This window comes from Pinus tabuliformis, chromosome 1_2 (genome assembly GCF_031772625.1).
Source record: "Pinus tabuliformis cultivar Carrire ecotype Pingquan chromosome 1_2, CPIR1, whole genome shotgun sequence".
Classification (NCBI taxonomy): Eukaryota; Viridiplantae; Streptophyta; class Pinopsida; order Pinales; family Pinaceae; genus Pinus; species Pinus tabuliformis.
The window spans coordinates 71,129,451-71,417,808 of record NC_142298.1 but is presented as its reverse complement, the minus strand read 5'-3'; the positions used below and the strand labels follow the sequence as shown (position 1 = coordinate 71,417,808).

Sequence of the window (288,358 nt, the reverse complement as noted above, 5' to 3'; positions counted from 1 at the left end):
TCAGTTATGGATGTTCCATCATCACCAACTAACTTTAATTGAGACAAGTGATAAATAGGCTCATCGAGGATCAAAATTTTACTAGGGGATATGTTAGAAAAACACCCCAGGAGTATGATTTGACTATGAGATAATAGGTTCAAAACAAAGTCAACGGGCACAACTTGTCATTTGGCCTCCTTCTAGCACCATTTTTATGATGGTGTTGGAAATTCATCAACCAAGGGGGTCTCCCTGATGTGAAGTCCCAATTAGACCTCACATTGTTTGAAGTAGGAGCCCCATCTGAAGTATTAGTTTGGTTTCCATGTATTGTTGTAGATTTACCTTCGCTAAAAAGTTCATCATAAGAGAGTAATACATAGGTATCTTCAGATCAGCAAGTGAGTATGCCTTGTGAAATGTTCAGCTACGGAAAGTATCAAGGTCCTTCTACTCAAAGGGGAGAGAAAAATTGGGTCGTTTAAATACAAGTAATAATATTACTCTAGAAAAGGCACATAAACACATGCATAAGAATAAATCACTTATCAAACAGTGAAATAGTTCACAAGGAAGCAATGATTGTTAAAGCAAATACAACACACCTTTAACAAGATAAGTACCAAAGCCACCAAAATAGTTCAATTTCCTTAGTACATATGAGAAACAACATACATCGCAAACATTCAAAGAACAATCTTATAATATTCATGACATATGCATGAAAGTGTGTTGGCTCAACGATATTCTGAATTAAGTAAAAGTTCCAAGATACATCAAGATAGTGAACACCACTAGCCCTAATAGTGGAGCATTAGAGCAGTCACTTGCTCCTCCAAAACAACTATCTTCCTCTCCAATTCCTAGTAGGATGAGACAAGGTGAAAAATTCCTTTACATGTACAATGAGGGTGTATATGTAACAGATGGAGTGACCAATCACCTCCCATATGACTCTTGGACTACCCTCATGACTATTTTACTTCTCTATGACCTTTCGACTCCCACATGAATTTTGGATGACTCTTGGACTTCCACTTTACATTACATTTTCCAATATAGAATTTACATAATCCACAAATGATGTGGCATGATGACTCATGACATGACATGACACTAATGACATGGAAATGTCAAGCCACTCTTTGTTGTTTCTTTGTCTTCAATAATAGATGTTCAATGCTTCATCTTCATGAGAGATATGATTTTTCCTTCATATCCACCCTCCAAATGGTTGTGAATTAGATGGAGCCTTCATGTAGTCTTGATATTTGGTCTTTTGTTGTAATTTGGTGTTCCTTTGTCTTCTCACCTAATGATCATCTTATTCCTTTAGCTTCATATGTGTCTTCTAGCATGGTCCCCTTATCATTTTCCTCCATCATCATCATGTCATGATAAGCTAGAGAACCTGCAATTGAAAACCATTCATGATAAGCTGACATCAGTGTGAAAAGCCCTAGCCTAACATATTTCATGAACTCACCTGTTAGGGCTGGAACTGGCGATTGTTTGTGTAATTGACTAAGGTATTGCGTAGTTCCAGAGGCCAAGTTATGGGACTGAGGCTTGATACTACACAATGCACAGTTTAGGATGGCCAAGTTTAAGGGATTGCGCAGTTGAGTGGCTTAAGAGCTCAAGGCTGGGGCTTGAGGCATGAATATTCCCACTACGCAATTCTGAAAGGACAGAGGCCAAGGAATTACATAGTTGAGGGACTCAAGGACTTAGTATGGAGGCTTGATCCTTGATACTGTGCAATTCGCAATTCTTGAGGCTTGGGCAAAGGGACTGCGCAGTTGAGGGACTCAAGGATGTAGGTTGGAGGCTTAAGCCTTGAGTTTTCCCACTATGTATTTTTGGGAGGCAGGGAGGCTACATAACTTCACAATTTTGTAGTTCAGGAGCTCAGGGCTAAGGCCTGAGTCTTGACATTGTGCAATGCGCAGTGCTTACTAGGAAGAAGATAGAAATTATGTAGTTTTGGAGATTAAAGGTTGCATTTGAGCACTGAGATTATGTAGTGTGCAGTCCTGGAAGGAAGAGACTGTGAATTGAACAGTACCAAGGGAAAAGGATGTTATTAGAGGGATGAGATTGCATAGTACACAGTTTAGGTCAAACAGAATGAGGATGAGTGGCTTGATCGGGGAGCTCTCCCAATTGGGCTAATGTTGGATCAATGAGAAGAAGATGAGAAAAAGAGAGACTTTGAGCATAGTAGCACACTTAGATTACTTAATGACAAGAAAAGTAACACTCAAAATGTATTAACAACATGCCTTCCTCAATGCAACAACTTTGTGATGGTTACTACCAAGTGCGACACAAAGGATATACTTTACGACGAAAGTGGTGACACTCGTGCGATAGTGGTTGAAACTTTGGAAATGAGTGTGAAACATGTCTACATGATAAGAAAAACTTGTTATCACAAAGATTGCCCCTTGAAACAAGCCAAAACTCTAGTTTACACAATAAGAAACACTTCCCATGCCCAAATATGACACGTGATATGGAAAGAAAAGAGCGAACAACACTTGCAATATGCCAACGACGGTGAAAGTGACACATGCTAGAGTGAGGATAACATGAAAATGGCACTAATTAGAGTGAAAGCAAGCAAAATAAACAGTTGAAAACATGAAAAAGACACTCGTGAGAGCGAAGGTGCACAAAAGAGATTTTGGAAAACTCACCAAAATAGAAGTACAAACACAGTCGAAAGTGAGAGACTGTCAATGAACATGTGAACTTACTATCGACATGGGTTGAGCATAGAACAGACAATGTCTTGATGGACTGCATTAGGTCTATTCAATCTTGCTTGAAATAATACGTTCATGAATTCATTATGGGTTGAGCATGTGTAAGAAGGTGACTTCTACACTTGAAATCCAATAAGGGAACTTGAAATCTTAACAAAGCATCACCGACCAAGAATTAACTCTGGAACGGCTGATCGGAAGATCCGCAATAGGCTCCAAAATTCGAGTGTAGGAAAACTTTTGGAGGGTATTTGTCGCAATGACAATAGAAAGGTAGCAAGAGAATTGTATAAACAAAATGGCAGCACTCTATACAAATATGCCCCCCATAGACATGTGAAGTTTGTTTTATCCTAATACTCTAGTGCTATGCATATTTGGCTGTACCCACTGAAACCATCGAGAAAGGAAAAATATTTATTTCCAACTAACTTGTCCAATACTTGATAAATTAATGGGAGGGGGAAGTATTCCTCAAAGGTAGCCTTATTAATTTCCATATAATCTACACAAATTAGCCACTACTCATTTTTCTTAAGACAATCATAAGGGGAAAGACCCACTGGCTATCTAAAATTGGGTAGATGAAGTTGGCATCTTAAATTTTTTGTAATTCTTATTTAACAACTTCTTTAAGAGTTAGGTTCATTTGTCTCTTAGGTTGCCTAACAAGTTGGGCACCCGCCTAAATGTATATATGGTGCATAAAATATTTATGAGTCCTTTCATATCATGGTAGCTCTAGGCAAGGGCATTGGAGTGTTTCTACAAAATTCTAATAACCTATTCTTGTTCAAATGTATTCAACTAAGAATTTATATACAAGGATTTACCTACGATGAATTGAACAAGAGTGGTGTTAGTTCCTAATAATTCTATGGTTGATGCAAGGATCTGTAGTGATGATGAGGTGTCGGGGTTACAATTTTCTAGAAATGTGTGGTTGAAAATGTGATCAATTGGATATGGGTTTTGTAAAGGGTCTAGCTTAATGAGAAAATCATGAGCCTCACTATATTCAAGGTATTCTTTAAACTTCATTATTTGATCAATGGAAGAAATATACTGGACATTGTCTCCATCATTGTTAGCATTGTTGAGCCATAGGGTATTTTGAAATTCCTAAGAGGATTTGGCAGGTGGGTACAATTTCACTTTCTTTGTTGCTTATCTGCAAGAAATAAGTATATCACTAGATAAACAACCAATTTAGTCATCAGCAGTAGCTAGCCATGGTTTTCCCAATATCAAGGGGTGTCCTCTTGAATGGTTTTTGGGCTACAAGACAATAGAGTCTACAATATATTCCCAATAATTTAATAAGATGGTTACATCATCTAATACACCTTCATGATTTATTATTGACCGAACATCCAATTCCAAAATTGTAGGTTTAGGACGAATATTAGGTCGTTGCAACTATTCCATGGTTATATTTTCATCACATTGATTTCTACCCCTAGGTTTGTCAAAAATTTTGGAACAAGGATATTATTAATTTGTATTGAAACAAGATGATTGCTAGGATCCATATATTTCTCCATAAATATTTGTCTTGACATTAAATCAACTATTTTCCCATTGAACTAAATGGTTTTTGGTTTTATCCCCTTCCTCCCTCATTTATTTAGGAAAATATCCCTAATAGTTTTAGCACAAATCGAGATGTATTTGATGTCTTGTAAAAAGGGAAACTTGATGAAAATGTTTCTCAATTATGAAACTAGGTCAAACTCAGATCACACACTATGCATTTCCAAATTTAGCCTTTCCGGATAGGGAGGTAAAAAGAATGATGATGTAGTTTTGAGAAGTTTGTCTTATCATAACATCATTATTTGTTTTATCAGTATTTTCCTCCCTCGATTCTTCCTCAATGATGATGGAAGGGGTTTTTTTTTTTTTAGAACATTTCCTAATCTTAGCTATATGTCTTTCAATCTAGCTAGTGCAATCAAGTATGTGGGAAAGGGAGGTAACTTAGTGTTAAACACTTGTTGAGTTACCTTATTATTAGGGTTATAAATGGGATGGGCAGGTAATTGTGTATGCCATGGAGGTTGGGTAAGTTAATTGTAGTTGTCGAAGTTGTGATTGTTGTGGTGGTGCAACTAGTTGATTTTGTTGAGTTTGAGGGTATGTTGGGTATGACTATTGAAATGGTGGAGGATATGGTTGTTGTGGTGGTATGGGATAAAATTAGGCAAACATACCCCTATAATGGGGTCATTGCTACCCTAGAAGATTTAGGTGTAGGATCCTAAGGTGTACCTAAGGTTCCTGGTCGCCAAGGCTTCTTGGTGCAAGTGCATAAAATTTCCCTATTTCTTGATTTTCTCCTTGATAGATTTCCTTGAGACCAAGAAGATATGGAAAAATTTCTATTGTACAGTCATTTGCACAAATACCACATACATTAACTACATTTAAAGGACATGTTGACGGTTTTGGACCTGAAAACATGTCAAGGGATCTCCCCAGTAAGAAGTCCCAATTAGACCTCATATCGTTTGGTGTAGGAGTCCCAACAGTGGGTCATACGGTAATGCCTTGACCGTGCTTTCGCATAGAGGCAAGTAAGATAACTTTGTAGGTAGAAAGGGTGTAACATATGCAGTGAGCCAAGGAAGGTGCATGAGAGGTTCTAACACATGGGGGTCGAGATGAGTGCGCCCCTTGGAAACCTGTGATAGCACGGAGTTAAAAAGGGAACACATGAGCAAGGATGTATCACAAAATGGAAGGAAAGTTAGCAAAAAATCCAAAGTGATGGTTAAACCAACAACACATTTCAGAAAGATTCATACATACATACACAGAAATAGCTATACATGCATGCGTAAGCAAAAAACTACCTATATCATTTAGAGTAAACAGATAGCTGAAATACAATATAACATATGCATGAAACGTGTTGGCTCTTGTTATATTAAGAAGTGTAAGTTCTAATCATATAATACATCCATCTCAAACCACTAGTTCTGACAGCAAAATGTTACAGCCACAACCACCTACTCCTCTAAAGAGATGTACTAGCTCTGCACAGTGGAGAAGCCAAGGCTCGTTATAATATTGTCCAAGCTCTCTCTAAGATAGTCCTACTGGAAGCCTGGCTGACCAAAAGACTATACAATGAGTTATGAGGTGCTACTTATAGAAAAGGGTGGGGTGACCCTTGACATTCCCCTTTGAGACCGTTCAACTACCCTCATGACTCTTCAACTACTCTATGACTGTTACATTCAATTATTGACACTTGAACTTCCACTTGACAAGACGTTACATTACAATGCACATGTGCCCATGTCAGACAAAATGGCTTGAGAAAGCCATGCAAGACATCACTGAAACTCAGACTGTTGTGGTGAGACCAACTCTTTGACATGCTTGTGATGGTCGAAGGTGATGAGCTAATTCCAAGCTTGCTTGTTTGTGATGGTGTCCGTGCGCTCAATGGTGACATCTTGCTGAAGCGAACTCTTGCCTTCGTTGCATCTGGGTGCACTAATATGGCTCCTCTATCCAACTCATTTGATAGCATGCACATGGTCATTATGGTGTGACCAGACCGAAAACATGTTGATGCATACTATCTACACTACTCTCCAAGCATGTGCTGTTAGCTGTGTGCATCAACTTGTCGAGGTACATGTTCAGCTCCAATCAGACCCGTTTCTTGTCTTCGCCTCAGTGAGTGTGCCAAATGGGTGGAATCACATGCGTGTGCATAATGACATGCATGTTGCTACATTCCCTTGCATGTGATCAACAACACTTCTCACCTTGTATTCTTTGTGCCAGCTGCTGGAATGGATCTATAAATTATACGGGCATAGTTTCATCTGTGAATGCATGTTGCGCCCCCTATTGTTCATGTTCCTGTTGCAACTCATTCTCTCATTTATGCAGCTTCTGTTCTTCCTTGAGTTGTTGCTTCAACACATGAGACTTCTTCTTTGTTCCATTCTCTGCCTTCGCATAATCTTCATGTCGCGTCGTCACCTCATAGCCTAAGTCTCCAAAGTTGCTTTCATCACAAGTGGATCATCTTGAGCTTGCAACTTTTTTCTGCCTCTGTGTTGTCAAAAAAATTCCTCCTGCGTTTGTTGCATCAGGTATGCTGCCTTCAGCTACTATTGATGGCGTTGATTGTTGTGATACTTCTATCATCATATCTCGATGTCCTTGTCTACGAACAACTTGATGTCTTCATGGGTATGCAAGTTCATAGACACTTGATCGAATGCATTCCCAAGTGCACTCTGAATGGTGTCTTCTACTCTGCTCTCCTGGAAGCCATTGTACCTGTGTTGCTGAGAGACAGATGAAAACTTGCGATACCTAGAGACATGGAAAAACTCATGGCAAGCATTTTGTCAGTAAAAAACCAAAACAAACTTGAGAATTGACTTGCAACATACATGTGTGACTGATCATGAAGGTTGCGCAATTTTCACTGGGAGGTCGGGAGACTGACTGCCAAAACTACGCAAGGCATAGTCTGGGTTGTCAAGAGACTGACTGATTACTGGAATGTTTCAATCCTCAACAGTCTAGCCTGGCCTGTTGAGGACTAAAACTACGCAGTGCACAATTTCAATCAACAATGACATGCAACCAGCAAACTGCATTGTGCAGTTTCTAGGGCCAACGGGACACTGCCTCCAAGAATTGCACAATGCAAGCCTAGAGGTTAGTGCCTGGCTAGAATTGCACAATTTTTGGAGGGAAGGAAGAACCTTCACTTTCAGAAATGCACAGTGCTAGCCGGGCAAGGCACGGTCTGGGCCAAGGCAGCCAAGTCCGGCCGACGAGCGACTAAAAATATGAGGAGTGTGAATGCATGAGGAGATAAGTGAAAACAAGAGTGAATGATCATTCATGCAAAGAACAAGTGCAGGATTCAGGAAACAGGAAAGCATGCAAGTGTGTGAAGAGAGTCGCTGTAGCGGTGACCATCCATGCAAAAACAGTTCCATGCGTGCAATAGTAGTGAGATGCAAAAGAAAACTGAAACAGTGCTAGTACAATCTAGTATGCATGTAAATGACAGCAAGCACTCATTGAAATCGAGCAGACAACACTCACACAAAGTGAAACACAAAAAGTGACAGAAACACAGCGCGAGTCATGAACAATGAGCTTACCCCAAGAAAACTGAGCTGAATGTGCCGATGACTCCTAGATTCAATGCGGGATGCCAAATCTGTAACATCAATGTGAGGAATGAGCTCTACAACATCCAATTGATGAGTTTTGATAAGATCGAGGTTGTGATGTGCATGCACAAATCTAGGAAAAGCGACACTTGGCGGGAGGTTTTTGAGATGATCCTTGGATGTAACCTCTAGCTATTAAAAATAGATCCCTTAATCAAGGGATGCCTTTACATGTTGCCATGGGAGGAACATCCCATGCATGCAAATCAGTTTTGCTCGGTCGTTGTGGGAACCGGTCAACTCAACTACACATGTAAGAGCCAGCTCAACTGTTGGGAGAAAATGCGCATTTCTGGGAGGGAGCTAGGTTGGCTTCCCAGGAGATTTGTGCAATTTCTGGGTGGAGAAGCTGACTACTGCCCAGGATTGTGCAATTCCTAAGTTGAGCAGCCCTACTAGGAAGAATTGTGCAATTTTCTTAGTGAAGCTTGACTGGCATATTTGTGTAATTCTGGACCCTAGCAAGCTGCCACACAGAATTGTGCAATTTCTGGAGGGAAGGCTGGTTACCTTCCATAATTGTGCAATTTCTTGAGCTGCTCAGCCTGCAATTGGATAAAGTCCAGAAGAACAACCTGTGAGGGGAATGCAACAAGCTCTGATGGACTCACTATCATTCTGCAAGAAAATCACTTAAGCTTGTGTACTTGACGAAGCAAGACATGCTGCTATGAAAGGTTGGTAGGGAGGCTCCAAAATGAAGCCAAGGAAAAGTTTTGGAGGGTGGTTGTAGCCACCACAACACTTGGCGACACACTTGTAGAACTCCAGTTCTCTAAATGGACCTTCTTCGTGAAAAAAAAGTCTAACACCTCTGGAAGTATTGTTCAATTCTTAGATTGTCTTGGTTTATGTTGTGGCCAGCAACAACCCCCCTTCTTATTTAGTATAATTCCTAATACTAAATAAGTGGGGACCCTTAGCAAAAAATTTAAAAATCAAAGTAGTGTTTAAATTTCCTTTTTCGAATAAAATTACCATCATAAGCTTAGGAAGTCCCCCTTGAAAATTCATAAAAATCTAAGTTTTATGATAAGGTAAGACGCAAATCTTTCCTTAGGAATATCGCATCGCAAAAAGATAACGAGATACCTCCTTATGAGCTGAATTTTAAACATTGCGAGATTGCGATGTGCGATAATGAAATATCGCATCGCATACAACACAATTTACAATGAAACACTTTAATTTTCCGATATGCGATGACGCCGATCGCAAATCGCATTTCGCAGAAAACAAGTTAACAAAGTTTATCATATATAACGTTTCTGCGATCTGCGATATTGCGATATTGCGATCTCGCGATACAACAACAATGCGATAATGCGATATCACGAGTGACCAACTTTGCGATGTTATCATTTCACGATGTTGCGATTTGCGATATTGCGAAGCAAATCACAAAATCGCTCCATCGTAGATCTTTTGGGCACATTATTCAAGAAAAGTATTTTCCATAAGCTGACACCTGGTTATGCACTTTAATGCTAATAAATGAAATAGTTTCCAGTCATTAATGGAATATGGGTTCGTGCTTATCGAAAGAATCATCTCACGTAAGGTGGTATACTTGATGTGTCTGCGGCATTTAAAACTTTCCCATCACCCTTCCTTGTCATTCATTTTCACTTCACTTGTGAATTGCAAGAACGGAGAACAGAGGCCAATACAAAGCAATATGCAGGATAAAATGGGAAAGAAAAGCAAAGCCCCGAGCTCTGAAGAAAAGGAAATGGCGCCCTTGTATACAGACACGGCCTGTAACAGAGACGCGGGAATTGCTACGTGGGAAGGCATGTATAATCTTCTCGAAGAGGAGAATCCCATAGTAATGTAAGTTACGGCTACTTCGGGCTCAAATGGTTCTTCAGAGGCATCCCTTACAGAGCTAGCTTTCTCATTCTTACACCGGATAGCAGCAAGGCCTAAAATTCTCCTATACACGGACATGGTGAAGTGGATACTGGAAAGCACAGATATCAGAAACAGACAGTTTAAAACTCAGGGTCAGGGACTTATTGGCTCATTCGCTACACAGGATTTAAGGCTCATGTATCATTTATTGGAGCCACAGGCAACTTATAACAAGCATTTATGGAGAAATTTTCAAAAGAAAATCAAGACTTGGCAGTTACCACCAAAGACTGGTCTAGGAGGGACGAACCGTTGAAGAAAGATAAACACGGTATGTACAATACTAGTTCTCTCACCTCCCCATATTGCTTTGCTGCTGCCATGCTCTGTAGATTGTTTGGAATGCCAGATATCAACAAATTTTCATCTGAATGGCTACCGTTATTGGATGCTGCCACAAATGCCACTATTGTAGATTGGGCCAAAATATTATCTGAAAATCTAGTAACGGCCATTGTAAGTTACCGATCTAAAAGAACTGTCTCTCAGAGAATCTATCCTCCTTTTTACCTATCGACGTATGTAATGGATGTGATATATTATGTTTCTAAGTTTCCTGTAATGGGTTGGAAGTGGACAACTCAAGACCCCTTACCCATCCATGTCTATCATAAAGAATTGTGGGACTCTAAGTTCACTCCATACTTCTACCAGATTTGTCATGGAATTATGCTGCCATTGTACAAAATGTTGTATGATAAAGATGCTCTGAGATGCTCTCCTGAAGCAGAGGTAGACATCCTCCCTGTTGCGAGATGGTTTGGGGAAGAATTGTTTACTTATGTCAGGGTATTTGGAAGTTCTGCTTCCCCTCATGTCCTACCTTTGTATATCCCTGATAAACTCTTGGCTCGAGAGATTGCCTATCAAACCTATGGAGAAGGCGGTTTAACTAAAGATTTGAAAGACAAAAAGAAGGCTATATGGCCACAGTTTCCTGTAGCCTGTGGGGCCTTTTCACTTTTTGATGTAGGCCATGCATTCACAGAAGTAAATAATATAACGTGTCTACAGTTATTCAAATTTTCAAGAAGACCATTTGACCCTAATGACGTTGCTAAGAATTTCACTACTGCAGTCAAGATAAAGGTGTTCTCTGGAGAAAAGGATTTATTCGATGATATATTCCAACAGAAAAGCACACTTGAAGAAATTCTGCATGCAGCCCAAATGCAATTCTCTCCAGAAGAATTTCAATGTTTCAAAATATACAGGGAAAGAAGGTTAGCCAGTATTCCTTTAGAGAAACTACACTTAAAACCAACAAGGGAACTGACTCCAAGTGTTAGTCTTATTGGAAGTTCAGGCACAAATGAATCTAGATCCAAGTCTAGAAAAGAAATGTCTGAACATTCTAAAAGATCTGGAAGTGAACAGGATAAGAGCGAAGGGTCAGTAAAGGATACTGCCCAGTCAACGGAACTTCTACAGCAACAGGTTTTTGCATCCCCACAAAGAGATCCTCCCCCTCTTGTCATTCAAACACCACCAGTCAAAACTGAACTAGATAAAGAATGGGAAACCATCAATGACTTGATCAATCTTGAAGGACAAACCATAAAAACACCTGTGAGAAATGCACAGGTAACAAAAGAAGTAGTCACAAGAACAGTCAGCAATGTCTAAGATATGGAGCATATCCCCATTTCCCCATCCTCTGAGCTTATGCTCAAAATAGAAGAAATTCCTCCTTTTGATATATTTTATAGCCCACAGCACAAAGCAGTAGTAAGAAGACAGAGGAAGAAAAGGAAATTGGAAAACGTGCTCCCTCAAGATGCAGAACAATTAGATGTCCTATGGCAAGATGCCACTAGCAATCCTACTGAGAATCTCACCAAATTATCTCAGATCGCATGAGCATATGCCTCTGCGACTATTGATAAAGCATCTGAGGTACAACAATTTCTAAAAGAAAAGGAAGACTAGATACAAGTTTTGCAACAACAGTTGCAACAAGCTAACGCTAACAATGAAGCACAGAAACAGCTTGAAAGGTTGCAACAGGACTTCCAACAAATGTAGATAGGATATCAGAAAAGTTTGGATGAGAAAGGAAAGCAATTACAGGATTTACAGGAGATACACAAGGACAAACCTAAACTTACAGAATTTATCACAGAGTCCATTCCCTTGAATGAACAATTACTACAGCAGCAAGAAGCATTGCGCCAAAAGATATCACAGTGGAGCAATTATTGTGAAATAAGTGATAAAACCACTAATCAAGTGGTAGATTTACGAAGTGACTATGATTTAATTGATAAACGGGTGACTGAATATTTGGCTTGGTAAGAAACAGATGAGGGAAAAATAGCAGGTGCACCAAGAATTAATGAAAACCACAAAGAAATGCTCTTTAACAAATGGGATGAGAAAATCAGAGAAGCAGAGCAAGCAGCAGAAGGAGCAGCCACGGCAGCAAGCAATATTATTGATTGTGTAAATGAAAATTTGCACAGGGCAAATTTGATCGCAGAGACCACTCTAGGCTATTTACCTAACGCACAACTAGAGACAGATTGGAAGCAGAAGGTAAAAGAAAAGGCACAAGCAATCCAAGGGTTAACCAAGTTGAACTGGGATTATTACTGGGCATACTTGGTAAAGCCACATAGCCAATGGATGACTCTTAAGTGTATCATCAATTCGGCCGAAAAGATGGTGCCAGCTCTTGTCGATTATGTTTTCTCAGCTCAGCTAAAATCGGAAGTCGACCAGCTAACTCTTCTCAAACAGATGCTACATGCATGCGATTTCAAGGACCAAATACAGAAGTAGTTTAATTTTAGATTCAATTTTAGTTTTAATTTTGTTTTATTTTCCTGAAAAGAGGACGGTCATTTAAAACGCATCCTATATTTTTGTAATAATTTATTTTTAGATTTAGTTAGTAGTATTTAAACCCTTCTCATGCATTTAGAGAAGGGTCCTGAAATTTATCAAAAACTTATCCCCAGAACATGCACTTCTGTACCCTCTGAGGAGGTTTTGATGAATGAATGGAACAGGATTTATTGAAGTTTGCATTTGATATCTACTACTGATGTTGCACTTTTGTACTCTTAGTGGATATTTGATCAAGAAGAGATAAATCGTTATCGCTTGAAGCTCATGAGTAGGACTAGTTATAAATGGTATTTCTATCTCTTAACTATTTCTGCCTTTTGTTAAAGTGATTTTCATCTTCAGTTATTTATATATTGATGTATGAATGCCTGAGTTATCATTTGGCACTTTTGTACGGTGATAGCTATTTATTTATGCTTAGTGTATGAATAGCTTATTATGTGATATGTTTTTCACAATTGTTTCATCTAACTTTTTATACGAAGTGGTTCATCTTTATTGAATTCTTTTCTCATAACAGCTGAATGATTTTTATTACCAATTGTTGTTTGAAATCATTTTAGATCGCATAAAGGAAAGATTACACCCTGGGTTAGTGTAGATTTACATATTTCTATTTATTAGAATATAATTTCCTTATTATTAGATTAGAATTAGAGTAGAAGTATTCCATTTAGAAACTGTTAGAAGCAGAAATATCAATCTTTCTCACACACACACGTAAATTGGGAAACTAGTCCCATATCCCTAGTCGGACCCGCTATACCAAACGGAAAAGGAGCTGCCAACCAAGGTCCGGACCGGGCGGGTATCCTCCTTGTTGTAGACCCGATTTTCGGGGATTCAACATATTTGGCGTTAGAAGGAGGGCCCCAAACTGTGAATGGCAAGCAAATCCAAATCTAAATACCATTCTGAGAGTAAATCGCCCTCACCATCTCCCCCGACTTCTCCATTGCATTCAAAATCTTTAAATCCAGAGTCAGAAGTCATTGGATCAACAGCCGCTGCTATAAACCCTGATATTTCAGAACAATCTACTATTGAACCTCCTGAAGTTGAATCTTTGATTCACAAACTCCAACGATTTTCAATATCTCCTCAAAAATCTGATAAATCTCAAGGCAGCGTGACTTCGCAATACAACCCTGCTCATCCTGTCACCAGATTAAAGAGCGAAAAGTTTGGTGTTCAAACAACCGAATTACCTCTACCTACTAGGAAGAGAGCAAGGAAGTCTCCTAAAGGATCTGATAGTGAGACTTTTTCATCATCGTCATCCATCTCAACCTCTTCACCGCGAAGTCAACCATCCACTCCTCCACTTCTGATCATCGTCCATCAACCTATTGCAACTTCCTCAACTCCTTCTCAACCATCTGGAGTTATAATATCCTCATCCTCTCAACCACAGGGATCATCTTTTGCACTTTCCTCTGTTAGTAGTTCAGCAATGGCCCAAACCCCATGGAATAACCCAGGGGCAGTCTTAATGCCTGCACCCTTGAGTCAGTGACTGGCCCATCCTGAAAAATGGCTACCTAAGTTTAATCCTGAGGCAGGAATGCTAGCGGAAGAACATATAAATAACTTTATGCTATCCATAAATCTCAATGGAGTTGTTAATGAGGATGCTGTTGTTTGACTTTTCCCTTATACTTTGCAAGGAACAGCCAGATCATGGTATTTCTCGTTACATTTTGGATCTATTACTAGTTGGGACATCTTCCAAGAACAATTCCTGACCAATTTTGGTGATGATAGGTCTACAACGACACTGATCAATGACTTGTCTAACCTTAGGGCCGAGTCAAGAGAACCTATCAAAGATTTCAATTTACGTTTCAATAAAATCTTAAACAAAATTCCTACTGCTTCTTAGCCTAGTGAAGAAATGCGAAGTGAATGGTACATTACTGCTTTACCATCAAACTTAGCAATTTTTGTTGATAGGGCTAACAAAACAACCTTAGTTGAAAACATGAAAGAAGCGATAGCAGTAGAGAAACGTATTACGGCCCTAGAAAAGAAAAACGCTATAGAGGAATGAAAGTCTAAGAAGGTGTCTTTCAAAGAAGATCCCAAGAAAAAACAACTGAAAGATCCATTTGATTTAGAAGGATTACAAAAAGTTTTGAAGACCATGTCTAACGAAATGGTCGACATTATGAAACAAGTAGCAGAAACGTCTTCTAAAAAGCCATATAGGCCTTTTAAAAGAAATCCTTCAACTGACTCCAAACCCCCTAACGCTATTTCAAATGCTGAATCAGAAGAAGAAAAGAGGAAAACGCTACCGAACAACATACCGGTGAAGAAGAAGTTGTAGAGTAATAAGGTATGTGGGATTTCATCCTCCTAGACGAAGAGGATCGAGAGGCATCCCAATTAGTACTCGCAGCAGAAATCAGCTTGATCCTCCTCAACCTACACCTAAGCCAAAGAGCGCAAGCTCAATGTCTAAGGATAAAGTCGCAGCCAAGAAAACATCACCTAAAGCGACTCAAACCAGCCCAGTCCAAACAGACACATCTACTCCATATAAAACGCTAATCGTTTCGGATGAAATGGAGTATAATATCGTAGAAGATATGAAAAAGACTAGGGCCAATATTACTCTTTTTGAATTGAGCAAGTTAAAACACCATCAGAAAGTACTTTTAAAAGAATTACATGCTGTGCCAGTTGCACCTTTACCAACTGTTGTAATCTCTCAAGCTTCCCATGATATGGGAAGACCTCTAACTAGTACGATGAATAAAGTTGATCAAACGATGTTGCATTAATTGGAGGAAGATCGAGATCGCATACTCCCCCATTTCTCCTTCCTTATGAAATTTTCAATAAAAATGTGCATAATTGCTTAGTTGATTCTGGAGCTTCATCAAATATTTTACCAAGATCAAGTTGTGCAAAATTGAATTTTCAACCATAGAAATTTTTTGTACGCATAGTCCAATTAGATCGATCGCAAGTTGAAGTGATTGGCGAGTTAAATCAGGTTACCATAAGGTTGTCATCCAACCCAAAGGTATGTCAAGTTATAGACATTTTAGTTGCTGATATTCCAGAATTTTATGGCTTAATTCTTAGTAGAGATTTCTTAGAAAAACTTCATGGATACTTTGCAACTATCTGGTCACACATGTGGCTCCCTTATAATGGTAAACCAAACTAGATAAAAGTTAAACGGAAAAAACATCAGAAATACATAGTAACAAAACTTGAGGGAGAAAATGAACCAGTAGTGTTATCACTGACAAAATTTCAATGCTAAATGTCTGCAAATAAGCACATGAACCCTTTTAGCAGTTTCGCAGCGCAAGATGTTTAGGTGGTTTCGTAACGCATAATTCATAATTTGCACTGGCTGCGCTACGAAATTGGGAATTTGTCCGAAACCATTGCTCACCCATATCACTTTTGTCTCCTATGAGTTCTGTGGGAATATGATATATGCATAGAAAAGCCTGTTTCGGTAAATTGATGGTGAAGTTTGTAATTCATCTGAGTTATGGCTACAGGCTTGCTTGCCTTCTAGTGAGAGTTTAAAGCTTGTTAACCAGGATAAAAGTCCTCAATCAGTTCCACTGTCAATGACAGCTGAGGTTAATAGAAAGGTGGCTTTTGAATAAGGTGCCAATCATAAGAAGGAAAGCATATCAAGATTTAGAAGATGCTGGTCGTGGTGTAGTGCTTTAGAAGATACATCATTGGAAAGAGAGGATTTTCAGACTTCTGCAAGTGATTACTTGAGAGCTCTTTCTATATTAGAAGATGGCTTTTAAGAAACAGAGTTTATTAATATTAATCAAACTAATTAATATTAATATTAATAAAATCCAGCAAGGTTGAAGTAATTGCAGAACGCTTTGCACCAAGCAATCATTGGTTCATTCAGATTATGAATAAAGTCTTTGAACACGATGGAGATCCGGTAAATATTAAAGTGGCACATAATTTAATGCGACAGATTGCTGAAGGTTCTGGTGAAGATAATGAGGATGCTGATAGCCAATTGAGATCTTCTGCTGTGGGTTCATATTTGCAGATACTTGGAGAGCCGAAACCTCCATCTATTCTTTTGCAAGTAATATGCTGGGTTTTGGGAAAGTATGGAACAGCTGATGGGAAATACTCTGCGCAATATATTATAGGAAAATTATGTGATGTGGCCGAGGCTCATTTGGGGAATAATGTGGTCATGGGGTATGTTACAACTGCCATCATGAAGATCCGTGCTTTTGAAATCACAGCTGGAAAGAAAGTGACAAAACAAGTGGAAGCAGAGTTAGTATTAAAAGAAATTGGGTGCCATCTGTTGCAAATTTTGGAGGCGGTGAATTTTGTTCTTTTTTATTTACGAGGCTTACTAGGTCATCTCTTCTTAACAATCCAAAACAGTCATACTTGCATCAAGTGCTTAAATCTGCATTTGGAAGTGGAATAATGCTAAGCATAATATATATTGAAGTTTGCCGAAGACTTGGAGTTACTATTGTAGGAGCTCTAGAACAAGACGCCGCTCAAGTCAACCAAAGCCGCTCAGATAGTCGATAAGAATTCCTCAAATCCAGAGATCCGACTCTAAGGCTATTTCCATATTTGAAGCAGGAAAATCCTGACACTAATCCTCTTCAGGTTTCAGCAAGATCAGATCCACGTCTGCTAATCTCTAATGAACTCGTACCCTTTCAGGAAGTGCATTCAAGAGATGCATCCTCATTGGAGTATGTTCCATGCAATGAAGTCTACAATCCCAGTGGAAATTATTTTGAAGAACTAGATTATGCCTCTGTTTCAGATCCCATTGTTGTACAAGAAAGTCCATTTAATGATTTATCAATGCCGAGAGACGTTTCAAGACGAGTTTTACCTTCTATAGGGGCATTCACTGTCCAGTGTGCAAGGTGCTTCAAGTGGAGGTTAATTCCAACCAAGGAGCAATACGAAGCGATATGACAATACATTCTGGAAGATCCTTGGGTGTGTGAAAATGCTTATCCTTGGCGTCCAGATGCATCATGTGATGATCCAGCTGATATTTCTCAAGATAAGAGCAGACTTTGGGCAATTGACAAGCCAAATATTTCTCAGCTTCCCCCTGGATGGGAAAGATTGCTTGTCATTAGAGGTGAAGGTGCATCCAAGTTTGCTGATGTGTACTATGTTACTCCATCAGGGAAGAAGTTACGTTCAAATGGCAGAGGTTGAAAGGTTTCTGATAGAAAATCCAGAATATTTAGAGGCAGGAATAAATCTTTCACAGTTCTCCTATCAAATTCCTAAGCCACTTCATGAAGGCTATGTGAGAAAGCGCTCAGCTAGTGCTACATCTGGGGCTGATGTGGGTCCAACGAAGAAAATGAAAAGCATTAGCCTTATAATTACATGTGCGTAAGTACTCTGGCCTCTTTCGGCTAGAAAATTTGATTCATGTATTTGTTGCCCTTGAAAGCATTTGATGCTTTTGTAATCTGTGAACATGGACGCCACTGGAGATTGGCATATGCATACAAAAGAAATATGGAAACTGAAAATTCAGTGGTTATTGAGGACAGCGAGGAATACTGCAGTGACTTTATGCTCCAGTTGGGATTTATGAAGCTGTTTATTGGTTTGATGCTAATCAAGTTTGCTGTGATATGTAATGACAGAAGCGAGCTTAATCTAAAATGATGTAGGAACACCGTGCAAACTGGATGCTTGACTATTCTGACAAGTATGTGGAACACGTTGAAGATCCAAGAAAATCATTACGAAAGTGGTTCACCAATTGATTAGTGATGCATTCTTTGCTGAAACGGGATTATAAGTGATAAGACTAATGCAATGTAAGCCCTTGGGCTAAAGTTTGCTGCAAGAAAGCATCTCCACAACATGATATGGCAGGTATTACAGTGAGGATGGTCACTGGTAACAATATTAACACAGCTAAAGCAATTGCAACGGAATGTGGCATTTTAACAGATGATGGTGTTGAAGCAGAAGATCATAAACCTTCTGAGGCAGTTATCTCTTGTTCAGGGATAAAAACCCAAGACAATGAACTTTGTTTTAGCCTCTTATGTCAGGCAGTTATTGAAACTCCAAGGATTCTTAATCTTTCAGGTAGTGAACACTCTAGTGGACCTTATGGGGAGGGTTTTGTTTTCATTGCCAATGATTGGCATACATTTCTTCTTCCTTGTTACTTGAAGACAGTCAGATTTTGAGTTGAAGCTGTGTTTTTGAAATTACACAGCAGTTTCGTAGCGCGCTACGAAACTGCTGTAGCTGCATATTACAGTTCAGTTGGTCAATGATGATTAACAAAGCGGCAAATCTTCTTTTGAAATGTTGTGTCATCACAAGGTACAAGAAACGGTGGACAGCACATACAGGACGCTCTATTTTGGTTAATTAAAGGATAAAAGCATACTCCTTTGGATTCGAATATGTTGAGGCAAACCAAGGACCGACAAACAGGAGCAGTTTCCTATATTTCAGGGTGTTGGAAAACATGTTACATTAAAGGCCAGCAAGCAACTACAGACACCTATCACAGCCAAACTAAAAAGAAGCCACTTGTCAGAGAATGAGCCTGTTCTCTCCTTTTTCTCGTAGGAGCACCATCTCGGTTGTAATAAATGCTATTTCCAGCATGATGTAGAATTAGAGTTTTAATTGTTTTAGGAGTCCAGCGCTGTCAATTAATAGTCAGCTGTAATTATTAGTTAGTTAAAAGTTAGTAGGTGTCATCATAGGCAGTCATCGAGCTCCCCTCATGCTGGAGGAGGAAGCTCCAAGTAGTTAGAGTCATGTTTCTATATATGGCTGAATGATCTATGTAACAGAGGTTGGATGTTATTGAAAAAACAGAGTTTTATATTGGCTTATGTAAAAGACTTGTTGCAGTAATATAATAGACTACTTTTTCTTCTCAAGATTCATACTTTGTTCAAATGCTCAAGATGTATCTGGCTTTGTCTTATCCTTTGTGTTTTACAACTCTATAAATATACAATCACTCTGAATTCACCTAGTTGCTCAGATTTCCTGTGTATATTTATGAGTTGAGGTTCATTTGCAAAATGTTTTGAGTGTTTAAACATTACATGCCTTGACTTCCATGAATGAGTAGTTGAATGGTTTACTGAAATGGTGTTTGACTCCATGAGCCCAATGGAAGAAATCTTATGTTGTCTGTCCAACCAGCATGTTATTAAGTTTTCATTTCAAGAGTTAGCCCTCTTAGTGTTAATCACAATCAGTAGTTTGTTTTGAGAGAGCCCTCTCAGGTTAGGGAGGCTAATCCTTAGCCAAAAGTCTGGTCTGAAACAGTTACACAGAGTCTACCTGATCAGCAGCCCTTCAGTGCTTGATTTTGTGATAACAAGTAGCATACAATTCTAACATTATAGGCAACTATTCAGTAGATTCTTTCTTAGGAAATTTTAATTCTCACACTTCACCTTACTTAGAACATTATGTTTTATCGCAAGTAGAATTTTTTTCTCAAACAGATAGTTCTAAATGCATTAATTTTATAGATAGTCCTGCAAATAAATCTTTGTTTTGGAAATTATTTTTTGATGGTTCTGAGTCTAAAGTAGGAGCAGAGTAGGATGCGTGTTAGTAAGCCCAAAGGGAGATAAAACCATGCTAACTTGCAGACTCGAATTTGAATGCACCAAAAATACCGCAAAATACGAGGCTCTAGTCCAAGGGTTGTATAAGGCAATCATATTAGACGTCAAATACTTGCAAGTTTTCGGAGATTCTGAAATTGTAATCAGACAAGTACGTAATACTATACACTGTTTATCAGGTCATTTAAAGCATTACCAATCTTTAGTTCAAGATCTGACTGAACATTTTATAGCATTTAATATTTCATCAATTCCGAGACTCCAGAATGCTAGCGCAGACCTCTTAGCCAACATAGCTTCCAAGCTCATTCCTTCAGAAGATTTTAGCCCTGACCGATTTTCAATTGAGTTAATTTTTAGACCATCTATTCCTGATAACATTACCAATTGGAGGATTTTCAACGACGATCCTGATATCGTGAGTTTCCTCACATTTGAAGGATCCTACACCAATCAAATAATTGACGAAGACCAACATGACGAACAATTGCAACAGGATAGTACTAACAATGCTATACCTAAATCAGTAGTCAAATTAGAAGACCTTTATGATTTGAAAAATCGATTCAAAAGATCTACCAATTCAAAACACCAAAGTTCAACTTTGAATTATGAATTATTAAATCTAGGAACTGATGCCAAACCACAGAATATCAACCTAGGCCTTGGCCTAGCCCCTGAATAAAAATTAGCATATATCCGTCTCATGAAACAATACAAAAGTGTCTTTGCTTGGAATTACGATGAACTCAAAACATACGACACCTCCATCATCCAACATACTATCCCAATGATTGATAATGAAAAACCTGTCCAACAGAAGTTGAGAAAGATCCATCCAAATTTAGAAAATCAGATCAAAACTGAACTCAACAAGTTATTGAAAGCCAAAATAATCTTTCCCATTAGACATTCTAAATGGGTCTCCAATATGGTACCTGTTAGAAAGAAAAACGAAGATATTAGAATCTGCATTGACTTTCAAAACCTTAACAAGGCCTGCCAGAAGGATAATTTTCCTTTACCCCCCATGGAACAAATACTGCAGGCAGTTGCGGGCTTAGAATTAATGTCATTCTTGGATGGATTCTTAGGATACAACCAAGTGCTGGTACATCCCGACGATCAATTAAAAACCACATTTAGAACTAAATGGGGCACATACGCATATCAAAAGATGCCATTTGGTTTGATTAACGCGGGTGCCACATTTCAGAGAGCCATGGACATTGCATTCAAAGGGTTAGTTAATAAATCAGTGGTAATCTATTTGGATGACATTACTGTTTATTCCAAGAAACGAAACAATCATCTTAGGGATTTAAAACAAATCTTCCAACACTGTTGAAGGTATGGGATTTCACTTAACCTGAAAAAATCCTTTTTCGCATTAAGTGAAGGAAAACTTCTAGGATTCATAGTGTCAAAATCTGGAATGCACATTGATCCTGACAGAATTAAGGAAATTTCCGCAGTACCCCTACCTCACATCAAGAAAGCCATGCAATCTTTTCTGGGCCAAATTAACTTTGTAAAGAGATTTGTTCCAGACTTTTCAAGAATTGTATCTCCTTTACAAGCCATGATTAAAAATAATGCAAACTTTAAATGGGGCCAAGATGAACATGAGGCATTCAATCTGATCAAACAAGCAATTATCAATGCTCCATCTTTAGCAACTCCAAATTTTTCCGATCCTTTTATTTTGTATACATTTGCCTCAGATAGATCATATGCTGTGATACTCACTCACGCAAATCAAGAAAAGGCGGAAGCCGCAATTGATTTTTTCAGTTCCAATTTACAAGGTGCTAAGCTGAATTATTCAGATGTGGAGAAACAAGCTTATGATGTTTTTAAAGCAATTAAATATTTCAGACCTTTTTTACTCAAAACACATACCAAGATCATAGTACCATTTCTAGTGGTAAGAAATCTTCTAGTACAGAAGGATGTGGGTGAGAAAAGGGCAAATTGGGTTACTGCCTTGCAGGAATACGACATAGAAATCAAACCAGCAAAAATTGTAAAAGGTCAAGGCTTTTGCAAAATGTTGGCAGGAGCATTGCTAATACCCGAAAATCCATCTGAAGAGGTACAAGTATACGAGGTAAGCCTAAACAATGTTGAGTCATTATATGCTGATATTATTTATTATCTAAAGAATGGATATGCTCCTCCAAACCTCGATCATACCAAGAAAAGAGCTCTGAGGTTAAAAGCCAAACAATATCAACTCGTGAATGACGTTCTTTTTAGAATAAATTATGATTCTGTTCTCTTTAGATGTCTTGAAAAATCTGAAGCTGAAAAAGTCTTGCAAGAACTCCACGACGGGCCAGCAGGCAGACACTACGCTGGAGACACCACTGCTCATAAGATCTTACGCGCAGGCTATTACTGGCCCACATTATTCAAAGATGCACATAATTACGTAAGGAAATGCCAAGTCTGTTCAACCGCTACTGGGAGACAAAAGAAACCATCCTTGCCATTGTAACCAGTTATCATTGAACAACCATTCGATCAGTGCGGATTGGACATAATAGGTGAGATCGTTCCTCACTCTTCTAAATAGCATAGATACATCCTTACAGCAACATATTACTTTACCAAATGGGTAGAAGCAGTTCCACTCAAGACAGCTAACGCTGAAAATATCATTGAATTCATAGATCAATTCATAATCACCAGGTTTGGATTACCTTTTGCTTTAATGTTTGATAATGCATCATACTTTTTTGGTAATGCAATGACTGAATTTGTACTCAAAAGAGGTTTCAAGCTTAAATATTCTGCCAATTACTACCCACAGGGAAATAGGTTAGCTGAGTCTACAAATAAAAACCTAATCAAGATTATCAAGCGAACCATTGACCAAAATCATAAAAATTGGCATAAGTCTTTAATATATGCTTTATGGGCAGATCGAATAACGCAGAAAGCCTCTATCGGCACTTCTCCCTTTAATTTAGTTTATGGGAAAGAAGTATTTCTTCCAACACATTTAGCAATTCCCTCTTTAGCCTTAGTTCAGTATATCGGTGAAGCACCAACTTCTTCTCTACAACTTAGGCAGCTGGAAGTAATTAAATTAGAAGAACAACGAGAACGGGCTAAGATTACTCATGCTCATAATCAAACATTGGTAAAGGCCTCTTTTGATTCCAATATGATATCCAGAAAAGATTTTCAGATGGGAGATCTAGTTTTAAAATGGGACAAGGCTCATGAGGAAAAGGGAAAACATACAAAATTTCAAAGAATGTGGCTTGGTCCTTTTCAGATCATAGAAGTCATAGGTCATCTACCTTCATGTTACAAGATTTAACAGGAAAAAGAGATTCTCTACCTGTTAATGGTCAAATTCTTAAGAAATATTTTCCATAGAAGAACATTCTTCTATTTTAGTAGAGTAGTTGTTTTTCTTTCCATAATAAAACCAGTTGGGAATGGTTACATTTGAGATTCACGAAAAAGATACAAATTCTCTTTCAAATTTTGATCTTTCGCTTGTTGTTGGGCCTCAGTTTTGATCTTATTTTGCTTTGAGAAACTTACCTAACCATCCATTTATCCTTCATTTTCACTCCATCCATTCTCTTTTAATGAATATTTGATGTCTAATCAGGTATTTAGCTTTAATTTGTCAATTTCTAAAGTTTTTATAAAAGTTTGATTTTAAGTGCAATTTTGGCAATTTCAGAAATTCCCGTAATCACTTCATGGTTGATATGGATGCAGGCCACTTCAACACGAATGGGATACATGAATGAAAAGCTTGGGAACTAGGACCAAGCCACCTATGCTTGGTTCCAACAGAACGAGCTTTATTATGTCTATTTGGAGCTAGTCAATCATGACTAGTCATCCAGAAATCCCATCTAAATAGGGCAGTTTTGAGATTCCATGATATTAGTCATATTTCTTGGGATGAGAGGAGTGGATTCAACTTGGATAGGTGGCTTAGAGTAGATAATATTTTTAGAGTAAATTTAGATCAGTTGGTTTCATGAAACTCCTTATTTAAGAGCCACACTTTGATGGCTCAACACATTGACTTATGATACTTTTATGCTGTAATATTTTTGGTTTGAAGACTTAATTTGAAGACTTGTGTTACTCTCATTTTTGCTGCTCAATAAATGGATGTGTGACTGATATAAAGCTTCTGGTATCATCTTCAAAAGTGTGCAAGGCAAGGGTGGAGGGCCCCCACTCCAAGCTAAGTACACTTCCAAGTTAAACTAGTTTTATTTCATTGCAAATCTGGTTGATGGTAGCTTTAGTTTTTCAAAGTCTTATTTCAGATTGCCTTATGGTTATTCATAGTGATTGATTTCATTTGTTAATGGTTTATTCATCATCTAATTGAGTTGGAAAACAAGTGTTCAAGTTGGGCATTCCCTCTATGAAATGGTGAAGCAGAACTAGTCTCTTTTATTTACATGCAAATAGTTTGTTTCCATTTAGATTTATATCTTGAGATGAATGAGTTATGATGGAAAACTTTAAGTGTCTCTTAATTTAAGAGCCTCTTTCATGTATAATTCATGCATCTTGAGTTTTTAAGTTACAATCTCTAATTCATTAAGTAATAACTGAGGTGGAAGTGGACTTCTTGAGTTCAAGAACCCTTTCAATGTGTTCTCTTTTGAGCTGATTGAGTTAGAGCTATCAGATATATTCTCTTTAGCTTTTAATCATTTATCTTTCAAGATTTGGTTATATTAGATCTTCACAAATAGTGAATTTGCCTCAAAGAATAAACAACCCGGATTGATAGTAAATAATTGTGTTAGTTTAGGAACATAAATTAGCTCAACATTTTGGCGCCGTTGTCGGGGAGGCAATTATCGGCATAGTCAATAGAGAGATAAAATCCAAAATACACAAAAACATTAGTTACATTTCATTTCTTTAATTATGTTACTTTATGCCTAGAGTTAGAGATCCTCAAGGTAGATTTATCAAAAACCCCCCACAAGTAGAGATAGGATCATCACATACACCTGTTACTAGTAATCCAATCATTGAAGAGCTGATTGAAAAACAAAGAAGTGGCCAAAGATTAACCTTGATTGAAAGGCAAACTTTGTCAGCTTGGGAAGCAAAGCAAAAATTCTCCACTTCCGGAAAACCAAAAGAGAAAGGAAAACAAATTGTTTTTCCATCCATCGATCCTCCTATCTTCCCACAACTTGAACCTCCACCTGAAATTGAAACAACTCAACCAATGGCAGAAGAAGAGGGACATGGATCCATTCATCTTACTCCTGAAGAACAAAGAGCTGAAAATGAAAGACAAGAAAGAGAATGGAGAAGGAAGAGAGAGGAAGAAAGGAAACACGAAAATGATAGGAAGTTAGAAAATGACAGGAAAAGACAAGAAGATGGACTTGACCAAGAATCAACTTTTGGTTTCCCAATAATAGATACAAGTGCAATACTAAGAGAAGAAGTAAAGATGAAAAACATTCCACCTTCTGTGTTGCCAAACTTCTATGGAATGTCTACAGAAGATCCGGATTCATTCATGTTTGAATTCGATATCTTATGTAGAACATATGGTTATACTGATGATGTTCATAAGCTCCGTCTTTTTCCTGCAACATTAAAGGCAGCAGCTTTAAAATGGTTTATGGGTTTAGGAGAACAAACAATAGCCTCCTGGGATGATATGCGAACTGTCTTCCTTAAGAAATATCAGCCTTATTGTAGATCTAGAGATTCAAAGGAAGATGTGTTTAGGATGACACAGCAAGAAGATGAAAATCTAGAAGAATATTTAGAACGGTTTGCATATAATCTTCAGAAGTCTAAACAACATTCCCTAAATCAAGAAACTGTTCGCACAATCTTCCTCAAAGGTATAAGAGATGAATACCTTGACATTTTAAATGTAATGGGCAAAGGAGATATTTCAAATCTTCCATTTGATGAAATTGTCGAGTTATGTCAAAAATATTCTAGAGGAAGATCAAAAACCGGAAGAAGGGAAGTAAGTTCTAAAGCGGCAAAGTCAGCTGCAGGAGGGATAACAAGGGCTGAAATAGGAAGTCTATTGGAAAATTTCAAAACAGATCTTTTGAGTACATTAGGGACACAAGTAGATGTGCTAAAGGCAAACAAAAAGAAAGAAGAACAAGAACAAGCCTTAGCAATATTTTGTTCAAAATGTAAAAAGAAACATCCTTTGAGAGACTGTCCTTTAGATAGCATTCAAGTGTGTGGTCTTTGTACAGGCAATCACTCCACAGAAAATTGTGTAACATTGAAAGACTTGCAAACTAATTCAATGGAAGAAATGCAAGGAGCAGAAGGTTTCTATTACGTTGCACCAAGAAGACCATGGCCACCTAGAATGCCTCAACCAAATCAGCAACAAATCCCTCAGCAAAATTATGCTTATCCATCTTATAATCCTTGGACCCCTCCTATGCCATGGCAAGCTTGGCCTCCACAACAATATCCACAACAACCTGCACAAGGTTGGAGAGGATATGGTTATGGAAACCAACAACCACAACAGTCTCAACAATATCAACAACATTACCAGCAACAGTACCAACAGCCATTTTCATACCCACCATATCCTTCATCCATGCCATTTCCGCAACAAAATTCTGCATATCCATTCCAACAGCAGAATCCACCACCATTGTTAACACAACCACAGCAATTACAGTTACCTTCAAATCAACCCAGACCAACACAATTACCATCCCAACCGGTGGCTAATCCGAATAACAAAGTGGACAAATCTACATATACAGTAGAGGAAACATCATATTATCCTGCATATTCAATTCTTCCTCTTGATGATGTCCATTTAAGGTCTGGAAAAGTACTTAAGAAGGATTCTCCTCCAATTATAGAAGAACCAGCTGAACAAGGAGAATCATCTGAAACAGCACAAACTAAGGTACAAAATCAGAAAGGAGCAAATATTACACAAACAACACCTTATCCTGAAAGGTTGGTAGAACAACAAACTCAAAATCAAATAACCCTTCCTGAATTTGATATCTTAGATGAGTTAAAAAATGCATATGTTAAGATTCCTTTATTAAAAGCCATTAAAGAAATACCGATATATGCAAAGACAATAAAGGAATTGTGCATTAGGAAAGAAAGAAAGAAAAAGGATCCTGCAACAATCCAAGTCATTGGTAAATTAGCAAGTCTCATGTCTACTCAAACTGTAATAGAAAAATATATTGATCCCGGTATCCCAATGGTTACCATATCAATAAATAATTTCTCTGTACCTAACACATTAATAGACTTGGGAGCAGCTATAAACGTAATGACAATGGAAACCATGAAAACTTTGCAATTAAACAACATTAGATCAACCTCAACAGTCTTGGAATTAGCAGATAGATCTAAGGTTGTTCCTGAAGGAATGTTAGAAGATATCATAGTTTCCTTGGATTCATGGGAATATCCTGTTGACTTCTTGATCTTGCAACCAAAGACAAACTTGGGAGGACATCCTCTGATATTAGGCAGACCATGGTTAGCCACTGCTGATGCCTTCATAGGATACAGATCTGGAAGTATGATAATATCACATGGAGATGAAAGGAAACATATCACTCTCTATTCACCTGCACAAACCACTTCTTTAGAATCAATACTTGAAACCCAGGAAAAGCAACAAACAAAACCAGTTTTAAGTATTAATCAATTCTTTGATTTTAGAGAAGAGGAGGAGAATGAAGATCTGATGGACCTTTTTATCTCAGAACCAAGCATTTCAGAGCAGCTTAGGAAAGTTCAATATGAAGCTGCAAATGAACTTCTGAATCAATGTTTTCAGGAAACATGTATTATTCGAACTTTGTAGAATTCTTTGGGAGACATCTTTCCTGTAAACACAATTAGCAACCCAATAATCAAAACAATTGAGGTACATCCTGGAAAACATTTAAATATTGGAAACCAGCTGCAATCAAAACAAGAACAAGAGGTAATTGCATTACTACATAAATACTCAAAAGCATTTGCCTGGGATTATACTGATATGCAAGGAATCCATCCTACCACATGTATCCACCACATCTATACAGATGATAAACTTAAACCTGTTAGACAACCTCAAAGAAGAATGAATCCTATGATGAAAGAAATAGTGAAAGAGGAATTGCAAAAACTGTTAAATGTTGGATTCATCTATCCTATTTCAGATAGTCAATGGGTTTCACCACTAGTTGTAGTACCAAAGAAAAATGGAAAATGGAGGGTATGTATAGATTATCGAGAATTAAACAAAGCTACCTTAAAAGATCATTTTCCTTTACCATTCATTGACCAGGTGCTAGATTCTTTGGCTGGAAAGAAATACTTCTCTTTCTTGGATGGATTTAGTGGGTACAACCAGATTAGAATAGCAACAGAAGACCAAGACAAAACTACATTTACTTGCCCATGGGGAACCTATGCATATAATGTTTTGCCATTTGGTTTATGCAATGCACCTGCAACTTTTCAAAGAGTAGTGCTTGCGATATTTGCTGATCTAGTCCATGAATGTGTAGAAGTTTATATGGATGACTTCACAGTGTATGGAAACACATATGATGATTGTCTGAACAATCTTGAGAAAGTCTTGAAGAGATGTATCGAAACAAATCTGTCATTAAGTAACGAAAAATGCTATATGATGTTAACAGAGGGTATAGTTCTAGGACACCATATTTCCGGTTCCGGAATTAAGGTGGATCCAGCCAAAATTCAAGTCCTAGTTAACCTGATGCCACCTACAACTCAAAAGGAGGTCAGAAGTTTCTTGGGCTATGCGGGCTATTACAGACGATTCATAGAAAACTTTAGCAAAATAGCTCAACCCCTGTTTAAATTATTAGCAAAAGATGTTGAATTCCAATGGACGAATAGCTGTCAGAATGCTTTTCAAATTTTAAAAGATAAGCTGTCAGTAGCACCCATACTTCGAGGACCAAATTGGTCTTTGCCATTTCATATTTCCACTGACGCATCAGATACAGCAATAGGTGCCTCTTTGGGACAGAAAGAAAATTTGTTCAACTATGCAATATACTTTATCAGTAAGAATTTGACACCTGCAGAAACAAACTATACAGTCACCGAAAAGGAAATGTTAGCCGTTATACATGCAGTAAACAAATTCAGGCATTACATAACAGGATATCAAGTTTTTATTCACACAGATCATTCAGCAATAAAATACTTGATGAACAAACCCATCACTAATGGACGAATTACAAGATGGCTCCTGTTATTGCAAGAATTTAACATTACAATCCAAGACCGGCCAGGCAAAGAAAACCAGGTGGCTGACTTTCTGTCCCGCATCCAATCACCAGAAGACCCAAATCCTGTGATAGACAACTTCCCTGATGAACATCTGTTTGCCATAACAGTTAAAACACCTTGGTTTGCAGATATTGCTAATTATTTGTCATCAGGAAAATTTCCAACTCAATTCACTAGCAAGCAAAGAAAGAAAATTGTTAGAGAAAGTTCTAGGTATAGCTGGGTGAATGGTGATTTGTTTTATACTGGTTCAGATCTAATGATTAGAAAGTGTGTGCGTGAAGATGAAATACTAGATATTCTCAGGGCATGTCATGACGAACCATGTGGTGGTCATTTTGCAGACAAACGAACAGCATATAAAGTGCTGCAACTGGGCTATTACTGGCCATCTGTCTTCAAGGATTCTAAGGCATATGTCAAGCAATGTGACAGTTGCCAAAGAATAGGGAGACCCATCATGTCAGATGAAATGCCGCTCAAACCGCAGGTCCTCATTGAACCATTTGAGCAGTGGGCACTTGATTTTGTTGGACCCATTAATCCACCATCAAATGGAAAAAGGTACATCCTAGTGTGCACGGACTATGTAACCAAATGGGTGGAAGCCAAAGCAGTGAGCAGAGCGACAGAGGACACAGTGGTTACCTTCCTCTTTGAAGAAATTTTTGTAAGATATGGAGTACCAAGACAAATAGTGACAGATCAAGGAACGCAGTTTACCTCAAAGTTAGTGCGGGATCTGACAGAGAAATATAAGATAAAACATAGGAAGTCTACTCCATATCACCCTCAAGCAAATGGTCAGGTAGAATCCACAAACAAGGTCTTAGAAAATATCATGACTAAGACGGTGCAGCTGAATAGGAAAGATTGGTCTGAGAAGTTAAAAGATGCATTATGGGCTTACAGAATCACATGGAAAAACACAACTGGTTTTAGTCCATACCAGTTGGTCTATGGGAAAGAAGCCTTATTGCCTATTGAATTTCAGATACAAACCTACAGACTAGCAGCAGAATTGGGCATGGACCTGACTGAAGCACAACAACAGAGGATCATGGAACTTAACCAATTGGATGAACATCGTCAACAAGCAATTGAACAGACAGCATTAGTACAACAACAGAGAATGAAATGGCATGATAGATACATTAAAACAAAGACATTTCAGAAGGGAGACTAGGCCTTATTATTTGACTCCAAGTTCAAGGATTTCAAAGCAAAGTTTACAACACACTGGCTAGGGCCATATGAAATTGAGGAAATCTTTGACAATGGAGCAGTAAAGATAAAGACCATTGACCAGGACCCCACCTCATTTGTTGTAAATGGTCATAGGCTAAAAGTTTATCATCAACCTATTAGTAAAGAGACATTCATGAAACAACTGGTAGAAGAAACAGGACTGGAAATTATGGCTCTGCCATCTTCCAGTTCAACAAAAGAATAAAAAAAAAAAAAATTGAAAAAATATATATATAAAAAAAAACATACAAAAAAAAAAGAAGGAAAAAGATATATGAAAAAGAAAAAAAACATAAAAAAATAATTTGTTTGCTGGTGAAAACCAGGTAACTGGCACCAAGCAAACACGAATTCATAGGGGAAAACCAGGGAAACCTGGACTCTATGAATTCTATATTCTTGTTTTACTATTCTCACATAATTTCAATGCAGGACCTTTCCACAATTGACTTGAGGACAAGTCAAACTTTCAGCAAGGGAGAGTCTTGTAGCAAGCTTTTAGCTGCCACAGCTAAGGGATTGTGTTGTCCACTTTGGACCTGAAGCAAATTTGTTGCAGCAGAACCTGAAGGGACCTGAGAGAAACATCATTACAGAAGGGACCTGAAGCAAACATGAGTTGCAGCAGATCAAATCATTCCAGAAGCATTGCAGAGGGACCTGAGATGAAATAGTATTGCAGAGGGACCTGAAGCAAACTTGTTGCAGCAGAACCAGATCAAAGCCGACACAATATACCAGAAGCAGTGCAGAGGGACCTGAAAGGAAAACATTATTAAAAGGGACCTGAACAATTCAAGAAATGGAGCATAGTGAACAAGGAGCAGTAATAAAAGTCTACTTTTCATCTATCCACAGCATTCAACATTCCACCTGTACAAACAGCATTCAACATTCCACCAGTACAAATAGCATTCAAGGGAGTATATTCATAGCCATTTTGTGCTTGAAATTCAAAATTTTTTTAGAAACTTTTAGTTTTGATCTAATTGAAGTTAGTATCTGCAAATATTCATTAATATTCATTCCCAATATATACCCCAACATCCCTATACATATTCCATTTCATTCACATACATTCCCTATACATCTATTTAATAACCCTAGGTATTTTCCTTAAACGCAAAAAGATCAAGCTAGGACAACTCTTTTCACCTGCACATAAACTCAGAGCATTAGAATGATTATAATTTTAAACATGACCCCAATGGTCATTTTAAAATTATAAAGCTATGTTATAAAAGGTATGCGCTAAAGTTATAAATTATAAAGGCATTGAACATATATATCATAAGTTATATGAGCGCTAAAGTTATTTTTCAAATGCGCAAAAGCTAATGGTATAAGGTATATATGTTGCAAAGAGAATATAGTATGCGCATATATCAAATGTATTAAGGTATAAAGTATTGCGCATATCAAATGGAGGTATAAGGAATATACATAAACCAAATGCGCATATCCAATAGCATATAACATAGTAATGAAGGGCCGTGGGTTATGATAATGAAGTTCATGGGTTACAAGGAATGATATAAGGAGAAGCATGTTATTCAAATAAACATTATGGCATATAAACGCAGACCTAAGATATTTAAAGTGCAGGGATTAAAAGTTTGGGGTGCATATCAAATGGAGGATAAGGTATGTATTTGGCACATTTATGCACAAGCCATATGATAATAATCAAACAGCAGTGCTGCGGCCAAGTAATGAAATGAAATATGTAACTGTCGTTGCAATGAAGGCGCACGATGGTGGCCATAATCAACGAGGGTCGTAGCAATGAACAAAACAAATACCACGCAGGCCAACACGCAGGTACGGATTTTGACACGGTGTTATGGCAGCGTATGGTTATTGGATGATGGAGCAGTGGAAGATATGCGTATGAAACAACAATACGGCCATCCTCATGACTCAGTCGGGCGACTGAGTCAATGAGGACGGCCATGTAACCACGCATACCATTACCAATGAATGAAACGCAGGGTACAGTGAAGAAACGGTCATAAACCAACCTCCCCTGCGCAGTTCAAACAACAAATCCTCATTGCCATAGCTCAGAAAATTGTGTTTGGGCCGCAGCATAGTAAAAGGGAGAAAGGAGTGTATTGAGGTGGTTTTAAAGACAAAATCTGAGTTGAATGAGTGGAGAACGCCGAGTGTTGGAAGCAAACAAGGTAAGACTGGAGTTTATTTCGCTCGGCGACTGTAGATATGTATGAGTCCTCGCCATTAACTCACAGATTTTGTTGTTTTGCCACCAGTTCGACTGACCGAAGACAGAGGGATTTGAAGTGCTTGTTTGCATCCCACGCGGCCAGTGACAGTCAGGTAACACTAAAACCGGGATAACTCCAAGTTTGCAGCACGTATGGATAGACTAAACAGATTTTTATGCGTAAATTATGGTGTAGAAACAGCGGTCAACAATCCAACATTTAAAGTTTACATATTGCATGCATAACACGATAGAGGATTTTGAGTTAAATATGGAATCTAATGCATCAAACGCGGAGAGTTAGTTTGAATGCCGAAGTGCCAAGGGATGTTTATATATGAGTGCTGATTGTTAAACCACTGTTGCATTTAACCTTCATTTTTGCTGCGCGCTAGTCTCTGTCATATGCATGTGAATATGTGGTTTGACCAGAACAGAGGACGCATTAAATCACAGAGTGTTTGTCATATGTGTTGTTGAACGCATTAAGTCAGATTGTTGAGCATTGTTGCATGTGTTATGGGCTGCCAAACCGAGAAATGCATTAGTATATGCCGAGAGAGGTGGATTGTCAAATGTAAAACAGAGGAATGTTGTAGATTGCGTATATTCAAAACAAGTGACATGCATTTATGCCTTCACTGCGCACCTATGTATTGAGATTTTAATATATTTGTGCCATTTACAGAGGATTGAAATGCGTAGGAATGCCTGCATACATGCTATGCTGACTGCGGAATTTAATTGAATGCCAAAATTTGCATTGTTTTGTGCCTTGAGGCCGAGAGTTTTATAGTCTGCGTTTTAAAAAAATTTTGTTTGACATTTGTTATAAGTAGTGAATATGATGAGGCCGAGCGCATGTGATTAGTCCTCTAGGCTTATAACTCCGTGTGCATTACACAGTCATATTTTTGTGAAAAAAATGATGAAAAGGATTAGGCCGAGAATGTTTTGGAATATTTCTTGAGAGGCCGAGAGTAATTTGCCACATTATACAGTCAATTTTCTTGAGAATTTGTTGCAAGGTCGAGAGCAATTTGTTACATTACACAGTCATTTTTTTTGTGAATAGGCAGAGAATGTTTTTGAGGATCTGGTGAGAGGCCGAGAGCAAAATTTTTCAAGTTTTTTTTGTTTAAATACACAGTAAAGCATGTTATTTTGAGCTAAGAAAACATGGTTATTGCTGCATGTGTATTTAATTTTCAAAAACAAACAGAGAACAGTGTATTGATAGAAGATATTCAGGTGTTGTTTGCCTTAAACAGGGAATTGAAACAGAGCTTGTGCAGAGGAAAGACAGCAGAGGTTAAAGAAGACAAAGTCAAACAGATTAAAGTTGAGTCAGAGGGGGAAGGTAAGCCTCGTTGCTTCTACAATTTCATTTAAAAACAATAGTCATAATTTTTGTTAAAATGAAGTTAGTAACAGCAGAGGATTATATTGATTGGTTCACAGAAATCATGACAAGCCGGGTAGAACCAAGATTTCAAATAGAAAGCTGGGGAAAAGAAACTGTAGAAAAACTGTATCAGTCAGGGGTGATAGGATTTCTACAGAAGTTTAATGGCCATTCTGAGCAGATAACTAAAGATTTCATCAATAATTTCAACCAAGACCAAACTCAAGTAGGAGAAATCATTGTCCCAATAACTCAAGAGTACTTGTCCAAAGCCTTAGAGTTGCCGATGATAGGGGAGAAGTATCACAAAGGTTTACATTTCAAGGAGAAAGCGTGGACTTTCTTCCTTGAAAAGAACCGAAAGGGGACATTTGATAGAACTAAAGGGATACCCAGGGAGTGGTTTAATGAACCATGGGGGGAACTGGTCTTGGTTATTCAAAAATTCTTGACTTGTGATCGTGGATACAACATTGCTCATTTATATCATGTTAGATTACTACAGCATATCAAAGGGGATGATAGGATTAACTTACCATATTTCCTATACAAAATTCTTGTGAAAATGATTGAAACAGTGAAACAGGAGCATAGGCCAAGGGCAGCATAGATATATCATCAGGGGTTAATCAAAATCTTAGTGGAACACCAGGTGAAATCAAAGGGGCTAGAATGGAAAGAAATCATGCATAAAAATCATTTTACTGAACAGCTTATTGATATACAGGACAAAGTAGAGCAGGAAAACAGAAGCATGATGAATTCTCCCCTATATCCAAGAACAAGAGCTAGAAATATGGCCATGCATGAAACTGAAACATCTGTTATGTCTGTTCCTAGAAATAGGAATTCTATTGATTTTGAAAAGGAAGTAGAAGCATATTCTCCTAGAAAACCAAAAGAACAGGATATAGCACAAGAACCCCTTGAAAGGGATTCCATATATGATAATGATGCAGGAGAATCATTAATGAAAACCACCCAGGATTTTGAAAAGGAAATTAATGTGGCCAAAATCCAAGACTTAACTGATCAGATAGAAATAAGCAAAATTGTGGAAAAGCAATTAAAATCAGAGAATAAGGCACAGAAAAAGGACAATGCAAAGCTAATGAAAACAAATGAAAAGTTACAAGAAGAAATAAGCAGGTTGAAAAGGAGAAATGAATTGCTTTCCAAACAGGCATTCAAGTGGTTAAAGGACAAAAATATGTGGCAAGCTAAATATGAAAAACAAAAGGTTAAAGCAGCAATGTTGAAGGTAAAGCAGGAATCAGAATTTGATTGTTTGAACAGGGAAACAGCAATAGGTACAACATCCACTTCAGAGGGCAGAAGGTCCAAGAGAAGCAAGCAAGCATGGGGACATGCTTGATCATAAGCATGGGAGAGATGTTGGGCCTCAGTTTTGATCTTATTTTGCTTTGAGAAACTTACCTAACCATCCATTTATCCTTCATTTTCACTCCATCCATTCTCTTTTAATGAATATTTGATGTCTAATCAGGTATTTAGCTTTAATTTGTCAATTTCTAAAGTTTTTATAAAAGTTTGATTTTAAGTGCAATTTTGGCAATTTCAGAAATTCCCATAATCACTTCATGGTTGATATGGATGCAGGCCACTTCAACACGAATGGGATACATGAATGAAAAGCTTGGGAACTAGGACCAAGCCACCTATGCTTGGTTCCAACAGAACGAGCTTTATTATGTCTATTTGGAGCTAGTCAATCATGACTAGTCATCCAGAAATCCCATCTAAATAGGGCAGTTTTGAGATTCCATGATATTAGTCATATTTCTTGGGATGAGAGGAGTGGATTCGACTTGGATAGGTGGCTTAGAGTAGATAAGATTGTTAGAGTAAATGTAGATCAGTTGGTTTCATAAAACTCCTTATTTAAGAGCCACACTTTGATGGCTCAACACATTGACTTATGATACTTTTATGTTGTAATATTTTTGGTTTGAAGACTTAATTTGAAGACTTGTGTTACTCTCATTTTTGCTGCTCAATACATGGATGTGTGACTGATATAAAGCTTCTGATATCATCTTCAAAAGTGTGCAAGGCAAGGGTGGAGGGCCCCCACTCCAAGCTAAGTACACTTCCAAGTTAAACTAGTTTTATTTCATTGCAAATCTGGTTGATGGTAGCTTTAGTTTTTCAAAGTCTTATTTCAGATTGCCTTATGGTTATTCATAGTGATTGATTTCATTTGTTAATGGTTTATTCATCATCTAATTGAGTTGGAAAACAAGTGTTCAAGTTGGGCATTCCCTCTATGAAATGGTGAAGCAGAACTAGTCTCTTTTATTTACATGCAAATAGTTTGTTTCCATTTAGATTTATATCTTGAGATGAATGAGTTATGATGGAAAAATTTAAGTGTCTCTTAAGTTAAGAGCCTCTTTCATGTATAATTCATGCATCTTGAGTTTTTAAGTTACAATCTCTAATTCATTAAGTAATAACTGAGGTGGAAGTGGACTTCTTGAGTTCAAGAACCCTTTCAATGTGTTCTCTTTTGAGCTGATTGAGTTAGAGCTATCAGATATATTCTCTTTAGCTTTTAATCATTTATCTTTCAAGATTTAGTTATATTAGATCTTCACAAATAGTGAATTTGCCTCAAAGAATAAACAACCCGGATTGATAGTAAATAATTGTGTTAGTTTAGGAACATAAATTAGCTCAACACTTGTATAAATAGAAAATCTTTTGGAAAATTGATCTTTATTATTGAAAGATACAGTTAAAGACTCTAGCCTAGATATGATACTAGTTTCAACTTCATAAAATTTGATGAAAACAACCTTTAGTGAGAAATTGTTTTATATCAGTGCAATGAAAGGTATCAATAACAAAATAAAGATTCTTTGTAGAACAACTATTTCCAAAAACTCTATTATTGTCGTCCAGAGCTATCTTAAGGAAACAATGACTTCCTCCCTACTAAGGAAATCACAACTTTCAGAGGAACAATCCAAGGATACACTTTATCTTAAAAGAGTAAGAGGTCTCATCACGAGCCGACTTATCATGATCATAGATGTTATAACTTGCTGACTTTGCCAATACTGCATACCACAACAGGGCAATGACTCGAGATTGTTAAAATCAAAAGACAAGGGGTCTCATCACGAGCCAGCTTGTTCAGCAAAGTTATAAATCAGTGAATGACTATGTCATGAATTGGCTACCAAACCAAGACATTGCTCTTTAAGAATAAAAAAGAAAATGAAAGCAGAAAGTGTGGATGTGGATTCTTCTTTGGGAATTGTAGGTTTCTTTAAGTAGGATACAGGATCATTGCTGGGTAACAGGTAACCCTGTCGAGGCTATAAACGCCTGCTAGCAGCGAAGGCTCTACCTACGACAAATGAGAATATTTAAAACTGGATTACAGAGAAGACTTTGTTTTATCTTTACAAGCCAAGTAATGACTGATTTAAATACAAGGACTAGCTTGAGGCAGCAAATAATCAAAGTTGAAAATAGTTGAAACAAAAGTTCATTGACAAGTTAAAGTATAATGTACTTTATCTTTCTATATTAAAGTTTAACTTTCTGGAAAATTTTCTGTTTTGGAAGTTTTGAAAATTCAAAAAGCAGCAGAGATAACTGGTTCTTCCAAGTGAATCGCCAATTGTTGTGGCCAGCAACAACCCCCCTTCTTATTTAGTGTAATTCCTAATACTAAATAAGTGGAGACCCTTAGCAAAAAATTTTAAAATCAAAGTAGTGTTTAAATTTCCTTTTTTCGAAAAAAATTACCATCATAAGCTTAGGAAGCCCCCCTTAAAAATTCATAAAAATCTAAGTTTTATGATAAGGTAAGACACAAATCTTTCCTTAGGAATATCGCATCACAAAAAGATAACGGGATACCTCCTTATGAGCTGAATTTTAAACATTGCGAGATTGCGATGTGCAATAATGAAATATCGCATCACATACAGCACAATTTACAACGAAACACTTTAATTTGCCAATATGCAATGACGCTGGTCGCAAATCGCATTTTGTAGAAAACAAGTTAACAAAGTTTATCATATATAACGTTTCCGCGATCTGTGATATTGCGATATTGCGATCTCACGATACAGCGACAATGCGATAATGTGATATCACGAGCGACTAACTTTGCGATGTTATCATTTCGCGATGTTGCGATCTGCGATATTGCGAAGCAAATCGCAAAATCGCTCCATCGCAAATCTTTCGGGCACGTTATTCAAGAAAAGTATTTTCCATAAGCTGACACCTGGTTATACACTTTAATGCTAATAAATGAATTATTTTCCAGTTATTAATGGAATATGGGTTCATGCTTATCAAAAGAATCATCTCACGTAAGGTGGTATACTTGATGTGTCTGCGGCATTTAAAACTGTCCCGTCACCCTTCCTTGTCATTCATTTTCACTTCACTTGTGAATTGCAGGAACGGAGAACAGAGGCCAATACAAAGCAATACACGGGATAAAATGGGAAAGAAAAGCAAAGCCCCAAGCTCTGAAGAAAAGGAAATGGTGCCCTTGTATATAGACATGGCCTGTAATAGAGACGCGGGAATTGCTACGTGGGAAGGCATGTATAATCTGCTCGAAGAGGAGAATCCCAGAGTAATGGAAGTTATGGCTACTGCAGGCTCAAATGGTTCTTAAGAGGCATCCCTTACAGAGCTAGCTTGCTCATTCTCACATCGGATAGTAGCAAGGCCCAAAATTCTCCTATACACGGACATGGTGAAGTGGATACTGGACAGCGCAGATATCAGAAACAGACAGTTTAAAACTCAGGGTCAGGGACTTATTGGCTCATTCGCTACACAGGATTTAAGGCTCATGTATCATTTATCGGAGCCATAGGCAACTTATAACAAGCACTTTATGGAGAAATTTGCAAAAGAAAATCAGGACCTGGCAGAAACCACCAAAGACTAGTCTAGGAGGGACGAACCGCTAAAGAAAGATAAACACGGTATGTACAGTACTGGTTCTCTCACCTCCCCATATTGCTTTGCTGCTGCCATGCTCTGTAGATTATTTGGAATGCCAGATATCAACAAATTTTCATCTGAATGGCTACCGTTATTGGATGCCACCACAAATGCCACTATTGTAGATTGGGCCAAAATCTTATCTGAAAATCTAGTCCCAACCATTGTAAATTACAGATCTAAAAGAACTGTCTCTCAGAGAATCTATCCTCCTTTTTACCTATCGGCGTACGTAATGGATGCGATATGTTATGTTTCTAAGTTTCCTTTAATGGGTTGGAAGTGGACAACTCAAGACCCCTTACCCATCCATGTCTATCATAAAGAATTGTGGGACTCTAAGTTCACTCCATACTTCTACCATATTTGTCATGGCATTATGTTGCCATTGTACAGAATGTTGTATGATAAAGATGCTCCGAGATGCTCTCCTGAAGCAGAGGTAGACATCCTCCCTGTTGCGAGATGGTTCGGGGAAGAATTATTTACTTATGTCAGGGTATTTGGCAGTTCTGCTTCCCCTCATGTCCTACCTTTCTATATCCCTCATAAACTCTTGGCTCGAGAGATTGCCTATCAAACCTGTGGAGAAGGCGGTCTAACTAAAGATTTGAAAGACAAAAAGAAGGCTATATGGCCACAGTTTCCTGCAGCCTGTGGGGCCTTTTCTCTTTTTGATGTAGGCCATGCATTCACAGAAGTAAATAATATAACGTGTCTACAGTTATTCAAATTTTCAGGAAGACCATTTGACCCTAATGACATTGCTAAGAATTTCACTACTGCATTCAAGATAAAGGTGTTCTCTGGAGAAAAGGATTTATTCGATGATATATTCCAACAGAAAAGCACACTTGAAGAAATTCTGCATGCAGCCCAAATGCAATTCTCTCCAGAAGAATTTCAACGTTTCAAAATATATAGGGAAAGAAGGTTAGCCAGTATTCCTTTAGAGAAACTATGCTTAAAACCCGCAAGGGAACTGACTCCAAGTGTTAGTATTAGAGGAAGTTCAGGCACAAACAAATATAGATCCACGTCTGGAAAAGAAATGTCTTAACATTCTAAAAGATCTAGAAGTGAACATGATAAGAGCGAAGGGTCGGTAAAGGATACTACCCAGTCAACGGAACTTCTACAACAACAGGTTTTTGCATCCCTGCAAAGAGATCCTCCCCCTCTCGTCATTCAAACACTGCCAGTCACAACTGAACTAGATAAAGAATGGGAAACCATCAATGACTTGATCAATCTTGAAGGAAAAACCATAAAAACACCTGTGAGAAATGCACAGGTAACAAAAGAAGTAGTCACAAGAACAGTCAACAATGTCTCAAATATGGAGCATATCCCCATTGCCCCATCCTCTGATCGTATGCTCAAAATAGAAGAAATTACTCCTCTTGATATATTTTATAGCCCACAGCACAAAGCAGTAGTAAGAAGACAGAGGAAGAAAAGGAAATTGGAAAACGTGCTCCCTCAAGATGCAAAACAATTAGATGTCCTGTGGCAAGATCCCACTAGCAATACTACTGAGAATCTCACCAAACTATCTCATAACGCAAGAGCATATGCCTCTGTGACTATTGATAAAGCATATGAGGTACAACAATTGCTAAAAGAAAAGGAAGACCGGATACAAGTTTTGCAACAACAGTTGCAACAAGCTAACGTTAACAATGAAGCACACAAACAGCTTGAAAGGTTGCAGCAAGACTTCCAACAAATGCAGATAGGATATCAGAAAAGTTTGGATGGGAAAGGAAAGCAGTTACAAGATTTATAGGAGATGCAAAAGGACAATCCTAAACTTACAGAATTTATCAAAGAGTCCATTTCCTTGAATGAAAAATTACTACAGCGGCAGGAAGCGTTGGGCCAAAAGATATTGCAGTGGAGCTATTATTGTGAAATAAGTGATAAAACCACTAATCAAATGGTAGATTTATGAAGTGACTATGATTTAATTGATAAACGGGTGACTGAATATTTGGCTTGGTAAGAAACAGATGAGGGAAAAAGAGCAGGTGCACCAAGAATTAATGAAAACCACAAAGAAATGCTCTTTAACAAATGGGACGAGCAAATCAGAGAAGCAGAGCAAGCAGCAGAAGGAGCAGCCACGACAGCAAGCAGTATTATTACTTGTGTAAATGAAAATTTTCACAGGGAAAATTTAATCACAGAGGCCACTCCAGGCTATTTACCTAACGCACAACAACTAGAGACAGATTGGAATCAGAAGGCAAAAGAAAAGGCACAAGCAATCCAAGGGTTAACCAAGTTGAACTGGGATTATTACTGGGCATACTTGGTAAAGCCACATAGCCAATGGATGACTCTTGAGTGTATCATCAATTTGGCCAAAAAGATGGCACCAGCTCTTGTCGATTCTGTTTTCTCAGCTCAGCTAAAATTGGAAGTCGGCCAGCTGACTCTTCTCAAACAGATGCTGCATGCATGCGATTTCAAGGACCAAATACAGAAGTAGTTTAATTTTAGATTCAATTTTAGTTTTAATTTTGTTTTATTTTCCTGAAAAGAGGACGGTCATTTAAAGCGCATCCTATATTTTTGTAATAATTTATTTTTAGATTTAGTTAGTAGTATTTAAACCCTTCTCATGCATTTAGATAAGGGTCTTGAAATTTATCAAAAACTTATCCCCAGAACATGCACTTCTGTACCCTCTAAGGAGGCTTTGATGAATGAATGGAACAGGATTTATTGAAGTTTGCATTTGATATCTGCTACTGATGTTGCACTTTTGTACTCTTAGTGGATATTTGATCAAGAAGTGATAAATCGTTATCACTTGAAGCTCATGAGTAGGACTAGTTATAAATGGTATTTCTATCTATTAACTATTTATGCCTTGTGTTAAAGTGATTTTCATGTTCAGTTATTTATATATTGATTTATGAATGCCTGAGTTATCATTTGGCACTTTTGTATGGTGATAGCTATTTATTTATGCTTAGTGTATGAATAGCTTATTATGCGATATGTTTTTCACAACTGTTTCATCTAACTTTTTATACGAAGTGGTTCATCTTTATTGAATTCTTTTCTCATAACAGCTGAATGATCTTTATTACCAGTTGTTGTTTGAAATCATTTTAGATCGCATAAAGGAAAGATTACACCTCGGGTTAGTGTAGATTTACATATTTCTGTTTATTAGAATATAATTTCCTTATTATTAGATTAGAATTAGAGTAGAAGTATTCCATTTAGAAACTGTTAGAAGCAGAAATATCATTCTTTCTTACACACACACGTAAATTTGGAAACTGGTCCCATATCCCTAGTCGGACCCGCTATACCAAACGGAAAAGGAACTACCAACCAAGGTCCGGACCGGGCAGGTATCCCCCTCGTTGTAGACCCAATTTTCGTGGCTTCAACAGTTTGACACTAACCTAATTGTAAGATGTAGCATCTACCAAGTGCTTGGTCGAATGACACACATTCCAAGCCAGGGAAACATAGTTGTTTTGATTGGGGTTGAGGGGTATATTGGTGCACAAGCAGTATAATCATCAGAGCCTTAGTTTCATCTCTAGTGTTGCTCCGCTGCCAGCAGGCCTGGACAGTACCCTGGTGGAGTCACATAGGACCACAAGCATGGCTCTACTGCCAGTGAGCCTAGTCAGTACTCTAGCAAAGTTACTTGCATCACCTCTCTGCACAGGAATCCTTTCTCTTCTTTCGCCTTATTCATTTTTCATTTTCTGAAATTTTCACTTTTCATTTTTTTTCATTTTTTCATTTTCACAACTGTGCATGGCACTTATTTATTTGAGAGGCAAAAGATGGATCCCAACTTATTGAGAGCAGAAGAGGTTGTTCTTGCAGAGAAGTAGTTTATTGTACATCTGACATGCTCGTTAAGGTTTTCCCCCTCACCTTACTCTACTTGACTAAGATGACAAGGGTTAACCCAAAAACAACCGACTAGAGTAGGTGACACTAGTTAGCGAGCAAGCGTTGTGTTTTCACCAAGGTTCACTTCGAATAGTACATATTTTTCATCGACGTATCATGGACTAAAAGTAACAAGTTCTTCATACAAAGGCAGGATGACAGATAACCAAGTAGTGACAGTTGTACAAGGCCTCTTGTACTTTATCCAACTTGTTTCAAAAGTCATACATGGTTTCATGCGAAACTAACCTACGAACAAAATAAGAAAAGCAGAAGCAAAAGCAAAATCAAAAGAAAAGTGAGTAATAAAACAAGCAAGCAAACAAACAAACAAACAAAAACAAGTAATAAGACAAGCATGCAAGAAAACCAATTGAAAGAAAACACTACTCCCACTCATAAGCTAAAAGTGCATGGGCCAGATCATGTGAAGTGATATTTCCAATGCAGCTACCAGCGCATTGGTTGACCCATGTTGGTGAAGGCTTGGTCCGTGAGAAACCCGATTGTGTGGACTAGCAAGCAAGAAAGATATAACAATGAAGACAAACACACTTCAAGTTTAAAAGTACCCATAGGACATAAGTTAGTGCAAGTACATGACAAGCAATATGTGGACTTATCATGGTGTTGTGCAACAATATGTGTAACTATGAATTATATGCACATTCTTGACTGTGACATGCAAGCATACAAAACAAGCGAAGACAACTTGCGTCGTTCATGTGTGCTTGCAATGTAAGATTCCTCCAATGCATGAGCGATGGGATCATGCAATTCGAGTGAAGGAAACATGATATGTGTGTGAGATTGATCTTTAATGCATACATATGAGTGATGAGGAGCCTCGGGTGATTGAACAATTTCCTAACCGGAAGTGAAACCGACCTCAGGATAGCAAGGGCCTGACGTAACCATCAGCTCGGGCTGAAGTGCCTCAACAGTCTGGGGTGTTTCAACTTCATCTTTAGATAGATCATCATAAACCAGTGGCTTTGAACAGTCAACTATGATAGAATCATGATCGTGATCGAATATGGGAGTAAATGGATCACAACAGCCATGATAAAAAAATAAAAATAAAAATAAAAAAAAAATCAATGATTTCATTGGCATCCTCATGATCTGATGAATCAAATAGAGGGGTAGATGAGAAGCAGACAAATCCATCCTCTGTGTTTCTGAAAAAGGCAGATGAAAGACCAAGTGGATTTTCAATGAATAACTTATCCTCTTCATTATTGGATGATGGACTAACATCCAGTGTATCATGTGAGTGATAAAAAATGGGTGCATCCGTGGATGAAGATACAAATGCGAAATCATGGATGATAGGTTTACCAAAAAATGTCAAGAGAGAACGGAGGAGGCTCGGACGGAAGGGAGTCATCCTTTGCCAAGTGTTGATGCTCAAGCTCCTAGTGATACTCTTCATGAATGATAGCACATGTTTGTTGTATGATACCAACTCCGTTAGTGGCTTGTTCCTCATTCACAACAAGTGTAGAGTTCATAATGGAAGAGCACAAGACAGTATCATCCAGAGGATTAGCCGAGTACGAAGACAGAGTTTGTGGAACAAAATGCATATGACAACTTGATGGACTCACAACCAAATCTGCACAAAAATTAAGTGAAGTGATGTTTGGAGAATGTGACAGCTAAACATATGTGCAAGCATGATCTCCTGCATCACTCTGCAGTGGTGGAGTTGTTTGATGAGGGGACAGTGCACAGTCACTTGTGAGAGTGACCGTATCTATTTGTGATTGTGTAACTCCATCACTGAAGAATATTGAGTGAGTATTGATTTCAAACTTCTTCTTGGGACGAGCAGATTTCTTAACACAATACTCTAATCGGTCCCAAAGATAGAAAATTTTCATCTGGCTCTTCGGAGCTTGAAACTGCAAATCACGTAAGTGCTGCCAAAAATCCGTACGCAATTCATGCAAAGCCTTCCGTTTTTGTAATATTTTTTGGTCAAGATGGTCTGGATCAAAATGATAGAAAGTGTCTTCAATGAGATCACAGAAGTGCTCAAATGAGTGCACACTGTCAGCCGACAGGCTACACAACCATCGATGAGGAGATTCATGAACTGTGTATGCAAGCAGGAAATTGGCTTGTTCGTCAGAACATCCATCTTCCTCATGAAGCATTTAAATAAAGTCATGCAAGAACTCAGGCCAGGCCACTTTGCCTTCACCATCATACGTGTATGTGGACAAGTGATCGAAAAACTCCCTTGTGATGGTAATAGATTCGGAATTCGAAAAACATCACGGAGGGAGAAGAGTGCAAGAATCCATGACAGATATGAAAAGGTTCAAAACAGGATGAGAGGACACATCTTGTCATCTAGCCCTCCTTCTAGCACAAGAAATATTAATGGTGTTGGACCCGCCAACATGTCAGGGGATCTCCTCGGTAAGAAGTCTGAATTAGACCTCAGATCGTTTGGTGTAGGAATCCCAACAGTGGGTTGTACAGTAATTCCTTGACCACTATTTTGCACAGAGGCAAGTAAGATAACTCTTTTGGTAGCAAGGGTGTGACATATGCAGTGAGCCAAGGAAGGTGCATGAGAGGTTCTAACACATGAGGGTTGAGATGAGTGTGCCCCTTGGAAACTTGTGATAGCACAGAGTTAAGAAGGGAACACACGAGAAAGGATGCATCACAACATGGAAGGCAAGTTAGCTAGCAATCCAAAGTGATGGTTAAACCAACAACAAATTTTAGAAAGATTCATACATACATACACAGAAATAGCTATACATGCATGTGTAAGCAAACAAATATATATATATATATATATATATATATATATATATATATATATATATATATATTATTTAGAGTAAAGAGATAGTTGAAATAGAATACAACATATGCATGAAACATACTGGCTCTTGTTATATTAAGAAGTGTAAGTTCTAGTCATACAATACATCCATGTCCAACCAGTAGTTCTGACAGTGGAACGTTACAGCCACAACCTCCTGCTCCTCCAAAGAGATGTACTAGCTCTGTGCAGTGGAGAAGCCAAGGCTTGTTAAAATACTATCCAAGTTCTCTCTAAGATAGTCCTATCGGAAGCTTAGCTGACCAAAATCCTATGCAATGAGTTATGAGGTGCTACTTATAGCAAAGGGTGGGGTGACCCTTGACATTCCCCTTTGAGACCGTTCATCTACCCTCATGACTCTTCAACTACTCTATGATTGTTACATTCAACTATCGACACTTGAACTTCCACTTGAAAAGACGTTACATTGCAATGCACATGTGCCCATGTGAGACAAAATGGCTTGAGCAAGCCATGTAAGACATCATTGACACACGGACCATTGTGGTGAGACACATTCTTTGACATGCTTGTGATGGTCGAAGGTGATGAGCTGATGCCAAGCTTGGTTGTCCATGATGGTGTCTGTGTGCTCAATGGTGACATCTTGCTGAAGCAAACTCTTGCCTTCGTTGCATCTGGGTGCACTGATATGGCTCCTTTGTCAAAATCATCTGATAGCATGCACATGGTCATCCTGGTGTGATCGGGCTGGCAACATGTTGATGCATAGTGTCTATGCTGCTCTCCAAGCATGTGTTGGTGGTCATGCACATCAACTTGTCGAGGTACATGTTCACCTCTAGTGGGACTTTCTTCTTGTCTTTACCTCGGTGAGTGTGCCAAATGGGTGGGACTGCATGTGTGCACACAATGACATGCATGTTGCTACATTCCCTTGCATGTTATCAACAACACTGCTCACCTTGTCTACTACGTGCCAGCTGCTGGGATGGATCTATAACTTGTACAGGCGTAGTTTCATCCATGAGTGCATGTTGTGCCCCCTGTTGTGCATGTTCCTGTTGCAACTCATTCTATTGTCTATGTAGCTCTTGTTCTTCCTTGAGTTGTTGGTTCAGCACATGATACTCCTTCTTTGTTCCATTCTCCGCCTTCACACAATCTTCATGTCGCGTCATCACCTCATAGCTTGAGTCTCCAAAGTTTCTTTCATAACAAGTGGATCATCTTGAGCTTGCAACTTTTTTTTGCCTCTGTGTTGTCAACAACCTTCCTCTTGCATTCGTTGCATCCAGTTTGTTGCCTTTAGCTACTGTTGATGGTGTTTCTTGTTGTGATACTTTTTTTGTCATATCTTGGTGTCCTTGTCTACGAACAACTTCATGTCTTCATGGGTAGCCAAGTTCTTAGACACTTGATCGAATACATTCCCAAGTGTGCTCTAAACAGTGTCTTCTACTCTGCTCTCCTTGAAGCCATTGTACCTGTGCTGCTAAGAGACAGATGAACACCTACAATACCTAGAGACATGGAACCACTCATGGAAAGCAATATATCAGTAGAAAACCAAAATGAACTTGAGAACTGACTTGCAACATACCTGTGTGACTGATCATGAAGGTTGTGCAATTTCAGCTGGGAGGTCGAGAGACTGACTGCCAAAATTGCGCAAGGCACAGTCTGGGCTGTCAGGAGGCTGACTAACTGTTGGAACTGCATAATGCACAGTCTAACCTGGCTTGCTAAGGACTAAAACTGTGCAATGCGCAATTTCATTTAGCAATGACACGCAACCAGCAAATTGCATTACGTAGTTTCTGGGGCCAACAGGACACTGCCTCCAAGAATTACGCAATGCATGCCTGGAGGTCAGTGCCTAGCTAGATTTACGCAATTTTTGGAGGGAAGGAAGAGCCTTCGCTTCCAGAAATGCACATTGCTAGCCAGGCAAGGCACAGTCTGGGCCAAGGCAGCCCAGTCCGACCGACAGGCGACTGAAAATGTGAAGAGTGTGAATGCATGTGCTGATGACTCCTAGATGCAATGCAGGATGCCAGAACTACAAGGTTGTGAGGAATGAGTTTTGCAGCATCCAGTTGAGGAGTTTTGATAATATCGAGGTTGTGACACGCATTCCACAAATCTAGGAAAAGCGACACTTGGCGGGAGGTTTCTGATATGATCCTTGCATGTAACCTCTAGTTGCTAATAATAGACCCCTGAACCAAGGGATTCCTTTGCATGTTGCCTTGGGAGGAACAACCCATGCATGTAAATCAATTTTTCTCGGTCCCGAGGGAATCGGTCAACTCAACTGCACATGCAAGAGCCTACTCAACTACTAGGAGAAAATGCGCATTTCTAGGAGGGAACTGGGCTAGCTGCTAGGATATTTGTACAATTTCTAGGCGAAGTAGCTGACTGTTGCCCAACATTGTGCAATTCCTAGGCTGATCAGCCCTGCTAAGAAGAATTGCCCAATTTCCTCAGTGAAGCTTGACTAGAAGATTTGCGCAACTCTGGAGCCCAGTAGGCTGCCAGACAGAATTGTGCAAGTTCTCGAGGGAGATGCTCAGCCTGTAGCTAGACCAAGTCCAGAAGAATAGCCTGTGAGGGGATGCAACAAGCTCTGATGGACAGGCTATCATTCTACACGAATCACTGAATCTTGTGTACTTGACGAAGCAAGACATTCTGTTGTGAAAGGTTGGTAGGGAGGCTCCAAAACGAAGCTAAGGAAAAATTTTGGAGGGTAGTTGTAGCCGCTACAATAGGATATTCTTTCAAAGGGTGAGACTTTTGTCTACACTTAGGACAAAATATAGAAAGTGGTGTTGTTTATTCCTCTTGATTTTTCTTATATTGCAAAGTATATAGCCCTAAATTAATATTTTCAAGAATATCAATTTCAAAACTTTCTAATAAGTTTCTTAATTCATGTTTAATTACACTGCTTATTGTAGACTTGGCATTCTTAGAAAAAACAAATTTCATTCCTCTACCATATTTGGGTTGGGTATGATAATATTTTCTGCATACGTCACAATTTTTTTCAAAAGGAAACTATGAAACATCCCCAAATACCATTAAATTCAATACATTAATGGACTCATCTAGAACATCCCTCAAAAAATTGTTTTGATGGTGTCCTGATCAAGCTTATGTTTTTTAGACCGTTGGAGATAATATAGAAACCTTTTGAGGTAATCCTCCAGGCCTTCTTCCTTTTTTTATGTGATCTTAACGATTATGTCCCTTAAGTCCCTAGCTTTACAATATTCCTAGTACTTATGAAGGAAGGTCTTATGCATCCCATCCCATGTTCTAATGGTTTTTACCTCTAGCCCCATGAACTAGCACAACGATTTATCCTTTAGGGTGGCAGGAAACAACTTAAGTGTTTGGGCATTAGTAGAGTATGGCACAACTTCCAAACAATATGTCAAACTCAAACAAAAGTGCATCAGGGTCTTCATTGATGTTAGCATAGAAATGTGGAAAAACTAGTGAATGGACATTTTTCATTTGGACCATTGTGTTGGGATCCATATGGGGAACCCAAAGGTTACCTCTTTCTCTTCGTTGGTTGGTGTCGATCCTTCTATGAGAATTTATCATACCTCTGCCATATTATTGCCTCCAAATAGAATAACTTGGTTTACACGTGGTAATTTGGGCCCTTGAATAGGGTTTCTTTTGCTTCTAATTCTATCTCAATCTGTGACTCTCCAACTAGAATAGCTTACCATTGTAGGATCATTTCGAGGAACTATGGGATATTCTCCCTTATTGGTTGTTCATTCCTAAGTTTTAGAACTACCTTCTTGTTCTATTTCTTCAACCAATGTAGCTATCGCTATGGAATTGGTAAAGGGAGTTGTAGAGTTTGTTCCCTTATTTTCTTGAGGTTTGGAGTTGCCTTTTGTAGCTTTGTCTTTTTTATCCTTCTTGAAATATTTACCTTCTATTGATTTAGTGTTAGGAAGGGGGTTATTTTCAAGAATATCTAACATACCCCTACCTTTGAATCTACCCCTAGTGTATCAACCTATTTTCATGCAAATCCTAGAAGAAAGAAAAACTAAAATAAAGCAATAAAATAAAATTTTTAAAATTGGTATGACTCATTCTGATATCGAACTGAGTAACCACGTATAATCTTGGTAAGTCTATTGTATAGTTCCATGAATTTCGTTAACATTTTTCCCTTCTTAACTTTGTGCATAGTTGAATGTTGAGTTGAATATAATTTTGTATCTTCCTTGGTAACCATCAAACCAATTGAATAGGAGAGAGATCTTCTTGACTATATCAAGAGGAGAACCCATATTTTGATTTTTGTCCTAAGGATACACAATCATGCTAACCATGGAATCGGGTTACAGGAACCCATGTGAGTTACGAGACTTGTCTTCACAAATTGTCATTAATGGAAATATTATAGATAACTTCCTCTAATGCATTAAAACAATGAATAACTGACAAACAACAACAATTTACCACACGGTCCTTGTTTCCATCATTTTCCCTTGAATAATGCAAAAAGGATGGTTATACTTGGGAAAAAAATAGGGTTTGTAAGGGTGAAAAGGGGTTGACTGATAGAAAGGATAACATCAATTTGGTGTAGAAATTTCTACAAATCAAGCTCTGATACCATGTAGAAAATCTATGTAGGTTAACCCGATAATGCAATATAAATCAAAGCATAATACTATAACATACTTCTACTATCAATTTGCGAAAGCTTAAAGATCGAGCTGAACAATATAACCAGAAGAAGAAGAATCAATGGCACAATACACATGAAAATACTTTTGGGGAAAGCCTTAGCTAAAAAAACACACACTATTGTATTATCATACAAGGTGGAAATACATAGGAATTATACAAAGCCTTAGCTCCCACAGCTAGCCAGCTCTTAGTACAATCCTCACAGATGCTCATATCCAATCTTGGCTTCTCTCCAGCCTTCCTCTCTACCCTCCAAGCTCCTATTTCCTTGCGTTGTTCCTTGTGGATGATCTTCCTATTACCAAGTGGAAAACCTCCTTCAAAACTGCGCAATCCTCAAGGATAAATTCTTGACTACATGCATGAGTTTTCTCCATGAGAAAACACATGCAACTGATAGTACACTGTCCTTGAACATTAATCTCAATTTTGTATTTCTCATAATAGACATGCATGAGTTTCTGATGACGGAATCTTCAATTAACTGGAGTAGCACTAGTTGAGTGCATTAATGCATCAACTGACTGTTAACTCACTATTAGTTCCTCAAACAGTTTGGAACTAATTTAACTGGAATTAACTCAGTAAATTGAGTTAACTAATTACAACTCAAATATAACTCAATCTTATCTCCTTAATTTAAGGGATAACTCTTGCATGACTTCAAAAAGACTTCTAACTTGAATTTCTTCAACTAATTAATTTAAAATAAATTAATTAATTATTTCCAAGTAGTTGTTAAGACTAAATTCGATTTTAATTCATAATTTAATAAAAGGACAAATTAAATTGGAATATTCTTGTTGCCATATTTCAACACTACCACTCAACAAGAAAGGGATTATCTGCCACCCCGATCTTGTCTCTATGGAACTCGAATTTACACTTTGACAATGCCTTTGTCAAATTGTCAGCATCTTGCTCCTCCGTCGAAATATACTGTAGCAACATGATCCTCTCGACTTGTGAAAAGCCACAGGCAACAAATATTGCCTTATGCTTCTCCACACTACCTTCAGTAGCTTGCTTTACCTTGTAAATCCAACGGTAACTCACAACTGACTTGTTCTCTGGTCTCAAAACCACGTCCCAAACATTGTTGCGAACTATGGAGTCATACTCCTCCACCATAGCATCAACCCAAATCGGTTGCTGCACTGCTTCCTCAAAGGAAGATGGCTCGGTCTCAACACATTTGTTGAAAATAGAAACAAGAAATGCTAAAAATAGAAGTGCTATAAATAGCAGTTTGGGTACCAATGTTGAATTGAGCAACAGGGAATGAAAAATGGAAGTGCTAAAAATAACATTGCTATTTTTAGAAGTATGGGATGGATTCCAATTTTAGTCAGTCCCTGGACTAAAATAGGAAGTAAATTCGAATTTGAACTTAACAGCTGTTTGAAAATAAATTAAGTAATTCACCATGAGTTAATTAGTTGTGAAAAATCAAACATGAAGTCTAAGTGAGGACATGCAACAGTTTCTCCATTAATTGAGGAATTTATCCATCAGTTAAAGAGATAAGGATGAGTTCTAATTTGAGTTGTAATTAGTTGGCTAAGTTAACTGAGTCAAGTCCAGTTAGATTGATTTAAATAGTTTGTTTAAATTAATGTGAGTTCAGTTAGTTAATGCATGCTTGCATATAACTTCTGCACTTCAGATAACTGAATATTCTCCCATGAATAACTCATGCATGTCAGTTCAGACAAAGACCCAGTTGAGATCAGAGGAGGGACAGTGTACTATTAGTTGGATGGATTTTTCCTATAAAGGAAGTTCATCCATGGAGAAGGATTTATCTCCTTCAGGATTGCACAGTTGGATCAGAGGTTAGTGAGTGTGTGAAGAGGCTAATTCACACAAGTGGCTGCACTGGACCCCAAGGAAAATTGCGCAAAGAAATAGCAGGCTTGGAGGGCAGAGGAGAAGGTTTTAGAGAGACCTTTGACTTTCTATGAGCAGCAAAGGGATTGTAGAGAGAGAAGGATAGCTTGTGAGCTTATTCTTTTTGTAATCCAGACTATATTTACACTTGTATGAAAATACAGAGTTGGGGTTTTAGGCTGAGGCTTTCCCCTGGTTATTTCTTCTGTGTTATGTGTGATTGATTTCTTCTTATTAGTTATATGCATTCAATTGATCTTGCTCAATTCGATTAAGCTTCCGCATAATTGGTTGTAGAAGTATATCAAGTATTTTGCTTTAGTATATTTCATTATTAGGTGATCTACAGGTGGGAATTTCTACAACATTCCCCAGCAAGGGCCATGTATCTAGTGTACCTCTCAAGTGACCTCCTTTGTCTACGCTGAGAAGAAGGTGCTCCCACATTCTCCCTCGCATCCTACAACAATCTGTCAGCTTCTCTTGTGCGCTTCCATCCATCTCTGGAAGACTCTACTTGAGTGGATGTCTCCACTCCTGGAACCTCTGCATGCGGCTGCTCCACATCAATCTGAGGCTCCTCCTCCTTAGGAACCAATAGTTCCTCCACAGCTTGTAGTTGGAGCTCCCTTTCAAGGGAAACTCACATAGCCTTCTACTCATTAAACTTGAGATCTTTGCAAACCATTTTCCTCCGACTGGTAGGCAAGTACACTCGATAGTTGTGATGTGTAGCAATGTACCCCACAAATATCCCCAACTCTGCTATCGGCTCAATCTTCTTCCATGTATCCTTTGTCACATGGAAATATACCGATGAGCCAAAGATCCTGAAGTGACCCACATCTGATCTCTTACCGGAGAAAGCTTCCACTGGTGTCTTCATCCCAAGTATGCGATGCGGGCTTCTATTTTGCAAATAGACTGTTGTGTTGCATGCCTTAGCCGACAAGTGAAGTGGTAGGCCTTGGTCATGCAGCATTGCCCGTGCTGCCCCTACAATAGTTCTGTTCTTCCTCTCGGCCACCCCATTCTGCTATGGGTTATGAGGTGTCGTCAACTCTCATTTAATTCCTTCCGCTGCATAGAAGTCCTTACACTCTTGAGAGACATTCTCCACCATTGTCGCTTCTCAAGGCCTTGATCTTCTTCCCTGACTCTTTCTCGACCAAAGCTTTGAACTCACAAAACTTTGTGAAAGTTTGGTCCTTCTTCTGCATTAAATAAATCCAGAATTTACAAGAATAGTCATCAATGAAAATCACATAATACCTTTGCTTCGTTGTGGATGCCATTGAGAATGCTCCACACAAATCAGTATGAACTCGCTCTAAGATTGCCTCTGCTCGATTTTCTCGATCATGAAAGGAAGACTTGGTGTACTTTCCCAAGGTACAAAATTTACATGTGTCAAATTTCTCAATTTTACCTTTGGGAAGTCCTGTAGATATATGTTGCATTATCTTCAAAGCCCCGTGATGCAAATGGCCCAACTGCTTGTGCCACAACTTGCCAATATCTTGGCTTCGCACCAATTCTGCTTTCGTACTCAATGTTGCATAATTATCTACCTCTAGTTTATAAAGATTCTTCACCTGAATCCCTATCCTCTTAGTCTCACCCATGTCTATGTGTCTTAGGAACACCTTTCCTTTACTGAAGACAACATCGTAGCCTTTGTCCTCCAACATTGTGACCGATACCAAGTTCTTCTTCAGTCCAGGCACATACATCACATCTGTCAAGGTGAGAGGAGCTCCATGCTCCCTCTGAAAAGCAACTATGCCCACTCTTGAAACACTATACCTTCCATCGTCACCCATCTCTATGCACATCTTGAGGTCTTTCTCCTCCAAGGCACTGAATAAATTTTTATCACCGGTCATGTGGAATGAGGCTCCACTGTCAAGATACCAGACACAACCCATCATCGATGACACCATGCATGTGATGAGGGTAAAGTCCATTTCGAACTGAGAGGCTAATGCCTCACCTTCCGATCCTTCCGAGGATCCCTTCTTGGACTTCTTCGATGGGAAATTAGTCACATAATTTCCCATCTTGTGACAATTAAAGCATCTTACTTTAGACATGTCACCCTTCTTCCCTCCATGAGAAGAATTCGATTTGAAATTGGAAGCCTTCCCCTTCCCTTTCCTTGCCTTAATTGCTAAGGCTAGATTTTCTTCATCATCATTCTTGGATGAAGAACCATCTCATGTGCTCCTCCTGATCTCCTCCTGCATAAGATCCGACCATAGTTGTTCCTAATCCAACAGTTTCTCCCTTCCATTCATAGAGTCCTAGCAGTTATTCCAATTCTTTGGAAGGCCAAGGAGAGCGAGGCTCACCATATCATCATTGGGAATAGTTATTCCCACACTGCCAAGCTCATCTCTATAGGTGGTGAGCTTGTTCAAATATGTGGACATAGTATCACCCTTCTCCATCTTGATTCTTCGAAGCTTATCCTTGAGCACCAATTTCCTCTAGTCGCTACTATTCTGGAAGAGGTCCTTCAATGTCTTCCACATTAAAAATGGAGTATCCTTCCCATGGAGACTCGAGACAATATGGTCTCAAACTCCCTCAAGGATGATCCATCTCACCTTTGCCACACACTTCTTCCATTCAGCCAACTCTTGTGCATTAGTTGAAGCTGGCTTTGGGATTTCTTTATCAATGAATTCCTTCAAGCCATTGTCTTCTAATACAGCCTCCATTCTATCTTTCCATGTTATGTAATTCGAGCTACCTTCCAAGGCATACTCGAGTGTCAAGCCATAGAACGCCATTGGCCAACCTTGAAGTATGATATGAATTCGATTTGCACCTGCAACCCCGAACTTCAAACTTTGAATTCTCTTCTCAGTATGTTGTTCACCGCTCCAATACCATGTAGAAAATTTCTACAAATCCAGCTCCGATACCATGTAGAGAATCTCTACAAATCAAGCTCTGATACCATGTAGAAAATCTGCGTAGGTTAACTCGATAATGCAATATAAATCAAAGTAGAATACTATAACCTACTTCTACTATCAATTTGTGAAAGCTTAAAGATCGAGCTGAACAATATAACTAGAAGAAGAAGAATCAATGGCACAATACACATGAAAATACTTTTGGGGAAAGCCTCAGCTAAAAAACCCCACACTATTGTATTATCATACAAGGTGGAAATACATAGGAATTATACAAATCCATAGCTCTCACAGCTAGCCAGCTCTTAATACAATCCTCAAAAATGCTCACAGGAAATCTTGGCTTCTCTCCAGCCTTCCTCTCTGCCCTCCAAGCTCCTATTTCCTTGCGTTGTTCCTTGTGGATGATCTACCTATTACCAAGTGGAAAACCTCCTTCAAAACTGCGCAATCCTCAAGGATAAATTCTTGACTACATGCATGAGTTTTCTCCATGAGAAAACACATGCAACTGATAGTACACTGTCCTTGAACATTAATATCAATTGAGTATTTCTCATAATAGACATGCATGAGTTTTCTCCATGAGAAAACACATGCAACTGATAGTACACTGTCCTTGAACATTAATATCAATTGAGTATTTCTCATAATAGACATGCATGAGTTTCTGATGAGGGAATCTTCAGTTAACTGGAGTAGCACTAGTTGAGTGCATTAATGCATCAACTGACTGCTAACTCACTATTAGTTCCTCAAACAATTTGGAACTAATTTAACTAGAATTAACTCAGTAAATTGAGTTAACTAATTACAACTCAAATATAACTCAATCTTATCTCCTTAATTTAAGGGATAACTCTTGCATGACTTCAGAAAGACTTCTAACTTGAATTTTTCCAACTAATTAATTTAAAATAAATTAATTAATTATTTCCAAGTAGTTGTTAAGACTAAATTCGATTTTAATTCAAGGAAAAATTAAATTGAAATATTCTTGTTTCCATATTTCAACATTTGGAGCCCCAACAACCACCACATATATCCTGCAAAGTACATCATTTTGCTATGAGTCATATATGGGGACCATTTTTATGTTTATAATATGAAGGATGGGTATTAGGGTCCATATCCTTGTCTTAAGGCTAAGAACCAAGGCATTAGGATAAAAGTTGTGCAACATGTGAAAATATGAATTGAGAATCCAAATCAAGTGGGGTAAAGGAAATGGTCCAATAGGGGAAGTTAATATTATATGTAAATTATGGGTGCTTATGGGTTAGTAGTATTTATGGGTAACTAGAGGTCTAAGGGTGATAATTAAGGGTCATCTAGGGATTGGTGAGTAATTATAAATAATGAGGGATTAATAAGGGATCAATTATGGGGTAATTAGAATTTAATTAAGGGTATATAAAGGTCAATTTTGGGGTAATTAATAGCAACTAAGGGCTAATTATCGATCAGTAGGGGTAGTTGGGGGCTAATTAGTCATAAGTAGAGGTTATTTATGTGTAAAGCGTTCAAGTAAGGGTAAGTAAAGGCTATTTAGGGATCATCAATGTTTTTTATTATAAATTAAAGAGATTAATCAAAATATAGCAAAAGCATAGTCTTGGTTTTGCCTTGGTCTACCCTAGGGAAACGAGATTAGTAGAAAAACCCTAAATTATTAGATAACCAAACATGATAATTCCAAAATTGAGAAAAAGATATTGAATTATTGATCCATAGACCTTCACTATCAAGCCTATAAGAGGAAATGTGCATATAAACAAAAATCATAGAGGTAGAACCAAAGAAATGACACCAAGCCATACTTATGGAAAGAAGTCAAAAGGGATCACTTTGATGGGTGCTTTGTTGTTGCCTAGAGAGTTTATCGGGTGAGGAGTGAGGTTTAGCTTGTCTTCAATTCTTTTAAGGCACCAACCCAAGGATTTCATAGCCACCTGAAGCTCATCCAACACAAGGATAATTTCATTATTATGATCCTTGCACCTTAAAAATGGTAAGAAACTAATAATCACAGTCCTATTTGATGGGAAAATCTCCTTTTGCAATGAATACAATGTACAAGAAAATATTTGATGATACTATGAGGTTTAGCTTGTATCCAATTCTTTTAAGGCACCAACCCAAGGATTTCATAGACACCTGAAGCTCATTTAGCACAAGGAGAATTTCATTATTATGATCCTTGCACCTTAAAAATGGTAAGAAACTAATAATCGCAGTCCTATTTGACAGGAAAATCTCCTTTTACAATGAATACAATGTACAAGAAAATATTTGATGATACTAAGACTATATATATATAGATATATTATAGGAGACAAAGGATAAAATTATAATAAAATGGGACCATGAAAGGTTAATGCATACATAACAATATAATAGTATAAATGTAATCACTCCATATCTAGGGACTAATATGGGGTTTTTGGGTTAATATGGACCTTATATAGGGCTTAACATGCCCCTTCACTTCAAAAAAGTGTTGTCCTCAAAACTTGACTACCTACTAGTGATTCTCTAGGAATAATTTATCTTCCCATGTCATCTCTTCCACTCATATGTTCTTCTATTTGATTATGTACTCGACAATTGTTGGGTTACTTGGTTGTTTAATCCTTGTTTCAAGTAATTTTTCTAGTTCTAGTATGACTTTCCCTTCTTCATTTATCTTTGGTACACATCCTAACTGCAAATGTATAGCATGGTCATGATTTTGATTAGGTGGAAGACCTTTAAAAATTAATTCAAATACCTTGGGATAATTTTTGATAACTTTATGGGGATCCCTTGAAGAAGATGATATTAATGTTTGAACATTTAGTGTACATAATTGTACCATTACACCCTAGTGCCCATTTTTTAGTAATTTTTTCATTCCATTAGAGCTTATCACTTTAGAGGGTTTCACTTAGATACCTCTAAACTCAATTTTGTTTCCTTCTAAGGTAAATCATATGAAGATATCTTGAAAATTGAAGGTCATTATTCCCAATCATTGTAACCATTGGACCCCTAATACAACATCAACACCACATTTTCGTATTGAAATCATGGGACTATCCAACAAATACCCCCCCATATTGAGCTTAATACTATGACACTTCCCTGGAAAATTTATGGTGCCCCCATCTACAATCATTAATTAAAACTCTAGTGTTCGATATATGAAAGAATCCAGAAGTTTTGTTAATTTGTAGTTGATGAAGTTATGGGTACTTCCCAAATCAATCAACACTATTACATTTTTATTTTTGATGTATCCTTCTATCTTGAGGGTTTGTGGAGTATTGATGCTAGCCAATGTATGACAGGATATTGTTGGAATAGTATCTTCTAGATCTTGTGATGGTTCCAATTCTTGATCTTCTTCTTCTTCAGAGACTATCTAGAATAAATTATTCTCACGACATTTATGCATGTTACTATACTTTCCATCACAGTTCAAACATAATCTCTTTGCTCATATTTCATTCATTTTTTGAGGAGCTAACATTTTCAGTTTAGGAAAGGGAGCATGAACTTCATTATAGTTATTAGTGACCAATTTTCTAGTGGCCATATTTTTACTTTCAAGTTTCCTTTCCAAACTAAAAGAATGCACTAGATATTTAGGTTCAAAGAGATGTGCCCCATGTTAGATGTTTTCCTTTAAAGTTCCCATAAATAGGTCTAACAAATTATCGTCTGAAATATTCTTTACTATGAGACTCAACTTTTGGAATTTTTGAATGTGCTCTATAACTAGATTCTTTTGTCAAAGATTTTCCAATTGACTAAAGAATGTATTTCTCTTAATATCCCCATAATGTGTTATCAATTCTTCTATAAAATTGGACAAAGATACAAAAAAATTAATTTTTCTTTTCACAAATCCATTAATACCATAAATGGTCTTGTTCTAAGAACAAGGATGAAATATTTACCTTTTATAAGGATGCCACTTGGTGTAGATTAAATTATTCCTCCATCTAAAATATCTATTTTATAGTATCTTTACCATCAAACATCCTCATATCGATCTTTAGAATGTAGTAGTTCCTTGGTGTTGGCTTGAAGCCCTTATGAAATACATATTGGATTGAAAATTCATGATTATGGTTTTGCGATTAAATATTTGTGCTCTCCAATTGTGATAGTGTAGCAATCATATCATATTTCTTCTCAACGCCATGCTTTGTCTTATGTTCATGATTTCCTTTGATCACCGCATCCCTTTTAGAGATATCTTTCCATAGAATGTTTTGTAATTCTTTTATTTCTTACCTGATGGATTGTTCCATTTTTTTCATTCATCTTCATTTCTATTCATTCACTCTTTTCATTCATCTTCTTTTCCATTTCATTTTTAAGTTTTTCTTAAGAACCTAAGAGATCCACCCTTTCAACATAATACCATCCACTTCAATAACTTTCTTATCTAATTGAGAAAACCTAAATTATAAGTCTTCACTCTTTTCATGAGTCAAGGATGAGACTTCAATAGATTTAATTTATTTAGTATCTTTCCTTAGAGGCATGTTTTAAAATCATAATAGTGCTCCTTTTATCACAACTTTCAGTCACCAAAAATAATGGGATATTCTAATCAACAGTTAGGTCATTTATAAATGTCTTTTGCATTAGGGAACTAGCTAAAATAGCTTAGTGGAACCACAATGATGGATGGTAAATAAGTAATGAAATAACTGACCCGACCTAAGAAGTACGATGAGCTCCCAAGTGGTGTACAATTTAGGTACCTTAATTTGGAGAATATATAAATTATTGAAGTTTTTCTTGATATGTCTTTGAGATTTGATTCCTTCTAGATCAAAAACTTTGGTTGTAATACTTTGATATGTCTTTTCTACAATTCCATAGGTGTGAATAGAATTTGATGTGTCAAGTGAAAGTTATGGTGACTTTCACAAAACTTTCTGATTTTTGGCCTCTTCCCACAATCAAAACTTGTATAGCATGCCATGTGTCCAATTCTTCAAATATAATTCTGAAATTTGTACTGGAGATACTTCTATATGTCTTATGAAATTGTTGAAGATTTCATAATTTGAAAAGTCCTCGAAAGTAAGATATAGAAAAAATATCAAGCTAATTTAAAATCATGGATTTTTTTATATATTCATTGACTAGTTGTGTCTACCTTATGTATGACAAGTGTCAATGACCTAGGAAATAACTTCCCCTATGATTTTGGTATCATATGAAAAAATGTGTTCCCCAACAATGTCTCTTTTCACCTCCACAAGCTCAGCTTAAATATTAGGCAATGTTTGGGAGTTGTATGGGTTGGTTGAGGTTTCATCCTACTAACTAGCATCTATCCCTCTATCGCAACATGGTGGAAGCATAGAAATAAGAGCATGACTACAAGGAAGAATGGGAGGCAACAAGGGAAATAATGTGTTTGAGGGAGGGGTTGAATAAGACAACAAAAAATGAATGAAAAAAGCTAATGGAATAGGAGGGACACCTCAAGCCTAGGACTAGAACCCATATATCAATCACAAATGATAGAGGGGAGTAGATGAAAAGGCTCCAATGAAGAGGGGAAACTCTGCAATTATGAGGGATGTCAGCCCAATCCCTAAATTGATGAGGAAAGAAACAATTAGAAGGAATGGAAACCCAAACAATGGATCTTAGAGGTCGAGTTGTTGAGGTCGACCTTTCAAATAGTGAAAACATTACAAAGTAGAGAAAAATCATATCAAAAGGGGGAAAATAAATCATGAAAGTGAGTGGGTTTAAAACCTTATCATGACAATTGTGGAGCAAGACTAGAGGTGGAAAACCATAATAATGATCTTCGTTGGTCATATCAACACCACTTAATGGTATTTGAATGATGTGGGGGGTACTTATTGGCATGTTCCCTTGCATTAGCATTGAGAGGGACAACTTACATGTTTCCCCCGGTGCATCACATCCACTCCCACCCCATTATTGAAGGGGTAGTTAGTGTTAACTATGGATTAATGAAGAGTATATTATAGGGTAATTAATTATCAATTAGGAGTACTTATGGGTCATTTAGGATAAATTATGGATGGTAAAGGATTAATTAGTCTTATTATTGCTCATTTATGGGTAGTTGGTCATCAATTAGGGGTAATTAGGGGTCACTTAAGGCTAATTATGGGTTAAATGGATGTAACTAGTGGGTAATTAGGCAATTAGGTTTGTCTCGAGTGGTTAGGAGGAATGATTGTTATCCTCCCCACAAAGTTTCAATTCCCAAAAGTGAAATGTTAGGATCTTAATGAGCATTATATTATTGTAATGGATTTGAGCCTCATTTTTTATTGGCCTTATGCCTTGAATATTCTAAGGTATACATTTGGTACCATCCTCAAAATAACGGGAAGTACTCATGAATTTTCCCTAGGGAAGTAAGTTGGAGGGGAAAAAGAACTAATGTGTAATAGTGGTAACTAAGAGTGAATAAAAGGTCAATTATGGGGTAAATAAGAGTTCAATTTTCATTATTTTTGGGGGATTTTTTTTCAAAAAATCACCGCACGAAATGGATTTATGGGAAATGATTCAAAATCCATCCCTTAAAGTCATGAGAATAGAAGTTTTGGAGTATTTTTCATAATGGTTTTTTGAAAACCACACCCTAAAAGTGATAATAATTGAAGTTTTGAAGGTGATTTGTATAAAATCACCTCCAAAACTTCAATTCTTATCACTTTAAATTCTTAGAGGTGATATTAAAAACACCTCCAAAACTTTACTTTTCATGACTTGTAGGGATAATTTTCAAAAACCTCCCCAAAATGCCTTTAAAAAAAATTAGATATGAGTTTGGAAAATCGCTACAAGCCTAATTCATTGTTAAAAAAGTACATTCCTTGTAAAATCCCAAATTATCTCTTTAGAAAAAACTATAATTAAATTTGTTTAAAATTATGCATGAATATTTTGATTTTATATTATACTAATCACTATGAGTTAGATATGCCATGATGTTGTAAACAACGTAAATATTGTTAATTTTTCAATTAACAAAATGATAATGACTAAGACTAATAGACATGAGCACCTATAAGGGTTATGATACCACAAGAGGGTAAAGGTAAGGGGATCTAACGGATTTCTCTATTATTCATTTATTTATCCTACCTTATCATATTTACATTATTAAAGCTATGAGTGCTAGAGAAAAACAATTTCTAAAGTTAATAAATCACTCATATACTTTGGAAAGGTGTCTCCCTTACAATCTTGGAACAACAACAAGTAGAGGGGGGACTTGTTGTTAGGAAAAAAAGGTATGGGAGATTAGAAGGAAAGAAGAAGAAAAAAGGCATGGGAAATTCGAATGGAAGAGAAAACGAGATAGGAAAAAGGGGAGAAAGGGGAATTTTTAGAGAAGATAAGAGAAATAAACAAAGTCACAAAAGTATATGGATCATACCATTCATGAAAAATGGGGTAGATACTTGTTGAAATAGCTAGAAAACCAGGAAATTTTGTAAGAATTTTTGTGACAATGGATAAAGATTTGTATGTCTTCTCTAAAAAACAAAATATGAATATACTTTTGAGGTACTCAAAAGCAAAGAAGGAAGTTCTTGTGTGGTGTGAGGCAGGTAATGTGTGTTATTTTTTGTAGCATAAGATGGTGTTATAGTCTCGACAATTGTCAAAGAGGCTAATAAACTCTAGGACTCCATAACCCAAAAAAGGTTTCAAGAAAATCCACATATAAATGCCTTAATTAATTTAATGAATCAATAATTAAATTTTTCCTAAGTCTAACTTAGGGAAAATGATTAATTAACAACAATTAATTGATGAAGGTGATATTTCTCTAGAAAATCACATGGATCAACTAGGAAATGATCTCAGCAATTGATTAAGTTTTAATATTGCCTTCGGAGTCCTAACTAGAGATTATAAGAAGAATTTAATGGGTAGATGAAGGAACACACCTAAGATCGATTTCCTTGGCCAATTTGATTTTCCAAAGAGCAGCAATATTGTGTTGAAAGAGTTTGAGCCAGAGAGGGGATGCAAAGATAGAGAGGGGCAAAGACACTAAATCTAGAGGAAGCATTTTAGTTACATACAGTAGCTTGCAGAGAGGAAGAGATAGCGACTGAGAGTTTGACACAAGGGCTGCGCAATAGCCTCTAGAGGGAAATTCGATCTTGTTGGAGAGAAGTTTGTTTTCAGTTCTAGAGGTCAAGAAGTTTTCCCAGAGTGTCAGAGAGACGATTTCTCAGTCAGTGGCAGATAGGATGGCTTGAGTAGCAGCTATTCCAGACAATGTGTTTGGAAGGCTATGTAGAGGTGACGCAGGGTCTGTGCAGGCCAGTTTGGATGGCTCACTTGGAGCTAGAATTCAAAGCCCAGATTGCTTGTGGGGTGAGGAAAATTCCTCATAATAATTTTCCCTGTATTTTTTTCTATAGGATTTCCATTTTTTGGCATCTAGTTGGACTAAAAATTCCTCAATTATGCTTGATAATAAAAATCCTCAGTTGTTGCACCAGTTTTCCCACATTGGGTTTTTGTAGGGACACTTGTCCAAAAATAACGGTGTTATATTTTTTTTGTGCCAGGATTTTCTCAGTTTTTAGTTTATCTTCCGTGATATTTATTTTGGTGAAAATTGCATATGTGAATGATTCATTGTTTGTCATAGAAAATAAACTGCTAATCAATTTATAGTTAGAATAATAATTTTTAGTTGCTGCAATGGTTGAAAATTTCACATGGTATCAGAGCTAATTTGGTCAAACAGGAAGATCATAAGAAGGGATAAATCATGCAGATTTAAAGGATTCTGGTAGCTCGATTTCTAGATTCACGTAGAATCTAGACCGACAGTTTGAATTACTAGGAAGAGGGTTTGATTTTTCTCGTACAGGTGGCAGAAAAATTCGCAGGGCCCAATGGAAGTTCCAGCATGAAGTGGTGAAGTTGGGAAGCAATTCTGATGAAGAAAATCAATCTTTTCACTGATTAGATTTCTTGTTTCAGCATAGAGGGGTTTTGCAGCAATTTTCTAGAGAAGAATCAGTTTTGGGTGGAAGAGAAAGTGCACACACAAAGGGAATTTCTCCCAGAGGGTTTCTAGCTTTAGAAATCCAATATTTCCAGTTGAAAAATGCAGTAGCAACAAGAATATTTTATCACTCCATGAAGGAGTGCGAGTAGAAATGCTAGTAACCGAACAAGAAGGAGGAGATTCCTATTTATTTTCCCATTTTTTTTTAGTTTCACAAATTTTGCAACTTTGTAGAGATGGTCATACGAGATTGTGAGAGGGGGTCATGCAAGTTAGCCATAATGCATATTTTGGTAGCCGGTCAATTTCCAGTTGCCGGAGACAGGTGTTGGAGGAAGTATGAGTTATCTGGTGTAAGTTGTGAAGTGAAGAAGTGTCCCAGACAAGGACCGAGCTCAAAAGGAGATAGTGAGGCACTATATCCAGGAGGAGGAGGAGCCTAATACTCTAGTGTGTTAGAATGGGTAGGGTTCAATGCAAAAGTAGCAAGGAGATCATTTATATTAGTTCTAGTTGTTGCAATAGGATCATCACCTTTGCTACAGTGGCCCAAGGTATATAGTAGTAGATTCAATGTCAGCAAGCATTGTTAATCATGTAGATGATAGCTACATATATAATTGTACTCTATAATTAAGAGATAGTTGCATAGCTCGTTGCAGTGACATAAGAAATAATAAAATACAATTGTAGTATGTAGGTGCAATTCCAACCAGAAGATTCCCAGTGTGGAGCTATGCAGTGCAGTTTCCAGTGCAGAAGGACAGTGTGAGTTTCCAGGAGGGAGCAGAGAGATTTCTCGTAGGGAGATCGAGACTTAGAGGGAGTCTAGAGTTAGAGGGAGCAACTCTATGGAAGCATAGTACTTCATCATCTAAGGTGATTAGTACAAATTTGTAGTGATTGTGGTAGCGCAAAGGCTTCAATAGTGTATGATCAGAGTTGTGTAGTAATAGCACGAGGTGATAGGAGTTATACCTCCAGATGGAGTAGAATAGTTCTTCAGAGTTGTAGATCTAGGTAGGGTCCCTTGAGGAATGCATCAGATGGTGTTTCCTCATGGATAATTACCTTGATACAGGGGCCCATAATATTCAGTAGCAAGATGATCAATGTTAGATGATGCAGTTAGTTCCAGGGTGACAGTTGTGGACTATTGGTAGTCATATTTTGAGAAGCGCAAAGCAGTGTTGACAGCAGAGCAGTAGGCTCAATGCAAAGTTAGAAGTAATGCAAATTCCCCAGTGGACAGTGTAGAGGCTAGTAGCAGTCAGATGCTTAGGAGAGAATTGCAGCACAAAGACATAGATGATTCATTATTTCATATGTTTATCAGTTACGGTAGTTGTAGTAGCAACAACAATGGTTGAGAGGGAGTTGCAGTATAGATGTAAAGTTGAAACAATATAGTAGTGTTAGTAACAGCATAGATGTAGCATCAGAGTTGCACAATGGTTGGCGGGCAGTGACAAGAAGTCATAGTGGCAGGACATCAACAACGTGGATGGAGGATGATGCAGAGACAGGGTGTTGTAGTAGTATGACACTATAACACCTTCCTCGCTAACAGGGGGTGTTAGTTTTTGTAGCATCAAATGGTGTTCTAGTCTTGATAATTGTCAAAGAGGCTAAGAAAAACTAGGACTCCAAAACCCAGAAAAGATTTCAGGAAAATCCACTTAAAAATGCCTTATTTAAGTTAATCAGTCAGTAATTAATTTTTTCCTAATTTTAACTTAGGGAAGCTGATTGATTAACAACAATTAATTAAGGAAGGTGACATTTCTCTAGAAACTCACACAGATCAAATAGGAAATGATCTTAGTCATTGATTAAATTTTAATCTTAGTCGTTGGAGTCAACCCAACTAGAGATTATAAGAATAATTTGATGGGTAGATGGAGGAACACACTTGGGATCGATTTCCTTGGGCAGTTCAATTCAGAGAACAATAGTATTCTATCATAATAGTTTGAGCTAGAGAGGGGACTCATAGATAGAGAGGGGTAGAGATAGTGATTCCGAAGGAATTCTTCTAGTTTCGAAGAGTAGCTTTCAAAGACGAAAAGATAGCCATTGACAGGTTGATGCAAGGGTTCCACAGTAGCCTCTAGCCTTGACAATTCGATCTTGTTGGAGAGAAGCTCGTTTTTCAGTTTCATAGGTCAGGAAGTTTTTCCAAAGTGCTGGAGATACAGTTTCTCAATCAATAATAGACAAGACGACTTGAGTAGAATTTGTTCCAGGTAGTGTGTTTAGAAAGTTGTGCAGAGGTGACATAGGGTTTGCGCAGGTCTATTTGCATGGCTCACTTGGAGATGGAAGTTAGAGCCTAGATTGCTTGTGTGGTGAGGAAAATTCCTCATAATATTTTTGTCAATATTATTCTCTCTAGTATTTCCTGGTTTCGTCATCCAGTTGTACTAAGAATTTCTCAATGCTGCTTAATAATAAAAACCCTCAACTATTACACTGGTTTTCCCACATTGGGTTTTTCTGGGGACGTTTGTCCAAAAATAGCAGTGTTATATTTTGTGTGTGAGTGTGCTAGTATTTTCTCAGTTTCTAGTTTATCTTCCACAATATTTATCTTGGTGAAAATTGCAGTTGTGAATAATTTATTGTTTGTCGTAACAAATAAACTACTAATTAATTTATACTTATAAGAATAATTTCCAGTTCCTATAATATTTGAAATTTTCACAATGTGGGTGCCTACAATTTTTTTTTCCTTTACAAAACTTGGAAATGGAAGTAATATTGGTTAATTTTTTGGTAGATTGAACTTACAACCATTGTTCCTACCTCACCCTAGTGGTATCATATTCTCGATAAGGTGGATTTCTACAGTAAAACTACCAAAAGTTGGTTGCCAAAGTCACTTAGTCTGTTGGTTTTTGCTAATCATCCTTGTGATATTCAGATAAGCTCTATTTTTTCTTTTTATTTTGTTATATTATTCGAGTTATAACGTTTGATTATTTATCGGTAAATAAATAGAGAAATTGTTGGTCATGATCAGATTTATTAAAACTATTAAATTTGTTTCATATTGAAAAAGGTATGTTGATTATATCACTCTATGTTTTCTTCTTTTTATAGTATGGTAAGTTTTATATAAACTTGGTATTTTCATTCTTGCTTGTTTCTTACATTTTTTTTCTTCCTTCCCCATGATATGTTAAAAAACTTTGTGCATGAAAAACACTTGTTTAAATTTTTGAGGAAATCCATTGAATTATTTAGTTCTAGGTTCTAAAGGTTTGTTTCACCTTAATGAGAAATAAAGAGCACATCCATACATAATTATTGAAGAAAAATATATGTTTTATTGCATAAACAAGACTTGGCATTAGGATGTAAGCCCTATGAATCTTGTCAAGTGGTATAAGTCTTTTATAGTTGCAATTTAACTTTAACGTCTAGAAACAATTTTGAAAAATTTGGGGATTGGAGTTTTTTACCCTATCCCCTAGTCACATGGACCGATGGGGGCTATTATTGCACACTTAATGGAAAGGGGCTACAAAGTTGAATTTAGATATCTATAATATCTAAAATCTAAAAAATAAATATTTCCATGACTTACCATGTATTTCGCCAATTGACAATAGAATCTAAATATCTAAAAGATGTGAAATCCATAAAATAAATAATTCCATGAGTCAGTGTATATTTCCCTACCATATGACAAAATCTAAATATATATAGATCCAAAATCCAAAAAATAATTAATTTTTCATTAATTATTGAGATTCTTCTCTTCTATTGATAGAATTTGGACATCCAGAAGTTGTATAATGGAAATTCCAAAAGTCTATAAACTTATAAATTGTTTAAACTATGTTTTGCATAAAAACATGGGTTTGGATGCTAATAGGATAGGACACATAATGGAGCCCACATAAATCAGAGTATGATGTGTTGAAAATGCAACAAGAAAATCCTGATTTAATTTTTTCCTTGAATTAAATTAGGAATAAAATTGTAATTCCACATCACAAGACAATGTGTATGAGTTAACTAAGTTAATTTGACTTAGTTGGCTCAATAAATTCAAGTTGAGGGTATAACTTGAGTATTGTAGAGTGTCTCCTACATTATAGGAGCCTTGGTTGAGTTTATTTTGAGTTATAATAAATTAATTCAGTTTAATTGAGTTAAATTTAGTTAAACTAGTTCCAATTGATGGAGGAACTAGTAGGAGATCAGACAGTGGGGTGTTGTTTCATGTGTTCAACCAGTTAAATGATGATTCACTCATAAATAACTCATGCATGTCAGATTTGGAGTTACCTAGTTGAGATTGGAGTTCAAGGGAAATGTACTATCAGTTGTATAATCATCTGAATTGTACAGGTGGTACATGCACTCAGAGGAATGCCTATGAGGATTGCGCAATTCATATTGAGGAATTTCCCTAGTTAATAGGGAGCTAATTCCCAAGGAAAGAATGCAAGGAAATAGGGACTTGGGAAAGCCAAAATTTAGTTAAGAATTTGCTTAAGGTTGTCTAGGAAGTTCTGAGACAGATAGAGATAGTGCAGAGGTTGCTCGAGCTTGAGAAAAGCATTGTAATCTTCTTATATTTTCCTACTAATGCAATATACAGATAGCAGGGGTTTTAGCTGTGGATTTCCCCAGGAAATCATTGTGTAATGTGTTGATTGAATTCTTGATCTTGTATGCTTCGTGACTTCGCGATCGTTTAATTGTTTCCGCTTATGTGTAGAGTAGATTCAAGTCTATTGTTTTAGTAAATTAAAATTAGCAGTTAGAATCTACAAGGAATTTCTACATGGTATCAGAGCGTAAATCTCTATAGAAGAGGAGAATACGAGTTTGTATTTTGTAGGTGAAATTGAATTTGCAGTATCATTCTTCAGAACTAGAAGGATGTTATTCTACGAATTGAGACTCGAATATGCCCTTGAGGGTAGTTCAAAGTATATTTCTTGGAAAGACAGGATGGAGGCAGTGTTGGAAGACAACAGGTTGAAGGAATTCATAGACAAAGATATTCCTAAGCCTCCTGTTAGTGTCAATATTTCCAGCCTTCCTCCAGTGATCAAATATGGTCTTACAAAGTGATTTTAGAGTGTCAAAGTCAAATTTTGTCATTTCAAAGAGTTTTCAAGCAAAATTTGGTCACTAAGCATTAGGTCTAGGGTTTGCTTTCACTCCTTCTAAAGTTGTCCAAATGTCAGTCTATGTCACTATTCATCTGAGTCTATCGTCATTCATAGGTTTTTCATTATCATCTCAGTGTCTAATGAGTCATTGTACACCTTGTTCATGCTTCAGTTGCGCCTAGGTAAGGTCATTTCCCTCTCCTAGGGTTTTGAAGGCGATTTCTCGTGGACGGTCAAATCATTGGCAAAACTTGTATCCAGATGTTCATACACCTTCCCCTATCCTTCATGTACCTTATCAAATGCTTCCCATCACTGAGATCCCCCAAATTCCTCATTTTTGCACAAACCCTAGTTTCTAGCTACAACCTGGCAATTTTCTAGGTTTGGCCTGTGTTTTGCCCTTTTGGACCCCTTCCCCTCACTCAATCTCTGATATTCCACTTTCCCCTGCTTCCTAACATCCCTCCCCACTCCCAAAAATTTCCCCAAGAATTTAGAAGCCCCCTATCCCCTTCATTTCGCTCCATTTCGACAAAATTCCTTGTTTCACACATCGAGACAAGTCGCACTCAAATGAGGTTCTAGAGAAATAAAAGATGAATTTTGGAAAAATGAGAGAGGTTTTTGTCCATAACATGCCAAAGAAGAAAAACATCCTTCACTTTTTGCACAGGTGTCATGGTTTTAGAGAAATGTCAAAATTGCAATCGCTAGATCCAAGGAGGTTGGCCAAGGCACTAAAACGACGAAAAAGGCCCGATCCACTCCAAATTTTGGCCAAAGCCTCTTTGACTGAGCATGGTACTTTATTGGGGACTCCCAGCACAAATTCCAAGAAATTTTGAGCATTTTGGGTGATTTTTGGTTTTTAAGGAAAAAAAAACAGGTTTTTCCGCTTGACGGGTCTCACCCCCCGCGCGACCCTTTCACTTGGCAACTCTATTTTCAAAAAAATCAGCATTTATGGATTTGGCATGAATCGTTACACATTCTCACCCATTTCCAAGAGATTTTATGAAGTTTTGGGCCTCCTGAAAGTCAAAAAACAAGCAAAAAAATGACTTTCTGCCACATTTTTGACACACAGAAAGCAGTATTGGGAGATTGCAATTTTGGAGGGGCAAATGACAACCAAATTCAGAAATTCCAGTTGGGTTGGAAAGTAGACTCATAGACCTTTCCAAAAAGCATACTCTTGCCTCATTTGGACACCTGAAAGTGCCCCAAAAGTGCTCTCAAAGGCGCGCGACCCGTCAGGATTTGGCGCGCGACCCGTCAGGCAAATTGCTCAGGATTTCAGCCTACAGCTCAGCAAAACGCAGTTTTGACTGTGTTTGACTTTTTGGAGTTGATTTTTATCCTTCTTGTTGTAAATGATGTAAATTATGACACTTTTACACTTATGTATTTCTTCTGGAAGATTCATTCATGAGATAGGTGAAAATTAAATGAATGAATTGGTTTCCTAGTTTATAGAGGCAAGTTGTTTTGACTGCCTAGTTTTCAGTGCTTAGTTTAGAATTGGTTGAAACAGCTCCTAGGATAGTGAGCTCGACCCCTAGAGGCAGGGAAAGATGTTAGATGATCTATATTATGTACTCTCTTGCTCATTTTCATGGTTGGACTCTTGAGGGAGAAGCTCTTATTGTATTACTCACTGTATCTCTGCAATTTTTGGCAAAGGAAGACCAGGGTTTTGCAGTCCTTTTTGGGATTCTTGTGGTCACATGTATTGATGGTGTGTTTCTCTTTGTACTTGTAAGTGTGTTATGTGAATCATTTCCTTACTTTTCCTTCTGCACATTAGGCAAATGAAGTGTTAAAGTAGAACTCATGACTGTCATGCTCTGCTTTTAAGTTTGCTTAATTTCAATGTTTTCTACTGTTTAAGGAGAATTCAAAGTTATTGTTTGCTCTCCTTAACTCCTCATCTGTCATTCTTAATCATCCACCTCAATCAAAGGCATCAATACTGTTTCCTACCTCGCCCCAAAGAACCCCCTGCGAAAACTGTGTCCAATCCCCGCACCTAAAATTGCCATTTCCCCAATTTTCCACCAAAAACCCTAAAATCCCAAATCAACCCTTTTGATCAGTTTACTAGCCTAAAATCAGTATTACCCTATTGGTTATCTCGCCCATTGAAGATCTTTATCGAGATAGACCGGAGAGAGCCCTCTCCTGCCCCGTAGGGCTAGCTACGAGGCTAAGTGGTTTGATGTTGCCTTGAGGTTTACCTTTCTCAGCCTGAGGTGAAATTTCAAGCGCTAACATACTGGCGACCATACTGGGGAGAACAAACTTGTTTGTGGATTGATGTGTTTGTTTCATAAGTCTTAGACGGAGCCTGAAGTTATGCCAGGTAGCCTTCGAAACGCTTTTGCTTTGCATTAGCAGAAGTAGATAAACGCTGCTTCAGTCAATCTCCGTGAGCTTGTGAATACAGCACTTCATTTGCATTTTACCCCAGTACATGTATCAATTTCAGATCTGATTGTTGATAGTGGACAACAATCAAACACTGACAAGGCTGAAATCTTTCACTGGCGACTCCTTCACTAAAGACTACAGAGATCAATGCTTCATGGTGACTTCACTGCAGAGAGATCAGTACCTTTGAGATTTTCAAGATGGATCGGATTGCAAGAAGATACGCTCCCCTGAGCCGAGATCACATCCCTAGTTTTCCAAATAAAATTTCGAAGGTAGATTGGTCAAGGAATTTGCCTACATTTAATGATGATGGTAAGAAGGATGTTGCTTTACATCTAATTAGATTTCATATGCATATTCGCAAATTGAAGGTTGATTTTCCTGAAGATTGCTTGATGAAGATATTCTTGGCCACTCTGGAAGGTGAAGCTCAATCATGGTATGAAAGTTTGCCGCCTGCTTGTATTTACTGTTTAAAGGATTTCCATGCCTTGTTCATTGAAAGATATCAAGCATCTTATCCATCATTAAATTTAGTTCAAGACTGTTGCAAGCATGCTTATACTTTTATTGAAAGCCTTGAGACATATTATGAAGATGATAATTTTATGGACGTTGAGATCATGGAGGCTCTGTATGAGAATCCACTTCAGCAACATGAAGAGAACCTAGTGGATACCCATCAAGATGATCAGGAAATTTTGCAGCAGAATCAAGATCAGCAGCTTGAAGATGGCCATATGGCTGAAAATGATGAAAGAGAGGGTTTTATTTCAGATCTGCCCACAGAAGAAGACAGTGTGCAGGGTAGTCAAGTCAACTATTTCAGATCATGATGATCAAGAATACCTTGTGCTGAATCCTGAAAAGGAGAATTTTGTTGTTGAGATCATAGACAGCAATGTGGATTCAAATGTTCTCAGTCGTGCTGCCAGTCTGTCATTAGAACCGAGTCTTCATGAGGAGGTCATTCAGTCAGCTCATGAACAGCAAGGTGAGATCTTTGCTCAAGCAAGTGAAAAAGTTTCTTTGAGTGAATTTGTGGCAAACGATCTAAATGATAATACTGTGCTTGATAATATTGAAGAATGTAATAAGGAACTTGATAATTTGGTTGTCATATCATATGAGGATGACCTACCATATATTCAAACTACAAAAGATCAGACCATTCAAGATTCCATTTCAGATTATTCATATGTTTCATGTGTTGAAATGTTTTTACAAGAGGAGATTTGCTCATCTACCTGTTCAGATTTTTTTGAAGCCCAAGAGCATACTTTTACCGAAGCACATGATGAAGGTAGATCAAAATTTGAAGCAAAAGACACCTTGTTCTTTCAGCAGGAGGTGGCAGTGACAAATCTTCATGCTTTTTACGATCCTCTAGCAAGTTTGTTGCAGCCAGCAGTGAAAGTGATTATTGTTGTGTTCAGTGATGAAGGAGATCATGGTCAACTATGTTTTTGGATGCCCAGTGACAGGTTTGTATTGTTGACCAGAAGATCTAAACAGGAGAATCAATCAAGAGGGCATCTGCTTGATTGGTTGCATTGGCATTTTGATATAGTTTGATGTATATTGTCTTGTAAGAAACACAGGTGGTTGTCATCATGATTTCAAATCTTGATGGACTGCTGCCCTTCAATAAGCTTTGTAAGTTCTTGTTTTAGTTAAGTCAGTCATGAGTCATTTGTGAGTCAGTTTTCAGTAATGTGGGTTTCATAATTGTGTCGGCTTGAGTCAGGTTTCAGTCAATAAATGAGTCAAAGTCTTGTATTGTTTGTCAAATAATGACTCCATTGCCCAATGATTGAAAGGCATTGGTCTGCTCTCCCAGAGGTCTAAGGTTCTTGGCACCTCCAAGGAGCTACCATCCCCATTGGAGCCAATGTTAGTGTCAGTCTTTCCAGCCTTCCTCCAGTGATCAAATATGCTCTTACAAAGTGATTTTAGAGTGTCAAAGTCAAATTTTGTCATTTCAAAGAGTTTTCAAGCAAAATTTGGTCACTAAGCATTAGGTCTAGGGTTTGCTTTCACTCCTTCTAAAGTTGTCCAAATGTCAGTCTATGTCACTATTCAGCTGATTCTATCATCATTCATAGGGTTTTCATTATCATCTCAGTGTCTAATGAGTCATTGTACACCTTGTTCATGCTTCAGTTGCGCCTAGGTAAGGTCATTTCCCTCTCCTAGGGTTTTGAAGGCGATTTCTCGTGGACGGTCAAATCATTGGCAAAACTTGTATCCAGATGTTCATACACCTTCCCCTATCCTTCATGTACCTTATCAAATGCTTCCCATCACTGAGATCCCCCAAATTCCTCATTTTTGCACAAACCCTAGTTTCTAGCTACAACTTGGCAATTTTCTAGGTTTGGCCTGTGTTTTGCCCTTTTGGACCCCTTCCCCTCACTCAATCTCTGAGATTCCACTTTTCCCTGCTTCCTAACATCCCTCCCCACTCCCAAAAATTTCCCCAAGAATTTAGAAGCCCCCTATCCCCTTCATTTCGCTCCATTTCGACAAAATTCCTTGTTTCACACATCGAGACAAGTCGCACTCAAATGAGGTTCTAGAGAAATAAAAGATGAATTTTGGACAACTGAGAGAGGTTTTTGTCCATAACATTCCAAAGAAGAAAAACCTCCTTCACTTTTTGCACAGGTGTCATGGTTTTAGAGAAATGTCAAAATTTCAATCGCTAGATCCAAGGAGGTTGGCCAAGGCACTAAAACGACGGAAAAGGCCCGATCCACTCCAAATTTTGGCCAAAGCCTCTTTGACTGAGCATGGTACTTTATTGGGGACTCCCAGCACAAATTCCAAGAAATTTTGAGCATTTTGGGTGATTTTTGGTTTTTAAGGCAAAAAACAGGTTTTTCCGCTTGACGGGTCTCACCCCCCGCGCGACCCTTTCACTTGGCAACTCTATTTTCAAAAAACTCAGCATTTCTGGATTTGGCATGAAAATTTACACATGCTCACCCATTGCCAAGAGATTTTATGAAGTTTTGGGCCTCCTGAAAGTCAAAAAACAAGCAAAAAATGACTTTCTGCCACATTTTTGACACACAGAAAGAAGTCTTGGGACATTGAAATTTTGGAGGGGAAAATGACAACCAAATTCAGAAATTCTAGTTGGGTTGGAAAGTAGACTCACATACCTTTCCAAAAAGCATACTCTTGCCTCATTTGGACACCTGAAAGTGCCCCAAAAGTGCTCTCAAAGGCACGCAACCCGTCAGGCAAATTGCTCTTGTTGTAAATGATGTAAATTTATGACACTTTTACACTTATGTATCTCTTCTGGAAGATTCATTCATGAGATAGGTGAAAATTAAATGAATGAATTGGTTTCCTAGTTTATAGAGGCAAGTTGTTTTGACTGCCTAGTTTTCAGTGCTTAGTTTAGAATTGGTTGAAACAGCTCCTAGGATAGTGAGCTCGACCCCTAGAGGCAGGGAAAGATGTTAGATGATCTATATTATGTACTCTCTTGCTCATTTTCATGGTTTGACTCTTGAGGGAGAAGCTCTTATTGTATTACTCATTGTATCTCTGCAATTTTTGGCAAAGGAAGACCAGGGTTTTGCAGTCCTTTTTGGGATTCTTTGTGGTCACATGTATTGATGGTGTGTTTCTCTTTGTACTTGTAAGTGTGTTATGTGAATCATTTCCTTACTTTTCCTTCTGCACATTATGCAAATGAAGTGTTAAAGTAGAACTCATGACTGTCATGCTTTGCTTTTAAGTTTGCTTAATTTCAATGTTTTCTATTGTTTAAGGAGAATTAAAAGTTATTGTTTGCTCTCCTTAACTCCTCAATTGTCATTCTTAATCATCCACCTCAATCAAAGGCATCAATACTGTTTACTACCTCGCCCCAAAGAACCCCCTGCGAAAACTGTGTCCAATCCCCGCACCTAAAATTGCCATTTCCCCAATTTTCCACCAAAAACCCTAAAATCCCAAATCAACCCTTTTGATCAGTTTACTAGCCTAAAATCAGTATTACCCTATTGGTTATCTCACCCATTGAAGATCTTTATCGAGATAGACCGGAGAGAGCCCTCTCCTGCCCCGTAGGGCTAGCTACGAGGCTAAGTGGTTTGATGTTTCCTTGAGGTTTACCTTTCTCAGCCTGAGGTGAAATTTCAAGCGCTAACACCTCCAACAACAGCTTCTCAAGATCTGGCAAAGTGGAGGAAATGTATTGCAAAGGCAAGAAGGATCATACTAAAAGGAGTTCGAGATCAAATTGTCTCGAACCTCCATGGGAAGGATACACCATATGCAATGTGGTAAGCCTTGATTGACTTGTTTCAGAACAACAGTGACCACAGGAAGCTGGCACTAAAGGAAAATCTTTGAAATATCAATATGGAGAAGGGTGACACAATACCAAAATACTTGAGCAAGTTCACCCAATGTCAGGGTGAGCTTAGGAGTGCCGGTATTACAGTTATTGAAGATGATCTGGTCAACCTAGCACTTATAGGCCTTCCCAAGAGATGGCATAGCTACCAGGATTCGATAAATGGGAAGGAGCATCTACCAAAGTGGGAGTGTTTATGGTTCGACTTGGTGCAAGAAGAGATCAGGTGAAGCACTAGAGATGGAACCTCTTCAAAGCATGATGATGCCTTAGCTAGAAAGGAAAAGAAAGGGAAAATAAATAAATTCCAATCCAAATGAGATTCTAGTTAGGGTGGCAAGAATAAGGACTTGTCGAAGATTACATGTTTTCACTGTCATGAGTTGGGACACTATGCCATGAAGTTTCCACACAAGAAGGTCGGCAAGAATCCCTCAAGAGGAGCGGTAGGTGAAGCTCTTTCTTCACAATTCGAGTTGTATTTCACCCTCATTTCTTCCATGGTGACATTAGTGATGGGTAGTGTGTGGTATCTGGATAGTGGAGCCTCATTCTATATGACCGAAAACAAAGATTTTTTCAATGACTTGGAGGAGAAGTACCTCCAGATGCACATCAAAATGGGAGATGATGGAAGGTATAGCGCGACAGACATCAGTACTGTTACTTTTCAAAGGGAGTCTACTTCTCCTCTCACATTAAAAGATGTCATGTATGTTTCGAGTTAGAAGAAGAATTTAGTTTCAGTTTTTATGTTGGAGGACCATGGCTACAATGTGATATTTAGATAAGGAAAGGCTTTCCTTCATCACATAGCCTCAAGACAAGTGAAGTGGATTGGGATTCGGGTGAAGAACCTCTAAAAATTGGATGTAGAAGATTGTAGCTTTGAGCACAAAAGCAGAGAAGGTGTAGAGTTGAGACATCGGTGAATTGTGGCATAGAAGATTGGACCACTTGCACCATGGAGCTTTGAAAATCATGCAGCATATTTCTACGGGACTTCCCAAGGGTGCACTAGAGCAGAGAGATACATGCAAATGGTGTACAATAGGGAAGTACACCAAAGCCACCTTTCATGACAAGGACAGACAAGCGCAAGTAATCCTTGAAAGAGTTCAATTAGATGTGTGTGGACTGTTCTTGACAGCCTACACGTCCAAGCAGAGATATTATATAATATTTTTAGATGATTTATCATGTAAGTGTTGGATTTTCTTCATGCAGAAGAAATATCATAAGTTCTCTAAATTTTCTAAATTTAAAGAACTTGTTGAGAAAGAAACTGGCAGGAAAGTGAAGGCTCTTAGGAGTGACAACGATGGAGAATATGTGTCGAATGAATTCAAGAAATTATGTGCATCAGAAGGCATTTGACGGGAGTTAATAGTACCCCATAACCCACATCAAAATAGGGTGGTTGAAAGGAATAACAAAAGTATTGTGGGAGATGCACGAGCGATGTTACATGATCAGGGTCTATCCTTGCACTTATGGGTTGAAGCATGAAACACAGTTGTGTATGTGTAGAACATGAGTCCTCATCGTATTCTCGGGATGAGTACACCAAAAGAAAATTTTTTAGGGATGAAACTAGATATGGCACACTTCAGAATCTTTGGTTCATTAGTTTACTTTCATTTTACCAAGGATGCAAGGAAAAACCTAGAGCCAATAGCTGAGTTGGGCATATTTGTGGGGTACACTGGTACACCTCACAATGATCGGGTGTACCTTCCATCTCATAGGATGACAGTTGTTCATAGATATGTGAATTTCAATGAAGAGAATGCCATGAGATGTTCCCTTGAGAGGGAGCTGAAGTTACATGAATATGAGGAGCTTTTAACTCCAAAGGAAGAACCATGTGATGATGTGGAGTAGCCACATGCAAAGGAGCAGAGAGTGGAAGCACCCACTCAGGAAGAGACTTCCAAAGATGGAAGGAATTGTACTAGAGAAACCGATAGATTGATGCATGATGCTAGAGAGTATGTGGGATCACCCCCATCACAGTGCAGGCAGAGAAGGTCACCATATCGGTACACTGGCTACATGGCTCTGATGAGCGAGAGTGTAGAGATTGATCCATCCTCATTCGACAAAGCAGTGTAGAAACCAGTATGGGTTGATGCCATGGTAGAAACAGTGTTTGGGAAGTGTTCCAAGACTAGCATGCAAGTCAGTGGTGAGTTCCATATCACTTTACAAGATCAAGAAAGCATCAGATGGGAGCATTGAGAAACAAAAGACCATATTTTTGGCTAGAGACTTCTCTCAGGTGGAGGGAATTGATTACGAGGAGACCTTTGCTCCAACAGCAAGGTACTCTTCAATCAGATCTATTCTAGCACTTTCAGTGTAGATGGGATAGAAGATACATCAGATGGATGTGAAGACAACATTCCTCAACAAATTCATTGAGGAAGAGTTGTACATTCAGCACCCGGAAGGATTTTAGACCTTCAATAGAGAGTTGCATGTGTTCAGACTCAAGCAAGCATTGTATGGATTGAAACAAGCACCCCGTGCTCGGTACTCTAAGATTGACAACTATTTCACCAGGTTGGGCTTCACCAAATGTGAAGCAGATGAAAACCTTTACCATATTGTGGTTGAAGGTAAATTATTGATTATAATATTATATGCCGATCATTTAATTCTAACAGGTGATGAGAAGCTGGTAAAATGTTGCAAATAGTATCTTACAAGAGAATTCGAGATGAAGGAACTAAGGCTCATGCATTATTTCCTTGATATGGAAGTATGGAAAGGAGATGAGTAATTGTTTGTCTCTCGGGTCAAGTATGCCAATGAGATACTAAAGAAGTTCCACATGGAGAGCAACAAACCCATGGAGCTTTATCTAGCAGGAAATTTGAGGAAGTAATATGCTACTTCAGGTGAAGTAGTGGAGGTTACTATTTACAGGAAACTTGTGGGTTCACTTATGTATTTGGTGAACACATGACCAGACATATGTTTTGGAGTTAACCAGCTTAGTCAAGCAATGGTAAGCCAACAAAACTCTATTAGAAGGTAGCTAAACATGTGTTGAGATACCTCAGAGGCACCACTCAGTTTGGTCTTTGGTACAAATGGAAAAAGGGAGTGAAGTTGCAAGGCTTCACAGATGCGGATTAGGCAAGGAGTCCATCAAATAGGAAGAGCACATTAGGGGGAATCTTCAGTATTGGGTCAGCAACATGTTCTTGGTACAAGAGGAAGCAGAGATCAGTTACACTCAGTTCAGTAGAAGCAGAGTACATGGCTGCAAGTCAAGCATCTTGTGAGGCTATATGGATGATGAAGATCATTGTTGAGATATTTGGTCAGCAGATGGATCCTACAGTGATTTACTATGACAATCATATTTGTATCAAACTCTCTGAGAATCCATTTTTTCATGATCAATCCAAGCATATCGACATTCAGTATCACAATCTACGAGATTGTGTGCAAAGGAGAATCATGTTGTTGGAGTACATTCCTACAGAGGAACAATATGTATACATCTTGACTAAGGTGATTTCAAGAGGCAAAATCGAATTCCATAGAGGTAGGATTGGGGTATCTGATAATCTCTTTCTTGTTGAGAGGGAGTGTTGAAAATGCAACAAGAAAATCTTGATTTAATTTGTCCTTGAATTAAATTAGAAATAAAATTTCAATTCCACTTCACAAGACAACTTGTACGAGTTAACTAAGTTAATTTGACTCAGTTAATTCGAGTTGGGAGTCTAACTTGAGTCATGTAGAGTGTCTCCTACATTGTAGGAGCCCTGATTGAGTTTATTTTGAGTTGTAATTAATTAATTCAGTTTAACTGAGTTAAAGTTGGTTAAACTAGTTATAACTGTTGGAGGAACTAGTAGGAGGTCAAACAATGTGGTGTTGTTTCATGTGTTCAACCAGTTAATTGATGATTCACTCATAAATAACTCATGCATGTCAGATTTGAGAACTACCCAATTGAGGTTGGAGTTCAATAGAAATGTACTATCACTTGTATAATTATCTGAATTGTACATGTGGTGCATGCAGTCAGAGGAATGCCTATGAGGATTGCGCAATTCATATTGAGGAATTTCCCCGATTAATAGGGGGATAATTCCCAAGGAAACAACACAAGGAAATAGGGACTTGGGAAAGCCAAAATTTGGTTAAGTATTGCCTAGGCTTGTCTAGGAAGCTGTGAGGCAGATAAAGAGTGTGCAAAGGTTGCTCGGGCTTGAGCAAAGCATTGTAATATTCTCATATTTTTTTACTCATGCAATATACAGATAGCAGGGGTTTTTAGCAGTGGCTCTCCCTAGGAAATCATTGTGTAATGTGTTGATTTAATTATTTCTCTTGTGTGCTTCATGATTTTACGATAATTTAATTATTTCTGCTGATGAGTAGAGTAGATTCAATTCTATTGTTTTAGTAGATTACAATTAGCATTTTGAATCTACAAGGAATTTCTACATGATGTCGAAGACAACATCACTAATGATGTGGTATTTTGAACCATGTTTGATGAAGGTGACTTGGTATGCAGGTGTGACCTACCAGCATGGTGTGCTTACATGGCATTGTAGTAAGAAATACCTATTATAGTGAATTTTGTGGCACCTATGTGGTAGGGATGATGTGGAGGTGATGAAGGGGGGTCCAGGATCAAAAAATTCAACTTTTTGAAAAAAGGAACCATTTTGAGAAAAACCAAATTTGGATATTGATAGAATCTGGAACATAATATTTCAATTGTCTTTTTCCCTCAGATTATTTACATCTTCTAACAAATATCTGAAAATCTAGCTTTTTGAAACAATGGAATTTTAAGATTTTTCCATATCTAAATGTGACTGACAAAATCCAAATTGAAATCTATTTGTTACCATTTCCATAGGGGTGTTCCCATCTTCTGATGAAATTTGGATCTCAAATCCATTAATCTATAAATCCTTTCTTTTGGAAAATTAGGCTCTTAACATTATCCCAAATCTGTATGTAACTTATGGTTGACATGCTTGCCTTGTCGAGGTGGCACAATGTGGTGGAAACACATGGGAATAGAACTACCATATGTCAAATGACATGGCATAGTGTGGTGATGACATGTGGACACAGGGATGCCACGCATCAACCATGTGTCAATTGTAGGATTATTGATGTGGTATATGATAGTGAAACTTCTAAAGCCCACAACTTTGTATCCACAGCTCAAATTTGTGTGAAATTTATATTGTTGGAAAGCTCTCAACAACCAAAATATGATAGTGATCTCAAAAAAAAAGTTTTATATGATTGAAAAATAAAAAGGATTTTTGTTAGTCCCATCTCCTATAGATTAAAAATGTGGGACTTAAACAGAGCAATCAGACCATAGTAAAGAAATTACATATCAAGTTTGTATAATGGCATTCCTTATCTTATATTTGGTTAAATTTTAATTTTTAATTTTGTAATAATTTGGGTGTGTTACGAATGGTATCAAAGCTATGGTTTAAAGATTAGGCCTAGAGGACTAGAAGTACACCAAAAAGATGATTTTGAAGCAAGACAGGACCTTGTTGGTTATGTTTGGTCAAAATAGTAATGCTTGGATTTAACCTTGGATAGAGGGATATATTGCCTAGAATGTAACAATTGTGTGTGATTCCTTAGAAAGGAAAGTCATGTTTTGGAATTTGTGTATTGAGAAAGGAAATGTAAAAGGGTTTGATTCTTGTGATTTACGCTAATAATAAAATCACCAAGGAAGAATAAAAAGATGGAAAAATGTAGTGAATGCACTTGAATACATGATACACATATGAATATGGGTATATGCGAGAATGAGGGTGTTATTGAAAGTAATGTTGGAATACATTGCTATAAGATATGTTGCAATGATTTGAAGCAATGATTTAAACAATGATTAAATGATTTGTTGAGATATAATTATGCATGAGTGGATCCTCTTAGCACTCAAATCTGCCTCAGGCTGAGGAAGGCAAAACTCGAGGCCACATCAAACCACGCTCAGCCTCGTAGCTAGCCCTACGAGGACAGTAGAGGGCTCTCTCCGATCAATCTCAGAAAAAGGTAATCAAAGGGGCTGAGATGACCAATAAGGAATACTGATCTTAGGCTAGATATTAAGTGCAGAGGTTTAAGGGTGATTTTTTGGGGTTTTTGTCGAATCAAAGGGAAAAGCAATTTTGGGTGCGGGGATGAGACACAGTTTCTGCAGAGGTCTGATTGGAGCAAGGTAGGCAATTGTTTTGATGCTTTTAAAGTGATGAGGTGAATAGATCAGACAGGTGAAGAGCTAAGGAGAGCAAGCAAACGCAGGGGTTCTCCTTAAACTGAAGAAAACATAGAAAATTAAACAAATTTAAAGGCAGAGCATAGCAGATTTATGGATTCTACCTTAACACTTCATTTGTTCAATTGTAGAAGATGAGAGAGGGAAAATGAAACACATAAAAAACTTAAAAGTACTGAAAGAAACACACCATCAAGACATAAAGCCACAAGAATTCCAAATAGTGTTGCAAATCCCTAGTCTTCCCTTTGCCAAAATGCTAAAGTAAAATGTACAATAAAGTCTCAAAGCCTCTTCCCAAAGAGTCCAACCATGAAAATGACTAAGAAAATACATAATATAGGCAAGCTAACACATTCCCTTGCCTCTAGGGGTCGAGCTCATCATTCTAGGAGCTATTTCAACCAATTCTAAACAAAGCACTATAATCTAGGCAGTCAAAACAACTTGCCTCTATAAGCTAGGAAACCAATTCATTCATTAAATGTTTGCTATTTTATGAATGAATGATCTAGAATAGGTAAATAAGTGTCAAGTCAACATAAAATTACATCAATTACATCAAGGAGGGTGAAAAATCCCATCACAAGTCAAAACTGGTCAAAGCTGGGCAAATTCCTGAGCTGGAAGGTGCAAAATGTGCAAAAAATCCTGATGCGTAGCGCGCCTGAGCCCTACGCGTAGCGCGCCTTTCCACCTACTTTTGAGGCACTTCCCGGCATCCAAATTGAGCTCAGGTTGGCTTGCTGGAAATCCCTAGATGTCTACTTTCCAACCCAAGTGGAATTTTCCAATTTGATGTCCATTTGCCCCTCCAAAAGTGCATTCTCCCAAGGCTGCTACCTGTGTGTCCAAAAGGGGGCAGTGAGGTCATTTTTTGCAATTTTTTTGACCTTTTGGGGACCCAAACCTTGATGAAATGCCTTGGCAGTGGATGAGCAGATGTATTTCATCATGATAAATCCAAAAATGCAAACCTTTCGTGATTTGGACCTCCCAATCTTCAGGGTAGCACGCGGCGCGCTACGCCTTGAGCCCAAAAACCTGTTTTTTACATAAAAATTTCAAAATTGACAAAATTTTCCCCAAATTTCTTGAAATTTGGGCTGGGTGTCCCCAATCAAGTACTATGCTCAATCAAAGAGGCTTCGGCCAAAATCGGAAGACGATCAAGCTCCTTTTGTCATTTTTGCTTCTTGACCCTTTTCCTCAATTTTGCCTTAAGACTCCTAATTCGCGCCTTGCAAACCAGGTTCCGGACCTTGTAATGCATAACCATATGTTTCAATAATGCATGATCTCTATCGGCCCTTTTCAGCCGTTCCTCCCCTACATATGGTATCCCAGTGGCCTGAGCAATAGTCTCGGGTGACAAGGTGAAATTCACTCCGGCAAGGTTTACATGACCATCCTGTAAATGTAGAACAAACAAGTGAGCTAATTCACGATGATGATGAATTTGTGAAATCCGCTCACAGTATTCAAAACATGATTGATACCGAAAACAGTCCATTGCAAGTGGACAAGCTTGCAATTGAGCCAAAGAAGTAGGCTCCTCCCTGACATGCCAACCACCTTTGCCACCTTTGTGATACCTCCTTGGCACACTTACCTCTGGTGTAGAATCACTATCATAATCCTGCTCATAATCTGACTTGGTCTCTGATATGTTCTTTAAAAACAAGGTGGCTCGAATATATATATGCTGATATACAACTGTGTGCAAAATTGACTGTAGGCTTTTTCTTTTTCTCAAAATGTTGTGACCAAGGGGACACAAATATATAAGGGAAATGTTAGGAAAGGGGAAACATTAGGGAAATAGGGGCAATGAGAATAAAACAAGGAATTTAGGGAAGGGAAAGGGCATAGAAATTCTGATATTTTAGGGTTTGGGGTGAAGTAGGGAATATTATGGCTGTAATAGAAAGGAGGGGTTAGAATTTTGTAGGGAGATAGTGTAGGGTTTTATGAAGAATTTTTGAGGAAAATGTTGGTGAATATGGGAGGGGTAGGAAACACAAAAGTGGGAAAACCTTGGCAGCATGTAATTTTGAAACCCTAGCAAACTAGGCCTTTGAATCCACACAGCAACTTTATCGTTTTTACATTTAATTTTCATGGCACATCTATCATAATTTTTTCTCATTAATCTTGCAAAACCAAGAACCAGCCATGGAAATGAAGCCTACCTGTGGTTTGCTTGAATTAGGAGAGGAGTTGAATACTTGCTGGCGAATTTCTGGGCAGAATTCCCAACGCGTAGCGAGCCTCACCCAACGTGTAGCGTGCCCCTGGTGCGTAGTGCACGAGTAAATTTACACTAATAAAAGTATGTTGATGCGTAGTGCGCCCTCGGTGCATAGCGCGCCCACCCTGATGCGTAGCACTCACTCAGCTACATAGTGCATTTTGCAGTAGGCTTTTGGAGGCCTTCCTGATGTCCAAATTGGGTGCAGGATAGCTCGTTGGAAAGGTATTTGAGTCTAATTTCTAAAACAACTAGAATTTTTCAATTTTAAGTTCATTTGACTTGTCAAAAATCAAATCTCCCAATACTGTTCAAAATGTGCCAAATGAGGCTGCCTCAAGGCAGAGTGCTGTTGCAGTCAACTTTTGAATGCCTTCCTCAACTCCAAATTGAGCTCATGATAGCTCATTGGAAAGATATTTGTGTCTAGTTATCATTTGACTCATCAAAAAAAGTCATTTGGCCAACCACGCTAGGAGAAAACTTGATTTTCCCAAGGTCACTCCAGAGGTGCATTCGATTCTCCTGAGGCAACGATATTTTTGACATTTCTCTAAAACCATGACACCTGTGTAAAAAGTGAAGGAGGTTTTTCTTCCTTGGCCTATTGTGGAAAAAAAATTCTCTCATTTTTTCCAAATTCATCTTTGATTGCTCTAAAACATCTTTTGAGTGAAACTTATCCCGATGTGTGAAACAAGGAATTTTGTGGAAATGAAGCGAAATGAAGGGGATAAGGGGCTTCTAAATTCTTGGGGAAATTTTTGGAAGTAGGGAGGGATTTTAGGAAGCAGGGGAAAGTGGAATCTCAGAGATCGAGCGAGGGGAAGGGGTCCAAAAGGGCAAAACACAGGCCTAGCCTAGAAAATTGCCAAGTTGTGGCAAGAAACTAGGGTTTGTGCAAAAATGAGGAATTTACGGGATCTCAGTGATGGGAAGTGTTTTATAAGGTACATGAAAGATAGGGGAAGGTGTATGAACATCTGGATACAAGTTTTTCTAATGATTTGACCATCCAAGAGAAATTAGCTTTCAAAACCCTAGGAGAGGGAAATGACCTTGCCTGGGCGCAACTGAAGCATGAACAAGGTGTAAAATGACTCATTAGACACTGACATGATAATGACAACCTTATGAATGATGATAGACTCAGCAGAATGATGACATGGACCGACATTTGGACAACTTTAGAAGAAGTGAAAGCAAACCCTAGACCTAATGTCTAGTGACCAAATTTTGCTTGAAAACTCTTTGAAATGACAAAATTTGACCTGGACACTCTGAGACCACTTTGTAAGAGCATATTTGATCACTGGAGGAAGGCTGGAAAGACTGACACTAACATTGGCTCCAATGGGGATGGTAGCTCCTTGGAGGTGCCAAGAATGGCAGATCTTTGGGAGAGCAGACAGTGCCTTCATCCATTGGGCAATGGAGTCAAAAACTCAAGCTGAAATGCATGACTGAAAAATGATGACTTGACAACACAAATTGACTCTCACTCAACTAAAAACTGACGTGATACTTCAACACAACCGACAAACTGAAATGATGCTCAAGTTTGAGCTTATTCATCAAAACCTACTCTAACAGTTTCATTCATCACCTGATCAAGTGAAATGAAACAACCAGTGCAACCAAGTAAGTATTCCATCTGCTGTTCGAATTTTCCGCAAGTGCTCACTTATGAACAACAAGAGAGAACTACTGAAAGGCAACTCCCATGACAACTTAGAAACAGATCCGTTGAATGATATGGATTCGCTATCCACCTCCAAAAACACTGCATAAGGATCTTGAAATTCAAGCACACTGGAACTTAGCTCATCTAATGGATTACTTCTCGTTTCCTCATACCATGAATGCAAACTTTGATCTGAGCCTTGTGACGAGACCTCTACTGAAAATGAGAAAGAAACCGGCTGCTGGATCAAATTCATATCAACACATGTTTCAAGCTCACATGTAGTCAATGGAGAAAGACTTTGACTGCAAACCTCATCCAAAACATCAGCTATTGGATCATGAAAAACTTGAAAAGACTGCTGTAATGTATCCATTGAAAATGTATGACATCCTTCTAACTATTCATCTTTTCCTTGAGAGATTTTTCCAAGAGTCTGCCTTATAAATTGAAATGCTTCAAAACAAAAGGGTATAGAATCTTCCTGCATCATCAAATCATGTATTTCGTCCTCCACAGCTTCATCTGTAATCTGCCCTTCAATTTCATTTGGTGGCTGCAAATCTGATGCTACAGGCTACTCAAGAATTTTGTTATCTGTCTCATCCTCAACATTAACACTAAGAGATTGCTGATTTGTTATAGGTTGTTCATTTGAAGATTTACTATGCAATCTACCCTTCAAAAACTGAAATGATTCAAAATAGAATGGTACGGAGTCACCTTGAATCATTAAATCATGTGCGTCCACTTCCAAGTCTTCAGCTGCAACTTGACAATCAATGGCTTTCGGGGGTTGCAAATCTGAATATGAGAAGTCTTGAACAAAATTTTCATTGCTCTCAAGATGATTCAAATCAAGACTTGTTGACATTTGATTTCTGATTGCATGGTAGTTATCTCTGATGAACTGAAATGAATCAAAACAAAAAGGCAAAGATCCTCCACTTACTTCAAACTTTGCTGCACTTTCCTCGTCAATGTCATAGCTGATATGCATCGGTTGATCATTGTACTCGAGCTATTTTAAGTGAACTTCTTCCTCCTCCCACAAACTAGCTGCTGATTTGTCTGCAAGATTAGCTTCTGTTTGGAGAACATAATCATCATCATACTGATCAAACTGAGGCAAATCATCGGTATAAAACATATCATCAAGCATGCAGGTCATATCAACAGTTCTTTCTTCGCCAAGATGATCTATAAGACAATCATTATCAGATCTATGACAACTGGGATAAGAAAGAAGATGTTTTGGATCAGCAACTTTTTCCTTTTCAATCAGCGAGCCTTGAACATCATAATCATTCCTTGTGTTGATCTTGTCCATCATCTTTTCCACGGCACTTACCAAAATGTCAAGTTTCACCTCTAGAGATGTTGATTCTTCCGGATCTATGTTTTTCATCTCTTCTTCTTTCAACCTTGCCCTTTGGATCAGCAGATGTGCCTCTATATTTACTACACTGTTTTGCATCTCATGAAGCGTTGCAATATCCCTTTCTCTCAGCTGAAACTCCATCTCCGGATCAAAGGCACCCAGATAGTGCAAGAGAGCAGATCTAGGAGTAGGCCTTATCTCAACTGGAATTGAATAATAAACTTGATTAAATCTGGCCGAAAATTGTTGTACCGTCTCCCCTGGTAGTCTTTTCAGCTGGTTATACTCTTCTACAATCAAGAAAAGGTTATGTCCGATCATCCACCTGTCGAGAAAAACTTTGATAAACTGCTGGAAATCTGAGATGCCCGCATCAGGCAAGGCTTTGAACCAACTCTTCACTTTAGCTTGCAAAGAAAGAGCAAAAAGCCTAATACTCACATCCTCTTCATCAACTTCAAAAAGGTCAAGAAAAGACTCAAAATTTTGCACATGTTGCTCAGCATTGACATTCTTACATTCACCGTCAAACCTCGGCAAGTATAGATCATAGTTTTTGGGGAAAGGATGGAGAACAGAAGGTAAAATAAGAGGTTTATACCGATCTGGAATTTTACAAGGTGTAGGGGTATGTACAACAGGTATAGAATCAGTCTTGGTCTCTTGAGGTTCATCGATTTGAAGATGGTCATCACAAAATTTAGAAGAAAGGTCTTGATCAAGCTCAAAGGTATGCAAATCTTTGGTATTCACAATCTTCAAAGGGAAAGAATCAACTACAGGCCGAGGATATTTTCTCAAGCGTTGTATACTTTGCAAAGCCTTCTTGACATTCTTGGGAAAAGAGAAGAAATAATTTATGACAAAGAACAAAATGTCTTGGATGAAATTCCAACTTGGATACCTATTCTGCCCATGTTGTCCTTTCATGTTTTTGCTGATCAGGATCATCCTCCAGTGGAGTCTTTGGATCTGATTTTGAAAATGATTTAGAGTCGCCAGGTGAATGATTTCAGCCTTGCCAGTGTCTGATCATTGTCCACCATCAACAATCAGATCTGAACTTGATGCATGTACTAGGGCAATTAACAAGTTAGATGTCACGTTTACAAGCTAGACCGGAGATTGACTGAAGCAGCATTTATCTACTTCCGCTAATGCAAAGCAAAAGCGTTTCGAAGGCTACCTGGCATAACTTCAGGCTCCGTCTGTAGCTTATAAAACAAATGACATCAACAAGCAAACCATTTTTTCTTCCCCAGTATGGTTGCCACTATGTTAGCGCTCAAATCTGCCTCAGGCTGAGGAAGGAAAAACTCGAGGCCACATCAAACCACGCTCAGCCTCGTAGCTAGCCCTACGAGGACAGGAGAGGGCTCTCTCCGGTCAATCTCGGAAAAAGGTAATCAAAGGGGCTGAGATGACCAATAAGGAATACTGATCTTAGGCTAGATATTAAGTGCAGAGGTTTAAGGGTGATTTTTTGGGGTTTTTGTCGAATCAAAGGGAAAAGCAATTTTGGGTGCGGGGATGAGACACAGTTTCTACAGAGGTCTGATTAGAGCAAGGTAGGCAATTGTTTTGATGCTTTTAAAGTGATGAGGTGAATAGATCAGACAGGTGAGGAGCTAAGGAGAGCAAGCAAACGCAGGGGTTCTCCTTAAACTGAAGAAAACATAGAAAATTAAACAAATTTAAAGGCAGAGAATAGCAGATTTATGGATTCTACATTAACACTTCATTTGTTCAATTGCAGAAGATGAGAGAGGGAAAATGATACACATAACAAACTTACAAGTACTGAAAGAAACACACCATCAAGACATAAAGCCACAAGAATTCCAAATAGTGCTGCAAATCCCTGGTCTTCCCTTTGCCAAAATGCTGAAGTAAAATGTACAATAAAGTCTCAAGCCTCTTCCCAAAGAGTCCAACCATGAAAATGACTAAGAAAATACATAATATAGGCAAGCTAACACATTCCCTTGCCTCTAGGGGTCGATCTCATCATCCTAGGAGCTATTTCAACCAATTCTAAACAAAGCACTATAATCTAGGCAGTCAAAACAACTTGCCTCTATAAGCTAGGAAACCAATTCATTCATTAAATGTTTGCTATTTTATGAATGAATGATCTAGAATAGGTAAATAAGTGTCAAGTCAACATAAAATTACATCAATTACATCAAGGAGGGTGAAAAATCCCATCACAAGTCAAAACTGGTCAAAGCTGGGCAAATTCCTGAGCTGGAAGGTGCAAAATGTGCAAAAAATCCTGATGCGTAGCGCGCTTGAGCCCTACGCTTAGCGCGCCTTTCCACTTACTTTTGAGGCACTTCCCAGCATCCAAATTGAGCTCAGGTTGGCTTGTTGGAAAGCCCTGGATGTCTACTTTCCAACCCAAATGGAATTTTCCAATTTGATGTCCATTTGCCCCTCCAAAAGTGCATTCTCCCAAGGTGGCTACCTGTGTGTCCAAAAGGGGGCAGTGAGGTCATTTTTTGCATGTTTTTTGACCTTTTGGGGACCCAAACCTTGATGAAATGCCTTGGAAGTGGTTGAGCAGATGTATTTCATCATGAAAAATCCAAAAATGCAAACCTTTCATGATTTGGACCTCCCAATCTTCAGGGTAGCGCGCAGCGCGCTACGCGTTGAGCCCAAAACCCTGTTTTTTACATAAAAATTTCAAAATTGACAAAATTTTCCCCAAATTTCTTGAAGTTTGGGCTGGGGGTCCCCAATCAAGTACTATGCTCAATCAAAGAGGCTTCATCCAAAATCTGAAGACGATCAAGCTCCTTTTGTCATTTTTGCTTCTTGACCCTTTTCCTCAATTTTGCCTTAAGACTCCTAATTCGCACCTTGCAAACCAGGTTCCGGACCTTGTAATGCATAACCATGTGTTTCAATAATGCATGATCTCTATCGGCCCTTTTCAGCTGTTCCTCCCCTACATTTGGTATCCCAGTGGCCTGAGCAATAGTCTCGGGTGACAAGGTGAAATTCACTCCGGCAAGGTTTACATGACCATCCTGTAAATGTAGAACAAACAAGCGAGTTAATTCACGATGATGATGAATTTGTGAAATCCGCTCACAGTATTCAAAACATGATTGATACCAAAAACAGTCCATTGCAAGTGGACAAGCTTGCAATTGAGCCAAAGAAGTAGGCTCCTCCCTGACATGCCGACCACCTTTGCCACCTTTGTGATACCTCCTTGGCACACTTACCTCTGGTGTAGAATCACTATCATAATCCTGCTCATAATCTGACTCGGTCTCTGATATGTTCTTTAAAAACAAGGTGGCTCGAATATATATATATGCTGATATACAACTGTGTGCAAAATTGACTGTAGGCTTTTTCTTTTTCTCAAAATGTTGTGACCAAGGGGACACAAATATATAAGGGAAATGTTAGGAAAGGGGAAACATTAGGGAAATAGGGGCAATGAGAATAAAACAAGGAATTTAGGGAAGGGAAAGGGCATAGAAATTCTGATATTTTAGGGTTTGGGGTGAAGTAGGGAATATTATGGTTGTAATAGAAAGGAGGGGTTAGAATTTTGTAGGGGGATAGTGTAGGGTTTTATGAAGAATTTTTGAGGAAAATGTTGGTGAATATGGGAGGGCTAGGAAACACAAAAGTGGGAAAACCTTGGCAGCATGTAATTTTGAAACCCTAGCAAACTAGGCCTTTGAATCCACACAGCAACTTTAGGGTTTTTACATTTAATTTTCATGGCACATCTATCATAATTTTTTCTCATTAATCTTGCAAAACCAAGAACCAACCATGGAAATGAAGCCTACCTGTGGTTTGCTTGAATTAGGAGAGGAGTTGAATACTTGCTGGAAAATTTCTGGGCAGAATTCCCAATGCGTAGCGCACCTCACCCAACACGTAGCGCACCCCTGGTGCGTATCGCACGAGTAAATTTACACTGAGAAAAGTATGTTGATGCGTAGCGCGCCCTGGGTGCGTAGCGCGCCCACCCTGATGCGTAGCGCGCACTCAGCTACATAGTGCATTTTGCAGTAGGATTTTGGAGGCCTTCCTGGTGTCCAAATTGGGTGCAGGATAGCTCGTTGGAAATTTATTTGAGTCTACTTTCCAACACAACTGGAATTTTTTAATTTGGAGTTCATTTGCCTTGTCAAAAATCAAATCTCCCAAGACTGGTCAAAATGTGCCAAATGAGGCTGCCTCAAGGCAGAGTGTTGTTGTAGTCAACTTTTGAATGCCTTCCTCAACTCCAAATTGGGCTCATGATAGCTCATTGGAAATATATTTGTGTCTAGTTATCATTTGACTCATCAAAAAAAGTCATTTGGCCAACCAAGCTAGGAGAAAACTTGATTTTCCCAAGGTCACTTCAGAGGTGCATTCGATTCTCCTGAGACAACGATATTTTTGACATTTCTCTAAAACCATGACACCTGTGTAAAAAGTGAAGGAGGTTTTTCTTCCTTGTCCTATGTTGGACAAAAACCTCTCTCATTTTTTCCAAATTCATCTTTGATTGCTCTGAAACATCTTTTGAGTGAAACTTATCCCGATGTGTGAAACAAGGATTTTTGTGGAAATGAAGCGAAATGAAGGGGATAAGGGGCTTCTAAATTCTTGGGGAAATTTTTGGAAGTAGGGAGGGATGTTAGGAAGTAGGGGAAAGTGGAATCTCAGATATCGAACGAGGGGAAGGGGTCCAAAAGGGCAAAACACAGGCCTAGCCTAGAAAATTGCCAAGTTGTGGCAAGAAACTAGGGTTTGTGCAAAAATGAGGAATTTGGGGGATCTCAGTGATGGGAAGTGTTTGATAAGGTACATGAAAGATAGGGGAAGGTGTATGAACATCTGCATGCAAGTTTTTCTAATGATTTGACCATCCAAGAGAAATTAGCTTTCAAAACCCTAGGAGAGGGAAATGACCTTGCCTGGGTGCAACTGAAGCATGAATAAGGTGTAAAATGACTCATTAGACACTGACATGATAATGAAAACCCTATGAATGATGATAGACTCAGCAGAACGATGACATGGACCGACATTTGGACAACTTTAGAAGAAGTGAAAGCAAACCCTAGACCTAATGTCTAGTGACCAAATTTTGCTTGAAAACTCTTTGAAATGACAAAATTTGACCTGGACACTCTGAGACCACTTTGTAAGAGCATATTTGATCACTGGAGGAAGGCTGGAAAGACTGACACTAACAGATCCCATTTTGGATGTTTTATTTGAACGAGCAAGAGTTATGACTTGCAGGAATCTTGGGAAATATGGATTTTTCCTAGCAGCGTTGTTTTGAAGGTTGTATCCACCTTATAATGGTTAAGGAATGCATATCAATGAGAGGGTAGTGTGGCATTGGCCATACTTGAATTTTCTTGAAATAAATAACTTAAATGGTTGAGGAATGGTTCCTTGAAGAGAAAGGATAAGGGTTGTTGTAGAGCAGGGAATATTTCAAGTGAGTTAATGAAGAAGGGATATGCTTATTTGTGACGATTGAATTGCATGTGATGTATGCATTAATTAGTTAAGCTAATTAGAAAATCAAAAGGTTTACTTGACTTGTTTTAGGGTAGATTTAACACTGGTTGGTTCCCTCAATGGGAAGTTATATGGCACATGGTGCTCTTATAAAAAATGGTGCAGGAGAAAACTATCTTGGTAAAAGAGTGCCATATTGTTTAAGAGTATGGTTGTGGATTGTTGAGTGGATGAGAAGGAAGGTAAAGTATTATAGATCATCTTAGAATTGAAATTTGAGTGAAAATGATGATGGGTAAAATTATTCACATGTATATATATGTATGTGCACATGAATGTATGCAGGGAACACCTAAAGGTACCCTTGAGTTTCTTGTATGATGCAGAGCATGAATACATGGAATTGGTATGTATGTTGACCATGCTAAAGGCTTATGCCTAATGGAGATGAGGATTTCCTTGCATAATCTAGTGAAAGTACTCACTTGGAAAGTTTTTCTTCTTATGCAAGAGAAAGCCCTCTTGGTAAGAGTACCTATGTGAAGTTCCATTTGGTCAATGACAAGGCCTTGAAGATGCTTAAAAATTCAAAAGGAACACCCATTGCAGAGTTGTGAGAGAAAATTTAGATATTGAAGGACACTTTGATGTTTTCCTTGATATGAGAAATAACCTAAAGTATTCATGTGAAATAATTTCTTTCGCATAATTCCCTAAGTGTTGGTCAGGCTAAGGGTTGAATTCCCTAATATTGTGTGAGAGTAAGAGAAAATATCTTAGGAGAGGAGTTAAATTTTGTGAGCCTATAATAAGGCTCCAAGGACTAATGTCCAACCATTTAAACAAAATAAAATGGACATGTTGCTATCATCCTTCGGAAAAAAAATAAAATAAATAAATAATAAATAATAAATCAAATAAAATAAAAATAAAAATAAAATAAAAAATAAAAAAATGGATGACTTAATATATTTGGTATGACACAAAGGGGGTCTATGTTGGGTTTAATGTATATGGTATGACCCAAGGGGGGGAATATATGGGGTTAAATGTACATGTAATATGTAAATTTATATGTAATAGGGTCATCCTAATAATGAAGGGACCATAACAATTTTAAAACTATTTGAATATGTTATGAAGTGCAAGTTTGTACATAGTTATATGTGAAGAATGGTCAAAGGGAATTAAATGATTTTATCATGTTGGATTAAGAAAAATGAAATAAAGTGATAGTACATAGAAGATGGTTCCTTGGATGGAATATGGAAATACATATCTAGAGAATAGGTTTATAAGAAAAGATAATAGCAATAGATGCTCAAATAAAGACCAAATTATGTCTTGAATGGTCATCAAATTAAAAGATAACAATATTCATATAATTTATGTTGAGACAACTAGTATGCACAGGGGTGCAAGGGGAAAGGTTTTTTGGGTTGTTAAAAGAAATAATTGGGCTATTGAACTTATTGTAAATCATAATAGATTCTAATAAAAATTATTACATATGATTGGTATGCTAATGTTCAAATTGAACATGTAAAATTCCCTTGTTGAGTTGAATTGCAGGGTAGATTTGAATAAAGAATCAGTTAAAGAGGGATTTGACTAGATCGATGTGGATGGTTAGACAATGATGCCACAATTGAGATAAAACTTGAGTAGGGAGTCTTCCCTTTAATGGTATTTTGATATTGGTTGATATGCTTTGAAAAATATGGGAAAAACTTGCTGGGTATGTGTTATGTCCTTTTCACGACTAGCTCCAAGTGTTGTTATGTTGTCGTAGGCCTGGAGAGGGCGTCGCAGGAGGGGTGGTGTCCCCCCTGCTAGGGGGTTTTTAGCCTAGGGCGATATCCCCCCTGCATGGGGTTCAAGACAACGTCTCAAAAATAAAAAATTTGGCAGACCCAAGGATGATTAGGCAAACCTAAGGATGGTGGGTGGACCCACCCATGGTTTTACGTGTGATGGCTTTTCCCATGATATTTTATAGATATGTTCAAGGGAAGTATGGTTATGCTCTAATCCAGGGTTAATGGATTTTTGTTTATATGAATGCTTCGACATGTATATAATGTATTGTAACATTGAAAGGAATATAATGAAAAATCAATCTGGTTTTCCTAGTTTTGGGTTCCAGGAGAAAATTTTATGTGTATATTTTTTGTTCTCGCCATTGTATATTTTCTTCTTTTAAGAATTTGTTTGCAAGTTTATTCTATACAAGGTTAAAACCTTCAAAACTAATTTATGAAATGATTAAGCTTGATAATGCTTGATTAATTGCTAATACAATATAAAATGCATTATACAATGAATTGGGCTACAAAGTTGGAATGTTGTAGCACACATTTTAATTAATCAATTAATATTTGATGTTTAGATGATGTTTTGCATTAAAAAAATGTAAATTGTTCTCATGAATTTGATATTAAAGGCTACTTATTTGAAATGGAATTTGAGGCAAAAGTGCCTTTAGCCATTAAATATATTGAGGACAATGATAAGAGGATGCTTGTCAAGAATCATTTTAGTATACACAATGATGGCCTATATGTAAGTATGGAGTTGAGCCATGCAACAACAAAGAGTAAGCTTAAGGAAATGGGTAAGAATTCCTTGAAGCTAAATCTATATTTTGATTAAATGTTTTTCACTTGTGATGCATGAATTGCATGAAATCTCAATTGAGATATGATCAAGGCAGGGAGCTCCCAACAGACAAGATTTGGTAGAAATATTAATAATATGTGCATTTGTGAGTTTTTCTAATGGACAACAGTTAAATAGGTTATTGATAAACTCATAGGTAAAAATTGTACGTTTGATAATGCATTGGAAATTGCATGGTTATGTGTGATGTATGAAGTGAATGCAAAGACAACAATGAATACACGAGGTTATGATTAATGGCCCAAGAGTTTCTAAATTTGAAGAAAATAATTTCATCACATACTGATGAGTGTATAAAATGGTACCATATGCATGAATGCTTGAAGGTTCTAGGTTAATGTGAGTGACCATGGAAATTGCTAATGCTATGAGTATTGGTCTATCACATGAACATGAAATTGTTTTTAGTGTTGTTTGTTAATGAGAATGTGCATGGGATTGCTAACAAGTAAATACTTGTATGTTATTAATACTCATTAAATTATAATAGAGGCATGAAGCTCTTAGTATGGAGAAATTGTTGAAAATTTTAACAATGCACAAGCTTGATGCATTGAATGGATGCATGCTTGCATGGGACAAGAAATTGCATGAATGAATGTCATGAAAAGAAATTATTATTAATGTTTTGAGAAATTGTTGAGTGCTAAAGTGAGTGGTGTGAACCCCTCACCCCACATTAATGTGGGAAAATTAATTGCTAAGAAAATTCTAAGATAGGCATCTTGGTGAAGAAAGTCAGTATGATGCTCTTAGCCTCGCATGCTAATTTTAATTACTAAAATAAATGTGTGAATGTATTGTGAAGTGTTTTGAAATGGACAAAAATAAAATACATGATGTAATAATTATGATATGTATTTATACAATGAAATTAATGCTTCCTTTAAATTTGAAATGGTATGCAACTGAACATGATTGGAATGTTGAGTATATGACAATTTGGAGGTCTTTTTAGTGACATTAGTGAATATTATATTGAAAGGATTGCATTCATGATGACTAATATTTTTTGGTTGAGTGAAAATCCAAATTGCAAGTAAAATGGACATGGGTATGGCATTGAATGTAAGCACATAAGAATGTCGGGTATTATCAGCTACAAAAGAGCCATAACATCTCATATTTGTGAAATTTTGGTTTTGTATGTAACAAGTTGAAATCAAATATTTATTATTTGAATTATAATTATTAATCTCATGGGAATTGTATGCATGTGATATGTAATAGCTTGGGTTAAAGCTTCATGTAATAAAGGTAATAAAGGAAAAATAAGGCCAAGGTCATGGGACACGTATTCCAAGTTGAATGTTGTGAAAAAACACTTTAGTGGGCATCACTTGTAGTTTAATACTAGCTACAGAAATTGGCAAAGGAAAAGAGGCCATAATTGGCATTTCATTATGGAGATAAAGGAAAATAGGAGAAAAGGGAGGTGAATAAACACATATTTTCATGCAAGGGAAATTAGAAGGAAAGCGAAGGAAAATGGAAAAACTGAGACATCATTGATAAAAAGGCATCAAAGGATCAGTTCATAGCTTTTGTCAGTTGAAATTTTTCTAGTTCATTTTTGGTTCTCTCCTTTCATTTCTCTCTCTCATTCACTCTTGCACAGTTAGAGAATTCTTGGATAACTTTATCATTCACTTGGAATTGGAGAAAGTCAAACAAACAGGTGAAGGAAATCAACTGAAAGCAAGGAGAAGGTTGGATCCAAAGCTTTAGCACGAGGATTTGCATGTAACATGTTGAATGTGTGATTTCCTAACTGAGGTTTGGATGCATGATAGATGCATTTGTTTATTTGACTCATTTGATGTCATTGGCATGGGTTTTTCTCGGTTTGATAGTGATTTCATCCTTTCCTTGCCATTTCCTAGATGGTCATGGTGTGATGGGATTCATTATTGGTTGAGATTTTCATTTTCTAAAGGTTTTGGTACTAGGTGAGGTGGTCTCAAGAAAATTCCCAAGGGTTGGGGGTGGAGATGTTTTCTCTGGGGAAAACCTCGACATGTAGGTGGATACTGGAAAATTCCTCAAGGTATATTGAAGAAATTATGAGGCATCCAAGCTTGGTATGGTTTTGTGATCTCGGGATTGGTTTAGGTGAGATCACGGTAGATTGAGGGTGGAGTTGGTTTAACCTCTGGAGTCCCTAGTTGATTATATCTTGGTTTATCCCATGAGATCCCACATTCATGTTTGGATTATGGAATGGGGGTGATTGGTTGAAATAAATATTTGGTTCAACTCAATCTATGATTGGGCGATATGTGGAAGTCCTTGAATTGGTTGGTTTTTGCATATGTTAATAAGAGTTATTTTCCTATTGTAATCTATGAGCACTTGTACTTATTATTATGTTGATTTGATGGTTGTTTTTCCATGGTTAATATTCTGGTTATATGATGGTTATAATCATGGTTCTATGATGTGATATAGTTATGGTTCTTGTTCATGATTTGATAAGTACTTGAATGGTTGATGAATGCATGGGATAACTAGAGTGGTTGCAGCTACTTGAGAGGGAATTAAAACTTATTAGTGATTCTTAGATGAAGTTAAAATATTTAAGACCAGATATGCATTCACGGCGTGTAACTCATATGTTTACCATGTGTTTGACAAAATATATAATGTGTACTAGGCAGTCTATGTCAAGTTCTTACTTCAAGTTTGAATGTTTGGCATTGTTTCCATGTTAATTAATATTCTAGAAAGTTACAATAAGTTATGGGAAGTGGTCTGGAGGCTAGCCTAGAAAAATATATCAGATATCAGAACCGTTGGATCTAAACTGGAGGATTTAGGTCTTAGTCGCATGGAAGTGGGCTTGTGTGTGCAATTGGGGATTAGGCTTGGGGAAAAGCAGTTCCAGCTCAAGATCTAGTCATAAAAGGTTATGGAGTTACTTTTGGGTGATCTAGTGCTCCTGAGGGGTGTCAGTATTTTGATGGTTTATCAGCCCCACTTCCACAACTATAACTTGGAGGTTACGTCATGTCATAGTAGCACTTTTCTTACTTTTACCCTCAAGAGCTAGTAAAAGCAAGTAAATGTGGGAGGGGGTTTTTACAGATTGGTATCAGAGTGAGCTTGCAGCATTCAACCTCGAGGTAAAAGTAGATTTTCATATAGGTGTGTATGTTGGGCATGTAGGTATGATGTTTAATGGTTGTTATATACATTGCAGTTATATGCATTCCTGTTATTTTATTTTTATTGTGGTTACATGTGTGATAGATACTATTTGATTAGTGTGGTCATATGCATGTGCATCGATTGGTCATGTGTGATAGTAACTCGTTTTTATATGCATTGTGGTCATACGCATTGTGGTCATATGCATGATGATTATGGTCATTGTGGATAAGATCTTAATATTATATGTCATGCTAATCTGGATTAGCCAGTGCAAACGGTTATAGTTATGATATTCATGTATGATTCATACTAATATGGACTGAACTATGAAGATGTGATAGCCTCCCCTAAGATACATTGGTGTATGGGTTTGGTTATGTCATCTATTTGGTTTATCTAACATGGTATATTTGTAGGAAATAGAAGATCATGGATGAAGAGCAGAGTAGTGGACTATGATTCACATGACTCCCTTTACATCCCTAATGTGAAATATATGGGATGGGAAAGGTCAGTGGAGAAGCAATGGAAAGAGTATTTTGTTGATTTGGTTGATACACTAAGGATTCTAAGGGAAAATATCAGAAGTTGCAAGGTAGACAATGACAAGTTGATTGAGACACAAAAAAAGGCTTGCCAAAGCTCAGGAAAAGCAAGAAGAAGTTAATGCAATCATCCTTTAGAGGTTTTCAAATTTGCAGACACAAGGATAAGTTATGGACATGAACAAGAGACTAATCGGGCTTATCACAACAGGTCTATTTGAAGACATAGGTTGGATAGAGATGTTATTTTCAGATGTGGCAAATATTTGGATACACCTGACATGAGGGGTAGAGCATATGGATTACATTCTAGCTCTGGTTCTGAGAGAAATAATCACCATTACTGCCAACATCCTTATAGGAGGAGTGAGAAATAGTATTTTCTAGAAGAGTTCAAGAAAGCCAAGATACCTTTAGTCTCAAGGGAAAAGTAGACATCTGGTGGGAAGGTGTTAAGTGTGTCAGATGCATCAAAGATGAGGAGTTGATTTGGGATGAGTTTGATGTTAGAAGATGTAGAACCATTATAGTATTTAACCTTTGATGGAGATCATCATAGGAAGGATTTACCTTTGTATCAAAGTGTGCAATGGATGCGTGGTAGGCCTCATATATACAATGTGAAGGAGGTGTGAACAGTTGGGGTTGTAGGTAAGATCATTCCTCGGATCTATGAAGTAGTTGATAACAAGCGGGAATATTATCAGGCATCCATCATTAAGGTGGAAGTGGAACCAAGGGGGAGTTCCAGGAAAAGCCTCAATGCATTTTTTAGTAGAAGGAGCTCATGCTTCAGGATCGAACAATAGTGCAAGTAAAGTGCATAGAAGCACTTTGCAGCCGATGAAGCTACATGGAAGATGGTTGATTAGATGTATACATAAAAACTGATTTTTAGTTATAGGGAGATGAAATATGCAGGTGCTTAGCTGTAGGGCAGTGTGCTTGGTACAACAAGGTAAAGTAACCGGTATATGTTATATTTATTTATACACTGGAAGTTGTGTTTTTATGGCAGTATGATGTAGGGGATTGCATGGAAAAAGATATTTCCATGAAATCTTGAAGAAGGCTCAGGTTGAGCTTTCCTCTAGAAGCACTAGGAACCAAGGGGATTGAGTCATGTATCTGTTGAAATTTTTGTGATTTTGTTCTTATATGATTTGTCTGTGCTTGATTTGTGGTTTTTTATTGTGTCTGGCGCATGGCCATGCCACTTTGTTTATGGTGTTGTATTGTTATTAGTTTTCCATAGTTTTCTTCTTGTTTGCTTCTTGTTCTTCCCTTTTACGTTTTGATGGTATTGGGAATTGGTTAAGGGAAAGAGGAAGTTAATGTAGCTCAAGGAGAGTTGAGTGAAAGCCAATAAGTAATATAAGACCTGGATGAAGCCCGGTGCATGAATGAAGGGGAACTTAAGGAAATAATATGACAGTCAGTTGGGTTGGTTTGGTCCATTGGGGTAAATGGACAGTGACAAGATAGTCATAAGAAAGGTAACATGAAAGGTAAAGCAAATGGATTTGAGGCATCAGATGCCTTGACTATGTTGGGAACTATTGTTCTCAATGTTGTGCATATTTTGTACGGATAAAGGAAGTTCTCTTAACCTTGACCTTATGAACACTGGTAATTGTGATCATGAGTATGCTAATTTATATATATATGTGTGTGCGTGTATATGTATATGTATGTATGTATGTATTGATGAGCACCATTATTGTAGCAAGAATGTAGCAACTCCTAGGGCTACCGACTTTACTTCATCAACCTAGGGTTCATGCAAACTTAGAGGTGACAGTGTTGTATACACAAATAGATGTAATTGGTCTACTCTTTGTCACTGTTGAGCTGGGGAGATAGAACCACTAGGGTTTCTCATACCAGCCTTTTATCGAATAGAAGAAGTCTGATTACCAACTTGGAGAAGTGAAATTTACCCTAATTGGAAGAAAATAAATGATGTCTATTGCATGAAGGAAAGACTGATAGAAATGCTTGCAAAATAACATGAAATCCTCTATCTACTTGCTAACATACTTTGTTTGCAAAAGAACCCTACTCTAACACCTGTAAGGTTTTAACTATTCTAAGCATGAAATCTGATCTAGAAAGTACTATCTGCTGTAGTCATGAATAAATATAAAATAAATTTTATCTTTTTATCTTGTTGCTTGAAACATGAAAATGCTAATCTTTCTTGGTTCTTTGGTAGGGGAGACGGGTGTGAAGGAAAAGTGTTGGGTTGTGTTATATTCTTTCCATGACAATCCCATGTAGTTAACGGGGGAGTTAGAGGGGGGAGGAGTCCCCCTTCGTTGCGTCGATTGCACAGCGGGGGGGACATAGGGGGGGCGGCATCCCCCCCTATCCAAGGGATTTGAGGGGAACCCTATATTAGGTTGGGCAGACCTACCTATGGTTTTGTGCATGGTTTTTGGCGCGATGGTTTTCGATACATGGTATTGGATGCTTCGACATGTATAAATATGTATTGTAACATTGAAAGGAACATAATGAAAAATCAAGCTGGTAGTCCCAGTTTTGTGATCCAGGGGAAAATCTCTGTGTATATGTGTTTTATGTGTTATGCTCTCGCATTGTTTATTTTCTGTGTTTTAGAATTCGTATGAAGGTAATTTCTGTACGGGGTTAAAACCTACAAAAAGGAGTACAATGGTTCAGATGGCGTGGAGGGAAAGTAGGGCAAGTAGGGACCTAATCCTGGCTTTTAGTGATGATTTTTCTCAATTCGGGCTCAAAACAGGCTACTACAAGTTTTCCTATGGGATGTCTACAAGAAGTACTAGTTCACCTACAGGATCCCTTGTTTTATTACAGGAACAGGCCGAAAGCTTAGGGAGTGGTCTAGAAGGTGGGATGGAGCTTGGAAAAGGTGAATAAGGAGGGAATAAGGCATGGGAATGGTAGGTACTTAATTAGCACTCAAGCCAAAGCTTTGAGATGGTTTGATTTTCTCAACGAAGATGGAAAGTTTCCCTCATAAGACAAGAATTCGAATTGAGACCTTAGTGACTTTTGGCAATCATGGGTGGATATGGCTTGACTGAGGCTGATGAGATGAGGTCTCCCTATAATTTAAAAACTCATGCAACAACAAACATCATTCTTGGCATTCATACAGAAATTCATCAAAGACAAGAAGGGTTTATTCAAATAGAGGAAAAAAGCAGAGTTGTCACCATTTACTTGTTAAATTCATGCATGGAAGTGCTTGAAACCAATATGAAAGCGAGATGAGATCAGTGTAGAACCTAAGAGATCATAAAATATCAATTGCAAGTTATCTATGAAACTGAAAGGTAATGACCTAATTAGCAAGAAAACCCTAAATTACACAAAAGGCAATAATTTTGTCTTTTTGGGTTGTATGAGAAGTGTTCCTCAAACCATGATCCCTGTAAGGGAGAAATTAAGTGAAAACCACTTGTTTTTGGCATTTTTGGAATATCCTCTTATCACTACAATGCCACTATTAGAACTATCCACAAATGGAAGCAAACTAATTAAATCTACCAATACTTTCAAATTAACAACACCAAAATCAGTTTAACTCTAACTATGAAGATAACCTAACCATACATATACAACAAGAGGAACCTTTATTGATAGGGTTGGGACCTAACCGAAGAGCTTCATCCCTCTGAGTCAACTCAGTGTTGGATAAAGCGAATGTTGCTCATTTTCATTAAAGAAATCATAAATACATAAGATTTCTTGGTTACAATGTTTCAACTCGAAAACTGCTTAGCTATCTTGAACAAAAAATCTAAATCCTAATGAGGCCCTAGGCCTCTTGATTTATACCACTGAAGTTACCAATAAATTCCTTAAATTTATGGAGTCTTGGCTCCAATCTCGAGATCAACTAGTCTTCAACTATCACTCATTGTCTGCCAATGAACTTTATGACTCGGCTGCTTGCAACTCCAAGCTGATCAGATTTGATTGAGGAATCTTCAAGTGAGTGAGGAGTTGAGAGAGATCATGTCTCCTATAATCCCTCTTTCTTGTCTCCATTTGAGTTCTTGCACTTTAATTAGCCAAAGTTTGCTCCAAAACATGCAATCAATGCGCATTAGACCACTAGACATGACATCTCATCTTTACTCTCCTCATTAGGCAAAACATAATTAAAACATGTAAATAATGATGAGAAAAGTTTATTTTAGTAAGTTGGAGGTGCATTAAGGTCCATATAATTTACCCATTGATGAGTCTCATCATTACCCCCTACTGAAAATGTTGCTCATCCTCTGAGAAAATCAATCTATGTCCATGTCTTTCATTGCTTTGGTGGCCTCCCTGACATCCCAGGCTTCTATTGTAGTCTCCTCTTCTTGTGGATAAAACCTTGCATTCCTCTCTATTTCTTCCCACTGCTTTCTTTCTTCTTCTTCCTTTCTCCCCTCTAACATACCTAAAATAAATGGTGGGCTAAGTTTCAATCCAATCCAGTTGACTTTGAGTCTCTATAATGTTTGCTTATACATTGGGACTCTCTCTAGTGCATCCCTCATTCTATCAGGAGAATGATATTCTTTGATCTTTAGGTTGTAGGGAAAGGTGTTCCATCTCCTTTGGTAGGCTTGTTGGCTCTCATCTCCTAGCAATATTAGCATGTCTTCAAAATGAGTGATTTCTTGTTCTTGTACAGTCAGGTATCATGGTGAAATCTTGGGATCATTTGCAATGAGGTTGCGAGTGTTGATGATAGCTATTAGGTTAGACTATTCTGCTCTGATGAAAAGGGGTTTTGCTTCTTCTCTTGCCAATACCCTTTTCATTTCTATAGCTCTGGCTTCCTCATGACTTATCCAGGATGACAAGACCATTAGTTGTAAGTCCCCTAGATTTGGATTTGGGTCCCACACATTTAAACTTGTTAGAGCTAAATTGTGTAGGTAGAAATCAGATATCTTTACTCTATCCTCTAGGGTGCTTTGATAACAGAGGTCAATCAATTTCCTGTAGTCTTGGAAAGGAATAATTCCTCTTTGTGCTAGGGTTTTTATCTAAAACTACAGCCATTTTTCTTTGAGGTATAAGGCATATGACTTTGTTGGCATCCTGCATTGAATTTCCTCCATGGATAAACTTGCCATAATTGCCAATTGGCCTTCCTTTTCCTGTAGTTGCTTTCTTAACCATGTGTTTGTTCCATTAAAGATCTTGTTGAAATACCATTTCTTTTTATATCTGTGATTTATTCCTATCCATGGGTAGTACGTTTAATCTCTTTTTTTTATCTCTCCATGAATGGTATGCTTGTAACAATAGGGACAAAATTTATTTGATTCCAATCGAATAGGTGTATTGCGTCGATTTTTCCGAGTCGTATATCTAGAAATCCCCGGGAATCTTTTATAAACACTATCTTGGGTACAACTAGTGCACTCCAAAGTAATTGTTACTCTTATATCTCCGCTCTTGGCCATAAACTTACTCTGAATATTGGTTTTGCTTTTCGACCTCAAAAATAAAAAGGGAAAAAGGGATAGAAGTTGATAGCCGGAGATCCTACGGTGAAACATTTGAAAGTAAAAAAATGATTGATCAGGAGTGAGTTTTCAGTTTTACTTACAAAATTGAATGTGGAAAGAATCTTTAGATCGATATTTCTACTTGAATTCTACCCCTTCCAGTCCTAAACTTAGATCCTTTTTGGGGCTGAATGCACTAATTTCTCCAAGAGGTAGGAGAAGTCAATCTAGCACAATCTTTTTTCCCTTGGCTTTAAGAAAAAAATTAAGAAAAGGAAAGAGAAAGAAAAAGAGCATCTGGAAAAAAACGATTGATTTCTATCAATAGGGCGGCTAAAAAACTGACGCATAAAATAGCTAACACAGGCGCTGTGGAAAGATAGGTCTTTAGATCTTGCATTGTAAATTCTCCTTATTGATCATAATGTGTAAGTGATTCAACCGTATCAATAGTATAGTTATGAATCCTAGAGAAAACTCGGAACTGATGAATATATATATAATGTGATCCGGGCTGTGGTCCTATTTATAGAAAAGGAAAAAGATGTTTCATCACCATAATTAATAGTGATATTCTAGATAATAGACCTTACATGTATAAAGTCTTTTCACTCACGAGACCGAAGAGAAATGAAGGTGGAAAAATGTGGGAAACATATTTCTAATTCTATAAAATAAAATTAAAATAACATTGTCTAATGATTAGAAGGGATGTAGCGCAGCTTGGTAGCGTGTTTGTTTTGGGTACAAAATGTCGCAGGTTCAAATCCTGTCATCCCTACCTTTCCCTTCTTTTCTATGGAAAGAAAGGAATGAAAGATCATTTGATATCGATTCGACGGGAACATCAAATAATTGAATCGTATCAGATGCGAAAGTGTAGCCTCTAATTGAGATTTCATCATTGATTCCCTATCTCTTATGCTATGTAATTCTCTTCCCATTTCTTGCAACTTCTCTTCCATGTGGCCCACATCCTCCACCCCCTTTGATTTAGCAATTTGCATCCACCTATGTGTCCTTGATCTCTCTTTTTCAAGTTCAAAAAATAGAGGAATGGAAATTTTTTGTGGTGTCACCCTACCTCCTTCAATGAATATATAGTAGGAGTTGAGGTTTGGCTGTGGGCTAGGCTCCTTCAGCTCCTGGGCCTCTTCCCAGTAGCCTTTCCTTATCTTTGTTTAGTGTTTCCTGTAGTTGTGATAAGATTTCCTGTAGGATCATTTCTTCTTCCTGTAGGTATGACTATGTTTCCTTTAGGAGACCTTTTCCTTTTGTTGACGCTAACCTGGTGACAGTTCTCCTAACATAGGTGATTGGTGACTTGGGAGAAGCTTGTTTTGATGTTCCTTCTCCTTCCTTCTTCCCTAGAGGGACTACTTTCTCTTGTTGTTTTGGTGAGTCCTCTATGACAATTGGAGTTTTGGTAGGGGTTTGAGGTCTCCCTTCTTTAATCTGGGTGCTCTTCCTTGTCCTGAAGTAAAGTGGAGTTTGCCTCTATCTCTTTCCCTTTGATTTGATAGGTGTACTTAGGGAAGTTAGAGCAGTTGTTGCCTCCTTCTCTGTAGGCTCTGGAGACACCCTTGGTGATTCTTCTTCTTCCCTGTCTATTTTTCAGAATTTTATTCATCCTTTTGTACTTCATCCTCTTTTTCATCTTCTTTTTCATCCTCTTTTTCATCTTCTTCTTCATCCTCTTTTTCTTCTTCTTTCTCATCCTTTGTTTCTTCTTCCTTTTCATCCTCTATTTCTTCTTCTCCCTCACTAGCAGTAGGGCTTCTGTCATACTCAATGGCTTGAATTGCTCCTTCTTCCTGCATGTCTGCAAATGTTGACCATGCAATAGGGATTCTTAAATTGTGTAGAGCATCTTCCAGGATGAGTTTGATCAACCCATGATGTGCTAGTTGCTGATGTTTTCCTTCTTGTACCTTGATGCTCATGTCTATTATTGATTGTAACAGAAAATAAGGTACACTAAGTCTGTTATGAGGAGGTGTCTCTTCTCCAAATCTTAGCTCATGGGGGAGTCTAAAGTCGTATCCATACATTGCAATATATATACCTTCATAGGAAATGCACTTGATGATGTGGTAACTTACCTCATTCCAAGGATATGGAATGTTTTCCCTTCTAACCCCATTTTTTTCTTTAATTGGTTCTTATCTTTCTAAGGAAAAACTTTTCTTTACAAGAGTGTTGTTAGTCTTGTCCTCTTTTCTCTGTTGCAACCCTATGGGGAGTGTAGTTATCCTGATAATACTCTCAGGGGAAATTTCTACTGACAAACCCTTCACTACGGCAATGGCACTGGCTCTAGTGAGAGGTATAAGTGACATTGCAAAATTCTCTAGCCACATCATCATCATATCCCCTCAGTAGCTCAAAAAACCCCATCCATTGATGTCTTGTAAAGATTTCTACCACAAGAGGATGCTGGTGTATTCTGGTTGTGTTGGTGGGCTCTCTTTTGTTGAAACCTCCTATCATATTTTCTGGAAATTATTGTTTGAGTGAGCTTTGGGTAGCTATAGATTAAGAACTCTAGTAGGTGATGAGGTTTCAAAATTTATCCTTCACTAACCTTCACAGAATTCTCTCTACCTTTATGCGTATAGAAAATACTCAAAATAAAGGAGGATTTCTTCTTTTATTAGATGAAAAACACAGAAGGTATGGCACCTACCTCCCTTTTCTACATTCTCATGATGAGAACTCTTGAATTGATTTCCCTTGGTGTCCACTTGCAACTCTGTGTGGTAATTCTCCCTATATCCTGTAGCTTTCCTATAGGTGCTCTTGTTTGTTGCAGGTGCTGAGTGTTTCCTGTAGGTTGCCACTGTAGGGATGCCAAGAGTAAATTTTTTCTTTCAATGACTCCTCGAAGTTTCCTCTGCCTTCATATTTTCGAAATAACTAATACTTCTCATGGGAGTCAGTGGTTATTTCTATTTGCGGATGATTTTTTCAGGTGATGTGTTGGCTAGCTGAGTACGAATACTTGCTTTTGGACCATTGGTCCCACTACAAGTTCATCATATCACCTTTCCTCGTAATCATCTCCCACTTTTATTCTCCGTAGCTTAACCACTTTTTTTATTCATTCCCCTCTTTTTTTGATGTGACCTTGCCACGTGTGGAGTTGACTAACCCTTTCTCTTCTCGTTATCTGATCGAGGGTGGCCAAGTTAACTAGCCACCTTTGCTTATAAAATCAACTTCCTGCCTCATTCCTACAGTTTAATCATATTCGTACCTATGAGGGAGTATTGGTGAGATGACATACCTGTTGGTCCTTTGCTTTGTTGATGCATGTTGGAGAGTGTTGTTAATTCATTGTTCTTTGACCTGGCTGCATATTCTTTAACTGTGTTTTTTCTTCTTCTTCTTTTGTTGATGAGTTTCTCCCTTGATGATGTACATGTGCTAGATTTTGTTGTTGCTGAGCTCTGGAGGAGCTTCCTCATCACTGTGATCCTTGTGCTGAAGGTGGATTGGAGTTGTTGTGGTATTTTTTGTGGAATAGGCTACTACAAGAATTCCTAGAGGATGTCTATAGGATGTCCTATAGCTTCCTTTTTCTTGAAATTTTGCATCTCTTTTCTGCTTCTGAAGTTAAATGGGTATTGGAATGAGTGGAGGATGTGGTTATGGAGTGGAAGATGAGGTATGATGATGTGGCATGTATCTTTTTTTTTAACTTGATTTCTTTGATGGATACAGTGGTGACATGTTCATGGAGGGTGTTGGTTGAGGTATGGTGAGGTCAATGGCTCTTTTCATAACTCAAAACAGGTTTGTGTCACCATTTTTCCACTGGACTGCCCTTCTTATACTTTTTCAAGGCCTCTTGTAATACCTGTAGGAAACTCCTGTAGTATTACAGGAAATCCTGTAGAAAACACGGAATTTCTCAGAATTGGAATTTGGAGCTGAGTATGGATGGAAGAACATGGGGATTATGGAGGAGATGAGATGGATGAAGGAAAAAATGGTTTGTGGTAGGGCCTTCTATCCTTTGTAACATGTACACATCATCTTCTTACAAACCTACAAAAATAGAATTGTTATTTTTGTATGTTTTTCTCTTTTTTCATTTTTTTTCTTCTTTAAAAAAAAAAAAAAAAAGGATAACTAGGCTGCCTCGAAGGAGGTTTTCACCCTTGTTTCCTGCCATGGGTGCCTCACAAGAGGTTTTCACCTAGAGATCTCTTTTTTTTCTTTGTTTTTTTTTAATACTCTTGGGCTACCTCAAGAGGTTTTCAACCCAAAAGTTGGACTCAGGTGCCTCATGGAGGTTTTCACCTACGTCCCTTTATTTCTTTTCTTTTTTCTAAGAAATTGGTGAGGTGGAAGCTGAGACTTCTCCAATCACCATCACTGCCTTGTTGATGCTACTAATGAATTCCTGCTTTGATAAGGGCTTCTTGTAGACCTTTAACCTGTACCCATTGACAAGCAAAGGGATACCTTCTGCATCGATGGTTCTTATCTGAACAGTGCCATTGTCATGGAAATTTTCTATCACATATGGTCCCAACCATCTGGTCATTAACTTGCCTTTGAAATATTTGTACCGAGATTCATACAGCAAGGCCCAATCTCCTTCTTGAAACAGTTTTTCCTTGATATTTCTATCATGCCAGATTTTCCTTTGTACTTGAGTCACTTCTGTGTGCAAGAGGGCCTACATCCTAAATTCATCTAACCCATTCAGCTGGAGAAACATTTCTTGTTGTGCCCTTGTGATATCTAGATCTAGTTGTGCTACCATCCTTAAGGTGTTGTATTCAAATTCAATGGACAACAGGGCTTTCTTCCCATAGGCCAGCTCATAAGGAGTGAAGCCAGTGGTGGTTTTCCAAGTAGTATTGTAGGTCCAGGTGGCCTCCATGAATCTGTCTGCCCAATCCTTTCTGTTGCTGCTAATCACCTTGGTCAGAATGCCTTCCAATGCTCAGTTGGTTACTTCCACTTGCCCATTAGCCTGTGGGTGGTAAGAAGTGAATTTTCTCTGTTTGATCTTATGCTGGCTTAACATATTTTCAATCATGTGAGATGTAAATTGATTGCCTTGATCAGTGACAAACTCTCTAGGGTATCCAAACTTATAAAGTACATTCTCCCTCAAGAATTCAGCCACCTTTTCTTTTGTTGCTACCTTGATAACTTTGGCTTCATCCCATTTTGTTAAGTAGTCGGTGCACACAATGATATACTTCTTCTGTCTAGATGGAAGGTCAATGGGCTCGATGAAATCCATGCCCCACTTGTCAAATGGCTCTAAAGTCACTTGAGGTTGTAGGGGAATTTCATCCCTGGGGGTAGGCTTCCCCATCCTTTGGCACTGTTCGCACTGGCTAGTATACCTTTTTACATCTTGGTGGAGAGTGGGCCAATAATTGCCAACTTGTAGTACCTTGAATGTTGTTCTTTTGGATGTAGAGTGATCTCCACAAGGCCCATCATGGTAGGCCATAAGGATGTCAAAGAATTCCTCCTCCCTGACTGTTATGAAACCAGCTCAAGAAAAGATAGAAAAGATAGATCAACGCCTTAGAATTCAACCTCTTCGAGGGGGCAACCTCCTTTACATTACATAAATGAACAATTCTTGGATGATTCAAATGAAAAAACCTCCTTTCTATATATAGGAGTCTAAGGAGTCACAATATAATCCAGCCGACCTAACAATAATAATATAAAGCCACAAAAATAACAATAGAGGGATTCTATGGGGCATAGAAATAACAATAAGGGGGTAATAGGGGCACAACAATATAAATAAGGGGTATAACTACAATAGTAATGGGGTAATCACTAGTATTATAGGGACCCAACATGCCCCTCTCCTTCAAAAAAGTGTTGTCCTCAATGCTTGAGTAATTCTGGATACTTCTGCATAAAATTCTCATCCTCCCATGTGGAATCTTCAGCGGATAAGTTCTTCCACTTGATAAGATACTCTGAAATTGATCGATTTCGTAGCTGTCGATTTCTTGTTTCTGTGACTGCTTCCGGTTCCAATATAATTTTTCCTTCCTCGTCAAGTTCTGGCAATATTGTTTGAATTGGGAGCTTGTTTCCTATAACCTTCTTTAAACATGAAACATGGAAAACTGGGTGCAATCGAGAAGCTGCAGGAAGCTCCAATTTGTATGCCATAGTACCAATCTTTTGCAACACCTTGTACGGACCATAATACTTTGGTGATAATTTATTATCCTTCTTAGCTTGCTTTAGGGACATTTGCTTATATGGTTGTAGCCGTAGGAATACCCAATCACCTACATCAAAACTTCTTTCACTGCGATGTTGATCTGCCTGTTGTTTCATTCTATTTTGTGCCAACACGAGGTTATCCTTTAAGAGTTGGAGGACTTGTTGTTGATGTTCGATGTGATGTTCCACTGCCTGAACCTTAGAATTTTCTCTTAAATATGATGTGATGGATGGTGGTTGATACCCATAAAGTGCCATAAATGGGGTCATTTTTGTTGCTGTATGGAAGGAAGTGTTATACCACCATTCAGCCAGAGGCAACCATTTGACCCATTGTGTCTGTTTATCAGATACAAAGCAACGAAGATATCCTTCCAAACATTTGTTTACTATCTCAGTTTGCCCATCAGATTGAGGATGATAAGATGAGCTATGAGCTAACTGAGTACCAAGACAAGAAAATAATTCTGTCCAAAAATTTCCAGTGAAAATGGGATCTCTGTCACTTACAATAATCTTTGGGTTTCCATGTAGCTTTTGAACTGTTTCCATAAATGCAGTAGAAACTGTACTGGCTTTAAATGGATGTGATAATGCACAAAAGTGTGCATACTTGGTAAGTCTGTCAACTACCACCATGATGACACTCTTTCCCTCAGACTTGGGTAAACCTGTGATAAAATCCATTGAAACCTCCTCCCAATGTTGGCTTGGAATGGATAAAGGTTGTAATAGACCCGGTGTCTTAATTGTTTCAACTTTATTTTGTTGGCAAACCAAACATTCCGCCACAAACTTTTGAATATCTGATTTAAGGCCATCCCAAAAAAATTCCTTCTTAACCCTGTGGTAAGTTTTTAAAAATCCTGAGTGCCCTCCTAAGGGAGAAGTGTGCAATTCCATAAGAATCTTTTGTTTTAGCTGGGAATTCTTACAGAGGTATAAGCGATCTTTGTACCATAACGAATCATTTTTCCAGCTAAATGTATCAGAAGTACTGGAATCTTGTTGTAGCTTTCGAATAAGTGCCCACACTTCTTCGTCATTCTTCCATTCCTCCCTTGCTTCGTTTATCCAATCTGGTTGGATAATAGAAATGGCACACAACAATGCTTCCACATCCTCATCCTTTCTTGAGAGTGCATCTGCCACCACATTTTGCTTCCCTTTTTTGTAGATGATTTCAAAGTCATAACCCAACATCTTTGTGACCCACTTTTGTTGCTCTTCAGAGGATAATCTTTGTTCTAAAAAGTATTTAAGGCTATCATGATCCGTTTTTACCTTGAAGTGTCTTCCCATTAGGTAGGGTCGCCATTTCTTAAGTGCATGGAGTATTGCCAACATTTCCTTCTCATAAATAGCTTTGCTTAAAAACTTTCCCTTGATTGGACGACTTTCAAAAGCAATGGGTCTTTCATCTTGCATTAGAACAGCACCAATTCCATTTCCTGAAGCATCACATTCCACAATAAAGGTTTTTGTGAAGTCCGGTGTAGCTAAGACCGGTGCTTGGCACATTGCCTCTTTAAGATGTTCAAAGGCCTTTGTTGCTTCCGGAGTCCATGAAAATGAATCTTTCTTCAATAATGTTGTTAGAGGTGCTGCTATTCTCCCATAATTCTTAACAAACTTGCGATAATACCCTGTCAACCCAAGAAATCCTCGCAGATGCTTTATGGATGTGGGGATTTTCCATTCCTTAATGGCTTTAATTTTGCTAGGGTCTACCTTAACTCCTTCATGAGATACAATATGACCCAAATATTCCACCTCCTGGACTCCAAAGAAACATTTGGATCTTTTTGCATATAATTGTTTCTCCTCCAATAGTTGTAGCACCCTGTCAACATGTTCAACATGATCCTTCCAAGACTTGTTGTAGATTAGTATATCATCAAAAAATACTAACACAAATTTTCTAAGGAATGGTTTGAAAATTGAATTCATCAAACCTTGAAATGTTGAAGGTGCATTGGTAAGGCCAAAAGGCATGACCAAAAATTCATAATGACCCTCATGAGTTCTAAATTCCGTTTTCGGAATGTCTTCAATCTTCATTCTGATTTGATGATATCCCGAACGAAGATCCAACTTGGTGAAGTAAATTGATCCATGCAATTCATCCAGTAATTCATCAATGACAGGAATGGGGAACTTATCTTTAATAGTGAGCTTGTTGAGCTCCCTATAATCCGGACACATGCGCCATGATCCATCCTTCTTGTGCACCAATACTACTGGAGCTGAGAAAGAACTTTGACTCGGTTGAATTATACCAGCCTCTAGCATTTCTGCAACCATACGTTCAATTTCACTTTTTTGGACATAGGGATATCTGTACGGCCTGATGTTTGGAGGAACACTTCCTGGAATCAGATGAATAGCATGATCATGATCACGCATAGGTGGGAGACCTTTGGGAGTCTCAAATACCTTGGAATGATTGTCCAGGACTTTTTGGAGATCTGGAGAAATAGATGATTCCAATGTGGAAACATCTAGCGAACATAATTGTGCAATTACACCTCTTTGCTCCTTTTTTAGAAGCTTTGTCATGCCATTAGAGCTGATTATCTTTCCTGGTTTCCCTGCAATACCCCTTAATTCAACTTCCTTTCCTTCCACAGAAAATTTCATGAAAAGTTCTTGAAAATTAAAAGCTATTGTACCCAAGGATTGTAGCCATTGGACTCCTAGTACAACATCGGCACCTCCCATTGGAATGGAAAGCATTGGGAGTCAATACATATTCTCCCATGGCTAGCTTGATATTATGGCACTTTCCAGAGCAATTTATTGTTCCTCCATTTGCAATCATCACTTGACACTCTGGTGCTGGATATAGGAAGCAATTCAATTCTTTTGCTACCCTACAATGAATAAAATTGTGGGTGCTTCCTGAATCAATCAACACTATTACCTTTTTCTTCTTGATTTGTCCTTCTATCTTGATGGTTTGAGGAGTGGTAATTCCTGCCAATGCATTACAAGATATGGTCGGATTTATTTGTTCTTCATCTAGGCTTTGTTCCTGGAATATATCCTCTTCTTTTGACCTTTCTTGCTCCTTTTCTTCTTCCTCTTCACAATCTATGTAGAATAATTTCTTCTCAGCACACTTATGACCTTTTGTGTATTTGCTATCACAATTGTAACAAAGCCCTTTTGCTCTTTTTTCTTCCAATTTTGTGGTGTCAACCTTGTAGGTTGTGGAAGACTAGGGGCAACAACACTTCCGTCTTTATAGTTGTGAGTGGTATGCTTCCTAGTTGCCATAATTTTGCTTTCCATTTTTCTTGCTAACCTGAATGCCTTCTCTAATGAATCAGGTTCCCAAAGGAACATCATGTTGGATATTATCCTTTAAAGACCCTATGAACACATCAATCCTATGCTCCTCTGGAATATCTTTTACCCTTATGTTCAATTTTTGGAACTCCTCAATGTGCTCCATTATTGAACCCTTTTGTTTGAGACTTATCAATTGGCTAAAAAAAGTGTTGCTTTTTGTATCCTCATAATGTGCTATCAATTCTTCCGTAAAAATTGCCCAAGTGATAAATTGTTTACGAGAACAAAGCCATTGATACCATACAAACTGATTTGGTTCCAAATATACAGTTGCCATACGTACCTTTTGTGCGTTTTGCACATTATTGAGATCGAAGAATTGCTCCATCTGTAATATCCATGTGGCGGGATCCTTGCCATCAAACTTCCTCATATCGATTTTTGGAATATGGTGATTCTTCGATCCAACATTAGCGTCTATGGAATCATGATTAACATTTCTTTTGTTCTCATCATGAGTTTCCTTTACTACCTTTTCACCATTAGTAAGTATTTCTTGTAGAAAATTTGTCAAATCTGTCTTCAAATCTGCCATGCCTGTCTTCAAATTTGTGTTCAAATATATCTTCAAATTGTCCATCTTAGCTTCCACGCCATTTATCTTAGCATCTGTTAACTTTTGTGAGCGTGACATTTGTTGCACTTGTTCTTGTAATTTTGATATATCATGTAGCATTTCTTCCTCTTCTTCATGAGTCATGCTAGAGCTTTCAGGTTCCTTACTAGGTGTTTGCATTTTCTTTCCTTGGGGCATCAGTTACCGATAATAATGCTCTACTATGCCCTTTGAATTCCTTCAAAATAAATTTTCAAACCAAGCTTAAGCAAAAATTTAAAAAAATCTACACACCTTTTTTCACTTTGTAGGAGCTCGATATTGCCTCTGATGTATCTCTATACTTTCCAATCATCTAGTTCTGAATTTGTGACCTGTAGTAGCTCTTTGTGTCCTCTTTCCAATGCCACCATTCTGATCCAAATTGGATTCTCCAAGAAAGAGTTATGCACAATCTCCCAAGATGACCTGATTATAGACCTTTCCAGAAGAGCGAAGTTGTATGAAGTGCCACATGTACAATTTTCAATATTTGGTTCTAAAAATGATATACAAGAAACTACAGTCCGTCCTCTTTCTGTACCTTCTTACGAAATTTCAATCTGATTCCCAGAGAGAAAGTTATGACAATTTTCCCCAGGTCACCTATTTTGAATGTAATTCAGGAGTCTGCAAAAAGACCAACTTCCTCAGATCATATCTCTGAAAATATCGCGCGAAAAGCTCTGAAATTTAGACCCAAGGTTCAGCGCGATTTCTTCTCAAATGGGTTTTTTTTGTGACTTCTGAAATGTCACAGAAAAAAATTATAGCGAAAATGCCACGATGACCTGTTTGGAGCAGCGAAACCCTAGAATCCAAAGCTCTGATACCAAATGTTATGAAACCAGCTCAAGAAAAGATAGAAAAGATAGATCAACGCCTTAGAATTCAGCCTCTTCGAGGGGGAAACCTCCTTTACATTACATAAATGAACAATTCTTGGATGATTCAAATGACAAAACCTCCTTTCTATATATAGGAGTCTAAGGAGTCACAATATAATCCAGCCGACCTAACAATAATAATATAAAGCCACAAAAATAACAATAGAGGGATTCTATGGGGCACATAAATAACAATAAGGGGGTAATAGGGGCACAACAATATAAATAAGGGGTATAACTATAATATTAATTGGGTAATCACTAGTATTATAGGGACCCAACATTGACACATCTTCTTAGAATTTGATCTGGACCTAGCTTGAAGAGATTGCCCCCAATCCAAGTGAATGGGGTGCTTTTTCTTATGATTTTTCTCTTTTCCTTCGAGGACAAATTTGGAGGGAACTGTGCAGATACCAAGTAGTTTTTTATGTCAGCAAACCATGGAGAGAGAACTGAAATGGTGAATAAATGTTCATCTGGTAGTTGATCATCAACCATTCCTTCCTCCCCTATAGGCAAAGTCAACCTGGATAAAAAAATCTACAACTAAATTCTCTTTGCCAAGCTTATCAATAATAGTTGGATCAATTTTTTGCAATAAAAGTAACCATCTAATAATCTGGGCATTTACATCAGGTTTGTTCATCAAGTATTTAATTGCAACATGGTCGGTATGTACAAATGTCTAGTAACCAGTAATGTAATGTCTAAATTTATTCAATGAATGTACAACAACTAGGAGCTCTTTTACAGTTACAGTGTAGTTTAACTCAGATTTCGAGATATTCTTACTGATTAAGTAAATGGCATAAGGTAGTTTGTCATCTATCTAGCCTAGAGCTGCTCCTATAGCTTTGTGAGAGGCATCGACATGAATGTGAAAAGGAAGAGCCCAATTTAGGCCTCGAAGAATAGGTGCAGTAGTCAACTTGTCCTTTAGGGTTTCCAAGGCCTCTTGGAAGCATTCTGACTATAAAAATTCGAAGTCCTTGGCCTATAACCCAAATAAGGGAGAAGTTAACTTGTTGAAATCTTTTATAAATCTCCTATAGTATCCGGCTAACCCTAAGAAACTTCTGACATCCCTCTGCTTCTGTGGAGTCGGGAGCCTTTTGATGATGGCTATCATATTTGGGTATACTTGCAGTCCTTCCTGGGATATTCAGTGACCTAGAATAGTCCCTACAATCATCAAGAACTCACATTTTTCAGAACTAAGTGATAAGTTCATTTCAATGCATTTGTTTAAAACCTTTCCCAGGTTAGAGAGAGCCTCCTAGAAATCACACCCATAGGGTGTGAAATCATCCATATAAATTTATATTGCATCATGGACTAGCTCTGCAAAGATACTCAGGACTGCTCTCTAGAAAGTGGCAGAGGCATTGCATAGACCAAAAGGAAGGACCCTATAAGCAAAAGTACCCCAAGGACAAGTGAAGGTGGTTTTATCCTGGTCCTCTGGGTTGATCTGGATTTGATTGTACCAGTTGAATCCATCTAGGAAAGAGAAGAACTTATTACTTTCCATACCATCCAATACTTGGTCAATGAAAGGTAGAGGAAAATGGTCATTCTTTGTGGCTTTGTTTAGCTATCGGTAATCCACACAAATACTTCACTTTCCATTTTTCTTTGGAACCAACACCAGAGGAGACACCCACTTGCTATCCGAGATAGGATAAATGAATCCTGCATCCAATAACTTATGCAGTTCTTCTTTGACTATATCCTTGAGTGTTGGATTCATTCTCCTTTGAGGTTGGCAGAATGGCTTGCAACCTTCCTTGATGTAAATGTGGTGAGTACACATCGAGGGGTGCACTCCTTTAATTTATTTGTAATTCCAATAAAAGGCATCCAAATGCTCTCTTAGCATGTTACATAACTCTTCTTCTTGGTGTACAGAGAGAGAGGGGTTGATTTTCAATGCTCTTTCAGTGCTGAATTATATTGTCTTGAAATGAGTAGCGTTTGAGTCAGCTAAGCATAGATCAATCTGATGGTTGTCCTTGGTTTCCTTCACTACTTCCTCCAGAGACATGGTGTTGGGATTTTTATTTTTGCAGGATGTGTTCAATCAAATCATCTTCATCAAGTTTCCCTCCTCTTATGGAAGTTTTTAGGGTATATATTTGGGAGGAGTAGACTTCATCTTCTTCCTCCTCTTCTAGTCATAAAGGTAAGACATGTTCTAGGGATGGTTGAGCAGGAGGGTACAGGACCAACTGTTTAGATAGATTCCCATTTTTTATAGTCATATTTCCAGCCCTGCAACTTATGTATGCATTGACAGTGCCTAACCAAGGCCTCGCAAGGATGAGGATAACCATTGAATTTGGTATTAGGCTGGAGAACTAAGAAGTCTGCAGGGTATTCCCAGGAATCAATGGAGACCATCACATCCTCAACAATCCCCTCAGGTGCTACTGTGGATCGGTCTGCAAGATGCAAGACTGTCGTGGTCTTCCTTAATGATCCCTGGAGATTCAACTTAAGCATAATGTCCTTAGTCATTACATTGATGGCAAACCCAAGATCAATCAAGGTATGGGGGACAATGGTGCCATCAATGTGTACATCTACTACAGGGCTCTCAGGATCTAAATACTTTGGGAAAATTACATGGCCCAACATTAAGTCAGACAATTATCCAATGACATTAATGGTAGGGGTGTCTCTCTTTCACCTCCTTGGATGTTTGAAACACTTCTCTTTGATCATATTTTTGTAAATGGGGACATCTTTGATAACTTGGAGAAGCGGTATTTTATCACACAAATTTTTTAAATCGCCTAGAAGTTCAGTCTCTTCTGGGGTGTGCTGGACTAGATGGGTTAACCTTTCAAGAAAGGGGGGTGGATTCATTCTAGGCACACTTTCCTCTCTTTTCTCCTCACTCCCTAGGTGGAGATGGAGGTTGGTTATCTGGGAGCACTCTCCCAAACCTAAGGTTAATTTCATGAATTTCCACAACATAGGCAGGGTAGGATGCTTCTCCACTGTAAACCTATTGTGCATGTCTGTTGTTCTAGTTTGGGTTTGGTTGGGCAGGCATTTGAGGTTGTTTAGGTGGAGTAGGGTGTAGGAGTTGTGGTTGAGATGGAGGTGAAGGAAATAAAGTTGGAGCTTGGTTGTATGGTGGCCTCCACCCCTGGGGTGGTGCATTCCACTAAGGCTGTGGAGGAGTATATGGCTGAAATGGTTGGTTGGATGATTGGGAATGGTATTGAGGTGCAAAAGACTAGGGAGAAGGTGTAGACCAGGAAGGATGACCTAGGGGGCCACCAAGGTGGAATGGATGTGTTTTGATTAGGGTTGTAATATAAATAGGATGACCCTTTCATGCCCTATTAGTATGGTCAAGGTCCATGAGGCCTCCTTTGATTAATGTAGCAGAGTTGTTCAGTCACCCCTTCGGTTCCCTGATACACAACTTTTAATCCAGGTAGAGAAGGGCACTTGCCTATGGAGTGGTTTTCCTCACAGCCCGAGTAGATTTCTATAAGGTTCATTGGACATTCATTATTAGGATTCCTCCTTGTGCATCTAGGGAAGAAGATGGCTAATGCTCTCTCTGATTCCTCCTGCTTCCATTTGATTTGCATAGTTTCTATTTGAAGATCAAGGGTTTGTAGCGTTTCACTCTTAAAGTCATCCAACATGTTACCAATTTCACTTTTTATGGATGTATTAGAAGAGGATGAACTGGCCACTACTTGGCTAGCCCTACCCTTCTTTCTAGTTGCCCTAGAATGATTCTTGAAAACTGTCTTGATATCATCATAGGGTAACTAGTAGATGTCCCCTCCTGACAGCAGGTTTAGGGTTTCTAGAAGGTCTTCCCTGATCCCCCTGAGAAGGACTAACTTAAGTGACTCGGGATCAAGTGTGCACCTGACCCTTTTATAGCTGAGTTGAAATCTTTCCTCATAATCCTCTAAGGACTCATCATGTCCCAAGGTCATTCTAAAAATCTCCTCTTTGGTATCTTTGACCTGCATTAGTCCCTATACTTGTTGTTGAAAACTTGTTGCATCTGAGCCCAAGTGGTGATATTATCCCTGGGTAAACCCATGAACCAGCGTAGGGCTACAGACTTGAGAGTGGATGGGAATAATTTCAACTTCTAATCATCAAAGGTGTAATCATAAGTTATGCATATGATAGCAAATTCAAACAAAAAGGTATATGGATCTTCTGAGGTTAGGCCATGGAAGTGAGGAAGAGAAGAGGGGCTTATGTTTTTCATCTTGGCATCCCCATTAGTTTCTCTAATGGGAAAAGCACCCTCAATTCTTTCCCTGTCTCCCCTTTCATTTCTATTTTCATCCATTGTGTCAGTTGGAATGGTTTCTTCTTCTTCCCCTATAGGCTCTTCAAAAATATCTAGTTGTTTGCCTAAGGGGTCCTCTAGCTCACAGCCACCGAAGAAGAGGGAAGGTTGGTTGTTTGAAGTGGTGGGGGTATTTGGTAGAAATTTTCCTAAGTTATCCCTATTCCTATGAGGCATGAAAGGAGTGTTTTTTTCTTTTTGAGTTTTAAACTACTTGCAGAATTGAAAGAAAACAAAACTGAATTGCAACTATTTATTGAATGGAACTAATTGCAGAATTAAAGATATAAGAAAAGGAAGAAAGACAGAAAAAATGGCATCTTCTCAAACACCTCCCCATCAATGGCGCAAAAAAGTGATGAGCGCTAATATTGTAGCAAGGATGTTGCAACTCCTGGGGCTACCGAATTGACTTCATCAACCTGGAGTTCGTACAAACTTGGAGGTGACAGTGTTGTATACATAAATAGATGTAATTGGTATACTCTTTGTCACTGCTGATTTGGGGCGATAGACCACAAGGGTTTCTCATAATAGCCTTCTATTAACTAGAAGAAGTCTGATTACCAACTTGGAGAAGGGAAAATTACCCTAATTGGAAGAAAATAAATGTGGTCTATTGCATGAAGGAAAGACTAAAAGAAATGCTTGCAAAATAACATGAAACCCTCTATCTACTTGCTAACATACTTTGTTTGCAAAAGAACCCTACTCTAAAACATGTGAGGTTTTCACTATTCTAAGCATGAAATATGATCTAGAAAGTACTATCTGTTGTGTGCATGAATAAATATAAAATAACTTTTTTCTTTTTATCTGTTTGCTTGAAACATGAAAATGCTAATATTGCTTAGTTCTTTGGCAGGGGAGACAGGTGTGAAGGAAAAGGAGTACAATGGTTCAGATGGCTTGGAGGGAAAGTAGGGAAAGTAGGGACCTAATCCTGGCTTTTAGTGATGATTTTTCTTAATTCGAGCTCAAAATAGGCTACTACATGTTTTCCTATAGGATGTCTACAGGAAGTACTAGTTCACCTACAAGATCCCCTGTTTTACTACAAGAATAGGTCGAAAGCTTAGGGAGTGGTCTAGAAGGTGGGATGGAGCTTGGAAAAGGTGAATAAGGAGGGAATAAGGCATGGGAGTGGTAGGCACTTACTTAGAACTCAAGCCAAAGCTTTGAGATGGTTGGATTTGCTCAACGGAGATGGCAAGTTTCCCTCATAAGACAAGAATTCGAATTGAGACCTTAGTGACTTTTGGCAATCATGGGTGGATATGGCTTGGCTGAGGCTGATGAGATGAGGTCTCCCTGTAATTTAGAAACTCCTGCAACAACAAACATCATTCTTGGCATTCATACATAAATTCATCAAAGACAAGAAGGGTTTATTCAAATAGAGGAAAAAAACAGAGTTGTCACCATTTACTTGCTAAATTCATGCATGGAAGTGCTTGAAACCAATATGAAAGCAAGATGAGATCAATGCAGAACCTAAGAGATCATAAAATACCAATTTCAACTTATCTATGAAACTGAAAGATAATGACCTAATTAACAAGAAAACCCTAGATTACACAAAAAGAAATAATTTTGTCTTTTTGGACTGTATGAGAAGTGTTCCTCAAACCATGATCCCTGCAAGGGAGAAATGAGGTGAAAACCACTTGTTGTCGGCATTTTTGGAATATCCTCTTATCACTATTGTTGTACCTTAAGAAACCAATTTCCTGGCTTTAAGGAAATTGTGCTTAAGACATTAACAAATATTATTTACTGTCACTGATTTGTCACTTAGATATATGTTGTGTCTTTAAATGAAGGGCCTGGAAACTTGGTCTTTAACCCTTAGTACATGTATGACCAGAACATATCAGAATTCCATTTGTTGCTAAATATAAATGATGAATGAAGAAAGTTTGAAGGAAAAGTTAAAGATAGTATGTTGATCTTTCATAGAAACTACTATCCATCACTTAGAAGAATTATGGAAATGAGAACTGAATCATAGACAATATGCTGCTTAACACAAAAACTACTATCTGTGACTCTCGGAGAAGTTAAAGATAATATGTTGGTCTTTTACAAAAACTATTATCTATAACTTAGAAAAGAAGGTGGGAACTTCAAGTATAGGAGCACTCTTTTAAGGGATTTTAAATTTATCTACATAAGCAAATAAAGACCTGCAGCTTCATTATTATACTTGAAAGAAGAAAACATAACATGACACATAACATAGAAGGTTACAAAATTATACCCAACAACTCATGGAAACTTCTGATTCTTTCATTAATCAACGATGATATCAAGAATATAGTGGCCTAGTCCCCCGGTTCTCCAAAATTCCAACAACCAACCCTTTCTCTGTAAATTTTCCTCTTTTTATACATTGTGAAATAGTTGTTGATCTCTGAAACTATCAAACTACTAAAATTATTTCTCTAACTATCTGAAGTAATAATTATTACAAAATATTACCCAGAGGGTAAAGACATCTCAAAGAACAAAAAATAACAAAAAATAACTAAACATAGAAGACGACAATGACTGCTGGCTTTTGGCTCTGTTAATCGGCTCTTGAGTTCCTCTGTGGATGCTTTAATAATGCTTAATACATTTAAACCATAATTAACTACATTAAACTTTGACTTGTGTGTAGATTGGGGCTTACATATATATCGGATGAGCTTATATTGGCCAAACGCAAAGAAAACATGCCCAACTGCTTTTTCTTCAGATTTGGCGTTAACGTTGATTTTTCCTTTTACACGGAAAAATTAACGCGAAGCACGCAAAAGCGGAACTGAAAAAGAATTAACCCAGTTTAATAACTCCATCAGATCCATCCGTTCATCATTGCATTAACTTCCCATCGCAAATCGCAATTGGCCCATTTTATTGTTATATCAACCCAATCCTTAATAAACTGCGGCATGAAAAATGCGACGAAAGTTATAAAACGTAATATATATCATATCGAGTCTGAAACCCATCGCAAATCGCAATCGGCGATATGGTAGACCCGCCAGAAATATAAAACATGGCATTTATCATATCAGGTCCGGAATCCCAATCACAAATCGCAATTGGCGGTATGAGCCAACACATATACATAAGGCGCTTCACGGACCCGCCGAACTTTATAAAACACAATAAATATGTTTTCGAGTCCGGCCCGCAATTGGCATAGCTATATACACATATATAAAGTGTTATGCGATGATCGCAGACCCGCCAGGGCTTTTAAATATAATATATAAATTTCAGGTCCGGTTTATAACTTGTTCCGCGCTTATTTATGTTATAATCCTTTATAATGGAAATATATATTAAATGTGTAACCATACCTTTTTCCACCTTTTCAAAGCCTTTGCACAGTTTTCAAGATATGCCTTTATTACAATCGGTGATCGGTGATTCCCGTGGTAACTTTATACAAATGCCTGTTGTGTTTTGCAATTGCGATTTAATCACATCGCTAACACACACACACACACACACACACACACACACACACACACACACACACATATATATATATATATATATATATCGATTATGGCTTCATATAATTATTTATATTGCAATTTAACTTTATTGCATGGGCCAATTCTTTTTGTGTTTTGATTCTGATATGTCATTTATTACATTTCCCTCTTGCCTTATATTTTTTTAAGATATTTTCAAGTGATTCTTGAATGAAAAATGAATATTGTAAACAATAAAAATGCATGTTACAACATCCGGCTCCACCTGGGGATAGTGCTTTTGCCACAGAAACACTAAGAACTGTAGATTAGTGCCTTATCCATTGGGCATGGAGTTATAAATTGCTTCACCAAACTTTGTGAAATTTTTGTAGTATCTGTAGTGATAAAATTCTTGTGCTTTGATAGAAAAGTATTGAGAATCATAGATTAGTAGCCTTAGTTGGGCATGGAGTCCAAAACTGCGAAAACCCTGAAATTTGACAAACTGGAACCTGACAATCTTGAAGTTTGAAACCTCTGCAAACTAGTTTCCAACTGGGAAAGTCACCCTTATTCATCAACTAATGATTAAACTGAAATAACTGCAACTGGAAACCAAATGATCGACACCTGAGCTTATTTATGTACAAGTTCCTACATATGAACATGATTGATCTCCATCAGGAAAAGTCAATCTTCCAATGGTACCAGGTTAGCATTTGAATGCTTAATCTAGAACCATTCTACCAGTGAATCTTGAAAATGCAATTCATCCTGAACAAAAAATAAATTATGCATAAAAGCAGCTCACAACGAAAATTAAGAGTATATCCACAAAATGATATATGTAGACTATTGATAAATTCCTCCATGTAATTTTCCACGGGATCTTCAAAAGTATAAGAAAAAATTTGTTCTTGATTAGCCCCAAAAAAGAAATTCTCTATGTATGAAGGTTCCTGCTCGATTAAACCTTCTGTTGAGATAATATGTTCAACAGAACAATCATCAATGTCTTTAAGAAAATGATCTATGTCACTTTCATGTCTCCACTTTTCATCTCTTGATTGAAGATAATTTGTAATTCTAACCTCAGGAAGAAAAAGAAATTTTTTCACATTACTATACTACATATGATCAACTTCAAATAGATTGTTTACCTCTGATCCATGGGCATCCTTATGTTCTTCAATACAATGGTATACAACCTCTTTATCAACTTCCTTTTTACATAAGATAGCCTCTTTTGCTATGATAGATAGCTCAATATTTTGTTGTCCAACATATTCCACTTGCTGGTTTCTTCCTATAGGTTCAACACCCAAATGATGCACTTGAAGAACTTTGTCCTGTTCCCCATTTAAAACTTTTTCGTTATAGATAGATGGATCATCAAAATTAACAAAATAAGAACTCTAAGGAATTATTTGAAACTCAATCATTTCTTCCTCTGCTTGACTTCTGAGCAAAAATTCTTGATGCGTGCTTGAACTTTCCTCCATCTGAATACTCTCCTGATTTGCTTGGAATAGGGTCAACCAATTCTCTGCTTGGGATATCATTGGAGAGAAATGTTTTATAAACTTCTCCATATCATTTTGAGAAAATGATGCTCGATCTGCTTGGAACATAGTCAACCAATTCTTTGCTTGGGAGATTATTGAAGAAGAATGCTTTATAAACTTCTCTGCATCATTTTGAGAAAATGATAGTTCCTCGCTTTTAGAGACTTTCTCATAATTAATCTGGCTATAATCTCTTTGAATGCTTGATATATTATCAACAATATCATAATTTCCTCAACAGGATTATCTTGAGCTTTTAAAGTTTCTTTAAAATCATAATATTCACAACAATTTTCAAAAAGAAACGTGTGTGGATAATAAATTCTACAAGAAGAATTGAATACTGAATGGAAATCTTTCGAAGATGAAATGCTTGAACAAGGAAGAGACCTGAACCAATCCATAGCTTCTAGTTCCAAAGAAAACATAAACAACTTCATCTTAACATCTTCATGAATGATGCCCTGCTGCTCCATGCATTCACGAAACTCTTGGAGATGCTGAGATGGATCTTCATATTCCTTTCTACTGAATTTTGGAAGATACTCATCCCTGACATAAAATGCAGGCACATCATGAGGATAGCCGGTGAACCTAGTAAAATCAAAAGGAGCAAATTTATGGACTAAGAATGCAAAGAGAGCCATTAAAACCTAGAAAAGAAAACTTCAAAGTACAGTGGAGCCTCCAATCAATTTTGTAAGTGAAAATCACAGGTGTGAATGTACAACCAACTGCTGAAACTTGTCACTCTCAAGGATCAACTTCAAACTTAATGAACCCAAGAAAAGTGTTTTTATTCTATTGCTTTGCAAGTTGTGGTCTTTGTTACAATGGAGTCGCATTTTATTGCTTTTATTCAAAATAGCCAAGTATTTCCTCGTCACTGAACAACCAGAGGAAAACATGAAAAACCCAGGGAAAAGTCTTCTTGTCTTCTCTCCCCGGAAATGGTGCCAATTAATGTTGTACCTTAAGAAACCAATTTTCTAGTTGTAGGGAAATTGTGCTTAAGACATTAATAAATATTATTTACTGTCACTTATTTGTCACTTAGATATATGTTGTGTCTTTAAATGAAGGACCATGAAACTTGGTCTTTAACCCTTAGTACATGTATGGCCAAAACATCTCATAATGCCATTTGTTGATAGATATAAATGATGAATGAAGAAAGCTTGAAGGAAAAGTTAAAGATAGTATGCTAATCTTTCACAAAAACTACTATCCATCACTTAGAAGAATTATGGAAATGAGAACTGAATCATAGACAATATGTTGCTTAACACAGAAACTACTATCTGTGACTCTCAGAGAAGTTAAAAATAATATGTTGGTGTTTCACAAAAACTATTATCTATAACTTAGAAAAGAAGGTGGGAACTTCAAGTATAGGAGCGCTCTTTTAAGGGATTTTAACTTTATCTACATAAGCAAATAAAGCATGCAGCTTCATTACTATACTTGAAAGAGGAAAACATAACGTGACATATAACAGAGAAGGTTACAAAATTATACCCAAAAACTCATGGAAACTTCTGATTCTTTCATTAATCAACGATGATATTAGGAATATAGTGGCCTAGTCTCCAGGTTCTCCAAAATTCCAACAACCAAACCTTTCTCTGTAAATTTTCCTCTTTTTATACATTGTGAAACAGTTGCTGATATCTGAAACTGCCAAACTACTAAAATTGTTTCTCTAACTATCTGAAGTAAGAATTATTACAAAATATTACCCACAGGGTAAATACATCTCAAATAACATAAAATAAAGGAAAATAATTGAACATAGAAGATGACAATGACTACTTGCTTTCGGCTCTATTAATCGGCTCTTGAGTTCCTATGTGGATGCTTTAATAACGCTTAATCCATTTAAACCGTAATTAACTGCATTAAACTTTGACTTGTGTGTATACTAGGGCTTACGTATAATTAGATGCATTTATATTAGCCAAATGCAAAGAAAACATGCCCAACTGCTTTTTCTTTAGATTCGGCTTTAACGTTGATTTTTCCTTTTACACAGAAAAATTAATGCGAAGCACGCAAAAGCATAATTGAAAAAGAATTAACCCAGTTTAATAACTCCATCGGATCCATCCGTTCATCATTGCATTAACTTCCCATCGCAAATCGCAATCGGCCCATTTTATTGTTATATCAACCCAATCCCTAATAAATTGCAGCATGACGGATGTGACAGAAGTTATAAAATGTAATATATATCATATCGGGTCTGAAACCCATCGCAAATCACAATCAGCGATATGGTGGACTTGCCGGAAATATATAACATGGCATTTATCATATCAGGTCCGAAATCCCAATCGCAAATCGCAATTAGTGCTATGAGCCAACACATATACATAAGGCGCTTTACGGACCCACCGAACTTTATAAAACACAATAAATATGTTTTTGGGTCTGGCCCGCAATCGCAAATCGCAATCGGCATAGCCATATACACATATATAAAGTGTTATGCGATGATCGCGGACCCGTTGGGGATTTTAAATATAATATATATATATATATATATATATATATTTCAGGTCTGGTTTATAACTTGTTCCGTGCTTATTTTTGTTATAATCCTTTATAATGGAAATACATATAAAATGCGTAACCATACCTTTTTCCGCCTTTTCAAAGCCTTTGCACAGTTTTCAAGATACGCCTTTATCGCAATCGGTGATCGGTGATTCCCGTGGTAACTTTATACAAATGCCCGTTGTGATTTGAAATTGTGATTTAATCGCATCACTAACACACACACACACGCACACACAATTATATATCGATTATGGCTTCATATAATTATTTATATTGCGTTTTAACTTTATTGCATGGGCCAATTCTTTTTATGTTTTGATTATGATATGTCATTTATTACATTTCCCTCTTGCCTTATCTTTTTTTAAGATATTTTCAAGTGATTCTTGAATGAAAAATGAATATTGTAAATAATAAAAATGCATGTTACAACATCTACAATGATATTGTTAGAACTATCCACAAATGGAAGAAAACTAAGTAAATCTACCAATACTTGCAAATTAACAACACCAAAATCAGTTTAACTCTAACTATGAAGATAACCTAAGCATCCATATACAACAAGAGGAACCTCTGCTGCTAGGGTTGGGCCCTAACTCAAGAGCTTCATCCCTATGAGTCAACTCAGTGCTGGATCAAGGGAATGTTGCTCATTTTCATTAAAGAAATCAAAAAAACATAAGAGTGCTTGGTTACAATGTTTCAACTCGAAAATTGCTTAGTTATCTTGAACAAAAAATCTAAATCCTAATGAGGCCCTAGGCCTCTTAATTTCTACAACTAAAGATACTAACAACTTCCTCAAATTTAGGGAGTCTTGGCTCCAACCTCGAGATCAACTGGTCTTCAACTGTCACTCGCTTGGCTACCAATGAACTTTATGACTCGACTTCTTGCAACTCCGAGCTGATGAGATTTGATTGAGGAATCTTTGAGTGAGTGAGGAGTTAAGGAGGGAGATCATGTCTCCTAGAATCCCTCATGATTGTCTCTATTCGAGTTCCTGCACTTTAATTAGCCAAAATTCGCTCCAAAACCTACAATCAATGCACATTAGACCACTAGACATGACATATCGTCTTTACTCTCCTCGTTAAGCAAAACATAATTAAAACATGTAAAGGATGATGAGAAAAGTTGATTTTAGTAAGCTGGAGGTGCATTAAGGTCCATATAATTTACCCATTGATGAGCCTCGTCATATATGTATGTATGCATCAGAGGAAATTTCATTGTAAAAGTGTCTGCCAAATTTTCATGTAATTTCCATGTCATAATATGTAAACCAATCAAAATCATTTAAATTCAAAAAGAGGTACATGTAAATATTTTGGAGGGAAAATAAGAAAAACTATTTTTTTAATTATATTCTTGGCTTAGCTCCTTATATATTTTCTCAAATTTCAAGTGTAGACACTCATTGGGTGCAGAATTAAATTCCAAATCCAACGAGTACCAATTATGCATACTTTTGAAAAAGACCCACATTAATAAAAAAGTGAAGATACATTAAAAAAGTTCGTTGAACATGTTATTTTAATATATTTTCAATTTTAATTAATGTGGGTCTTCTCTAAATTATTCATAATGGGTACTAGTTGGATTGGAGTAAACCTACAAGGAGATAAGCCAAAAATAAAATTAAAAAAATAGTTTTCTTCTTTTCCCTCCAAAATTCATAACTCTTATATTATTATTTTAACTATTATTTTATTATTTTTCCTTAGGAGGCCACTTTTAGTCTAAAATTTCCTCTAATGTATGTATGTATGTATGTCATTGTCTCAGGTCATCAAGGGTCATTCTTGTGGAAGAATGATGGTTTTATGTAGGTGAATGGCATCAAAAGGTTCCTAGTTTATGAGGAATCAAGTGGGAAGAGTAGCCCTGATAGATCTATGAGGTTAGTATCATATGGGTATGATTTTATATTATGTGCTAATAATTATGCCTATGTTTATGCTATGGCAAGTAATGTTTAAGGATACATCATTGGAATGAAAGCAGTGTGATTTGCAGCAAGATAGGACAAGCGTGGATAGTGGGGGTTGTGGATCCATGCAGTAAGTTGTGGGAAAGACACTAGAGGTAAGGTTTCCTGGTAGAGACAGTGTGGTCTCTAGATGTGCAGTATTATTGTTGTGTGTGTCTTGTACATGTTGTGTTGTGAACATGTGAAACTATGTCATGAGTATTGTGTAGTCGTTGTATCATGACATGTGTATTCATTGTATTGTATTACATGTAGGTGTTGTGTCGTACACCAGGTGTAGGCGTGTGTGTTTTTTTGTACACTAGGTGTAGGTATATTTGTTGTGTTGTACACTGGGTGTATGTGTATGTGTGGTGTTGTACACTAGGTGTAGGTGTATGTGTGGTGTTGTACACCAGGTATGTGTATGTGTTGTGAATGGGATTGGCTCTTGGGTTCCCTATGGTTGTGGGTTGGAACAAATGCTTTGGAGCCCTAGAATAGCTTGGGCTGAGTTACTAGTTCCTAGAGCCTGCAGGTTGGGACAAATGTTATGGACCCTTGTGGGTTGAGTTACTTACTAGTCCTTGGATCCACGAGTTGCAACAAATGCTTTAGAGCCCTTGAAGGTTGTGGGTTGAGTTACTAGTTCCCGGAGCCCTGGAAAGCTTAGGCTATGACTAATCTTGAGTTGTTGATATTGACGGTAGAGGCAGTTTAGTCTTGGGATGCTTTTATTATTGATGGAGGAGGTGGTATAGTCTTTGGATTCCATTTTCTCTTTGAAGCGAAGAGAAGGCACTGGGTGTTTTCCAGGTTTAGCAACCGATCCAATGTGTGTATGTGATTGAAGAGAAGAGAAGGAATTGGGTTCTTGTCAGGTTTGGAAACTGATCCAGTGTGTATACATGATCAAAGAGAAGAGAAGGCATTGGGTGCGTGTCAGGTTTGGAAATTGATTCAGTGTGTATACGGAAAGAAAAGATAACAAAGACAGAAGAAAAGAACCATTTGAAAGATAAGTATTAGTATTTTATTTCAGTTTTTAATTGTTCACATAGTTTATGATTCTGATTTATGAGGGTTGAGTTTTGAGCTAATCGGATGTGATATGTTTATACATGATGATTTAATCAAAGAGCTAGTTTGGATTGTTGTGATAGGAAGTAAACAGAATTGTAGGTGTACCTTATTAACGAGCCATCAATGAGGTATGATTTAAATTTATTTCAATTCCTTTTTAGTCTAAAGGAAATTATGTGCTTGGTATAGGAAAGCAGGGAAATGCCCAGTTTGGGTGGTTGAAACCGACTACAAGAATTAGTAGCAGCGACAAAAATGAATTGGAATGGGAAACAATGTGATGTTAAAGCATTCAGGAGCAGGTCCATTGTGGGACACTGGTACCAAATAGATTCTGTTAATTTCCATTAGCATGTTATGACCAATATGATGGTTTTGAGGTAGTGATATCCCTTGTTGTTTGGACCTTTCGATGCAAGGAAATCTTGCCAAGGGATGGATCGCCCAAGGGACTCTGTAGCAGAGAAGAGGACATCAGGGAACTTGGAAGGTGAGTGACTACATGGAATGGGGTGACAACATTTCTCGAGGGATTTTGTAGTAGAGAAGTGAAGGTCAAGGAATACATTTTTTTGTCATTAGCATTATCGGATGGAATCAGAAGCACATTGGGAGTGTACCCTAGAAAAATGAGACAGTAATTGTTCACTGATAGCACTGGTAGCGCAAGGATCATAGTGTTGGACATTATATGCAAGTTTAATTTTGGCAATGGATTCTGGACGTCCAAGGAAGGAGGTGAATCCTAGTGCTACCTTTGAGGGTGGAGGTGTGAGTATCTGGACTCCCTTCTTGCTGATGTAGGAATTGTATCCTTTTATTTGTTGGTTAAAGAAAATGTACATATGTATGTATGTGTATATTATTGTGAATATTGTATCGAGTTAGATTTATAAAGCTTCATAAACAGTATGTTTGTTTGTTGATTGAAGAAAATGTGCATAAGTATGTGTTGTTTATGTAAATATTGCATCGATTTGGGTTTATAAAGCTCCATAGATAGTACGTTTTTCATGTATTCAATAGTTGGTATGTTGTAAATGATACATTGAGTTAGATTATAAAGCTCCATGGGCGCATGTGTTTTACTGGCTATAAGCATCATAGAACATTGAGGACAGTGTTCCCCCAAGAGGGATGGGTTTGTAACAACCTCGGGTTAAAGTTTCATATAAAAAAGATAATAAAGGAAAAATAAGACCAAGGTCATGGGAAATGTATTCCAAGCTAAATGTTGGGAAAAACACTTTAGTGGGCATAACTTGTGGTTTAATAATGGCTATGGAAATTGGAAAAGGCATTGAGGCAATAATTGGCATTCAATTATGGAAATAAAGGAAAATAGGAGAAAAGGAAGGTGAAGAGACATAGATTTGCATGCAAGGGAAATTAGAAGGAAAATGAAGGAAAATGGAAAAAAGGACACATCAATGATAAAAAGGCATCAAAGGATCAGTTCACATCTTTTTTCAATTGAGCTTTTCTCAGTTCAGTTTGGTTATCTCCTTTCATTTCTCTCTCTCATTAACTCTTCCACACTTAGAGCATTCTTGGAGCACTTTAGCATTCACTTGGATTTGTATAAAGTCAATCAAGCAGGAAAATGAAGAAAAGGAAAGCAAGGAGAAGGTTGGATCAGCAAATTTAGCGAGAGGATTTGCAGGTAACAGGTTGCATGTGTGATTTCCTAGTTGAGATTTGAATGCATGGTACATGCATTTGTTTATTTGGTTCATTTTATGTCATTGACATGGGTTTTTCCTGGTTTGACAGTGGTTTCAACCTTGCCTTTCCATTTCCTAGATAGTCATGGTGTGATGGGATTCATTCTTGGTTGAGCTTTGGATTTCTAGAAGGTTTTTGAACTGGGTGAGGTGGTCTCAGGAAAATTCCCAAGGGTTGGGGGTGGAGATGGTTTTCTCTGGGAATACCTTGACGGGTGGGTGGAGACAAGAAAATTCCTCAAGATATGGTGAAGAAATTATGATGCATCCAAGTTTGGTATGGTTTTGTGATCCCAGGACCGGTTTAGGTGAGGTCACGGTAGCTTGAGGGTGGAAGTGGTTTAACCTCTAGAGTCTCTGGTTGATTATATATTTATTTATGCCATGAGATCCCACATTCATGCTTGGAATATGGCATGTGGGTGATTGGATGAAATAAATATTTGGCTTAGCTTATTCTATGGTTGGGTGGTACGTGGAAATCCCTAACTTGGTTGGCTTTCGCATATGCTAATAAGAGTTATTTTCCTATTCTAATCTATGATCATTTGTACTTGTTATTATATTGATTTGATGGTTGTTTTGTCATGGTTAATATTCTATCCATATGTTGGTTATAAGCATGGTTCAATGATGTGCTCTAGTTATGGATCTTGTTCGTGATTTGGTAAGTACTTGAGTGGTTGTTGAATGCATAGGCTAAATAGTGTGGTTACAACTACTTGAGAGGGAATTATACCTTATTGGTGAATCTTAGTTGAAGTTCAGAGATTTAAGATCAAATATGCATTCATGACCTATGACTCATATGTTTACCGTGTGTTTGACAAAATGAATAATGTGTAATAGGTAGCCTAGGTCAAGTTCTTGCTTCAATTTTGAATGTTTGGCATTGTCGTCATGTTGATTATGATTCTAGACATTTACATGAAGTTTTGTGCAGTGGTTTGGAGCCTAACATGGAAAAGTGGCTCAAGTCTCAAAACCATTGGCTCTAAACTGTTGGATGTAGGTCATAACCGCATGGAAGCAAGCTTGTGCATGTGGTTGGGGCCTCATAACTGCACGCTTTCCTTGTTGTGCATGCATTTTGAGGTTAGTCTTGGGGAAAAGCAGTTCGAGCTCAAGTTTTGGTCATCGAAGGTTGTGGACTGACTTCTCGGTGATCTAGTGCTCCTGAGATGTGTTAGTAAGTTGTCAGTTTGTCAGACCCACTTCCATAACTAGAACTTGGAGATCATGCCATATCATAGTAGCACTCCGCTCACATTTACCTTTGGGAGCTAGTAAAAGTGAGTAAATTTGGGAGGGGGGTTTACATGATACAAGCAAGATGATGTATATATCTAGGGAAAATAAATGATGGTTTTGAATCTAAAAGCCTAGGAATATGGCCACTATGGTGACACTAGAACCCTATGACATGTCTTGATCATCATTGAGATGTTATATGCCATGTTACCACAATATAAACAGACATTTTGGCTATAAGAATCTATAAGTATCTATGCCCTTCCTATGTAAGGAAACCTTAGAAAATGATGGATTTCCCATGGGTCTATGTAGTAGCGAAGGTGATACTTAAGCCTAGAGGGTGAGTGACTACAAGGGAGAGGAGACTTGATGAATTCATTGTGGTCGATTCATGTTTTTTGCTAGCTAGGATCATGAGTGCATTTGACAGTGTCTAAGAAAATGGTGAGCTAAACTTGTTGCATGTGGAAGTATTGTGAAACAAAGGAAAAGCATGCAAGAATAGTTAAAGAATGAATACATAAACATTTTTGTACTAAAATAACATTGAGGACGGTGATATTCTAAGAGGTGGGGTGGAGAGGGAATGTAACATCCAATTTATCTACTTGGAAAAATGTGTAACTAAAGTTGTATAAAACTATGTATCGATATTTTCTTTTCTACTATAATAATCAACAAAAGTTAGATATACCATGGTGTTTTAAACATTGTAAAGAGTGTTACTTTCGTGGTTAATAAAATAATGGATACCAAGACCAATAAATATGAACACCTATAGGGAATACGATATCACAAGTGGGGAAATGTAAGGAGGTCTAAGGTATCTCTTTATTATTCCTTTATCTATCCTTATCAAATTTACCTTAATAAAGATATAAATAGTGAAGAAACCAATTCCTAAAGTTAAACCATCACTCCTATACTTTAGCAAGGTGTCTCCTCAACATTGTTAGAAAAATAAGAAGCAGTGGGGGACTTCTTGCTAGGGGTAAAAGGCATGGGAAATTCGAAGGAAAGAAGGAAAAGGCATGGGAAATTCCAATGAAAGAGAAAATGGTCTAGGAAAAGGGGAGAAAAGGGAAGTTTTATAGAAGAGAAGAGAAGAAAACAAAGTGTTAGGAGTATATATATCTGACTAGTTATGAAAATATGGGTAGATAAATGTTGGAAAGCTAGGAAACTAGGAAAATATACAAGAAATTTTGTGGCAATAACTAGTCCTTTCTATGTCTTCACTAAAAAGAATAAAATGAAGATACTTCTAAGGGATTGAGAAATAGAGAAGGAAGTTCTTGTGTGTTGTGAGAGGTAGGTAATGCTTTTTCATATAGTTGTTATGTCCTTTGAAAAACCTATCACTATAAGTCATATTGGTTAAATATCTGCTAGATGGAAATCAAACCATTGTTCCTACCTTGCCCTAGTGGTGTCATAGCTTGGCTAGCGGGTGGAATTCCACAATAGAAATACCTAAAGTTCGGTGGAAATTTCTTATTCTACTAGTTTTAGCTAATCATCCTTGTCATATTTAGATAAATCTTATTTCTATTTTTATTAATTCATTTTATTATTCTAGTTATCAAATTCGAGTATGTTATGGGTAAATAAATAGAGAAATTGCTAGTTATAATTGCTATATACTGATGGAAGGAACACTAACTATATCACTCTATATTTTCTCCTTTTTTTATGTGATAAGCCCTATATAAATTGGTTATTTTCATTCTTAATAGTTTCCAACAATATATATCTTCCTTCTCTATGATATGTTCAGAAACTTTGTACAAAAATTACCTATTCAAGAGTCTAAATTATAGATGACTTTCACTAGATTGTTTATTTTTTGGTCCTAGAAGTTTCTTTGTTCTGAATGAGTGTTGGGCAATGGATCCCCACATAGTGGATTTTTGGGGCTTGTAGCTCGAATTTTGGTCAAAGGTAATGTAAGACCCTGCGAAATGCATGCGCGGAGTGCGAGAGTCTAGGGTGGTCTGCCCTAAAATACTGTAATTTAATATAGAGTGGGTCGGCCTACCCATGGTCCATGGACCATGGAAATGTATAAATAGAGTGAGGCTTTAAGGGTAGAAGTCAGTTTTTGGTGAAGTCTTGATTTGAAGTAATATCGGCTGTTGAATGTGATATTCGCTCTAAGTCTGTAAGTCTGAGTCATGGTCATACTGTGTAGAGGCCTGGTAAAGTCCGCAGCTATGTGCGTGGACCCCTGCAGCTGAGTGCGCAAGGTGGAATTGGATTGTACTGGAATAGAAGGTTAATAAAAGATAAGTTGATATTGGAATAGTGTGCATCTGATCTATGTGTTTATGTTCTGGTTATATCCTTGCATCTCTTTACAGTTTATGTTTATGCGCACTGGTTATAAATATTAAATGAGTAAATAAGAATACTGGGCCCACAAAATTAAGTCAGATCTATAATAATAACACCGTAAGGGTAAAGGATCTAGGCAGAACCTCTTCGCACTCTGTACAAAGCTACGTGAAGGTCAGACAGGTGCGCAGAGCAGCGCAAGCACGTAGGATTGGTTCACGACCTTTCCAGACCTTATCAAGACATCCCTAAGGTGTGGAAACCTGGTTCCAGCACCCTCCCATACTACCTCGGGTGAGACCTTAGTCCGCGCTCCGTGAACTGTTGCCGAAAGGGCCAGTAGTTTCGGGATTTGTTTGGCTAAAACACTTCTAAACCTGGGTCAGGGCCCAGCAAGCCAACAAATGGTTCCATTGTCAGGACAGGATCTGCCTGAGGTATGTCTGATGTCGAAACACTGGAATTCTACGAAGAAGGAAATTCAAGATTGGTTGGATCAGAAGCCTCACGAGTTCATAACACAGGAAAACAAAACCCCGCAGATATCTAAGAAGAGGTGGCTGGATCGCTACATATATATGGAAATCCACGAGATCTTCTTCATGTCCTTCTCTTCAGAGATATATGATTGGATCGCGAGGTTAGCCAATAGCTAGAGAAGGTATAAGCTCGATAAACCGATAGTGTGGACTCTGGAGTTAGTGCGCAGGCTAGAGGCATCAGAAGATAAGATCGTGCGGGCCGTAGACCATTGGCTCGACTGGATAATAGGAGGGTTTATCACTGAATTTGCGATAGACACGATCGTAAGCTACAGCGAAGTAGAAAGACGTTTTCTCGAGGGACCGCGACGTAAGTACATCAAATCTTTGAATACCTGGATTAAGATGTTGTTATGTGAAAACCGGGTGATGCGAATACATTAATGATTGGAACAACGCGGAGCGGAAAGGTATACAAAGGTATCGAAGGGGTAAGAAATAGTCCTTTAATTTCACCTTCGCGAGCAAGCGAGGAAGAGTGCACTCGGGTTTATCCGAGGAGTGCAGTCAGTTTGATAAGACAGCGCATTCTGTAGTTATCACCTCCACTTACACCATCACCCACTTCACCTACTTCACCTTCGTCTTCACCCACCCCACCTCCACCACCCCCATAGTTCAGCATGGCAAGCGCAATTAAGCTACCCGTATTTAGAGGAGTAGGAAATGAGGACCCAAATCAATTCAAGTTCATGGTAAGAGCAGTGTGGGAAGCACAAGGGGTTACGAACGATAACATTAAGAAGGCTACATTGATGAGCACATTGCAGGATCTCGCGTTAACGTGGTATATCAAGCACTCAAATGATCACCCAAATGTAGGAATAGCAGAGATCCAAATTGCGTTGAACAAAGAATTCAGCCGGCTGAAATCAGAGACACAGTCAATCATCGGATTTAAGGAGATCGCGATGCTTCCAGGCGAGACCCCCTGGGATCTGGATCAGAGACTGAAGAGCATGATCTTCAAGGCTAATATGATGCTAACGGATGTGCAACACCGTGTGTGGTTTGTGGCGTCTTGACACCACACCTGAAGACGGTGCTATCACAGCAGAAGCTTTCAACCCAAGCAGAAGCATTGGAAATGGTGATGAGGTTGCATGAAACACCGATACAAGATCCGAGATTGGGAGTCCAACAGATCCACGTGCAACTACAGAACCTATGCTTGGAAATGCAAAGCTTGAAGTAGGATAGGGCACCCCGGCCAAAGGCGTGAAGAAGTGTGGTGCATAAAATGTAAAGGCCAAGGCCATGACAAAGACCATTGTCCCGTATTCGCGAACCACTTGACAGGAGGGGGACCAATGATGTTGAGACCAGAGGCACAGGCAAGGCCAAGTACGGCACCCTCACTCTAGTGCGTGATCTGTCAGGTGGGAGGAAAGCACACAACAGACAACTGTAATTTGTTGCAGAAATATACACAGACCCCCCAACAACTGTTTTGCAACTTCTATAAATCGATGGACCACGACGAGCATACTTGTCGGAGCTACAAGTTAATGATGGATCGAACCCTAGCCTATCAGATGTAGACAGAAACGCGAAGCCTCGACCCAGCAGCAGGGATGACGCACGGGGGATTTCAAGGCTGAGTCGAGGACGAGAAGGAATGGGGCCAGGAAGGGGTAGAGGACAATTAATCTGTTACAATTATGGAGGACTAGGGCACTATGCTCGCGATTGCACCAACCTGATGAGACTATCTTGTTCGTATTGTTTTCAGTTTGATCACGAAGCAGTAGATTTTCCTACATTGATCACAAAGATGCACGAGAAAGGGGTACTTCAGCCTACTCCGATACATTTATACAAATGATGAGGTCTGAACCGCGTGAAGAAAACACAAACGTGAATATGGTGCTTAGAAATGGTGCAACCACAGGGGAAAATAAGGGGAAGCAGCCCGAGGAAGATACATGGGTTCGCAAGGCTCCTACAAAGGAACCTGAGTTTGACTTGGAATGCACAAAGGAGACGTTTATGGAAGCTAAGGAGAGCTTCGCACAGGCCTCTACTTTAGGTAGTAAGGATCAACCAAAGCCAAGAATGGATCCTTATATGCTTACTACCTTTTTAGAGACATGCATGAAATTGCTACGCGATAATAAGGCGGTTAAAGGACTACAAGAACTGATAACTAGGTGCACAGGGTCAGGAGAACTGCGCATAGTCCGGAAACTAGGAAAGCATACATTGCGGACCGGGAGGGAGATGAGATTGACAGCGCAGATTGGCAAATATGAAATGGATCAGGTAATTCTAGACCTGGGTTCGAATGTGAATGTGTTACCAAAGCAGACATGGGAACACATGGGTAGGCCCGCATTGGAGTGGTCCCCTATTCAATTACAGACGGAGAACCAACAAAATATCTTGCCCATGGGGAGATTGCAAGGGGTAACGGTGGACATCGAAGGCGCGAGCACACAGACAGACTTTGAAGTAATAGAAATTGTTGATGACAGCAACCCTTACCCCGCATTGCTAGGAATAGATTGGGCCACTGATATGAATGGAGTCATCAACCTGAAGAAGCGGAAGATGATATTTGACAAAAAGTCCCTTCGTGTAGTAGTTCCGCTAGATCTGGCCGAAGGTGCGTGCTACACCGAACCGTGCGCGACGATGAGCTGGATTGCATTTACCAGATAACGATGCAAGACCAAGATTAGGTGAACTTGACTGAAGATGGGAGAATCTCATGGGAGCGCGACAGTTCTTATACTTCGGATTCAGATGAAGAGATAGAACGTTGGCAGAATCGGTTGCACGAAGTGACGACGTTGAATTGTAACATGATGAGTTGATCACTACGGTGCGTCACGAACGAAGCAAGGGAACTTCCAACATATGATGGGATAACAAGAGTGGATGAATTCTTAGACAAATTTGAAAGTGCAGTACCGGAACAGCAGCAGTATGATGCACTGGAATGGGCGTTGCGCACGACACCCACACAATGGTGGAGTACACATCAGAAGACTATGGGGAACTAGTGCAACTGTAGAAGACAGATACGCTTACGGTTTGGAATTTCCCAGCGTCGAACACAAGCCGAGAAACCAAGACAAATAATTTTGTGCACCCACTTGTGTCGATGGGTGCAGATACATGCTATGCAAACACTTCCCAGACTAAGGATTGGAAATCAGAACCTGACATGGTAGCAAATGCGACACACTCCAAAAACAGTCTGCGATGGAGCATTCAAAAGGCTATGCGGAGTCATGAACAGAGTTCACCTGACGAAACAAACCAATTGGGACCTGTGCGTACCAGTGGTTCAATGGACTTATAGGACCATAAGCAAAAACTAAAGCACAAAAATGACCCCAACATTGACAAGAAGAGATGCAACTAGGAGGACAGAGAAGAATCCCCAGACCACAGCTCCTGCAGTTGGGATAGGACGCGAGGACCTAGGTAAAGGAATTAGGCAGTTACAGGAAACCATTCAGCGAGGGAGCTTGAAACTTCATGAACTCGACGAAGAGTGAGCACGGCTGAGAAAGAAAGCGTGACATTGGATGAAGAAATCAGCGAATGGGAAACCGAAGTCATGCAAGCAGGCCGCAAAAAACTAAGCATGCTGAGATCAAGCCTAGCCAACCCTACTACTACATTAGAAAGAGTTGTGACCCTGCTATCATGGCTGCAGCCGCACCTTACTAAACAGGGGAGTGTATGTTACACTAAAAAATGTCACCATGACCACTTACAGTTAGTATGACTCAAATCAACAGTCATGCTACCCTCTTAGGCAAGTCTTATGCCTCTGCTATCCATCTCAAACTCAAAGAAGAGAGAAAGTCTTGTCAAAAATATGTTTATCTCTGGGGTCGCAGGTTCTCTCTAGCCTTACCTGCGGGGACGCTGACCATGTTCACAAAAGGTGCGTCCTTGGACGCTCTGTATGTTAAGGGACAGGTGCGTCCTTCTGTAAAAGGCAAAATGCGTGAGTTTCATCTTAAAAAAGTTACTTGTGGTTACTTCTAGAACTTTCTAGAGGTCGGTTTGATGAATTGGATGCGCCTCCAGTTGGTTCATGTATCTCTATTAAGGGGGAACTTATCCCATCAATAAGGGAGCTATCCCACCCAAAGAGGGGGATTATCCCATTGATGGTGGACCTGAATAACCTCTTTACAGCACTATAAATAAAGACATTGAGCCAGAGGGAGGAGAGGTTGGAGCTATACATTTTCTTTGGGTAAATGCTGCAGGAATTAGGACTCCCATTTAGAACCTTGTGAGGAGAGATTGTCTTTGCTTGATTCTACTTGGAAGTGGGTGAGCTTTGTCAAAGTAGAGGAAAACCCTTGATGGACCCTGGGAGGAACTTGCACAACACCAAGGCCAGGTTGTAAGAGTTTCTTTGTTTCGTTATTAATACAAACTGGTTTATTTTTCTCAATAGCTTGTGTTAATGAGTTATTTCATGTGTTCCTTGGTCTGCATGTTGAATATATGTTTTATTATATGAAATGCAAGTGCTTGGTAATTGTTTGATTGTTTGTGGTTGCAGGAATTGACTTGAAGGAGGAGCTCATCCGGATCGGCAAGGACGGACTACAACAACCGCGTTTTGGAATAAGGTAAGCCTAAACACTTGTAGTTTTCATGTTTTAAAAGGTATATTTAGAGAAAGATCACTCCATTTTGTCTTGTTTGTCGCTAGAGAGTTTAGACTCCTAGGGAGGTCAGTTGTGTCCGCACAAACGACTTTTTCCGCCACGACAAATTGGCGACTCCGCTGGGGAATCCATTAATGAGAGAGTCTTTTCCTTTGTGTGAACTTTGCTCTGTGAAAATCACTTTTATTTTCTGGTTTTTGACTGTGAGAATTAGTATTTGGGTGGCTTAGCTTTAGATTTAGTTAGATTTGGTTTTTCTCAACTTTTCCAGAAGGACGCACCCTCTGAGTACTGCACAGTGCGTCTTTGGACGCGCTGTTGCCGTTTGCACAGAGCGGGCCCGCACCTGTTATAACGGGTTGCCTGCGTCTTCCTGTAAAATTTAGGAAAATTCCATTTTTTGCTTTAATTGCTTTTAGATTTTGATTTTTCTTAGTGTTTTCTACCCAGATCCTTTAGTACCCTGTCAAGAATTTTCACCTGAACTTGTTTTGTGAGCTTTGAGTGTTTTAGTGGATTTCAACGAAGTTTAGGCCTAGGGTTTGATTTTTCAATAGGTCCTGTAGTGACTTTGACGGTAGAAAGTTGTCCAGCCTTAGATCTCTCTGGTTAGTCAGCCTTCTTAGAAGTCGGGCCTGTCGTAAAGTCTCCTTGTGTGTGCAGCTTGCCATTTAAGTTGTTTTGGGTCAAATTTCGAATTACTTGTTTATAAAGTGTTGATTTCCATTTTACAAAAGAACAAAAAGATTAGAGTTTTGTTTTGACTAGTTTTTGGTTCTGCAATAAGCTAGTCCTTGATTTGATTGTGATCAAGTAAAACACCTTAGAATAATCATTGTTGGTTTTGGCCTCGTTAAGATTGCTTAGAGTAAATTTACCTTTTAGTTTGCTTATGAGTGCATTTTCATAGATTTTAACAGTTGTTAAGATTGATTTTTGGTTATACTAGATTTATTTGCTTTATTAAAAGAAAAATACAAAAACATCTTCTTTAAAAGTCTTGTTTCAAGTAGCTTTTTGTTTTTGAAAGAGAAAAAGAGTTTTTTCGTGCATGTAAAGAGCGGTCATGTTTTTTATGCTTGGAAAAGACAAACGAATTGTTTCTTTGATTGTCTTCAATTAAGAAGTTGCTTTTATAAAGATTGCATTCTCTCAACTTTTTAGTTAAGCAATTCATCGAAAAAGTAAAGTAGTGGGTAAATCATCCTAGGTGCATTTTGTAGTGGTTTCGAGTCGAGTCAACACACCACTGGTTTCACTTCCATCACCTTTTGACTTAAGAAACAACCTTAAAAGTAACGCTTAAATTAAAATCAATCTAGTAATTTTTATTTTTCTAGGGCTCTGAAACACCAACATAGCTTAGGCTAGGGTCTTGGAGTAGGTGAGTACTTAACTCTCCAAGACTACAAAACCAAACAGATAGTTTATCTTGAGTAGATTAAATCCAATTGTTTCAGTTATACTCTGGGAAAGCTCCTCTTAAAGGAGAAGCACGAGCTCGTGTCCGAACCAGTGAGGGGATCATTCCTCCCTCGTTGGGAACGACGCCAGACAGTACGTATTACAAACGGTAAACCTCGGATTAACCATTGTCGAGGAGCCAGGGGTCACTTATCGGTAAACCTTGGATTGTTGTCAAGGAGCCGGTAAGGGGATTGGAGCTTGCTACTCTGCCCTTGCGTGCTGTCGGAGTTTAGACTGTTCCCCCAGGTGTAATTGTTGTGATTGGTAACTTTAGTGACCATAATCTTTAGGGTTCTACCGAGGTGACGGTGGAGGGAAGGTCCCACTGTACCTGGAGCAGACGTCGGTTATACTCACTTGGATTTTCCGGGGGGTTCACTTCACTTCGAGACGGTTAAAGTGGAGGAACTTGTGCCGGTCTATTCATTAAGCAGGTTGCCGGGGTAACTGTTCCACCCGCCATTTCTGTACTGAATCCTGCGAGGTTGGGCCTAATCACCAACTAGCGCTTTTGGTCCGGAAGACTACTGTTTGTGTGTGGTTTGACGCTCTAGATTATTTAGGCGTGTGCTTCAAATTTGTTTGCTTCTTTAGAAGACTTTAGGTGGTTTGATTTGAAATTTTTACTTTGTTTTCGTGTGTTGTAGTTAAAAATCTTTAATTGTGGCGGAATTACCGAGACAGTCCCGTAGACTTCGGGGCCAGTCTCCTGAAGTTGTTTCTGTGGCCGAATTGTTGAGAAGATCCCGTAGACTTAGGGGATCCCCTCCTCGAGACGACCCGGGTAACTTAGAAGGGTTAAAGGTCCTTGTAACTCCTCCTAGTGACAGTAGAGTAGGTTCACCTGAAGAAGGAGAATCTTCCTTGGTAGTCCATCCAGATTACCAAAGTTTAGAAACAGGTTACAATCCCGAAACTGTTACAGTTTCCGAGCTTGCTGGTAGTTTTTCATCTGCCAGTGAAACAGGCGAAGAACCTGAAATTTCCGAACCTGTTACTCCAACTTCTAGTGTCCCTGATTCACCGAGAATAGAAAGAATTATCACCGAAAATCTACCTTCTGGTTTGATTGCTATAGAAGAACTTGCTCCAGAAGAAGATATAGGTGTCTCTCACCTTGAAGGTCAACTTACTATTGATCTAAGGGAGCGTGAATCCATCTTTTACAGTCCTCCTAGAAGTACTTCTTGGTACCTTGCGTTAACCAATTTTTTAGACAACTCAGTCGGTTTTTCCACACCTCGTACTCCTTTTCCACCTGGAGGTATTCATACTCCTGTAAATATGTCTGGTCAGTCGTCCGTGTTTACACAAAGTCCTGAATCTTTTTTACACGGCGGTCCTTCTGTTCCCACTGGGTATCAGTCACTTTCTGGTACCTTTGCGGGGGCATCTCCTCAACCCATTGATCATGGGTTATTTGCTGGAAACAGTGGTAATATACCATTGGGTGTAGGAGACATTTACATGATGTCAGGTTCAGTTCCCGTTTCCCAACCTCAAGGTGGCCAATTACCGCCTGGGGGGCAACCGCAGTTAACGCCTGGGGGGCAACCTCAAGGTACACAAATTGTGTCTGGGGGGCAACCTCAAAGTCAGTATGTACCTATGGTGCAATACTTACCTCAAGGTCAACCTCAGCCTCAATATGTACCCCAAGGTCAACCTCAGTATCAATATCAACCTCAAGGATGGCAACCTCAAGGATGGCAACCTCAAGGGTATCAACCCCAAAGTTATCAACCTCAAGGGTACCAACCTCAAGGTCAAGGTCAACCCCAGTATCAGTATTTACCTCAAGGTTATCAACCTCAAGGTCAATACTCAAGTCAAGGTTATCAACCGCCTCAAGGTCAGTCATATGTTCCAAGTATGGGAACTGCACCTTACAATTATCAATCCTACCCTCAATCTGGTTATGGATCTCAGTACCCTCAACCTGTTACGGGTCAGTACCCTGGAATGTTAGTGTGGGATCCCTCACAGGGTCAACAGGTGTTGCAGCCAAGTGTACAAATGCTTCCTCAAGCTGGACAACCCGTAGTTTCTGGTCCAACCCAGCAACCGCAACCTGTCCAGCCCAATGTTCAAGCTTCTGTAGCTTCGGTAGTTACTCAGCCGGCAATTGCACCTAGTACTCCATCTCAAACGGCTGCTGCAACTACCGCTACATCTACCATACTTACTTCTGGAGTATCGACGGCTCCAGTTTCTACTGTCCCTGTTACCGCACCTCAGACATCTTTACCGTTGTCTGGATCTACGATTCAAACCACGGTCCAGATGCCTGTAGGTCAGCCTGGTATAAGTACGGTTGTGACTACTCAACCTCAATTTGTTCAACCTCCGTACCAGGGACAGTACCAACCTGGGCAAGCTGTCCAACAACCGGTTTACCAGTATCAACCGTATCCTGGGTACACTTATCAACAACCTCAACAACCCCAGTACGGTCCGGTTAATCCTGGTTTTCCAGGAGGATATAATATCCCAAATGCGACTCCTGTTCCTAGTTATCCTGGATATCCTCCTCCTGGGGCTGGTATTGTGACCCAGAGTTTTAGAGATCCTAACCGGCAGTTACCGTTTATTGCAACTTTAGATTTACCCGACTTGACGCGCCTAACGAACGATCCAATTCAATATCTTCAGTTCTGGCCGCCAATGCCAAATAAGTTGCCCAGTGATATACCCAAGTTCGAAGGTAAGTCTGGAGAGGATCCGTCCAATCATGTGATGACTTACCACCTCTGGTGTGCTTCGAATTCTATCTCAGATGATTCCATCCGCTTACGTCTTTTCCAGCGTACACTCATTGGTCTCGCGGCCAAGTACATTGAGTTACCACGGGCCTCTTTTTACAACTTTAGCCAGTTAGCTACCTCGTTCTTAACTCACTTTCAGTTGCCGGTCAGATACGATAACGGCACGGAGTTATTAACTTCACTAAAACAATCGACGTCCACGTATATTTCTGATCACATTCATGAGTGGAGACGTCGAAGGAGATTAGTGAAAGTTTTTATCCCGGACCAAATCTTAGCTGAATGGTTTGTCAAATCATTATTACCGAAGATTACTGAAGATGTCGCTAAGGCCGGAGTAGTTACTGAGGAGCAAGTCATTGCTCAGGCACAATACCTTGACTTAGTTTACACTCAGTCGGGTACGTTACACGAGAAGATTCCGGATCTTCCAAAGTCAAATCAAATCGCTGCTGCTCCTTCGGGATCTCATGCCGCTGATGGTATGATTGGTATCGTGACTACGAAGAGTAAGAAGAAGTCTTCCAAGGCCTCCAATACTCCAATAATCACTTTGCCAGATTCTCCGACAGGAGAGTCTTCTCCTCCTGAACTTACCGCCGACATTCACGCTGTAGAGTCATCTACGGCCAAATCAAAAAACGGTGGAAAGAAGAAAGGAAAGAAGAAGGCTAAAGCAGACAAGGCTCCAAAGGAGAAAACTGAAAAGTCGGAAACCAATGACGAAAAACGCAAACCTCGATATCCTTGTCTTATTTGTGAAGAGGATCATTTTACGAGAGATTGCCCTCATCGGGCCGAGGTTGTAAAAATAGTCAAAGGTTCTCCCACTCCTGCTGTGTTAAAAAATCCATTTCCAGAGCAGGAGAATAAGATGATAGGTTCTTCTTCGAATGCCAGTGAAGAACCCATTTTGATGATGTCTCATGTGAGGATTGCGACTCGATCGCAAGATTATGGTAGTAAGGCTCCTGTTGATGGCAAGGAAGCAGAATCTTCTCACTCTAACCCATCAACCTCAGCTCCTGGTTCCGATCCACTACAGATCGAAAAACCTAACCCAGACTTAGTGATTAAGCCGCCCGCCAAGGGTGTACTTCGAAGGTCTGCTTTCAATCCACATGCGAGAGCAGCCCAGAATTACAACATTGTTGAGGACTTAGCTGTTTCACCTTCAGCAATGTCGGCACTCGAAGTGCTGCAATCATGCCCAGCACAACGGAAATTGCTTTTGTCGGCTATCGGAGCTGTCGATGTTCAGGACCCGAACCTAATGATCTTTGATCTAGAAAATAGTACACCACGTCTCCCCCATCAAATGGCTTTCCAAATTCCAGTGATAGTCAAAAACAGGCCTATTCATCGGACTGTGATTGATGAGGGAGCTTCTACGTGTATTATGTCGATTCAATGTTGGAGATCGCTTGGTTCTCCTTCGTTGAACCAATCCCCCACCATCCTTAAGGCCTTTGATGGCCGTGGGTTCCGTCCGTTTGGTATTCTACAAGAATTGCCTATAGGGGTTGAAGGTAAAACCGTTAGTCTGGATGTGGAAGTGGTTGATGCCCCTCTAGACTACAACCTTCTTTTGGGTCGAAGTTGGTCATATGCTATGACAGCGGTCGTTTCATCGGTCTTCAGAGTAATTAAGTTTCCACATAACGGTAAGATCGTGACTATTGATCAGCTGACATACTTTTCATCCGACCCAGCCTCTTCAGAGAGTATCCAGCATGTTGGTAAAACGACAATCCCTTATAGGGACGTTGGTGTAGGTTTAGTTAAGGATTCCGGTTTACTGGGAACTTTTCCTCTCCCTCCACTCAACGCAGATCCTTCGTTTGCAACCATTCATATGATTACATCAGAAAACATTATTTATGATGATCCTTGGTTCGTCCCATCTGACTCTGAGATAGACTCACTCGGTGATGTTATGCCTTTGAGTCCATATGAAATTGCTTATGAAGCTCTCATGTCTTTTACTGACTTTCATTCAACCGAAGTCGACCAAATGAATGTGGTCAGTGAAGAGTCACTTTTCACCTCACCCTTAGAACGGATAACGTTTCCCGAAGTCGTGTCATCTGACGAACAACTTCGCGAAATCCTAAGTGTAGACGATCTACCATGGGAAGATCTCCATCACAGATCTTCGTTTTTACCTAAGGATGATGCATTTGAAAATGATTTTTCATCTATCTTTACCGCTGAATATGTCAAAGACGCTCAGGATCCAACGAAACATTCTGATTCAGAGCTGAATTTAGGGAATATTTCTCGTACTATTCCCATTGATATTTCAGTGAAGCCCGGAATCGAGGAAAACATTCATATAGGTGCCGCATGTACTGAAGAAGAAATCCAAACTTACAAGGCCCTATTCCAAGAATTCCGCGACGTGTTTGCCTGGTCTTACGAGGAAATGCCGGGAATTGATCCTGCCATTGTTATTCATGAAATAAAGACCTACCCGGATGCTAAACCCGTCCGGCAACGGTTGCGTCAAATTCACCCTCGAAAAGCGGCTGCGATTAAAGCAGAAGTCGAAAAGCTGTTGAAAGCAGGTTTCATTTATCCGATCCCGTTAACGGATTGGGTATCGAATATTGTTCCGGTCAACAAGAAACAAGGAACAATAAGAATCTGTATCGACTATAGGGATATAAATCGAGCTTGTCCAAAAGACAACTATCCTACGCCTTATATCGATCAAATTATTGATGATTGTGCCGGAAGTGAAATGTTTTCCTTCATGGATGGTTTTTCGGGCTATAATCAAATCAATATTCTACCTGCCGACCAACCAAAAACGGCATTCATTTGTCCATGGGGGACATTTGCTTATTGCAAGTTACCTTTTGGGCTTAAGAATGCCGGGGCCACTTTTCAACGGGCGATGTCTTATGCATTTCATGATATCAAGCACATTGTGCAACCCTATCTCGATGATTTGCCTGCTCATTCTTTACATCGAGCTGATCACCTTGTCCACCTACGAGCAATCTTTATGAGGTGTAGGCATTATCGAATTCGGTTGAATCCCCACAAGTGTGTTTTCTGTATAGAAACAGGTCGATTGCTGGGATTTGTTGTTTCAAAAGCCGGCATTCGCGTCGATCCCTCGAAAGTCGAGGCTATCATCAAATTGCCTCCTCCTTCGAGTTTGCGCCAACTCCAAAGTTTGCAAGGGAAAGCGAACTTTTTACGCCGATTCATCCCAAACTACGCCGAGGTCACTAAAGGTTTTACACGGTTGTTGAAACAGAACGCACAATTCTTTTGGGACGAGATTGCCCAACAATCTTTTGATGCACTTAAACACGCGTTGACCCATGCACCGTTATTGCATCCTCCCAACTACAACCAAGACTACTTCTTATACCTCGCAGCTTCGCATTCCACCATTGGAATGGTGTTAGTTCAAGAAGATGAATTCGGAGCGGAGCATGTGATATATTATCTTAGTAGGACCTTGAATCCAACTGAGCTAAAATATTCGCATGTGGAGAAATTGGCCCTGGCAGCCGTTCAAGCTGTCCAGCGTTTCCGTCACTACATTCTTCTCCGCAAAACTACAGTTATTTCGGATTGCAACCCTATGATTTATATTTTGACAAAACAACTGCTAGGGGGCAAGTACTCTAAATGGATTGTTATCCTGCAAGAGTTCGACTTGGAGTTCGAGAAGTCCAAGTCTAAGAAATCCTTAGTTTTTGCGGAATTGATGTGTGATTTCCCGAGTGCTGACACAGAGACTGTGGCAGAGGAGTCCATTGCGGACGAATCTTTGTTTCTTATCAGTACTGTAGATCCGTGGTACGGGGATATAATCATTTATCTCCAAACCCAAACCTTTCGGCCTGAAGCTTCCAAAGCGGAACGTCGAAAAATTCGGTTTCAATCCCAGCCATACAAAATTATTGGAGATACACTTTATCGCCGGGGGGCAGACTTAGTTTTTCGACGTTGTTTAACTCACGAAGAGGCTGAGAGGGTTTTGAATGATTGTCACTCTGGAGCATGTGGCGGTCATATGTCTGGGTATGCCACAGCTCAGAAGGTGTTGCGCGCTGGTTATTTCTGGCCGTCTATGTTTAAAGATTGTATCATTGCAGTCAGGAAGTGCCACAACTGTCAAGTGTTTGATCGCAAGATGCGCGCTCCACCTGCTCCTCTCCACCCTATAATTGCCGTTGGTCCATTCGCCAAATGGGGTATCGACTTTATTACTTGTAACCCTCACTCGGCCGGGGGGCATGCGTATATCATCCTTGCGGTTGATTATTTTACTAAGTGGGCCGAGGCGATGCCTACATTCGACGCAAGCGGCAAAACAGCTGCAGTTTTCGTATTCAATCATATCATAACTAGGTTTGGTGTCCCACAAGCAATCATTACTGACCATGGGAGCCATTTTCGAAATGTCATGATGACTGAGCTTACAAGCCAGCTTGGTTTGCGCCACGATAGCTCTACTCCTTATTATCCGCAAGCCAACGGTTTGGTTGAGTCTATCAACAAAGTTCTAGTTACCATGATCCGACGAACCATTGGTGTTCATCGGTCGAATTGGCACAACATGTTATTTTCAGCGCTATGGGCATACCGAACCTCAGTGAAAAATTCAACAGGGTTCACTCCTTTCCAGCTAGTTTATGGCTTAGAAGCTGTGTTACCCATTGAATGCGAAATCCCATCACTTCAAATGGCTGTCGAATTACTTCCAGCTACTTCCGAAGAGGAGACACGTTTATTGTACTTGGCTAAATTAGATGAGACTCGACGTGACGCTACATTGGCAATCGAGACTCACGCGAAACGAATGAAAGCTCAGTATGATAGAAATGTAACCCCTCGAAGTTTTTCGGAAGGAGACCTAGTACTATTATATGATCAAGCTAACGATAAGCTAGGTGCTGGAAAATTCGTTCCCATGTGGCATGGGCCCTACATTGTAAAGCGAAAGCTAGCAAAAGGGGCTTATGAGCTAGTTGACTTTGATGGGGACTCTTTGGGTAAACCCAGAAATGGACTTTACCTAAAGAGGTATTATGCTTAAATGATGGGAATGGAGAAATTTTTAGATAGGTTAGATTTTCTTTCTAGCTAGCAAGTGTGTTAGTTTAGTCAGTGTGCTTAGCTTAGAGAGTGTGGTTTTTTTCGTCGTTATTCTGGCTTATCTTGGTTTTACTCTTGATATTGCAGATGTCGACGCCTCTCCAAACATATATTGGATTTGCTGATGGTGCTTGTCGTAGTACACGGAACATCTCTTCCGCAGCTTGGGTTATCTATTCGCCCTCTGACGAGTTAGTTTCTATGCATGGGGTAAGCCTCGGTCAAACAACGAACAACATTGCAGAATACAGTGCAGTGATTGAATTATTATCCGAATCTATTTCATTTGGAATTCGACGTTTGACAGTGAGGTTAGATTCTGAACTTGTTGTATTACAGCTTAATAGAGTTTATGCCATTAGGAATCCTGTGTTATTAAGGTTGTTTTTGAGAGTGCGTCTCTTGGAACGTGAATTTGATTACATTGAATATCAACATATTCCAAGGTCTTTGAATACATTAGCAGATGCAATTGCTTCTCGAATGTTGGACAGACATTTACGATAATCATGCAAGTAAATTTAAAAACATTTCATCACATATGTTAAACAAGATAAGCCGGTAATAGTGATATATATAGATAGAAGTGTGTCAAAAAATATATACATCGTCTTCGATCATAGGTTGAAAACACCTTATGATCGGCAAAATGATAGTACAAAAAGTCAAAATGTCACATGTGACTACAAAAGTGACTAGTCAATCACTGGTGGTGCTCTCTGTATGACACCACTGCGCGGGCTACCTTACGCAAAAATCTCCTAAACGGTCCAGGGACCGCGACTACAAAACGCTGAAGCCTGATAGGAATGTCGTCCATAGTAGTCTCAGGTATGTCTGCCGTGAGACGCTCTAGATCATGCTCCAACTCAGCTAGTACGTCTGCAGCCGCGTCCTGTGGGGCCGGTACCGGTGCAGCTGGATGTAGTCTATCAAAAGGCCGGAGGTTGGCTGGACGCTGTGGACCAACATCTGCATTTTGAAAAATTTTACTGTTAGTTTTGAGACGATATATATGAAAAATTAAAAAAATACATAATTAGAAAACTTGTGAAAATAAAAGTACCTCTGTCGTCCCATTGTTCTCCCTGTGGAAGAACCATGTCCGGATCACCTCTGAAATCCATTCCGGCATACGGAAAGTCCTGTATCGAAAAAACCTGGTCCTCTAACCAGTGAAAGTAACTATCTGAGAATCGAACCACTGCCGCGCCCTCGTCAGGATGCCGGGCCATCACCGCAACCCATCGTATCAGCTTTGGCTCCCGAGGACCCAAGATATCAACAGTGAGTTGCTGAGGGATCAGCATTGGAACTCTCTCCAAGGCAAAGCTCACGACTATAGGCCCATATCCAAAAGTCTTTAGTCGTCCGTTCTTTGCCTTGGTCAGTTGGCTCTTCATATGAGCCGACACAGCTTCACACCAGTTGAAAATGGTGCCTTGGTAACAGTCAATTGCCATCCGCATTTGGGATCCGGAAGCAATGTGTAAAGCGGCCGCGCCGCAAATTCTGGTAACCGTGAACGCTATGACTTTGAGTTCCGGTAGAGTGATGTGTTTTATCTCTATGCCTTTTGAATGGTGAGCCCCACGTGTGCACCAATCCTCGCGGAGACTATCAAGGGATTGGCCACCCGGCCTAGTCCCCGCAAGACTGAGTTGCTCACCTCTGTTCGGCAAGCCAGTGAGAAAGTATACATCCGAGGGCTCTATCTCGAGCTGGTGCCCTCCTATGTAAAAGCATTGTTCTTGAACGTTCCATCGCTCAACCAGCCATTCCAAGAATCTTACCTGGCCCCTCATGCCCGGTATGGTCCAATATTTGTATAATCCGCATGCTCTTAGGGCATCCAGAGAAGGTTGGTGATTTATTGCAGCTTCATCTTCCTCTACATGCTCTCTTTCTCTCCAGTCTAACATGATTAATGCCCTGCATATCAAAAATAGCAATTAGAAATTGATTTGGGAATTTTTGGTGGTTTTTTGAGAGAGTTGGGGTTTTGAAATGCGCACTTCTCGGAAGACGCACCCCGGCTTTGTAGCACAGGGCGCCCGGACGCAGCTGGCCTGAAGGCGGACTGCGTCTTCCGACCGTTTTCCCGTATGAGAAAAAGTCGGGGGACGCAGGTCACCCGAAGGGCACCTGCGTCCGCCGAGAGGCGCATTCCAAAACCAAAACCCCCCAAAAAATGAAACTAAGACCTAAAAATTAATTCTAAACGGATAGAAATGCAGAGTAGGATGTGTAAAATACCTGGATGAGACGGCGTTCGATTCCGACGGTCAGATTTTCCGCAGCAACCACGGGAAGTTTCTTGTCAAAAGCTCCTTTTTCAACCTCCAAAGTCAAACGGTAAAAATGACATGGTAAAAGGTCTTTTTATAGGTTTTTTGGATGAATTAGTTCATTTTTTACCATGAAAAGATGTTTTTCGATGTATTTTTGCCTATTTTAAACAGGTATGAGTAATGTGTCGCTTTTGTGCAGGACAAAGGGATTTCAAGGGAAATTGTAATTTTTTCACAAATAAAATATCAGAGTCATCTTTTAAGCCCTTTTCTGACTCCTAAAAAATGAAAAGATCGCCGAGCGTTTCTTTTACACTCGTTAAAACGGAATTAAAAGACGGTCCCCTTTTAGCTCTTTTCTGACCGTAAAATCAGGAAAAGATTGCCGGGTTTTTGTCGTTTCGAACTCGATAAGGAAATAAAACGACGTGTCCTTGATCGCTTTTTACTTTTCAGGTCGACGACACTATTATGAAAGTACTCCTTGGTCGCAAGATCAAGCGGTTCCCCCAGGTATTATTTTATACTTTTTCGGGCTTGAGGGACACAAATATACGAAAAAGTTCAACGTGGAGTCTCCTTTTGTTTTTTCAGACTCTCTAAAATTGAAAAACGCCGAGTTTCTCCTATACTGGGCTCGTTAAACTTTTACAGTAAAGGACCTGTTCAATTACAAACAGGAACGAACCACTCCTTCCTAGGGTTCGAATTTAAACTAGGTTGGACTCGTCCGAAGGATGAGCTTATAATCAAGCATATGTTATCCTCCTCAAGCTTGTTAAAAATAAAGAGGTACTTGCCAGAAATGGTGGGGGAAAAGAGAGAAGAATGAACCTGTTTGTCACCTTTTGTCTCAAAAGAAACTTTATTACCACTCTTGAACACGACACTTTTCATTCACCTGGGTTGGGAAATCTTTTACCTCACAGTTGACCAAACCACTTTGAAAGTCTTTAACCGGGTTCCGGGGATTAACTTTGAGTTATTCGTCACCAAGCCATCTGTCGTGTCGTTATGTGTTCAAGAGGTCTGCAAGCAAAAACTTTCATCTGCAAAATACTTGTCATCCATTTGACCATCCCTGAGTCAGTCCTTACAGCAACATTTCTTCAACTTGAACAATGATTTCGTGTTGTGGGCTTGCCTGCAACGGGTCGCTTTCTATCGACATCGACACATTATCTAGAAAGATGACTTAGGAATCGACAGCACCTTGAAGTCTGCATGCATCAATGGCAGGTTTCTCGCCTTTGACGTCAGTTTACATCATTGACTTTCGATCAAAGGATTCCGTGAAGTGTTCGACATCAAAACATCTATTCACATTTCATGGGTTGTGCTTGGTACTTTGAGAACCATTGACATTACTGGTGGTTTCTCTCACGCTTGTTAACAGTTTACATCATCGACTGGTAATCAAGTGGTTTCTAACATGTTCGACATCGAATCATTTAATCACATGGCTAGAATCGTACCAATTCGGGAAGTAGAAGTGAAGACCCTGGATCTAGTTTCTACCATCCAAGCTGCGAGGAGTTTTGTATTCATTATCTATGTAGACTAATCATAAACAGATGGCTGCGTCCATACTGTGTCTACAAAAGTCTATAAAAATGATGTACTACAAGATCATTCCTGTATCAGAATAGTTAGTCCATTAGTTAAAGTTTTGAATCTGAGTATGGGAATGCCTACCTCAGTGATGATATAATCTTATCCATGTATTTTGTGTTGAAAATTGCAGGTTCCAACCGGGTCATCCACAAGACAATCCTTGAAATGATAAAGCGCTTCACCCTTCCTAGAATTACAAAACCCTAAATCTATTCCAGGCTTCGCACTTTAGGGGGCAATCTGTTACACTAAAAAATGTCACCATGACCACTTACAGTTAGTATGGCTCAAATCAACAGTCATGCTACCCTCTTAGGCAAGTCTTATGCCTCTGCTATCCATCTCAAACTCAAAGAAGAGAGAAAGTCTTGTCAAAAATATGTTTATCTCTGGGGTCGCAGGTTCTCTCTAGCCTTACCTGCGGGGACGCTGACCATGTTCACAAAAGGTGCGTCCTTGGACGATCTGTATGTTAAGGGACAGGTGCGTCCTTCTGTAAAAGGCAAAATGCACGAGTTTCATCTTAAAAAAGTTACTTGTGGTTACTTCTAGAACTTTCTAGAGGTCGGTTTGATGAATTGGATGCGCCTCCAGTTGGTTCATGTATCTCTATTAAGGGGGAACTTATCCCATCAATAAGGGAGCTATCCCACCCAAAGAGGGGGATTATCCCATTGATGGTGGACCTGAATAACCTCTTTACAGCACTATAAATAAAGACATTGAGCCAGAGGGAGGAGAGGTTGGAGCTATACATTTTCTTTGGGTAAATGCTGCAGGAATTAGGACTCCCATTTAGAACCTTGTGAGGAGAGATTGTCTTTGCTTGATTCTACTTGGAAGTGGGTGAACTTTGTCAAAGTAGAGGAAAACCCTTGATGGACCCTGGGAGGAACTTGCACAACACCAAGGCCAGGTTGTAAGAATTTCTTTTTTTCGTTATTAATACAAACTGGTTTATTTTTCTCAATAGCTTGTGTTAATGAGTTATTTCATGTGTTCCTTGGTCTGCATGTTGAATATATGTTTTATTATATGAAATGCAAGTGCTTGGTAATTGTTTGATTGTTTGTGGTTGCAGGAATTGACTTGAAGGAGGAGCTCATCCGGATCGGCAAGGACGGACTACAACAACCGCGTTTTGGAATAAGGTAAGCCTAAACACTTGTAGTTTTCATGTTTTAAAAGGTATATTTAGAGAAAGATCACTCCATTTTGTCTTGTTTGTCGCTAGAGAGTTTAGACTCCTAGGGAGGTCAGTTGTGTCCGCACAAACGACTTTTTCCGCCACGACAGTGTACCATACAAAGAAGAACGCGACGCACTACTGGATGCAAGGGTATTTGAAGGGTGCCCGCAGCCTAGGCTAGTAGGGAAATTGAAGCCTCACACTAGGGGTGCGACCACCTGACTATCTGTAGGAAGCACAGTCTCAGCGCTCCAAGCAGTTGAAAGAAGGCACGGGACTATAAACGAGTCTGCAAGAGAGCTGCACAAGAAGGAGGTTCCGCGTAGGGCCAGTATGTCACAGGGGCTGCGGTCGCGCAAAAGGGGTTGTGTTGTTGTGCGGGTAGGCTGGGAGGTGACCGTTGATGTCACTGTTCATGACAAGAGGTCTAATTTAAGGCAGAAAGGAGCGGGCAGCGGGCCATTAAGACAGGAATTAAGAGCTAGATTCGAGATGATCTGTCGCCAAGAAGGTATTAATGACTCAGAAGTGGAGGGAATGGGCGAATTCAAATTCAAATGTTACTATAAAATCCCTTGGGGTAGCCTCGAGGCAACACTTGGTTGTTTGAGATTTGAGCCAGTACAAAGCATTGAGCACCAAGCTACCTTGCCACTTGTGAATGAACCCAGTGTAGAAACAATGTCAGCTGCGAGGACCAGAGTGTGATTCGCAGAAGTAACCCCAGAACCCCGTGTGACCCAGGAGGAGCCTGGAGAGGTAGCAGTTGCACCAGAGGTTCCCAAGTCCCCACGCACACCATGACCACAGAAAAACAAGCAGCCCATGGGGCCAGTCTGGGTGTCACCACGAAACCCATGATTTATTCAATTGTTAATGACCGAGAAGGGTAAAGTTATTGTCGTTGAAACAAAGGAGGAGGAGGAAGATTTGCAAGCCCTAATCGCCCAAATTGAAGCATAGGATGATGAGGCGGAGAATGTTTCCCACATACCTTCAATGATAAAGCTACCCCCCTACATCCCCCCATGGAAAGGGAAAGCCGTCATACTGAAGGACCTCGAGGCCACAAAGAGTGCGCTCCAGACCCTGCTTCTTTCGGACGAAATAAGGTTTGACGGTCCGCCGCTGGGATGGGTACCTAATATAAAGTTTGAAGACTGGGACCTCGTGGACAGCGAGAAGTTCCCACAGCTAGCCATGGAGCAATTATTGTAGCAGAAATGGTTATGCGGTGTGGAGAAGGCTGGGTTACTACATCTACGGTGGATACCCCACTACCACCGCACATCCGTCACGATCTTTGTCATTCGGCAGCTATTGTGTCTAGTACATTATGGGTATCTCTGGCTAGAGGAGATGATTCCCGTCACAACCAACTTAATTCACCGAATTTCTCGGTTGCCCATCACAGGACACAATCCCGCAGCCATAGTAGGAAAGAGCGGTGACTTGGCCCTCGCAGAAGCGATGAAGGCCAAATATAAGTTGGAGAAGAGGAAGTGAGGGTATGTAATAATAAGCATCAAGGACAAAAGGGTGTGCGTCACCACCCAGCTATTGTCCGGAAAGATCATGAGGAAATGCCACGCAAATGAGGTGCCAGAGTCTATGATTGTGTTGGCAGAGCAGTGTGCAAAGGGGGTCCAGTTTAAGTGGGTGCAGTTTCTCTGCGATGAATTTTTGATAAATTGTCGGGAGGCCTGGGAGCAGGGTAAGGCCTTTCACTACGCGTGGTTTCTCTTATCCATCCTGTTGGTTGTAGGGGATTTGCCGAAGGACAACCAGTTTCCCACCATTGAGAAGAACCTACCTGAAGCCGCAAGGTACACTGTGCTCTGGGCGACGAAAGACACGACAAGGGTTCACGAGATCAAGGTGTTTTGGAATTTCATGAAGGCAAGCATCCAAACTTGGATCAACCACAGGCTGCGTTTGTCCCCGATGGTATACAACAGTTTGCAAAGTGTTACACAATTCAAGGCGGATATGCATAATCTATATATCTGAGCATGAAAGGATCCAGCCCGAACCTGGGTGAAGCTTCCATTCATTGCAATGGACGATGCAATCTTCAAGGTAATGGCGGCATGGTCTCTGAAGTAGCACGCTCTAGACTTGGCAGAACTGGAAAAGGTCACAACACAACATTGAAAGGGGGAGACCAAGCTGCGCATCACGAAGCTGGCAGAGAGAAAACGCCAGGAACAGGAATCGACCATGCAGCGGAAGGCGAATGAGGCAGCAGCGACAGCTCAAATGGAAGAAACCACAACTGTGCCCACCAAAGAGACTGAGGAAGGTCAGGATATGTCCACAGAGCAGGACATACAGGGGGAGGATGAGGTAAAGGAACGTACAACAATATCGACCCAACTCAAGAGGTCGCGCATCCAAGAGAAGCCAACCGCCCGAAAGAAGATAAAGACAACGAAGACCTCTGAGGGAGCCCTTCTTGACAGTGGTGAACTAGTTCACGATGTCACTAAGGATGCTTTGGAAGAGTTGATGACAGAGCAGACCACTGTGTTGGGGGTACTTAGAGCACAGTTGCAGGGATTATAGGTGCGACCCCCAGGAGTGATGACACCGCACCTTGCAGAAGGTGCAGCCGAAGCTGAGCAGATGTTGCGCGCCCGCACAACAAACACTCTGGTGTTACCAGAAGGCACTATCTTAGCAGAAGCCGAAGGTGACATGAGGGGCTGGGGGTTGAATTTGGCCGCCCTTCCCAGAGAAACCCTATACCAGCTACAGGATGGGGTAATTGTTGAGCTTCACACTAGGGAAGGCCGCGCTCTCCAAGTCTTGACCAAGCAGAAGGAAAATTTAGACTAGCTCAGCCTGCAGCGTGACAACCTAGTCACCCAAAACCAAGGATTAGAACAGGCAGTGGAGGAGGCCTGTAGCAGCATTTCGGAGTTGGTCATGCCGGTGGCACTCCACACCGTGGAAAAAATTCATCAACTGGAAGCAGGAGTCTGCAGGACTTAGGAGGAGGCCGTGAAGGTTCAGTTGGAGCTAAACTTGCATATTGCGGAGCTGCGACTAAAGGCATAGCCCTCTACATGCCTGGAAGTCTGAGAGCAGTGCCACCATGCCATTCAATCAGGCTTGAAAGAAATATAGCACGTTGTACAGGACTACACAGGATTGTTGGACCAGTCCCTCTTCACGCTCACTTCACTGCAAGAGGACCCAACGCTACAACAGTTCGAGACAGAAGCACAGGAATTGCAGCAGGCCTATGACAATGTCTGAGGGACTATGCAAATAGTCGCCCTTACTCAGCGATTGGCCAAGATGAGGGAGGCCCAGGCTCTAAAGGAACAGGTGGACACCGCACGCCAGAAAGAAGCAAGGCTTAAAGCACACATCCAGACCTGGCTTGAGGAAGCATTCACGGTCACCGCCATGACCGAAGGGAAGCTGGCCTAGATGCAGGACACATATGTGCAAAGGAAAAAGGGTGCCTCTGACATCGATGCATTAGAAAGTCTCGCACAATTGATACAGCAGACAGCGGCGGAATGTGTGGCAAACGTCTGCGAAGCGCAGAAGTTGTTGGATGGCCTCCGAGCAAAGATCACCGCACCAGTCGAGTGACTCGAGACGAGTCACGTTGATTGTGTTGGGGGCCTATTGGGCAGTGGATCCCCCCATAGCGCATTTTCGGGGCTTGTAACCCGAATTTTGGTCAAAAGTAATGTAAGACCCCGTGAAATGCGGGCGCAGAGCACAAGAGTCTAGGGTGGTCCGCCATAAAATATTGTAATTTAATATAGAGTGGGTTAGCCTACCCATGGTTCATGGACCATGGGAATGTATAAATAGAGCGAGGCTCTAAGGGTAGAAGTCAGTTTTTGGTGAAGTCTTGATCTGAAGTAATATGGGATGTTGAATGTGATATTCGCTCTGAGTCTGTAAGTCTGAGTTGTGGTCGTAGTAGTAGAAGAGGCTCTGCAGCTATGTGCGTAGAGGCCTGGTAGAGTCCATGGCTATGTGAGCAGACCCCTTCAGCTGAGTGCACAGGGTGGAATTGGATTGCACTAGAACAGAAGGTTAATAAAAGATAAGTTGATTTTGGAATATTGTGCATCCGATTTGTGTGTTTATGTTCCAATTATATCCTTGCATCTCTTTACAGTTTATGTTTGTGTGTACTGGTTATAAATATTAAATGAGTAAATAAGAATACTAGGCCCACAAAATTAAGTCAGATCTATAATAATAACACCGTAAGGGTAAAGGATCTAGGTGGCACCTCTTCGCGCTCTGTACAAAGCCACGCGAAGGTCAGACAGCTGTGTGGAGCAGTGCAAGCGCGCAGGATTGGTTCACAACCTTTACAGACCTCATTAAGACATCCCTAGGGTGCGGAAACCTGGTTCCAACACCCTCCCATACTACCTCAGGTGAGACCTCAATCTGCACTCCGCAGATTGTTGCCGAAAGGGCTGGTAGTTTCGGGATTTGTTTGGCTAAAACACTTTTAAACCTGGGTCAGGCCCCAACAAGCTAACAATGAGAAACTTAGATCACATTCATACATAATTATTGAAGAAAAAATTATGTTTGACTGTGTGAACAAGACTTGATTGTATCCCTATAAGTCCTATGAATCTTCTCACATCATATAAGTCATTTACAGTTGCAATTTCACTTTATGGCCTACAAACAATTTTGAAAAATTTTGGGATTGGAGTTTTTTATCCCTAGCCCTTAATCAAAAGGACCAATGGGGGTCATGACCAAAAGCTTAGTGGAAAGGGACTAAAGAGAATAATCTAGCTATTTGGAAGATCTAGAATTGGGTAAATAAACCTTTCTGTGAGATACTACATATTTCTCTAGCAGGTGACAAAATTAGAATATCCTAAAGATACAAAATATGGAAAATAAACATTTTCATGAGTTATTGTGTGTTTCCATAATAGATGATGAAATTTGGATATCTAAAAGATCCAAAATCTGAAAACTAATTATTTTTCATTAGTTACCAAGATTCTTCTTGTCTGTTGTCGAAATTTGGACATCCAAAAGTTATTTATTAACAATTTCGAAATTCCAGAAATATGGAAATTATTTAAACTACGTTTTATGAAAAAACCCATATCTGAATGCAAGCAGGATTGTACACACAGTGCATCCCATGTAACTTAGAGGATGACATGGTAGATGACGATGCTAATGAGGTAGTAGTTTGGACAAGGCTTAATTGACATTGATTAGTATGTTGATATACAATGCCAACATGGTGTTCTTATGTGGCATTATAGAACATAAGAGCTATTGTGGTGGATCATTTGGTGCCTATGTGGTGGCGATGACATGGTGGTGATGAAGTGGGGTTCGTGACTTGAAAATCCATCCTTTTGAAAAAAGGGCCTTCTAAAGAAAACCTAGATCCAAATGTTGACATTATCTAGACTAAAATCTATTAAATACCATTTTCCATTTGTTGTACATGTCTTCTAATAAATATCAATAAATATGGATTTTGGAAGAATGGGTTTTTAAGATTTTTCTAGATCCGAATGTGACTCACAAAATCTAGATCAAAATCTATAGACCATAGGGGTGATATCAACTTCTAATAAAATTCGAATATGGAATTCATTAATCTGGAAATCTAGATTTTTGGAAAAATGGGCTTTTAGAATTTTCCCATATTTAGATGGGACATAATGGGCTTTTAGAATTTTCCCATATTTAGATGGGACATAGTGGGCTTTTAGAATTTTCCCATATTTAGATATGACATAATGGGATTTTAGAATTTTCTCAGATTTATATGTGACACAATGAACTTTTAGAATTTTCCCAAATTCATATAGCTAATATGTATGCCTTATTGAGGTGACACAATGTAGTGGTGACATGTGGGCATAAAACAACCATATGTCAGACACATGTTAGATGAAATTCATATTGGATTTAATAATAATAAGATGGGAGGTGAATTAGTATAATATAATTTTACACTTATTTAAATCATTCAATCACAAAAAATACCCCAGCCACATCAAAGCATTGAACACAAGATATACGTGGAAACCCATTCGGGAAACCAAAAAACTTATTTTCTTTATATGATTAAAGTAGGCACCAACATAATGTTTCAATATTTGTAGGAACCAACCTATAAGAAACACCAATCCCCTCAACTTTGCAAGCACCAACCCCCTTAGAATTGCAAGTACCAACTTGTTGGAAACACCAATTCCCTCGAATTCGCAAGTATCAACTTGCTAGAGACACTAATCCCTTGTGGATCTATTTTTCTAATTTCTTCTATCCTCTAGATCTTTATTTCATCACATTTTTAGACTGGTTCCAAAGTCACCTTCTTTAATTCTTAGAAAGACAAAAAAAAATAATTTGGATCTCCTTCCTATATTTTCTTTCTCAATAACAACCTTTTCTTTATGATTCACTAGCAATCTTATCTCACGATGCATAGCATAACAATCTATTCTACGCGTTCCTTATGGGCTCAAATCTCACACTTTTCAGCTTCACACACTTTGTTTACACTTGTTGACTCAAATTTATCACCACACTATCTTTGTGATTTCTTTTCATTTCTTATAAGACTAGATCTCTACAAATATATTGTCCCTTCACACAACTTGCACATTCACTTCACCTTTATGCTCTACACATGCTCATATTATTCTTACATATGTGATTTTGTCACTCACGCTTGCTGATGGCATATAATCTCTCTCATATGCTCTAATCACCGCATTGTCCTTTAACTTCCTATTTCTATTTCTAACTTTCCCAACACACTTTTCTTTGTTTGGTTTTATCTTCGCACCTTTTCCTATCTAGACAAATTATTTTCTTTTAACGCTATGAAGTCATTTCTTATACCCAAATCCATGGTGGAACTTTAACTCCTACAGTCGTGACCTATCGCAATGGCCACTTCAACATCTATTGTTGCAAAACCAATATACGAAGAACTTCTTACCAACACTACTTTGTTGTGGAACCTAGAAAAAATGGAACTCTACTAGCCAAACATAGTACCCAGGCCAAAATCCCAAGATCAGTAATCAAAACATTCTTTAACATCAATATTTGTAGTTTTTTGTAGCTAGCATCTAAATCCCCCATTACTTTAGGACTTAACCCCTTGGTACAATCCATTTCAACTTCCAATGTTATGATTACTTGAGGCCCAATATGGGACCCACAAGTGTTATGATTGTGATTGTTACATGGTTGTCTTTTATGAAAAATAGAAGCACCAAGGTTTTTTAACACATGAAAACTTTATCAAGCATGGTCCTGACATCGATCTCGAGGCATTTGAGTCTGATATGTCATGCTACCATGAACTAATCACTAAGTTCCACTTGTTATTTTTCCACATGCTTTTCCATGTCACCTTCCAAATGTTCACTTAGACTATCGAAAATGCCAAATCAGCTTTCCATGTGTAACACATTGATGCTACCACGTCAACAGCTCTTTCCACCTTGCATTCCACATTGTCACTTCCATATAACTTGTTTTGGACCCACTTTGTGTTGAGTGAAACATATGCTTACTTCTACACAGACATTTCCTTCACACAAGCTTCTCTTCCACATAAGGTTCGCTTTTGCACAAGCTTTTCTTCTGCACAATCTTTTCTTCTACAAAAATTTTTCTTCTGCATGGGCTTTTCTTCCGCATAAGCTTTACTTCGGCACAAGTTTTGCTTCCATGCAAGCTTTGCTTCTGCACAAGATTTTCTTCAAATTACGTCCTTCTCCCTTCTTGACCTTGTAATCAATGACAACACTATCAACAATATTCCCCTTTGTCATTGATGGCAACCCCTATCATTGGAGCACCAACAACCCATGGCATCCCTATGCACTTTGAGTATCGGTGGTCAATATATCAATGATTCAAACTCTGAACCAAGTAAGCTCTGCACTGACTTCTCTCACAACCAATTTCAAGGTTCAACATCAATGGAAAAATACCATACTAGAAGTTGGTCTCTCTTATGGCTTTGAACTAATTTTTTTCTCTCCCTGTGCTAAACTGAAACTACTCTAAACTAATTTCATGACTAATGTTCAAATGCTTTGCACCAAGTGTTCTTTTAATGTATCATGATTTATGTTACACCAAAACCCACAGATACCATATTTAAATGCATTTTAGTGGTGTAATAGTGTCTAAATTTTGCTTCAATGGTTGGTCTCTCCCCCAACACCTCACTCACAACTCCAGTGGCCAAGTAAGTTAACGGATCTAAAGGAAAAACAGATTAACTCCCCCCCTGAAATCAATGGAAAAGTGTTGTGTCTACAACTTTGAATATCAATTAATACTATTTTCATGGCTCAAAATTCCAACCATGCATGTTACAGTTTAACTAGTCGTGTAAGAATTCTCATCTCATCTCCCCCTAAAATGACGCTTCTCTTTACTAGAACCTCTCCCTGTGATTTTTTTTCATGAAGGGATGGTATAATGACCAAGAAAACTCCTTTTAAGTATGTGAAAGTTCTCGAAACTTTCCATTTCAACATCTTTCTCATGTAGCACATTTTCTTAACATATGATGACAAGCTTCCATACTCCATATTTACAAGACTAATGAGATGGGAGAGATAACACTCCCAACCTTTATCTTAAATAATCAAATGGATCCGTAGGAAGAGGTTTGGTGAAATTTTATACAATCTATTCGTTAGTAGCAATATACTTGAGTCTAATAATTTATTCAACTACCTAGTCTCTTAACAAATGATATTTAATAGGAATATATTTTCCTTGGAATGCATTATGAGATTCTCAGAAATGTTAATAGCATAGTATTATCACACATAATTGGAATGGGGTGAGCATATTCCACCTTGATATCTCTCAGAGTTTGTTTCATCAATAGGATCTGACTACAACATGTGGCTACTACTATGTACTCAGCTTTAGTTGTAAACAATGAGATAAATTTCTACTTTTACTTAGCCCTAACCTAAGAAATTACCCAAAAGAAAAGGTGCACCACTTGTGCTCTTTATGCCATCAACATTTCCTATCAAATATGTATCTTTCTATGTTATTAAGGTGAATTCCATGATCCTCGGATACCATAGGCCATAATCAATAGTTCCATTTAGATATATGTGATTCTTTTTACTACATTTACATGGCTCTCCTTGGTGTTAGACTGTGATCTAACAACTAGTGACATAGGTTCCATTATATAAAGTCTTGATGTTATTAAATATAGAATACTTCCAATCATTGACCTATATATAGTTTGACTTGAATCAAAGGATTCATCATCTTTTCTCAACTTGCACCCTGTGACGATAGGTGTGCTAACAGATGCATAGTCCTTCATGCCAAATTTATTTAGTATTTCTTTTAAGTATTTGGTTTGAAAGATGAAAATATCTTTATCTAATTAAGAAAATTTTAACCCAAGGAAGAATCATAATTCTCCCAACATGGACATCTCAAATTCCTATGGCATGTCCACCACAAATTGTTGACCCATTTGATCCATATCACTTCTAAAAATTATATCATCCACATACACAACAATGATTAGTATATTATCATTATCAATTTTAATATAAATATTATTGTTTGTTATGCCTCTTCTAAATCTTTGTTGTTTTAGATGTATATCAAGCCTTGAATACTAGGCTCTTGGAGCTTGCTTTAATCCACAAAGTGTTTTCTTCAGTTTACACACCTGTTGGCCCTCAATTTTGGTCATTTTTGCCTATCCTAAATCCATTCATTTACCACCATATTCCATCCTATTTCACTTACATATGCTTCATTTTAGTCCTATTTTTCATATTCAAGTAACTAAATTAAGTTTTTCAATTTTTAGAAATTTTTGTAAAAATTGGGTTTTAAGAATAAATTTAGACTGCATTAAAAATTCCCATAATATCTCCATTAAAGTCATATGTGCAAGACACCTGGGCGAGATATGAGTGAATATTTGGAAATCTTGGAACCATGAATGAAGGAACACCTATTGGTTCAGTCAAACTAAGCAAACACATGCCCGGTCAACCGTGGTCAAACTTGACCTGTCATTCAGGAATCCCTAGTAAAAAGGGGCAAATTTCTTATTTTGTGGGATTTTTCCTGATTTTGTGAACCAAACTTCATGAGTTCAACCTGTATGGATGGATTAGGATGGATAAGGTTGTTAGAGCCATTATAGAAAATTTTTTTTATGATTTTCCTATTTAAACACGGTTTATGAACCATTCAAGTGTGTAATTTGTATTGAGACTATTGGAGACTTTTGAGATAATTTGAAGAATCATTTCTACTGTACTATTTTTTTTTCATGTTGTGGATGCTTTATTAAGTTAGTTGTAGCTAAAAAGTTCTTCAAGTGTACAAGGCAAAGTTGGAGGACCCCCATACCAAGCTAAGTACACATTGGTTAAATTTTGTATAAATTAGCATAGTTTTGATTCAATATTTCTTGTTTTAGTTTTATGAATCAATTACTTAGATGTGTTATGATTTATGTATGATTTTGGATGATTTTAGTTTAAAATATAATTTGTGTACAAAAGGAAAACCAAGAATTTAAGTTACTTTCTATCAACTTATGAATCACAACTCAAAATCATCCTTTTGTATTTCTTGAATTGTTTCTTGAATTCCAGTTTATGATTTTACGAAATGGTAATGTTGTTGGAGTAGAACTGTGAGGAAGGACAACCAAGACCTCCTAATTTAGGAGCCTCTTCTTTTGCTTCTACGCATCACAAATTGTTTCTCTTTAGTTTCTCTTCTTGGGGACAGCACTATGCAGAAGGACAACCAGGACCTCCTAAGTTAGGAGCCTCTTCCTTCGCTTACTGCATCTTGAATCAGAAAAATTTTAGTTTCTTTAAATTTAGAAATTATTTGTAATATGCACTTCCTTTAACCTTTGAGCCTTGCCTTCTGAAATTGATTTTACCTGAAATCCATATATTTTGGACGTGCTTCCAAGTCTACAAACCCGGATTGAGAAGTAAAACACCTGCGTTATTTTACTTAGTAAATTTCCCTGACAATACCCAATCTACAACTTCAGATAGTTGAAATCATTCTTGTTTCTCTCTATAAACTTCCTCTTATAAATCATCATTTAGAAATGCATACTCAACATGCATTTGATAGAATTTGAATATTTTAAAGCATGCAAACGTTAAAAATATTCTTATCACTTCTAATCTAGCAACAAGTGCAAAAGTTTCTTCAAAATCAATGCCTTCTACCTGTGCATACACTTTGCAAACTAATCTGACTTTGTTCCTCGCTACTTATCCATCTTCATTCAACTTTCTTCAAAAGACCCACTTAGCTCCAATAATGTTTTTGTCTTTGGTCTAGGCACAAGTTCCCATCTTTCATTTTTTTCTATTTGATCTAGTTTTCCATTCATAGCCTTGACCCAATGCTTATATTCACTAGCTTCATTAAAATTTGGGTTCTATTGTGGACAATAGAGTCAGATTTGCATGTCTGAGAGTATTGATTAATTTCCTTCTTGTCTAAACTCCTCATACTCTACTTCCAAGTATTTTATCTTCAGGATGGTGTTTTTTCACATACATGGATGTAGTTTTATGTTGTTGAGGTACTATCTCTTCTTTCTCTTCATTTTGATCTTCTTGTTCTTCATTTTCTAGATCAATGCTTAATGTTTTTTTTTATGCTTCATTTCTTTGTAGCTTTTTCTTTTGTGTTACTACTTCATCTATCTTTACGTCAATGAATTCCACTATATTTGATAGTCTTTTATTGTAACACTTGTTCCCTTTTCTTATTGATGACTAACTAAGAAAGATCCATTCATAAACTCTAAAGTCAAATTTTCCCATATTATATTCAGTCCTCTTGATGTAACACTTGCTTCTAAACACTCTTATATGCTTGAATAATGTTGGTATACCTCTCCATAGATCATAGGGAGTCTTATCACTATTTACTCTGAGTTGAACTTTGTTAGATATGTATACAATTTTTTGTGTTGCTTCTCCCCAAAATGTGTTTTGGACCTTTGCTTAATCCAACATAGCTCTTTTCATATCTTCTATATATATACATTATTTCTTTCAACTACTCCATTCTATTGGGGGGTTGTAGCTACAGAGTATTGTCTTTTAATTCCATAATATTCACAAAATCCTCGAAATCATCTAAAGTAAACTCTCCTCCTCTATCAGATCTGAAGCACTTAATCTTTAAATCCATTTCGTTATCTACTTGAGCTTTGAACACCTTTAATTTTCTAAGGGATATGACTTTTCCCTAAGAAGCATGATCCATGTTTCTCTAGTATAATAATCAATGAAGAGTAGGAAGTACTTCTCTCCTCTTAAGGTTTGAGTTCTTATAGAGCTGCATATGTCTATATGAACTAGCTCTAGTGGTCTAGTCAACGAATATTCTTTTATCTTGAATTGGACACTTGTCTGCTTCCCAAACTGACATGGATTGCATATGGAATTATTTGGCTTTGATATCTTTGTCATGCCCCTCACTACTTTTGTCATGCTAATTTTTACCAAATTGTCAAATTAATATGCCCCATACTTTTATTCCATAATAAGCTTTCATCCACATTACTTATGCAACATTTTTATTTGGCTCCATAAAAGATATATACATTACTAGGATTTATAATTGCTTTGTCTACCACTTTTCCATATTTTTGTTTCATTATTTCACAGCCCTTAGAGTGAAATGTGAGGTCATAACCTTGGTCACATATTTGACTTACACTTAGTAGATTGTGCTTTAGACCATCAACATATAAGACATTTTTAGCCTTAGTCATTTCATTGAGACTAACAATATGTTTACCTCTTATCTTGGTTGGTGCATCATTTCCAAAGGTGACACTTCCTCCTTTATCTTTTTTCAAGGAAAGAAAATTTACTCTTGTCCCCTGGCATGTGCTTTGAACGCCCATTGTCAATATGCCATTGACCTTCTTAATTATGAGCATACAGAGCAAGTCCACATTCTTTATATTTTTCTAATTTATTTTTCCACCTCTTAGTGTATTCTTATTGTTCAATATTTATGCCTTGAAGAGTTCATTAGTCCACCTCTACATTCACTTTCTTTGTGCCCAAAATTACTACAAATATAACATTCAATTTCCCCAAGACTGGGAAATTGTATTTTACTTCCTTATAACCAAATTTATGAAATTAAAATCAATAGCCATAAAAGAGATTTGGGTACATGAAAGCGTACATTCGTCATGGAGGAGTGACTATGTTGAATCCTCTTTGTCATTCTGGTTGATTCCTTGACTTACTTTGAGTATCTTTTGTGGAGTTGATAGATCATTTATTTGCTAATTGTTCCTTTTGTAGGTGCATTTGTTCATTACAGTGGACCTTCCCTTGATCATATTTACATAGATGATAGTCTCTTCTCTTTTCAGGGACTTTTTGCTTGACTCTCCTTTAAAGATCTCATAATGCTCTTCATAACCCAGACCTATCTTGATTGTTCTCGATATCCAATTACTAAGGATGTTATTGATTCTTTCATAACCCTTCACAAATGTTAAGTTCAAATACACTTAAGCCTTAGATATTTCTATATATTTTCTTAAAGAGACTGCCTCTGCTTCAAGGCTCTCACAAATTTTCTCCCATTTTGTCAGTTGATTTGAAAGGATTTCTTCTCTTCTCTTTGCCTCTTCAATTTGGGTCTTCATATGGATGATTTCTTCTCTGTTTGAATTTGGATCTCTGTTTTAATGTTTCTTATATAGTTCCCATTTCAGGGATACATTTTCATCTTCTAATCTTCCACAAATATTTCACTTGCCTTTTAGTTGTTTTATCATGTTTTCTTTAGTTATTTTTTCTTCTTCCAGTCGAACCTTTTGGAAATTGATTGACTCTTCAGCATAACAATGATTATCCTTGTTTACATCCAATAGTTGTTCTTTCAATTTCCTGTTCTTTCTTCCTAATTCTTTAGTTCATCAAAATCATTGATGAGTTCTCCTTTGAGTTCAACTCCACATTCACCTTCTTTGAAATATGACTTATCTTTGCATACATATTAAGTTTCTATGGCCATGAGAAAGTGTTCATATAACTTTTTTTTGGATGTTTGTTAAGTGTTGTATTTTGATGAGCAATTTTCCTTTTTGAAATATAAGCTTTTCTTATTCTAAGATTTTCGTTTCCTATATTTTTGAGATCTACTTCTATTCATATACTCTAAGTATTTTTCTTGATCTTCTACTTTAGAATAAGGACATTTTGAAGTAAAGTGGCCAACTCTTCCACAGTGAAACCATTTTAGAGGTAACTTACCTTTATACTTTCCCTTTTTATCTTTGTCACAAATTGGAGTACTTTTGGATCTTACTCATGACTTGAGCATTCTTGAGGTTATTTTCCTTCCTTTGAGACTTTGAAGGTAGCCTCCTTTGTTCCTGACCTTTTTTTTCCAATCCTCATTTTATAGGTTGTGATAATTTTGTGTAGTTATTATATCTTTAAATTTTCTAGGTCCTTCATCTCCTCAATGGCCAAGATCTTGGCATTGAATCTCATAGGAAGAGATCTTAATATTTTTTGAAAAAGAGTTGCTTCATCAACCTTTTCATTAATACCTTTAATGGTATTTACCACTTCATCAACTCTAAGGAAAAATGCTACAATATTTTCATCTTTAGACTTTCAAACCTCATTCTATATGTTTGAAGTTTAACTTTCTTTACCCTTTTTTCTCCTTCGTAGTTGCTATAGAGTTTGTCCCACGTCTCCTTGGTAGAATTACAATGCATTACTTTCATGAACTCTGATTCAACAAGACCACACAAAATTGTGTTCATTGCCTTTGCATTATTTGTAAAGGCCCTTCTTCCATATCAATCTACTAGAGTAGTGTCTGGATTTTTGTATCCATATTCAATAGACACTAAAACCCCAACACCATGATATATTTAATAAGAAATCATTATTACCATCCAAAAGGTATAATTGGTCCCATTAAAGAGCGGAACTCTACTTGAAAAGGATCAGTCTTGACTAGCCATTGATTCACTTAAGATCTACCTTTCAATAGATTGGTTGTTCCTAAAGTAACATGCTATGATATCAATTGTTGGATTTACAAATTATACTTACAAGTGAGATAAATCAATATAATGTAATTTTACACTTATTTAAATCATTCAATTAGAAAATAATACACCAATCATATCAGAGTATTGAACACAAGAAAAGAGTGGAAACCCATATCGGAGAAAACCACAAAACTTATTTTATTTATATGATTAAAGTAGGAACCAGCCTATTGTTACAATATTTGTAGGCACCAACCTACAAGAGACACCAATCCCGTCAGCTTTGCAAGCACCAACTGTCTAGAGGCACCAACCCCCTCATATTTGTAAGTACCAATTTGTTGGGGATACCAATCCCCTCGGATTTGCAAGTACCAACTTGTTGGAGACACCATTCCCCTCATATTTGCAAGTACCAACCTACTTGAGACATTGATACCATGTGGATCTATTGATCCAATTCCTTCTATCCTCTAGATCTTTGTTTCAACACATTTTTAGACTGGATCCATAGGCACCTTCTTTAATTATTATAAAGACAAAGAAATTTTTAATTTGGACACCCTTCTTATATTTTCTTTGTCAACAATAGCCTTTTCTTTCCTAATGATTAACACTTTTCTCTCACGCTACACATCATAGCACTTTTCTCTGCACACTCCTCGCATGCTCAAATCTCACACTTCTTAGCTTCGCACACTTTGTTTAAGTGTGTTTACTCATATATGTCGCCGCACTGTCTTTGTGCTTTGTTTTCATTTCGTACATAACCAAATATCTTTATATATCTTATCCCTTCACATGAACATTCAATTCACATTTATGCTCTCTACATGCCCATACTATTCTTATGTGTATTATGCTTCCCTCACTCACACTTTCTAACTATGCTCTCTCACATGCTCTGATCATCGCACTATCCTTTAACTAACTGTTTTTATTAATAACTTTTTTCACGCTCTTTTTTCAATTTGGTTTTATCTTCACATCTTTTCCTTCATAGGAATTTTATTTTCTTTTAATTCTATGCAATCATTTCTTTTAATCAAATCCTTGGTGGAACTTTAACTACTAGATTCATGACCTCTCACAATGGTCGCTTCAATATCTATTGCCACAAAACCAATATATTTTTGATGTTGTGATCAAAACCCTCCAAAAATTTTCCTACACTTGAATTTTGGAGCCTACTGAGGATCTCAAAATTTTCCACTCTATGGTTACCTCATGGTCTATTGATGTTTTGTAAAGCATTCAAGTCTTGTTCTCAAAGTTTTAACTGCCAAGTCAATTGTTCACACATGCCCAGTCCATAATGAATTAATAAACACACTTCCTTTACGCAATCTCGAACATGCATAACACTATCCATCAATATGGTGCAGATGCAATGTTCATCTCATGTCAATGGTTACTGTGCACTTTCAATTGACAGTATCCCTCACTTTTATTGCAATTATACCTTTAGTTCAGCGAGTTTACTTAATTGTCACTTTTGCACACTGTCGCTTTCACAAGTGTCATTTTCACATCTACAGTCGTCGCTTTTTATTTCTTTCACTTTAATAAGTGTCATTCTCATGTTATATTTTCTCTGGCATGTGTCGCTTTCAAGGTCGCCCGCATTTTGCAAGTGTCATCTTCATGTTTTCCTCCTGTCACATGTGTCTCTTTTGTTGTTTTCGCTCCTGCATGTGTTTCACATTTTGTATCACCAAAGTTAGTTATAACACACTCTTATGTATTAGTTGGTCTTACATATCATTAGAATATGCATTAGACACATTCCTACAAATTAAGCACACCTTTTGGTCTCAGTTGACACTTTTGTCGTAACTTGTGTTATAAGTGTTTTAATGTGTCGTTTCAACTATCGCACTTAGAAATAGGTGTCGCCTTGCTGTCATTTTAATGCGTGACTATTTTTCATAAGTCCTTTGTATCTTAGCTTATAATGATGGCATATATGTGTGTGATCCATGTTTGAGTAGTTTTAGGATGCATTTCTTTCTCCTACTTTGTTGGTTCCAACTCAGCCATTTTGATAGCTCTTCTTGGTCTTCCTCTTCAATGCAAGTTATGAAGGAATTAGCCCTCTTACGAAGTGAAGAGCTTAGATTATTCTTTAGCCTAATTTATGTATCTTTTACTCCCATACTTGTGCACTAAGTCTTTTCTAAGGTCTCCTCCCTCTCACAATGCATTATTACTTCCTAGGATAAGTGACCTAGCCTTTTGTTGCGTCCCTTAGTGAAAAGCACATTCCAAATGAACAAGAAGCCACTGATGGAGAGAATTTCACCCTCCCAAGCCTAAGCACACTTCAAAACAATGAAGCGCACTTCGAAACAACAAAGTGCACTTCAAAGAAGTAAGGATATTTTGTCTCTGAAAAAGCACATGGCACAGTCACGAAGCACAAATCCTTCATCCTCCCTTAGGGTGCATGGAAAACTCACAAAGCATGATGTTTTCATCCTTCCCTTGGGGTAAATGGTGCACTCACAAAGCACGAGGCCTTCATCCTTCCCTTAGGATGCATGGTGCACTCACTGAGCACGAAGCCTTCATCCCTCCCTTAGGGAGTATGGTACACTCTTGAAGCACGAAGCCTTCATCCTTCCCTCTGATCTTAAAAAGTACATGGTGCAATCATGAAGCCTGAAGCCTTCATTTGAGCACACTCCTCTGACTTAAATAATTGTTCCCTCCTATTTCTTCTTGAGCGCACAAGCACATTGGGAAGGCTCAAATCCTGATCATTTTTTCCTTCGTTGTGCACCCTTGCACCCTCATTTTTACCTTGAGCACACAAGTGCACCCTAAACCAATGAATGATTCTCCTTCGTGCTTTAAACCTGTGCCCTCTGCCCTTAGGTTCTCTCTCCCTCTTGTGTTTGAGCGCACAAGCACACCTTGAAGGCTTCTTGTGAGCCTTGACCTTTCACCACCTTCAGCACAATAAAAATGAATAGTGGATCTTTCCACTAATGAGCTTGATTATGCCCTTCTAATCAAGCCTCCTTCTTTTAACCCTCTCATGGGCCTATCATGCGCTGATTATTCCATGAGATAAGTAGTGATAGAATATATTTTTTAAGACTGACTTTGCTTTGTCACGAATTATTTTCATTGGCAGGAGTACCTTCCTAGCATGACAAAGTAATACTCAAATCATATATCAAGGAGAAATCATCAAGAAACTTCTAGGGAGAAGAAGAAAAAAAGAGCTCTCATGGATACATACAACAGATCAAGGATCAAAATAGAAAGAAGAAATTGCATGATGACTTAGAGGATTCCAAAGCTCATCAAAGACCCTTTAGAGGGTGAAGTATAAGAACAAAGTGGATTTTCCATGAATATGAAGAAAAAGAAAATATACCATTAAGAACGCAAGATGAAGCAGCAAGGAAGACAACTTGGCATTTCCATCACACCATGAAGTCCATGTCATTATTGTGAAGTTTTAACTTGTACAAGTGTCACCATAATAGTCAATGTGTTTCCATGTGTCATGCCACATCATCATGTAGAATGTAATGATATATTCTCAAGAAAAGGACAAAATGTAATGTGTGGAAGTCCAAGAGTCATATGTGGAATATGAAGAGTCACATAGTCATATATGGATGAAAAAGTTGTATAGAAGTCCAAAAGTCACATAGAGAAGTCCAAAGGTCATTTAGAAGTTCAAAATTAGTTTAGAAGTCCAAAGGACACATTAGAAGTCCAAGAGTCATGAGGGAAAACCAAGAGTCAAGGGGAAGTTCATTCTTCTTGTTATAAAAGTAACCTCATAACTCAAGAAAGAGGCTTTTGGAGGCTTAAGATTTGGAGGGCTAGTGTTGCCTTCTCGACTTGGCATAGGAGAGAAAAATATTCTTTGGAGAAGCAAGAAGTAACTTAATGTTCCACTGCTGGAACTAGTGCCTCATCATTGTAACTGTGTACTTGGATCTTTCATCTAATTGAAATTTAACGAGCCAACACATTTTCATGCATGTATCATAGATATTTTAGGAATATTCTTGGGATGTTTACAATATATGTTGTGTTCATATGTACTAGAGAAATTGAACTATTTCAATGGCTTTGGTACTCATCTTGTTGAATGTGTGTTTTATTTTCTTTAATAATCATTATGTGAACTATTTTTCTAACAAATCTTTCCATGCTCTAGTGTGTCTCTCTTAGGTTAGTACTATTACTTCCTTTTAAAGACTCGCTCTCACCTCCGACAAGTGAAGGTATCCTTTTCAACATTGCAATTGGTGTTTCAAAATGTCAACTTACTTTATTATTCAAGGTCTATGTATATAATCTCTTATGTTATTAGTTGAAACCAAGGTGAACCTTTGTGTTATGGTAGTTGATTCGATATTCCAGATGGGGCTTCTACTCCAAATGTTGTGAGGTCTAATTAGTACTTCACATTGGGGAAACCCCCTGTATGTTGGTAGTATCCAACACTGTCAACATATACTAAGAATTTCTTACCAACATTAATTTATCGTGGAACTTGGAACAACTGGAAATCTTCTATACAAACACAGTACCAACACTAAAATCTCGAGACGATCAAACAAAATTGTACTTTGACAACAATCTTTTCCATTTTTTACAACTGACATCTAACTATCCCATTATTTTGATACTTCACCCCTTAGATGATCCACTATCTTTTCCATTTCAACATCTAATGTTTTGATTACCCAAGGCTCGATATGGGACCCACACATGTTGTGATTGTGACTATCACATTGTTTCTATTTATCAATGGTAGAAGCACCAATGTTTGTTAACACATGAAAACTTTACCAAGCATGGTCTTGACATCAATATTGAGGCCTTTGAGTTTGTTGTTCATGCCACCATGGACTAATCACCGAATGCCACCTATCCCTTTTCTATGTGTCATTCCATGTCATCTGCCAAGTGTTCACTTGGCCTATTGAAAGTGCCAAATGATCCTACCATGTGTTATTGTTGCAACTATGTCAAACATTCTTTCCACCTTGCATTCCACATCATCACTTCCACCTAGCTTATTTTGGTTCCACTTTATGTGAAGCAATGGAACATGCACTTGCCTCTACATAGAATTTTTCTTCACACAAGTTTTTATTCAAAACAAGATTTTCTTTTGCACAAGATTTTCTTCCACACAAACTTTGCTTCTGCATAATATTTTCTTTAACTTTTTTCCTTCATCCTTCTTGGACTTGAAAACCTTTACATTAATGAAAACACTATCAACAATGCATAGTGTGGTGGTGACACGTGGACGCAAGGTCGCCACATGTTAGTTATAAGACAATTGATGTGGCTGAAGAAGAATCACAAAGCCATATAACCATATGCACAGCAAATTAACAAACAAAAATTAAACTGGCAGAAAAGGCATAGAGCCATCATGTGGTCTCTCATGCTCATGTAATTCACATTATTCAAATAATTTAATAATACATTTAAATACATGAGTAAGTGGTCTTAAGATAGTGCGTCTATCTTAGACTCACTTGGTTGAGACAATTTCTCAACTTACACACTAATTTAGGAGAGCTATTTGGAGAGAATCTCTCATCCAAACTAGACTCCTTAGTTTGAGGAATTCTCATGATTTTATTTATTTAATTTAATAATTTGATTTATTATTGATTTTTAAGAGAGTGAGGCTAACAGTAGCAAAAGATAGTGAAACTTTTGAGTACCATAACTTTGTGTCTAGAGCTCAGATTTGGGTGAATTTAAATCATTGGAGAGATCTCAATGAGAAAAGTATGGTGGGGATCTCAAAAAAGAAGTTTAAAGTGATAATTTGATCATGTCGTCTCCTTATAATATAATAGATGGTTGGGGGTTAAACAAAACAATGAGACCATAAAAATGAAATTACATATCAACTTTTGTATTGCGCCATTCCTTGTCATATATTTGTTTATATTTATAATTTATATTTTTTTAATTTTTAAAATTAGTTTGTGTAACATTTTTGTTTTGTCTTCTACTTGATACAATGCAATTAATTAAAGATTCAATCAAATATAGACTGAGAGGAGTTAACTATCTTCCTTTTTCATTTTTTCATTGATGAATTATTTATTAGGGGAATTTTGATGTAAAAAATGGGCCTAAAAATGATAAATCTACGAACAAAATCAATTTTAAAAGAACAAATAGGATTCAAGATGATGATATCATCCCCGAGGGTAAATATTTTGGAGGGAAAAGAAGAAAACCATTTTTTAAATAATATTATTGACTTATCTCCTTGTAGGTTTACTCAATTTTCAAGTGTATACACTCATCAGATGCGGAATTAGATTTCACTTCCCATGAGTGCCCCCTCTACATATTTTTTAGTAGATCCACATTGAGAAAAATTCAAGATACATGAAAAAAAACATGTTCAAACATGTTTTTTCATGTATTTTGATTTTTTATCTATGTGGATCTACTCAAAAGTATACAAAGTCAGTTCTCATTGGATGTGAAATCTAATTATGCATCCAATGAGTGTACACTCTTGAAAATTGAGTAAACATACAAGGAGATAAGTCAAAAATACAATTAAAAAAGTAGTTTTGTTTCTTTTCTTTTAAAAATCCATAACTATTGTTTTATTCCTTTTACTTTTATTTTATTTTTTTCCTTAGGAGGCCCAATTTAGACGTCAAAATTTCCCTAATTAACTAAAAAAAAAAAAAAAATCTTAAAAAACCTAGATTCCTTCATAAATTCCTCTCATAAATCCCCATTATTAACAACCTTTTTAGGTAATTCTTTTTTACCTGCCCATATTCCTTACATATCATGTACCTAAAATGGATTTTGACATAATGTAACTTCAACTAATAAATATATCTCCCAAATGTTATGTCCATAGCATCAAAAAGACCATTAATATTTCAAATCCCCATAGGTCTTCACAACCAAGGTTGTTTCCTTATTTCAAATTCTTTTATCGATGTCAAGTAACTCACTCAAATGTGATTTCATATAGCCTCCAAACACCTTCCTTACCATAAGTATAAGGGACGGTAAGGGAGTTTCAAAAAAATGTAAACCACTTTAGATAGATCTTTTAAAAAAGGATCAAAACATGGATGTCATTTCTTCGTGACTAAGACAAAAATATCCCATTGTGAGTGACATTTTTCTATTAAGCTCCTATACCTACCAACTTTAAAAATGAAATTAATTTTCCTCTTAGACAAAATATGAAATATTGGGGAATCTCCTAATTACAACCTCCCTACCTTTTTTATCCATATATAGAGGGGTTTTGCATAAGATTGTTATTTCTTGAAATCTTCCAATAAGGGTTGCCTCCATGTAAATCCATATCAGTTTAACCACCACATCCTCTCCCATGACCAACATTTTCTTTTCTTTTAGTTGTTTAACATGACCTTTATTCTTCATTTGTGGTATTAAACTTACTTCAAATCACCTCCTACTAGTTCCTTTTTCCAACAACTTTCGAAACCCTAGATTAAAATTATTATAGGAAATGGGGTTTTTAAGACTAAAATTACTAAAATATTACATAACACTATTCTTCTAATCCACAATATCTTCATCATAATGATGAAAGCTACCAAAACACAAATTGGTGCTCCTCAATATTGAAGTAACGTGTCCTTGAGTGCTAGCCCACATCTAGAGACTTACAATTTAGAATGCATATATCTTGAGGAGAGAGACTTACATGGTGAAGGATTGAACTCAATTTTAGATTCCCACATTTTTTACTAATTTTTTTAGGTGCTCATATGTGTTCATCATTTCCTATTATTGCAAAGTATTTAAGGAAATAATCTTACCTCTTCACCAAATCTAGTAATGATGGTTAAGGGTTTTTGATTTCTTGGTAGGTTTCACACATTAGAGTATCTTATTATTTGAATATTATTCTATATCTATCCACCCTCATGAAACATATATAATTCAAAAAACACCCAACATAGAGATCCAAAATTTCATAGCCTTTCACAACTTCATCCCTTGGGATGGTTTTGTCACTATAAATATTATAAAATGCAACCCCCTCTTTATGTGGCTTTATCACTCCTTGTCTCCCATTTGTACAAGACTTATTTTTATGAGGTGAATATTGATACCATCATCAATATCTCCAATGGATCTAAAGAGAAATTCACTAGATCTTCCTACCTCTAAAGTAGCAAATAATGCCTTCGTCTTTGGTATATAATCCACCAAAAATATCCATGCATTGAGTTACACTAGCGATCATCCAATTTTGAGAAATTTTTGTTGGTGATGAAAAGGAAACCTTGGTGGACAACCTAATACTTGGTTACCCTCACAAAAAACCCAAATGTATATGCATGTTCATGAATAGGAAAAAATACACTTATTTCCTCTAAGTGGCTTATTCCTAAAAAATTCTCCCATGGATAATACAATTCCTTACATAATTCTTGTATCATGTAAGTGCATGTGAAGATTCTACAATATCACCCAAACTTAGATTTTAGAGATGGAGATTAAGTGCAAGTTAAAATTTTGAAACTATGGTATGAACAAGATCATAACATTTCCTTAAAGTTGTGAGCCCTTAGTCCATGACCTTTATATGATATTATAGATCAATAAAAAATATGATAAAAAAAAATCTATAAAGTAAAATCACCTTAGATGATGAGGTATAGTTGGAATCAATTCATTCTATGAGAGAGATATATAACTTGTATTTTAAACTACAAAATAAATAAGTAGTGAGTCAATGTTTATTTCCTCTCTATTATTTGTGTATTTAAGAATTTTGTGTGTTTCCTATGTTAACATGAGATTTCAAGTGATGACTTACCCCTAACTGAAGTGGTGTGGAAGTTAATATCCATGTCATGATTCTCTTTGACATGGTGCATGCTTCCTAATATAGTTTATCTCAACTTATACTTTCTTGCCACCCTAAGGTGAGATGGTTTGGCATTAGGTACACTTGTTATATTATATGCCCTTTCTACTATCTTAAGTCAAACGATCCCATATGCTCATTCATTCTTACATCATATTTACATCACTTACAACATTGAGTTTGTATACCAGTAAGTTCTTATGAAAAAGAAAATTATCTCAGTATATGTTAATCTACCTTGGCCTTGAGATCACATCACAAAATAAATATGGAAAAACAAAATTTCAGATAGTTCGCATAAATTTTACACAATCAAACCTACCCATGTCTCAACAAAATTAGGCTCTTTTCTACATGTAAAAAATAATGAAAAAAACACAAGTCCTCTATACACTCCATCAATGAGTGACATGATCTCAAGGTTTCGATTATGGAAAAAATTAAAAGTGACATCAACAACCAACCTATATTAATTCAAAAAAAGCATTATGCTTAAATACTAATACATAGTCACATTATGTAGTGTTTGAAACATTGAGAAAAAGACAATGCATCTTCTAGACTAGATGTTGGGTCAATGAGAAATCTATCTTGCAAATTTTTATGAGCTCAAATAGAAGGTTGATGTTACAGTTGAAATAATATGATTGCAACTATTATGAACCAAGCTTGGTAGCTTCCTGTAAAATAATATGAAATATTAGTGTTATAAATGAAGAAAAAAGACACTATTAACAATGTGTTCAAACTAATTCACAAGCTTCTATATCCATCCATCAAAATTGGTTATTATTTAGTATATGTTGAAAGCATATACATGGATTAGCTTGTATACAATATTACATTATACACTCTAGATAGATAATACATGTATACTTGCACTATCCACAACTTTATTTTGTATCATCTTTATGATTCCATGGAGGGTTATTCTAGTATTGCACCCATAACTAAACTACAATAAGAAGTCTTCATTAAGGGTCTACATTTATATCTTGCATTGGAATCTAAATCATTGAGGTATACAAATCACAATCAAAGAGGAATGATGGCATATGATTGAGTTTCCAAATGTAATATTGTTATTACAGATGATCATAGGTCATAAGATCATCGTAAGTCCAAATCACAATCAAAGATGAATAATCATAAGTCCATATTTTTTTCCTAAAAAACATAAAGGTCAATTAATACACTTTTAACAATATTCTAGCATTGATGGTGAAATTTATATGTTATTCACATATTGATTAATTGACACAACTAGGTATAGATGTTGGTGCATAATGTGTCACATGGCAAGTGCCATGTTAACACTTGCTAACCTAACACGTGTCACATGATAGGCATGTTAGCATGTGCTATTGTCGTGCCTACCATGGGGCACATTAAACATCATCATATGTTAACTTGGTACCTTTTATGTGGCATGTTAAAATTAGCATGTCCTCAAATGGTGTAATGTCTCGCATTGGTTAATTAGTGTTCATACATCGATATTGTATTAATTAATATCGATTAATTGACATTTAATGAAATTAATGATAACTTAGAATGTATTTTTGTGCCTCACAATAATTAAGTGATGGTAGTACCGTCTCTAACACATTGGTAAAACTTTGATTAAATAACATTTATGTTCAGTAAATAAAAAAATTAGAATGCAATATATGCAAATTAACTAACATTTACTCAAACTAGCGAACATTTAAACTTCACATCACAATTTTAAATTCATCTTGATATATTTTCAATTAATGTTCTAGCTTGATATCGATGATCATTACATCAATTTAACATTCAAATTTAACCCCAAATGTAGTAGTTCCACAAAATATTTCAAGGAAGTGCCTTAGTATTAGCCTTACCCTAGACAATATTTCTTGGACAACCCAATGATATCAATAACATTGGGTGGTGTTGATGTGGTCTCAATGGTCCAATGGTTAAGAACATTGGGAATAATAGATATGAATTTTTAAGAAGTTTTCATGGAAGGTGAGGAAATTGAACTAAGAGGGACACTCAAGAGTAATTACACACTTTCTCTCACTAGATGTTCAATCATATACACCCTCTCTACCGATGTTTGGTGCTCCATGATATGTGGAATACATGGTGTATGTTCAACCCTTGGATGGACCAATATGGATTGTAGCATGAGAGATGTTCCATGGTGGATATGAACAATTAAGATACCTTTATCAATGGATGCTTGACCCTAATTGATTGCAGGCTCGGTGTTCTACCCTTGGGCATTAGGTATCTCTTAGAATTATGGTAGATTCCCTTCATTAAGGCTTCATTTAGCAGATATTTTTTTAGAGAGAACCTTACTAGGGATTGAAGCATTGTGCATCATGGAGGAGGGATTCAAGCCCTAGTGTAAATGTGGTAAATTGGTTTTTCTATTCATAATATTGGATATGGCTAAGGGATACCTTGGGATTTGGCAATGTTCTTGCAAGGGGTAGCTGAATTAATGCAATACATTGATTTAGAGGATAGATGGGGTTCATTGTGTTAGAAACTAGGACAATACTGAGAGGGGGGGAGGGGGTGAATTAGCATTGTGAAAATTTTAACAATTTATTTCAAAAGTAAAGAATATTAGGACACCAATAAACACTTAGCAACCAATCATATAAGAATCACATATTTGTCACATAGATTCTTCAATCTTCACCTTAATTACTTTCACAAAGGAAATCTTCAACTTACTGTTTCAAAGTTCTTTGGCAACAACCAGAAGGAAGCTACTACATCCTAATTTATCAACTACTACTAAAAAGAGAATATACCCCTAGTTTATCAACTACCGTTAAAAGGAGCTACAACCCTTGATTTATCAGTTGCTACTGAAAAGAGCTCCAACCCCTAACTTTTTACCAGCCACTACTAGAAGGAGCTAAAACCCCTGGAATGAAAGATGTCACTTGCTTGACCACTTTGATTCATCTTTCATTTCATTTTCAAACTCAAATCATGAAAGCCACTCGCTTACATAAAACCAATAAATCTCTTCTCAACCACACATCCCAATCACCACAAAATCACCTTCAACATCCTCTGGTCTCTGATCAACACACATAATGCACCAATAGCAATAACATCAACCCCCTTCATGCAAATTATATTCTGCTTATAAAGAAAAAGGACAAATATTTTTAGTTTTTAGAACTTTAGTTAACTTTATCTATTTATCATGCCTAAATCCTTATTTTTACTTATGTAACACTTTTTTCAAGTATTATAGGTGTGTTCCTGAAGTATTCGATCTTTGCTCTCTTGTCTCTATGATAAAATCTAAGTTAAACTTCCCAAATTTGCAATTCCAAAATTCCACAGGATTTAGCACAACTTCTATCTACAGTTCCAAACTTAGTTAACCACTAGTTTTAGTAGAACCTGTCAAATACTTAGCCAAGTCTATTCATTCCCCTAACCAAGTAGCCAACTCATTCATGCCTCTGCCAATTTTGGTTGAGCCATCAAATATGGGGTAGAATCGCCAAATTAGTTGACTAGTTCATCACCATAAGCATTAAGCTAGTGTTATAATCCCCAAAAGACTTAGCCCTTAATATTAAATCAATACTATATATCCAAGGGCTTACCTAGGCACAAAACCTTATGTTTCCTTGGTCACATAGACCACGCATGAGACCAAGTACTACGAAACCTTCTGTAATTTGTGAGAACCATCAACTATCGTTGATTTCTCCATCTCTCGAGCACATCTCCCCAACATTTAAAACCTATGCAACCTCGAATACTCTCAGGGTCATTATGTCGGGGTGATGTGTCCATGCAGGACCACCTTCAAAGAAACCACCACTAATTCTAGGATGATGTGTCTTTTCAGCTCTCATGTCAGCGTGTCTCAGTGTCTCATCAACCCATATAAAAACCTTGAAGCTCGCTTAGAAATTGTCGGGATGCTTGGACTTCTAGGGTTTGGGATGATGTGTCCATGTGGGACCACATGCCGCACATACTAACCAATCATGAAACCATCAGGATGATGTGTCTACACCTCGATCTCACTGTGTCCTCCTCTTCCATGTGTCACTAGCCGATAGGTGCCATGTGGCATCCATTTTGGCCCACTTGGCCACCCAGAAACGCGAAATTTGCATGCCATGTGTCACGTCCTCATCGGTGACACATGTCTTGTTGACATCATCATTTTATCTTGGCTCCAAATCATCAATACGGAGGCTAGGGGTCTAGTCCTATATTTTTCTATCGATTTCCTTGTGAAGTTTTAAAGGATCAAGACAAAAGTTTTTGTGGCACATGACGGGCATATTATTATTTCCCTGGATTTGTCTCCCCAAATATTTCTTATGGGTCTCCCTTTGAAACTTCTAGGGACAGATCTCAAGGGTGATGTGGTTGTGGGTTCCTCCCAACTATGAACCTCTACCAATCACCTCTTGCCACGTATCTTCGATGCTTTCACTACACCACTCTGATATTAGACTACTGATGATTTTCACGGACCCCCCTTTTGTGGTTTCATGGTAAAGGGATGATGGGGCTTGCTTTTAACAATGATTTTCAATTACATGATCAACACTTTGGGCAATGCAGCCCATCATGGACCTGTGGTGTTGTTTAACCCTTTGGCAAGCATGGACCCCCGTTCTTTCTCTGATGAGTTAGAGGTGACACATGGCATGCAATCCACCCACAAACTTTCCCATAGTTTAACTATCGCTCTACCAAATTTGGAAAACCTTTTCAAACTTAGCGCCAACTAACCCCTTAGCACTAATTAAGTTCTACACTTGGGATTTTGGTAAGCTAACTTTGACTTACCATATCTTTCGATCAAGAAAGCATTTTTCGTACTTCAATATACTGTTGTAAAACTCTTTTCAAGCTCTATCCATCTAAGTTATTTCCAATAGAATATAATTGGACCTTCTATACTAAAAATGGCTCCAAATTCCTTGCTCTTGTTAGAAATTAATTAATGGAGCAATGAAATACACAAAATATTGCAGAAACATAAATACAAAAATGCATAAAACAATAGAGGCACAGATATACATGGTTCACCGAATTTGGGCTACATACACAGAGGAATAGCCAATCCTTCCTTTTAAATTATCCAAAAAAATGAAGAGATACAACCTATAGAAGATTTGTTGTAATTTTTTGGTTGCTCTTACACAACCTCCTCTCTCTCTCTCACTTAGAATAATCATACATAGTTGCAATACAATTCCCTCATATAAATTGAGGGGTGCCTTCTATGGAAAAAAACCCCAAATTAACATAACTTCTACTGCCAGATCATCCACCTAATGAATGGCCCAGATTTATTATGAAATTACATATTTTACAAGGCAATTTTAATCTATTTTTAGCTTCGGGGGCACTTCCCCCAAACCCACACCACGGGGGGGGCTCATAAAAGTCGTTGTCTCCCCCCCAAGACCACCCTAACGATGTTTAAATGGGTGGAATTGTCGCCCCATTAGGAACATGGATCCAACGCAATTGAAACAAAAAAAAACATGTGAACATTTAGGAAGATAATCAAGCTCCACACCCTACAATCTCCCACTTGGAAACTGATTATAGCAACTCCATCGTTGCTTCACTTGCTGGAAAATGCTTCCACTTTGAACCTAGTTGTTTCTCATTGTTAGCCCTCAGTTTTGGTCTATTTTTGCTTAGGGAAACTTACCTAATTCTTATATTTTCCATCCATTTTCCATCATATCCATCTCATTTTGATGTATTTTATGCATATTCAGGTGTTTAATTTTAATTTTGCAATTTCTAGAAGTTTTTATGAAAATTGAGTTTCAAGTGCAATTTTGGATTGAATCAGAAATTCCCGTAATAGCTATGTGGATGACATATTTGCAGGACACTTGGGCTCGAGTTTGATGCATGGATGGACAGCTTGGGAACTAGGACTAAGCTCACTCCATTTGGTTCAGCCAAAACAAGCTTTATTAGGCCCGGTCAAGGCTGGTCAAACATGACTAGTCACCAGAAAATCCCTAAGAAATGGGGCAGTTTTGAGATTTTATGGGATTGACCATATTTCTTGGGATGAATTGGATGAGTTCGACTTAGATAGGTGGATATGAGTAGATATGAGTGTTAGAGATAATATAGATCAGTTTGTTTCATTAAACCTCTATTTAAAGCCAAGACTTTGATGGCTTTTGTAATGGAATTTGTATGTAACTTTTGTATAATTGGAGTTGGGAGCTAATTTGAAGAACTTGTTTCATTCCAATTTTTTGTTCATGCTTGGTTGATTTACTGAAGCTGTTGTAGCTGAGATTTCTTCAAGTGTGTAAGGCAAGGGTGGAGGGCCCCCACACCAAGCTGAGTACACTTCTTGGATCAATTTTCATAGTTTTCATAGACTAGTTTTTGTTTCAAATGTATTTAGATGTGTGACGATTGCTGAATGAATATTGGTTTAATTCTAATCTACATATGAAGGGACACAAAGGAATTTAAGTTAAATTCCCCTTCTATTTGATCTTGAACTAAAACTGAATTTCATTCTCCATTTCTCATTTGAAGTTATTTCTGCATTTCTGGTTTGAAGCAATGGTGATTGTGATATAGTAGGATTGTGAAGAAGGAAAATCTGGACCTCCTTAGTTAGGAGCATCTTCTTCTGCATCTTCTGCATCATAAACCATTGTTAATTATCTTCATGAAAGTACTATTGTAGGGAAGGACAACCTGGTTCTCCTAAGTTAGGAGCCTCTTCCCTCATATATTACATAAATGAATTAGAAATTGTTAAAATAGGTTTATATTTGTAATATGTACTTCCTTAATTCTTCAAATTTTATCTTCTAAACTTGATTATATCTGATGTCCATATACAGTGGATTTGCCTCCAAGTTTTACAAACCCGGATTGATAATTAAATACTTGTGTTAATTTAGTCAATAAATTAGCCCAACATTTTGGCGTCGTTGCCGGGGAGGTAATTATCAGCATAGTCAAATAGAAGATAAACAAAAACACTAAAAATTTAGTTAAGATACATTTCTCTTAGTTATGTTTCTTTATGCCTAGAAATAGAGATCCTAAAATTAGGTTTCCAAAACAAAACCCCCCAACAAAAACATAAAATCAAAAAAAATAACTACAAAATCCATTTTCAACAACAAGATCTAAAAGATGATGTTAAAGAATAGGCTACAACACTACTCCATTCTTCAACATTCTTTCTCATCAAATCTTTATGATCAAATAAATTTTCATGTCCAAACATTCATTAAAGTATATTTTTCAAATTTGGATATGAGTTTACTTATGATCTTGTTACGAAAATGGATGCACTGGAAATTCTCTTATACTTGAGAGAATGAATTATTTTTTTTTAAATACAATAGAATAAATAAACAAGTAGAATGAATTCACAATAAAACTTCCATAATAAATTTGTTTCAAACAATTTCTTCAAATCATTGTTCAATATTCATTTGAAAGGACTACATGGCAAAATGCAGTAAGAACAAGCCTATTTTGGGTAACCATATAGGATCATTTTGAAATCATGTTGTTTTTTTACATATCTCTTGAAATATAGTTTTGGAATCCATTTTGAAGTTTTCAATTTATATCACAAATAAAAATGTGATCAAAATCAAAACTAGGTCTCAAGTGAAATGTTGAGGACAGAGTTAGAACAGCCTATATTTGAAGTGTCTAATGGAAACATTTTTATCTGAAATTCATAGGGAAGATATCCCTTGGAATCTAGTTTCCAAATCAATTTGAATCACTTCAATCAGGTATCATATGAAAAAGTTATTCTTGAAATACTAACTGCTTGTCGAAAAATCTGCAAGGTGACAATTCTAGGTCTTGACTGTTCATTGGCATATTTGACATACCAAACCATATTCTTTTAAAAACCTATTTATATGGGAGATATATACTCAAGTCTAGTTTAAGACACAATTTGAATCATCCCATTTGGAGGTGAAATGAAAAATTTATGCCACATTTAATGACTGCATGTCTTCAAAACAATATAGTAAAACTCTGCCTCCTAGGCCTGTTCATCACCAATTTTGTGATATCAAGCCTAAGAATTTTTAAAACCTGTTTCTACTGGAAATACAAAAATGAATCTACTTTAATATCCAAGTGGAATCACATTGATTTGATCTTTATCAAAGAAGTTACGCTTCAAATAGTGACTATTGGTCTAGTTAAAAATTAACAAACAGCTCTATCAAATATGGCACTCCTTATAATATTTACCATATCATTTTAAACAATTTTGAAAACTTGTTTATACTGGAGGTAGCCATATGAATTCACTTCAACTTGGCTTTGGAATCACTCTAATTGGATATAAAACAAATATTTTGTAAACAAAATACCACTAGGAGGTCTAGGCTGGCCACCATTCCTCAAAGGGGTAAATAAATGCATTATGTTTGTCTATCATATTTGGACTTGTTTTCTAAGCAATGCTTGTAATGGTTTACATGTTTATTGGAAGAAGAGAGACTGTACACCTCTCTTCCTCCATCATCTAATGTTGTATTGCAGGCACGTGTTATGTTTTTGCAGGTCATAGGAAGAATGAAGGAGTGAACTCCATGGATGAAGTAATTTTCAAAGTCAAATTCATATTCTAGAATATGAATACAAATGTTCAAGTCAAAGCAAAGTGAAAATTCACCTGATGTTGAGTTCATTCAATGAAACTCAAACTCTTGAAGCTTGCTCTTAGATGCTGACCACCAACATCACCAAACCCTACAACATGATCGAGATCAAGGCAAAAAGACATGAAGACAATCATTAGAAGAAGCAGTCAAGTTCAGTACTATGTCAAGTCACATCAATCTTCAAAGAAGCCTTTCATATTGAATTCATATTTTTCATGATTTGATCATCATCATTTGTTCATGATTTGAATTCATATTGTTCATCATCCATACCGTATGTTAAGCTCCACGACCATGCATGTTGAAGTCCAGATTTACTACTACATCATGACTTCAATATAACCTATTTTCATAAGTTATCATACTTCCCTACTCCATTACACCCCACCTACATTCAGAAAAAAAAAAAAAAAAAAAAAAATAGAAAAAGGTCAAAAATAATAAAGGAGTTTGGTTGTGAAAATCCACGAAAGTGGCACAATACAAACTCGAATTCATATTGGAAAACCAACCAGCTTGGCCAATATGAATTCTCTATTATGTTTTACCATTTCTTCAGTTTGAGTTTGTAGGAATCATCCTCCAAAACAAAGAAGACTTGAGGACAAGTCTTCCCATCAGCAAGGGGGGAAGGTTCGCAAAAATAAACTTAGTTGTGCAGCTGAATTGACGACATAACTTGTATTGTTGGCAGAGGGACCTGAAATATTTCTGAAATCAATTGCAGAGGGACCTGAAATGTTAGCAAAAACATGTATATATTGCATAAAAATGTACATGACAGAAGGGACCTGAGTTATCATGAATCAATTGCAGAGGGACCTGAACGACATCAATGATCAATGGACCAGAATCAATGAAGGATGCTAGAACAGAAGGCATAAATAAGATCTATCTATCTATGATATTTGATCAAGACAACTTCATCCAATATTGTTAAAGAACATCAACATTCATCCAATACTACAAGGAAGTACAGGTATTGTGAGCACAATTTTGTTCTTGCAAATTTAATTTTTGTAGAAATTTTTAGACTTTGTTAAAATTGAGTTAATACCTGAATGCATATTTTATATATTTCCTCATCCTATACCCATTATCTTAGACCTAATCCTATATTCTATTCATTCCATAACCTTAAAAACATTCTACATTTACCTATGTGCATCCTGCATTCCCTTCATATATTCCATATTCATTTCATAACCCTAACCCTAAGTATTTTTCCATAAAGCAAAAGGGATCAAAGTGAGGATTTAAAAAGTTGAACCTGCACAAACAAAGCAAGCATCAGTCCTATGGAAACAATTTTAAAAATGACCTAAAAATGGTCATTTTAAAATTATGAGAAATATTTCAAAAAGGCAATACATGTGCATACACAACTTTAGATTATGAGCAATATGAGAAATATTTCAAATACATGTGCAAAGGAAATAAGAAATGCAATATTTCAAAAGGAAATATATGCACATTTTTTAAAGGAAGTGAGAAAGGTAATACAACATCATATGCACATTTTGAATGAAAATACAACAAAGACATGTCCATTTTGAAATGTATTAAACACAATATTCTTGCGCATAACCAAAATGGCAAACAAGGAAATGATTTCATATAATTATAAAACAGGCTTGCAACAATATGATTTCATAGTATGGCATAATACTATTGGCAATGTGGTAATACGATGGTGTAAGCCAGTGGTAATGCATTGAAATACGATGGTATATATGATAGTCAATGGATAAGTCACGGTAGTGTGAGTCGGTATGCAGGAGGACAGCCATGACAGAATGGAAGGGAGGGCCGTGAATAGTATAACCTGCGTATGAATGCAACAAGAAGCCGGATGGTGTCAGCAAATAATTACAAATGGTTCCAATTATCAGTTTGATGGTATATGCATGGCATACCAGTCACAAGGAAATGGGTCAAAACGTTTTTTAAAAAACAGAGAAATAAGCCACAGTGCATTCCAGTCAAAGGACGACAATCAAATTAAAAAAAGTCAAATATGTGTTTGAAACAGCAAAGAATTAAGCAGTTTTGAAACCCCGTGAGCTGTAGAAAAACGTTGGAGCTGTAGTTACGCAGAACTGACAGCAACCAAACAGTGAAATGGTGGTAAAAACGTTTTGAAACAAGCCAAGAAATAAAACCTGTGCGTTTAGCAAAGAAGAGATCTGCCATTATTGAAGCTCAGAGCAGTAAATTTCTTTGCCATCACAGCGGTTTGAGGCTCAAGAAAGATGGTAGATGCACAGTTAAGAGCGTTAAAAACGTTTTGACAGGGGAGGTAAGGAAAAATAGCTGAGTCCGTGGGTAAATAGCGCCATTTGGTTCCCCAGAATCTCATGGAAACTTCAGATAAGACTAGATTTGATTTGCTTCAGATCGCAGAGGTAAAATCGGGATCATAATTGTCGAAATCTTTGTTAAGAACTATCTGTCATTTATTTAAAATTCATTTATGCCACCAGCCAGCACGCTAAGGCATTGAAGCGAAAATTGAGGAGATATGGGTAATGTGGTGCACCATTAAACAGTCCTCAGGGTTCGCCAGTCGCCAGGTAAACGCTGAAACTACACCTTGATTCCAGAAGACAATAAATATAAGGATTAGATAACAGCAGTGCATTAATGAAGTGAACGGTTATGTAGCAAGATTTATTCATAGGTGTAGGCACTGAGTAAAGCACGAGAATCATGCAAAACAATGCGGCATTTCAACCACATTTCGCATGCAAACCGCGTCATTAAATCATCTTTGGGATCATATGCAACGCCGAAACAGAGTTTTAGTAAAGGCGTAACCATGTATAGCAGAGGCAGAGTGTTTCTATTTGGCTGTAGTATGCATTATGTAGAACAGAGGATGCATTGTTTTTGGGCGTTGTTTTACAAAATCAGGATTGTATTATACGTTTTTTTACATTGTTACACGAAGATCTATTGCATGATTTTGTATAAAAAGACTGCAATATGTAACAAAGAACGTATACTGCTGTGTAAACAATTTTGAATGCTGCAGGGGATTGAATTATAAGGTTGTATATTGTGTATTGTATGCTGCTGACAAACAGGGGTGGTAAGAGGCCGAATCATTTGAATCTTTGTAGAAATGCGTTGTTGTTAGAGAGCTGTTACAATGAAGATGAAAACTACTTTAGTTCTCTTTTCATACAGTGCTGAAGATTAGTTATTGAATCTTGGCTTGCATGGTGAATTATACAAGGAGCAAAAGAACAATATCTTGAGATTGCATTAAGATATTTTTCTTATGTATTTCTATTTCAAAGCAAAGCTCAGTTTTTTTTACAGAGGTGTTTGTTTCTTTTCTACAAAGGGTACTGACTTATTGTTGCAGCAAGACAGAAATTAAACAAACTTGCAATTCAATTGTTTTTAAAAAGTAGGATAGTGAAGAAGCATTTGAAGAGAGAAATTGACTTCAAATTTAATGATCATGAAATTTTATTCAGTCCCAGAAAGGCATTTCGATTTTTGAAAACCACTGTTTTTCGTTGCATTTTTCTGAGTAAAATAAAATGAAATTTGAAAAACGAAAACATGGGTTTTCTTCGGAACGAGCCTAATTAGGCTCCATGCAGGCAGTTTTCTCAAATTCATTTCTATTCGGGATATTTTTATGGTTCTTTCAACCCCTATTTTGCAGATTGCATGGGTAAACCAGTGGCTAAATTGAAAGTGAAGGCCTAGACATAAAACAATTTTGCTTCACTTAGGGAAATGTAAGAGCAACTGGACATTGGATCCTTTGAGTAAAATTGTTGATTTGAGAGGGACATGAATCCTGTGTCAGAATGTATTGCAAAATTCAAGTTTTATTTGTCGTCTGAAGCTGCTCATCCAAAATGATATATTGGTAAAGAATGTCATCCACAAGAAAAGAGAAGAAGTACATGAAAGCATGGATATCCTTTTACAAGTAGCTCAAGAGAAAGCTTCATCTTCAAGGGACAGAGCCATTGGTAGAACAGCAAGGGAGGTCAACATACAGAGGCAGAAGATCAATGAGACAAAGGCAAGCATGAGGACATGCTTGAAGATCAACAAGGGGGAGATGTTAGCCCTCAGTTTTGGTCTATTTTTGCTTAGGGGAACTTACCTAATTCTTATATTTTCCATCCATTTTCCATCATATCCATCTCATTTTGATGTATTTTATGCATATTCAAGTGTTTAATTTTAATTTTTCAATTTCTAGAAGTTTTTATGAAAATTGAGTTTCAAGTGCAATTTTGGATTGAATCAGAAATTCCCGTAATAGCTATGTGGATGACATATTTGAAGGACACTTGGGCTCGAGTTTGATTCATGGATGGACATCTTGGGAACTAGGACTAAGCTAACTCCACTTGGTTCAGCCAAAACAAGCTTTATTAGGCCCGGTCAAGGCTGGTCAAACATGACTAGTCACCAGAAAATCCCTAGGAAATGGGGCAATTTTGAGATTTTATGGGATTGACCATATTTCTTGGGATGAATTGGATGAGTTCGACTTAGATAGGTGGATATGAGTAGATATGAGTGTTAGAAATAATATAGATCAGTTTGTTTCATTAAACCTCTATTTAAAGCCAAGACTTTGATGGATTTTGTAATGGAATTTGTATGTAACTTTTGTATAATTGGAGTTGGGAGCTAATTTGAAGAACTTGTTTCATTCCAATTTGTTGTTCATGCTTGGTTGATTTACTGAAGTTGTTGTAGCTGATATTTCCTCAAGTGTGCAAGGCAAGGGTGGAGGGCCCCCACACCAAGCTGAGTACACTTCTTGGTTCAATTTTCATAGTTTTCATAGACTATTTTTTGTTTCAAATGTATTTAGATGTGTGACGATTGCTGAATGAATATTGGTTTAATTCTAATCTACATATGAAGGGACACAAAGGAATTTAAGTTAAATTCCCCTTCTATTTGATCTTGAACTAAAACTGAATTTCATTCTCCATTTCTCATTTGAAGTTATTTCTGCATTTCTGGTTTGAAGCAATGGTGATTGTGATATAGTAGGATTGTGAAGAAGGACAATCTGGACCTCCTTAGTTAGGAGCATCTTCTTCTACATCTTCTGCATCATAAACCATTGTTAATTATCTTCATGAAAGTAGTATTGTAGGGAAGGACAACCTGGTTCTCCTAAGTTAGGAGCCTCTTCCCTCATATATTACATAAATGAATTAGAAATTGTTAAAATAGGTTTATATTTGTAGTATGTACTTCCTTAATTCTTCAAATTTTATCTTCTAAACTTGATTATATCTGATGTCCATATACAGTGGATTTGCCTCCAAGTTTTATAAACCCGGATTGATAATTAAATACTTGTGTTAATTTAGTCAATAAATTAGCCCAACACTCATCTTCATCATTATACTTGAAGACCAATTGAAACTGAGCAGAATCTTAGTTTCTCCCTGGTTACAACTTTTGATCTACAGGATTCTGGCTAGTGTGTATATTCTCCAGCTTCAATTGTCCATCTTCCAACACTAACCGTATCAAATGGTACTTGAGATGTATATGTTTAGTATTGGAATGAAATTCTGAGTTCTTTTCAAGATGAATTCCAATCTCCTTCTTCTTGCCCAACTAATCCATAAACCCTTGTAACCAAATCATTTCTTTACTAGCCTCTATAGCAGCAACATACTCGGCTTCCATTGTTGAAAGTGAAACAATGTTTTGCAACTTTGAATCCCAACTAACAATTTTTCCACCTAAAGTAAACACATACCTTGTGGTGCTCCTCTTGTTATCTCTATCACCTGCCATATCTGCATCAACATATCCCTGTAGAGAAATGTTTGAACCACCAAAGCATAATGCTTACTTTGTGGTGCCTCTCAAATACCTGAGAATCCACTTCATTGCCATCCAATGCTCTTTTCCTAGATTTTTCATATACCTGCTTACAACTCCCACTTCATGTGCAATATCAAGCATTGTGTAGACCATTGCATACATTAAGCTTCCAAATGTTGATGCATATGGAACTTTACACATATAATTCATCTCTTCTTGGGTCTTAGGACACATATCCTTACTTAGTTTGAAATGGCTAGCCAAAGATGTACTAACTGGTTTGCATTCTTAATATTAAATCTTTCCAACACCTTTTCTATTTACTCACTCTGAGACAATGTTAATTTGTGATTTTTCCTCTCTCTAGTTATTCTCATACCAAGGATTTATTTTGCAACACCCAAATCCTTCATTGCAAATGAATTTGCCAATTTTCTTTTGAGAACATTTAGTTCCTGCATGTTAGACCCTGCAAGCATGTCATCTACATACAATAGCAATATAATATAGCTTCCATCATTTTTGTTTTTAATATAAACACAATGGTCAGAGTGACATCTACTATAACCTTGTTCAGACATAAACCTATCAAATTTTAGATACCATTTCCTTGGAGCTTGTTTTAAGCCATACAATCACTTCTTTAATTTTCACACTAATTTCTCCTTTCCTTTGACCTCATACCCTTGTGGTTGCTACATATATATTTCTTCCTCCAAATCTTGATGGAGAAAGGTTGTATTTACATCTAACTACTCAAGATGCAAATCTTATGCTGCTACTAGACTTAAAATAGTTCTAATTGAAGTTATTTTAACAATAGGAGAAAAAAATTCATCAAAGTATATACCTTTCTTTTATGCAAACCCCTTCACCACAAGTCTAGCCTTATACCTCTGTTTTCCTCCACCTTCTTCCTTCAACCTGTAAACCCATTTATTTTACAATGTTTTTTTACCTGCTCGCAACTTGACTAAGTCCCAAGTCTCGTTATGCATCAAAGAGTCCAAATCTTCTTCCATGGATTTCTCCCACTTCTTCCTGGTTTCTAACTGCATTACTTCTTCATATCTTTCCATTTCACTAGAATCAGTCAACAATACATAATATAATGAAGGAGAATATTGTTTAGGTGGTCTACTTATCTTGGTATATCTTCTAACACCACCTTCAGGTGTTTGAGCTACATGTTTATGTTGTGGTTGTTGTTGTTGTTGTTGTTGTGGCTACTGATCGTTATGATTTTTAGGCACCTTTACTTTTTCTGTGACCTCATCAAGCACTACATATTATTTGTTTTCTTTTTCCTATTTCTTTTCTTGCATTTGATCCTTATACAAGACCTTTTCATTGAATATGACATGATTTTGTGATTTTCATAATCATATAAATGATAACCAAAATCATTAACACCATATCTAATAAAGGTACATTTCTTTGATTTTTCCTCAAGCTTTGTTATATTTTATTTATTAATGTGGACAAAGGATTCATAACCGGAAGTCTTTAAAAATGAGTAGTTTACCTTTTTACCTATCCATGCCTCCTATGGAATACCACCATCCAAAGAACTTGAAGGCCCTTTGTTTATTAGATAAATAGTAGTCTCTACAACATCTATACAAAATTGTAAGGGAAATCTTGCATGCAATATCATGCACCTTGCATGCTCCATGATTTTCCTATTCAACCTTTTTGACACACTATTTTCTTGTGGCATTCCTGGAACTATCTTCTCTCTGCGAATTACATGTTTTTAACAGTAGTTATCAAACTCTTTGTTGCAGTATTCACCTCCATTTTCTGATCTGAGACACTTCGACTTATATCCTATCTCATTCTCAACCAAAGCTTTCCATTTCTTGAAAATATCAAATACATCATATTTATATTGAATACAATAAATCCAGGTTTTTCTAGTTGCATCATCAATAAAAGTAACATAATAGTGAGAGCCACCAAGGGATGATACTTGAGCTGGTCCCCATACATCTGTATGGACAAGCTCTAATTTGTCTCTCTTCTTTTCCTTCCCAGATCTGATAAATTTGACTCTCTCTTTTTTTCCGTAAACACAATTCTCACATAAATCCAACTCAACATGCTTAAAACCTGGAAACAAATTTCTTGATTAAAGAATTTGCATCCCTTTCTCACTCATGTTCCTGAGCCTATGATGCCATAATGTCGTATCTGCTCCCATGGAGTTTAAAGCATTAATAAAATTAGAAATACCATTGCATAAATACAATGTACCAACCTTTTCTCCTTTTGTTATTACCAGGGATCCATTCGTGGCCTACCAAGTTTTGTCTATGAATGTAGTTACACAACCTTCACCACCTAACTAGCCTGTTGAAATTAGATTTTTCTTCAAATCTGAAACATGCCTTACCTCCTTCAATAGCCATTCGTTTCCATTATGTTTCTTTATAAAAACCTTACCCATTCCAACGATTTTACAGGTTTTATCATCACCCAAATGAACATGTCCAAAATCTCCTTGAATGTAATCATGAAAATGTTTCCTATCAGGTGTGGCATGGAATGAAGCCCCTGAATCAACTACCCAGGCATCAATAATATTCTTTAATAAAAGAATCAAAGCATCTTGCAACAGATCATCTGTCACATTCGCTTCATGATTGTTCTCTTGTTGTCCATCTCCTTCTTTTCCTTTTCAAGATTTGCATTGTTTCTTCATGTGTCCCTTCTTCTCGCATTTCCAGCACATTATCCCTTATCTGGATTTGGATTTTCCTTTTCTTGACTTACTGTGATTATTTGGGCTCCTTCCTCTTTCCAATTTTCTTCCTTTAATCTCTGTAGTCAAAGCATTACCTAATGTCTCACCTGAGCTCTTCCGTCGCATTTCCTCGCTAAGGATAGCACCAACAACATAATCAAACTTTAAAGTACAAGATCGAGAGACAGAGTTACTGATAGTCATAACTAAGCCATTCCAACTTTCTCGCATTGAGCTCAGAAACAACAGAGACCTAACTTCATCATCAAATTTTACCCCTACACAACTTAACTGACTGGTAACCATGTTAAATTCATTTAAATTATCGGCAACAGATCCACCTTCTGACATCTTCATATTAAATAGACGCTTCATAAGAAATATCTTATTTTAGGTTGAGGGATTTTCATATAGTTTTTCCAATGTCATCATTAAACCTTCTATTGTTGTTTCCTTTGAAATGTTGAATGCCACCAATGCTACCAAACGCAGTGGTATTGTTCCTAGTGCCTTTTTGTTGAGAATATCCCATTTTACATCTATCATACTTGTCGGCTTCTTTTTTTTCCACTCAATGGTAGGTAGAAATATTTTTGATACAGATAACCTTCCATCTTCATCTTTCATAGCCGGTAGTTTTGACCATTAAATTTCTCGACCCTAAACCCACCATCTTCCACCATTTCTCCCACTTGAACCAGGAACCCTTCACTCCTGCAATTTTATTAGCCAAATAGACCTTTGGCTCTAATACTAATTGTTATAAATTAATTAACGGGGCAATGAAATACACAAAATATTGCAGAAATACAGAAATGCATAAAACAAGAGAGAGAGATATGCATGGTTCACCCAATTTGGGTTACGTCCAAGGAGAAACAATCAACTCTTCCTTTTATATTATATAGATAAATGAAGAGATACAACCTACAACAGATCCATTGTAATTTTCTCTTTTCTCTCACACAACCTCCTCTCTCTCTCTCGCTCTAAATAATCTTACACAAATGCAATATAATTCCCTCATATAAACCTAGCGGGTGACTTCTAGAACAAAAAATCGTAAATTAACATAACTTCTACCATCTATCATCCGCCTAATGAATGGCCTAGATTGACTATGAAATTACAATATTTTACATGGAAATTTTTCATCTATTTTTAGCTTCGGGGGCACTTCCCTCGAACCCCCACCAGTGGGGTCTCATAAAAGGTGTCGCCACCCCCCCTGGACCCCCCTAACAACAATTAAATGGGTGGCATTGCCTCCCCGTTAGGAACATGGATCCAATGCGACTTAAATAAATGAACAACCACGAAGATAATTAGGCTCCACACCCAACCACTATTTGATCAATTTTCTTGCACACGCCTTTGCCTTTGCCGTCAATGACAACTTATGTCAAACATTCTCCCCCTTTGGCACTAATGGTAACACAAAAATACAATCATAAAATCAAATTGTACTTCTCTTACTCATCCCCCTTCAGGTACTCCTCCCCTTTGGTGTACTTCTCCCCCTTTGACTTCAATGGCAAAGAAAACAATATTCTCCCCCTGCAACCAATCCCACTTGTCTTGCTGGTCTTTTCGAACTAGCAACTTCCTTTTGATATGTTGAGTGCTTGCTAGTTACCTTTATTCCTTTTGAGGAAGATCTAGTGAAGGGAGGTAAGAGGAACTACTCCCATTATTTGCCTTAAGTACTCAAATTGATCTCTTGAGATAGGTTTGGTGAATATATCAGCTACCTACTCTTTTGTAGATACATACTCCAACTTGAAAATCTGATTTGCAACTTGCTCTCGTAGAAAATGGTACTTGATTGGAATATGATTTGTCTTGGAGTGAAAGAAAAGGTTCTTGGACATGATGATTGCACTTGTATCATCACAAATGATTGGTATTATTTGATCATATATTACTTGCACATCTTGTAAATCTTTCTTCATCCATAATAGCTGACTGCAACAAGAAGATGTTGTTGTATATTCTACTTCAGCGATAGAGAGAGAAATTGAGGCTTGCTTCTCGCTCAACCATGAAACAAGACATTCACCAAGAAATAAAGCACCACCACTAGTGTTTTTTCGGTTATCTACATCGCATACCCAATTAGCATCAGTAAAAATAGTTAGTGAAAAATCTTGACCTCTGGGGTACCAAAGTCCATACTCCATTACAGTTGCTCTTAGATATCTGAGAATCCTATTTGCTGCTAAGAGATGACTTTGTCTGGGGGCTGCTTGAAATCTTCAAACAATAACAACTACTTGCATAATGTTTGGTCTAGACATTGTCAAGTATAATATGCTGCCAATAATAAATCTATATAAAATCTGATCTACCTCTAGTGAGTCATCAGTCTTGTTGAGTTCACAACCTGTAACTGTTGGAGTCTTTACCAAAGAACATTTCTCCATGCCAAATTTCTTCAAAACTTCCTTTAGATACTTACTTTGTGAGATAAAAATTCCTTTTGAAGAATGTGCAATTTTCAAACCAAGGAAATTAGAAAGTCCTCCAAGCATAGACATCTGAAATTTGGCCTTAATGTTAGCTGCAAACTAATACGTTAGATGATCTGAATCACTAGAAAAACAATATCATCAACATAGACAACCACGACTAACAATTTATCGTCATTAGATTTCACATATAAATTGCTATCAGTTGCGCCTCTTTTAAAACCACACTTGAGAGAATAACTATCGAACTTTGAATACCAATCCCTTGGGGCTTGCTTAAGACCATACAAGGCCATTTTTAGCTTGCAAACATAATCAGGTTGATCTGATAATTGAAAACCATTAGGCTACTCAATATAAACTTCTTCTTGCAATTCTCCATTTAAAAAGGTATATTTGACATCCATATAATATATCTTAAATTTATTGAAACTAGCAAAATCCAAAAACATGTGAATTGCTTCTAATCGAGCAACAAGAGAAAAAGTTTCATCAAAATCCAAACCTTCAATTTATGCATAACCTTTGCAAACTAACATTGCTTTGTTTCTTACCACTTTACCATGTTCATTCAATTTGTTCTTGAAGACACATTTCATGCTAATAACATTCTTATATGTTGGTCTTGGAACAAGCTCACAATTATGGTTTTTCTCGATCTGATCAACCTCTTCGTTCATGGACTTTAAAAAATTAATATCTTGGCCATCCTAAGAAAGATCCTTTGGTTCCATGACAGATAACAAAGCTACATGTGCTTGAGTAGGGGGATTTAGCAATCTTCTTATTGTTTGAACACCTGAATTCAAATCACCAACTTTTTGGTCAATTGGGTGGTATTTTTGCACATATCTTGCATGATCTTTGGATTGTGGATTGAGGGGTTCTTCAATGTCTTCATCTAAAAATGGATCATCACGCTTCTCATTATTGCTGGCTGGATCATTGGAGATTACATTCATTGGTTGATTGGCTTAAAAATCAATATGTTCATCAACTTTAACATCAATACAATCAATTATTCTCCTTGTATTCTTGTTGTAGCATTTATAGCCCTTATTATTCTGAGAGTATCCAAGAAAAATAACTTCATCAACTCTTGCATCGAACTTACCAAGATTTTCGTCATTCTTCTTGATATAACAACTTTTTACAAAATATTGTACAAATATGTACAACAACCCAAACTTTGTTATATTCAACCAACTGAGTAATACAACATTCTATGGCTCCTGTACAAGGGATAATGGCCCTCAATTATCCACAAGTACAAGAATACAAGATACAATGACGATCTCGCTACAATCTCAACATCTATGTTGTATCTCTTCCTGTCAGTACTTTGCTTTCGTTATGCTCGCTAGCTGCCCCTTAGTCCATCAAGAGACAACACATAGAATCTGTAGGATGGCTGCCACCTATCACTACTACAAGTCACTTTTGCTCCAATGAACACGGACTCAACAATCTGCTCCTCTAGGCTGGCTAACACCTGAGCTTCAATCTTCCAATCTAGTAACTTCCTCCTTCCATTAAATAGCTACACATTAGGCTCCAATCTTCACCCACTTTTAGCTGCCAAGATCCTTTTGTGACAACTAATCAATGGTTACACTTGAGCACTGTCACATTGCCTTTCAACAAGTCTTCAAGTGCCCAATCTAACTTCTGAAAATTCATTGTAGAATCATCCCATTGGTCAGGGCATCCAACCACCAAGGATGGCTTCTCCTCTTTGGCATTTACAGACTACCATCCATCTAGAAAACCAACAAACCAAGAAGGCTAAACATACCTTTTAGCAAAGATATTTTGCCCTTCTTGACATAGGTTTCCTGTGTTTACAATCTGATATTTCTCGACCATCGTAGGGCTAACTATAATTACAGTTGCAACCCCAAACATAACCAAAACACCTCCAAATATCCTCGTTTGGTATTCCCTAGATTGTCCCTTGACGTGTTTCTCGTCAACCTTTAATAGAGAGTTGTTCCAGCTCCTTCCATACCTCCACCTTGCCCAGAAACATCATTGTACAGGTCTGAAACAAATCTGTTGTTTATTCAAGAGAAATCATTCCCAAAAAACACAAGATTAATGCCCAAAAATTATCCTCTTCCACGCAGATGTCTTCTCCACTACTTCGGCCTACTGTCACAAGAAACTAGGGCACAAAAAAACCCTCTTTCTCTCCTTCGCTAGGGCTCAAGTATGCAAGTACCTCATAGGTAATTCTACTTTGTTGTTTGCACTTTTGGATGCCTCAAATGAGATTCAATCACCTCATATTTATATCCAATATGATGGCTCCAACTAATTGCAACAAGATGTCTTTCCAACTGTCAACAAGCCTTCCTCAACTAGGTCGACTTGTGAAAAACCCAACAGTGACATTTAAAAATTAGTATCTCAAGATCTAGAGCTTCAATTTGAGTGATTTTCGAAGTGTTGGATTCTCCACGCCATCCTATATCACCTAAAATCGTCCCATGATCACATTCCTCATGGTTTTGGCACAACTCCTTTGGGTAAAAAACCCCAACCTTGGGTTCCAAGCCCATAAATGACTTTTGTGGTGCTCCAACCTCCAAACCCCGAACCCTAGGGCTTGGAGTAGCTCCCAAGCTATCAAAAATTAACAATACTATGCTAAGAGAGGCACAAGAGAGAAACTAAATATTCATTAGTTATATAACGAAATATTTCATGTAGACACCGTGATCATTAAAGAAAATACAACACACCTTCAACAAGATAAGCACCAAAGCCACCAAAATAGTTCAATTTCTTTAGTTCATAAGAATACCAACATATATCGCAAACATCCAAAGAATAGTCTTATAACATTCACGATACATGCATGAAAATTTATTGGCTCAATGAGCTTCAATTATTAGGTAAAATATTCAAGTACATAGTTACAATGGTGAGCCACTAGTTCCAATAGTGGAACATTCACTTCTTGTTTCTCCAAAAGAATGATCTTCTCTCATTTTCCAAGTTGAAGAAGCCAAGGCTAGCCCTCCAAATTCTATCACTCTGAAAGTCCCTTGCTTGAGTTATGAGGTTCTTTTTATAAAAAGAGGATTGACCTTTCATATCCCCATGACTCTTGAACTACCCTCATGACTCTTGGACTTCCAATGTAACCTTTTGACTTCCATAAGACTTTTGGACTCCTAAATGACCTTTTAACTTCTATAAGACTCTTTTGTCCACATGTGACTTTTCATATTCCACATGTGACTCTTGGACTTCTATACATTTACATTTTGTCATTTTATTTGAAAATGCATCATTACATTCCACATGATGATGTGGTAAGACACTAGAAACGTAAGACAATGTGATGACACTTGTAGAAGCAATGACTTGGCTTTGATGACATGGAACTTCATAATGATGTGGCAATGTCGGGCTGCACTTTTGTTGCTTTGTCTTCAATCTTCATGAAAGATCTACTTTATTCTTCATCTTCACCCTCTAAATGGTCTTGGATTAACATCGGGACCTTCTAAATTACCATGAAATGTCTTCAATTTATCATGGTCTAAGATCTAATTCATGTCTTCATGATGGTTCTTCGTTATGCTTCTTCTCTACAAGTGCTTCTTTGCTTATTCTCCTTAACATCCTTCTTGAGCATCACCTTGTCAAGTTGAGTCGATACACCTACTAATGAGATAACTCACGACAAGGAAAAATCGGTCTTATATTTTTCTATCAAGCCTCTACCTTTCTCATGAAATAAGTTGCTCATGATAAACCTATGAGAGGACTGAGAAGGAAGGGCTTGATGGCGAGGGCATAGTGGAGACTAACAATGGCTTAGGAAAGCACCAATGTTCACTAAAACTATGTCATGCAGTATGAGGAGAAGATCTTCAAGGTCTAACACAACGGGAAAGTGCAAGATACAGTGTGATGAGCCTACTAACTAATATTGGCCATGCACTAGGATCAAGGCAGTAGGAGACAGTGAAAGTGTAGTTGAACTTAACAATGAGCAATGAATGACTCCATTGTTTACTAAAGGTGTGTCATGCGCTCAAGGAGAGAGAGATAGATTTCTTGGGTGCAGGGTGCAGTCACAAGAGACAAGGAGGAACCACTATTTCTTGAGGATGTGTTATGCGCCAGAGAGGCTCAATGGAAAAGTATATTCAATGATTGCTTGAGGATGCACTATGCACTTTCGAAGAGCTGGTGAGGGCGCAGGGCATAGTAACAATGGACAAGGATGCCCAAGTGTTGCTTGAGAGTGTGCCATGTGCTTTAAAGAGACATAGGACCCTTGTTTTTCCAAAGTGCACTTTTGAAAGGAGAGAAGGCCCTTGTTCTTTTAAAGTGTGATCTTGTTTTCCCAAAGTGCGCCTTGTTTTCTTAAAGTGCACTCAAATGGTCCTTGTTTTCCCAAAGTGCGCATTGTTTTCCCAAAGTGCACATTGTTTCCCCAAAGTGCACTTTTGAATGGACATCCTTCTCCTCGGCACAATTTTCTTCAACAATGGTAGAATGTTCACTAAATCCATTCTCTACATCAGGGAGGTCTCACTAGGAGAGGGAATTGTGTAGTTCACAAAGGGAAGATAAATTTAGGTGACTTAGCCTAAGAAATGCTCTTACTGCATAGTGAAGTGAGGAGGGCCTTATATGGCGTAGTTTACTTTAATAGAGGGCCATTTTTTTTAGAAGTGCACTATGAAAAGAATAGGTGATATAAACTTAGTGTAATGAGTTGGTGCAAGCCAGAAGGATTAGGTGACCATGCCTTGAAAGTCCAAAATGTGAAACCATAGGATATGACCTTAGGGAAGACTTAGTGCACAAGTCTAGGAGGAATATATATCATCAATAAGGCTCATGAATAGACAATTCTCATTACCTGATGAAGGAATGAAGCTTTCATAACTTTCACTGGGTAGCAAGACCAAGAAGAGCTCCAAAATGGCTAAGTGTGGGACCAATTGAGTAAGAGAGGGAAAAGCATCTAAATAAGACTCAAATATAGATCTCACAAATGGAAGCCATCAATACAAGCCAAGGGAATGCACATGACACATGAACACCAATCACACCTTTAAATGATAGCAAAGAGACACTTATTCCTAAGTGCGACGATTAAAACAACACATTACGACACTTAGAATACAAGTTACAACAAGAATTCCAACTATGACCAGAAAGAGATCTAAGTTATAGGAATGTGTCTAGCACATATTCTTATGATATGTAGGACCATCTAATGTAGAAGAGTGCACCAGAACTGACTCTAGCAATGTGCAAAGATGCAACACATACAGGAGTGAAAATAATTAGAAGCGACATTTGCGACAATAGGAAAATGTGGAAACAACACTTACAAAAGCTAAAGAAATTGAAAGTGACACATGCTAGAGAAAAAATTACATGAAAACACCACTTGTTAAAGTGAAAGTAAGCAAAATCGATACTTGTGAAAGAAAAAGTGTGCAAAAGTGGCAGTCAGGAAAACTCACTGATATAGAAATACAATTACAACCAAAGTAAGGGAGACTGTCAATGGAGAGTGTGCATTGACTATCAACATAGGTTGAAAATTGTGCAAGCACCATCTTGATGGATTGCAATATGCCTATTCAAAATTTCACTCATGAATTTAAGAAGGGTTGAGCATGTGTGAGAAGTTGTTTTTGACGCTTAAAGTCTGAGAAGAAGACTTGAACATTTAGTCAGACATCAATCGACCATGAAATGACCATAGAACAACAGATCATAAGATCCTCAGTAGCCTCCAAAATTCAAGTGTGAGAAAAAAATTGGAGGGTGTTGATTCCAACATCAACAATACTATTTGAGCTTCAAGGAGATCATTTAAGCTTTCGATTACTTTTCCAAATTTCTTATTAAAGCTCAGCTAGGTTTTTGCTTTTTCAAGCTCTTCCTTTAAAGAAACAATTTGTCCTTTAAGACTTTCACACGCTTGATTCTTCTCATTGAGTTGTTGATTTAAATTTTCTTGGATCTTTTTTCCTTCTTTTATTTGAAGGAGTATAGTTTCTATTGCTTTAGCTTTGTCCTTGGCTGACAATTCTTTCGTGTTTTATTTGTCTTCCTCGGCCTCTAGATCTCTTGAAGAGCACTGACCAGATCACCTTCTAGGTAAACTTTGGCCTCTTCTCCATCATAGTCAACAACTTATATTTTCAAATTATCTATGGCCATGAGCATAAATTTTTTTGAGCTTTCATAAGCTTTGTCCCCATCTGGTTATTGGCTTCCTTCACTCTCAAAGGAGCTAGAGTCTTAGATGTAGAAGCTTTCATTTTTAGCCTTCTTTCTATTCTTTTATATTTTTCTAAACTTCTCTCTAGGGACATATTCATTCTTCTTATTTTTTGGATAGTTAGAAGCATAGTGACATACCTTACCGCAATTCTTAAAGTTTTCAATCTCTGATTTCCTGTCTCTGTGAGAAAATCTGATTTAAACTACCCAAATTTATAGTTTTGGAATTCTACATGATTTAGCAAAACTTCTATTTGTAATTCCGACTTTATTTAATTTTTAGTTTTGGCCAAAACTTCCAAATACTCCACCAAGTCTATCCATTTCGCTAACTAAGAAACCAACTCCTTCCTACGCTCGGCCACTTTTGGTTGAGCCATCAAATATGGGGAAAAACTGCCAAATTTTTCGACTTGTTCATCACCATAAGCATTAATCCCTTCTTATAAGATGCAGAAGACTTAGCCCTTAATATTAAATCAATATTGTAGATCCAAGGGCTTACTTATGCACAAAGCCTTTTGCTTCCTTGGTCACATGGACCATGCACAAGACCAAGTGTTAAGGTGCCTTTTTTCTTCTATTGGAAAAATCATTTGCCGATGATTTCTTCGTCTCTTGGGCCACTCTCCCCAACGTTTAAAACTTGTGCACCCTCGAATACTACTAGGGTCATTCCGTCAGAATGATGTGCCCTTGTGGGACCACCTTCTAACTAATCACCATTGTTTTTGATATTATATGCCTTACCATCTCTCATGTCAATGTGTCTCGGTGCCTTGTCATCTCGGAGAAAAACGTTATAGCTCACTTAGAAATTGTCAGGCTGCCTGGACTTCTGGGGTCGGGGATGACGTGTCCTTGTGGTACCACATGACACACATACTAACTAATCAGGAAACCATTGGGATCATGTGTTTTCCACATCAATGCCACCATGTTCTCTGCCACGTGTCACTAGCTGACAGGTGCCATGTGTCATCCATTTTTGTACCACTTGGACACCTATAAATGTTGAATCTACATGCCAGGTGTCATGCCCTCATTGGTGAGACATGCCCTACTAACATTATCATGTTAGTGTGGCTCCATGTCACCTCTGTAAGCCAATAACCTCTCGCCATGTGTCTTCCACACTGTCAAGCTCGACATCATCAGTACGAAGGTAATGGGTCTGGGCTTGTATTTTTCCATTGAGTTTCTTGTTAAGTTTAAAAGGGTCAGAACAAAAAAAATTGTGGCACATGATGTGTATATTGCCATTTCCACATATTCGTCTCCCAGGAGATTTCTTATGGGGTTTTGTTTAAAAATTCTGGGGACAAACCTTTAGGTTCATGTACCTGTGGGGCCCTCCCAACTCTAAACCTACACTAATCACCTCTCGACATGTGTCTTCCATGCTTGCATTATGCCACTCTAATATTAGACTACCGATGGTTTTCACAGACCCCCCTTTTTTGGTTTTATGGTAAAGGGGGGATGGGATCCACTTCTAACAAGGATCATCAATCACATGATTGATGGTTTGGGAAATCTATCCCATCGCAGAACCCCCTTGTTGTTTAACCCTTCGGCGGGCATGGCCCCCAACTCTTTATTCGATGAGTTAGAGGTGACACGTGGCATGTAATCCACCCACAAACTTGCCCACATTTTAACTATCGCTCAACTAGCTTCTCCACCAACTTTGCAGAACCTTGCTAAACTTAGTGCCAACTAACCCCTTAGCACCAATTTAGCTTTGCAACTTGGGCTTTTGGTCTTATAACTTTGAATGGCCATATCTTTCGATCCATAAGGCCTTTTTTAGACTTTAATATATTGTTTGAAAGATCTTTTCAAGATTTATCCATTTGAGTAGTTGCTAAGTGCATCTAATTATACCTTATGTACTAAAAATGGATCCAAATTCTATGTTGTTTGATTAATTTGTTTGCACCCATATTTACCTTTTCCATCAATGACAACTTAAGTCCAACTCATTGAGGCTTTTTATATGGTGGCATGGAATTTCCTTGCGTATCTACATCATTTTGGATTCAAAACTATTCATGACATTGCCATTGGAGCATGGCACTTGTACTCTAGAGTGGATGTCTCACTTATGTGGCCTACAAGGGGCTCATGTAGGTTACTTGTAAGGGCTTATGCTCAAGCAGTATTATTGGCCTCCCTTACCTCTCATATAAGTAGAGTGAAATATTCTTTCCATAAAGCATTATTTTACTTAGTTGTATTCACTCTTATGATGAGACGTAACCAATAAAAGAGTGTGCACTTCCTTTTCCTCTATCTCTCATAATTCTTCACTTGTACTTGTATTCTCTTTATCTGTCTTGAGGAATTATGGTTTCTTATTCTTCTTAGATTCATAGGTTTGGGATGTATCCCTTGAAATTCAGAGAATAAAGTTTTGATAGAAAACCATAGCATGGACTTATGGAGAAGAGAATATCTTGCCTTGGAGGTTGTGTTGGATAGATTATTGCACTTCAATTTTTTTAGTTGAGATAAGGTTGATCATTTACCATATCTAGGGATTTTTGGATAGTTGGATTTTTTGTGCTAGCCTTCAAAGAAGGCTATGATATGTACTTGTACTTCAGATTTAGCTTATGTATGAAGTTTCCAACTGCCCACATCTTGTGTCATTTTCAAATTTTAATTTCAACTATATATGTTATGTATGCTTTGCTATTTAAAACTATTTATGTCTTGCTAATTATACTTATGTAAAAGGGGAAATATTTAATTGATCTAACACCTAAGAAATAAGATAAGGGGTTGATTTTACTATTTTTATTATGCTATAATCATATTTATAAAAGTGCATTTCAAATTTGAGCATTGGCTAATAAGTTTCCCAATAAGAGGTCGAAACTTATCTCTTTGTTTGATATTTTCCCTCCTTAAATTTGCCAAGAATTTTAGGGCTATTTAAAGTGAATTATTGTGATCTTTTCACTGTTGTTTATAGTCTAATTTACAATAGTCCTAAAGGATGAATATTCAAGGGTTGAGGTTTGTGAAACCTTCTAGGAAGAAGATGAAATTATTAGATATCATTTTTGGGATTCAACTGCGTTAAGTAAGTCATTCACGTATGACCATTTCCATGAGAGGTAGTCTTAAGTGACTAATTTCTCATGATTTTGAATAGTTCACTTAGCACTCATTGCATCAGGTGATGCTCACAGGGGTGAAGAAGTGGGATTGAAACTGGTGAAATAAATCACATAGTGTCAATCATCACTTCCGGGGCTTGCACCCGGTAACCAGGACTTCCCGGGAGGTCACCCATCCCATATCTCCTCTGGCTCAAGCGCGCTTAACTGTGGAGTTTTCCCCACAATCAAGCCCACTTAGCTTGCTACCCCATTTGCAAAACCTTAGCAAGTATTGTGCCTCATGAACCATTCAAGTAGAGATCCCTTCACTCTTTTTGAATTTAAGTATAGGGGGTTTACGCAGTGCATTACATTAGATATCATTTTTGGTAGTTGCATCAATTTCCAAAAAGTGTGATATTTTCACAACAATCAAGTCAAAGGGGCTGCCATAAAGTGATAATTATCTAACTATTTAAGAAAAATTTGTGGGATATTCCATTCAACTAAGACCATTGCTGGTAATCATATTTGACCGAGTAAAAAAAAATTATGGGGATTTACTATATCCTCAAGAATAAATAAATGAACTCTTGGATGAATGATATAATTAAGAAAGAAAAAATAGTAAAAAATATGTTTTTCTAGGTTACATCTATGGATTTTATGGAACTCCTCGATCTTTGACATTTCTTCTATGTTTGAACATGGTTTCAAAGCTATGATTGAAAATACGATGATTACAAGTATCGAAATGAGATTTCTTATAAATCCATCTATCATAATCAATATATTATAGCAAACATTGTTGGATGTTGTTACATCACAGGAGACTATCAACAGAACTTGTCATTTACAATTTTGAAGAAATAATGTATCTAGAAAAAGGTATTGGCTTGCTATTTGATTTTTTAGCATTAAAAGATATGGTGAAATAATCATTGGAGTAGGAACGTGTTGTGCTCTATGGACATAATTATGGTTTATGATTTGGGAATATGGATACATTGTTAAAGAGAAAAACACTATGGAAGTTTACCATGACTATAGTACCTAAATCAAAATAGGATTGAGAAAAATTCATGGTCCATGGGAAAAAATATGAGGTTGTAGGTGTTATGATTATCTACACATACAAAGAATTAAGATTCCATTTGAGTGGAATTGATTGTCTCTAACACCCCTTTCATTACCTCGAATTTTGTAATGTAACTAAGAACATATAATGCAATGCATTGATGTTATGATGTCAACCTCTATTATATGATGTAATGTTTATTTTTATTAATAAAAATTCTATATCTAAAAAAAGGGAACAACCAACAGAGTATGATGCCTCGGGGAGGGGGGTAACATGACTTAAGAGGAAAAATATGCCTTAGGTGAATATTTCCCTTTGATGTGATGGTTAGTATTCCCAAGAAGCTAAGCGGTTGGGAAGATGAAGGGTCAAGGTGTGATTCTAAAAATAAAAGAGAGGAGCAATCAAGGGGTTCTTCTTCTTGGTTCTTAAGCTTCTAGTTTTTCTCTCTTCTATTTACTCTCTTTTATATCTCTCTCTCCCTCTCTCACTCACTATAATACCCCTGCCAAATTTAAGATGTAAATATATTTACCTTGATACTAGGTTGTTGAGTTGCATGTATATAATAGCTAGGTTGGTGAGACAGAGACATTTTGCGAGCCTACAAGCTTATGTATTTATACTATGTATTTTGAGTCCAACGTGCCTAGGCATATATGTAGATTTTGGTTAAGTTTCCATAGGGCCAAGATTGTAAATATGATATAACTGATGCAAATATCTTATGATAATATAATATAAAATAGGCTAGATGTACAGTCCACTCCACGATAAAGATTATGGGGGGGTTGTGCAACTCCACGATGACAGGAAATGGGGCGTTTGGTGATGGGTGTTGGAAATAAGGACACATGGGGCCCACATGGCTTCAATATGTGCCACATGTTAGAGAGAGGTTGTGTATTCATATATATTGGCCTCAAGAAGTGATGGATTATAGATCATTATCATTGTTATTATTATTATTATTATGAGGAGGATAATGGATGAAGGTCGGTTATGAGAAACCAACTGGTGAGCCCTAAGCCTGGGTTCTATACCAACTAGGAGGTATTTTGGTTATGTCCTGGAGGGTTCCTGAAAGCCTTATAGCGGTGTGAGCTCCTAAAGCCCTGTGTTGAGAAGTTCCTTACTAACGATAAGGCGCCTTGAAAGGTGGGCATCGCAGAAGGACTAGAAGGTTCTGGAGAAAGGTGTGTCATGTGGGCACATGTTCGAGGAAGTAGAGAATTGTGGTTGGAGTCATGGCTATTGAGTTGGTACCTTGGCCATGGACATGTTTTTGTTTATGGTTTATTGTTGCCTATGGAATTGCAGCCCCGGCTTGGGGGTGACTTGTGGTTGAAATTCATGAACCACACAGTCTATGGTAGGGTGGAATGTGGAGAGCCCATAAATAGTCAGATCTCCTAGTTTCGGGTTTTACATACAAATGTTTATAATTCTCTTATATTCCATTATGTGTGCATATCTTTGTAGTTTTTGGTTAATGTGATCTTAAATGTTTCCTATGATATTTTATAAGTATAAATGTGTTTGATAAATTGCCATCAATCACCATTTCCACCATGCATGTTGCAATTATGATTTATATGTGTTAAAATTGGTGTTACGAGCATTCTATGATTGCATTCATGAAAACAAAGTATTGTCAGGCATAGAGATAGGCGAGGTAAAGTTAGGGTTTTCGATTCCACAAATAAATCATGTATTTTTAAGTGTCATGTTTGTGGTAGATTTTCCTAGCAAGAGGTTGGAGATCATACACTCACTTAGAAAATTTGAATTGGAAAAATGATTGGTGACAAAACCCAAAGAGCTTCAAACCTTATGACTGGTTAAGAATTGTGAGTGACAACTTATGTGACAGGAAATGTATGTATTGCAATGATTTTTCTTTAGACTAGATGGCTCTGAGGAATGGGAATGGTCATGGTTGTGTGTGGCACATAGAGCCCTAATGAGGGGAGGGTCGAGGGACTGCAAAGATCAAATAAGGACTCCCTTATGTTATGCAGATTTGCATGATATTTTTGTGAATGTGGGTCTGGTCAAAGATGGAAAGGTTGATCACTAAGTTTTCATGTGTGTTTATGTGAAGGAGAATGGCCTTCACTTCTAGTGTTAAAATTTGGTTTGAATTTGAGTGTGTGAAATACACTTGAGTTAAGTTCTCCTTAAGGCATCAAGATCTAGCACGGAGGTGGCCAATTGTGAGAAAAATTGCAACAACGTTGAGCATCTGGTGGGGTGGAATGTGGCTCACCCTACTTCAATTTCCAATATTTTTCTGGTTGCCATAGATAACAAAATATTTTTGTGTTAATGATATTTCTGGAATCGATGATTTACTGACATGCATGATTATTTAATTGCTCTTTTCAGCAAGTTTATATGTACATGCAGTTACCCTTCAACAAATTTATTATGGTTGTAGATGTTATACTATTTGGTTGTAGCTAGAGAGTTCAGATATTCCACAGTAGAGTTTGAAATTTGTCGAGGTTTCGAATACCAAAGAGGATCCGCCATCAAGACAATGCTTGAAGAAAGATAAGCCAAAACAAAAAAAACAAATAAATAAAAAAAATCACTTTTTTTATAAAACGGTTAGCTAAGAAAATCCTAAAAATGAAAATGTCAAATTAATAAATATTATTATAAATAATTTCATAAAGATAATGTGTATTAATTAATGTAATATTATATTATATAATTTATATATGAAATTAAATTAATATAATGAGATAAATGTTAAAATTATTTTGATTAATAACTATTAATATAAATTAAATATTAAAATATTCTCTGAAAGTATTATAATATTATATGTTAAATTTTAATATTAAATTTTTATATAAAGTAATTATTATTATTATAATATAATTAATATTATTATAAGCTAAAATATTATATTATATTTTAAATTTTTATATAATGTAATTAATATTATTATATCAATATTAGTGGCAAATGGCTTCCTCTAATGATTCTACCAACTCTTCTCAAATATGAATCTCTCTTTAATTTTAATTTATTTAATACTTTAACAAATATCAATCTCTCTTTAATTAAATTTATTTAATACTTTAATTTATAATAATGTTAAATATATTATAATAATATTTATTATATTATATAAAAATTTAATATATAATATAATGTAATAACTTATCATTAAATTCTAATAATATTAATTACATTATATAAAATTTAATATATAATATAATTTCTAAATTAAAGCTTTTGTGATCTATCTTATGAATGTTGAGAGATATTTCAATAAAAATCACATGAATCATATAATATTATCTTTTAACTTATAATAATATTAATTATATTATAATAATATTAATTACATTATATAAAAATTTAACATATAATATATCAATAATTTTATAATAGTAATTATTACATTATATAAAATTTAACATACAATTTCAATAATTTTTTAACTTATATTAATATTTATTCCTTAAAAGAATTTTAACATTTATCTCATTATATTAATTTAATTTCATATATAAATTAATTATAATATAATATTTCCTTCATACACATTATCATTAAATAATTATGAAATTATGCATAATAATATTTAATAATTTGTCTTTTTTATTTTTAGGAATTTCTTTGCTGACTATTTTATAAAAAAAAATGAATTTTTCTATTTACTTATTCCTATGTTTTGGTTAATCTTTCTTCAAGCATTGGCATGATGATGGATCCTCTTTGGGATTCGAAGCATTGACAAATTTCACACTCTACTACTCTCTATCTACAAAAGAAAGCCACAAAAGTCTAAAATCTAACATTATTTGGTTGTAGTTTTTTACATGTATTAGATTTTGTAACAATATTGATTGAGGAAAATAGGCTTCCTAAATTCTTCTTTAAAAATGTCGTGTTGCATTTCTGCTATAACTTTTCTTCTCGGAGGTTCTAGAAGCTTAAAATTGGACCATAGTGAGCTTGTTCATCCTCTGGCCCAATTTTCAAATCTTGGGTTGCTAAATTTTAGGAAATATGATTAAAGGAAATTGGACTCTCTAAATGCATCTTTAAACAGGTCAGGTTGGAATTTTTGCTACAAATTTTCTTTTGCGAGGTTCCAGAAGCTAAAATCTTGGACCATAGTGGTTGGAAATTACATTTATTATTTGGATCAAATTTTAGATCTTGGGTAGCTATATTTTAGGATATACGATCAGAGGAAGTCGAGCTTCCTAGATGCTCCTAAAATCATACATCAAATAGGTCATGTTGGAATTTTTGTTATAATTTTTCTTCTAGGAGATTCCAGAAGCTAAAACTTGTACAGTATTGAGGGGAAATTCTATTAATCATCTAGTCCAAATTTCAAATCTTGGGTCACAATACTTTAGGATATATGATTAGAGGAAGTTGAAATTTCTAGATGCTCCTAAAATGATGCATCAAACATGTCATTTTGACATTTCTACTATGACTTTTCATCTGGGAGGTTCCAGAGGCTAAAACTTAGATCATAGTCAGGGGAACTCCCACTAATCCTCTGGTTCAATTTTCAAAACTTGGACTACTATAATTTAGGAGATATTCCCTAAGGAAGTTGTTCTATTAGTTTTCATTGAAAGTGTTTGAAAAAATGCCTAAATGGTTTAAAGATTCATTGCATACAAACTATGTGATGAAATGCCCTAATGAAAATGTTGTTTTGTGGATGGGGATAATATTGTTTTATGTTAGAATTGTTGTATGATAGTACTATTGTAGTTGATATATGCCTATTTTCATAATAAATAAATAAAGTCACAAAGTAGTATTAGAGTTTATTTTCAAGCTAGTAAAAAATAAAAGAAAAAATTGGTTACCCCATAACCTATATAAGTCATAGAGGGAATTGTGTATGTGACATTGTCCAAATGAAGTTTGGAAGAAGTTAAAGAATTTGTTCGACAAAGTTGATGTACATTCAAGGTCGAAAGATCCACAGTTTGAATAGTTACCATCAACATTTCAGAGTTGAAAGTTGGGTCCATCTTCAAGAAAATGAATCCATCTTTGGGCTCTGAAATGTTGATAGTAACTATGCAAATTGTGGCTCTTCTGAACTTGATAAAAACCAACACCATAGAAGTCTTAATAATAAAAATTGATGTAATTCAAGTTATGTAACTTGAGAAAAAGTTGATCTTTCTTAACCCTGTATCCTTTGAAAAGATTGAATATTATTTGGTTCAAGTAAATGAGTTATAGTTGTGATTCAGTTTGGATCATTATATTATTTTCCATCCATCTTGATGCTTTCAGAGTGGAAAAAGTGGAGGAATCAACTCACAGTACAATTTTTATCGACGAGACCTAGTTTGTGTTAGGATATTCCGACACATAGGAAATAATTAAGTATAACTTGGTCTAGTGTATAGACAGGTAAAGTGTGTTTCTTTAGTATGTACTTTTTGTAACTTACAATCTGACGATCATGATATGTTCTAAACATAAAGTGATCTAACGGTTCATTCTCTCCTCAGTATTACTAACACTTGATATGTGGCTTAACAACCGATTGGTCCATGATCTCTATTTAAAGAGCAAGGAGGGTCATTTGTTAGGTGACCGTTCATGAGAGAAGCTTATGTAAATTTTCTTTCTTTTACATTAATAAATTGCCTGAGGTGGTCGCGTTGGCTCAGACCGTGGATTTTTTCCCTCTTTGAGGATTTTAACCCCGTCAAGAATACTGGTGTACTGATATGTGATATGTTTGTGAGCAATGTCATCTGGTGTTCTATCTAAGGAACTTACCCTATATATTCCTACATGGTATCGGAGCTATTCAAGGGCCACATTCGTTGGTGATCCAAATCCAAAGCCGGTACAACTGCGTCAGAATTTTGTTTCCTAGATCTACTGTTTCTGACCGTTTTAAGGCCAATATGATTGCTCTATTGTGTTAAGAGAATTTTTTCCAGTGAGGAACCCCTTTCTTTTCATGCGGAAAGGTATCCAATAGGCCTAGGTACATCAATTTTAAGATCTTGAGGTATATAGTATTTATTTGAAATTATAATTATTTATCTCTCTGTTTATTTCGGTTTATAGTCCTGTATAATTTTTTTATTACCGGATCTATACCTTTCATTTCTGTGTATGCTCTTTGCCCCGCGACTCTGTGTGATCTAGGCAAAGCAAAACTAAAAGAAATATTTTTTCTCATGTGCATGCTCTTTTCCATTGTGCCTTAGTGTGATCTCGGAAAACTAGAAACATTGAGGAAATTATATAGTTTCCAGCCAAATCTAATTTTAATTTGTAACACTTGGGTTAATTTCGTGTGTTCGTTTTGGTTTGTGTGGTTTTTTTTGTTTTGTAGGCAAAAAGGGCTTTCTGAAGGAAGCATGCACTCCAAATCTTCAGTGAACCAAAAAAAACCCTTTCCTCTTTTCCAAAAATTACTAACCTTTTAAACTAGCTCACTTGGTCCAAAGTTACTTTATGAACATAGAGGTCTTGGGTTCTCGTCTTTCTTTTTGTTGAGTTACTTTTTCTAAAAGCACATGTAACTTATGTTTTAAAGTCACTTTATGTAAAAATGTTCTCACTCATTATAAAAAGTGAGTCACCTATAATTCCAAAGTCACTTTATCTTTTATTTAAGTTACAATTTAGTGGATAAGTTCATAAAGTACCATTGTAAAAGTGACTTTCACTTATTTATAAAAGTGGGTCACATAAAGTAATCTTTTTTTTTAAGTGAGCTAATTAGATTAAGTTTGTATATGGGGGATTTTTTTTTTAATATAACATTATCATTCACTTCCCAACATTCACCTAGTTCGTCGACATCTTCAACAATCTTTCTTCAAAAAGCCATAACTTCTTCATCCAGAAGCCATTTTCAGAGCCGTTTTTTTTAATCGGCCTAATTTTTCGAGATATTTTCATTAGAACACTTAGTTTCAACATATATAGCTTCAGTTTCTTTTAAAATGGAAATTCCACGCCTAGATATTCTTGATAGCACCAACTATTTCTAATGGCTATCCTACATCGTGGATTTACTTAGAAGTAAATGGTCTTTACATAATAGCTTCAGGCCAAAGTCTAAACCTAAATATGAATATAAGCAAGCTAAATGGAAAATAACCAAGATTAAGCACGTGGGTTGATAGAGATGTCTATTTCTCCAGACCTTAGATTCCATATCGTAGAAATTGATACCCCTGATGAAGCAATGAAACAACTCAATAAAGTTTTTTGAATTAAAAATGAAATTAGAGCTCATCAACTCAAAAATGAGTTGCTTACGTTGGACCCCAATAATTTTTCTCTCATTGGAGATTTTTTGTCCAAGTTCAAGACCCTTAGACTTCTATTGGAAGGTGTTAAGGTTAAGAAAAAAGATGGTAGCCTTATCTATTCTATTCTTACTAAGTTAGGACCAACCTACTCTGTGTTTGTTTCCACCTTCCATTCTACTAGAGAAGCATTTATTTCTCGAGGACAAGACTACAAGTCCCCCTCTTTTGATGCCTTTTGTGATTCTTTAATAAGAGAGCAAGAAAAACTCTTACATCTTGGTCTTCTTAATACTCTAAACTCTTCTAAGAAAGCCTTAGCAGCCCAGCAGCAACCAATTTCAAAGAATCCTAAAAAGCACCATCCTAAAAAGAATAGTCCTAAACCAAACAAGGGTCCTAAGCAATTTCAGTCTCACAATAAAAAATCAACTCAACAAAATGATAAGGCAACTAAAAACAAAAGGAAGAAGATTGATAAGCATTGCAACTTTTTTAATCATGATGGCCACTTAGAATCTAAATTCTTTAAGAAGATGGAAGCCTTGGAAGCAGTAATGAAGAAGCATAACATCCATCTGGATCACTCTTCAACTTCAACTTCATCTTCAGGAACAACACTTTCTGCATGTGGTTGTGCTGTAGCAGCTACAACCACCCTTCAAAATTTTGGCCTGCACCAATTTCGAAACCTCCCTTGGAGAGTCTCAGTTGATGATTGCACACACTTGGGCTCACTCCGTGAGCTCGTGTGAGTCTTTACATTCGCCTTGCTTGTTTAATACACTCAAGTCTCTGCATGTTGATGTCTAAGTCATGCTTGCGATTTTTTTTTGGTTATACTCAAAGATGTTGCTTCGTATGTGTTTGTTGTGTTCTCCGTGAAGGCATATGTAACACTCACACACGAAGTCATATTCATAGTTGCACAAGCATCGTCTCGATCATGAGCGATCAATCACAAGTTTCGCGCTTGTCGCTTGCACCATCGGTGAGTCATGTTAAACATGTGTGTCTCGATGGTTCGGCCGTTTCGTCGTCAATTCATGCGAGTGTGTGTCCATATGATCACCTATGCATCTTTCTATTGTTCACACACTTAGTCATTTCCGCTGAAGTTCTGATGACCAGACTCCTCACTGATAGCCGGACCATCACCCTGCTTTTGACTCAATCGACTGTCAACCAGAAAAGTGCAAAAGCACCAAGCTAGTTCTTTCAAGATCTGCTGCCAACAAGTACTTCAATCAGCACTCATGTTGGCCACCCTGACAGTCGATCGATTGTTCATCTCAGAAATTGAGAAATACTCATGAGTAGGCCTCCTGCTGCCCATCAGTCGGCTCAGCTCAGAAATTGCGTAGAGATGATCAGCAGGCCATCCTCCCAGCCTTAATGTAGTTTTCCCAACCAATATCTCCTAGCAGCAAACTGCATGTTCCCTCTAGGAATTGCACAATTTCTGCTACCAGTGACTGAGCAACAACCTGTCAGTTCCCTCTAGGAATTGTGCAAGTCTAGCTGTGAGTGACCCCAGCAACCATTTGGTAATTCCCTCTGGGAATTGCGCAAATCTAGATGCCAGTGACCCTAGCAGCCAATTGGCAGTTCCCTCTTGGAATTACGTAGATCTGACTACCAATCTCCCGGGAAGTTCCCAAAAATAATTGCGCAATCCCTGCCTGTTGACCCCTCATGCAGCCCGGCCCGTTCCTCTCGAAAATTGCACAAATTTGGTTGTCTAGCCCCTACTGGTTGTTCGTTTTGGAAAATGCACAGAGCATGCCTGCCTTGCCTTCCAGCAGCCCGCACTGTTCCTCCCAAAATTTGCGCAATTTTTCCTCCGAGCCGAGCTAGACCTTGCAATCAGTCACTGTCGACTCAGATTGCCTGTCTCCATCTTTCAATGATTCTTGCGCAGTTTTCATCAGCAATTTCCCAGAGTCATCATCTAGCAATACAGCCCTGCTGCCTCTCCTAGTCACCCGCATCCGAATGATCATGTGTCATGGTAGACTAGGAGGTTTTGGATTTGATGTCGTCATGTTATGAGTGACTACAGGTACAGGTACACCCACAAACATTTCAAGACGACGAACGGGATGAATGAAGGGAGCACATGCAGATGAACAGGTTCACCAACGAACAAACAAATGGAGCATTTGAAGCAGATGAACGAACTAAGCATGTGAAGTGGACGAACGCGACGAACATGCACCTTCGCAAACAAGTGAGTTTATCAAGCCTTCAAGCATGAAAGCAAGGAACAACATGCTAAATTTTCATCAAGTGAACCAAGGACCATCGAAGACTCCACGCACTTCGCCATGCTGAGGTGAAGCTATGGTACACCATGAAGGCATCCATCACTTAGCAGCACTCTATCTCTACATGCACTCCAGAAGCAGCATGAATGTACCAGCATATTCATGTCAAGTTATGTCGAGTCAAGTCATGAGTCATGTTTCGCCTATCTCCACTATGGGCTTGATGTCAAACAATGTGATGTAATGTGGAAATCCAAGAGACCCACTTGTTGAAAACAGAGTCATGTAAGTTGGAAATTCATGGAAGTCGAATGGTCATGAGCGTAATCAAATAGCCACAAGGGTCAGTTTCACCCTTGGCCCTAAATACCCCCCTCATTTGTACATAAAAGTACTTTTCATCGCAACTCCTCCCACATAGCCAAGAGATTTTGTAATCTTTTCTTTGAGGAGTAAGTAGTGGCTCCAATGCCCCACTAACAGGGTTAGTGATGGATGGTGTAACGATGTGTCTTGGAACTTTCGCTTAATTCAGAATCCTATCAACAAGCCAGCACATTTTCACACATGTATTGTATTTATTGTAAGATTGATCTTTAACAATTGTAATGCATGTTACTTTAACCATGTGTTCTACATCTGAACTGATTCATTTGTTGTAATGCATAATCTATTAATGTAAATGTGTTGTATATGCTGTTAATATTGTCCCGTCCGTGTCAACTGATCTGTCGAACATCAAACAGACCTTTCACATGAACCTTGTTGTAACAACCATTGCGCTCGTCTCAAACTTACCCATGAGTGTTGTACGTGTTATCTTACCTTGTATGTTGTGGCTACCACATCCAAGTGGACTGCTCCACCAGAAGTTGTGTATGTCCTTTGTGTTGTGTGTTCCTAGCCGATTTGGCACTGATCCCTTTCAACCTGGAACTCACCTTCACCTTTTCCCCTTCACAGTGAAAGAACCATTTAAACAAGTACATTTACACTCACCAGGAACGCGAACCTCACTTCTCGAAGATAAAGCGAACCACTCTCCTGTGCTGACAAGCAAGAGCTTACGCAAATCCTTAAGACAATGGAAACCGGGCCATCATACTAGATGGGATTCCCACACCAAACAATGTGAGGTCTAGTTGGGACTCCATACCGAGGTGATCCTCGGAATGTTGACGAGTCTAACACCGTCAACATTTATGGCGCTAGAAGGAGGGCAACCAGTTGTACATGGCTGAAATTCCCCTCATAATCACTCATCAACCATCTTGTCAAGGCAGTAACTCGCACTCCCTCTCTCACAACTCAGAAGTTGGTTACTCCTCACCTCCCAGAATTGAACATGAGATTTCATATCAACACCTTCACTCCGTCTGTCCCATCACTCGCCAGTTCAAAAAAGCAGTTAGATTGATCCCACATGTACAATACCTTCCACATGCATCAAAGAAGCCAAAGGCCACTCCCACATGAGTGGTTGTATCATCGATGGAAGAAGCAGTCCTTGCTACCCTTGAAGGTTTGGAAGAAGCTATCGAAGACAGAGAGGAACCTCCAATCTTCTTTGAAGATGAAAAAGGCACTCTTGTGGTCTTGGGATCAAACTCTGGTATAGGACGTGAAAGGGAAGGTAGCGAAGGAAGTGGAGGTGGAGATGAACTGACAGACTCAGATCTGAAACCATCATATTCTAAAGGAGAGGAAGAAGACGAAGAGGACAAAAAGATGGCTGACCCAAATCTTGAATGGATGACTCAGGGACCATTGGCTCTCCCAGATTTTCTACACAAGATGCTGAAGTGAGCGGAGAGAATGAACATCAAGTTTAACCCTGACAGCGCGATGAAGGCATAAGACCACTTAGACAACTTCTACCTACAGTTGCAGACCCTTGAGGTATGTTATGATGACGTAGCATGTAGATTGTTTCCATGTACCTTGGACGACTGAGTAGCTACTTGGTATCACAGCCTTCCACCCAACTCTATACAGAACTAGGGTTCTTTCAAACGTATGTTCCTTGAAAAGTTTGCTAATGACAAGACTCCAGCCATGCTACTCAAAGAATTGGGAAGCCTCAATATGGACGGAAAAGAGAAAGTAAAAGATTTCAATCAAAGGTTTACATGTATCTTGAACAAGTTTGCAGTAGACACCAAACCTCATGACTCCATCACTGTTGACTATTACACATCTGCACTGTCGACCACCATTGCGCAGTTCATCAAGTGAGTTGCGAAGCCAACACTGTTAGAAAGCTACGATGAGGCTATTTCTTTTGAGAAAGACTTGCGCGCCATTGGAGTCATCAAGGATGACGAATCAACAAAGGACTCCAAGGATACGAGCAGAAAGCCCCAAGCAATGGAGAGCAAAGGCAAAGACAAGGAAGCAAATGACATTAAGATCCTCACTTGCCTTGTCAAGAACTTGACCACCGAAATGTCCGAACTCAAGCGGAAGATGGACACATCCGTGAACAGTCACCCTCCCAGATAAAGAGAGGAAAGCAGTTCATCAACCGCCTCATTAAGCAACAGCCGGTTCAGCTCCAAATATGCGTAGAAGCCTATGTTCCAACTCGATCAATGCACTAATCCTAAGTAGTGTTCCTTCCATGAAGAATTTCATCTCGAGAACTCTTATTCTGATTGGAAGTGAGTTGTTACCTCTGTTTGTACTCATACACTCAATGCGTATGGCGACATACACGAGCAACCAGAAGATACTGATGATAATGAAGAGGTTGCACCTGATGAAGCACCAAGTTCTGGGCATGTGGTGAATGCATATCAATGCTCGCAAGTAGTCTCGAAGACGAACACTGAGAAGCAGCCCCAAAAGAAAAATGATCACTACAATATTAGGAGTAAAGGGGCTCCCCTGACACTTGAGGAGATGAAAGGGGAAGTGAGATGGTTGATAAAGAAGGTTGATCCACCAGCTGCCTCAAAGCAACAAACACTAAGCAAGTCTGGGAAGACAACGGCGGATAAGAACACATCCATGAGCAGTAAGTTGCAGAACAATCTGCCAGACAGCACGAGCATCTGTTCCACCCCGGACACCTCGATGAGTCTACCACCTATGGATTACAACATAGTCGATGACATGAAGAAAAATTGAGCAAACATCAGTTTGTTTGAGTTAACCAAAGTCCAAAGCCAATGAGATATCCTGTTGCGTGCATTAGGACAAACAGAAACAGACAGCGCGACCTCTACCAGCAAGGGAGCATGCACACCTCCCGGATCACTATCCACTGTACTCAATACACTCCGGATGGAAGAAGCAAACTCAGGTTTCCCCCCATTCCTGCTTTCATTCGAAGTTTTCAACTACAATGTCCACAATTATTTGGTTGATTCTGGTGTGGCATCCAATGTCATGTCACTCTCCATTACTAAGAAGATCAATGCACAATGGAGCAAAACATCCACGAGAATCATCCAACTTGATAGAACATCAGTACCATCCATTGGTGAACTACGAGACGTGATCATCCGACTATCCCATGACAATCAATTCCACCAGTGCATCAACATAATTTTTGTGGACATACGAGAAGCATGTGGTCTATTTCTTAGTAAAGACTCGTCCAGCAAGCTAGATGGATACTTTGCTACAGACTGGTCTCACCTGTTGCTTCCATACAAGGGAAAATGCAACCAAATCTGAGTGATATCCAAGAGGTATATGAAACACAATGTCACTCCCCTTAATGGCAAGAACGAACCATTGGCCTTCGCAAAACTCATGTTTGGCAACTACTTCCTGGAAAAGACATTGGAGTGTTATCTTACACGGCCAACCCCAACCTCATCAGAAAAGCAGTTGGGACTGCTTCCTTGCCCAATTGATGATAATGAAACTTGTACAGTTTACTTCTCTGTTAGTAGCAGTAGTAGCAACAACGTTAGTAGCAGCAGTACCAACGCGCCAAATGGTCCATGTACACACAAGCTTTGGACCATGAGTCTTGATAAATCAGGAACGCATGATGACTCAAGGACCAAGTGCATCTCAGTCATCCAAAACAAGGAACTATGCATGATTTCAAGTTGTTTGAAGTTTGGAGTCACAAATAATGATGCTAAAGCACTCATGCTGAACACATGAAAGACCAACACTATGAACAAACAAAGCAACTTGGGGATCCACCATGATCCAAAGATGGCTAATCTCAGTACAAGTTACACACTGCAGCAGTGACCAATCATTGACCGCTTGATCAAACAGTACCAGGATGGGCCTGCATGAGTAGATGATGACCTAAGTACCCACTACATGCAAACAATCCAACATGAGATTCCAGGTAAAGGAGAAGACAAGCCACTACAGAAAAGAACAAGTAACACATACATGTTGTTTGTACTCCTTTCACTGAATAGTTTGATTAACATTTTAAGTGTTTGGATTACTTGCAAAGTTCGTCATCGTACTTGGTTTTCTGATTTAAATTCTCCACATAAGAAATATAGGAAGATTCGCTTATGCGTTGACTTCAGAAAATTGAACCCTTTCCGGAGTAAAAACAATTACCCAATCCCATCATCCAAGCCCATGTTGCACACAGTACCTGATAAAGTAGCGTTGTCTTCACTTGAAGGTTTTCTAGAATGCAACCAGGTTTCGGTAGTGGAGCTCGGTGGACCGGCACTGGTCCACGAGAAACTTGGCACACACACCTATCATTTGCAATCACTCCATGGGAGGATTGATAATATTCCTGTCAAATGGCCAAGTCCTCAAACATTAGTTTAGTAGGTTGGGCCGCACCTGTGCCTTGTACATAGTCTGCTTGTTGCTTGTTGTTTCATTTGGTTTGTTTTGCTTATTATCTTTGCTTTTTCTTTGTTTTATTCTGATTACTATTTTCATTCACGTCCATTTTATTTGTTTGATATATTACTATTATTGTTTCCGGAAATAAGTGTTGTCAACTACTACATTCTAGCTTTTGAATAGAGTATGTGGCAAAAATTTGAAGAGACGTATGACGCTGCAGTACTTGGCTAGTCTTGTGTCCATTTTCTCTGTGCTTGGTTACAACCTTTGACCGATGAAGTCCTGACGGAAAATATGAGTTGTCTGTAAGGGAAGCTTTGGTCCAACCGTGAACATGTGTCCACACTAGGAAGCCCCATGCATGTGCTCAGCCTTCTGCTCTGTGTGTTGAAGCTAATCCAATTAGTAGAAACAAAGAAGGGGAAAAATATAAACGAGCAAACTTATGTCAGAGGTCTTATATGCTTCTCTAAAGGAACAACCTCTTCTGCTCTCAATAAGTCGGGATCCCTCTTCTGCCCCAAAAATAAATAAGTGTTTATGCACAGTTCTCTTAAAAAAGAAATACAAAGGCGAAGGAAGAGAAAGGCTTGTTGCGTAGAGAGGTGAAGCATGCAACTCCACTAGGGTACTGACTAGGCTCACTGGCACTGGAGCAATGTGTGTGTTATTACGTGACTCCACCAGGGTACTGTCTAGGCCTACTCGTAGTGGAGCAACACCAAAGATGAAAACTTATACTCTGAAAATATTCAACTTGCAAACTAAACTACCCTTCACGGATTCGAAACACTGAGATCTAAGTTGAACTTTTGATTGTGTTTGACTGAGTTGGGAAAGGGTGAACCATGTATGTCCATGGGGTAAGTTGGGAAACTAAAGTAACCTGAACAATGATTCAATACTTCCTGAAATACTAAGGCCCTGTGATAGAAATGAACCAAAACAGAGAAGCTGGATTTCTATCAGTGTGTCGCCAAGTGTTGTAGCAGCTACAACCACCCTCCAAAATTTTGGCCTGCACCAATTTCGGAGCCTCCCTTGGAGAGTTTCACTTGATGATTGCATACACTCGAGTTCACTCTGTGACCTCATGTGAGTCTTTACATTTGCCTTGCTTGTTTATTGTTCTCAAGTCTCTGCATGTTGATGTCTAAGTCATGCTTGCGACCGTTTTCTGGTTATGCTCGAAGTCTTTGCTTCATATGTGTTTGTTGTGTTCACCATGAAAGCATCTGTCGCACTCACACATGGAGTCATATTCACTATCGTGCAAGCGTCGTCTCAATCATGAAAATCACAAGTGTCACGCTTATCGCTTACACCGTCGGTCACTCATGTTGAACATGTGTGTCCTGATGGTTTGGTCGTTTCATCGTCAAGTCATGCGAGTGTGTGTCCATATGATCACTTATGTATCTTTCGACTCACACACTTAGTCATTTTTTTTGAAGTTCTGATAACCAAACTCCTCACTGACATCTGGACCATCACCCTGCTTTCGACTCAATCGACTGTCAACCAGAACAATGAAGAAGCACTAAGCTAGTTCTTTCAAGCTATGTTGCCCACAATCAATTCAATCAGCACTCATCCTGCCCACCCATATAGTTGACCGGATGTTCATCTCAGAAATTGCACAGTGCTCATGAGCAGGCCTCTTGCTGCCCATCAGTGAGCTCAGCTCAGAAATTGCACAGAGATGATCAGCAGGCTGGACTCTCGACCTTAATGTAGTTTTCCCAACCAACAACTCCCAGCAATAGACTGCATGTTCCCTCCAAGAATTGTGCAGTTTTTGCTGCCAATGATTGAGAAGCCAACTCGCAGTTCCCTCTAGGAATTGCGCAAGTCTAACTACCAGTGACCCCAGCATTCATTTGGAAGTTCCCTCTGGGAATTGTACAAATATGGCTTCCAGTGACCCTAGCAGCCAATTGGCAGTTCCCTCTGGGAATTGCGCAGATCTAGCTGCCAGTCTCCCAGGCAGTTCCCAAGAAAAATTGTGCAATCCCTGCCTGTTGACCCCTCATGCAGCCCGAACCATTCCTCTGGAAAATTGCAAAATTTTGGCTATCTAGCCCCTGTTGATTGTTCGTTTCGGAAAATGCAGAGAGCATGTCTGCCTTGCCTTCCAGCAACGCAGATTGTTCCTCCCAAAATTTGTGCAATTTTGCCTCCCAATCGAGCTAAACCTTGCAATCAATCATTGTTGACTCGGATCGCCTGTCTCCATCTTAGGGGTGATTTTAGGGGCGAATGTTCGCCCTTTTGCAAAATTAAGGGGTTTTAAATTTTTAGTGGGCGATTATTTTGTATCATAGTACATTTTTACAAATCACCTCAATAGCCCATCTTCTTTTAAGGGAGAGGGTAAAAAAGGTAAATTTAGCCCTTGAAATTAGGAGTTACAACCTTCCATTCGCCCATTTTCAAGAACAGGTTTTATTTAAGTGAATCCATTCGCCCATTTTCAAGAATAGGTTTTATTTAAGTGAATCTTATGGGCCAAAGGCCCAAATACCATATTTATAAAAGAGGTATGGTAAATTAATAAAAATATAAATAAATGAGAAGTATGGTATATAAATAAAACATTTTTTATATTTACTCCATAAGTCACCTTATATACATGCAAGGGTGTAAACAAATAAAAATATAAGTAAAGTGGAGGTATGGTAAATAAATAAAACGTCTTTTTATACTTACTCAAAAGGTATGGTAAATAAATAAAAATATAAATAAAATGGACGCATGGTAAATAAATAAAACCTCTTTTTATATTTAGTCCATAACCCTTGTTCTATTTATGAAGGCTCAAGAAAGAGGTTTTATTTAAGTGAATCCTATGGGCCAAATACCATATTTGTAAAAGAGGTATGGTAAATTAATAAAAATATAAATAAACGAGAGGTATGGTAAACAAATAAAACATTTTTTTATATTTACTCCATAAGTCACCTTATATTTACGAACACTCAAAAAATGCATTATATTTAGGTGAAACCTATGGGCAAAATACTATGGGACAAATACCATGGACTAGATTGTTATTAATACCATGCAAAAAAACATCATTAACCCTAATATTAATATTAATAAAAATAAAAATGGCACATGGTATTGACCCATGGTATTGACCCATGGTATTCACCTGGAATGTAGCCTATTTAAATGGGGGAATTAAACCAGCATAGATCCATTTTTACTCTGGATCTACTAACCCCCTAGAGGTATCAAATATCGTGATATGCGAACTAGCATAGAGTGAAAAAATATTTGATCCGATCAAGAGTAAAAATGGATGTTGTAATTTAATGTATGTTAAAAATTTTAGTTTGGTTAAAATAAAAAATAAAATAAAAATCAACTATTAATTTTATTAATTTTTATAAATTACTAATAGTAATTTTTAAGCTCCAGGTTTATGATAACCCATGGTATTGACCCATGGTAATACCATGGTATTCTTGTGAGCATAACTATTTAAAGGGGAAATTCTATCATCTTAGATCCATCTTAATTCTGGGTCTACCAAGTGCTCAGAAGGATAAATAGATTTCATCCCCCTAAGAGTGGTAGATGTGGAGTTAAGATGGATATAGGTTGGTTTTTATGATAATGAAGATATTAAATAGACTTAGGAAATTATATTGTAAAAACATCTTAAGGTGAATGGTTAAAGCATAGACATTGGACAAGTATATTTGTATACTTCTGTTTTAAACTGAAACAAATCCAGAGCTAAAAGGAATGGATTGATTGCACTAGTCATCCTTCTATAACTTTCCAACATATGCTGGAGTAAACATATTGTAATTTGGGTAATTTTTCTAATTGCAAATAGGAACATACTTGTGTATTGGCAGGGTGGTTACGAGTTCCCTAGAAGTGATGAATTTAAATTTTTCTTGGTTTTATATATAGTATTAGGTTTTTTCTCATGCTTTCTGTGAATGGCACGGGTGAATTTTATCCTACACCTACTAGGTTATCGATATGTAATTTCGGTAATTTTGATTTCAAAAGATATTTTAAAGAAATGCAATGATTTCATTTGTGTATTCAATAAACACAAGATCTTATAATTGAGTAAAATATTCGCCATGCCTGGTGAGAGATTCACCAAAAAATTATATATACATATCATATTATTGATAAAATCTCCTTCCATTTTTCCTATATACCATGGATATTCGCCCATTTATTATACATGTAAATTTAGGGGGGTTCTTAAAATTTTCCCTGCTCCATCTTAGAGTGACTCTTGCATAGTTTTCATCAACAGTTGCCTGGAACCATCATCCTGCATCATAGCCCTACTGCCTCTCCTGATCACCCGCATCTGAATGATTATGTGTCACGGTAGACTACAAGGTTTTGGATTTATGTCATCGCATCATGAGTGACTGTAGGTACAGGTACACCCACAAACATCTCAAGACAACGAACAGGACGAACGAAGGGAGCACATGTAGATGAACAAGTTCACCAATGGACGAACAAACAAATCATGTGAAGTAGACGAATGAATGAATCATGCAAAACAGACGAACGTGACAAACATGCACCTTCGCGAACAAGTGAGCCTATCAAGCCTTCCAGCATGACAGTAAGGAAAAACATGCTAAATCTTCATCAAGTGAACCAAGGACCATCGAAGACTCTGTGCACTTGGCCATGCGGAGGTGAAGCTATGGTATACCATGAAGACATCCATCACTTAGCAACACTCTAGCTCGACATGCACTCCAGCAGCAACACGAATGTACCATCATTGTCATGTAAAGTTATGTCAAGTCAATTCATGAGTCATGTTGCCCACATCTCCACTATGGACTTGATGTCAAACAATGTGATGTAATGTGGAAGTCCAAGAGACCCACTTGTTGAACATAGAGTCATGTAAGTTGGAAAGTCATGGAAGTCGAATGGTCATGAGGGTAGTCGAACAGCCACAAGAGTCAGTTTCACCCTTGACTATAAATACCCCCCTCATTTGTACATGAAAGGACTTTTCATCTCAGCTCCTCCCACATAGCCAAGAGAGTCTGTAATATTTTCTTTGAGGAGTAAGTAGTGGCTCCAATGCGTCGTTGGCGGGATTAGTGATGTATGGTGTAATGATGTGTCTTGGAACTTTCTCTTAATTCAGAAGTCTGTCAACAAGCCAGCATGTTTTCACACATGTATTGTATTTATTGTAAGACTGATCTTTAACACTTGTAACGCATGTTTCTTTAATCATGTGTTCTACATCTAAACTGATTCATTTGTTGTAATGCATAATCTATTAATGGAAATGTGTTGTATATGTTGTTAATGATGTCCCGTTCGTGTCGACTTATCTGCCAGACATCAGACATACCTTTCACATGAACCTTGCAGTAACAATCGTTGTACTCATCTCAAACTGATCTGTGAGTGTTGTACATGTTATCTTACCTTGTATGTTGTGACTGTCACATCCGAGTGGACTGCTTTGCCGGAAGTTGTGTATGTCCTTTGTGTTGTGTGTTCCGAGCTGAGTTGGGATTAATCCCTTTAAATCTGGAACTCACCCTCACCTTTTCCCCTTCACAGTGAAAGAACCATTGACACAATTACACTTACACTCACCAGGCACGCGAACCTCACTTCTCAAAGATAAAGTGAACCACTCTCCTTTGCTGACAAGTAAGAGCTGAGGCAAATCCTTAAGACAATGGCAACCGAGCCATCATACCAGATGGGACTGCCACACCAAACGGTATGAGGTCTAGTTGGGACTTCATACTAGGGTGATCCCCGGAATGTTGGCGGGTCCAGCACCGTCAACAGGTTGTCAGGCATCTCGGTCTGGTTATGCACTAAATGTATCTTCTTCTTCTCATTCTCATGAGTGGCTCATTGATTTTGGAGCTTCTTATCACATGGCCAAAAACAAAGCCATGTTTTCTTCTTTAAATGATTGTAACACCAAAAATATATATGTTGGTGATGATAGATCTCTTAGTGTTGTAGGAACTAGAACTATTCATCTAGACAATGGTCAATTTAATGATGTATTATGTGTTCCTACCTTATCCTGCAACCTTCTATCTGTATATCATATAACTCATTCAATTGAATTAAAACCGTTGAATTCTCACATCATGATGTTGTAATTAAGGACCTAAGAGATCCTAGACAGATTTTAGCTACTGACATTGCTGATGATTCTACAAGGTTGTATAAGTTTAAAAACTTTGGGTCGTCAACTCTTCCCTCGATATTTGTTGCTCATAATGATGAAGTGAGCAAACATTGGCATGAGCGATTTGGTCACTTAAACTATCACTCCCTTCAAAATCTATGTAAAGAAAATATGGTGACATGTCTTCCTATGGTATCTTTCAGACATAGTGTTTGTTCCGGATGTTTTGAAAAATGTGCCTCTTGGCATGCCTCGGCCCCTTTACAACTTGTGCATATTGATTTATATGGTCCACTTCCAGTTGTTTCATTCTTTGGCTACAAGTATTTCTTAACTTTCATTAATGATTTATCCAGACGCACATGGGTATACTTCTTGAAACTCAAGAGTGAAGTCTTTAACATGTTCTTGGCCTTTAAGGCCTTTGTTGAGAAACAATCTAGACATCAAATTCTTAAGCTAAGATCTAATAATGGCGAAGAATATGTTAACAACAAATTCATAAACTTTTTCACTAAGAATGGAATTCAATTGAAACATACTATTCCATATACTCCACAACAAAATGGTGTAGCTGAAAGGAAGAATTGCACCTTAAAGGAAATGGCTAATTGTATGCTTCAATCTAAAGGACTTAGTCTTAATTTTTTTCCAAAAGAAATTAATTGTGCAAATTACATAGTAAATCACACTCCTACTAAGGTTTTAAGGAATATCACTCCAAAAGAAGCATGGAGCTCAATTAAAATAGATGTAAGTCACTGTCGCATTTTTGAAAGTGAAGCATGGACCCATATTCCAGATAAGAAACGTAAAGCCTTAGAACCTAAGAGTGAAAAATGTATTTTTGTTGGATATTCTGAAGATGTCAAAGGATATAGACTTCTTCAACCTAAATCCAAAAATGTTATCATTAGAAGAGATGTAAATTTTGGTGAAAATATATCGTCCTACGAGCCTAGTTCGGCGGATGTGCCACCTCTCTCTATCTTTTCTACTTATGAAAATATTCCTTCTTTAGATGACGACAGTGAGGATGACAATCCTCCCCCACCTTCTTGGGATCCTCCTTTATATCATCAGCTTCCAAAATGGGTTTGCGCTACTCGGGATGCAGCAAGTTCCCTTGCAAGTGATCCTACATATCAATGTCATATGCATTCTCAGTTCGATGGAGCCTCTTCTTTTCTCGCTCAAGCTTCAACGAATTATGATCCTAACACCTTTTCTGAAGCTTCGGGCCACCCAGATTGGGATGCAACTATGAATGAAGAATATTGTTCATTATTGGCAAATGATTCATCGAACTTTTTTCCTCTTCCAGAGGGATGAAAAATTGTTTGAAACAAATGGGTTTACAAAACCAAGTTTGGACTAGATGGAAAAGTTGATAAACATAAAGCTCGTCCTGTTGCTAAGGATTTTTCACAAGTTGAAGGCATTGACTATACTGAAACCTTCTCCCCTGTTGCCAAAATGAACTTTATCTGCCTTTTTCCTTCCCTTGCTACCTCTTTCAAATGGGAAGTCCATCATATGGATGTTAAATCCGCCTTCTTGCATGGGGACTTGCATGAAGAAATCTATATGGAACAATGTCCTAGATTTATAAAAACAAACTCCAGCCATCTATGTCAGCTTAAGAAATCCCTTTATGGTCTCAAACAAGCTCCTCGGGCTTGGTATGCCAAAATGGATAGATTTCTTTTAGATATTGGCTTCTCTAGGTGTCATTCTGAAAATACTCTCTACACCAAGAAAGCGGCTAAGTCTCTTATCATTCTTGTTCTTTATGTTGATGATCTTATCCTTAATAGTAGTGATCCCAACCTCATAAACCATGTGAAGTCCACCCTTAAAAAGCAGTTTGAAATGACAGACTTAGGACACTTGCATTATTTTATTGGTCTTCAAGTCTTGCAATCCAAAGAAGGTATTCCCCTTTCCCAGTCCAAGTATGCTTGTGATCTTCTACGCCACTTTCAAAAGGAAGACTGTAAGCCAGCCCCTTCTCCCTTTTAGTCTAGAGCCAGACTTTTAGTGACTTGTACTTCCCCTGAAGTTGATTCTACCTTATAATATAAGCTTGTTGGAAAACTTTTGTATTTGACCCATACCGTCCTAACCTTTCCTTTGTTGTTGTCCTTGTTGCTCGATTTATGCAAAACCCACATGAAAGTCATTGGAAATAATATAAAAGAATACTTCATTATGTTCGAGGTACAGTTCAGTTTGGGATTCATTACAGTGCAAAATCATCTCCTCTATTGGTTGGTTTCACTGATTCTGATTGGGCTGGTGACCGTGATGATTGGAAGTCTACTGCAGGTTATATCTTCACTCTTGGTTCTGGACCCATTACAAGGGCTTGCAAGAAACAAAGTGTCATTTCTCTTTCTTCGGCAGAAGCAAAGTATCGTGGCATCATTGAAGCTAGTAAGAAAGCCCTGTGGCTTCGTCAAATCCTATCACAGTTTGATTTTCAGCTGTAGCATCCGACTACACTTTGGTGTGATAATCAAAGTGCCATTCAACTATGCAAAGATCAAGTCCAACATCAGCGCAGCAAACACATTGAACTACACATGCACTTCATCATAAAGCTCATTCATGACCATGTTCTTGAAGTGAACTATTGTTCAACCTATGATCGAGTTGTAGACATCTTTACAAAGGCTCTCACAGAGGAAAAGTTTACTAAACTTCGATTTATGGTTGGATTTCAGGAAGTTGTCACTGAGGGGGCATAGGCTCTAATGCCTCCTTCCTTCTTCGTTTGTGTCATCTTTGTACATCCTTCAATCCTATCCCAAGTTGTTCTTAAGGGAGGATGTTAGGATATTCCGACACATAGGAAATAATTAAGTATAACTTGGTCTAGTGTATAGTTAGGTAAAGTGTGTTTCTTTAGTATGTACTTTTTGTAACTTACAATCCGACAATCACAATATGTTCTAGACATGAAGTGATCTGATGGTTCGTTCTCTCCTTGGTATTATCGACACTTGATCTGTGGTTTAACACCTGATTGGTCCATGATCTCTATTTAAAGAGAATGGAGGGTCATTTTTTAGGTGATCATTCATGAGAGAAGCTTATGTAAATTTTCTTTCTTTTACATTAATAAATTCCCTGAAGTGGTCGCGTTGGCTCAGGTCATGGACTGTTTCCCTCTTTGAGGGTTTTATCCACATCAAGCATACTAGTGTACTGATATGCTGTTTTTTAGCAATGTCCTTTGGTGTTCTATTTAAGGAACTTACCCTATAAATTCCTAGAGTTTGGAAAAATAGGGTCTAAAAACTTCTGGGAGTGCTTTGAAGCATCAAATGATGCTTTTTGGGGGTAAAAAATTTGTTTATTTAGTATTGCACCTTTTCATGTTATTCTACACACATAGACCTTTCCAACGGTGCAAGAATCGTGTTAATTAGAGTCAGTATGGAAATTTATGCCACTTAGAATTTGACCTTCTTTTTTCCACCACCATAATTCAAGAGGATGACAGGTCATCCCCCGTTATTAATTAAAAAGGGCTAGCCACATGATTACGGATCAAGTTGAAACTTGAATAATGCATGAAGTATTTTTTGAAAAAGGAAGGTCAATGGATAGACACAATCATAATAAACATGAAGACACCATATGATGTCTTCTACCCCAATTCAGGGAATTTGACACCAAAGGAAAGATAATGGTAAACGCTACACCCTTGATAGATATTTCACTCTAGTGATTAGAGAACAAAAATATATTCTTGAGTAAGGAAAGTTGCATTATAATCAATAGTAATACTGAGGGAGAGGACAAATAAGGTTATAGAGAATCAAGTCAAAATGGAAACCAAAATTATTTGAAGACTAATAAAGGAAAGATTCATGAGGATCAAAAACGCAAGATGGTGATGATAAGTCAAAATCTAGAAAAGTGAAGAATAGGAAGCCTATCATTATTGCAAAAGATCAAAGCATTTTCAAAGGGATTTCTACAAAAGGGTCAATGACCTACAAGAGAAGATTAAAAATCTTGTAGATGTATGTTGACCTCAAGAATGGAAAGGTATTGCTATGTGTAACCTATTTTTTATTTCTTTTCATTCATTGTGTGCCTATACTTCTCACAAGTGGATCATGGATTATGGTTGTTTACGTCACATGACTAAGGATTCTTCTTCTTTAACGTCCTTGAGTAAATCCAAGGAAGGTAATAAATTTGTTGCAAAATGGTTATGTATTGGTCGTTAAAGAATGTGGAAAATTCACCTCTAAGAATGGTGTGATCATTGTTGTGCATTTTGTACCTTAACTTAGTGTCAATCTCATGTTGGCACCATAACTCATGCAAACATGCAAGTTGGTGGAATTTCTGGCCTTATAAGTTTGTTGTCTAAGACATAAAAAGAAAAACAAGTTGTATGTCATTGTTGAAGGAATTTTATATTTTCAAGATAGACTTTACAAATCTTGTGAGTTTAAAGATTATCTACTAGTAGAAAATTTTCCTTATTGTTTGTTAACCTTGATGCAAAAGATAGGGCTTGGCATGAAAAACTACAACATATGAACCGCAAAAGTAAATTGATGGCACAAATAAATTCAATTCAAGGTATACCTAGGGTTACACCTCATGAAGGAGTGTGTAAGTATTGCATTCTATCGATGAGAAAGATTTGAAAAAGGTAAAGCATAAAGGGTGACAGTTCAATTGGAGATTGCACAAAGTGACACATGTTTAATGAGTAATCCATCATTTGCTAGCTCAAGAAGGTTTTTTCATGTATATGACTTCTTTAGATATGCATGGATATATTAATTAAATAATAAAAGTTTGGTGTTTGAGAAATGCATAGAATTTTGGGCATTAGCTAAAAAGTATTGTGGCAAACCTATAAAATATTGAAGCTTTGATCATGTGGGAGAATATGGTTGTGGTGCTCTCGAAGGTTAGTTGTCTTAAAATGGTATTTCATGGAAGATATCAATGCCATACACTCCTCAATAGAATGGAGTTATAGAATGGATAAAACAAAGTTCGATTAAGATCAGCAAATGTTTATTTCAAGCAAAGGGTGTGTTGGATAGTTTTTGGGAATAATCAACAACCTACTCAAACTATATTCTAAATAGATTTTGACTATAAGAGTATGGGATGTGACCCTTATTAAAAATGGAGTGGCAAGAAACCTTTCATGGGAAATATAAGGACCTTTGGTAGTCTTCTATGGGCATATATACCTAATGGAAATTGGAATAAACTTGACTCAAAGAATCATATCTATGCTATGGTTCGATACTACAAAGAAGCAAAAGTTTATTGATTATATGATCCAATCAAATAATATGTATTATATAGTCTAGATTTTATATTTAATGAAAATTTAGTAGGAGTAGGCCTCAATGGACACCAAATCAATGATGTCTATATTCAAGTTTTGGTTAACAATCTTGAGATTTCAACACTAACTTTTGACTTACGATCCTTTTCATATTCAAAATAAATTTCAATGTAGGATCCTTTACCTTTTCAACATTGACTTCAAGTCTAATATACGAACTTGGATAAACTAAAAATATGGATAAACCTACTCAAAATTTTCTTTTTCTTTTTCTTGTATAATATAATTTTTTAGCATGAAATTAGAAATATATGAAACTAGATATTATGATGAAAAATAACATCAGATGGCAAGCTCTCTTTGGTAAACAATGGCTAAGGTTCATCTCTATCCACCTGTGTCCCTCCCTGAACAACTTGTTTGCTACCAAGGCCATACATGGTACCTAATCAAATATCCCCCTGTGATTTGTCAACTTCTTCTCTAGTGACTATCTCTCCTCGAGTTGTTTCTTTCAAGAATATCATGCTTCAATAGTCTTCTGCACATTCTTCCTATATTTTGGTTTGTAAAGATCCCTTTGTTAGTTTTTATAGCATCAAATAGGTGTTCTAGTATCTACTTTGGTCAAAGAGTCTAAGGAACACAAGATCTCGAGAACCCAATTTTTTTTGAGAGAAAACACCCAGAAACAACTCAATTAATTTAATTAATAAATAATTAAATATTTCCTAAGTCTAACTTAGGAAAAGTTATTAATGAACAACAATTAATTGAGAAAGGTGAGAATTCTCTAGAACCTCATACAGATTGTGTTTGAGATAATATTAGCCATTGATGGGGATCTAATCATGGATGTTAGTTCATCAACGAAAGATTATAAGAAAAACTTGATGGGAATTGAGAAGATACACTTGTGAGCTCAAGTCCCATGGCAAATTGATCTATCCAACTGCAAAGATCGAGCAAAGAAGAAGAGTTAAAGATAAAAGGGACACAGAGATAGGGAGGGAGTGGAGACAGTGATTCCAGAGGAGATTTCCAGTTCTAGAGGGGTAGCAACAATTGGTCGAGTTATTCCACTGGAGGCTACGTAGGGACTGCGCAGGAAACTTTAGAAGGGAGTTCAATTTGGATGAGAAGGAGGTTGATTAAGGTGTCAAAGGCCGAGATAATTTTCTAGAGGGTCAAAGAATCACTTCCAGCAGTAGCAACAGGCATGATGTCTTGATTAGAGGCAAATTCATGTAGTGTGAGTTATAGGTTGCGCAACATTTGCAAAGTGGATTGCATAGGGGTCTTGGATAGCCTAGTTCGAGCCATCAATTTGCATCTGGATTGCTTGTGGAGAAGGGGAAAATCCCCTTAATAACTTTGGCCAGATTTATTTTGCTGAGGATTTCCAAGTTTTCATCTAGATCATTATTGCATAATAATAATAAAACCCTCATTTGTTGCATGTATATTCCCAAATTAGGTTTTTCCAGGGACATTTGTCTAAAATCAATGGTGTCAATTTTACTCTGTGTGTGCTCTTTTTTTAGTTCTTTTTTCTTACTTTCTGCAGTGTTTATGGTGAAGAAATTGTAGTGTGATATATTTATTATTTTGTCATAACCAAATAAATTGTATAATTAACCATTTAGAAGAATAAATTTCAGTTGTTGCATTTCAAGGAATTTTCGCATGGTATCAGAGCAGCGTTGAAGACAAATTGGGAGCTCAAAAGTGAGAAGAGAAATTTTGCAGCTTTAGAGGGACTCTTTGAGAAAATTTCTAGGTTTGCACGGAAGTCCAACTAGACAATTCGAATTGCTAAGCAGAAGGCCTTGATTTCCAGTTGCAGATGTAGGAAAAGTTTGAATAGCCCAGTAGCAGTTCGAGCAAGCAATGGTGTTGCTAAGCAGGAAAAGAAGGAGATTCCTGTTTATTTTCCCAGTTTTGAATTTTGCATAAATGGCCTAAAAAATACTTCAAGATTAGGAAAGGTTAGATGGAGCCTCAAATTATTGTATATAGAAATCTAGAATATATTTCCTACTAGAAGAGCATGGTTTGACGACGTATGCAAACATATTTGTAGTCATACCTATAGACATGCAGCAGCTAGATAATTATAAGAGGGGGATGGCTAAGTAACGTAGTTAATCCTCAATGGATTTCGGGATCATATAGTCTCACACTTAGTGACCAAGAATACGACCAAAGAAATGTGGGATGCAATTGATACGCTTTTCCAAAATCCTTTTGAGACTAGAAGATGTTCTTAAAGGGGAATTTATGGTCCACCAAGATGCTTAAGGGTGAAAGATTCACTCCTTATCTCACCAGAATTCAGAATGTCTGAGATGAGCTTGCAGCAGTTGGAGAAGCACCTCAAGAGAGTGAGCTAGTGCATACAACTCTCAATGGTTTCACCCCAGAGTTGACTACCTTCATCCAAGGTATCACTGGATGAGATAATCAACCTAGTTGGGATCGATTGTGAGATGATTTCACACAACAACAGTAGCAAAGTACCCAAGAGTGTGAGGGATGAGGAGAATGTTTCCCTTGTATCGAAGGGGAAGGAAAAGAAAGGTCTCAGTCAGGGACAAGGCTCACAGAGAGGAGAAAATAAAAAAAAAGGATATGTCAAAGATCAAGTGCTTTAGATGTGGTGAGTTTGGTCACTAAAATACCTAGTGTCTGAAGAGGAAGAAGGATAAGAAGGAGAAGTAGGAGTAGGAAACAACTTCGGTATAGATCGATAATTTGTCTAGCAGGTTGGAGGATGATTTCACTTTGTATGAAATTATACCTCCAGGAGAGAGGTGGGGAGACATTGGGCTCTAGAAGCCAAAGTTGGAGAGATTTGGGTAGGGTCCATAAAGGAGCAACAATAGTTGTTTACTCCTAATATCGATCATTACCTTTGCTACAAGGGCCCACATTATTCAGTAGTAGATGGATCAATGTTCAGGATGGCATAGTTAGATCTTGAGGGACAATTACAAAGTTTTAGTCAGATGTTGAGGGGCGTAGAGAAGTTGCAGTGTAGACAGTGAATCAGTGGACAGTACAAAGGCTAGTTGCAACCAGAGACTCAGGTGACAGTTGTAGAGCCAGTCTAGTGACACAGTTGGTTCAAAGTTTTGGTTCTCAGTTGCAGTAGTTATAGTAGCCACAGCATGAGATCAATTGCAATGCAGAGCAGTGTTGGCAGCAGTACAGGTGGTACAATGCAGTGCCAGCAATAATGCAGATGTAGGGTGGTTCAGCTACAAAGTTCCAAATGAATCAGATTATGCGCAATAGTTGGTGGGCAGCGGCAGTGTGTCACAGATGTCAGACATCAATAACGTGAGGGAATATGTTATGGGAGAGAACGCATTCCTTACTAAGAGGGAGTTTTAGTTTTTATAGCATCAGACAAGTGTTCTAGTCTTGATTTTTGTCAGAGAGACTAAGGAACACAAGATATCCAAAACCCAGAAAAAGTTTCAGGAGAAAACACCTAGAGATTGCTCAATTAATTTAATTGATCAATAATTAAATATTTCCTAAGTCTAAATTAGGAAAAGTGATTAATTAACAAAAATTAATTGAGAAAGGTGAGAATTCTCTAGGAACTTCAACGGATTGAGTTTGAGATTATCTTAGCCATTGATGGGGATCTAATCATGGTTATTTGTTCACCAACAAGAGATTATAAGAGAAACTTGATGGGGATGGAGAAGATACACTTGTGAGGTCGAGTTCCTTGGCAGATCAAGCTATCCAGCTACAGAGATTAATAAAGGAAGAAGAGTTTGATCCAGAAGGGACACAGAGACAAAGGGGGAGAAAAGACAATGATTCCAGCGGAAATTTCCAGTTCTGAAGAGGCAGCAACAAGAGGTCGACTTATTCCACTAGAGGTTGTGTATTCAACTTCAGAGGGTGGTTTGAATTGGTTGAGGAGGAGATCGATTCAGGTGTCGGGGGTCGAGATAATTTTCAAGTTAGTTGTAGAATCACTTCCAGCAATAGAAGCAGGCAGGACGTCTTGATCATGGGTAGATTTAGGATATGCAACATGTGCATAGGGGCCTACACAGGCGTCCTGGATAGCCTAGTTCAATTCGTCAGTTTGCATATGGATTGCTTGTAGAGAAGGGGAAAATTGTTGAAAATGGCAACAAGAAAATTCTGATTTAATTTTCCCTTGAATTAAATTAGGAGAAAATTGTAATTGTTGAATTGAGGCTTCTGTGATCCATATCAATTATGAGAGATTTTTTGGCGTAAATCACATGATATTTCGCTTGTCGACGTGTTTCGAACCAACCAATGTGGTTCATCGTCAGGACAAGTTGAAGAATCAGATCTAGCTTTGCATGTTAAATATCCAGAGCAGAACATCCAACGGCTATAATTCTTGACCAGGTAATGGCTAAAATGACTAACGGTTAAATTTGACCTGGAAACGGTTAGTTGGACTAGACTAGGGGCAAAACCTTTATTTAATTAAATAAGTTAAATCGATTTGTTCATTAAATTGAAAGTTAGTTATATTCTTATTAAATATAAACGTTAAAGGATTAACTAATATATAAATATATATTAAAATAAATTATTTTTAAATTACTAGTTAGTAATAAAAGTTATATTTGGTCAAGTAACTTTTATTACTAACTAGTAATTTAAAAATAATTTATTTTAATATATATTTATATATTAGTTAATCCTTTAACGTTTATATTTAATAAGAATATAACTAACTTTCAATTTAATGAACAAATCGATTTAACTTATTTAATTAAATAAAGGTTTTGCCCCTAGTCTAGTCCAACTAACCATTTCCCGGTCAAATTTAGCCGTTAGTCATTTTAGCTACCTGGTCAGTGATAAAAGTTATATTTGGTCAAGTAACTTTTATTACTAACTAGTAATTTAAAAATAATTTATTTTAATATATATTTATATATTAGTTAATCCTTTAACGTTTATATTTAATAAGAATATAACTAACTTTCAATTTAATGAACAAATCGATTTAACTTATTTAATTAAATAAAGGTTTTGCCCCTAGTCTAGTCCAACTAACCGTTTCCTGGTCAAATTTAGCCGTTAGTCATTTTAGCCGTTACCTGGTCAAGAATTATAGCCATTGGATGTTCTGCTCTAGCTATTTAACATGCAAAGCTAGATATGATTCTTCAACTTGTCCTGACGATGAACCACACTGGTTGGTTCAAAACGCATCGACAAATGAAATATCATGTGATTTACGCCGAAAGATCTCTCAAAATTATAATTTTGCATCACAAGACAACTTGTACGAGTTAACTAAGTTAGTTTCACTTAGTCGGATCAATTAATTGGAGTTGAGGGCCTAACTTGAGTCATTTAGAGTGGTTCTTAAAGTTTAGGAGCCTAGGTTGACTTTAATTTGAGTTATAATAATTTAATTTAGTTAAACTGAGTTAAAGTCAATTAAACTAGTTCCCACTGTTGGAGGAACTAGTAGGAGGTCTAGCAGTAGGGTGCAACTTCAATATTCAACCAATTAACAAATAAATCACCCATAATTAACTCATGCATGCATGAAATACGATTTACCAAGTTGAGATTGGAGTTCAAGGGTAGTGTACTATCAGTTGTATAATTTTCCAAATTGTACAAGTGATGCATGCAGTCAAAGAAGGGCCTACGGCGATTTCGTAATTCTAATTAGGAATTTCCCTAATTAATAGGGGCCTAATTCCCAAGGAAACAATGCAAGGAAATAGGAGCTTGGAAGGCAGCATAATTTGCTAAGTATTTGCTAGAGTTAGCTTGTGAGGCAATGAGCTAGATTATACGTGTGCAGAGATTGTTCAAGATTGAACAAGCATTGTATTTCTTCTCTAATGCAATAAAAATAGGAAGGGGTTTTGAGCAGTTTCTTTCCCCTTAGACAAATCTCTGAGCATATTTGATTAAATCTTCTCTCATGTTTATGTTGTGATTTATCAATCGTTAAATTGTTTCTATTGATGAGTAGAGTAGATTCAAGTCTTTTGTTTTAGCAAATTATATAAGCAGTTTGAATATAAAAGGGATTTCTACATGGTATCAGATCTAGAATCGCAGTAGACAAGAGAATTTAGTGTTTTTGTAGGAGGTTTGAATTACAAGATCATTGTTGCAAGTTTTCTCTAGGACTAAGAAGATAAATTCCACCAAACTCAGACTCAAGTATGATCTACAAGGAATCAAAAATTTTGTGGCATGGAAGATTTGTAGCAAGGCGGTATTAGATGATAACAGGCTACTATATTACATTAAGACAAATGTAGTTAAACCCCCAGCATCTGATTCCTAGGATCTTGCTCAGTGGAAGAAGGATGTGGCTAAAGTGAGGAGAATCGTATTGGAGGGAGTTCGATGTCATATTGTCTCGAATCTCCACAGGAAAGAAACTCCATTCATGATGTGGAAAAAAATGGCCAACTTGTCTAAGAAAAACAATGACCACACGAAGTTGGCACTGAAGGAAAAGCTTTGTAGCATCAAGATGCAAAAGAATGACACAATTCCACAATACCTTAGCAATTTTACATAGTGTCGTGATGAACTTGGCAGGATCAGTGTGATTGTCCCTAAAGAATATTTGGTAGCTCTAGCTCTATTGGGTCTTCCCAAGAGCTAGAACAATTATCAGGATTCCATGAATGGTAGAGACAAACTTTCGAGTTAGGAGCGGTTATGGTCCGATCTAGTTCAGGAATAAATAAGGCAGGACAACCGAGATGGGACCTCATGCAAAGAAGAGTAAGAGGACCTTGCATTAGTTAATAAAGGAAATAAATCCAAGGGAAACAAGTCCCAAGGTAAGGAGAGAAAGCAGAAGGACTTGTCCAACATCAAGTGCTTACACTGTCATGAATTGGGGCACTATTCCATGAAATTTCCACAGAAGAAGGAAAGCAAGAAGGATCCTACTGTAGCAGTAGCAGGTGAAGCTCTAGCTTCATAATTCGAGCTTGATTTTACTCTCATCACATGCATGGAAAGCACAATAATGGGAAGCATGTGATATCTCGACAATGGTGCCTAATTCCATATGACAAGGAACAAAGATCTCTTCAATGACTTGGAGGAGAAAGACCTCCAGCAGAACATTGAGTTTGGAGATGACGAGAGGTATAGCGTGACCGGTATCGGTACAATTATTTTTTAGAGGGATTCTGGATCCCCTCTCAGACTCAAGGACGTGATGTTTGCTCCAGGTCTAAAGAAGAATCTTGTTTCCATCGCAGTATTAGAAGACCGTAGCTACGCTATGATATTTAGCAAAGGAAATGTTCTCCTTAGACACATCGCCATGGGACAGGTGAAGTAGATGAGCATGTGAGTCAAGAATATGTATGCACTTGAGGTCGAAGATACATTAAAAGCCTTGAGGAGCAAGGAAAATGTTAGAGACTTGGTGGTTGAGAGGGAGCATAATTTACCTCTCAAAATGGAGCCTCAGACATAGCCATAGCAAGTTGTGGAGCAGCCACAATTAGATAAGCAGAGAGGATACGAAGTAGAAAAGTCCACTCAAGCATAGACCTCTAGTAGGGGAAATTTCGAGCTAAGCGGTCAGAGGGAGCACATGCAATCATACCTCCACATGTGAGGTGGGGAAATGTGAAGCAATAGTCCCAAGAGTTGCAGAAATTTGGGCAAGGTCCATTGAGGGGTTTTTATATCATGGATCATTACCTTTCTATGAGGGCCCACAGTATTCAGTAACAGGAGGATCAATGTCAGTGAGATACTAACGAGTGTAGAGCAGTGTTGACACCAGAGTAGGAGGATTAGTAGCAAATTCAACAACAACACAATTTTCCCAGTAGACAATTGTAGATTGATTCAATGATTTTTTTTTTTTTTTGTATGCTCTTCAGTTGCAGATGTTGCAGTGGAAACAACAAAAGTGAGAAGTGTTGCATGCAATACATCCCAAAGGTGTTGGATTGAGGTAGATTTGAATCCCTTTCTTGTTGAGAGGGAATGTTGAAAATGGAAACAAGAAAATCTTGATTTAATTTTCCCTCGAATTAAATTAGGAGAAAATTGTAATTCTACATCACAAGACAACTTGTACAAATTAACTAAGTTAGTTTCACTTAGTTGGCTCAGTTAATTCGATTTCAGGGCCTAACTTGAGTCATGTAGAGTTGTTCCTAAATTTTAGGAGCCTAGGTTAAGTTTAATTTGAATTGTAATAATTTAATTAAGTTAAATTGAGTTAAAGTTAGTTAAACTAGTTCTAACTGTTGGAGGAACTAGTAAGAGGTCTAGCAGTGGGGTGCAGCTTTAGTATTCAACCAATTAACTGATAAATCAGCCATAATTAATGCATGCATGCATGAAATATGAGTTACCCAGTTGATATGGAGTTCAAGGGCAGTGTACTATCATTTGTACAATTTTATGAATTGTCCAGGTGGTGCATGCAGTCAGAGAAGGGCCTACAGGGATTGCACAATTCTAATTGGGAATTTCCCTAATTAATAGGGGGTTAATTCCAAAGGAAACAACGCAAGGAAATACGAGCTTGGACGGTAGTAGAATTGGTTAATCACTGACAAAAGTCAGCTTGTGAGGTAGTGAGATAGATTATACTTATGGAGATATTATTTAGGCTTGAACACGCATTATATTTCTTCTCTATTTTCTGACTAATGCAATACAAATAGGAAGGGGTTTTGAGTAGTTTATTTCCCCTTAGATAAATTTTTGAGCATATTTGGTTGAATCTTCTCTCATGTTTACGTTTTGATTTCTTGATCAATTAATTCTTTCCACTAATGAGTAGAGTAGATTCAAGTCCTTTGTTTTAGCATATTACATAAGCAATTTGAATCTACAAGGAATTTCTACAAAAAATCCCTTAGTAATTTTGGCCAGGTTATTTTGCTGAGGATTGCCAAGTGGCATCTAGATTTGTACTCAAATTTTCACTGCTACATAATAATAATAAAACCCTCATATGTTGCATTGGTTTTCCCACATTGTGTTTTTCAGGGGACATTTGCCCAAAAATAACAGTGTGAAATGTAACTTGTGTGTGTGCTCTATTTTATCAGTTCTTGTTTTTTTATTTTCCGCGATATTTTATGGTGAAGAAATTACAGTGTGATTTATATGTTATTTTGTTGTCACAAAATAAACTGCATAATTAATCAGTTAGAAGAATAAATTGTAGTTTTTGCATTTCAAGGAATTTTCACACCCTTCATTTCCATTCCCAATAGCTCAAAGGCTAATGAGGAAGTGGATTTCCTAAGATCTGGTAGTTTGATTTGTTGTTTCTTTTGGTTTTGGTAGTGGCTTGTAAATATTCAAACATAAATAGTGAAAATTTGGCTGCTAGTAATCAAGCAAGAAGTTTTCCTCCACATTTATGCAAAAGTATTTTTTGTTGCTAAGTTTGATAATCTTAAATACAGGGACCTAATATTTAACCCAAATCTATGGTTTTGGGGCAACTTCGGTCTATGATTGAAGCCTTGGTCTCCTTCCTTTGATTTATTATCAAAAAACTAACCTTTTCCCATGTTTCTGTATGGATTCCAAATATGCCATTACATCTACGGGGTTTTCCCTCCTTCATGCCATTGGATCCACTTTAGGTAAGTTCCATTTTGTCTCACGTGAAACTCAATGGAGAAGCATTGATATCTATGCTAGAAAATGTGTGGAAATTGATCCTAGTTTTGGGTTCTTGGTTGAATTTAATTTCACTGGCAAAGATTTTTCCTGGACCCAAAAATTTAGAATATAAACATGTATCCTTGTAATGCATGGCATATTTTAATACAGGTTGTATAATTTCTCATTGTTCAATTGGGTTAAAGAACTAAAAAGAAATAGTGAAAATCAACTTGTTGCATAGGTTCCATTGAGGTTCATCAATTAGTTTGAATGAGATAAATATCCTCTAACTCCTCCTCCACCTCCAATAACTATAGATTCTCAAGAAAAACAACAAGATCAAGTCTCTTAAAGTCCATTGAAAGTAGATCCATACCCATAGGGAAATTCCTTTTTAAGTGCCCAATTCGATCATCATTAAAGGGTATACCAATTCAAATTGGGTTAGTGATACCAATGATAACAATTGACCTATGGTTATGTCTTTATCCTTGGGTAAGGACTAATTGTGTATTCATGTAAGAAGCAACATGTTCTTTCACTACCAATCATAGGAAAAGAGTATAGGGGCATAGTGAATGAAGTGGTATAAGTTGTGTGGATTCACAATGTCATGGTGGATATGGACATCCTCTCAATAAATTGACTAGATTGTATTGTGATAATTAGAGTGGGACCCATGTAGCTAATTATCCCATCACACATAGTAAGATAAAATATGTAGAACTTCGTGTGCATTATGTTAGACATTTTTCCCACTCTTTGTCCAAAATTCCTGCGTACCAATAGTAAAAATGTCTGGATCGCCATTAAAATGTTTTCCATCTTCAAAACCAATCTCTCATGTTCTAAGAAAAAAAATTATATCAAAAGAAGGATCAATGCCCCTAATAGTGTATGCATTTGATTAAAAAAATAGTTGATAAGGTACAAGTTTTTCATTACTTGTGATATCATAAATATTACCATTATATGTTGCATTTTCAATTTCAGAGTTGGTTTTAGAGTCTTTAGATGATCCTCATGATTTTTTATGATGTTTTTGTCATAGTTCTCAATTCCTTTCCAGATTTTTTATAATTAGAAAGATCTTCCACTATAACATATCTACCCCTTTGTATCATCACTTTGTTATATGCTTATTAAACCATTTCCTACTTTTACACTATAGTGATATTGGATATAATCGTGTGGAATCCATATAAATAAGCAAACTTAGAGTTTAAAGCTTGACTTAATATTAACATTCAATACATGATAAAGCAATATGTTAGGTTCCTATACCAATAGGAGTCATAATTTTGAATGACTAAGGTGAAGCCTTGTAATATTGTACATACCTTTGCTTTCTGCAAATGTTTTCCATATTAAAAAATTAAAAAATGTAAAGAGGGTATGTCCTAAAAGAATAATCAAAGGACAAAAAGAAAAAGAAAAGGTCAAAAACATGAAAATATATGAACCCAAAAAGACAAAAAGAGACCATGAAAGTGAGCAAGTCAAAATGCCACTACTATTTACTTTTATGCATAATAAATGATTGTGTGCAACTTCTTACTCATGGCACAATCTATGATAGTCAAATTGTTTAAACTTGGCTATTTCATGTTTTAAATTTTATGTTTATAGTTAGAGAATAAAATCTGACCAAACAGTGTAATCTTGGCAGATCATTAGATACGCAGAGTAAATAAAAGGAGCTCAACAATTTAATCTAAGCCCTTGGATGATATAAGGTTAGAATTAGATAGTTTACTTTGTAAAAGAAAAGAAAAAGATTGATAAGGATTTGCTAGCCTAAATGCACCCAAATAAAGTGAGGAAAAAATGGTAGGGTAAGTAAATGGGTAAGTAGTGGAAAGGTTGCAGAAATATCATGTGATTACACAAAAGCACTTATGTCATTGTTTTAAATGCATCTTTCAAATATGCATAAATAGTAAACAAAGCAAAGACAATGGTTCACAATATGGTTTATTTAACATCCCCTCATTCGTTTCACCCCTTTACTTTACTAATTTCACATAAATAAGTTCTAGTTCTCGAATCCTTTAAGTCAAAAAGGCTTAGAGCATTTCTCTAACTTCTGGAGGGACCAGACTCTCGGCTTAATGACTTAGGGAGACAAGTACTAGAACCCCCTTCATGAAAACACATTCCCCCTTCATAATCTTTGTTTACCCTCGTTACCGTAAGAAAATGCCCCCCCCCCCCCCCCCTCGTATAAAACCCTTTCATACAAAAAAACCCACAAAAAATCCTTTTTCCTAAGTATAAAGCTAAGTGCGTGAATGTTTACTTTACCCTTGTACTAAGGAAAAACCCACTCTGCCATCGCATTTTCATATTAATCACTAACTTTATTATATAAATTCCCTGAAATCCCCATTATCCCGTATTAAATTAATTCCCTTACGTAAATACCCTCGACACTTAGTTTTCATAAAAACTATATAAATCGTCCATATCTTGATACAATCTTACTTATTTACCTAATCCCAGTAAACTTAAGCTAATCCCGGTATTAAAATCATCCGACTCCCTAATCCCGCATTAAGCCCGGCCCGATCATTTTAAACCTCTAATTTATCCCTAAACTAATCTCGAACCACCATGATTAAATCACTAGGCCCCCCATCAACTCCCGTCATTTCCCCCCATGTAACTCTTTCGCCCGACTATCGTTGATCATCAACCCCCCCATCCAATGATGCACAGCGATATCGGCCACGCTCGATGGTTGAACGTTAACCACCCTATAAAGCAGTTTTCCCCAACCCCGCAGATGCTACAACGTTGTATCGCATCAGGTGACCCCTCTTGAATACCTCCCGTGCCACAAAACGATGGCCCTCCAAAACCACTTCCCCCACTTAACTGAAAAACCGTCAACTATTCATCTGAAAGTGAACCCACCAAAATTAATCATCTTCTCTATAAACTGCCGCAAAGCCCTATTTCACACTTTTTCTGCACGTTCTCTATGTAAACTCTGTGAACCATTGCAATCATTGTGAATGACAAATTTACCACCAGACTTTCAAGACTGCTCTAGTAGACGTTGCAGACAACCCAGCTGACTTTTCAGTCCGTACCATGACCACGCCAACCACTATAGTTGCCTTGAACCACCATTTTTAGAGCGAATTCACCCAATTCCAGGTATTTCACCACAAATTACCCCTTACCCCTGTAAATTTCAAAACCTTTAGCCTATGCAATGTTTTGATTTAAAAAATTGAGTAAGAATACTGCCATTTTAAGAAACTGCTTGCATAAACCCTCTGAAAAGTCTCAAAACCTCTGATAAAACCCCCTAGAGCATAATTCAAATCCAAAAGAACTAAATTATGGCTACCCCTGTCGCCATGGACGTTAGACCCATTACCACTCCACACTTAGACCTGGACCACCTTCCCCTGGCTGACAGGGATTTCCAAATCAAAGACACAACTTCAAAAGAGCTACTGCTAAAAATTCATTGCTTAAGCAAAGACAAACACCTGAAACATACAGAAGATATTGGCCTCTGGGAGTCCAATTTACCCAGATACCAGTTCCCCCAAGTTCATATCTTTCCAAAAGTTTTTCGTATGTGCTATGCATGCTACGTCCCCAGCCATAGAGCCATAATGTCTCATGACCAGAAGGTTCTATTCACTATCACGATCGAGTCCATTAATGAAATATTGCAGTTCCAACTAGGGCCAAACCTAACCCCACTCTCAATTGGAGACCTATTGGACCAGTATCCCAAGCTAAGCACATCAAGGTTGGCCCTTCATTAGAGAGGAAAAACACATCCCTAAGGATCCCCTCCATATGTAGCAAATATTTTCTCTAAATGGGGCCAGTACATTGTAACCATGATATCCTGTGTTTTGGGTTACTCTACCAATGAATACATTGATGAACTTATTCTTGCCTTCATGTCCATTTATACCCTAGGGCAGGTAATTAGGGTGAAAACCTCCATGAGGCGCCCTAGTTGTTTTTCAAAAAAAAAAAAGAGAAAAATAAAAGAAAAATAAACCTAATTTCCATTCAATAATTTCAGGTTGCAGCAAGGACATTGCAGGTCAGGAGGATCGCTCAAAACAAAGACAGAGGAAGTTCTGTGCCTTCTACAGGAAGTTCTGTGTTTTCTACAGGAAGTTTTGTGTCTTCTACAGGAAGCCTACAAACAAGCCAAAATTGATCTCTGAAGAGGACCTGAAAGCCAGGAATTTTTCCATGAGGCCTGCAAGCATCCATGTTTCCATCCCTCACCCTTCTCCATCATTTTTTCCATCTCATTGTGCTTCTTTCCTCAAAACTGTGTGTTCTAAAGGAAGTTCCTGTAGAAATTACAGGATTTCTACAAGAAGCTAGAAATGGATTTCAAAAAGGTAGTTTGGCGAACATGATAGCTTCCTCAAGGGTTCAGAAGTCCTCCTACAATCTTCAAACTCCTCCTCCATCATCTCCATGCCTGCATCACAGCCCACGCTCATTTTTTTTTACCATGCAAAAACTTTCAGAATGCTTTGAAGAAAAAATACATAGAACAGAATTTGTTTTTTCCCTAGCTTGAAAACCATGCATCCATTTGCAAAACTGTTACAGGGGAAGTTGTATTGGGACGATGGAAACATGCCAGAGCAATTTCAGCCAATTCCGGTGCACGATTTCCAAGAAATCAGCCTCCATCACCTTCAGCCATTTTTGCATTTTCTCCATATCCGTGAATCCGTTTCAAAACTTGTTTTATGGGGAGATGCACATGGGTGATAGTAGCCTACCCAAGCGGTTTCAGCTAATTCCAATGCACGGTTTCTAAGAAATTGATCTCTGTAATCTTCAGCCATTTTCCATTTTTCTCGAACTCTGTGCATCCATTAATTATAATTTTTCTATGGGAGGTGCATAATGATGATAGGAACATGCTCATCAAGTTTCAGATCGATCCAATCTATCGTTCGGGAGCAATGGTGAAAACAAGTTTCGGTCCTGTGAAAATTCGACATCAACAGCTTGAGGGTGCAGATCTGAACATGGAAACAAATTCCTGCAGCGTAGATCCGACCAGAGGATACCTGCATAAGACAAACAGCCATGAATCAGCAACCAAGCCATCATGCAACCACAGAAACCAATGCATGCAGCAAATGAAAGGCCACAGCACCTCACAGCAACCATTCGACTTCCAGGTACGTGACTAAAACTCGTTCCTCTGATTGCATGAATGTAATTTGAAAACTGCATGAGCAATGAGATGGTTGTGATTAAAAAAATCGGTGGCTAGCTAACTGGCCACCCTCATCCAGTTCAAACAGCGCTCGGTGGGTCAATACGACACGTGTGCTTAGCCAGCTCAGGAGGAAATCTGGAAACAGGTAGTGGTGATTGTTTAGCCTTCAACATAATTGATGGGAGTGATCACAGGTAGGAAACATGATGTTTCGTGACAGCACTGCCGTCTGCATGGGCCAGCGCACATTTTTGCCACCTCACCACGAATCACGCAGCAATTAAAGAATGCTCGGCTGAAACTCACAAACTGTTGTTCATTTGCACTTGCAACATCCTCAACTGAAGTATGCACAAAATGATTAACTAGTCATCCTCCACCGGTTTTTCTACCTGTCTTCGAGATTCTGCTGCGTATCGGGCTCGCTCAGAGGTGTAGGGGCGTTCTACAGGAAGTACGGCATATCCTTCCGAAGCAGAGAAGCCTGGACTTTTCTTCATCGAGTTTGGAGTTCTGAGAGAGGTAGGCTTGAAAAAACACTCTTCCATGCATGATACGTTCGAAAGGTGGTGAATTAAACTGTTTTGAATAAGAAAGTATGAAACAAGTCTACCTGTGAGTCAAAAAAATAGCAGCTGCCTGTGTGTGGCACGGAATTTCTCAGTCGATTTTGTGTCAAAATTCTCCTCCACAGTTCCCGTTAAAAAATTTCCTCCTGTAGAAAAGATAAAGCATTGTGAGGGCTAACCTGTGCATGAAGAATTCGAATTTACATGGTTGTATGAGCACTGGGGATGAGAATTGAGCTCTGTGCCTTGTCTATGGAAACCTAAGTCTTCCTTTTATACACGGACAACCGAGTATTTGGGCAGCAAAAGTCTTGAAACCAGGGAATTGTTGTTCATTGATATCAAACAGCCGAGGAATTCTTCCTTGAGTCCAGGGGGAAACTATAAACAACATTTCCTTTTCTGACCAAAGCATAAGAAAAAGGGAGCACTCTCACCATGCTAGGGGGATTCATAATTCAGCATTATCCATGGTTATCATTTCAAGTTGCTGTGTGAACTTAGACATGGAATTGATTCACCTCTAGAAAAGAAGTTAAGCATTCCCTATTTTCTTCTGCAGTCATTAAGTGAATATGCCACAAAAATGAATGAAGGGATTCCAGACCAGTTGAACCATCATGGGCTCATCAAATTATTAGTAGAAGATGCCCTACATACCTACATTGTCCCTCTCTCCTGGGAGATTTTCCGCAACATGTCCAAGGATGATGATATTTGAATTCTGGCTAAAGAACTCACTTCATCCAGCAGTGAAGATAGGGAACACATTGAGGCAGAAGAGAAAGCCAGGGGTAAGGAAACACAGGACAAACCACCACAGAAAGAACAAGAAGAGAAACGAGGGAAAGGCCAAGTTGTTGAGCCCAAAACTGTGGGTGGAACAAAGGCACAAACACCAAGGGAGAAACAATTGCAGAGCAGGGCAGAGAGGACTGAAAAAGTCGAAGCAAGTGAGGACACAACCAAGACAACCACACCAAGATTAAAAGGGAAGACACCCCAGCCAAGCAGACCGAAACAGTGAAGACAGTTTCTACAGGAACCCAGAAAATAGTTTCTACAGGAAGCCAGAAAACAGTGAACACAGGACTTTCTACAGGAAGCATGGAGACAGGGCAACAAAAGGAAAAAATCACCTGAGATTTTAGCCAGGGAGGCAGTAGCTGTGCTGGCCACCCTAAGCACATCTCCAAAGCAAAAAGGGAAGTGAAAGAGGGAGCCTTCCATGTATTTTAAGGCAAGAAGGAGCATGTGGATAAAAACTGGCAGAACCCAGCCACCGTTAAAAGGGCCAATCACGATTTTAGACACCCCAGCTACACAAAAGGAGAGGTCTCCCTCAAATGCATCCATCACCTATGAACGGGGAAGCCCGAAGACATCCACCTAGAGAGAAAGAATGAAAATGTTGGACACAAAGGCCTCTCTACAGGATGTTGAGACAGTTCTATAGGAAGCAGAGAATTCTCTACAGGAAACTCGGGCTAAGTTAAAAGAGACCGAGAAATTGGAGGAAAATGGGGCCAAACAATCACAGGAAGAAGGAAAGACAAGGGAACATCTGATGAACAGCAAGGAGAGGACAAGCTGCCGGCTGAGGTTGAAGCTTTAACAAAACTGCTACAGGAAAAGGAGCACAGGCAGTGGGAAGAAGTAGAGAGAAAAGCATGGTTTCATGACCGAGAAGAGGACATCACTTCAGAAGCTTGGCATGATAGGGAGGCCACCAGGGCCATCAAATATGAAGAGATAGATTAGTTACTCAGAGGATGAGCAACACTTTCAGTAGGGGGGTGATGATGAGCCCCAAAAATGGATAATTATATGGGCTCATTCACCCTCCTAATTCGACTTAATCCACCATTCCCATTAGTTTATTGCATGTTTTTTATTATATTTATGTTAATAGATTGAATTGGGTTAGTCATTATGCCAACAAGTCTAATGGGTTCTTTGTGCAGATTTCTAGTCAATTTTGAGACAAAATCAAAGGTTTTAATGAGCACTTGGCAGCCAAATTCGTGGAAGAACAAGGAAGAGGATTTGTAGGAAGGTATCCCCTTCATTTATGGGCCCTTACCTCGAATTCTCCACCATCAACTCAGAGTTCAAGGGCCACCAAATCGATTATCACAAGGGCAGCCGAGCAAGTGCTAGTAAAAGTGTTGTTAACTACAAGTTTTGGCAGCCGAGTTCCTAAAGTTTAGGAGGGTTGTTGGGGTCCTCAATTTGTATAAATAAGAAGTATTAGGGCCTCATTTCAGTTAGTCACTTTATAGGCAGAAGTTAGCAAGTTTGTAGTTCGATTTTAGTCATTTTTTAGGTAGTAGGCTAGCTTTTCATTTCAACACATTTTCAAGCTTTTCCCTTGTGGACAGTTTTTGATGTAAATATTATTTCTTGATCAATAAAGATGAATCCAGCTTTTCACCAGCTCTAAATCTCTCTTAGGAGGCTGTAGCTCTTGGGGTTGGGCCCATCTCAAGTGCCCAGTACCTCCTTTGTTTATCTTTATGTGTTTTTGCTGCATTCTTAGAATAAAATCTGTTATTTAGATTTAAATCTTGCTTTGTTATTTAGATTGCTTTTGATGATTAAAAAGGCTTTTTATGTTCAGATTGAGTTGATAGGTTATTAACAGGGAAGAGCTTCAGAAAAAGGCCATCAAGCACCTCTGATTTCACCTCTCCCTCAGTGGGATCAGGAGCTGGGATCAAGGTGACCTTGCTGCCAACAAAAACACAGTCTTTGCTTCGCCATGCAATCATTAGTGTTCGATTTTTATTTGCATAGTTATTTCACATGGTTTCATTGAAAATAGACTTATGTTCCATTTCTTTGTTGTTATCTAGGTCAGATTAGGTCAAAGTAATTAGCTTCTTGATTTTCCAAGTCTTCATTTATCTAATTCGAAGGATAACTTGCAGAGTGCCTGTAATACCTCTCCATCTACCTGTACTCCATCAATCCCATCTGCTCCACCCTCCAACTTGGATTCTTGCCTCACGTTTCCATTTGCTCACTTTGCCCTAATTCCCATATTTTTGTGCAACATTGCTCCACTCCTCCTTGAACAACTCCAACCATCCTTGCCACTCCTCAGCTCCATTCCCCAAGTCCTGGACCTCCTCACACCCTTATCTCACCTCCATACCCACTCCTTCATCTTTCTTCCTCCATCCATCCTCCAAAATCCCATTTCTGAACATCCTGTATAAAAATTACAGACATCCTGTAGAAATTCCAGAACATCCTGTAGAACCCCTGCCGACTTCCTGTAGAAGCTCACAAATGAGGTTTCTTGATAGCCAAACTCTGTGAAACTCTCTAGAAGGGTGTTAGGGACCCCTTAGGCCCTCTCTAAACCTTCCCAACCTCCTCCAAGCATTTCCTCTCACCAATCCACCTCTGCAAATTCAAAAACAGTTAAATTGCATGCATGATAATTCTGACAACTTATTCAAAAGACAAAAGGATGTTTTTTTTCAGATTTTACCATAGAAGTAGCTTAGACACATGCATTTTACCTTCTTAGAAGACAATGGCATCTCTCCCAGTAGCTTGCATCCTCTTTCTTGCATCAATAGGGCTAGCTGGTAAAATTAGGGTTTGCTAGGGTTTGTGTTTTCTTTCAGCTTTTCAGTTTCTTTCCACAAGCAAATTAGCTTCCTTCGAGTTAGCTTCCATCCATCGGTTAAAAATCTTCTTCTTAGAGCTCATAGAAGTTGGCTTGAGCCCCTATCGGACTTGTGCCAGCTGACCAAGTGACAGCTGCGGCAAGAGCTAGTACTTGTGCATACAGCACCGTCGCTTCCAAGTTTGTTACGAACTACCGGGTTGATAAAATTAAAGAAGGGAGTCCCAGGAGTTGCAGCATTATTGTTGCAATACTGGGGCCCACCACACCCAGTACCTATTCAAGCTTCATCAGCTCTTTTGCTAATTGCATATTCACCTGCTGACTTCTCTTCTTTTGTAGCCTTCTCTGTAATTTATGCCACTTTACTGGCTTTTTCCTGAAGACCCAACCTTGTCTCTGGTTTTCCTCAAGTATCATCATCAATACATTGAGTTGTTCTTTCATCTCTGTAATCTCTTTATCAATTTCCTCTTGACTCATCCTCTTCCCATTTGCCTTGGCATCCTCTTTCTTCATCTTTCTTCTATTATGGTCTTCCTTAGAACCTCTGCTATGACTATCAGTAGCCATCTTCTTCTCTATCTTCATGAGCTCCTTACTCACTTACTATGAGCTGCATTAAAGCCTCTGCATCAGCAAGTCTTCCCTGTTTCCACTTACCTCACCAAGCTTTCCTCTGTACTTGGTCTTTTGGCAAGCACTTGGTTCTCTGTCTCTGGAACCTCCTTTGAGCACTCTTCTCTGCTCCTTTAGGCTTCAACTCATCTACACCTTCTCAAGAACACAATTGTCCTCTTGTATTTCAATCACCATGAAATACTTGGTTCTGACCACTTTTTCTTTCACTTAGAAAGTCTTACCATTCATTACTTTGGCAATTCTACCCACATCCTTTGTGGAATTACCTTTGTGAGCTGCAACAATACCTCTGTAGTAACAAGTCTCATCCTTGCTACAAATGCTTCACTAAGCTTATTTCCTTTGAGCTCAGTCTTTTAGCATTTCTCTGGTTCTTTCCTTTGGAACCAATTGAGCACTCCTTGCTGTGGAGTCCTAAAAAGGTATGTTTTTAATGATCATTTCGATGGCTTTTCAGTGGGACTTGTGAATCTTTTACATCATGAATGTGGAAAACAATAAAGAATTATGACAAAATATGTAGAATTAGTATGCAAGACTTAACCGCTGATAGTTGTCATTCTCCTGTGCAGGAAAGGGTAAAGACGAGGAGTTGTTGTTCCAAAGAAAAAGACAAGAACAGGGTAATTGTTTTCCCTTTGACGAAGGACTGAGTGCAAACGAGGCTAAGCAGGTTGAAGCAAACCGGTTCGGAAAAGGAGGAGAAAGCACCAGCTCGGCGGAGGAGAAAAGAAGTGATTAAGGATTAACAGTTTGGCGAATCCCTCAGGATCGAATCTGCTTTATTTATCTTATTGCTTAGACATCTCCGCCGTCACCCTTATATAAAGGGACGGCACTGTTAGCTTTGGGGATTATGCTTTTATGTAACTTTTTGTTAAAGATTGAACTTTGATCATCGAGTCTTGTTGAACTTGGCTCATTGTACTTTTTGTTTCATGCATTAATATAAACTTGGTGATTATCTTATCTCTGCGTCTGGATTAACTTAAAGCGGTGTACCCTTGAGGCTAAGGGCCCGGCCCCGGAGGACACTTGCTTCTATATCACTACGTTTTGATTTCTGCGTGGTTTGCTTATCGTCATTAGTTGGTAATTTGATATGCTTTATAAGTTACATCATCTGCTCTGTTAAGATTTGTTCATTAAGGTTCTTTATATTGGCTCTGCATTATATCACCAATACTTTCACAGTTGATTGAATATTATTAGACTTAATTGAACATTGTTATCATTTTGTTATGGAGCTTTTATGTTGTGTATTTGTGTTGAGGAAATTATCTGAAAGATGTGTTCTTTATGATTCAGGATTAATGTTGTTCCATTTTGAAACACAGTTGTAATTCCTGTTGATGATTGGTGTTAAATCAGATTACTTTTCAAGGGTGTTGTGTGTGTATGATTTCCAAATGTTGTTCCATAATTAGTAATTAGTGTTGTTCCATTAGCGCGTGTTGTGTGATTTGCTTGGAGAATGAAAGATTGGAGTTTTGATTACAATGAGTGCATTTGAGTTGATAGGATAAAGCTTGATTACTGCTCGCGAGTTTTAGTTATTCGATTGCTGTTCCATTTCAGAATTACTGTTCCATTTTAAGCATTGTTATTCCATTCTAGATTGGCTGTTCCAATTCTTATTTGCCGTTCCATTTTTACCTGTTGTTTCATTTACTCGCATTTGGTGTGAGAGACGATCTGTGGCTATAGTGAGCCTTGGCATTCACTGCCTCGCTCCCAGACCCATGGTCCATGCTCTAATTTCCTTTCCATTAGTTTCCAAAGGGATGGGCTATTGCTGTCGAACCCTTGACTGATAAAGTTGCCTAGCCTTAAGAGTGTGTGCTTTAGTCATTTGAAGTAACGTAGTCATAGACAAGCATCCGTTTACTCTTGTATTTTTGCAGAACGTTGTACTACTAGCATTACTCTGACAAATAGCCTCAGATTGAGTCACTCTTTGAAATAACCAAACGCTCCTGGATTGACATATTAATGTGAGGTAATTAGAGGTGAAAGAGACCCTTTTTATAGCTCTACATTTTGGCACCGTTGCCGGGGGAAGAGTGTAGCCATTTTTCTTTTTCAGAGTAGTGTACGAACCTGCTAGGGAAGAGTTGGATCTTAAAAACGAAAGGTAAGAACCTGCGTGCGGAGCATGTAAAAGCCCTGCTCCACTGTCTGCTTTCCTAACAGATTTGTTGTTGCTTTGTTTGAATAGGATTTAGTAGTTCATTTGAGTGCATGACTAAGCAGAAAAAACCAGAAAAGAATATTAAGCTTCCATCCAAACCCGAAAAAGCTAAGGGGCCGGTGACCCTTGGCCGAACAACTTTCATAGACGAAATCTATAAGAAAACAGAATCTCAGCCATCAGTAGGTCCCAGGAAAATCATTTCTAAACAACCTACTAGTTCCCTTCAGGCCACAGGATCACCATCTGTAGCCTTTGCTTAGGTGCATAGTCAAATTGAAGAGCAAGACTTTTAGGAAATTGAAAATTCTACTCCAGAACTATTGCAGGAAGGGAATTTTAGCAACTTTTGTGAAGGAGAAGGATAAACAGGGGAAACCGAGGAACCAAAATCTCCCTTTGGAACAGATCAGCCATTAAACAGCCCAGATAAGGAGAGCGTTGCGAAAATCATTGTTGAAGGAGTCCAATCTCCTCAGACATCAGGTATTCCTCTTATCCCAGATAAAGGAAGTGCCATTAAAACTATCCCTGCTAAAATCGTTCCCTCTCAACCTAGGAATACCCTCCTAGATATCCCAAAAGGTTATTGGCATATATTCGACCCTATGGCTCAGAACCAGCCAAATACTCAAACCTCTACATTACAATATCCTATAGTGGATTCTGCAGCAAATGCGCCCATGAAAGTTATCCCTCTTCAACATATCCCTACATTTCATGGTCTCACATCAGAAGATCCGGATGCATTTCTATTTGAATTTGATGTGTTGTGCAGGGGATATGATTACACCACCGATCCACAGAAATTAAAATTATTCCCCTCTACATTAAAGGGGGCTGCTTTAAGATGGTTTATGGGACTAGGTGGTGGGGTCATCAACAATTGGGATCAAATGAAAGAATCCTTCTTTAAAAAATATCAGGATTATTGTAGGTCTAGAGAATTGAAAGACGAAATATTCCAAATGACAGCCAAACCGAACGAAACATTAGAAGAATATGTGGAACGTTTTCAATACAATTTACAAAGATGTCCTTATGCATCACTACCTTTACCGGATAATGTGTTAAAAACTGCATTGATAAGGGGCATGAAGGAACAGTGGATTGAAACATTAAACATCATGGGAAAAGGGGATATTTATCAAGAGAATTTTGCTGACATTATTGATTTATGTATCAGGAGTTCGAGAGGCAGCACAAGAATAAAACTGGCAGAATATGATCGGTTTGCAAGAGACAATAAAATATCAACAGAAGGAGTAACGCGTGTGGAGATTGGAAATTTATTAGAAAATTTTAAAACTGATATTCTAGGGACACTAACTACACAACTTGATATTATGCAGGCCAAACAGAAGCAGATGGAGGTAGAACATAATTTGGCAATCTTCTGCCCCCGATGCAGAAAAAAAACATAGTCACAAGGAGTATCCACTGGATACAGTCCAAACATGTGCCATCTGTACAAGAGATCATCTTACGGAAAGCTGCCTCTCACTTCCTGGATTAAAAGCAGTATACAAGGAAGCAGAGGAAGAACCAGAATCGGTGTATTTGATCAACTAGCGCTGCCAGTGGCAGCCAAGACAATCTGGTATGTTTTCAGACCCAACCTCTTCTTTTCAGCCTCCACAATATAATGCTCAATAATATAATATGTGGCAAAATCAGCCCCAACCCCCGTTTTCAAACTGGTCACCACCATCGTTTCCTTCTTCAAACCCGTGGTTGAATCAACCAAGCCAATCTGGTTGGCTGAATTTCCCTTATACTCCACCATATTGGAAAAATAGCCCATACCCTCCACAATGGACTCCCCTTACTTCACAAGGTTCACCCTGGCAGACAAACTGGCAAAGACCAATGTAACATCCAGTAGGAATTATTCCGCTCCCTCAACCTACTCTGCCAGCTTTACAACAAAATCCCCAGTCTAATCTGAGACCGCAACTCCCAGCCCAACCCAACCCCAATCCAAATAACAAACCGGTCCAATCTCTTCAAATCATAGAATCACCAGAAATAGGACCTGACCTACGGGAGTGTAACGATCTTCAATTACGATCTAGACGTATCATTGAAAATGAGGGAGATAAAACAGTTCATATTGAAGATCAGTTATCAAGAGAACATCAGTTGCAACAAGAGGATGTAAATAAGCAGCAGACTCATAATCAAGCAACCACATCCTCTCCTCCGTTCCCAGAACGATTAGTCATACCTCGACCTTTACAGTATCCTGACTTTGACATTCTGGGAGAATTACAAAATCTGTATATGAAAATCCCGTTCCTCCAAGCCATTCAAGATATTCCTGTATACGCAAAAAATATTAAAGAATTGTGCATAAATAAACCAAGGAGGAATATAACAACTAATCCAAGAGTCCAAGTAGTCGGTACTTTATCCGATCTATTATCTGGGAAAGAAACACCCATTAAATATGAAGACCCAGTAAATCCAATTGTAACTATTCAAATTTACGGTCAGACCCTGTCTAATGCCTTAGTTGATCTAGGAGCTGCAATCAATATTTTAAGAACCACTACCTCTCAAAAGCTCGGCATTACATCGGTAGAACCTACCTCTACTTTGTTAGAATTGGCCGACTGATCTATGGTTAGACCAGAAGGTACTCTTCACAATGTCATGGTCTCTATAGATTCCTGGGAATATCCAACCAATTTCCTGATAATTAATCCAAAAACCCAACTTGATGGACACCCGCTAATCCTAGGTAGGCCTTGGCTTGCCACCACCGATGCTTACATTGGTTGCCGGCAAGGAAATATGACCATAACCAAAGGACCTGATATCAAGAATTTGGTTCTATACCCTCCAGCGCAGCCAAGTCTCGCAATAATTAAAACTAACAAGTATCCTATATCATACCTTACTGATAACATTAGATCTCCATTGACTATACAAGAGGCACTTGATTTTAAAGATAAAACAGAAGATGATGCCATTAACAACTTCATTAGTCAAACTGAATCCGGATCCTGCACACAATGTCACATGATAGAAGCAGCATTTGATAATGAACTAGAAGACGATCCTCTGAAAGACACACATGATCAAACAATACTTGTTACTTCTGTCGCAAATAGTAAAATTGTGGAAATTGAACCGGGAAAAACTTTAAATATCAATGCCAACCTCACATCTGAACAAGAAACTAAGCTCATCCATCTGTTAAGAAAATATCAACAAGCATTTGCATGGGATTACCCTGATATGAAAGGAATCGATCCACACTTGTGTACACACCACATTTATATAGAAAAAGATGCTAGACCTGTCCGTCAACCGCAAATAAGACTTAATCCTCATCTAAAGGATGTGGTAAAAGCGGAACTTCAGAAACTTTTAGATGTCAATTTTATTTATCCTATTTCTGACAGTAAATGGGTCTCTCCGCTTGTGGTGGTACCAAAAAAGAATGGGAAATGGAGAATTTGTGTGGATTACAAGGAACTCAATAAAGCAACACAAAAAGACCACTTTCCTCTCCCATTCATAGACCAAGTTTTAGATACGTTGGCAGGAAAGAAATTCTTTTCCTTCCTGGATGGCTTCATTGGATACAATCAGATTCAGATTGCCCTTGAAGACCAGGACAAAACTACCTTCACTTGTCCTTGGGGAACATTTGCCTACCGAGTTCTACCTTTTGGCCTATGTAATGCTTCCGCTACATTCCAAAGGGCTATCCTTAGCATTTTTGCAGATTTAATAAATGATGGAATTGAAGTATATATGGATGACTTTACACCCTATGGAGATGATTTTGATCCAGCACTAAATACCCTAGAAAAAGTCCTACAAAGTTGTATAGCTACCAGACTTTGAATAAGCCACGAAAAATGTTACATGATGATGACTGAAGGACTTATTCTAGGACACTATGTTTCAGCAGTCGGCATTCAGGTAGACCCGGCCAAAATCCAAATACTTTTTCTTATTCCCACTCCTACTACTCAAACAGAGGTACGTAGCTTTCTTGGATTTTCTGGATATTATAGACGATTTATAGAACATTATTCACACATTGCTGCACCTTTATATGCACTAACTGGTAACGTTGATTTTCTTTGGACAGAAAAATGTGAACGTGCTTTCAAGGATTTAAAGAAGCTCATATCCACAGCCCCAGTCCTTCGAGGACCAAACTGGGATTTGCCATTTCAGATATCAGCTGATGCCTCAGATACAGCCATTGGTACAGTCCTTGGGCAGGAAGAGGATAAAAAACCATACGCTATCTATTACATCAGCAAAAATTTATCCCCTGCTGAATTAAATTACACTGTTACTGAAAAAGAATTCCTAGTTGTAATACATGCTGTCAATAAATTTAGACATTATATCACAGGCTATCATGTTATCTTGTATACGGATCATTCCGCCATAAAATATTTAGCAAATAAGCCTGTCACAAATGCCAGAATAACTAGATGGTTGATCTTATTGCAGGAATTCGATATCACAATCAAGGACCGGCCCGGCAAAGAGAATCCTGTAGCCGATTTTCTCTCAAGAATGCCAAAGCCAATTGATGTAGCAGCAGTTGAGGATCAATTTCCAGACGAACATCTGTTTGTTGTTGCCGTTCGAACACCCTGGTATGTTGATGTTGCCAATTACCTTGCAGTAGGTAAACTACCAAAACACTTAACCCCTAATGAACGAAAATAGATTGTTCAGAAGAGTACTTGATTCTCCTGGATTGGGGGCTATTTGTTTCACACAGGGGCAGACATGCATATCAGGAGATGTGTTCGAGAAGATGAAATCTTTGACATCCTAAAAGCCTGTCATGACGGACCATGTGGGGGACACTTCGCTGAGCATAGAACTGGACATAAAGTATTACAGACAGGATATTATTGGCCCACGATTTTCAGAGATGCAAAGAAATTTGTCCAAGCCTGTGACAGCTGCCAGCGAGCAGGACGTCCTGGTCAAGCTGAAGAGATGCCTCTCAAACCAAAGTTAGTCATCGAACCATTCGAACGATGGGCTCTTGATTTCGTTGGACCCATCAACCCCTCATCAAATCAGAGAACATATATCTTGGTGGCAACAGAATATGTCACCAAATGGGTTGAAGCAAAAGCATTGCCAAGAGCCACAGAGGACTCTGTCATACAGTTCATGTTCCATCTATTTGTACGTTATGGCCTTCCAAGGGAAATAATTACAGATGGAGGACAACAATTTGCCGGCAATAGATTAGCTGCAACAATTAATAATTATCATGTCCAGCACAAAATCACTACCCCCTATCACCCACAGGTTAATGGACAAGTAGAGAGCAGCAATAAGGTAATAGAATCAATCCTAACGAAAACCATTGCGTCACATAGGCGTGATTGGGTTGCCCGACTACCTGAAGCACTCTGGGCCTATAGAACAACATGGAGAAGCACCACTGGTTACTCACCTTATCAATTAGTGTTTGGAAAACAACCCATTTTTCCTATAGAATTTGAAATCCAAACATTACGAACAGCGCAGGAAGTTGGCTTAGATCTAACCGAGGCACAGATTAATCGATTACAGCAGATCAATGAATTGGACGAAATTAGGCTCTTTGCACTACAAAATACAGCATTGATTCAACAGTAGCGAGCTAAATGGCATGACGCCCTCATAAAAAACAAAGTCTTCCACGAGGGAGACTGGGCTCTGTTATATGACTCTCGGTTTCAGGACTTCCCTGGAAAACTCCAGACTCATTGGTTGGGACCATACGAAATCCAGAAGGTACATGACAATGGGACCATCACTTTAATCACCATTGACGGTTCTGGATATACCTTCAAAGTGAATGGCCACCGAGTTCGTCTCTATCATAAACCACTCACTCGGGAATCCTTCTACCAACAGCTACGCAAAGACACTAATATGGAGATTTTAGGAGAGGAAGAGAAGTCTTCCTCACCTGTAATTCATTAAGGAATTCATTTCTTTTTACAATTTGTACATAATTTCTTTTCTTCAAACTCCTTCGTGTACATATGTTTGAACCAAATGTGTTCTTTTGCACAAAGATTTCGATTTTTGCCGTTCCTGAAACGAATGGAATTTGCGTGTTTCTGCTGTTCCTTTTCAAAAGGAACAGCATTTTTGATTTCTCGATTTTTCTGTTGTTCCTTTTCAAAAGGAACAGCACTCTTGATTTCTTTCTGCTGTTCCTTTTCAAAAGGAACAGCACTTTCGAAAAGGAACAACACTTTTGATTTTTCTGCTGTTCCTTTTCAAAAGGAACAGAACTTTTGATTTTTCTGCTGTTCCTTTTCAAAAGGAATAACACTCTTGATTTTTGTTGTTCCTTTTTCAAAGGAACGGCGTTTGCTTGTTCTGCTGTTCCTTTTCAAAAGGAACAGCACTCTTGATTTTTGTTGTTCCTTTTTCAAAGGAACGGCGTTTGCTTGTTTTGTTGTTCCTTTTTCAAAAGGAACGTCATTTTGAGTGTGTTGTTGTCCTTTTTTTTCAAGAGATAGCATTTTTTTTTTTTTTTTTACTGTTCCTTTTTCAAAAGGAACGGCATTGGTGTGTTTTTCTATTCCTTTTTCAAAAGGAACGGCATTTGCACTTTTGAGACCTATGCTCCTTTGTTGTTCTTCTCCCAAAAAAGAACACTTCTTGCATACTTTCTCTCCTTGTGAAACAGCTTATCCCTTTTGCTGATCCAAATTTGAGGATGCTTCTTGCTCCTGTTCTTTCAAAGTCTTTTAGAGACAGCTATGCACTTATGCAATGAATACAAAATCACAACATACTGAAATCAGGAAATTATAAATCGCTATCTTTATAAGGCTCTGTATTGGTAAGAGGACAGAAGGAAGGACGTACTTATCTTTTATTGTCATTGTCTTACTAATTTTGCCCTGATTGGTTATCTTTATCATGCCATTCTTTTTAATCCCCTTTGATTTTTGTTTAGGAATAAGAGCAAAGGGTTTATATCCTCCTATTGAGATGATAAGACTTCTTCCACCATTCCTACTCTTAAGGAGTGTTGAACCACCCTTTGTGTATATATAAGGAAAAGTGCTTTATGAAAAAAGAAAGTAAAAAAACAAATGAATTATAAATTGTCAAATGCAGGATAGGGGGTCTCATCAAGAGCCAGCCTACCATGATCATGAGGATGGAAGTGAAGTGGCATTCCCACTATGGTCACCACACCAGGGATATGGTCCAAAAGGTATATCAAATAAACAAACCTTGGAACAGGAGGTCTCATCACGAGCTGGCCTGCCCACTCTTCGCCCCTCCTCGTGAATGGCATTATGGCTAACTGGTTACCAAGCCAGCATAATGGCCTACACTTTGACATTACATTCCTTAATATGCACATAAAGGATCATGGTTCCAGAGGTGAAATAAACAACTCTGCCAAGGTTATGGAGACCTATCGGCAGCAGAGCTCTGTTAATGGTATCAAAGTTACATTGATTACACCAATAGGTAGGATACTAATACTCTTTTGTTTCTTATATCATAGGCACTAATCATACATTATTTCCCGACTTATATATCGCATGAACATTTATTACACCAATCATGGCAAAGGAGGTGACAATGACCACTTGAGATTTGGCAAGTACGACAGACGTCCTATCCCCCGGCCTCGCATCATATCACAGCAGCCTCTTACGTAATACGCGATCCAACTTTACTTCTCGATTTCGGTAATCCATTTTTTTTCTAAACATGGCATATTTTCATACGTTGTTCCTTTATGACTTGGTTACAGATTGGGTGCCGCTCCTTTCTTTGACGGCTGGGATAGCCTATCGCATTGTGGGGGGGGAGGTTAACCTCATTATTCCCTGGGTTATGTGTCAACTCACTATTCGGGAAAGATAGTGTACCAGGAAATGACACGGTTTAACGACATGATATTTCTATTTTTTTTCTACACAAGTTGTTGTTCATAAGTCATTTATGTTGCATACTCTGTGTTTTTTTCTAAATCCGACAATTATTACCCTCTCTGTGTTTCAAACAGCACAAGCAGTTGTTGTTCCATTGAGAATCCACAGTGAAACCATGGGAGGCAGGGCAATTCGAAGTGAACCACAGGAGTTGACAGTCTCCGCTGCTGCTCGGGAGATCCTGGAAAGAGCAGGATGGCTGACTTATCTCAGTCGCCTGCAGGAGTCCAATGAAACAGTGGCGATGGAATTTTTGCAGAACCTGCAGGAGGATCACTCCACAATGAGGGGGAAGTGGATAGCGGTCACCGACGATATAATCACAGAAGTCTCAGGACTACCAGCCATCGGACCTGTATGGACACTAAAGAAGGAAAGACTACAGAAGATCATGGAAATTTTCCAGGACGAAGGCCAGAGCTTAACGATTAAGGGGAAGGGAGTTCTGCCGGCAACACTAGGAGAACCCTGGGCAGAATTAGCAAGAACAATGAAAAGCTACATCACCTGCGAGGGGAGAAAAGACATGGTAAGGCCACGACATCTTAAACTCTTAGCTGTTCTAAAGCAGAAATGCTCTGTAAATCTTCCTGCACTTTTGAATTCTTTACTTCATGATGTCGCACGAAGCCTAAAAAAGGCACAGCATGTAGAGTCAGTTGTCAGCCACCATGGATTAATCCAACTAATAGTTAGTCATAGCCTTACCCAGAAACAAAGCAGCTGGGAAGAACTAATTGCAATAATTGAGGGGAGAGCGACAGCACCTTCCCCAAAACGTAAACATACTACAAACACACCAGAACGTCCGGAAAAACGCAGAGAATTAGGAAAACAAAAACATACTGCGAGCACATCTGAACGACCAGAAACAGGCCAGGAATCAACAAAGCGTAAGCATGGTACTGATACACCGGAACAGCCAGAGAAACACAGAAAATCAGTCTGGTTAGCCCAGATAAGAGGAAGGCTTGAAAAACTCCAGGAAAGCACCAGCCAGCCAGTGGTAATTGAGGACGAGCAACCCTCACGGCCAGAAGTAGAAGAAGAACAAGTTGAAGGAGAAAAGGAAGGAGAGGCCGAGGAGGCCGAGAAATCCGAAGAGGAAAATGAAGAAGCAGCTGAGCATTCGGAAACAGAAGCTGAGCTTCCCGAGACAGAAGCTGAGCCTCCTGAAATAGAAGCTGAGCATCCTGAAACGGAAGCTGAGCATTCTGAGGCAGAAGCTGGACAATCCAGGCAGGAGGAGGAAATGGGATAGCAGGTAGGTAGCCCACCACAGGACCCAGTGGGAGAATATGAATTGGCCGCAATCTTGGTCAATATGGGTGAGTATGGCCAACCTTCCACTCCATCATACCTCCGCGATAAACCCCAGGAAGAAGATACACCCGAAAAACCACATGCAGAAGAGGCAGAAGAAGGAAATATGTCTGTTCATTATGAAAAGGAGATAGGAGACACTGAACGGGAACAATCTGTTCCCAAGGCACCAGAGGAAATTCCGAAGGAAGTAGGGATAGAAAAAGAAGTCACGAAACCAGTTAGGGTTCCTACCTCAGAACAGCCAGCACAAAACAGTGAAGAAGCACCCCATGAGAAAGATCCAGGGACTAGTCATGGCCCAGAACGCAGCAGAAAGCCTGTTGTTTCTTCTAATAAAACATTTGAAATTAGGGAACTACGAAAGGAACAGCGGAGGTTATTGAGCATAATAGGCCAGCTCCACCAGTAGATCAGGATCGTAAAAGCGAGGCAGAGGGTAAGGAAGACCGCCGGGAAGAAAAAGATGACCACTGCAGTAAAAATTCGCATGATAAAAAGGCGGAGGACCAAAAACCGCCTTGCTGATCAAAACCCTGCTGAAGATCCAGCTGCTGTTCCAAATGAGGCTGAAGGTCCAGATGTTGTTCCAAATGACGCCGAGGGACAAACTGCTGTTCCATTTGAAAAGGAACAGCAGCAAGTTGGTATTCATGTTAAAAAATAAATGGACAGCAAGAAAATTCAAACGGAGGCACCACCCTTAGGGGTGATAAGGGTTCTGAACTCGAAACAATGCAATATGAAAGTTCAAGTAAAACTCCCGACCTCCACTAATGCATGGAAAAGAGATCCAAAGATGAGGACCTTGCACAAGGGATTGAAACAGGCTCAGCAAGAAATGGAGAGGCTTAGAGAGCAAACAGTTCCTCACGAGAAGTATGAAGAACTACAACAGCAACTAAGGAACGTCAACCAATCTGAAAGCCAGGCCTTTGAAGGGTGGCGAAAGGAACAAGAGAAAGTTGTAAAGGTAACCCGTAGGCTAGATATTGTTATCAAACAGATGGATACCTTGTGTTCTTTATACAATGGCGTTTTAGCATGTAGGGCCCCTGCCAAAAACTATGCTCTGTTTTTATTGGAACGGTACTTACAATTAAAAATAAAAGCTGTTAAAGCAGGCGCTCCGATACAAATTAACAATGTCAATGACTTTATAGATTTTTGTAAACATTATGGGGTGAAGGCCCAGAGATTGCTATGTGAATTTTATTTGCATAACCTCGTGCTAGATTAGGAGACTGAGTTGAACCCTGGCCCTTTTGTTGGGGACATTCAATTGCAAGCATTCATATCATTCGGGGTTAATCAGATCAAATGGCTCAAAGCCTATAACACTTTCCAGAGGCAGGAAAATGGCCTAGACTTGTGGGTAAGGGCTGAGCCTAGGGACCCAGCACAGTTGTGGAAAGCACATAGAAACCTCATGAGAACTCTGAGTGTCATCGAAACGTTAGGACCCATGCACGAGGCGCTCATTCGACAAAGTTTAGATTATTTTCTTTCTATCAAAGACCTCGCCATTGATGTAGCCAAATTCTGGTACGAATCTCTAATCCAAACATCCAGCTCAGGGAGCCATTTAAGTATGAGAATTTTCAATTAGCTGCCAACCGTTTGAACCTCTATGGCGAAAGAATTTTGAGGGCAGGGCCATCCTGGTTAGGATATAGATTCCGCAGTCCAATTATCTGGCACCCTGCACCCGGATATCAAGCCTTATATGAGATGCCTGAGGGTCAAACAGGCCAGTTCTTTGACTACCTAGTCACTCACCATGGCTGTAGGCCTTCGTATGAGATTCCTTCTCCAGCCTATTCTCTCACTGCTTTGCATGTCAACTACAATGTTTTCATGAGGGCATGAAACAGGGTAAGCAGGGGGGTATGTGGAGTCCTAAAATGGTATGCTTTTAATGATCATTTTGATGGCTTTTCAGTGGGACTTGTGAATCTTTTACATCATGAATGTGGAAAACAATAAAGAATTATGACAAAATATGTGGAATTAGTATGCAAGACTTAACCGTTGATAGTTGTCATTCTCCTGTGCAGGAAAGGGTAAAGACGAGGAGCTGTTGTTCCAAAGAAAAAGACAAGAACAGGGTAACTGTTGTCCCTTTGACGAAGGACCGAGTGCAAACGAGGCTAAGTAGGTTGAAGCAAACCGGTCCGGAAAAGGAGGAGAAGGCACCAGCTCGGCGGAGGAGAAAAGAAGTGATTAAGGATTAACAGTTTGGCGAATCCCTCAGGATATTCGATCCTGAGGGATCGCTACTTTATTTATCTTATTGCTTAGACATCTCCACCGTCACCCTTATATAAAGGGACGGCACTGTTAGCTTTGGGGATTATGCTTTTATGTAACTTTCTGTTAAATATTGAACTTTGATCATCGAGTCTCGTTGAACTTGGCTCATTGTACTTTCTGTTTCATGCATTAATATAAACTTGGTGATTATCTTATCTCTGTGTCTGGATTAACTTAAAGCGGTGTACCCTTGAGGCTAAGGGCCCAGCCCCGGAGGACACTTGCTTCTGTATCACTACGATTTGATTTCTGCGTGGTTTGCTTATCATCATTAGTTGGTAATATGATATGCTTTATAAGTTACATCATCTGCTCTGTTAAGATTCGTTCATTAAGGTTCTTTATATTGGCTCTGCATTATATCACCAATACTTTCAGAGTTGATTGAATATTATTAGACTTAATTGAACATTGTTATCATTTTGTTACGGAGCTTTTATGCTGTGTATTTGTGTTGAGGAAATTATCTGAAAGATGTGTTCTTTATGATTCAGGATTAATGTTGTTCCATTTTGAAACACAGTTGTAATTCCTGTTGATGATTGGTGTTAAATCAGATTACTTTTCAAGGGTGTTGTGTGTGTGTATGATTTCCAAATGTTGTTACATAATTAGTAATGAGTGTTGTTCCATTAGTGTGTGTTGCGTGATTTGCTTGGAGAATGAAAGATTGGAGTTTTGATTACAATGAGGGCATTTGAGTTGATAGGAAAAGCTTGATTACCGCCCGCGAGTTTTAGTTATTCGATTGTTGTTCCATTTCAGAATTGTTGTTCCATTTTAAGCATTGCTGTTCCATTCTAGATTGGTTGTTCCATTTCTTATTTGCCATTCCATTTTTACCTGTTGTTTCATTTACTCGCATTTGGTGTGAGAGACGATCTATGGCTGTAGTGAGCCTTGGCATTTACTGCCTCGCTCCCAGATCCGTGGTCCATGCTCTAATTTCCTTTCCATCAGTTTCCAAAGGGATGGGCTATTGCTGTCGAACCCTTGACTGATAAAGTTTCCTAGCCTTAAGAGTGTGTGCTTTAGTCATTTGAAGTAACATAGTCATAGACAAGCATCCGTTTACTCTTGTATTTTTGCAGAACGCTGTACTACTAGCATTACTCTGACAAATAGCCTCAGATTGAGTCACTCTTTGAAATAACCAAACGCTCCCGGATTGACATATTAATGTGAGGTAATTAGAGGTGAAAGAGACCCTTTTTATAGCTCTACACTTTCTCTAGGCTTGTTGCAATCTTCTCACCTCCTTATGCTGTCACCTGTGTGTCAATATAAAAAACCACAACTCTCCAGTATTCAAATCAAATTAAACAAAACATGTCATCTCACCTTCAAGATCTCTGCATGATCTTGTTCTACCATTTCCTGTACTTTGAATGGATTGTCCTTTGTCTTTTGCATCTGCAAGTTCTGCTCCACATCATCTCTGTGTGCCTACTATTTGTCAGATTAAAATCTGATCTCCCTTGCCTGCATACACATCTTAAAACACAACTCTGTTCTAAGTCCTTTTCTACAGAATTCCCTTATTCTATTCTGCTATCAATTGTTCCAATAACAATTATGCTCTGATACCAAATGACGCAGGGTTACCCCTGCTTTACCCACAGTATGCATATGTCTATGCATATAGTTGTTTGTCCCAGGAATTTTAACTCTCTAAGGAGTCAAATCTTCAACCATCAATGGTTTAGACCCCTTTATCTAACTGTCCGAAATGATTTATAGACTAACAAATTCTAACCTTTAATCCATCCTTTCATTACTATCAGAACTTTAAAACTCCTCATAACCTTCATTAAGGTTAATATCGGGACTCATTCACCCTTCTAAACCTTCATTAACTTTATGCCTGCATGTATAATTCTCCCCACTCTTTAACATTGGTTATATATGACTTAAACCACCAACCCTTCATATCGCTTTAATTCTATTATAATTATTTTATAATAGAAATCACATAACCCATGTGTAACATACCTTTTCCGCTTATTCCTTAGCCTTTGCACAGTTCTCGAGATGTCCCTTTATCGCTATCTCTAATCGCTCCTCCACGGGGTTTTGTTAACACATTCTTTGTCGCATCCGTTATGCGATAACGCAATATCGGATTCCAATATTATATAACTGTGCTTATAAACTTCTCGGGACCGCTCCCTTCATCGCTTCTATTGAAAGTGTTAAATGCGCTTTTGTAATAAAAACCCAAACAACAACCCTTTATCACGATACACAGGAATACGTGGAAACCCGACCGAAAGCCAAGGCTAGATCTCAAATAGATTCCACCCGCATCTATAACTCCTTTGGGTCTGCCCTTTATCACAATCGCTTATTTCTTATCGGATCATCTCCTCATCACTATCGCTGATGCCCGATACCTTCGATCAGCGCTTCATCGGCGATTGGCGTATCGGCCCATCGCAGCATCGCATTTCTATTCCGCTGTCGCTTTCCCTTGCGATCTTCGATTCGCGATTAGATCATGACCATTGATCTGGTTTCGATCCAATGGTTAATCTCCATTCCCGATCCAAAAGTCGCCCGATGATCTTCCACCGTAGATCTGCACTTAGCGGATCCAATGGTTGACAGCAAATTTGGGTGAGACACAAGCATGGAGGATAACCGCCCGATAAAGCAGTTTCCTCTCTCCTCCTGAGTGCTACGTGTCAAATGGTGTATGGAATCAGAGCCAATGGGGAAATTACCACTTACAGCCTTTCTTCCACCCGATATCCACTTATGGTTTTATAAATCCGCCTTTCTTCAATGTTCTTTTGGGGTTTTGGGTTTTCTTCAAAGGTTTCTCGTCCTCGCTATTCCACTGTGCACTCCTCCTGGCTTAACTCTATGAGTTCTTCACTCACGAACGATTCAACCATTACTTTGGTTCTACAATCGTTCAATGCCCATTAAGATCCTCTGTCTCTTCTCCTCCTCTATGTATTCGCCTCGACTCTGCCTGCACACATATTTATACTGAATTCCAATTCAGTCATCACTCATCATTCAACACTTGAAATACACATTCGAACTCAGAATTGAGTTGTTTGTATTAATAACCAAATATTTACATAAAAGACTCTCTTTGGCCTGATCTTCAATGTCAGTGGCCTCTGTTGCACACTCTGCCCGTAGGCTTACAATCAAACTTGTCACACCTATCTATCTAGCTTCTAACTTTCTAACCCTCTATCTTCGCCTTTTAAGCTTACATCTATATAAAGGGATTATAAAACCAATTTTGGTTTAGATCCATAAATTCCTTAACAAAATTCCTAAATCTCTTTCTCATTCCTAAAACTCCTCTCTAATCCATGAATTCATGAACTGACTCCTAATCTGAGTTTTACAATCAATTCTTAATCCCTCAATCTCTCAACTATCCTAATTCTCTCATGTTCTCCTACACTCGAGAACATTTACAAATATGCCTCACAATATTCAATTAATTCCCTATTCTAGCTTCTCTATTAAAATCACTCAAAACATTAATAATTACATTTAATTCACTCTTAGGAAACCAACTTCCTTGAAAACACATGACCCCATATGTCTACTAAAATACAATGATTTTCCTTGAGCTGAATGCTCCTGCATCACAAACCAACTAAGTTAATCAAGGGCCAAGGTTTAGCCAAGCTCATGGCTGAATGGAAATGTCATGCCTTGGATATAGACTTTATTGCAGCAATAGATGATGGAAAGGAGATGGCGACTCCACTAATCAGCTAGGCCTTTATTGAATCACCTTGGTCTGCTGATATCATTTACGTTTTACTGAATTTACAAGCTCCTCCTAAATTATCTAGGACTAAAAGCAGATTTTTGAAGATGAAATCCTTAAAGTTTTGTGTATTAGACAATACTTTGTTTTGGAGAGATCATGAAGTCATTCTTCTCAATTTCTTATTAAAAGATGAATCTGACAAGGTGTTGCAAGAGTTTCATGCAGGTGACTGTGGAGGACACCTTTACTGGAAAACCACTGCAGATAAAATTCTTAGAGCTGGTTTCTACTGGCCTACCTTGTTTTCTAATGTCAAGAAATATGTGACCTCCTATCACAAATGTCAATTTTTTTAGGGAAAGAAAAAGCTTTTACCTTTACCCCTCAAGCCAATCTCTGCTAAAATACCTTTTCAACAATGGGGTTTAGACTTCATTGGAAAAATTCACCCACCCTCCTCTGCCCAACACAAATGGATCCTCACAGCCACAGACTACTTCACAAAATGGATAGAGGCCATACCTTCAAGGCAAGCCACAGACACTGTTATCATAACCTTTCTTGAAACCAATATTCTATCAAGATTTGGATGTCCAAGTAAGCTCATTACTGATAATGCAGCAACCTTTAAATCCAAAAGAATGATAGGTTTCTGCAAAAAGTATCATATAACCCTGGGTCATTCCACAACCTATTACCCTCAAGGAAATGGACTGGCAGAATCCTCAAACAAAATCCTGGTAAACATCATCAAGAAGTTACTAGAGGACAATAAGAAAACATGGAATAAAAAGTTAGTCAATTCCTTATGGGCAGACAGACTAACCACTAAGAAATCAATTGGTACTTCTCCCTATCAACTAGTTTATGGGATGGAAGTTGTTTTTCCATCTTCGTTGGGAATACCAGTGATGAAGTTGCTTCAAGAATTGCAGGTTGAACCAAATAGTATCCAAAGAAGAATCAACCAAACAATTCATCTTCAACAAACCAGGGAAGAGGTCTATATCAGGTCTCAAGTTGTGCAGGAAAGGATTAAAAAGATTTTTGATAAGAGAACCAAGGTTGAATATTTCTACCTTGGTGACAAAGTACTCAAGTGGGATTCAAGAAGGGAAGACAAAGGTAAACATGGGAAATTTGATTTCCTATGGAAAGGCCCATATGTCATTTATGCTTTCAGAGGTAATAATGATTTCTTCCTAAGAGAAATGGATGGTACAGAAGCAGAAGGTGGGCCAGTGAATGGTCGAATGCTAAAACACTATTTTGAACCTGGTTACTAATTTTCATTTTACATTAGAGCATATTTTATTTTCAAAAGTCTAGATTGGATTGGATGGTGATTTTTGAAGTTGAAGCCTGAAGAGAAGGCCCTAAGCTTTGAAAGATTCACTGTCATAAGTATTAATAATGCAAAAGCATAGAGGAACATTTTGCAAGGTAACATCAACAACAATTCAGGGGCTACTGATCTACAAAGTTCTTGACATTTCACTAGAAAATTCCATCCCCAAGTGGAGCCACTGTTAGGTTCCTATACCAATAGGAGTCATAATTTTGAATGACTAAGGTGAAGCCTTATAATATTGTACATACCTTTGCTTTCTGCAAATGTTTTCCATATTAAAAAATTAAAAAATGTAAAGAGGGTATGTCCTAAAAGAATAATCAAAGGACAAAAAGAATAATAAAAGGTCAAAAAAATGAAAATATATGAACCCCAAAAGACAAAAAGAGACCATGAAAGTGAGCAAGTCAAAATGCCACTACTATCTACTTTTATGCGTAATAAATGATTGTGTGCATCTTGTTACTCATGCCACAATCCATGATAGCCAAATTGTTTAAACTTGGCTATTTCATGTTTTAAATTTATGTTTATAGTTAGAGAATAAAATATGACCAAACAATGTAATCTTGGCAGATCATTAGATAGGTAGAGTAAATAAGAGGAGCTCATCAGTTTAATCTGAGCCTTTGGATGATATAAGGTTAGAATTAGATAGTTTACTTTGTAAAAGAAAAGAAAAAGATTGATAAGGGTTTGCTAGCCTAAATGCACCCAAATAAAGTGAAGAAAAAATGGCAGGGTAAGTAAATGGGTAAGTAGTGGAAAGGTTGCAGAAATATCATGTGATTACACAAAAGCACTTATGTCATTGTTTTAAATGCATCTTTCAAATATGCATAAGCAGTAAACAAAGCAAAGACAATGGTTCACAATATGGTTTATTTAACATCCCCTCATTCATTTCACCCCTTTACTTTACTAATTTCCCATAAATAAGTTCTAGTGCTCGAATCCTTTAAGTCAAAAAGGCTTATAGCATTTCTCTAACTTCTGGAGGGACCAGACCCTTGGCTTAATGACTTAGGGGGACAAGTACTAGAACCCCCTTCATGAAAACACATTCCCCCTTCATAAAATTTGTTTCCCCTCATTACCCTAAGAAAATCCCTTTTCCTAAGGTTTAAACACCTTTTACCTAGGAAAAATGTTAAAATTGGCAACTAGGGAAAAACTTCATGTGGGTCATCTTATTCATGTCTAATAATATTTATATTAGATTCCTCTCGTTGAGAGGTGTAGGATTGATATAAATATCATCCGATTCCGATAAGTATTCATGGAGATATGAATTTATTTTGACTATGGAATTATTATAAAGCCGACCTACAACTCATGTAGGCTCAGAAGCCCAACAATCGCATCTATTCAAACACCAACATTGTGTATAAATATAAGAGGAATTTTCCTCATTTGCACTCACTCATCTCATCACATATTTCTCTCTCTACTGCGCAGAAATGAGTCTCTTCTCTACTGCGCAGAAATGGGTCTCTCTCTCACACATGTGAAGCCGAAAGCTGTTGAACCTGAAGCTGCAACTACAGAAGTAAAGATTGACTTGTGTGGCCTAGAAGATATCCTCTTTGGAACTGCATTGTAAGTTCATCTGAACCTCCTTTGAAAGCCGCAACTTTTGGTGGTGGAATGAAGTCAATCCGACGAACGGTTTGCAAGATATCGATTGCCCTAGTTTGAAGCCGGAAACTGTTGAACCTGAAGCTGCAACTGCATAAGTAAAGATTGACTTGCATGGCATAGAATATATCCTCTTTGGAACTGCACTATAGGATCATCTGAACCTCCTCTGAAATCCGCAACTTTTGGTGGTGGAATGAAGTCAATCCGACGAACGGTTTGCAAGATATCGACTACCCTGGTTTGAAGCCAGAAATTACTGAAACTAAAGCTACAACTGCAGAAGTAAAGATTGACCTGCGTGGCCTAGAAGATCTCCTCATCTGAACTGTGTTGTAGGTTCATCTAAACCTCCTTTGGAAGCCGCAACTTTTGGTGGTGGAATGAAGTTAATCCGACGGTCGATTTGTGAGATATCGTCTGCCCTAGTTTGATAATGAAGCCGCTAATGCTGATGTTGTTGATCTAGGGTTTGCTACTACTGATATGAATCAGATTTATTGTACTATTTCTCTCTGCTGAATTATTGAAGATAAAAGAAGATTTGATCAAAGGGTTTCCCCACACATTGTGGGTTTTGTCCCTGGCTAGCCGCGACATCTTGTGTCTCTTGTCTTGGCTTGTTTTCTGTCGATCGTTTAATGTTCTATCTGCACTTTACTTTATGTACATGTGATTGCTAATCTGTGGAATATAATAAGAAAAATAAGTAAATTGTTATAAGCAAAGAACATACCATAACTTAACATGGTATCAGAGCTGAGATGAAGACAAAGCCCAAGCAATAACAAGAGCAATCATCGAAGAGAAGATTGGTGAGGCTATCCTAAAAGAACTATGGGGTCCTCAACACTCTGCCGAAGGCAAGCTTCGTAAGAAAGATGACTATCACGCATGGAAGATGTCTATCGGTCTGACCCTAGAAGATCTAAGAGTGCTGGACCATGTAAGAGGCAATATTATTGAGCCTCCATCAAATGCATCCGCTGCTGCATGGACCAAATGGAAAACCGAAGAAGTCAAAATAGAAGATCATTCGGGACTCTATTGACTAGCACTTGGTGGCCTACATCTCTGGACTAGACACCTCCAAGGAAATATACAATAGACTAGGAAATGGCACTCACGACTCTTGGAGGATTACCATCCGAATGGTACGTGTTCAGGACTACTCTTCTGAACTATAATGTAATTCCTGGTTTCGAGGAATTAATGGCTAGATGCATTCAAGAAGAAACAAGGGAAGAAGAGCAAGAAATGCCCATGCCTAAAGGTCCTCCTGCTGCCTTTTCTTCTCATGCTAAGAAAAGAAATAATTCCGAGACTAAATCAAAAGGAAAGGCTGGACCTAAGGGTGGAAGAAAAGGACGATGTTACATCTGCGATAAAGCAGGTCACTATGCAAGGGAGTGCCCTGATAGAAAGGACTCACACCGGGACAATGATCAAAATCCCTCTGATGGGAAATCAAAGGAATGACAAATTCAACAGCAAAGGTAAGAGGAGAGCTGGTGATTGAGGAAGAGGACAACCATTCAAGAAGGCTAGAAAGTCCAGGATGTATTAAATGCACCTAACCTCAAAAAGAACCTAGTGTCCATCTCGGCAATGGAAGACAAAGGCTACAAGGTAACCTTCAACAATGACAAGGTATGTATATGGAAAAATAATGTTAAATATGCCTTTGCTCTTGGGTTTAGTGTTGCTTCATTATATCAGGTCAATGGAAGTCCACTAGGTGTCATGTCTTGTGACACAACTCTTCAGTCCAAAGTTTGGCATCGGGGGTTTGCCCACCTTCATTACAAAGCTCTACCCGATGTAAGACAGATGGTAACAGGGATGCCCGAATTCCAAGTAGAGAAAGAAGGTGTATGTTCGGGATGTGCTGAAGGAAAGCTCAAAAGGGGACCATTCCCCTCAAGCCAAAGCAAGACCTTCGATATATTACAGTTGGTTCACTCAGGCATACTAAGGCTGGCATTAAGTGGGAGACTACTACACCATGTACTCCTAAGAAGAATGGTGTGGCGGGAAGGAAGAACCGCACCATTGTGGAAGTTGTCCAGGCCATGCTACATGATCAAAGACTTCCAAAGTTTCTATGGGCTGAAACTACAAACACCACCGTATATGTACAAAATCGATGCCCTCATCAAGCATTGGGTTCCAAGACTCCTGAAGAAAAGTTCACCGCAAGGTGAACAATCTTCCGACTTTGAGGAGCTCTCAAGAAGCCGACACCAGGGAACCGAAAGAAAAGGATGATGAATCAATGCCTGATGTAGAAGAACCCATGGATCCGATTGATCCTCCTCCACATGAGCCTTCCTCTTCTAGGAAGAGGCCTTCATGGCTTAGGGGGCTACTTGATGATGTTGAAGGACATGCTGCACCCCGAGGAACCTTTCGTGAAAGTAAGAAATCTAATAGATATCAGGGATACCTGACCATCATGAGCATGATCATACAAAATAAGCCTTCATCATTCTCAGACGCCATCAAGCATCAAGTATGGAAGAATGCTATGACCAAAGAATATGAGTCTATCATGAAGAATGATGTTTGGGAAGTAGTTCCCAGACCCTAGGACAAGACAGTTGTTACTTCAAAATGGCTTTACAAGATAAAGCATGCAGAAGATGGAAGTACGGAAAAGTATATGGCTCGTTTTGTTGCTCGTGGTTTCTCCCAAAAGGAAGGTATAGACTATGATGTGATATTTGCACCTGTTGCCAGATATACGACCATCTGCTCGATCATAGCCCTTGCTACTTCACAAGGATGGAACCTACATCAGATGGATGTCAAGACTGCGTTCTTACACAGCTTGATCAAAGAAGAGGTCTACATGGAGCAACCCGAAGGATTTGAAATTTATGATCGAAAATCTCATGTATGCAAGTTGAAGAAGGCTCCCTATGGGCTGAAGCAAGCACCCTGAGCATGGTATGAGAGGATCGACAGCTACTTGATGAAGCTGGGATTCACTAGGAGTGAAGCCAATCCTAACCTTTACTTTAAGGTTGAAGATGACAAGCCTCTCATACTAGTGTTGTATGTGGATGACCTCTTTATAACAGGTGCAGACCCTCTCATTCACAAATGTAAGGGGGAGTTGGCTTTTGAATTTGAAATGAAGGACCAAGGACTTGAATTATGGTAGAAGCCAAGGGAAATTTTCCTATCTCAAGGAAAATATGTGGTAAAGATATTAAAAAGATTCGGTATGATGGACTGCAAGACTATGACTACCTAGAGGATCTTAACTTTTAGAAGTTATATGGTAGTGATGTCGAACCAGATTTTGGAAATGCCTCTGAGTTTCATAAACTCATTCGCATTGATGTTCTTGGTGAACCTCCGTCTGAACATATGTTTTGCAGTTAGCATTGTGAGCTCATATTTGGTTGAGCCTCACTGGATTGATGCCAAGAATCTTCTGAGATATCTTCATGGCACAATTACTAATGGGTTAAGATACATTGCCGGAGATGTGAGACTACTTGGATATACTGATGTTGATTGGGCAGGCAGTGTGGTGGACCGTAAGAGCACTTTCAGGTGTTGTTTCACCTTGGGATCTGCTTCAATATCCTGGATGAGCAGGAAGCAGAATTCGGTGGCTTTGAGCACCGCCGAAGCAGAATATATTGCTGCTAGCATGACCTCGTGTGAGGCAGTCTGGTTGTGAAAGCTCTTCAGTAAGCTATTTGGATTTACATTGGATACCATTGTGATTCTCTGTAATAACCAGAGGTGGGATTCAAATATTGAGGAATCCCATATTCGTCGATTGCTTCAGCAGATAGACATCATCTGGGATATGGTAAGTCGATGAGCAAGGATGCTCCATCGCATTAAGATGATGTACAGGTCGATACACCTTGTCAAAGGCCCGAGGAAAGATCTAATCTGTGATTTTGCCAAACAACTTGGAGTCGTCAAGTAACCCTTGTACAAGGGTCCTGCATGTTGCATACATTGAGCTCTGGGAGCTCTGAGGGCCTGTGGTTATTACTAGAGCAACATACGACCACAGAGTGACTCACCCTCCCCTGGTGGTGTGCACTGGAACAAGATGATTCGCTCTCTTGTGGACAAGATGATTCACTCTCTTGTGGAACAGGATGATTCGCTCTCCTGTGGAGCAGGATGATTAGTTCTCCTATGAGGCCTGGATTGATGTGTTCTCCATGGCAACCTGGATTGATGTGTTCTCCATGGCGATTGTAGCAGGATTGATGTGTTCTCCTGTGAGGATAAGATTGATTAGTTCTCCTATCAAGGCATCCTACCCATGCAGTCTGGGACTCATGGGAAGTACCTCTCATCTGATCAATGAGCAGGGAAATGAAGTTAGGGACCATAGTAGTACCGATGGATGCATCATTGTATCTACTGTACTCCCTATGCTAGGATGACCTCCATTGATCTGGGATCAATGATACTAGTCTGGGACCAGTGGTAGGAGTTGTACCATACTATGACGCTGACTTTGGGTCGGTTGAGACTGGTCTGGGACCAGTGGTACATACTCCGAGACTGACTTCGTGTCAGTGCGGTACTGGTCTGGGACCAGTGAGAGTGGTACATACTATGATGCTGACTTCGAGTCGGTTGAGACTGGTCTGGGACCAGTGGTACACTCTCTGAGACTGCGATACTAGTCTAGGACCAGTGGTAGGAGTTGTACCATACTATGACGCTACCTTTGGGTCAGTTGAGACTAGTCTGGGACCAGTGGTACATACCCCGAGACTGACTTCGTGTCAGTGCAGTACTGGTCTGGGACCAGTGAGAGTGGGTATATACTATGACGCTGACTTCGGGTCGGTTGAGACTGGTTTAGGACCAGTGGTACATACTCCGAGACTGACTTCGTGTCAGTGCAGTACTGGTCTGGGACCAGTGAGAGTGGTACATACTATGACGCTGACTTCGGGTCGGTTGAGACTACTCTGGGACCAGTGGTACACTCTCTGAGATTGCGATACTAGTCTAGGACCAGTGGTAGGAGTTGTACCATACTATGACGCTGACTTCGAGTCGGTTGAGACAAGTCAAGGACCAGTGGTACATACTCCGAGACTGACTTCATGTCAGTGCAGTACTGGTCTGGGACCAGTGAAATTGGTACATACTATGACGTTGACTTTGGGTCGGTTGAGACTGGTCTGGGACCAGTGGTACACTCTCTAAGACTGTGATACTGGTCTGGGACCAGTGGTAGGAGTGGTACTTACTATGAAGCTAACTTCGAGTCAGCTGAGACTAGTCTGGGACCAGTGGTAAGCACTCTGAGACTGACTTTGAGTCAGTGGAGGATGATACTGGTCAAGGACCAGTGGAGTTGTACTCACTATGACGCTGACTTTGGGTTGGTTGAGACTGGTCTGGGACCAGTGGTACATACTCTGAGATTGAATTTGAGTCAGTATGATACATCCTCGATCATTTCTTCTTCTTCATAATTCGGACAAAAGCAGAGCAGAACAGAACAATGCAAGAGCAGAGCAGAACAGAGAAAAATAGTACCGATCAGTATAGGGCACAACAAGACAAAGCAGAACAGGCAGATTAGAGCAGATCAGGGGAAGGGTCAGGCTGTACAGGGCAGTGCATTTGATGGATGAATAGTAACGACCGATAGACAGACTGCAAATGAAGTTCTCCCTAGTTGAGAGGGAGTGTTAAAATTGGAATAGGGAAAAACTTCATGTGGGTCATCTTATTCATGGCTGATAATATTTTTATTAGATTCCTCTCGTCAAGAGGTGTAGGATTGATAGAAAGATCATCCGATTCCGATAAGTATTCATGGAGATATGAAATTTTTTTTATTATGGAATTATTATAAAGCCGACCTACAACTCATGTAGGCTCAGAAGACCAACAGTCGCATCTATTCAAACACCAACATTGTGTATAAATATAAGAGGACTTTTCCTCATTTTCACTCACTCATCTCATCACATCTCTCTCTCTACTGCGTAGAAATGAGTCTCTTCTCTACTGCGTAGAAATGGGTCTCCCTCTCACACATGTGAAGCCGGAAGCTGTTGAACCTGAAGCTGCAACTACAGAAGTAAAGATTGACTTGCATGGCCTAGAAGATCTCCTCTTTGGAATGGAATAGTAGGTTCATCTGAACCTCCTCTAAAAGCTGCAACTTTTGGTGGTGGAATGAAGTCAATCCGACGAACGGTTTGCAAGATATCGACTGCCCTAGTTTGAAGCCGGAAACTGTTGAACCTGAAGCTGCAACTGCAGAAGTAAAGATTGACTTGTGTGGCCTAGAAGATCTCCTCTTTGGAACTGTGTTGTAGGTTCATCTGAACCTCCTCTGAAAGCTGCAACTTTTGGTGGTGGAATGAAGTCAATTCAACGAACGATTTGCAAGATATCGACTGCCCGAGTTTGAAGCTGGAAACTGTTGAAACTGAAGCTACAACTGCAGAAGTAAAGATTGACCTACGTGGCCTAGAAGATCTCCTCATCTGAACTGCATTATAGGTTCATCTGAACCTCCTCTGGAAGCTGCAACTTTTGGTGGTGGAATGAATTTAATCCGACGGTCGATTTGTGAGATATCGTCTGCCCTAGTTTGATAATGAAGCCGCTAATGCTGATGTTGTTGATCTAGGGTTTGCCACTACTAATATGAATCAGATTTATTGTACTATTTCTCTCTGCTAAATTATTGAAGATAAAAGAATATTTGATCAAAGGGTTTCCCCACACATTGTGGGGTTTTTCCCTGAATAGCCGCCACATCTTGTGTCTCTTGTCTTGGCTTGTTTTCTATCGATCGTTTAATGTTCTATCTGCACTTTACTTTATGTACATGTGATTGCAAATCTGTGGAATATAATAAGAAAAATAACTAAACTGTTATAAGCATAGAACATTCCATAACTTAACAAAAAATAATACACCCCCCCCCACATAAAACCCTTTCATACAAAAAACCCACAAAAGAGCCTTTTTCCTAAGTATAAAGCTAAGTGTGCAAATGTTTACTTTACCCTTGTACTAAGGAAAAACTCACTCTGCCATCGCATTTTCATATTAATCACTAACTTTATTATATAAATTCCTCGAAATCCCCATTATCCCGTATTAAATTAATTCCCTTACATAAATACCCCCAACCTTTAGTTTTCATAAAAACTATATAGACCACCCATGTCTGGATACAATCTTACTTATTTACCTAATCCCAGTAAACTTAAGTTAATCTCAGTATTAACATCACCTCACTCCCTAATCCCTCATTAAGCCCGGCCTGATCATTTTAAACCTTCGATATATCCCTAAACTAATTCTGAACTGTTGTGATTAAATCCCTGGGCCCCAAATCAACTCCCGTCATTTCCCCCGCACAACTCTTACGGCCGACTACCATTGATCATCAACCCCCCCATCTAATGGCGCACAGCCATATCAGCCGCACCCAATGGTTGAACATTAACCACCCGATAAAGTGGTTTTCCTTGACCTCGCGGATGCTATGTTTCAAACATTGTATCGCATCGGGTGACCCCTCCCGAATGTTGCCCGCGGCACAAAAGCAGTGCGATGGCCCTCCAAAACCGCTTCCCGCACTTAACCGAAAAACTATCAACTGTTCATCCGAAAGTGAACCCGCCAAAATTAATCATTTTCTCTATAAAAGGTCGTGAAGCCCTCTTTCGCCCTTTTTTTGTGCATTCTCTGTGTAAACTATGTCTACTGTTGCAATCCCTGCGAACACCAAATTTACCACCAGACTTTCAATACCACTCCAGAAGATGCTGCAGACAACCCAACTGACTTTTCAGTCCGTACCAAGACCACCCCAACCACTACAATTGCCGTGAACCACCATTTTTAGAGCCAATTCGCCCAATCCCATGTATTTCACCACGGATTACCCCTTACCCCTACAAATTTCAAAACCTTTAGCCTGTGCAGTGTTTTGATTTTAAAAATTGAGTAAGAATACTGCCAATTTAAGAAATTGCTTGCCTAAACCCTCTGAAAAGTCTCAAAACCTCTGATAAAACCCCCTAGAGCATAATTCAAATTCACCAGAATTGAATTATGGTTGCCCCAGTCGCCATGGACATTAGACCCATTACCACTCCACACTTAGACCTAGACCACCTTCCCCTGGCTGACAAGGATTTCCAAATCAGAGACACAACTTCAATAGAGCTCCTGCTAAAAATTCATTGCTTAAGCAAAGACAGACACCTGAACCATACAGATGATATTGGCCTCTGGGAGTCCAATTTACCCCAATATCAGTTCCCCCAAGATCATATCTTTCCATAAGTTTTTCATATGTGCTATGCATGCTACGTCCCTAGCCATAGAGCCATAATGTCTCATAACCAAAAGGTTCTATTCACTATCATGGCCGAGTCCATTAATGAAATGATGCAGTTCCAACAAAGGCCAAACCTAACCCCACTCTCAATTGGAAACCTATTGGACCAGTATCCCAAGCTAAGCCCGTCAAGGTTAGCCTAGTTGTTTCAAACCTTCATTAGAGAGGAAAAACACATCCCTAAGGATTCCCCTCCATATGTAGCAACTATTTTCTCTAAATGGGGCTAGTACATTGTAACCATGATCTCATGTGTTTTGGGTTACTCTACCAGTGAATACATTGATGAACTTATTCTTGCCTTCATGTCTATTTATACCCCAGGGCAGCCTCCCGCAACCATATATGACTTTACCAATTTCATAGTTGATAGAATGCATGCGAAGTTCACAAAAATGGGTAATGAGAGAGTATTCAAATACTCCTATGTATTGTACCATCTATTTTTGTATTATAAGTCGGATAAGTTTCCTTTTACTCTCCAGAAGCTTTACACCAGGGGCCAGCCCAAATCTGTCATTTTTTGGACCCCAATTTTCCATGAGTTTGGATCACCATATACATACTCAGACTTCATAGATTCTTTTGTGTATCCAATCATGACTATGCTCACTGGAAATCCTCCACCTAGGATAAGTCCAAAGATAAAAAGAGTCCTCCAGCTTTCCAAGCAAACCAAAGTGAGTGATTGGTAACTTTACCAAAACCACACAGAAATAAGAATATATGGTTGTTTTCTTGCACCATATAAGTTGCCAAGATACCTCCCTATGAGGTTGTTTGCCTTAGAATATTACAGATAGATCATCAATGCAGATGAAGTCAACTTTGTCAATGCTAAGAAGAAGGCCTATTTCAAAATCAAAGACCAATTAGGTCCCTTCATATGCAATTCTAGAGAGGCAGGAAAAGAGGCAAACCTGATCCTGCAAAGAATGAAATTCCAAAGGAGTTTTGTATGGATATATGGCCCTTTAGAATTCATTACCAAGAAAAGGAAAAAGGTAAAGCTAGTACCTTTTATCCACCACCCCATATCAGAAATAGAGGCATATTCCAATCAAAAGGAATGGTAGGAAAATACTTTAGTAGATAGAGACAGCGCAAGGGTAGATGTAGAAAATGCTCTGATTGATTTGGAAAAGCAGCTTGATGAGAGCTCTTTTCTGCAGGTACCAGAAGAGCAAGAAAGAGCCATGAGCACCCCTCCAGTCATGCAGACTCCTCAGAATAAGGAGAAAAATCCAAAAAGAAATAGAGAGGGAGCTTCCACTTTAGGAATGGACACCTCTAATCTGCAGCAGGAAACAAGTCACAGTAAGAGGCAAAGGCTCAATCCGGCCTCTGAATAGGAATATATAGAAGGATCAGCACAGGTAACCAACACAGAGGTAGACAGAAGTAGGCCCACAACTCCATCTGAAGACATACAAGAGCCTTCCACATCACAGACTCAGATGTTGGAAAGGTAGCTTAGTGTGGAAGTGTCTTCCTTCAGTAGGCCTACTGACAAAGACCAAGACATAAAGGACAGGTATAAAGAAATCAAAATGAGGAATGAGAGGCTTAAAGCCCAAACATATGCTCAATACCTAAAGCTCACTCCTACAAATCAAACAAGGCTGATGTCAGCCTTTGACATCAAGGAAGGAAAGCTGCAGATGTCCTTTATTAAGCGTACAGAACAACAGCCCAAACATCATCAGATTTCAAGAGGGTTGACTTTGAAGTATTGGCAAGGGATTTTCATCCCATAGACCAGATATAACTTCATAAACAGGCTGGAGAGATGATATACTCCACCCTAGCAGGCAAAGCCATAGCTTCCCATCTGTTACAAAACTCATTGAACAACATCTCGGCACAGTTTCAATTGGAGAAGGCCTCCTCACAGGGAAAGGATACAAGGATTAAGTCGTTAGAAGACTTGGTTATTGAGTTGGGATATGATCCCAAATATATAAAGGCTACTGAGTAGCTGATAAAGAAGAAGAACGATGATATTGATGCACTGAAGAATCAATTGAAGGTACCTCAGCTGCAACATCCTCAAACACTTGAAGTCATAGAAAGCCAAACCAAACATGAAGAGTTGATGGACTTGGTCCTAAAACTCAATGATCAACTAAAAGAAACCGAGAAAGAATTGAATAATTTAATCCAATTAAAACATACTGACATTGCATCAACTTCTGCAAACATCGTCCCTACTGTGTCTACAGCAATCCCTTCCACACTGGCAGCTTCACTTGCACCAACAGCTCCACCTACCACATCATTTCCAGTTACAACGGAGTCTACAACAACAAGTACACCAAGAGAGGATGTAGATAAATTAGTCAAGGCCATGAATGAAATGTACATCCAAGCCACTGAAATGAACAAACTAAGAGAAAAAGGTGGCAAGTTTAGAAACTGATTACAAACTTGCACAGATTATGCAAAAAGAAGAAACTCAGAAGGCCAACAGGATGAGTGAAAAGTTCAAAGCCATGGAAAAGGACCTAACATTGGAGAAACCCCTTGGGCAAGCCAAGGAACTGTTATGGGCCAATATCATTGACTCCATCAAGGATATTTGGCCATCTATTCAAGTTATTTTTGAGCAGACATAATTGATAAAGATAGCTACAGTAGCTATTCAGAAAGTCAAGGAGGAATTGGGTGAAATGCCTGAGGATGCCAATAGACTCATCCACTTCCTTAACAACAAAAACAGATATGAGCTTCAGGAGTTAAATATAGAAGACAGGACTGAAACCAGTCTGGAAATAAGGAAGGTCCTTTCCAAGAGAAACCTAATGCTGGATTTAGAAGAAAAGTGCCACAACATGCAGGTGGCCATTGATAGATTCATGGCCAAATTCCAAATTATGAGGGAGAAAGGATTGCCTAGTCCATTGGTCATTAA

General features: G+C 38.2%; 1 non-coding gene across 1 annotated transcript; it reads left to right on the top strand.

Moving 5' to 3' along the window:
- Positions 1–106,522: 106,522 nt before the first annotated feature.
- TRNAP-UGG (transfer RNA proline (anticodon UGG)) lies at positions 106,523–106,596 on the top strand. Its single transcript has one exon. It is a non-coding gene; the product is annotated as a tRNA-Pro (tRNA).
- The last annotated feature ends 181,762 nt before the right edge of the window (positions 106,597–288,358 follow it).